Source organism: Lissotriton helveticus, chromosome 1_1 (genome assembly GCF_964261635.1).
Source record: "Lissotriton helveticus chromosome 1_1, aLisHel1.1, whole genome shotgun sequence".
Lineage (NCBI taxonomy): Eukaryota > Metazoa > Chordata > Amphibia > Caudata > Salamandridae > Lissotriton > Lissotriton helveticus.
Window position 1 is genome coordinate 83,698,637 of NC_136057.1, and position 288,358 is coordinate 83,986,994.

General features: G+C 47.2%; 1 long non-coding RNA gene and 1 pseudogene across 2 annotated transcripts; one reads left to right on the top strand and one right to left on the bottom strand.

Annotated features, from left to right (window-relative positions):
• Positions 1-14,712: 14,712 nt before the first annotated feature.
• On the bottom strand, positions 14,713-148,515 carry LOC144752259 (uncharacterized; annotated as a pseudogene). The gene is made up of 6 exons (XR_013594077.1): positions 148,390-148,515; positions 130,067-130,201; positions 117,354-117,421; positions 94,730-96,690; positions 22,835-22,856; positions 14,713-17,582 (listed from the first exon to the last, which is right to left on the bottom strand). The product of XR_013594077.1 is annotated as an uncharacterized LOC144752259 (transcript).
• Positions 148,516-148,886: 371 nt separating this feature from the next.
• Positions 148,887-198,420, top strand: LOC144767795 (uncharacterized). The gene is made up of 4 exons (XR_013598345.1): positions 148,887-148,952; positions 169,758-169,808; positions 171,641-171,759; positions 197,632-198,420. It is a non-coding gene; the product is annotated as an uncharacterized LOC144767795 (long non-coding RNA).
• Positions 198,421-288,358: the final 89,938 nt, after the last annotated feature.

Below are 288,358 nucleotides of genomic sequence, written 5' to 3' on the forward strand. Positions count from 1 at the left end.
TCAGGAGTGATATAAGTGTGAGTTAAAAAATACCTGGCCTAGTGGAAAAAAGAATTTTATTAAACACTGGCTGGTATTATTAAAAGAAAAGTGAAGCGGAGAGATGGAGCAGGTTAATGGGCTCTCTCTCCTAAGTGGGTCAACATGTTTCGAGGCGCGGGGCCTCTTCGTCAGGACCTAGGGGAGATCCCCCTGTCACTCACTAGTGTTTCTCCACAGAGGTAGAAAAGTGTATGTACAAAAAGTGAACAAAAAAGGACTATGTGAGTAACTACAATTAATAATTACAACACATATGCTACCACACTAATAATGTAGTTTGCTTATCAGTGGGGGGGTCAATATCCACGGAAGCCGCGGACGGAGGAGGAAGCACAAGCGTGCTAGGGGCACATTGAGACCCCACCATACCCTTCTGTCTTAAGCTGGCTCATGAGGCATTGACCCCCCCACTGATAAGCAAACTACATTATTAGTGTGGTAGCATATGTGTTGTAATTATTAATTGTAGTTACTCACATAGTCCTTTTTTGTTCACTTTTTGTACAATGTGGACAATGTGGAACATTCGAAAAGAACATTGACTTTAATGACACAACAGACTTTGTGCCGCCTTTGCTTGAAAAGACCCCTCAGCAAGAGTATAGGTCTAAACTTAGATCTAGTAAGTCAGACGTAGTTTAATTGTTTAAGCCCACCCGGTGGTGAATCGGTTAGACCAGTTTCTGACATGTATAAGATCACATATGAGAATAGCAAGATGAGAGATAAAAAGGAATAATACTGCAAGACATTACGCAGCAGATGGATTGTTACCTTGATCATTATTTTATTCTGTGCATTGTTATAATCGGTGTTAGTTTATTGCTACATGTTTTCTTTTTCATTTCCTCACATATACATTCATCCAGTATGCATACGTGACCAGCCAGACCAGCAATGCAACTGAGTGCTTGGTATGTGGCCAACTACCCCCTTATCAGAAAACAAAGGGAGTTCTGCCGAAATAGATTTAGGAAAACACGCCCATTGGATAACATGGCAAATCGCGCCTCCGCACAAGACATGCTTTTTCCTCCACTTCCACAGATTCTTTTCAAATTTGGCATCACAGTAGTCCAAGCGATGCCCTACATCCTCACCAAAAAGCAGCCGAATCCCTCCACTGGAACGGGTACGAATTTCCGCTCAAAACACGCCCCCCCCCCCAAAAACGCCAAACAACGCCAAAATCCCTCAACACCTTGTTAAGCAGCATGTTAAAACAAAACATCTTCAAAACGTTTTCTCCAAGCACTTGAAAGAGATCCAGCTCTCTCCTGCCTAACGTAATGACAGCATACTCTGCACAAACCATGACCACATGGCGCTATTCACAAGCCATATTTACAAGAAACTCAGCAAGTTATAATAATGACATGCTCTTCATAAACCATATTTACAAGGAGCTAGTTACAAGGAACTTCACTCTCAGAAGGACATTCTTCTTCTTCTTCTTTCTTCTTTCAAAACATCACGCCATACCTATTTCATTTGTGGTCAGACAGCTTATGTACATCTGCCCTTAGACTAGGGTGGAACTTGTTATATAGCAGACAGAAACCGCGTGGGAGCAATATACAGATTTCAACAAAGGTTTCTTTTTCTTTGTTGGCCCCGTCCAAAATAGTAAACTGATACGCAAATTAACAAGAACCCTTGAAGCAGTAGTGAATGTGACTGCATCTGCCCTGGCGACTTGATCCAGGAGCAGTTTGCCATGATACTATCACTGTCTGCAGTGTGGCCTGGCGATTTGCAGCCTTTGTGCCACTGCTTGCGTTCCCCATCCATATGTACAAAGGATAAAGATGAAGAAATGATTCTGTATGATCAGCTATACGGTCTCATGAATATAGATGTATCCTGAAGGGTTATGTAGGTGACAAGGAGGGAATGTGGAAAATGATATTTTGCCTGACCAAATAATGTCCACTACATATACCCTATGTTACATTCATGTGCATGTCACCCATGCATATTTCTCGTAGTGGCCTGAATCACTAGGCCTCTGCAAACATGTCCTGCAAGTCAAGTCATCAAAGTCTCCCAAACGTTAAGCTCAAATAAAGGCCCATGTATTTTGCATTTTGCATTGTGCATTTTTAAATAAATATCGTACTGAGCCCTTTATTTTATTGTGGTTGAACCACTTTCTGAACTTCTGCCAAGACAGTGTTATGAATAACAGTTATCTGTTTTGCTGTACAGAGTGGCATCCCTGCCCGGTGAGGAAATGTAAACAGAACCCGTTCGCGACAGATAAGGCCTAGCTCTCTGTCTCAGCCCCCATGCAATGAACGGAGAAATATATGCTTTTCTGATTCTTAGTGGTGAACAACCTTTTGCTTCAGACATTACATCCCCTATCATATCAGATTGTACAAGATGTGCTTTTCGCCCTGACACAAGAGATGTCTCTGCTAGGCCGAAAGTCAGCTCTCCTCCAAGTTACACGTCAATTGCACGCCATGCTCAAAGTTGCACAATTAGGGCAATGTTCCAGCTGGTCATGCAAACTCCTCCCCTAAGTACCCACCCACCTATGACATCTACCTATCATCTACCTATGACTCATCAAGTGTACGCCCACATGCTCTTATCTCTTTCTTTCTTGCTCTGCCTGGAGCGCTCCTCCCTATGTACAAGGAGTAAAATGTATATATGCTGTTCATTGTTATTAAATGTTAGATTACTCTTCCTGAACCTCAGTGGTGATGGAACATATTCTCCCTTTGACTCGAGTTATTGGAATAAAGCCCATTTTAACTTGGACACCACGGATCCTGTCTCTCATTTGATGCATGATATTTTGTTAATGCCTAGAAATTCTGCCAGGGTAATATTTTATTTACCACACTCTAAAGGTGGGGAAACAGGAACATGCTATGGAAAATAAATGTTATGACTTTTCATATAGTAGATTGCGAAAAGCATGGAAAATTAACGTATGCAAAGGTATGTCTTTATTGAAGCAAAGACAGAAAATAGAAGGTGCAGTATAGAGTTTCAGCACTATATTTACCTAGAATGGTGTGAAGACCAACCCTGGCCACGGATCAGTCAAGGACAGGAAATACCCCAAGGAAAGACAGTCATCAATGGGACAGCAGGTGCAGAATGGACACCCCAGGACAGGACAGGAAAACCAGATTAGGATCAGGACAGGACCACCAAGGAACGACCAGCACCCGCAGTTTGGAAGCAATGCCTGCGCTCCACCCTCTCTGCAGCTATCAGCCAGAACCCCGATTGGGTTAGCGAACTTCCCAGCAAAGTGCTCCGACAGCACTTAAGGTTTAGTAAAACCTCTTGAGTCTATGGTATATTTCGGACAGAGTGCTCCGCAGCCCTCTGTATCAGTCACCTATTGAGTGCGTTGGGTCAGTGACAGGTCAGCTATTCAGACAAGTCGGACAATTTCTCTAGCTAAACCTAGGCTAGTTATACTGTTTTCGGGTCAGTGTACCACCCCCAAATGTTGCAAGTGTCAGAATCCCCAATTTCGATTGGTCCCCAAGTAGGATAGGTCAACACACCAATCATGTTTCACTTCTACAAGCGCACATTTACATACTCTGGAACCGCCTATTTGAATTTGGGGTTCCCATGAGATATTCTACAGAATACAATGAAACCATTACAAATGTATCATTTGCAGTACAGTTCGACTTCTTCGGCTGGGTGAAGGTGCATCTTCCCAGGCACGTCTTGGCTGCCACCTCTGGTTGGCAGTCATTCAATGTCACCGGCCGAAGTCTGTCATGCGCAGAACAGCATTTCAATATGGATTCCCGAGCATCCCATCAGACCCTCAATACCTCGGTACATGAAAAGTAAGCGAAAACAAATTAAAACATAGAAATAAATGAATTCACTGTATACCATGAATAGCTACTCTATACCCCTTTACTTAAAATATACTATTGTGTAAGGGTTTTAGTGCAAACAGACAATAACATAAAACATTTGGGCAAGCTTCTCCATGTGAGGACACCGACAGCCATTTTTAAAAGCAAGTGCGCAAGCGCAAAGTTTCCCACCAGAACTGCAAGTACGTCACGTCACGTGAGTGTGAGTAATGCATGCGCAGAAAGAAACCCGCCAAGCAGCGGCCATTTTAGATACAAACGTTATTGAGTTAGTAAACACATAGGCAAGCGTCACTAGGACACCCAAATGTCAGAATAAAGGGAAATTAGTAAGACAAACAGGTTGAATTACATGGTTATGGGTTATTCGAGGTTCATGAATCCAAGCAAGTCGCGTAATATGCGAATCCTTGCTCCATCACCCCCACCCCGTGCGTGACCGGCAGAGAGCTGCCCGCTCCTGACGCCAGCCCATGGCCAGCGAAGGAGCAGAAGACCATGCGACTGCTGTGGGCGTAGGCACGAGCGGAGCCCACCCGCTATCCAAAGTGCCCGACGAAGGAAGCCTGGGGTCGAGTGAAGGAGTCGGGTAGCTTGATCAGAGGGTTTCTTTCTCTCACACGCTCACCTTTCAGGAGTCTATGCATTACGTCCTGGTACTTCTACACTATGCTGCCACATAGATGCTACTTTCTCAGTCATATCTGCCCAGTCAATTTTGTTTTCCTGTCGTCTCCTACCCTGACAACACTTGTGTTCATTGTTTTGACAATACATTAAACACAAACAATGAAAGCCATGCAAGCAGACTGTTTGGTTGTACACTTTTGTTTTGTAAGAGCTATAGATTCTTATTCAGTCAAATCTTGGCACAGCTTGCCAGGACTTCATTTTGTGGTATTCCTGATTCAACCTGTTCTACTTATATGCAAATATTAATTCTGTATGAACATAATAACTCTTATGTAAAATTACTGTCATATGTAGGGTGCCCACATGGTTCCACGTCACTGTAGCGACAGGATAATTTGTTCTATTTGGACTGGTGGTGACTATGATCCACTGCCATCTCAGTATATTGCTATGAATTCTTTATTTTAGCTCCATTTATGCCTATTTATAGGGTTTACCTATGTATTTTGACAGGGTTTCGCGTTTTTCAGGCCTAGAGGCCTAAAGTCAGAGAGTAGCCATCTTTTTTTTTTGCCTCGGCTGTCTGAGGCGCTTGTAGGTCAGAAGTAATGTTTTAGGTTTAGCCTGTTGTTCGCTAGCTAGGAACCGGTGAAGACCGGCTGTTTTCGAAGGAATGTGCTTATTTACCGGACTCTAGACGCAACAGCAGCTGGCCACTGCGGGTGCGTCGTGAGCCCGGGGCTTGGTACAGGAATTCGGTGGGAGTCAGGCTGCTAACTGGAAATTTCCATGAGGAGAGAGCCTTCTATATTATCGAAGGGCAGAGAAGCAGGGAGGCAGTTGAGTTGAGGAGTTTGTCGGCCAGTTGAAGCTCGAGTGAGGAGTGATCAGTTGGTCTTCGGGATCAACATAGTTGTTGGAGTTTGAAGATGAAGATTTTCGGCCCTTAGAATGAAGTTGCGATTTGGGGTCCATATAGAGAAGGAGAGTGGTTGGAGATCCTGAAATTCACATCATTCAGGAGTGGAACAGACGAGGACCAAGGAAGGGTTCAAGTGTCTTGGAGCAGTGGCAGTTCAGCGGAAGAATAGCGGTGCAGACGTGCATTCGTAATTGCAGAAGCAGAGTCCTGAAGGAATCGAGGCCAGGACGAGAGAGGGACCGACTCTACCAGTCAGAGAGGAATGCGTACGTCTAAGGTGAGGCATTCTAAGCTAGAGTAGTACTTTTATATACTCATTTCTCTTTTTGCTCCTTAGGTTGTGGTTAGGCTTATAAATGTTTAACTAATTCTATCGACATGCTCTTTTCTATTTTCTTATGTTTAAATATATAATAAATAGACCTTAACACTTTATAAGTACATTTGAATGTTGTTTCTATGACGGAGTTAACCTTCCTTTTTAGCCAGGTGCTAACGTATAGAAGGATGGGCAATCCCCTTCTATGACAGGTAACTGATGTGAAGAGAAAAGTATGATTCTTGTCGAGGAAGAACTTTGAAATGTGGATGACCAATATTTCTGTGTGATGTGATTGGACTTTCTATCCAGTGCCTAATGTAGAAGAGAGTAGCAGGAGACGTTAAGAGACAGTAATTTGCCCCTAGTTTCTGTGGTGGAAGGTCGGGACCCTTTTTACCAAATGCTGACAGAGAGATGGGTGATTCCTCTCTGGTAAGTAATTGTAGACATGGAAGGGAAATCGGCTCCTAAGCAGGAATACCCAAATTGTTGATAGATCGATCCAACATAGCATAAGAGATTCATCGGGAGACGCTAACAGACTCGTCGGAAGACGCTAAAGAATCGTCAGGAGACGCTAACGGATTCGTCAGGAGACGCTAAAGAATCGTCTGGAGACGCTAACGGATTTGTCGGGAGACGCTAAAGAATCGTCGGGAGACGCTAAAGAATCGTCGGGAGACGCTAACGGATTCGTCGGGAGACGCTAAAGAATCGTCGGGAGACGCTAAAGAATCACAGGGAGACGCTAACGAAGTCGTCGGGAGACTATGATTAGTGAGGTAATTATAGGGTATAATGTGGAATTCCTTAAATTTTAGTGGTATCTTTGACTATATAAGCTTGTAAATAGTCATTTTCCCCATCCTCAGGTAGGTATTTTAGGTGTTCTGTTCTGTAGGGCCTGAGGAGGGTGCTGGTTCGTGACGGCTGGGTTTGCTATATGTGATGAGCTAATAACTTGGTCTGAAAATCCGGTTGTTACAGTCACTGAGACATCTGTTTTCCATTTGTGCACTTTGCTTTTACATATCATTATCAGGTGTGTTGATCCAATTGACTCCCATTATACACTAATATGTTAAATAAAGACCCAGAACTAGGAAAGTTGTCGCCCAGGGATAGGGACTCATCTGGTCATCCTAGTCATACCTTGTCCAAGCCCATCACCTGAAGTCAGCCTAGACTGCTCAGATAAGCGACACAAATATTTCTGCTGGAAGATCTACCATATTGGAAACATGATTGCTGATCCCTTTAAAGGACAACCAGGTAATGACCTACAGGAAGAACCAGAAGAAACCAAGTTGTGTGATGTTTGGATGGTTTCCTTGGGTCAGTTATAGCTGTTATAGCTGTATCAATTTAGGGAAGGTTGCTCTTCCACCTTGAAGAGATGTACTACTGATATGTAGACTATCAATAAATTACTTTGTGGGGGTCTAGCCACCTCTAGTTGAAAGCACTCAGTGGTCCTGTCCTTCCAGAATAAGGCTTGTCCCTCGCCTGTGCTAAGCACTTCTGGACAGTAACTGGTATAGTTTCTGCTCACACATGGGACCAAACAAGCCCTGGTGGATCTATAGAAAAAGCTGCTCGTGACAAGGGATTGGGGTCTATCAGCAGTCCTAATTCTGTTGTATTTGCTACCTACTACTCTTCAACAGGTGATGCTAGAGGGGGTGTAGAGTAGGTTGGGTTTGTGAGAGATTGGTTGGTGTTTACCCACCAGCCATCTACAGGTGCTGGTAGTGAGTGTGTGAAAGAGGTAGGTTTATTAGTGCCTTATACTCACCCATCAGTCTTCTATAGTTGCTGCTGGGGGAGGATGTAGAATAAACCTGGGTTTGTCATATTGTCTGCTGTTCACCCACCAGTCTTCTACAGGTGCTGCTGCAGAGTACGTAGAATAGGTTTGGTTTATGAGAGAGTGTCTGCTGTTCACCAGCAAGTCTTCTACAGGTGCTGCTGGAGAGTGTGTAGAATAGGATGTGTTTGTGATAGTGTCTGCTGTTCACACACCAACAGTGTGCAGGTGCTGCTGGAGAGCGTGTCAAATAGGTTTGGTTTCTGTGATAGTGTCTGTTGTTCGTTCACCTCTCAGTCTTCTACAAGTGCTGCTGGCGAGCGTCTAGAATAGGGTGGATTTGACAGAGAGAGAGAGAGAGAGTCAAGGAGTTGCCGGCCTCTTTTACAAAGGAGCGGCTATTATTATAAATGTTTGCACTCCTGTTTGAGGTACTTGATTGGAGGTGACACCAGAACTTGGCATAACCCTCCCCGCTCCCATTTTAAATGCCTATATGATTATCTTGCCTTTATTCTTTACACCATGAAATCTTGATTTTCACATGTGTGCTGAACTCGCTCAGCTAGCGATCCATCTGGACTTGGGAGAAAGGGAACCAGGACCAGTACCCTTATTTCTCTCAGAGAGGACGAGTAAGTGGCGATCAATGGGTTGACATACCCTGGCTGTGTCTGTAGCTTCCAATTTACGTTTTGACTGACCAATAGTATTACTTCAGGCCCCTCACACCTCCCCCATGAGGAAGGCCCTGGACATACATTTCACGCATTCTCTCTTCATAAATAACATGTCACAAAGAGCTTACAGAATGTGAGTGAATGAATCACTCAACATTTGGAATTAAAGTATAACCCACGAAATCGATACATCAATAGTACAGAAGAATACATCAATAATAAATATAAATTTGAACATCAATCAATTAACTCATTAACACTGGTAGGAACCAAGGAGCTGCCGCATCAAAAATATAATGTAATCCCAAGTCTAAAAATCACTACATATTTGATTAAACATTCAAAGATACACAGACAGACTAAAATGATTCCATAGTTTTTCACACCACTAGTTAACTGAAACTTGCAGAACTATGTACCAGCTGCATTTTCCATACTATGGGTGACGGGAATTAGTAAGCTAACAAAGTCACTTTTTGGCCTAAAACTCACAAACTTAGACTATTCCTCTCTAGTTTCAGTCTGTTCATACTTTCGTCCAATCACTACAGAACGTCTGGCTCATCTGATGTTAAGAGGAACATTATTACATATTTGTAGTCTCTCACACAAGCTTTTTAAAATAAATGTCATTTTTATTTTAAGGGTACAAATACATTGACAAACGTAGCTCAGTCCACAACTGCTTACAAATTGCTTCTCTTTTTTCCTGTTATGGTTGTATGATGGAATCCAGCATGCATTTACCCTGCATGTCTTTACCATGCAGTCAGAACCCCTGCGTGCGACACTATCATGTGTTACTTTATCACACAAGTTGTTACAAGGGCTTGCATAAGGCTGGTGTGGACTTTTGAATAGTATAAATTACTATTCCATCTCCAGTCTAAACAGCAGTAGGGAAGGTGTTGGACTTACAATCCAACACCAGTCCAATAATGCATCACCTACAGCAGTGTTTCCTAAACTGTGGTCCGCGGACCCCCAGGGGTCCGTGAGACATTCCCAGGGGGTCCGCAGGACTCGAGTGCCTGTCGTCGTAGTGAAAAATGAAAAGCCCATGCGTCCTCACAGCACACAAGAGCTGTGAATGTTGGCGCAGGGGCACAGAAGGCAGAAGGGCACAATAAAACGAGTGGAACAGAGGGCAGAAGGGCACAAAAAACGAGGGGAAAACGAAGTGGAATAGAGGGCAGAAAGGCACAGAAAACGAGTGGAACAGAGGGCAGAAGGGCACAAAAAACGAGGGGAAAAACGGGTGACACAGAGGGCAGAGGGCACAAAAAACGAGTGGAACAGAGGGCAGAAGGGCACAAAAAACGAAGGGAAAACAAGTGGAACTGAGGGCAGAAAGGCACAAAAAACGAGGGAAAAACGAGTGGAACAGAGGGCAGAAGGGCACAAAAAAAGAGTGAACAGAGGGCAGAAAGGCACAAAAAACGAGGAAAAAACTAGTGGAACAGTGGCAGAAGGGCACAAAAAAAGAGTGGAACAGAGGGCAGAAAGGCACACAAAACGAGGGAAAAACAAGTGGAACAGAGGGCAGAAAGGCACAAAAAAGAGTCAAACAGAGGGCAGAAAGGCACAAACAACGAGGGAACAATGAGTGGAACAGAGGGCAGAAAGGCACAAAAAAAGAGTGGAACAATGGGCAGAAAGGCACAAAAAACGAGGAAAAAATGAGTGGAACAGAAGGCAAAAGGGGCACAAAAACGAGGGAAAAATGAGTGGCACAGAGGGCAGACGGACACAAAATACTAATGGCACAGAGGCAGAATAAAGAATACAGAAATACAGGGGCAGCTAAGAACAGAAGGCAGAACGGGCAGAGAGGCACGGGGGCAGCGAGGGGAACAGAAGGGAAAACCAGGCAGAGACACGGGGCAGTGAGAGGTACAGAAGGGAAGACCACGCAGAGAGAGCACGAGGACAGCGAGGGGAACAGGGAAGAAAAAGCGGCACGGACCACGTACAGGTGCCGGGGGAAGACAGACAACAGCAGTCACAGACACAACATTGAAAATACAGGCAATACAATAAAAGCAATACAACGTTGAAAGGCACATGTGTATAGGTTACCGTTACTTGGCAGGCAGGTAAAAATAGATGCAGCCAGGATCAGCAGTAGGATTTTCGTGCTGCTGCCTAATTGCTCACTTTCCACAAGCCCTTGGGTACCACTAAATAATACACTGCTGTATGCATACGTGTCCATGCCAATAGACCAAATTCAGGCTGTCTCCCTCTTGAAATTGCCTCTGCTTCAAAAGGCGTTATTAAAAAGAAATGTAAATTGTACAAATTGCTTGGGGGTCGCCGGCTTCCAGTAGTGATTCAGTGGGGGTCCTCAGGAGTCAAAAGTTTGGGATCCCCGGCCCTACAGGAATTCGTTGTAACAACTTGCTTGCTAAAGTAACGCATGGTAACGTCGCACGCGGGGTGCCAACCTCGCTGTAAAGGCTGGTTGTTGTAAAGACTGCGGGGTAAATGATGTTTCCCCCTGTTATATGTTTCCTCTGCACCACAACAACTTGGCATCACAGTGACTGTGTGCACCTCTTTATTCGGTCCATCAGCACTGAACACATAGGGACAGATGTCTTCTCAATCAATCATTTATATTAGTTGAACACATCTACTGCACTCAGCCAAGGGGAACAAGACAATTCTCAGTGAACCCCAGCTGTGTTATGCAGGAAAGGTAGCCATGTGGCCAGGAAGTTGTCTTTCTTTGGTCACATGCTGACACTCTTGACTGTAATTGTTTCACAAACACTTCAACATTAAACATGCCAAGATGGACAGACGTCAGGCTCCATACATGTGCTGTGCTCATCCCGGTGTTCAACAGCAAGTAACAGTTTAATTTGAAAGTTCTAAAAGTCACCTTGTTCCAGGCTACCGCACATAAATCTAGCGCAGATCTGCTGTATCTGCATATCACACCAGCTTTATAAACATATCAGCTAGCAGCTATTTTCAAGATAACTGGGGCACAAAAATAAAAAGGGTTTTTTGGTTTACCCATTCAAAAAAGCAAATAGATTCATTTTTAGATCTCTATTCGTGGGGCCAATTTGTTTTCTTCAATACATTATCAAATGACACAGTCTTACTCTACTAATGCTATTCAATCATGTTCATTTTTAGACAGGGTTCCCTACCTTGACAGGAACTGGAGAACAAAAAATATACATTTCTTCTTAGCATGTGAAATCCATCATTGCTCTACCATTTTATAGCATCAGAATTGATTTTATCTGGATCACATTTTAATGGGAACAATGTTTTTTTTTAATTTCCTGTTGAACAATTATTTCAAGATTGGAGTCCATTATCCATCTGCCCTCTACACAACTCTGCAAAGCTGTAAATGCTTTTGTTGCTTTGTGCTCGGCCTGACTAACACACAGCTGCAGCTCTGTGACTTTCCTTAATGAGCCCTCACTCTTCTGAAGAGATGCCCTGTGCTCGGCCAGGCCATCTTACAGTGTGCAGCTTCATAACTTTCAGGACTTATTGTTCTACCAACGTGAGATCCAAATAAACCTTGATTTTGCTTTTGGTTCTATGGGAAGGCACACACCTTATACGAGAATAAGGTAAGACAACACACTAGGATATTGTTCTTCATGTTAGGGCTATTTGTATTGTATTGCGCACGGCTGCTCCAGCGAAGGAGCGTCCCGGCGCACCGACAAGGTGGCGAACCCAACACAACAGAGAACAGAAAATATTATTTAAAAATGGGGGTATGGATTTTAACATAACTCAGAAAACAGAAGGGTTTTAACGGCCTTGCGAAAGGAAAGCAAATCGCCAAGGGTCCGGAGTTTCAAGGGGAGAGCGTTCCAAAGCGCGGCTGCCCGCACCCTAAAAGAGCGACCCCCCGCCCGACTGAGTTTGAACCGAGGGGCTGCCGCTAGTTCTTGGTCCAACGAACGCAGAGTGCGGCCCGGGATGTAAGGACACAAAAGTTGGCACAGTAAGGGAGGCGGTAGGCCCTTCAAAATCTTAAAAGATATGCACAATACTTTAAAATGGATCCGCTGCCTAACGGGTAACCAATGCAAGGCTCGCAAGGTGGGACCGGCCGAGCAAAACCTAGGAAGACCTACGATTGCTCTAGCCGCTGCGTTCTGCACTCTTTGAAGTCGGGTTAGCTCGTCCTGGTTTAACCCTATAAAAAGGGAGCTGGCATAGTCCAGCCGAGCCAAAACCGTTGCTTGTACCACAAGTTGACGGGTTGCGGCATCAAAATATTTAAGAGCAGGTCGCAGATTGCGCAGGATGCCAAAGCAGCACGCCGCCGTCCTTTTGGTGTGACCAACAAAGTTGAGGGAAGGGTCCAGCCAGACACCAAGATTTTTAATCTCCGCAACCAGAGTGGGGGTGGGACCCAGCTCAGGAGGCCACCAGGTATCTCCCCATAGGTCCGTCCGCTTCCCAAAGACCATCACCTCCGTTTTTTTGGCGTTAAGTTGGAGACAGTTGGACGTCATCCAACCAGCCACCGCCCTGAGTCCTTCTCTGAATCTTGGGGCATCCACCCCAGAGTCCCCGCTGATCGTGACCGCTAGCTGGGTATCATCTGCGTATGACACCATGGTCATACCACAGAGCTTCACCACCTCAGCCAGCGGCCTCACGTAGATGTTAAACAACGTGGGACTCAGCGAGGAACCCTGCGGAACCCCAAGAGACAGAGGATGACATTTGGACTGATAGGGCGGGGACGCCACACAGAATGAACGATCCCTGAGAAACGAACGAAACCACTGGTGTGCAGTGCCGGTCACCCCTATCTCCTCAAGACGCTGCAGGAGAATTTCATGGGAGACCGTGTCAAAGGCGGCGCTTAGGTCTAACAAAACAAGCGCCGCCGTTTGACCTGCATCCAGAACTGCCCGTAGTTGCTCGACCATAAATAACAATGCTGTCTCCGTACTATGGCCAGCCCGAAAACCATTCTGGGTGTCATCCAGAATATTGGCACGCGACAGATGATCAGTGAGGGCGGTGTTAACATGCACCTCCGCGAGTTTGGCTGGCCACGGGAGAAGCGAAATCGGGCGGTAGTTCTCTGATTTTAAGGGGTCGAGAGATGGTTTTTTCAAAATGGGCATCACTACCGCATGCTTCCATTTCAAAGGCACCTGGCCAGATGATAGCGACATGTTGATTAAGTCGCAGACCGGGCGAGCCAAAGTCTGGTCTCTGAACATTGGTGGCTTGAGCGGGTCAACCGGCGACCCAGACTTGACTCGAAGAGCCAATGCCGTGTAGGACTCCAAAGAGAGACAGGGGAGAGAGTCTAGCACCACTTGATCCTGCAGGATGGGTGGCCCCGTACTGGTTTGCGCAGTGGTGGGGAAGGCCCTATAGATGGTCTGGACCTTCTCCAGGAAGAAAGCCGCCAGCGCTTCACAATGGGTATTGGAGCTGATGGAATTGCCGGCAGGCTTCCTAGCCACAAGGTCTTTAAGGGCCTTAAAGATGGTTTTAACGGGGTTCCCGCTGCTGCGAAACTCCAGAGCGTAATATGCCGCCCGGGTTCTACAAACCGCGCGGTGATAGAACTTAACCGCAGCCATATACAGGGTTTTTTTGCTGCTGTCATACCTCTTCCTCCAGTCTCTCTCTGCACGTCTACAGACACTTTTTAAAGCCCTCAAATTGCCATCATACCAGGGGCTGGGGGCGCGAAGGCCACACTTACTGGAAACCATCGGGATAAGGGAGTCGAGGGCTCTGGTTATCCATCCGCAAAAATGGTCATAACCAGATTCCACGTTCTCCACTGCACCCAGAGGATCATCAGTGAGAAGGCGATGGAGATCTTCCGCCTTAAGTTTGCTCCAACGCCGTCTGGGCATAGCTCACAGTGGCGCCTTAAGTGGGGCTTCTATAAGAGGACAGTAGATAGTCACGAGCGAGTGGTCTGACCAGGTCAGGGGGAGAGGAGGGGCCACTGTAACCCCCTCTAAGTTGGAAAAAAAGGGGTCCAAAATGTGGCCACCCTTATGAGTGGGGTCCGAGACCAGCTGGAACAGTTGAAGGGCCTCGAGATCCGCCACCATCCCTCCCACTGAAGAAAGACACAGAGTGTCAAAATGGAGATTCAAGTCTCCAATGATAGAAAAATTGGCAGACCCTACTGCTAGTGAACTAACTGCCTCAGGAAGAGCCTCCCTAAATGCCACGGAACTACCAGGTGGGCGATAAATCAGCAATCCTGACATGGTAAAATGCGATGTAACTGCAACCTTGAACAGGGCACTCTCGCATCCCGTGATGTTCTGCACTTTCCAGGCGCAAGGATAACAAGTTTTAACTGCAAGAGCGACTCCACCCCCTCTCGAAGAGCGGTTGAGCGTGAAGATGGAATACTCCGCGGGGAGCGCCAAATTCAATACAGTAGAATCGGTATCCTGCAGCCATGTCTCTGTCAGACAAAAGATGTCAGGGGGGTCAATGTCCATAAGATCAGCAATATCCTGATAATGCTTGACCGCCGATCTTACGTTCAAATTCCAGATGGTGAGATGTCGCGAAGAGACGTGGCTGCTTATAGCAGGCTGCACTATACTGGACCCCAAGCAAGATGGTGCTTATGCAACACAATTAATATCTAATCAAGAACTAAAGCCTTGATAATATAACTGCAACAAATAATTATAAGCAAACTGTGAATATGCCTAATATAAATGTGTGAAATGGTATTAAAAATAAAATAAAAAGTGATGTTAAAATACATCTACACAGTATGCTCTCCAGTACGGTACAAACTATCGAACATGCTGTTTCGATGATATGCCTTGTCTAAGCCTGCATCATTGGGGTTGCCCTGGATTTCTCCGGCCTCTGCGTCCTGAATAGCTAATTGCAGACATTTTCCCTCTTGATCAGGTTGTGTAATTCAAATACAAATGGCACCTACATCCTATTCAATTTGTATTTGTTACATGTGAGGTTATCAGCATCTGTCTATCTCCTTAAACCTCTACTATTGCAACAAAACTCTTTCTTAAAAATGTCACATGTCTATGAACGTCTGCCAGTGATGACATTATAAAAGAGCACACAGTCTACGGAGAATGACTGTTTTCACATATCTTTTATAGTCATCATACATTTTAAAAGATAACACGAGTGCTTTCTTTATTATGTGAAATTCACTGAAGTGGCTGCTTAACCCCTAAAGTGATTTCTTATTTTAGAATGTAGAGAATAATAGTATTATTCCCACCTTCTGCTTCTCCAAGGTAGGTTTTATAGAAATTCAAGCTGGCATAAAACCAGCAATAGATGGCAGAAAGGCTGTGTCAGACATACTGAGCTATGTTTGGTAAAATAAGTAACATTACATTTGGTAGTAACAGCACTTTTAACAAAAGAGACAAATGAGTGAATGGCATGCAATAAATGGTTGTTTGTATTATTTGGTGTAGAGATCAACAACTATGCTCATATTTAGATTTTATCCTAGGATATTTTTTGACAGATGTTGTTAGTAGCATGCCTAATTTGCATGTTGTGTGTCAGCTTGTGTTGGCTCGTCTTGTTCTTGTCACTCCCCTGGAATAGATCCTCTTTACCATCCGTCTGATTGGATGACTTGGATACTTTCACTGCTCGCTATGAGGGACTGCGCATGCCTTTTTGGTTAAGCGTTCCATGGGAGTGAATGTGTTTTGGGTTTATGAATTTACAGGTTTTATCACTAATCCCGAAATGTAGCTGAAAAGATCCTTGTTAGTCCAAGCATTGTTCATAGTGTTGTTTTTACCAGAAGTATGATCAGATATGCTTGCATGGTTTTTTCTTGCACTTTTTAGGAACACTGTTTCACTCAATAAAAACCAACTATAATTCTTTTTTTTAGTCCACCTTATGCTAATCTTCTAATATGCTTCCTAGTATTTCATGGTTTTCCTTACAAGTAGAGAAGAATAGATACTTTCATAATTCCATAAATATCTATGTTTTTCTTCATTCCTGCAAGTCGGGTCTTCTATCATCTACTTTTTATTATCTGGTTCTGGAATGTCCCACTTAATTGTAATGTTATAATTTGCTGTAATTCGTTCACCTCTCAATAACTGCACTTGTTTGCTCCTGTGTGTATCCACAGTTGGGTCACTATTATTGGCCTTACATTCTTGCCAAATTCTCTACATCTCTAGGATTATTTCAATTGTTCAATGAAGGTGAACATTGCTTATGGCTGTGCAGATCTGATAATCGACTAAAGACTTTCATACATTCAGTGCACTTGTGTGGCTTTTACCGTGGGAGTTCTCTGATTCTTCCTTAGGTTTGAGGAGTCACTGAAAGATCTTTTATACTCAATGCAATGGTAAGCTTTTTTCCGTGCGTGTTCGCTGATGACTTTGCAGAATAAATAATTGACTGAAAACACATTCATTGCACTTGAATGGCTTTTTCCCCTGTGTGAGTTCGCTGATGTCTGTGTAGGACTGATGACTGACTGAAGCTCTTCCCACATTCAATGCAATGGTAAGGTTTTTCCCCAGTGTGTGTTAGCTGATGGCACTGTAGATCTGATAATTGACTAAAGCTCTTTCCACACTCGTTACAAAGGTATGGTTTTTCCCCTGTGTGTGTTCGCTGATGTCTGAGTAGGACTGACGATTGACAAAAGCTCTTTCCACATTCACTGCAATAGTATGGTTTTTCCCCTGTGTGAGTTCGCTGATGTCTGTGTAGGACTGATGACTGACTGAAGCTCTTTCCACATTCACTGCACTTGAATGGTTTTACCCTAGTGTGTCGCTGATCTGTTTGTAAACATGATAACCGACTAATGCTCTTAACACACTCACTGCACTCAGAAGGCTTTTCCCCTGTGTGTGTTTGCTGACGATTCCTTAATGTTAAGGAAGGTCTAAAACTACATCCACATTTATTGCATTGGTATGGTGTTTCCCCAGTGTGTGTTCGCAGATGTCTTTGGAGATGTGATGACTGACTGAAGCTCTTCACACATTCATTGCAATGGTATGGCTTTTCACCTGTGTGTGCTCGCTGATGCCCTTGGAGGTGTGATAACTGACTAAAGCTCTTCATACATTCATTGCAATGATATGGTTTTTCCCCTGTGTGTGTTTGTTGATGTCTTTGGAGGTTTGATAGGTGACTAAAGCACTTTGCACATTCATTGCAATGGTATGGTTTTTCCCCTGTGTGTGTTCGTTGATGTACTAAGAAGTTTGCTAACTGACTAAAGCTCTTTCTACATTCATTGCAATGGTATGGTTTTTCCCCTGTGTGTGTTCGTTGATGTCTTTGGAGGTCAGATAACTGATTACAGCTCTTCATACATTCAGTGCAATTGAATTGTTTTTCTCCTGTGTGCGTTTGCTGAGGGCGCTTTAGTAGTGATGACAAACTAAAGCTCTCGAAGCATGTGTCTGATTCTTTATTCTTGGTTAGTGTCTCTGGATTGGGTATATATTTGTCTACATCACATAACGGTGTTTCCTGAAGGGTCAACATGTCTGTTAAAGCAATTGTGTTATTCTCACACTCCCTAAATGTGGGTGCTATTTTGCACATTTAGTTTCCGATTTAACAATAAAGTGCAAAGGGCACCTAATACCTGTTACACTCATAATGTGTGTAATACTTCTTTGTGTGGCTAGTGGTTTTGTACAGCTGGGGATAAAGATTCATCTTCCTTTTGGTTGGTGCAAATTGGGACAGAAGTTTTGATTTTATTTAGCAGAACTCGACTTCCATTTAAACTTCAGTTATGCGGCTCCACTACGTTGTTCTTTTTTCTGCTTCCTGTGGTTTGGCCAGAAATAGTTTACAAGATACATAAAAGACTGAATAGTGGTAGTCATTTTACGAAGCAAAGCACTGCTGTAAGCACATCATACCGATCCCATGATCAAAGCTTGTACTGGATACTTTTATATACAATATGAGGTTTATCAGTGGTGTTGCCTAAATTTTCAAGAGTTCTTTTCTTGGTCTTGTGATGTGGAGGCACACAGCTCAGACTTGTACATTCACTGAATTGCCCTTAACTGCTTCTTCTGAGATCTGTCAGTTAAGGTTCGGGTTCGTCTGTCTATGACTGTGCTGATGTTTTCCTGAATACTGGAGCCCAGTTTTTCATTGTTCTTGCAATGTACAGTAATGTCTTCATTATCCATATTCATTTCAAGTATTCAAGGCTTGTTTTCTGTTGGGTGTAAAGAGATGTATAATTACTACATGCAAATGTACTGGAATGTGAATATACAATGTTTAAATGGTAGTAAAAGATATCTTGTCTTTACCATCTTTGAAACTTAGTAAGGGATATTCCCCCATACACAGATATTTAACTAGAGGTTCTGTTTAGCACAACACATCCTATGACTTCAGAAAAGGAGGTGATTTGTCAGGGTTCACAAAGTAACTCAGTGAAGAAAATGCACTCAAGGAGCACCCACTTGCTACAAGCTCAAGTTTAGGTAGATGCATATGATCAAGATTTTATTTGAACAAGAACAGATTATGGAAGAAGATGGATCAGGATGTGCTGCTGTTTCTTCAGTTTAAGGAAGTGTATAACAATGGTAACTCTTCAGGAAGTATAAAACAAGTATATAACAAAACTAAATCTTCAGGAAGTACAAACCAAAGGTAACTCATTGTACAGTTTTCTACCAAAGCAGTGGAGCGTTGTTCTGCATGCAAATAGCAGAAGACAGGTCCTGGCCTGAAAGTCAGGTGCCCGTGGTTAGCAGTGCAGGGATGACAAACTAGGTGCATATGTACCTGAGAGGTACAAGCAGTGGAGGTGTACACAGGTAGGTGCCTGTGGGGTACAAACAGAAGAAGTGCACGGGCAAGTGTTTATGAGGTACAAATACAGGAGGTGCAAAGGCAGGTTCTTGTGAGGTACAGTGTAGGTGCACTGGTAGATGCTTTTGAGGTACAAATAGAGGAGGTGCACAAGTAGATGCGTATGAGGTACAAACAGAGGAGGTGCACAGGTAGGTGCATATGAGGTACAAACAGGAGGTGCACAGGTAGGTTCTTGTGAGTTACAGAGGAGGTGCACAGATAGGTACGTATGAGGGACAAACAGATGAGGTGCACAGGTAGGTGCTTATGAGGGACAAACAGAAGAGGTGCACAGGCAGGTGCATGTTCCTTTCTGGGTCTGCTTCTCTCTGCACCGGGCAGGGTATTGGTTTTCAATGAATCCTCTTCCTGCGGCCTCTCATTGGGGGCTTGTTGAGTGGGCGTTACCACTTGACCATTCACTTAAGAGCAGCAAAGCCTCATAAAAATCAACATCTGGAGACTGCCTTCCTCAAGGGGGTGATCCAGGTGAGGGCCCAGGTGTCTGACAAAATGAGCTTCAGAGACAAAAGCATCCTAAAATCACTCTGCTTCTCAGGGCGTTCCCACCAGAGATCTAAGGGATATTTTGCCGTCAGTCCACAATATCAAGTTCTGACTCCCTTTTCAACTCCTCTGGTTCTACACCTGCCTCTCAGACAGGTAACTCCACAGATGTGACAGATATCCCATCTGCTCACTTTATTACAACTGCCACAGGATACCATGCACTTGTAATAAGACGGACGGGATATCTGTCATGTTTTGTGTCCTAGTAACCCGCCTGCCAAACTCTAAATCAGGCCCATGGTGCACTGTGTGTCCGATGTCTTTTTAGTGTCAGAAAGTCTCCATTTTATAAAAGACAGTATCATCTCAGTGCAGCTGTGAGTTGGAGTTATAATGCCACCACTGTTGTGTTTCTGTTTGCTTCTTTGCTCAGCTCCTATCACCAATGCTCATGAACTGTCAAGAGTAGATTTTGCTATTGTTTCACTCTGATGTTTCCAGTGACTGAAGCTCTTTACTCGATTGATTTTTTTAAATGTTGTTTCCAATGGGCAGCGAGTAGGGCTCCAACCGGTTCTATAAACGCAGTCTTTTTGTGACTGCGTTTAACTCGGCTGGCGTAAGAATAAGGCAAGGCAAGAATAAGGCAAGGAAAGTAATGCATAATGTGCTGCTCTCTGCATGTCATAAAGTGGTCACTTTCTGACACTGCACTTTGGAAACTCTAAACTCTGAGCATGCTTACAACATACCTCTTGGAAAGTGTATATTGGGATGAGAACATAATCAGAGGGCAGAAAAGAAAGGAGTGAGAAAAGAAAATGCAGAAGGGAAGAAAAGAGGAAAATAGTCCAGCCTAGCGCTGGGCTGCCCGAGGGTAGCCAGGCGCTCTACAAGTGCTTCATTATTATAAGCAAGGGGTCAGCCTTAGAAAAAGATGAAATGAAGAACTTCGTTTAGAGCCCTTCTTGAACTCTAATGTCATCACTTTCAGGGAGGGAGAGGGTCTGATATGAACTGGTAGTGAGTACCAAATATTCATTGCATTGCTAGACGAGGGTCTAATGTGCGTAAATGTCTGTCAAATGAGGCAACGTGACATAAGGACTGACTTCCTAGAGGTCTGTTCGTGCTCGATAGCCTGGGCCTTCACTTAAATGCATCAGATCGTATCACTGCATTTATTAAAAGTGATAGTTCTCAAATATGATCTTAGAACAAACTTCATGCCTTCCCCACCCTGACAACAATACCATTATTAAATCAAAAGTCTAGACAGTTCTCTTGTGCACCATCTATGTGACCTTGTTTTTTATTATACATGGAAAAAATATCATTTAGTAAATTAAACAAAGATGTTTTGTACAGTGTTCATCCTGGACTGATGACTTTCAAGTTGCTCTCATATGTGTGATAATGAAGTAAAAGGAGCGAAAGTGAAAGAAGACAATTGCCTGGGGTAATACAATTTGGTCAAGCAAGGAAGGCAAGATTGATCTTATGATTTCTAATTCCAGACTGACAAATTAGCAAATAGATGGGTATGTCTTTAGCTCTCTCATTTTACATCACAGGTTAGTGCTATGTCTTTAGTACTTGGGGCAGAATGTTTAGGTCTGGGTGAAAGACAAAAGGCTCAAGCCCACTTCTATCACATGATGGCAATTAAGCAGAGAAAGGTATTGTTTCAAGATTCATAACTTTCTGACTAAACCATATTTTAATGGTTGGACAATGAAACTGGGTGTTCTCTCCTTAGAGGCAAAATGACACAAAAGTGACAGAATCCATGATAAATTGAACAGTGCAGCTCTCTTTAGTGCAAAGCATGGATCAAACCTGCACAGTTGCAAATGTAACTGGATCGCAAAACACATTGATTGTAACAGAGGCAACATTAAAAGGCGAAAGCCCCCTGATTGTTTCCTTTCCAGGTATACATATACTTTTATCAAAGATACAGTGCCCATGTAAACCATACCAGGAGTGTTAGTAAGCACACACCTAATATTAAAAGATAGCTTTGATAAATTCAGAGCAGCTTACGAAGGGTTAGATTCTGCACATTCTGTAATCAGCACTACAGTGCCACAGCAATGATAGTGGTGGCCATGTTTACTTACGATTGCCAAAAAAACTACTCTTCTGTAGTAAGTCCAGCACCTACTCCCATCACAATATCCAATTTCCAGCATCTAGAAGCTTTTGGGTATTAGTTTGTGCTTTATAAATAAATAAATATGCCGTGGGTGTAATTTCCTAATCTATTTTGGCCCACTGCCAACAGCCAAGTAGAATAACTACACAGTGGGGTTAATTCTTGCTCTTGATTTCTATGGGTGTGGCAGCACAACACTGCCCTTGTTGGAGCAGTCATAAAATACTTATAGTACCTTGTAGTAATGAAAGCAGTTCATACCTTTCATTCAGATGATGGCCCTGCTTTCTCCACTAAGTGTATGCTATATCTGCTTTGGGAGTAATTTCCATCTGGATTGTGGTAAAGTGAGCCAATTGTACCAAGACTCGATAGCTAGCGCCCTGTATTCATGATTGTTATGGTTTCATGGACTTATTCAGGTTAAGTGAGAACTAATTAATTTGTCGAGAGTAAATGTAATAGTAATAGGCCAGTAAACTTTTGTGTGACTTATCTATGTTTGTTCCTGACCTCGCTCTCCCTAGAAAACAAGGTGAGTTTAAATCTGATTTGGTAGACAACATTAACATTTTGCAGAGACTGCAATCACTCCAACAAATTCAAGAAATTAAACACAAGCTTACCAACATTAAAAATATCAAAGATAAAAACAAAGCTGCTGACTGGTAACTCTCAAAAGGGGTAAACCTAGCGCAAGAATGGATTCCAAATAAAGAGACATTTGGCCTATCCTATAGGGCATCTAAGCCAGTCCCTGAAGCAAAGACAACGAGGAAGGTGTTAAACAACCCCTTAAAAGAAACACTATGTGGCTATTTCTGTTCGGGGACCCGTTATAGAATACATTCTTACATTGCGACTCACTTACAACATTATCTAAGCTCCAAGTAATGCTAATTTCTATTTAAGAAAGTCAACTTTAGAAAAACTAAACAATTTGTCAGAGCACTGATTATAAACTTAGTCCACCCTTTATTTAGAACTACGAGGAAAAGCCTGGTGGTCCCAAGACACAAAAGCAAAACAAGCAAAGATAATATGTCTGTCCTTGGCAGGCTGGTGTGATGGTTAGAATGTTGTTATTATTTCAATCATGTGGCAACAAAATAAAAATTAAAAAGAGAACATTTGCCTCTAGCTAACCCTGGCCACCCTATAAAACATGTATCATTAAAGACAAGCTCAGAACTAATGATACAAATCAATATTTTCCTTGGACCCTGAAAGTCACTTCGTTAGCAACAGATGGCTGCAGATGCACAACTTTACATTTACTGTACTGTTCATGTACTGAATAATTTCACTAAAATTACAAATATGCATCCATGGATAGTAAAAAGCAAAGCTCTGATAAAATTCATAATATATCTACCCGTACCTGTAGCTTTCAATTCTGGAGGCTTTTTATCCTCAACAGAAAGGATTAAGGGCTGTTGTGTTCAAGGTCCAGTTTTATTATCAAACTGCCTAACACTGCTTGCTTTGAGGACCTCATGTTTAGAAATAAAGGCACACTTGGAGAATGACTATTAGATAGTAGAGGAATTTCCTTTCAGAGCTCCAAGGAAAATGATGCCTAATCAGACCCGTAAGAACCTCGCAGCTAACCCTAAAAAGAGCAAATGCCTTCCATCAGCCAGGCTAGCTTGAATCCAGTGGCAAAGTGAGCAAGGGACCTACGTCTGGGCATACCCTGCCAACTCAGGGCGAACAAAGCGATACCAAAGAGATGATGGACTTTTCAGACACTCACCCCCAGTCACAGATCTGGGTTGAATCCATCAGTTGGCAGGGTATGCCTAGACATGGGTCCCTTGCTCACTTTGCCACTGGATTCAAGATAGCCTGGCAAATGAGGGCTGTTAGCCCAAAACATGTCCTCGGAAGCTTGTTTCCGGTCCAGGGTGGACCTGGCTTGGCAGTTCGGTCTGGGCTGTTCCCATGAGGCACAGGGTCAAGACTGATTTGCATATGGCTGGGTCTGAACTGGGGTGGCAGAGTAGGCTAAAGAACAATGATGGATTCAGCCCAGATCTGTGACTGTGGGTGAGTGTCTGAAAAGTTTCAGCGCTCCGTCCATCATCTCCTTGAGTTTGCTCTGTTAAGGATTCAGAGGTGTTTAAAAAAGCCAACAACTTTACCAAAGGAAAAACATCCATATATGTGCTACTAAAGGGAAACCGAAACAAGCACTCAGAATTATTGCAATTAATTTCTTTCCATTACACTCACTGCACTTTCAAGAAGAAAGTCACAGACAGCGCAATATACTCTGCACTTGCAAGAACCATAACTTAGGCAGCTGCCTCTTAGCAACTAACCAAAAACACACACAAGCCGCTAACAGCTTGTGCAGAGGAGAGGAGCAAAGTGAAGCAGGGAAGGGGATGAGGAGAGCAGGGTATGGAGAAAGCAAGCATGAGCAGTGTAGGATCTTGGAGTGGCACAGGAGGAAAACATGAGGAGCGGGTAGAGGGCATCCTGCGATCACATCAGGGCTAAACACAAAGGACACACTAAAGTAACAAGCATTGAAAATGCAATAGGACTTGCCTTTGATTAAGTTAAAGCCATTTGCTTTGCTAATGGTATTGTATAGCTAAGCAAATGGCGTTAACTTAATAAAAGGCGAGACCTATTGCATTTGTAATGCTTGTTACAGGCTGCTGTAAAGACTAGTAGGGCTGCCACTACAATGGTAGCTTAGTGAGACACAGTTAAGTTATAGCCCATGGATAAATGTACAGATTACTTTTTATGGCTGTCTTTGGCTCACCAGCTAACCCATCAATATAGCACACTCTCCTTTTATGTAAAAGGGTGTATATCGGAATTTATTTCAAATGTCAATGATATATGGGTGCGTCATACTGTAAAGGATTTTTAAGAAGGTTTTATAGAACGTTTGTATATTTGAATCGGAATTAATTGTTAATAAATTTGGGTTTATATATATTTTTTATTGTTTTAGAAATTGCGTGGCTACTCAACTATTTTAAAGACTGAAGAAATTAAATGGTATGCACTTTTATGTATTTTTAAGGTGAAATAAAGTTTGATTTTGATTTGACTGTGTCTGATTGCATATGAAGATGTCTTATTAGAGGCAGAATAAATGAGTGACGGTGTCTGATTAGAATCAATAAAGTAAGCCTACTGGCTTTAAAATGAAGATAAACATGGCCATGCATGTAGTTGTCTGTTTCAGAGGAGGGATTGCTCTGTTAAGACACCATTTTACCCTAGGCTATTGAGTTGTCACCATCAGGGGACAGTGATACTGATATCTAATACCAGGTGGGACGGAGGCAGTAAACAAATGTGGGATCACTCTGCTTCACCACCCAGCAGGTTTGCCCCTAGGCATCCTGCTAAATGCGGTTCGCCAAGTGTGTGTACTTGCAAAGTCTCTCAAGTGAGGCAGTGTCATGCCTCATGTGTCCAATATCAAGACGAGCAGAGAAGCTAACCCCACACCACCCAACATCTGAATGTGGCTCCTGAAAAAAGCTGTGTTTCGACAATTGCAGCACTTTAATGGGTGCCAAGCCCTTATCACCCCAGATAAACATGCCTGTGTCCCGGACGCCGAACTGCTGGTTAACATACCTGAAGAATCGGTAATATAATATTGTTGATTTTGGCGACCAACAGAGTAAACAAAAAAGCAAAAAAAAAACAGGCACAGGTTCTCCCATATTATTCACAGACACTAAAGCTAAACCTTGCATCCTTTGTCCTTTAACATTGCCTTATCAACTTACATACCAAGTCAGCAGCAAATTCACGAGGTTCATGAGTACAGTAAACAAGGCAGTGGTTTCTGCAAACAAACAAGAGGTGCACCTCCAAGGCACATGCTTTCCACGTCATGAAAGAGTACTGATCCGCTCTTCACCAATCCACTTACGGTATCTCTGCGGCAGTCATTAAGATAGATCATGAGACTGGCACCATCCCTGCTGACTGCAACCAGGCTGTCCTGGTGGGCACCAAATCCAGACAGGCCGAAGTCATGCAGACAGAAGGCAATGGGAAGAATGACGTCAGCAACGGGCATCATATTTAGTATACAATTCTCCGCCCATTTTACACTTGGGGGTTCCCTGGTCTATCGACCACCTGGACCAGCTAAGGACTTTCTCAAGTCCTGTGGGGACGCTCTGGCTGAGCGTGCTCTGCGCTTCTCCAAATATGTGTTTCTTGGTGATGTGAATATCCACCTCGATCACCCTGAGGCACCTGACTCCTCAATCCTTTTGGATGCTTTCCATTTGGCCAATCTCTCCCAAAGAGTCCTGTTTCCAACTCATCTTGGAGGTCACACCCTTGACATCATTAGGGCTAACTTCCCTCTATCGGTGAAGAGACCGAGGCCGGTTGCATGGTCCGACCATTTTCCTATCTTCTTTTCTTGGGCCATGACTAATCTTTTTCCTCTGGCTCACTGCCATCGCCCCCCTGCCTTTGGGAGATTGGACTCAACGGCGTTGGGTGCCTCGTTGGCAGCCTCCCGCCCCACCCTCACAGGTGACCTGGAAAATAACATAGTCCAGTTTGACAATTGGATTACCTGCGCACTGTTGTCTTCGTCTGGCCCCTGTAAGTCTAAATTTAGTAGAGAGTCCCCCTCTAAGCCTTGGTTTTCCCCCAAACTGGCTACTCTGAAACACGATTGCAAGATAGCTGAGAGAGCTTGGTGGGCTGGGGGCGATTGCCTAGTCGATAGAAATCATCTCAGAGCTAAACAAAGACTGTACTAAACTGCCATTGGGGAGGCCAAAGGCCAGTACTTCGCTAGGCGTATTGACCGAGCCAAGAATAATTCAAAAGAGATTTTCTCTATTGTTCAAAGATTTTTGGCACCTAGCGCACAGGCGGCTACTTCCCCGGTTTCTGATACGTCGTGTAACTCCTTAGCGTCTGTTTTTTAAGACAAAATAACCAGTATCCAAGATTCACTTTCCGCCTTTCCGGGGAATCCCGATGTGGTGCTCTCTTCACCGGTGAGGATGGCCGAGCCACTCTCTACCTTCTTGGAATTCAGGCCGATTGATCTGGCCAGCTCACATAAGTTGGTGAAGGCCTTCAAGTCAGGCTCTCCGAAGGATCCTTGTGCTGCTAGGCTCTTATCGGAACTGGCTGATACCCTTAACATTGAAGTGAACTTTATGATCAATAAATCACTTTGCACGGCTTGTGTACCGATGGCATGGAAATATGCCTTGATTCTCCCCTTAATAAAGAAACCTTCTCTGGACCCCTCACTACCAGCAAATTACCCTCCCATCTCGTTGCTTCCTAGTCTAGCGAAAGTCTGCGAAAAGGCTGTTACTTTCCAACTTACCAACTTTGTGGAGTACGAAAATAGGCTGCATCCGCCTCAGTCGGGTTTCCGTGCTGCCCATAGCACTGAATCAGTGCTGCTGGAGGTCACTGAGGCTATTAGGGCATGTTTGGATGCCGGCGGGAGAGCAGCATTGGTTATGCTTGATCTCTCGGCGGCATTCGATACTGTCCCGCATGCCCTGCTTCTCAATCGGCTTTCCGCCATTGGCATCTCTGGCAGTGCCTTACTATGGATCAGTTCCTTTTTGGAGGGCCCACAGCAGCAAGTCTGGCTCCCACCGTGTGCCTCTGGGGTCTTGCCTGTGACTACTGGCGTGCCGCAAGGGTCATCACTTAGCCCCCTTTTGTTTAACATCTATGTGACTCTGCTGGTGGTTCTGGTGGAGTCACTGGGGGCTGAGGGCTTACGCTGATGACACATGTTGGACTTGGCCCTTCTGGCAGGTTCACCCCTAATCTTTTTTGCTTTTAGTATGTGATCTGTGGTAGTGATTTTTTGGGTCTCTGCGCACTTTTTCCCTGTGTCCCAGAGTAAAGTGCGTGCGTGTAGTGAGGCTGGCCTGCCCTCCCATAGGAATGCATGGGAATGTGTGTGACCATGTTAGTTCCTGATGTGTGGAGAGTGCAGGCTCGAGTTTGGTATGTGCGAACTCGTGAGAATGAACGCTGCGCAATGGTATGTGCGGCGTGTATGTGTCTAGTGGGGAAGCGCCACTTCTAGACATTGATGTGTGTGTGCAGTGAGGGTGCTGGAGCTGGCTGGCAAGCCTGGCTCCAGGAAGTCTGGATGGGTCTGCCCAGGAGTGAGTGGAGAGATCAGCCTGAGTGATGTGAGGGAGGGGTGCACCTGGTTCCTCAATGGGGCTGGGCTTTCCCCACACAATGCTGGCTCCGCCCCCTGTGGTACGTCTAACGACCCTAGCCTTCCTAGTGAATGAAAGGGGTGGTTGAGCCATCATGGGTGCTCCAAAACCAGCTGCGACTGGTTTCTACCCCACCCTGCACCTACAAACAAAGGATTTTAGAGTATAGGAAGGGGCTGTGTCCCCTTACAATTGGTTCTGTTCCAGGATCCTGCCAGAGGGTGCTGCTGCTGTACCTGGGGCCAGGAGGACCGCCACTTGGCTTGTCTCCTTGCCTGGAGACCCAGTGAGCTGGCTCTGGGCCCAGCCTTGTCCCCCTGCCTGCTTTAAAGAACTTTGCTGGACTTTGTGCTCTCTTTAGCGCGGGGAGCGCTTTACTTTCTCTGCTAGGGCTGGGAGCGCTTTGCTTGCTGTGCAGGTGCCCACCCTGCTTGTGGTTGCTTTGGCCGGTGCCCACCCGGCGTTTGACCCGAGTGTTCAATTGCCGATTTCGGCGCGGCTGCCCACGCCGCATATTCACCCTCTATTTATCTGCAGCTCTGCCGGGTCCCCACCCCGGTTTATTATCCCGCACCTGGTGCCCGCCGTGACATACTGTTTCCCCCTCTCCGGGCCGCCGCGCTGCCTGCGACGACCCGGAAGTATTGTTGCCCACACCGGACGTCCCGCCCCGTAGCCGTGGAGCGAGAAGGGTCCGGCCGCGTCGGATCCCTGGAGAGCCCCGACGCAGAAGGAAAGCGGCTGGGAGTGCAGACGGGGCTCCGGTGGTGAAGAGGAGCCCCGCGCTGACTGAGAGAGAGAGACGCCGCAGGGACCCAGCGCGACGTCAGAGGCCGGTGAGTGTAACCGGGCGAAGGGAGAGGCTCAGGGGCATCGTTTGTTGTGAGCCCTGCAAGGCTCCACCACCGGCCGCATTCTTGCCGAGGGCCTAGCAAGGTTCTAGGAGGCATTTTCTGATTCACTGAGAGCCCAGAGAGGCTCAAGGCGCCCCCAGTGTCCACGGGTCCCCCGTGAGGGACCCCACCGCTCCCACCTTGCCCACATTGTTGGTCAGAGCCATTGAGGCTCGAGGGGGGCATTTTCTTTATTTAGAGCCCCAAGAGGCTCCGGGTGCCATTTTGCTTTACGAGCCCAGAGAGGCTCGAGTGCCAGTTCTTTGCTACGAGCCCAGAGAGGCTCACAGCCCACATTATTTGTGCTAGAGCCCTGCGAGAGGCTCAGGATACCATTTTGCTTCACGAGCCCAGAGAGGCTCGAGGGCCAATTCATTGTTCGAGAGACCAGAGAGGCTCTTAAGTTCCAGTCTATTTGTTTTGCAAGCCCTGAGAGGCTCTTGGGGGGACACCGTCAGTTGGTTAGAGCCCCGTGGCTCCCACGCTGTATTTCGCCCCACCATTGTTCTTGAGCCCACGAGGCTCCAACGTTGGCCCATCATTGCTTTACAACTGTCCAGCACTTAGTGGACAGTTGCCACATTTAGGTCTGTGTTCTTTGCTGCCTGCGCATCCGCCCTGACAATTTGGACTAAGGGCATTTCAGCCCTTGCGAGGCCAGTTGGCCTGGGGGACAGTTCTAGTGTTGTGCTACGTGCACCCTGCGCATTTATGGTTTACTTGCTTATGTGATTCCTGCGCAAATGTTCTACCTGCACCTCTGAATATGCTTTTAATGCCTCATGTGCAAGGTGTTTTATGTTTCTTCCCCTTTGCTAAAAGTGACCTGCTTAGAGGATTGTTTATGTTTTATTACCTTTGCTAAATGTGACTTGCTTAGGTGATTATTTTATGTTTCTTCCCCTTTGCTAAAAGTGACCTGCTTAGAGTATTGTTTATATTTTATTACCTTTGCTAAATGTGACTTGCTTAGGTGATTGTTCTATGTTTCTTCCCCTTTGCTAAAAGTGACCTTCTTAGAGGATTGTTTATGTTTTATTACCTTTGCTAAATGTGACTTGCTTAGGTGATTGTTTATGTTCCTATAGGTTCTGATCATAAGGTCCTAGTTCCTTGCGTGATTTTCCTACAGTGGTTAGGGTTGCGTAGGAGGTATTTACCCTTTACCAGTAGTTACTGGTTGTGTGCTACATTTACTATTTTGGTGCTACAGTCATTACATGTTTTATTTATTTATTTCATTTATTAAGCGCTCTATCACCTGATGGCATCCTGGCGCTGAGAAGCTCGGAGGTATGTAACAAGGGAAAAGACAGGAAGGCACGGGCAGTTGGTACAAACGGCAGCAGTTACACTCTGGGAAAGAGCCAGGTTTTTAACCTCCTTCTAAATGGTAAGAGTTGGCTGATATGTCTTAGTTCCAGGGGAAGACCGTTCCAAAGTCTGGCCGCAGCAACCGTAAAAGTTCTGCCACCAGTTCTGAATTTCCTAAAGCTGGCCACCTTAACCAATCTGGCTGAAGCAGAACGGAGGTCTCTAGCTGGGACGTACCACATAAATTTCCTCTGAAACTCAACCGGGCCAATCCCATGCAGAGCTTTAAACATGAGACAAAGGGACTTGAACTTTACTTTCTGTCCCACCGGCAGCCAGTGAAGCTCTGCAAGGGCTCTAGAGGATGAGGAACGCTTCGGCCAGCCCAGAGCAAGCTTAGCTGCGACAGACTGAACTCTCAAAAATCTGTCCATCAGGACCTTGGGGGATTCAAGCAGAAGGGCATTACAGTAGTCCAGTCTACTCAAGACTTAACTCTGTACCACTAGTGCCCGTGCTTGAGGAGGTAGTAAGGGGAGAATTTTGCGTAGAGACCTAATGATCACCACACAACTTCCCACCGTTTTGGTTACTTGGGCCTCCATAGTCAGTTTATTATTAAACATAATGCCTAAGTTACGAACCTTCTCCACTGGTCTCACTACAGTTGACATATCACTAGGCCAGAAATTGCTCAGCAGCGCTGAAGGAATCCTGTCCACAGGACAGAAGAGGACCTCCGTCTTACCGGCATTAAATTGTAGTGAATTATCTTTCAACCATTGAGCCGTGTCACGCAGGCAGCAATGAAACTCCTCAATAGATACAGAATGTTCACCCTCCAGAGAAAAAATGAGCTGCGTGACGTCGGCATAGTTAGTGATGTTAATACCATGCTCTTTGACAACCGCGATCAAGGGTTTCATATAAATATTGAAGAGTATTGGGCTGATAGCTGAGCCCTGAGGTACCCCATGGGAGATGGTAATCTGTTCGGACCGATATGGAGGAGGGGACACCGCCTGAGTTCGACCCGAGAGAAAGGAATTCACCCATTGCAGGGCGCAGCCCTTCACTCCCACCTCCTCCAGCCTGCTCATCAGAGTTCCATGGTTGACCGTGTCGAACGCGGCAGACAGGTCAAGCAGGATAAGAACCGCTGCCTGATTCCTGTCTGCACGCGGCCGAAGTTCGTCCAACACGGCCACCAGGGCCGACTCTGTACCATGGGCAGGACCATGGGCAGGACGAAAGCCGAATTGCACATCATCCAGCAATTTGTGCTGCTCCAGGTAGCTAGAGAGGGTTACACTAACCACTTTCTCCGTGATCTTAGCCGGGAAGGGTAGGAGAGAAATCGGCCTGTAGTTGTTAGGGCATTCTGGGTCCAGGGTGGCCTTTTTCAGCAGGGGAGTTACCAGAGCTTGTTTCCACTGCGACGGAAATATCCCGCTATTAAGGGACTGGTTACAGATACGCCTAAGCGTGGGAAACAGCTCTGTCTCAAAGGTCTTCCAAATTTTAAGAGGGACGGGGTCAAGAGGAGAACCGGACGAAATGCCTTTAGCTATTTTACAAAATTCCTCCATAGACAGTGGTACGAACCCGGTTAGTTCATTTTCGCTATTACTGTCCAGATGGTCAGCCACAATATTCTCTGACTCATTTCCCACATAGCTTCCACCCACCGAGTCAGAGGTGCCCGGCATCATAGATCGTTCTTCCCCTAACTCGTTGATAACAGCTTTAATCTTAAAATGGAAAAAATTGGACAGATTATTACACAAATCCTGAGAAGGGGGTGGCTGTTTTATTGTACATTCCGGGTTAGTAAGATTTTTTTAGAATAGTAAAAATACTTTTAGCAGCATTAGGGGCATTCAGAATCAAACTCGCAAAGTGTTCTGCCTTGACTCTAATTATCTCCTTTTTATAAACCGCAATTTTGGTTTTCCAGACTAATTTATCCAACACAGCATAATCCCTTCTCCACTTTTTCTCTGCCTGTTTGCAGTCCCCTTTAAACTGTCATTGAACCAGGGTTCCGAAGGCCTACCTCTAGTTCTATGTTTTTTCATCGGAGCCACAACATCCAAGTCTGCCGTAATCTTTGCACACAGAGCAGAGTAGTTCTCATCTACAGACTTAGATGCTGAGAAATAGCTATCTACTGCAAACAGCGAGACAGAGCTTTGCTTGCGTAAAATACCCTTCCAGTCACGGCCCACATAAGTCTTTGTAGCCCCTTTCAAACGGTTCTTTTTGACCATATTCACTGCAAATTTAATTTAAAAATGGTCTGACCAGACCAAAGGTAAATACTCACTAATAGTAAGAAGATTCTCTTCAGCAAAGATCAGGTCAAGTGTATGGCCTCCCTTATGGGTTGCTCCAGATACCTGCTGAACAAGACCCAGGCCCTCACATGACTGCAAAACATTCAGATACCCTGAATTAAGGGGCCCATTCATCCAGAGGTTAAAATCCCCTAGTATCACGATTCTCTGATGTCCAGAAACCAGTTTTGTTATAGTCTCCAATAATAGCTGCTGTTGGGGACATGTGAAAACCCCCGGGGGCCTGTAGCATATAATCCCTGTCAACACATAGGCATGGACATTTTTAATGGCAAACCCTAGCAGCTCTAAACCTTCAGCCTCACCATTGTCAATATTACCAATATCAATATTAACCAGATCCCAGGTATCCTTGTAAATTACTCCAATACCCCCCCCTCTCCCATTAAGTCTAGGCTTGTGACAGAATTTAAACCCGGGTGGACAGGCCATCCCCGGATCAACATCACATTCCGGACGAGTCCAAGTTTCAGTTAAAGAACAGGATTTCCAACCCATGGTGCTCCAGCAGCAGTTGGGTTTCCACCCCATGTTTAGGCAGGGATCTTACATTCAAAAGCCCGCAAGATAACAAATCGCTGCTAATGAAGTCTGAGGTCGGAGACGCTGTTGCCTCAAGTCTAATAGACCCCCTACCTCTACCCAGCACCCCTATATCACATAACTCGGCCGTAGTGTACCTTGTGATGGGCGGACCCCAGTTATCTTCCAAAGTTCCCCGAGATGCGGCAGCATGTGTGGCGCTGAGCGCGTCCTTAGCGCGGACGGGCGCAGATGGGCTTGCCTTTGGTGCGCCCGCTGCGCACGTCCGCTTCGCGTTCGCGCCGTCATCCCTTCTTTATGCCCCACCAAGTTGGAGGACTAGACCGCTACCTCCAGAGATGGCGGGTCCGCTCGCACGGACGGCCCCGCACTCGGAGAGCGATAGTAATGCTGGGAGTCTAAGGGAGGATCACGTAGGAGGAGTAGGATGCCCCGCCCGCATCTACCCAGGAGCCGAAATGAAAGAATTATAAAAAATATCTAGTGCAAACACTTCAGTAAAATCATCCAAATCCTTAAAAAATGCAATGAGCCGGCCGTGTTAGCCTCTAGCTTTCTTGTCAATTAGCCCGTACTCACACGCTTCGCCTAATAGAGCGCGTTCGCGCCGTCATCCCTTCTTTATGCCCCACCAAGTTGGAGGACTAGACCGCTACCTCTAGAGATGGCGGGTCCGCTCGCACGGACGGCCCCGCACTCGGAGAGCGGTAGTAATGCTGGGAGTCTAAGGGAGGATCTGTCCTGTACATAATCCCTTGTAAATTCTGCCCGTGCCTGTTGGCACATTGTAAAGTGTGTGTTTTATCTAATGTGTTTTTACTATAATACAAAGGCTATTTTTATATTACCTTGTGTGGACTTTCCTTTGTGGTGGGCCTTGGGTGTTGTTGCTGGGTGCGCGCGCAAACGCTTTACACATCGCCTCCGAGATTAGCCTTGCTGCTCGCGTCACGTTACCTAGAGGGTGAGCAGGGGTTATCTTGGTGTGTAACTCCCTTGCCCTGACTTTAAAAATGGTGATCACTGACTGACTTTGGCGTGAGCCTTGGCCGGCCGGGGATCCCGTTTCTAACATTGGTGGCAAGCAGTGCAGATTGGACTTGCGTTTGCGCTGTACCACAGTGGCGACAGGCCGCACTACAAAACTCTGCATTTTTAGATAACCACATTTTGGGGATTATTGTTTTTAGGTGAAGTTCAAGTATTTCTTCTCCTGAAAGGTGTCATTTTGTAATTCTGTCCAGTACATTTGTTCCCCGCCCTGCTCCCAGATTGGTACCTGTGTCGCTTATGGTCAGGTTGAGAAACCAGGGGTGGTAGAAACTGCCTTACCGAGGGGGGGGGGGTGAATGAGTGGTGTGTTACACTGGACAGAGGAGTGCAAGTTCTCTGAGATAGGGAGCTTGCTGAATTGTTTTAATTGAATACTCCTGTTAAGCTCAGACCCCGAGGTTCCCTGTGTCAAACTCTTCTTGAGAACGTCTGCCAAAATGGAGCCTACTTTTGATTTCTGTGATCTGTTTAGATACAGTATGTTGGAGTTGGTCAGATTCTGTGAAGAGAGAGACATAGGGGTGGATGAGTCAGATACTCCGTCCGAACTTAGGAGCAGCCTGATCCTATGGCAAAAGGATCAATGGGATCTTGAGCACAGTGAGGAAAGGGCACGGGCCTCACGCCATGAGGGTGGTGGGTCTGTGGGGAGCCCTGAAGATTCTGATGATGAGGATGACAGTGAATGGGCACCACCAGATAGTGAGGACCCCATAGGTAGGGAGTCTGAGGAAAATTGAATTTTGCCTTGTCATGTGTCCCTACGTATTCCCATTATATGTTATATGTGCATGATCGATATGCATATGTTCCCCCTTGCCCGAATAAAGACGCAATTATAGTTGTGTCCAACGTTAATATGCCAGTTATCCAGTTCTCGTGAAAGCAACGAGTATTAGGCCTATGTTGCCAACGTTTTACATTGTGCACGTTAATTCATCGAGTTGTCCCCGCTTCTAGGCCTCATGGGGCCCGGACACCAGATTCAAGCTCCAGTCTCCTGAAACCACTCCGAGGAGCGATGCAGCCCCTCCCGCATCCCTGACCCTTCGCTTACTTTCTGCCAAGCAGCGCGGTGCCCGGCCTGGCCTGCCTGCCTGTCTGCCAAGAATATGTTATGCCTCTAGTTATCAGTTCAGCTTCCCGGCTTCACATTCCTAAGCTAACGAACCGCATAAACATCTTCAGCTATAGTCTAGTCTTCCTGTCTCCATGCAAGAGAATTACTGAATTAGTATTCATAGAAGATTCATAGCACACGCAATACATGTAGAATATATGCATGCACCAGCCTTAGTGTCAAGTAGCCTTTGCCCTGATGACATTTAGATTCTAGCAACATGTACTCCAAACACAAGATACCAGATATGCTATAGGTACATGTCATCCTGACATCCCAGACTTTAGTCTCCTCTTCTAGTGCAGAAGTCAGAGCCCCCAGCTCTCCCCAGTTACACGTCATGGCCCGTTTGCGCGCACCAGTAGGTTAAAGGTTCCAGCTGCCCAGGTAGCCCCCTCCATGTATCCACCCATTTATGACACTTCTGTGACGTTTTCATCACATGTCTCCGTGCACGCCCAGTGCACGCCTTCTTTGTACGCCCATATGTTCTTATCTTACGTTTGTCACTTGTTACGCCTACTGTATGCAATGTAATTATCCTGTTTTACTATATATACTGTATAATGTTAATGAGACGTTGCAGCTGCCATTCCATTCCATTGCATGCCATTTCATGGTCTTTAGGCTCGAGCCATCTGATTAAAGCCCATTCTGACTCAGATATCACGGATCCTGCCTCTTATTTATTGAGCTATCTGTTTTAGTTAATGCATAGAAAAATAGTACCGGTAATTAATTATTTATTTACCACACAAAATGGCGCCCGAATAGGGACGAGCCCCTTCCCCACGCGCCGGCGATGTAACGCAGGCCCCCTGACCCTTCTACAGCCGTGACGGACCTCTACTGCGCACCGGCAGATATTTCTGCTCAAATCTCCCTCAGGCCCACGGAGGAGACGGAGACTGCGGTCCGGCATCCAGACGAGGCGGTGAGGAAGGCGGGTCGTTCCGACCAGAGCCCAAGCCGAGAGAGCAAGGTCCGAGGTATCCGGAGGCCCACCTGTAACCGAAGCCCGAAGCCCGAAGCACATGCGTAGTGCGTAGCAGTAACCAGACGTCGTAGCAGTCCAGTCCAGTCCGAGGCCTTCAGTTTTGCTTCCCGGTGAGTACCGTTGCTGGGGGTATCTAGACGGGTGTTCATTAATTTGTGCCCGGTCCGACGGGTTTGGGTACACAGATCCGGTCCGACGTGTTCACCTAGGTGGATACGGTATGACGTGTCTCTTTAGGAGACCGGTATGTTCTGTACTGTTTTAGCAGTGCATCCAGTAATTCTAGTAAGTCCGTTCTCGAGAAATTCAAGTATTGTGTTTTCAATGTATCAGGTAGTATTCTGTTCGAACTGTTATTAATGGGTTCTTGATGTCGTGGTATGAATGATTGTTTTGCTAGTCATTACTGTGTTCATTGTGTATTGTGTTCAAGTTCAAGTACGGTTCAAATATGCCTCTGTTTTCAAAATTACGTCAGATAAAAACCAGAAAAGGGTTACTCGAAGAATCAGTTCCTGTCCCTCCCAGGGACAGTCCTGGACATTTCATGTATCATAAGCATGGCTTAGATGCCATACTGTATCTAGATTTATGGGTGGACTACACCAAACATCTCGAAGAGAAATATAGATGGCCTGTTTCAGGAACATGGGATGCCGAGTGCATCATGAGAGTAGAAGAAGCATTATGGAAAAAGAAAGCCAGACAGTCCCAGAAGGATGCCATAGAATTATGGCGTAAAGAATCCCATAAAAGAACCGAGAAAGAATTCAGAAAAGCAGAATTAAGTAGAGAATCCTCCGAAAAAGCCCAAGAAAGGGAATTACTAGAAGAAGGTGAACGAGTTAGAGCAGAACAGTCAGACAGACAGAGAAATGCCCTTATTAAAGGTATGTATCCTCTTCTCGCCGAGGGTTTGCCGAAGGCGACCCGGAAATACCCTGTAATTTACCGCCACCCTTGGTCCCGACTAAGCTGCGTCATAAACCGACTGCAGCTGAAATTTTTCTTTCTTCCTATTTAGACGACACTGTTCCCGAATATGCTAATACAGATCCTACCCCGCCAGTCCAAGTTCAAGTCCAGCCCCCTGTTAATAATGTAATTCCTGTGCCTCCAGTTGTTGGTCCCGGGAATCTTGTCCATGCGCCAGTACCCCAGGATCAACCCACATTACGTACTCCTACCGTACCAGTCACATTACCAGCAGCCGCACATTCAGTATCAACTGACGATTCCAGTTACGGAGGAGCAGGGGGAGGTGCTCCTATCACCCCGCCTCAAACAAGACGACGGACGCTGAGAGATGTAGCGTTACAGCGTACGCCAAAACTGGCTACGTATGACGCCCTCAGAAAGTATCTTACTGAGTGTGGACCTGATTGTAGATATGATCCAGTACCAGGCGAAGATAGCATGTTAATATATTCCATACGTTTACGTCGAGTTGCAAGCTTCTTGGTTACCATATCGAATATGGAACCACATCTAGACAGAATATATCACTTTATTCAAACAGGGGAGAATCCAGAAAGTATTCACGAAGCTATGGCACACAGGAAAGTCGAGATTCAAGGCATGATTTTGCAATTTCTAATAAATTGTTTAATAAGAGAACAGGATTACCCCGACAAAAACAAGGAAGATATGAAAGTCCTGACAAAATGGAGTGACGATATAGCAGAAGGAAAACACAGAACACAAAATTGTATAGAATCCATGTACAAAAGGATTCGTAAAGAAATTATAAGTATACACCAAAAGGAGGAAGAAAAGAGAATAGCCGAGAAAGAGAATGACTCTTCAAATGAAGATATAGACAACGAGAATCCAAGCAGAATAGCGTATGTAGGCAGAACGAGAACTTCCGATAGACATTCACGTCTAGATTACAAGAAAGTTTTTCCTCCTCCCGTACCAGAACAGTGTTCTCTTGAACAAATATTCCAGGCTACCGATAAAGTTCTGAAATTACGAATAGGTTACAGTGAGCTTAGTACCATGCATGAACAAGAACTAGCCCGATCAGCAGTCCGATGGGTTAGTGATTCTGCCACGTTTCCAGACGAAGTTGTGGCCCAAATGTTTCTGAAACTGCCCCCAGCCGAGCAGCGACTGGTGGGTATGTACATGATCCAGCACCTCATCACACTGTACGAGAGTCAGCATTCTGATCCAGGTCCCTTATATAATGTATTGAACGAGTTACTACTAAACAGATGGAAAGGTCTAGGTACCGATCTAATTAGCGTCATTTTAGAACAGCGCCACAAATACAGAACGTTCCTGACTCCGCATTTTGTTCCTGTTTCACCTCCGTTCTACATAGACAGACAGAATCCATTGCGAGAAGTGCATCCAGTTAAGGGAGCGGGGGGTAATCTCGAACGAGTATTTGTTTACACCCCTATCACGAAAATAGAACTACTAGAAATGAAAAAGTTAATACCCTGTCACGATAAAGATCCAGCAGGGTTCCATCGAGAATTAAAAGACATGCTCCGTATGGGAGAATACACGTATCCTGATATCATCAAAATGTTAAAGGTCCTGTTGCCTGCGGGCATATATGAAAAACTGAAAGAAAAAGAATGGGAGGTGGGAGAGAAAAAGATAGATTGGACCGCGTTAGAGAACAAAGATAACATACGAGTCCCAGGTACTGGTCTTGGGGATAAAGCCAAAGAATTGCCCGAACTGTTAATACAAGTCTTGCCAAGATTACTAGCCACGAAAAAGGAAGATTGGGATGCCATCTCAGCCTGTAAACAGAAACAAGACGAAGACACTAGTGATTTTTATTCCAGATTTGAGAAATGTTTCATCATTAATAGCGGTCTGAAAACAAGTAGTGAATCGTATCCACATCTTTTTGTTACCAAACTAGTTGAGAATTCTTTACCGCAAGTTAAGAATAGAGTATTGAAAGTCGAGAGTACTTGGCAAGCTAATACCCCGTCCCAAATGCTCCAGATGCTACAATATCACCAGAACAGAATCAGGGAAGATCAAGAACACGAAAGGAGACGTATGAAAGATACGAAAATGAAAGTACTAGTTGCACAGTCTGTTCCATAAGACAGTCAGAAGAGGGGTACGAATCAGACTAGTCATTCTGCAGCTCCTGTTAAAGGGACCTGCAATTACTGTAAACAGCCAGGTCATTATATAAACGAATGTGCAGTTCTGAAACACAACATAGCAACCGGTAAGACAAAAGAGAGACCACGTCCTCCTAGACAAGAACATGTTCCACAGAACTCACAGCCACCGTAGAATGCACAACAGACAGTTACAGTACCGCAGCCTATAGCTGCCACACAACATGTTACACAACAGATGTACCAGTACGCACAGTCAGATTATCCAGAATATCAGCAGTATTCATGAAACAGCCTAGAGAGGGAGGTTGGCTTGCCTCTCATCGAGATTCCTGTAGATCAAGAGGGTCCCTATGTACACAGTCAAGTATTAGGGAAAGACAGAAAGTTTCTGATTGATACAGGGGCAAGTAGGACTACCATCAGTCATGACGAGGTTCCAGGGGCTCCACTCTCAGGCTCAAGAAACGTTTCCCTGGGATTTTCAGGAAAGCCTATTGTTAATGAAATATCGAAACCAGTTTCCCTAGAGGTTGGTCCATTATCCCGAACTACAGACTTGTTACTTACGAAATCATGTCCTGAAAATTTACTTGGTATTAAAACATTGAAAGAATTAGGAGCAGTGATATGCTGTTCTCCAGAAGGAGTGAGATTGTTTTTATGTGATTTTAAAGGTCATTATGTGTTACGTGATTTTGATCCGAGATTACTGAATGTACCACAGCATTTATGGGCGCAAGGTCCAACTGATGTAGGTTGTATGCACATTACACCCTATCGTGTCACTCTGAAACAAGGTGTTGTATTACCACGAATCCGACAGTACAAATTGCCACCCGAGGCTGTAGCAGCCTTATCGAAAATTATTGACAAGCTCATTGCTCAAGGAGTAGTTGTAGAAACTGACTTCAATGTATGTAATTCTCCTATCATTCCGATTCTTAAACGTACTGATCCAAATGCACCTCCAGTATATCGATTAGTAATTGACCTTCGAGAACTCAATAAATGTATCATACCCCAGTACCCTGTGGTTCCAGATATCTCTTCCCTATTGACTGCCATTGATTCTGAAGCTACGTTCTTTACTGTTATTGATCTCAAGAATGCATTCTTTAGTGTTCCCATTCATCCAGACAGCCAGTTTCTTTTCGGATTCTGTTTAAATGGAAGAAGCTATAAATTCACACGAGCTCCTCAAGGTTTCACAGAAAGTCCTAGCATTTACAGTCAAGCACTTAAAAGACAACTAGACAGTATTCACATGCCAACTGACACTGCCCTGCTCCAGTATGTCGATGATCTATTGATCACAGCCCGTACAGAACGTGACTGCGTCACTTACAGTCTTGTATTTTCTGGCAGAGATGGGGCACAAGGTGTCCCCTTCCAAACTGCAATTCTGTGTCCAGCAAGTGGTCTACCTTGGACACTTACTGTCCAAGAGGGGTAGACAGTTGACACCAGACCGTATCCAGTTAATAGCACATCTTCCACAGCCCAAGACACAGAAGGAGGTACGAGCTTTTATCGGCCTCACTTCTTACTGCAGACAATGGATTCCTCAGTATGCATATCTAGCCAAGCCACTGATACAGTTAACGACACAGGAGGCAGCGACATCGACTGTCCTCCCTTGGACCCAGGAACATACACTTGTTTTTAACGAGTTAAAGAAAGCTTTATGTAATGCACCTGTGTTAGCGACACCGAACTACAGCAAGCCTTTTACACTTTTTGTTACTGAACGCGATGGTACAGCATTGTCTGTTCTCACACAAGATCAAGCAGGACAACACAAGCCTTGTGCTTATTTTTCTAGCACATTAGATCCAGTAGCCCAGGCTCTGCCTGCGTGCCTCAAGTCAGTTGCAGCCACAGCTCTAGCTATCAGGCAAAGTGATTCCATAGTGTTAGGACACTCCCTGACAGTACAAGTTCCACACTCTGTGGAAGTTCTTTTAAACCGAACACAGACTCAGCACTTGCCAATTGCACGTTTAACAGGATATGAACTGACACTATTTCAGCCACACATAGAAATCAAACGCTGCAACATTTTAAATCCCGCTACACTGTTACCCTCGACTGTTCCAAATCCTGCCACACATGACTGCGTGGAAGTTATTAACACCATGACAAAGCCAAGACAAGACTTGACAGACACTGCATTACCTGATCCCGACCTGACACTTTATGTGGATGGTTCATGTATGAGAACAAGTACAGGAGAACTAGTAGCCGCGTATGCAGTGACTACTGAAACTGAAGTTATAGAAACACATCGTATTGACACCCTGTCTGCTCAAGCAGCAGAGCTCGTTGCTCTGACCCAAGCCTGCATACGAGCCAAGAACCTGAAAGTAAACATATATACAGATTCACGTTATGCATTCGGAGTCGTTCACGACTTTGGAGTACTCTGGCAAGAAAGAGGTTTCATGACCTCTCATGGAGCCAAGATTCAGCATGGCCCCCTCATTCAAGCTCTGTTAGAAGCAATACATTTACCGAAAGCCATTGCCATTATGAAGTGCAAAGCACATACGAAAGCCACTGATACCATTTCCCAAGGTAACGATCTAGCGGATCGAACAGCCAAGCTTACAGCTCAGACTCCAGACATTCCAGTTAACACGACAAAGACAGATATTCCAGATCAGACTACTTGTATGACAGTTAAGGACCCTCCATGAGATGTACTAGACATACAGTCACATGCTACTCCCGACGAAATCAAGAAATGGTCTGAACAAAGAGGGGTCCAGACAGATCAGGGATGGTTGACGAAGGGAAAAGCCACATGGTTTCTCCCCGACTCTATGGTTCAAGTCATTATTAACACCGCACATAGTTCAGCACATTTAGGAGAGAAAGCCATGTTAGACAGCATCCAGAATATTTGGTTTAACAAGCATTTACGAGCAGCAGCCAAACAGAAAGTACGTACCTGCATGATATGTTGTCAGTTCAATCCAGGTAAAGGTGTTCCGGTGGAACAAGGTGGATTCCATCCTCCTGACCACCCTTTTGAAGTCCTCCAGATGGATTATATTCAGATGGATCGATGTCGAGGTTTCAAGTATGTCATCGTAGTTGTATGCGCTTTGTCCAGATGGACAGAAGCATATCCAGTCCCAGATTACACTGCCGCGACCACTGCCAGGCAGTTGGTTCGTGAGTATTTCCCTCGCTATGGTTTACCCAGGGTCGTGTATTCAGACAACGGCCAGCCATTCTCATCCGAACTCATGAAACAAGTATCTCTTCTGTTAGGGTACCAGTGGAAGTTCCATTGCGTACGACACCCCGAGGCAGCTGGCCTCGTCGAGAGACATAATCAGACTCTGAAAATCCGCATTGCAAAGGTTTGCGCAGAAAAAGGCGTAGATTGGATGGTAGCTCTGCCAGTCGCCCTTTTTTACATGAGAATGGTCGCTCACTCCCGTTCAGGTCTGTCACCTTTCGAGGTTGTTTTCGGTCGTCCCCCGAACATGTGGGGTACACCTATGCCACGTAAAATTACAGATGTTGACAGTAATATGCTGACAGATTACCTAGCTTCCTTGATGTCTGCACTACTCTCTTGTCGTTCACAGGTTGCGGCTGCCTTTCCAGACAACACCCAGGTGAAACCACACGAGGTCGTTCCAGGTGATCTGGTTTTGATCCGGAATTTTGATCGTTCAAGCCCGCTGGAGCCCCGCTGGAAAGAGCCGAAACTCGTTCTGATGACCACAAGGACCGCCGTCAAAGTGGAGGGCCGCAAAGGATGGCTCCACTCCAGTCACGTTAAACGTTTTCATGGACTCCGTCCAAAGACTTTTTTCAAGGACTGCCCAGATACTGACTCTAAACTCCCCCAGTTAGAGAAAACTCCGCAGCAGGAGTATAAAATGAAATTGAGGTCTAGCAAGTCAGACAGTTTAATTGTTTAAGTCCCTCTCGGGTGAAGCGGTTAGACAGGTTCCTGACATGTATGAGATAGACCCCCATAGTGAGAGAGTTAGACGAAACTCCAAGAAAATACGTTATTGTAAAAATCTGCAAAAATCTGCGCAGCAGATGTATTATCACTCTATTGTTTATGTTATTTCTGAGTCTTACGATTACATGCATAAGTTATGTTTTACATGTATATTTTCCTCTTTTGATTCACATGAACATTTGTCTTATAATGATACAGTAGAGCACACTTTTAGTGAACTACCCCCTCACGAGTTATCCTACCGACTTGCCATGCGCAACAATACTTTTATTCGAATGTTACACTATTCACACCAGACTAGCAATGCCACTAATTGTTGGGTGTGTGGTCGACTCCCCCCTTTTCAGACACCGAAGGGAGTTCTGCCACTCTTTCCCTATCCGTTTTCACACAATGGTTCGTGTGGAGCATGGTTTACGATAACATCATCCTCAGACGATAAGTCCCTTTTGAATAGAACATGTTTCCCAGACAAGGAAGGTCTTTCCCATAGAACAGGGTTAGATCTAGAAAATGAAGTATATGATCTAGGTAATTATTCCTCGAATTTCATGGTTTTGAATGTTCAGTCCGAGACTACTCCAGACTTGCCTGCTATTACAGTCCTACCAGTGAAAGGCGAATTATTGTGTCAGAAAGAATGGTTCAGTACATCTAGGACATAGTGATTGTACTACTGTGGTCGAGTATAGTGACAGTGGGAAGTCTAATTTCAAAGCCTCACGTCATTCCTATTTCATATGTGGTCAGACCGCATATGTACGTCTGCCCCTAGATTGGGATGGAACATGTTACATTGCCTTCCTACTGCCACCAGTTTTCCTAGCCCCATCCGATTATCACCGAAACACACATCTAGTACACGTCAGACATAGAAGGGAGATCGAGTCCCCAATTGTCGATCAAACTGAAACTGCCTTAGAACAGTATACAGACTTCAATAAAGGTTTCTTTTTCTTCATAGGTCCTGTCCAGAATAGTAAGCTAATACGTAGGCTAACCAGAACCCTTGAAGCAGTAGTGAATGAGACTACTTCCGCACTAGGTAACTTAACCGAAGAACAATCTGCTATCAGATTTGTTGTCCTTCAAAATCGCCTTGTCCTTGACGTCATACTGGCCGATAGGGGCGGAGCTTGTAGAGTCATCGGATCTAGTTGTTGCATTTTCATTCCTAATAACGCACCGTCTGTTTATTCAGCTATAACCAGACTTCATAAAATAGCCCATCAGTTACACCAGAATCCAGGCACCTGGACATGGTCCGGTTGGCTCTGGAGTATAATATCTGCCTGGGGATGGAAAGTATTGTCATTCCTAGGAATAGTAGTAATGATCATATTCAGTTGTTGCCTATGTTTACAATGTGGCCCTGCGATTTGCGGCTTGTGTGCTACCTCTTGTATTCCAAGTCCTAAGTCCCATTCCAAGAAGATTCGAGACGAGCAAATGATGCTATATGAACAGATAGATTGTATCATGAATATTGATGTTTCCTGAAGGAAACGTAGGGAACAAGGAGGGAATGAGGAAAATAGAATTTTGCCTTGTCATGTGTCCCTACGTATTCCCATTATATGTTATATGTGCATGATCGATATGCATATGTTCCCCCTTGCCCGAATAAAGACGCAATTATAGTTGTGTCCAACGTTAATATGCCAGTTATCCAGTTCTCGTGAAAGCAACGAGTATTAGGCCTATGTTGCCAACGTTTTACATTGTGCACGTTAATTCATCGAGTTGTCCCCGTTTCTAGGCCTCATGGGTCCCGGACACCAGATTCAAGCTCCAGTCTCCTGAAACCACTCCGAGGAGCGATGCAGCCCCTCCCGCATCCCTGACCCTTCGCTTACTTTCTGCCAAGCAGCGCGGTGCCCGGCCTGGCCTGCCTGCCTGTCTGCCAAGAATATGTTATGCCTCTAGTTATCAGTTCAGCTTCCCGGCTTCACATTCCTAAGCTAACGAACCGCATAAACATCTTCAGCTATAGTCTAGTCTTCCTGTCTCCATGCAAGAGAATTACTGAATTAGTATTCATAGAAGATTCATAGCACACGCAATACATGTAGAATATATGCATGCACCAGCCTTAGTGTCAAGTAGCCTTTGCCCTGATGACATTTAGATTCTAGCAACATGTACTCCAAACACAAGATACCAGATATGCTATAGGTACATGTCATCCTGACATCCCAGACTTTAGTCTCCTCTTCTAGTGCAGAAGTCAGAACCCCCAGCTCTCCCCAGTTACATGTCATGGCCCGTTTGCGCGCACCAGTAGGTTAAAGGTTCCAGCTGCCCAGGTAGCCCCCTCCATGTATCCACCCATTTATGACACTTCTGTGACGTTTTCATCACATGTCTCCGTGCACGCCCAGTGCACGCCTTCTTTGTACGCCCATATGTTCTTATCTTACGTTTGTCACTTGTTACGCCTACTGTATGCAATGTAATTATCCTGTTTTACTATATATACTGTATAATGTTAATGAGACGTTGCAGCTGCCATTCCATTCCATTGCATGCCATTTCATGGTCTTTAGGCTCGAGCCATCTGATTAAAGCCCATTCTGACTCAGATATCACGGATCCTGCCTCTTATTTATTGAGCTATCTGTTTTAGTTAATGCATAGAAAAATAGTACCGGTAATTAATTATTTATTTACCACAAGTCCCTTGCTGAGTCCAGTGTCAGTACCAGCGCCCCATCCCTTGTCCTGTCCCCAGAGGAGTGGGAAGATAGAGAGAAAGAAAGGGAGTATCAGCTAGCAATGTAACAGCTCAGGTTAGAGCATGCCCAGGCTATGGCGCAGCTGGGTGTTAAGAAGCAACAGCTAGAGATCGAGAGGGTCTTAGCGCAGGAGAGGAGAGAAGGGCCATCATCCGTGAGAGAGCAGCCCTGGAGGATAGACTATCCCCTGTGCACAGTTTTAATTTTCTGGATTCCCCAGGGAGGGTTGAGTCCAGTGGTGACAGCTATTTAAATTTCAGTGTAGAAAGTCCCACTCCCAGTTCCCCGAGTCTGGTACCTGTTTCCCCAGAAGAGGAGTTCAGGTTGAAGTTCAGGAGACTTAGGAAACTGTCTCACCAGTCTTGGGAAGACTTTGAGGATGAATGTTGTGGAGCACTGTTTGATTGGGAAGAGGCTCACACAAAAGGCGAGTCTGACATATTGCATGGAATGATTCTCAAAGAACAGTTCCTCGGTGGTTGTTGTCCAGAGTTGCGCCAAAACCTGTTGGAATATGGGTCTCCTTGTTCAGAGGAGCTTGCAAAGGAAGCAGATCTCTTGGACAGTGCAAGAGGTTCTCTGGAGTCATTAGTGAGTGATTCCAACAATAGTGGGTCAGGTGTCCTCCAGCCCAGCGTGGTGGAGGAGGGCGAGAGTAGCCCAGCTAGTTCCCAGTATAGTGAAGAGGGTGTAGGGGCTTACTGCCTGTCTCAGTGGAGCGGGAGTGAATGTGAGACCGAGAGTCCCCAGACGCCCGAAGCCCTGCCTCAGAGCCTGGATGGTTTCTTTAGGGAACACCAGGATGGGAACCTAAGCTTGCCTGTTAGTCCACTTGAGGGAGATCTCCTAGTGTGTAGAGGGCCTGGAGCATCTGTAAGCGGAGCTCCTATGGTTCTAGAGTCTGGCAGTACCACTCCAGTAGGGAGAGTACAGGAGTCCAGCGAAAGGAGTGATTGGGGAATAGTATGTGAGTACCCAGAAGTCCTGGAGTGCCAGGCAGTGTTTCCACCGAAGGTTTTAGACCAGAGCTTGGGAGGCCAGGTTCAGGTTCAGCCTGACCTGAAGGGTGGGACTACTGTAATCAGTGTCCTGACCAGTTCTTCTTCCAGAGGTACCGCCCCGGTTGGGAGGGAGCAGGACTCTGGAAGGGGGTGCAGAGGGTGGGACAGACCACCACTGACCCCGGTGCAACCTGAGGGATTAAACCCTAGGTTGGGAGAATGGTGTTCTGAGGGTACCCCTCGCAGGAGGAGGAGGAACCCTAGAAGAAGAGGTAGGGGGAGGAGAGCCTTTTAAAAAAATGTATTTATAGAGCGCGCAGCTACCCGGAGGTTTCCCGGCGCTAAGGACCAGATTAAGGGGGGGTGGCAACTGAAAGATAAGGAGGTGGGTTATTGATTGAATAACCAAGTTTTAACCTCTCTGCGGAACTTGAGGTAGCAAGATTCAGTACGCAGAGATAGGGGAAGGGAGTTCCAGAGGACGGGAGCAAGACAGGAGAAGGATCAACCACCCATTCTGGCTCTTTTAACTCTGGGAACCTGAAACGTATGCTGATTGGATGAGCGAAGAGTACGGACTGGGCAGTACTGATGAACCAAAGTACTAAGATAGGGTGGGGCCCGATCTGCATTGATTCTATGCATAAAGCAGAAAGCCTTGAATTTCGTGCGGCTTTCGATGCGAAGCCAGTGCAAGTCACGTAGGGCATTAGAAGTGGAGGATTTATTGGGGAGTTTACAGAGCAGCCGAGCCGCCATGTTCTGGACTGTCTGTAGTTTGCGGGTCACCTCTTTGCAAGCCCCCAGGAGAAGATTGTTTCCGTAGTCCAGTCTAGAGGTGATTAAGGCCTAGACTACGGTTTTCTGTGTCTCCTGAGGCAACATCCAAATGATCTTTCTGAGCCACTTGATGATGGTGATGCAAGTAGAGGAGGTTTTTACCACGTGGTGCTTCATGGAAAGTTGGTCATCAAAAATGATGCCAAGATTACGTGCTGTTTTGGAGGGAACAGGGGGGGTGCCCATTTGCGTGGGCCAATGTTGGGGCCCCCACAGAGTAGTGTTCTGGCTGAACAGAAGGAGCTCTGTTTTCCCCCGTTCAACTTTAGTTTGTTTTCGTGCATCCACGTGGCGATGTTGCTAAGCCCTACGCGGAGGGAAGAGGGGGTGGAGTGAGATCCCATTGAGAGGGAGTAGAAAATCTGTGTATCATCGGCATATGAGTATATGGTTAGCCCATCCTGTTCTGAAATCGTAGCCAAGGATCTGACATACAAGTTAAATAGAAAGGGGCTCAAAATGGAGCCCTGGGGGTCACCATACGCCGATTTATAGGTTTGAGAGGCTGAGGAAGGGGAGAATACTTGGAAAGTACGGTCTGAAAGAAAACTGACAAGCCAGTTGAGGGCTGAGCCGGTGATGCCAGAAGATTTGAGGGCATTAATAAGGATAGGGTGGGAAACCGTGTCAAATGCAGCACTCAAGTTGAGCAAAATGAGTGCCACGGTTCCCCCTATCCACTCGGCATCGAATGGTTTCTGAGACCCCCAGCAGAGTAGATTCTTTCGAGAAGCCAAACCTGAAGCCTGATTGAGATGGATGAAGAATATTTCTTGATTCAACATATGGGGAGAGTTGTGTATTAATATGTTTTTCTAATATTTTTGAGAACACAGGGAGGAGAGAGATGGGGCGGAAATTGGATGGGTTATTGGGGTCAGCATTGGCCTTTTTTAGTAAGTGCACAATCATTGCATGTTTCCATGTAGAGGGTACCTTGGCTTCTCTGAGGGAGGAGTTAAGTAAATCCAAGATGAGTTTAAGGGAGGGGGTGTCCAGAGTTTTTAGAATTTGAGGGGGAAGTGGATCCAGTGGGGAACCAGATTTGATATTGCTGATGATCTCAAGAAGTGTGGGGTCGTTAAGGAGATCCCAAGTACAGATCTGCTGTGCGGGTGAAAAGTAGGTCTCCTCTGAGACTTCATATTAGAGGGAAATCACCGGAGCAGGTGCTTTAGGGAGGCTATTCTGTTGTGAGGGTATGAGGTGTATATCCACTATAGCCTCGGGATCACAGAGAGTAGCAAGATCGAGTGATTTTAGGGGGTGAGAGGGGGGATAGATTTGTCAAAGTCAATATAGATGGCGTCGATTTTAGAGATAAAAAATTCTGCTAAGGAGTTACATTGTGAGGCATCTAAACAGGGCGCTTTGGGCTGACAAGATACGCCCGAAAGTTCTTGTACAACCTTAAAGAGAGCTTTTGGGCGGTTTTGTGCCTCAAGTATGGTTATATTGACATATTCCCTTTTGGCAGTTTTGCAAAGAAGGTGATAGTTGGTTAAAGCGGTTTTATAAGTTTACTTGGAGCCTAAATCATAATGTATGCGCCACTTGCGCTCAAGGTTTTTACATATAGTTTTTTCTATTTTCAGTGCGTCTGTGAACCAGGGCGCAGGAGGATGGTGTAGATTGTGCTTTTGCTTTCGCTGGGGTAAACATACGTTGGCAGCTTGAGTGAGCCAACTATGAATAGCAGCCTCCGCTTTAATGCTGGTGACTTCGGTGAGGGGCCTGGTATTCTCAAGACAGGAATTGAGTTTCATGGGGTCCAGATTTTTCCAGTTTCTGGTTGGCCTCACTTCGATAGAGGTAGAGGGGATGTTGGACGAACAACCGATAGTAACAGAGAAGGATATCATATAATGGTCTGACCATAAAATGGGTAGGGACGGTTTGCACGTAATGGTTTCTAAGTTAGAAAAGATGGGATCGAGGAGATTCCCTGCCTTATGAGTGGGGCCAGAGTTGTGTAAAGTGATGTTGAGAGCTGAAAGGTCCTGAAGAAGATTTGTACTAATAGGGCAAGATGGATCATTAAAAGTATGTTCAGGTCAACAATGATCGAGAAGTTGGTGGAGTTCTGAAGTAATGGGGCTATGTACTCAGGAAAGACCGTGGCCCAGGAGCTGGCTGGGCCAGGAGAACGGTAGATAAGTATCCCAGAAAGGGTGAAGTTGGGAGATAACAAAAGTTTAAAATAACCCGCTTCGCAGTTTGGTATGTCCAGGTCCTCCCATTTACAGGAGTATAGTCTGTTAAAGATTATAGCTATGCCTCCCCCCTCTTTCCCCTCTCTGTTTTTGTGTACGTATAGTTATCAGGGAGGGCGGATGCAATGTCCGGACCAGAATAGTCTTTAAGCCAGGTCTCTGTGAGAAATAGGGCCGTTGGTTGCGAAGAAGTGAGAAGATCGAAGATATCTCTCTTGTGTTTGACTAATGACCTGCAGTTTAGGCTAATGAACGTGCACACTTGGGGGGAGTCTATGTATTTAGGCCAGGATTGAAATGACGGGAAGTTGCTAGTAGCTGTATTTGTTAGAGAGGGAAGGGAAGAGAGGGAAAGGTTACAATTTGGACAGGTAATGGGGGCCAGATGACAGTTCAGGGGTGTGCTGTAAGTGCAATACGATGATCTGAGGCTAAGGAGGACCTCTCTAGAGTAAATGAGAGATGGAACTGGGAATGTAATAACAAGGGGCATGGTCCCTGGTCCCGGCCCGTCGCGGACGGGCGCAGACGGGCTGGACTTTGGCACAACTTCGGCGCGCCATCGTCGCGCCCGCTGCGCGCGTCCACTGCGCGTCCGCCAGCACATTGGTATAAGAGGGGAGGCGGCGGTAGGAAACTAGACCGCTCCCCCCTTCCGCCGGAAGTGAATCAAGAGAAAGCAAGAAACTCCCTCCACAACAACGAGCTAGGCTCAGGGTGGACCGGGGAGTGGGAATTAGGTGAACGTACACGTGATGTTTAAAACGTATACAGCGCAGCGCCTGAGATCGTGCCCCCCTGCTCTCTCACAGCAGCAGCGCCAGTGCCAGGGACAGTAGTGCGCTAGGAAAACCAAATTAAAATAAACCCACAGTGCGAGCACCTCAATCGTGCCCCCTGCGATGGCAGCTAAAAGTTAAAACAGACAATGCAGTGCGAGCACCAAAATCGTGCCCCCTGCAATTAAAATAAAGCGCTAAGTGAGCTGTAGAAGGTAGCAGCGCAGCAGCACTCGTACCCTCAATCAGTAGGTCTGCCTTCGGTCAACTTCCTGAGTTTAAGAGGGGAGGCGGCAGTAGGAAACTAGACCGCTCCCTTCTTCCGCCGGAAGTGAGTCAAGAGAAAGCAAGAAACTCCCTCCACAACAACGAGCTAGGCTCGGGGTGGACCGAGGAGTGGGAATTAGGTGAAGGTACACGTGATGTTTAAAACGTATACAGCGCAGCGCCTGAGATCGTGCCCCCCTGCTCTCTCACAGCAGCAGCGCCAGTGCCAGGGACAGTAATACGCTAGGAAAACCAAATTAAAATAAACCCGCAGTGGGAGCACCTCAATCGTGCCCCCTGCGATGGCAGCTAAAAGTTAAAACAGACAATGCAGTACGAGTACCAAACTCGTGCCTCCTGCAATGAAAATAAAGCGCTAAGTGAGCGGTAGCAGGTAGCAGCGCAGCAGCACTAGTACCCTCAATCAGTAGGTCTGCCTCCGGTCATCTTCCTGAGTTTAAGAGGGGAGGCGGCGGTAGGAAACTAGACCGCTCCCCCCTTCCGCGGGAAGTGAGTCAAGAGAAAGCAAGAAACTCCCTCCACAACAACGAGCTAGGCTCGGGGTGGACCGGGGAGTGGGAATTAGGTGAAGGTACACGTGATGTTTAAAACGTATATAGCGCAGCGCCTGAGATCGTGCCCCCCCTGCTCTCTCACAGCAGCGGCGCCAGTGCCAGGGACAGTAGTGCGCTAGGAAAACCAAATTAAAATAAACCCGCAGTGCGAGCACCAAACTCATGCCCCCTGCAATTAAAATAAAGCGCTAAGTGAGCGGTAGCAGGTAGCAGCGCAGCAGCACTCGTACCCTCAATCAGTAGGTCAGTAGCCTTCCCTGAGACTCCTGGTCCGCCTGAGGTTGTAGACCCTAGGCTGGAGAACCAGTGGCAGTCTGGCCTTGTATTGCAGACAGGAAGAGTGGAGAATGGCTACTATGTGCTAGGGGTTACTACCCCCCACTCTGTGAGTAGGCAGGAGCCAGTGGCACCTGGGTGGCCTAGGGCCTGGTCCTGGCCGAGGACAGCTGGAGAGTACCAGTGGGGTAGCCCAGTTAGTTCCTACAGTAGTTTTAGAAGGAACCCCAGGGGTTCACCGTGGCGTAAAACAGGAAGGTGTCCCTGCAGTTGCGGGCCCGCGTCCGTGTTTTATCACCCCAAGCAGGGAAGTCCATCACGATGGTGATTGGTCTGCCCTGCGTTTTGGCTGGAAGGGGGTTGTGTTGGACTTGGCCCTTCTGGCAGGTTCACCCCTAATCTTTTTTGCTTTTAGTATGTGATCTGTGGTAGTGATTTTTTGGGTCTCTGCGCACTTTTTCCCTGTGTCCCAGAGTAAAGTGCGTGCGTGTAGTGAGGCTGGCCTGCCCTCCCATAGGAATGCATGGGGAATGTGTGTGACCATGTTAGTTCCTGATGTGTGGGGAGTGCAGGCTCGAGTTTGGTATGTGCGAACTCGTGAGACTGAACGCTGCGCAATGGTATGTGCGGCGTGTATGTGTCTAGTGGGGAAGTGCCACTTCTAGACATTGATGTGTGGGTGACTCGCTCCTCCTCACGGTCTGAGTGGTCGCTCCCTGGCAGACACCTGGTATCGTAGCGCTGCTCCGTTTCAGAAGCTCTTAAAAACTTGCATTTATTTTCGCCTGCTTTGTGCCTTGTATAGCGCTTTGACTAATTAGCGCTGTAGCTATTCAATCTGCTTGTTTCCTAACATTGATTGCGCATTTGTCAATAGCGCTCCGCTCTGCTCCTCCCCCGCCTCCATTTTGCCTGTTTGTTGTCGTCCTCGTGTGCCCGACCCGCCTCCCAGCTGAGCCGCCCTCCCACTAACTTATTATAGCGCTCCTCGCCCTGCAGACGCTGTGACTCGCTCCTCCTCACGGTCTGAGTGGTCGCTACCTGGCAGACACCTGGTATCGTAGCGCTGCTCCGTTTCAGAAGCTCTTAAAAACTTGCATTTATTTTCGCCTGCTTTGTGCCTTGTATAGCGCTTTGACTAATTAGCGCTGTAGCTATTCAATCTGCTTGTTTCCTAACATTGATTGCGCATTTGTCAATAGCGCTCCGCTCTGCTCCTCCCCCCGCCTCCATTTTGCCTGTTTGTTGTCGTCCTCGTGTGCCCGACCCGCCTCCCAGCTGAGCCGCCCTCCCACTAACTTATTATAGCGCTCCTCGCCCTGCAGACGCTGTGACTCGCTCCTCCTCACGGTCTGAGTGGTCGCTCCCTGGCAGACACCTGGTATCGTAGCGCTGCTCCGTTTCAGAAGCTCTTAAAAACTTGCATTTATTTTCGCCTGCTTTGTGCCTTGTATAGCGCTTTGACTAATTAGCGCTGTAGCTATTCAATCTGCTTGTTTCCTAACATTGATTGCGCATTTGTCAATAGCGCTCCGCTCTGCTCCTCCCCCCGCCTCCATTTTGCCTGTTTGTTGTCGTCCTCGTGTGCCCGACCCGCCTCCCAGCTGAGCCGCCCTCGCCCCTCCCCCTCCACCATCCATTTATGACAGTTTCTTCCGCGCGCAGCGTTCACGCGCAGCGACCGCGCCCAATCCGCGCCGAAGGTGCGCCAAAGGTAAGCCCGTCTACGCCCGTCCGCGCCTGGACCGCGTCCAGCGCCAGACCCCCTGCCCCTCGCGCTGCCCAGCCCTCCCGCATTACCTACGATGCCGCCACCCTCCTAGCCCTTAACCCCGGTCGCGCCCACACCTGCGTCCAAGCCGCTCCTGGACACACCCATGGACCATTCTCTTGCTACTCCTGCAAATTCAGCGGCACCGACAACATCTCCGCTACGACCACACCACAGATTCCCGACCCCAACCACCTACAATGCATCCTTCTCAACACCCGCTCGGTGCACAGGCACGCCATTGACCTATGGAACCTACTAGACACCATCTCTCCAGACGTCGCCTTCCTAACGGAAACATGGATGAACGCTTCCTCCGCCCCAGACATCACCATTGCCATCCCCGAAGACTATAAGATCATACGCAAGGACCGTACCGGCCACACAGGAGGAGGCATCGCTATCGTCCATAAGAAATCAATCCGCATCTCAACCAGCTCTGACACCAACCTCGCCAACTCCGAACACCTCCACTTCCAAATACACATCGACCCCAAGACCACACTCAGAGGCACCCTCCTCTACAGACCACCAGGACCCCGCGCAAAATTCAGTGAAGACATCACTGACTTCATCACTCCACACGCGCTCCCCTCCAAAGAATACACCCTTCTGGGAGACCTCAACTTTCACCTTGAAAAGAACAACGACCGCAACACCTCCACCCTCTTGGACAACCTCGCCAACCTCGGACTTAAACAACTAGTCACTTCCCCCACCCACATCGCAGGTCACACACTCGACCCCATCTTCACCTCCAGCAATCATGTCTCCTTCAGCCACACTACGGATCTCCTCTGGACTGACCACAGCTGCGTTCACTTCACCTACAACAAGCCAAAACCCACCAACCACCTCCAACCAACTCTGCAAAGAAACTGGAACAAGATCACCATCGACCAGATCTCCGCATCGCTCCTTCGAAACACCCCAGCCCACTCTTCTAACCCAGACCAAGCCGCCGCCAACTTCACCCTATGGTTATCCAACACCGCCGACACCTTAGCACCACTGAAAAAACGTCAAAGCAAACCTGGCAACAAGAAGGCCTCATGGTTCAACGATGATCTTAAGAAGTCCAAGAAATTCTGCCGCTCCCTTGAAAAGGCCTGGAAAAAAGACCCAACCACTAGCACCAAGGACGCCTTCAAAAACGCCGCCCGCACTCACCACCAACTAATCCGAAAGGCCAAGAAAACAGCATTCAAGGATCGACTTGACAACAACGCCCACAACAGCAAGGAACTCTTCAACATCGTCAAGGAATTTACCAACCCCTCAGCCAACTCCAACGACATCACCCCCTCTCAAGCCCTCTGCGACTCCCTAGCCTCATTCTTCCACAACAAAATTGCCGACATCCACAACAGCTTCGACAACCAACCCGGAGACCAACCCACCCAACCATTTGCTGAACACTCTCCCCCCGTAAACACCCTCAACGACTGGACCCCAATGTCTACTGAGGACACAATCCGCCTGATGAATTCCATCCACTCAGGCTCCCCCACAGACCCATGTCCTCATCACATCTTCAACAAAGCAGGCTCCGTCATAGCACCGCACCTACGAGACGTCATCAACTGCTCCTTCAACTCCGCCACCTTCCCGGAAAGCTGGAAACACGCTGAACTCACCGCCCTTCTAAAAAAACCCACAGCGGACCCCACCGAACTCAAAAATTACCGCACCATTTCGCTCCTTCCATTCCCGGCCAAAGTCATCGAGAAAGCCGTCAACAACCAGCTCGCCGCTTTCCTCGAAGCCAACAAATCCCTCGACTCCTCACAATCTGGCTTCCGAGCAAAACACAGCACTGAGACCGCCCTCATCGCAGCAACAGACGACATTCGAACTCTATTGGACAATGGAGACACAGTCGCCCTCATCCTCCTCGACCTCTCGGCAGCATTCGACACAGTTTGTCACAGCACCCTGTTACAACGCCTCAATAACATCGGAATACAAGGAAAAGCACTTGAATGGATCACCTCGTTCCTCACCGGAAGAACCCAGAGAGTCCGCCTCCCACCATTCAAGTCCGAAGCCACTGAAGTCATCTGTGGCGTACCACAAGGATCCTCACTCAGCCCCACCCTCTTCAACGTTTACATGAGCCCCCTCGCGGCCATCGCCCGCCAACACAACCTCAACATCATCTCTTACGCGGATGACACTCAACTAATCCTTTCTCTCACCAATGACCCCAGCACCGCCAAAACTAACCTACACGAAGGAATGAAAGAAGTTGCCGAATGGATGAAACAAAGCCGTCTGAAACTGAACTCAGACAAAACAGAAGTCCTCATCTTAGGTACATCCCCCTCTGCATGGGACGACTCTTGGTGGCCGGAAGCCCTTGGAAAAGCACCCATCCCAACAGACCACGCAAGGAACCTAGGCGTCATCCTGGATTCTTCACTCTCAATGAACAGACAAGTCAGCGCCGTTACCTCATCCTGCTTCAACATTCTTTGCATGCTCAGAAAAACATTTCGCTGGATCCCCACCGAAACAAGGAAAACAGTCACCCATGCTCTAGTCACGAGCCGTCTAGACTACGGAAACACCCTCTACGCAGGTACGTCCGCTAAACTTCAGAAGAAACTCCAACGAATCCAAAACGCCTCAGCCAGGATCATATTAGACATCCCGCGCAACGAACACATCTCTGGTCACCTGAAAGACCTCCACTGGCTACCCGTCAATAAGAGAATCACCTTCCGATTGCTAACCCACGCACACAAATCACTCTACGACATCGGACCAGAATGCCTCAACTCACGACTATCCTTCTACACCCCCTCCCGCCAACTTCGCTCTTCCAGCCAAGCCCTCGCCACTGTACCTCGCATCTACAAAACCACCATGGGAGGCAGATCATTCTCTTACCTGGCTGCTAAAACATGGAACTCACTCCCCGCTTACCTTCGCCTCACCCAAAACCACCCAGCATTCAGAAAGCAACTTAAAACGTGGATATTTGACAAGTAATCCTCCTCCCATTTCTAAGCGCCTTGAGACCCTCTGGGTAGGTAGTGCGCTATATAAATTCTTTGACTTGACTTGACTTGACTTGTGCAGTGAGGGTGCTGGAGCGTGATTGGCTGGAGCTGGCTGGCAAGCCTGGCTCCAGGAAGTCTGGATGGGTCTGCCCAGGAGTGAGTGGAGAGATCAGCCTTAGTGATGTGAGGGAGGGCTGCACCTGGTTCCTCAATGGGGCTGGGCTTTCCCCACACAATGCTGGCTCCGCCCCCTGTGGTGCGTCTAACGACCCTAGCCTTCCTAGTGAATGAAAGGGGTGGTTGAGCCATCAAGGGTGCTCCAAAACCAGTTGCGACTGGTTTCTCCCCCACCCTGCACCCACAAACAAAGGATTTTAGAGTATAAGAAGGGGCTGTGTCCCCTTACAATTGGTTCTGTTCTGTTCCAGGATCCTGCCAGAGGGGGCTGCTGCTGTTGCTGGGGCCAGGAGGACCGCCACTTGGATTGTCTCCCTGTCTGGAGACCCAGTGAGCTGGCTCTGGGCCCAGCCTTGCCCCCCTGCCTGCTTTAAAGAATTTTGCTGGACTTTGTGCTCTCTTTAGCGCGGGGAGCGCTTTACTTTCTCTGCTAGCGCTGGGAGCGCTTTGCTTGCTGTGCAGGTGCCCACCCTGCTTGTGGTTGCTTTGGCCGCTGCCCACCCGGTGTTTGACCCGAGTGTTCAATTGCCAATTTTCGGCGCGGCTGCCCACGCCGCATATTCACCCTCTATTTATCTGCAGCTCTGCCGGGTCCCCACCCCGGTTTATTATACCGCACCTGGTGCCCGCCGTGACGTGCTGTTTCCCCCTCGCTGGGCCGCCACGCTGCCTGCGACGACCCGGAAGTATTGTTGCCCAAACCGGAAGTCCCGCCCCATAGCCGTGGAGCGAGAAGGGTACGGCCGCGTCAGATCCCTGGAGAGCCCCGACGCGGAAGGAAAGCGGCTGGGAGTGCAGGCGGGGCCCCGGTGGTGAAGAGGAGCCCCGCGCTGCCTGAGAGAGAGAGAGACGCCGCAGGGACCCAGCGCGACGTCAGAGGCCGGTGAGTGTAACCGGGCGAAGGGAGAGGCTATGGGGCATCGTTAGTTGTGAGCCCTGCAAGGCTCCACCACCGGCCGCATTCTTGCCGATGGCCTAGCAAGGTTCTAGGGGGCATTTTCTGATTCACTGAGAGCCCAGAGAGGTTCAAGGCACCCCCAGTGTCCATGGGTCCCCCGTGAGGGACCCCACCGCTCCCACCTTGCCCACATTGTTGGTCAGAGCCATGGAGGCTCGAGGGGGGCATTTTCTTTATTTAGAGCCCCGAGAGGCTCCAGGTGCCATTTTGCTTTACGAGCCCAGAGAGGCTCGAGTGCCAGTTCTTTGCTACGAGCCCAGAGAGGCTCACAGCCCACATTATTTGTGCTAGAGCCCTGCGAGAGGCTCAGGATACCATTTTGCTTCACGAGCCCAGAGAGGCTCGAGGGCCAATTCATTGTTCGAGAGCCCAGAGAGGCTCTTAAGTGCCAGTCTATTTGTTTTGCGAGCCCTGAGAGGCTCTTGGGGGGACACCGTCAGTTGGTTGGAGCCCCGTGGCTCCCACGCTGTATTTCGCCCCACCATTGTTCTTGAGCCCACGAGGCTCCAACGTTGGCCCATCATTGCTTTACAACTGTCCAGCACTTAGTGGACAGTTGCCACGTTTAGGTCTGTGTTCTTTGCTGCCTGCGCAGCCTGCCCTGACATTTTGGACTAAGGGCATTTCAGCCCTTGCGAGGCCAGTTGGCCTGGGGGACAGTTCTAGTGTTGTGCTACGTGCACCCTGCGCATTTATGGTTTACTTGCTTATGTGATTCCTGCACAAATGTTCTACCTGCACCTCTGAATATGCTTTTAATGCCTCATGTGGAAGGTGTTTTATGTTTCTTCACCTTTGCTAAAAGTGACCTGCTTAGAGGATTGTTTATGTTTTATTACCTTTGCTAAATGTGACTTGCTTAGGTGATTGTTTTATGTTTCTTCCCCTTTGCTAAAAGTGACCTGCTTAGAGGTATTTTTTTATTTTTTATTACCTTTGCTAAATGTGACTTGCTTAGGTGATTGTTTTATGTTTCTTCCCCTTTGCTAAAAGTGACCTGCTTAGAGGATTGTTTATGTTTTATTACTTTTGCTAAATGTGACTTGCTTAGGTGATTGTTTATGTTCCTATAGGTCCTGATCATAAGGTCCTAGTTCCCTGCGTGATTTTCCTACAGTGGTTAGTGTTGCGTAGGAGGTATTTACCCTTTACCAGTAGTTACTGGTTGTGTGCTACATTTACTATTTTGGTGCTACAGTCATTACATGTTTATGTGCTAAGTGTTATACCTATAAGTGCTAATTCTAAAAGTGCATACCCCTGACGTTGTTTCAGGTGGCCCTGTCCTGTATATAATCCCTTGTAAATTCTGCCCGTGCCTGTTGGCACATTGTAAAGTGTGTGTTTTATCTAATGTGTTTTTAATATAATACAAAGGATATTTTTATATAACTTTGTGTGGAGTTTCCCTTGTGGTGGGCCTTGGGTGTTGTTGCTGGGTGCGCGCGCAAACGCTTTACACATCGCCTCCGAGATTAGCCTTGCTGCTCGCGTCACGTTACCTAGAGGGTGAGCAGGGGTTATCTTGGTGTGTAACTCCTTTGCCCTGACTTTAGAAATGGTGATCCCTGACTGACTTTGGCGTGAGCCTTGGCCGGCCGGGGGTCCCGTTTCTAACAACACACAGTTGCTGTTTACTTGGCCCAAGGGGGAGATCGCCGTGGAGACGGCCCAACACTGTCTTTCTTCAGTTTTTCACTGGTTGGCCTCGGCCCAGCTGAAATGAATGAGGGTAAGTCCGAGGTTCTACTGTTCAGCTCCTTTCCCCTGGATTTTAGAGAAAGGTTCTGGCTGCCAGGCTTCCCATGTCCCTCTGAAAGCACTGGAGCCGTAAAAAATCTTGGCGTCTGGTTTGACGAAAATTTGAACTTTTTAACGCATGTGAAGAAATTGAAATTGAAATTAAAATACTTATAAAGCGCACATACACCATGCGGTTTCTTGGCGCTAGGACATCAGACCAAGGGGAAGTGAAGAACCAAGCGGCTAGCGTGAGAAAGCTTGTGTAAACAAAAATGTTTTTAAGGATTTGCGAAATTCTGAATAGTGGGTAGAGAATCTGAGGGAAGGAGGAAGGGCATTCCAGAAGGTAGGCGCAAGCGTGGAAAATTTTGCGCCACCTGACCTCTTCTTCTTAAAACGGGGGACAACCAAAAAAGATTGTGAAGAGGAACGCAGCTCTCTGCTAGGACAATATGCCTTGATCTCAGAGGAAATGAAGTGGGGGGCTGTCCCTACCCTAGCCTGGAAGGTGATGCAACCCATCTTAAATAAGGCACGCTCCCGGATAGGCAACCAGTGCAGAGCTTTAAGCAGTGGAGTAACATGATGGGACTTGGACAGATTGTAAACAAGTCGAGCTGCCTGATTCTGCACCAGTTGAAGTCTCCGAAGATGATAAGCAGGGAGACCATTATACAAGGCGTTGCCATAGTCCAAGCGGGAGATCACCATCGCAGACAGAATGAGTTTGAGGGCACAAAAAGAAAAGAAACGGGACACCTTACGGATAGTGCGAAGAGTGAGAAAACAGGAGGAAACAACAGAACTAATCTGGGAGTGCAATGTAAGGTGCGCGTTGAGTGTAATCCCTAAGGTTTTAACCGAAAAAGAAGGGATAGGGGGGGACCCAGGGAAGAGGGCCAAAAAAGAGGGGACCAGGGACTGGAGGAGCCTCCCGTCAAGACCAGCTCGGTTTTGTCGGGGTTAAGCTTCAGATGGTTAAAGCTCATCCAGTCCCTGATGAACAACATAATAGAGTGAAAGTTGTGAATGGACTCTGGGGCAGAAGATAAATTAAAAACCAATTGGAGATCGTCAGCATAATTGTAGATGGTGACGTCCATCTGCTGAAGGGCAAAAATAAGGGGGGAAATATACAAATTAAACAACAAAGGAGACAGAGAAGAACCTTGTGGTACTCCACAGTGAACCAGTGAAGAAACTCTCTGAAACCTGATTTGGCTTGCTTAAGAGTCTGAGGAAGCTCCTCCCTTTCCTGCCTAGCACCTCCAGAGCAACTGTGATCCATGCGTTAATTCTATCCCGTCTGGACTACGCCAATGCTCTTTTGGTCGGTGGCCCAGGCTCCCTGGTAAAAAAATTACAAGTGGTCCAAAACTCTGCTGTTAGACTTATGGCGGGCCTGTCTCCCAGGGACAGCGTTGGGCCACATTTGCGTGCCCTGCACTGGCTTCTAGTGGAAGCACGCTTGAAATTTAAAATGCTTACCATAGCGCACCGGGCCCTATATGGCACCGGACCATTCTACCTGCAGAATAGATTTTCCTTCTACGTACCAGGGAGACTGCTTCGGTCCTCTGCTCTTCTGTTGATGCAGACCCCGAAGTTTAAACGCCAGCGTCTGGGAGGCAATTCCTTTGTGCGCAGGGCGGGTCTGGCTTGGAATTGTTGCCTTTTGCCATGAGGAGCATCCAAGACCCACTGCTGTTTAGGAAGAAACTTAAAACTCTGCTCTTTTAAATCTGTGGTGCGGGCATTTTCCCTTTTTCTGGAAGTTAGCGCCGGGACACTCCCAAGTAGCTGTGTGCTGTACAAATTAAATATAACATAACATAACATAACATCAAAGGGTGTCAAGACGATGAGCCTTATAGAGAAGGGCTCAGTGTTGGTCAAAGTCAGTCATCCAAGCAGGAAGTTTAGAATAGCTTTTGACCCTCAGTTGGTGGCTATGATGACTGCAAACAGGCACTGGCAGCTGTCAAAGGAAATGACGTCATTCATTAGCCTTAACTGTCATGTGCCAGACATCAGGCATTTCGAGTCAAAGGCAAACTCGCTTCCAGCCCACTCCAGAGGTGTTTGTTACCAATGTGAATGATCAAAGTGTGAGCATGAGAGTCAAAGAAGAGGCGGAGACAGCTCCAGATGTGGAGGTCAGTCCCTGACCAGTGGAACAGCTGGAACTGGGCCAAGGCAACCTGGAAAGGAGTCCTAATACCACTAACTACCCCCCTTTACTGCCCCGCGCAGACTGGGCTGAGACCCCGGGCACAAAGATGCCTCTCAGGGACACTGTGGAAATGTTTATTTTGCTTTTGTTTGCCCGATTGACAAGGGGTGTATTAATTGTAGTGGCTGCACTGTTTAATGTTCAAGAAGGGCTGAGGCAAGTCTGGGCTTTATTCATCAAACACATGTGCCATAAGCCCAATAAAAGGCATGTTGGCCCGACCAAACAGACCATCTCTCCATTGCGCCACCCCGGCCAGAGTCAAAATGTTAATGCCCCCCCCCCGCTCATAACGATACAATGAGTCAGAGTGGGTTTTATTGCCAATCATGACTTCGGGCAAGTGCTTTGTTGACAAAACCTCGCTTGGGGCAATTTAGTGTTAGTGTAGTCATGGTGACACTTAGGACAGGAGGCCCCTTGCAAGTTGTGCAAAGAATGCGCCACATTCAGACTATCTTGATGCAATATGCAGAGTGTGCCTCTCTTTACATTTGTGGCCAGGTTTCATGTCATCAGTGAGTGCAGCAGAGAGGGTGGTTCAACTGCACCGAGCGCACAGCCCTCATCTCAAACAAGTGACCAGATTTAAAACTAGACTATAGGGGTAGATTTTTAAAATCCGGGGCCATAATATCAAGAAAGGGTGATACATTATAGCCGCTTTTATCGGCAGGAAACTGCCGCTAAAGCGGTGATAAGGGGCTTGATAATATGTCCTTGAGAATTCACATAGAAGCCCAGGTTCTGGTGTGAACATGGGCTTCTATGGGAATTAACAAGGGCATATTATCAAGCCCATTATCGCCACTTTAGCGGCGGCAGTTTTCTGCCACTAAAGCGGCGATAATTATAACGCTGTGCTTGATAATATGCCCCACTGTTTTTTTAATAATTGACCAGATGACCTTGAAAAACTATAAAACATATACAGAATAGACAGCGTATTAGGTAAGAAAGCCCCTTCACCAACACTCCTATCGCCTGCTTTCTTTCCGGCCGGTATTTTCCATAGGTCAGAGGCAAAATATTGAATATCCACATACCTTTTCGGAAGCGTTGTTAATTTGCATTGAACGAAAATATTTTCCTGTCTCTCTTGCAGGCCTGGGTGTGGAAAAGTTTTAACCCGTAGGGCTGGATTCTAGCAACGGTGTGAGAGAGGGCGGCTCAGGGAGCTGCAGTCGCCTTGGCTCTCAGCCAGTCCAAGGTGAAGCTAGGGTGCTGCCAGCCTCCTCCAGTCGCAGCAGGACATGTCAGGCCATGTTAGGCTCAGCAACGTAACGTCCACTGGTGCAGCAGGTGCAGTGGCACCGGGGTGCAGAGCGGCTTCTCCACCCTGATGATTGATGTATTTTAAAGTTCAAATAGCAGTAGGGGGCAACTCCTTTCCCTGCACTAGGGCCCCTGCAAGGAACCCGCGGTCATGGCTGCTTTAGCAAACCCCTGCAACTGAGAAGTCTGCGCTGCAGCCGAGCAAAAAGGGAAATGTAAACAAAAATGCACATCAGTGAAACACGAATTGCACCGTACAAAAGGATAATATATTGTGATAGGAATCGAGGTGAGTGCTTCGAGTCCAGTGGTTTTCATCTCAAACTAGAGTTTGATGACTTGCTCTCGAGGGGGTTGGCTCTTATAAAAGAGGGCTGGACTATAACTGGAAATCCCCTTCCAGAAACAACACACTGCTCGACGGGGGTGTCTACTGTGTTTCATGATTCTTGGGACAAAATAGGTTTTCTGTTCAATAGCCACACCCTTGCTGCTCCCACCCTTTCTTTTCAAATCAGACCCAAGATGTGCGAAGAAAGGGGAGAAAAACAAACAATAAGACGCACTCCAGCCCTTTTTTCTCCCAGTGATATAAAATACGGTACGGGGGCGCCCGACATTTGGGGATGCAGAGCACGCAACGAAATTCATTTAATTTATTTATATGCTTACTTACCTGTAATCCTCCGTAATCCATAGTTTACTACCCCCCACCCTGCCCCTCCCGCTCTCCACCTCACCGCCCAGCAGCTACTCCCACCACCGACCGCAACTGGTCACATCACTCCTTGCAAATGCCCTCCTCGCGCCGGCCAAAGTAGACAGCACCTGTGGCTGGTTCCCACAGCTGCCCTGCCGTGACGTCAGCGGGCACCCCAGAGGACCAGCCAGAATCGTATCTCTTTCCGTACTGCTATCCATCCTCCGAAGAGCTCAGATCTGCCTTTACTGTTTGCAGACAGCTTCTAAGGTGTGGGGTCTCTCCACGCAAACCTAGTAGAGCCCTCCTCAATCACTTACCTCTTTCGTCAAGTCGCCGTGGCGGTAGCTCAGCCTCCCCTGGGATGTCCCCTGTCTGCCAGTAAAGGGCCCACCACCAGACAAGCCAAGTCACTTTCGCAAGCTCATTTTCTGCTCAGTGTTACTTCGCTGGTCAAACCTCTTCCCCGAATTAATGAACCCAAGGCAATTTTTCCATATCCACAGCAGAGAAGTTGACACATAGGCACTTCGGAGCTAGGCGCGCTCGCTTTTCCACGAGCCAAAAGATGACACGGAAAGAAGTGTTTGACTCGCTTGTGTTTTTCTCGACATGCTTACATGTAAATAGTGCTTATAGAGTAATTAAATGAGGCCGTGTCCCTCCGCAAGTAAACGATCGGATCCCGGTGGGCGGGGCCAAAAGGGGACATGGTGGTAACCCTCAGTGTAATGATTGCCTCCGGTGCAATCATTACACTGTGTTTTGCACCAGCCGTGACGCAAAACGACATGCACCAAGGAAAATTGGAGGCAGAGCCGCAAGATGACTTCTGGAATCGTTTCAAGTGCAACAAACCCTCGTAGGACAAGAGCAGCTCATGCGCTGCTCACGTAAGGCTGAGACCTAATGCTAACGTAAAAACATAAACACTGGGACTGTAGGAAACTTCCTTGTGTGCAGATGTGCTCCTTGTGAAAGGACTAAATGCAGTCACTCAAAGCATCATTAACCAGTGGCTGAAGTAGGCTGCCCCACTGCCCCATGCTTTATGCTGTAAAGGGAGGAAGCAAAATGTTACTGACACAACAGTAGACCAATGGATGAATAGAGCTGGCGGAAAGCCCCATTAAGTAAGTGTATTATACATATCACGTTTGTAAAACAAAAATGTCTTGGCTAACGCCAGCCCTAAATAAACAAAAAGTCAACACCGCTCCCTCGTAAAAAAACTCCCAGGCTGTGAAAGTCACTAGTTATTTAGTCAAGTCAAGTAAAAAAAAATTGTATAGCGCACTACTCACCCAGAGGGTCTCAAGGCGCTTGAGGGAGAGGGGTGGGGGTGTTCGTTACTTATCAAATAGCCAAGTTTTGAGTTGTTTTCTGAAAGAGAGGTGGTTCTGTGTAAGGCGGAGGTGGGTGGGGAGAGAGTTCCAGGTTTTGGCCGCTAAGTAGGAGAAGGATCTTCCTCCCATGGTGGCTCTTCGGATGCGTGGCATCGCGGCGAGGGCTTGATTGGACAATCGAAGTTGGCGGGTGGGGATGTAGAAGGTCAGGCGCGTGTTGAGGTATTTGGGTCCCAGGTCGTATAGGGCTTTGTGTGCGTGGGTGAGGAGACGGAACGTTATTTTCTTGTTGACTGGGAGCCAGTGAAGGTCTCTTAGGTGACCGGATATGTGGTTGTGACGGGGTATGTCTAGGATAAGTCGGGCGGAGGCGTTCTGAATGCGTTGGAGTTTATTCTGTAATTGGGCTATTGTTTCGGCGTAGAGGGTGTTTCCGTAGTCCAGTCGGCTTGTGACAAGTGCTTGGGTGACCGTCTTTCTTGTTTCGGTGGGGATCCAGCGGAAGATCTTTCTGAGCATACGTAAGATGTTAAAGCATGATGATGAGACGGCATTGACTTGTCTGGTCATCGAGAGGGAGGAGTCTAGAATGAATCCCAGGTTGCGAGCATGGTCTGTTGGTTTGGGTTCACTGCCCAGGGCCGGTGGCCACCATGAGTCGTCCCATGCGGAGGGTGATGATCCTAGGATGAGAATTTCCGTCTTATCGGAATTCAGTTTTAAGCGGCTGTTCTTCATCCACTCGTAATTGCAAACACAACAATGATGGACAGAATGTGGATCAATGTCACACATTCACCCCAGTCCAAAGATATGGGCCCAAATCCATCGTTTTTCCACTCCACACCACCCTGGGTTAGACAATGGCGATCTGCAAATCAGCGCTGACCCTGTGCCCCATGGGAACAGTCCAGTCGAACTACAAAAGCCATGTCCTTCCCAGAACGGAATCAAGCATCCGAGGACCGGCCCGGTTTCGAGGTAACACCTCTCATCAGCCCGGCTAGCTTGACTCCAGTGGTGTGGAGTGCCTGGGACTCACGTCTGAGCATCCCCAGTACACTTAGAGCGGTAATTGCAAACACAACAATGATGGACAGAATGTGGATCAATGTCACACATTCACCCCAGTCCAAAGATCTGGGCCCAAATCCATCGTTTTTCCACTCCACACCACCCTGGGTTAGACAATGGCGATATGCAAATCAGCGCTGACCCTGTGCCCCATGGGAACAGTCCAGTCCGAACTACAAAAGCCATGTCCTTCCCAGAACGGAATCAAGCATCCGTGCATTGTGCATTGTGTTTGCAATTACCGTTCTTCATCCACTCGGCAACGTCTTTCATCCCTTCGTGTAGGTTAGTTTTAGCGGTGTTTGGATCTTTGGTGAGGGAGAGGATCAGCTGGGTGTCGTCAGCGTAGGTGATGATGTTGAGGTTGTGTTGGCGTGCGATGGATGCGAGGGGGCTCATGTAGACGTTGAAGAGGGTGGGACTGAGCGATGATCCTTGTGGTATGCCGCAGATAACTTCGGTGGCCTCTGACCTGAAAGGGGGAGGCGTACTCTCTGGGTTCTTCCGGCGAGAAACGAGATGATCCAGTCCAGTGCTTTTCCTTGTATCCCGACGTTTTTGAGGCGTTGTACAAGGGTGTTATGACAGACCGTGTCAACCGCTGCGGAGAGGTCCAGGAGGATGAGGGCCACTGTTTCCCCGTTGTCGAGAAGTGTTCGGATATCGTCTGTGGCTGCGATGAGGGCGGTCTCGGTGCTGTGTTTGGCTCGTAAGCCGGACTGTGAGGGGTCGAGGGAGCCGTTAGATTCGAGGAAGGCTGCAAGCTGATTGTTGACGGTCTTCTCTATGACCTTGGCATGGGAAGGGAGGAGCGAGAAGGGGCGGTAGTTTTTAAGTTCAGTCGGGTCTGCTGTGGGTTTCTTCAGTAGAGCACTGAGTTCGGTATGTTTCCAGCTTTCTGGGAAGATAGCGGTGTTGAGGAAGCAGTTGATGATATCCCGGAGATGGGGTGCGATGATGGAATCGGCCTTGTTGAAGATGTGGTGGGGGCATGGGTCGGTTGGTGATCCGGAGTGAATGGAGTTCATCAAGCGGATGGTGTCTTCGGTGCTGATTGGGTCCCAGGCGTCAAGGGTGGTGGTGGGGGGCTTCAGTTCGGTGGTGGTGAGGGCGGTGGACTGGTCGCCAAAGCTGTTATGTATGTCAGCGATTTTACTGTGGAAGAATGAGGCTAGAGAGTTGCAGAGGTCTTGAGAGGGAGTGATGTTGTTAGAGCCGGCGCTGGGATTGGTTAGCTCTTTGACGATGCTGAAGAGATCCTTGCTGTTGTGGGCGTTGTTGTCGAGTCGATCCTTGAATGCTAATTTCTTGGTGGATCGGATCAGCTGGTGGTGTTTACGTGTGGCGTTCTTGAGGGCGGTCATGTTGTCTGTGGTTGGGTTTTTTCGCCAGGCTTTTTCGAGGGTGCGGCAGTTCTTTTTGGAGTTCTTGAGGTCGTCATTGAACCAGGAGGCCTTTTTGCTACCTGGTTTGTTGTGATGGTTTTTCAGGGATGCTAATTCGTCGGCGCAGTGGGTGATCCATTGTGCGAGATTGATGGCTGCTTGGTTTGGGTCCGATGGTCTGGCGGGAGGGTTTTGGTGTAGCGATATGATGAGCTGGTCGGTGGTAATTTTGTTCCAGTTTCTGCGTGGGACTTGTTGTGGGTGGTGGTGGGTTGTGGTCTTTCTGAAGTTGAATTGGATGCAGCTGTGGTCCGTCCAGTGGAGTCCTGTGGCGTGAATGAAGGAGATGTGCTTGCTGGAGGAGAAGATTGGGTCAAGCGTGTGTCCGGCGTGGTGGGTGGGGGTGTTTACCAGTTGTTTGAGTCCCAGATTGGAGAGGTTGTCCAGCAGGGTGGTGGTGTTGCTGTCGTTATTCTTTTCCAGATGGAAGTTGAGGTCCCCTAGGAGAATGTAGTCCTCGGAGGGGAGGGCGTGTGGGCTGATAAAGTCAGTGATCACTTCGATGAATTGTGTGCGGGGTCCTGGTGGTCTGTTGATGAGGGTGCCTCTTAGTGTGGTCTTGGGGTCGTTGTGTATCTGGAAGTGGAGGTGTTCGGCGGCGGTGAAGGTGTCATCGGAGCTGGTTGTGATACAGATGGTGTTCTTGTGGACAATGGCGATGCCTCCTCCTGTTTGGTTGATGCGGTCCTTTCCGATGATCTTGTAGCCGTCCGGGATGGCTATGGCGATGTCGGGCGCTGATGCGGTGTTCATCCAGGTTTCTGTAAGAAAGGCGACGTCCGGCGTTGTGGTGTCCAGTAGGTTCCATAGTTCAATGCCGTGTCTGTGGACCGAGCGGGTGTTGAGCAGGATGCATTTCAGGTGGTTATTGTCAGGGCTCCGTTTGGCGTTAGTGGGCGTAGTGTAGGTCTTGATGCAGCAAAACTTGCAGGATTGACAGGTGAAGGGTCCATGGGTGCGTCCTGGGGCGGCTTGGTGACAGTTGGGGAGTTGGTCGGTGTTGAGTGCATAGAGGGTTGCGGCGTGGTAAGTTAAGCGGGTGGAGTTCATTTGGCGGGGGCCAGGGGGTATGGCGCTGGGCGCGGTCCAGGCGCGGACTGGCGTAGACGGGCTTACCTTTGGCGCACCTTCGGCGCGCATATTGCGCGCCCGCTGCGATGAACGCTGCGCGTAAAGGCATCTGTCATAAATGGATCGTGGAGCGAGGGAGGAGCAGCTGGGAGGCGGGAGCGGGGTTGCGAGGTCTGGGGATGCAGGAGGGCTGCGGGGGAGGGGCCGTGGGGGAGCAGGAGAGGCTCAACAAATGGCACGATAACAATGCAGGACGGGGTCGGGGGGGCACAATCTGGCAAAAGCGGCGATACCAGGCAAAGCGGAGCAGTATTATTAAATGAAATGGGCAGATATTTAGTTTTTCAAACAATTTGATGAGTTCTGTGTGAAACATGGAGGCCACTGAGCACATTTTCAGTACTTCCAGAGGAGCAGCTGTGGCTTATCTGAAGGCTTAGATATTGCTAGGTTATGGAGATGTCTAAATGTGGTGGACGGTTATCACCTTCGCTCCTTTGACAGTCGGCCGGCCACCACACACACTCTAAATGAGGGGGACAGACTTCAAATGCAACCCAAAATCGGAGTCCGCGCTTTTATTTATTTTTTATTTTTTCAGCAGGATTCGTGCACCCAGCACGAATTCTGATGCTTAAAAAAAATGCTTGTTTGCGACCCCCTGAGCATGCCTAGGGGGTCAGGGTGTTTCTACCCAGCTCCCTTTTCTTGTTTTTCATCTTTTTTTCCCCTTTTGCTTGTGACTCGGTTACCAAGTCACAAGATGGCTCCCAACACTTCTTGGTTTGGAGTGTTGATAGCCAATCAGAGTGAAACTCGTGCCCGGGAGGGTTCGCGAATCCTCCTCGGTGCTCAGTTATCGATGTATATATTTTTTTAATTTCTCAGCAACTACTGAACTAATTTACACCATTTAAAAAAAAAAGCATGCATTCTAGACCAAGACCTACTTTTTTGCCAAATTGTAATTATATCTATATATGGAAATGGTATTTATAAAGCACCTATGACCCCTGATGAGGCATTGAATTGGTGTTTTCCAGTTCCCACAACCATCCCCTTCCCAACATTAACCCACAGAGTGCAGTTGTATGTTTAGGAGTGTAAACGGTAAATGCCATCACTAGGTGGTGACACATTTCTAAATGTAAAATGCCTACCACGGTTACAGAAATACACATCACTCCCGTTATAACCCACTATAATACAAGGTCCAACACTAAAGAGCATTCATGATTATTCCAAAATGTGTTATAATAGCCGAGTATTTAGCATTACAGTCAAACAATAATTATTGTAATAAAGCATTGGCAAAATCAAATTACCACAGCGAGTATCAGGATTACCAGGTCCCGAAATAAGTTTAGCTAACCACCCCAAGACTGACGCCTATGAGCTACTATCCTAACACTTCGCATAAAAATGCACTTCAAGGAAAACTCTAAATCAAGTTAGAGTTAGTATGCAAGGACAGTCTCAAAGAATGACACCATGTGGGTTCCATGTTAGATTTCTTGCCACTTGACAAGCAAAGAAATGTTGAGGAGCAATTCAGGAAGTGTTATTTTACAATGCTAAGAAATGGCTGCAATGATGCATAGGAATGTCCCTTCACCAACCATGGCCTTTGAAGTCCATGAAGCCTCACTGTGGTACTCTCGCTGCACAAGTTCTAGATCTCTTCCGTCAAGGGAAATTTCTCAGTACTGCTTCATTTTTGACCGCTTCAATAACTCTGAGGGCATATGCGCCTAGTTTAATGCGCATGTTGCAGAACCTGTCCCAGAGAATAGCAATCTTCTGGTGCACCAGTCTTGGCATGGAAAGCTATGTCAGTGGCCATATTTAGCAAACAGTGTACAGGCTGTTTCGGCGTTGCCCGTCTCAAGGGCCAATGTTGAGAGGGCCTTTTCACAGATAAAAGTTTTCATGTGAAGGAAAGAGCGAGCAAGCATGACCAATGACTCACTGAAGAAGTATTGAATGGTGCACTACAATAAGGTGATTTGTAGAAATGCATTTGGACCTCATATATGCTGTACATACACTGTCAATATACCATGCAGACCCTATGTAACATTGTTATACACGTACCGCTGGGTACTTGAGTGAACTCACACATTTGTAGGTCGGGCTGAAGTCTCACTCAAACAGAGAGCAGAGGCCAGGAAGAGTGACCGACAGCGCCATCAACATCTGCGACGAGAGACACCCTGCAAAGAGATGGACATGCTACAGACACGTCTCATAGACACACGCAAAGACATCCCTATTCTCTTCACAAGCACACACCGACCCTGCAGACAGACATCCTCCTGCAGAGGTAAATTAAAAACACGCACACAGCTAAGTTTCTCTGCTTGACAGGCCTCCTACCTGGCAGACTCCAGGTCAGACAATGCTACAAGCCAGCCTAGGCCACAAGAAACCATTGCAATGACTGAAGATCCTGCCTACTCTGAGAGATGGAAACAAGGGAAAGATGGGTAAAGGGGCGCAGGGCAGCAGGGTAGCCTTGACGTTCAACTGCTTAGGGACATGCTTCCAACATAGGGGTAGAGATGGGCAAGTAAACAAACTAACAGGGAGAGACGAATAAAGGGTGTGCACACATTTCTCACAGTGCACTAAGATGCAGCACAGTGTGCACAGATACTTTACAGTGCAATAAGATGCTGTGTAGTGTACGGATTTCTCATTGTGCAGTACAATCCACTGCAATGCAGTGCCACAGATTCCTCACAGTGCAGTAAGATGCAGTGCATAATGCACATATAGTTCAAAGTGCAGTAAGATGCAGGGCAATGCGCACAGACTCCTCAGTGCAGTAAGATGCAGTGCAGTGTACAGTTTCCTCAAAGTGCAGTAAGATGCAGTGCTCACAGATTTCTCCTAGTGCAGTAAGATGCATTGCAGTGTGTATAAATTCCTCAGTGCAGTATGATGCAGTGCACAGATTTCTCGTAGTGCAGTAAGATTCAGTGTAGTGTGTATAAATTCCTCAGTGCAGTAAGATGCAGTGCACAGATTTCTCACAGTGCAGTTAGATACAGTGCAGCGTGCACATACTCCTCACACTGTTGTAAGAAGCACTGCAGTGTACAAAGATTCCACATAGTATACAGTAAGATGCAGTGTAGTGACAGATTCCTCACAGTGCAGTAAAATTTGATGCAGTGTGCACAGATTTATCATGGTGCAGTAAGATGCAGTGCAGTGCACAGATCCACTCTTTATCACAAATGATGATTACATACACCCCAAGGCCCAGAAGGAAAGCCCTCCAGGGACCCCCAGATAGAAGAACCCAGCTCAGCCCCAGGGGCCCCCGGATTGAAGAGCCCAGCTCAGCCCCAGGGGCCCCCGGATAGAAGGGCCAAGCTCAGCCCCAGGGTCCCCGGATAGAAGAGCCCAGCTCAGCCCGGCTCCTGCAGAGATTCCCTCCAGGATTAGTCAGTCTATTTCTACAAACACAACAGAAGGTGCTGACAATCTCCTACCTGAGCAGAGATCTGTGCAGACATGTCCAGGCTCTCTCCTCCCCCTGGGGTGGGGGAGCGGGGCAGGTCTTGGGTCTGGGGGGGGCTGGGGCAGAACTGGGGTCTGAGGAGGGATCCGAAGATGAACCACCAGACAGGGCTCCTTCCTCCTCTGCAGCAGGCTGAACACACCAGGAGAGGCCGGAAGTGATGTCACCACTGCTGCTGGTGCTGTCTCTGCCGCCTCTGACCCGGAAGAGGAAACCCTTCTCCCTTTCATCCAAGGTGCAGCTCAGCGGGTTTCATCAGCAGGCGAGGTGCGCCCTCTGGTGGCTGCTGACGGAACCGCCGCCTCCAGGTTCCAGCAGTGAATACATTTCACACAAACAAGCATTTATACCTGTAAATACCTTGGATTTCAGATGTCACAGACGTGAATGTTTTTAAGGGTCAGACTGTTCATGTACAGGGCCTCACACTTGGTTGCTGCTGAAAAAAAGCATTTATAGCTTCACTTCAGATGAGCCTTTTCCAAACACTGACGTAAAGGACTAAATAGTATTTACAGAAAGGTGACAACTGGAAGAGACAGTCTGTATTTCAATAAATATATCTGTATTTCAATGAATATATCTGTATTTCAATGAATATATCTGTATTCCAATAAATATATCTGTATTTCATTGAATATATCTGTATTTCAATGAATATATGAGCATATCCTGTCAGTTTTGCATTTAAACTGTGCAGCTTATTTTTTTGTAAAGAATGTATTTGCAGTTTTTCAAATCCACAGCGTGGTACATAGGAAAGTAAACAGAGGAAAATACCATGGAGTTTTAAACACCAGATCAGTGACAATGAGGCATAGGTCATGAGTCAAAGCAACAATTAAAGCAACAGCTTATTTATAATTTTCCTGTGTCTGTGGCTTATTCCTTATATTTGATACAGTTTTATATCCACGAACGAGCCTGAAATGTAGGCCCTAATTAGGTTTTGAGTTTCTGATTTAAGAGCACTACTGTCTCCTAAATTATCCGTATAGTGGCCTCTTCCAGGCTTTGTTTTTTTGTTTACAGTAACCACCATCCTCTCTCAACAAAGATTCACTGACAAAAAATAAAATAAAGCAATTTATCTTTGAAACCAGTAATTCCTAAGATAGAGATATCAAGTATGAACCAGATATTTCTTATACAGTGTGCATTGTATCATAAAAATGAGTGGGTATTACTGTTCTGAAGAACAGGGGAGGGGCATTTCACTACTCAAAAATATTCTACTCCTTCACATAGGCCCCTATATCATAGTACGCTCGTTATCAGAACACCTTTGATTAGTGAGTGTGTCAACTCTTTGTAGCATTGTCATGCAAGCAGCCTTGAGTGCCTCAACAGTGACATTATTTCAGACATGCATACATCAGAGTCCTCATGTGTCACTCATCACGAGTGACACTCATACATTTGTAGGTTGTGGTGAGGTTTCACTCAAACCTGGCCCATTCTTCTAAAATAAGGGGATTAACTAGAACTTCACACATTTGGCACAGAGCAGACCCTCTGTCCCACATTTTGGTGGCAAACGTTTCTCATATTTCACCATGAGTACTGCACACAGTTCAGTAGAATGTTACATTGAATGTCTATTTTAGTGAGACTTGAATGTTAATTTTATCACTTTACATTTGTTCTGATCATATGTATAAATTCAGTAATGTCTCTTCCTTTGGTATTGTCAAAGTCGAATGTTAAGTGACACCACTCCCTGTGTCTTTTTTTAATACCTCATTTTTCTATTGATTTTTCATATACAATGAACATAAAACAGGTATGAAAGTTTATCGAACAGCAGAGTACAAGATACTGTGTAAACTAGAACTTGTTAGAAGACATTGATAACAAGAAAAACTATAAATAAAATCACCCCTCCAGATAGAGGTGATGTATCCCAGGAGATACTGCAGATGATCAAGGAAAGAGGACGAGGGTGAACATGAGGGGAAGAGACATGCGGGAAGGGACATGGGAACAGGAGAGAAAAGTCAGGGTGCGAGGCCCCATGGTTGCCCCTCAAAAAGCCAACTCCCGCTACAAAGGCCGCAGCCAGATAATTCTTACCATGGGGTGTTAAATCCTGGAATATTTACATTTTGTGAATCAGGATCAGACGGGCCATGAATTGCGGTGCCACTCCAAGGTTGGTCATCAAGGTATCCCAAACGGAGCCCCAGTAGCATAAAATAATGTGCAGTCCACAGGACATGCAAAATGTCACAGGCGAGTGCGCCACACCGTCAACACCTCCAGCACTTGGAATCGTCTGCCAAATGTGCTTTATAGATCCACTCCGGCGTCCAGTGCCAGTGGTGTAGGAACTTGAAATAACTGAAATTCAACCTGACCTCCTGGGGGAAACTGCCATGGTCTTGCCAAAGGTCGTGCCAGTCCTGCTCAGAAAGTTAGAGGCCCAGCCTCTGCTCCAGCAAACAGCATAGATTGTGGGCAGTGGTGCTCGAAAAAAGGCTGTCCGCAGCTGTAACATACAATTCTACCTTAGGGCCTGATTCTGATGTGGTTAGGAAGGCCTCCTAACGGCATTTGCTATGTCCAGATCAGATTGGGAATGTGTCTTTCCACCTCGGGCCCGATTTCGATGCAGTTAGGAACATAGGCTCCCATTGACGTCAATGGGAGTCCAACCAAATCATATCTGGAAGCATCCCGGGTCATCATACTCGGTTGGTTGGACTCTACCAATCCGATTTGGTTGGAAACCATTCCCAAACAAATTTGGTCGGGAAGCTTTCCACACCGCATCAGAATCAGGCCCATGGTGTCCTTGAATCCTTTCCACATCAGAGTATAACGCAACATTGGGGCAGTCTTAAGATCATAAGGGGGAGCACCCAGCATGTGTCGCAGGCTATGCATAGGCTGTTGATACTGTCAGTGATGCGATTGTGGCAGCCCATAATCACGCATGAGAGTAGCAAAGGGGGCCAACTCACCGTCCCCTACTATATCGTCCACAGAGCGTATCCCTCTGGTCCTTCACTATGTAATCGGAGTTCAGATCATACTTGGCCCCAAGCCGCTCTTGAGAAGAGCAGGGATCAGCAATGCATTATACGTCTGAGCCAGGTGAAGCATGAGGTCAGTCAACCAACGCTGTTATGCCTCACAGTGGCACTTATAGGCAGCCAAATCGTTCATCGCCCTTCCTGCCCTCTCACAGCACCTGTGCAGAGGAGATGGACCCAGCATTCTTGTCCAAGTACTGGCTCAGATATTGGCACCGTCTGTGCTTGTCTTCAGGGGCTTTATACCGTGCTGTATACATACGCCAATGGGCGTGAGGGGTTTGCAACAGTCGAAGATTATGGTCGAGTAGCAGAAGATCATGATCAGAGGTACTGTTAGGGAGGATCAAGGAGTAAACGTTTACAATGGACGCAGGAGGTGAAAGTATAGTCCGCGTTCCTCAGGTGCGCCAACCACCATGGATCCATCAAGGCATGATCATCAATAATGTCAGAGAGGATGAACCCGTCTCGGGCTGCCTGGTCGTATGGTTTCTGGACTTGTCAAGGTGCCATATTTCAGCACCTCCCCTCATGAATACCCTGGCTATCCCAAAAGAGAGAAGGAGTTTGGTCAGCCGCCGGGGCATAGATAGAGCCCACTCAATTCTGTTGTTGATTTTACTCTGGTCTGGGTTCTGGCACAGGCAAAAAAAGTTCTAAATCATGATTAGTAGCCGAGTCAGCCCGTGTCTTATCGGCGTGCATGGCTGCACCTCAAATGTTGATAATGTAACTGCCATCACCTGCAGACAGCGCCAGGCACATGTGGATCCGTGGGGCCGCTCCTTACCTTTTGATATGGTCTGGCAAAGCTTGCCACGCTTATTCATAATTGCCCAGAGGCAGACATTCCAGAACCTCCTCAAAGGGCCACTAGCTTTGCAGATGGTGTGCTCGAGCCTGCCATGGTCAGGTTGAGAGAGCAGTTGGTCTGCTGCATCCTAGCACCAGATATGAGAGTGACAACTCGGACGACTTCATGTCTGGAGCCAGCAGACTATCATACGGGTGGACTTACAGCAGCCCTCAGCTGGGGCCTCAGGACAAGCACCACTGCCACGTCACCAGTGAAGCGCTCCGATGGGCAGACACACTCCCCCAGGCAATTGTGAACTGGCCGCCTGGGGGAGTCCGGCACTTAGGGCCCGATTCACAAAGGTAAACTGAGACAAAGGTCTAACTTTGCCACTTTCGGTATTCACAAAAGGCATTTATGAGTAGTAAAGATAGACTTTTGTCTCAGTTCAACTTAAGTTTTGGTCTTAAGTCTAACTGAGTGCAAACTTATGTTAAAGTGAGAAAATAGGCTAACTTTACTACTGGTAATTTTCCGACATGACATACAGCCAGGCATTATCAGTTTGAGATCTTAACATACATCTTCAATGTAAACACATTGTTTGATGTGGCTTTTTGTTTTTAATTTTACTGGGGGGTATACAAGTCGAATTTGCTTGAATATGAATATTTGGATTTGTTTGAATTTGAATTTGCTTGAATCACTTTTCCTTGAACTCAAATGCCGGTGCTGTAACTCCACTGCGAACCCTTCACTTCCTCGCTCCAGTGTTTGGCAGTGGGCGGGGCAACTTAGTCTTTTCTCTTCTAACGCTTCTTAAGTTGTTCAAAGCGCAGATGTGCCACTGGTGTACCGAAGGCGTGCCTAAGGCAACTCCTGCTACTATAGCCTATGTCTGCTGCATAAAATCCTCCCCTTTATGCCTACTTCCCATCGCAAAACCTTGGTCCAGGCTATGGTTATCAGTCGCCTGGACTATGGCAACGCTCTGTTGGCAGGGGTAGGAGAGACCCTGCTGAACAAACTGCAGGTGATTCAAAACACTGCAGCCCTTATTGCGAGAACTCCACTGACTATCGGTGAGAAAGAAATCATTCTTCAAGATCTGTTATCTCACTTACACAGCACTCAATGGAAGAGGTCCTGAATACCTTCAAAAGAGACTTACTAAACACGTACCTAACAGAAACCATAGGTCCGGGACGCGGGGTCTCCTACAATTACCGCGTATAAGGCTGTGTCGCTCTTTTCTGAATCGCTCTAGAGGAAAAGCATTCTCGTATTTAACCCCAAGATACTAGAAAGAGCTACCAGATCCCCTTCACAAAATTGCTCATTATTGCACATTTAGAAAACAGCTACAAGCTTTCCTCTTCTAATTTCTCTTGTCCTCCTTTCAGTCTCAGGAATATTTCTAGTCAAGCGCTGAGATGCCCCCGGGTGAGTCGAGCGCTATAGAAGTATATTTAACATAACATAACAAGGCATGCCCAGCTGTACCTGTCTGCGCCCATCAGCGTCCCGGAAGCAAACCAGATTCAAGCACATCAGATGACCTCAATGGGAATAGCAATTGCTCCTGCTGCAGATACAGTCTTCCCAAAGTCCAGTGCTTCAGGGCAAACAAATACATGTGACAAGAGAAATCTGGGCGTCCCAAGTGGGACTCAGATCTATCTTTTGAAACCCACATCCACCATTTATGGTCTGTCTGCTTTGGCAAACTGAAAACTTAAAAAAAGATTCCTGCACCTCTTGCCAGAGGACAGTAGGAGGACAGTAGTCCATGCGACGGTGAAATCTCATCTGGATTATGCCAACAGTCCGTACCTGGGATTACCCAGATATTTAATCCAGAGACTTCAGATGATTCAGTTCGCGGCAGCAAGACTTATTCATAGAGTGCCTTTCTGTCACCGCATTTCCCCTCTCATCAAGCTCCTTCCTTGGCTCCCAGATTCAAGGCCTTGACCCTTGCTTTTAGGGTAATACATCATATAGGACCTAGATACCTCCGAAAGAAACTCCTCCCGTATCAATCGGCACACACACTTAGGTCTAACTCCAAGCACCTCCTGTGCATCCCCGGTTTTCCTAGGCCAGAAAGGGAGGAAGGGCCGTCTCAGTCAGGACAGCTATGCTTGGAATGCACTTCCTTTACATCTTTGCATTCGGTCTTCTCAGTCAGGACAGCTTTGCTATGGAATGCACTTCCTCTACATCTTCGCATACTCGCGTCTGAATCCGACTCTCGCAGGCACCTGAAGACGTGGCTCTTCGGCTAGGCCAGCTCTTACCTGTTCACCTGACTGCTGCTCAGCGCCGGGACGCCTCTGTTCGAGGGAGCTGTGTGCACTACAGAAGTAACACTATTATTAATATTATTATCTATAAATGGTCTGCAGGTTCAGTTTTTCAGCACAATCTAAAGCACCTGAAACAGAAAGGAGTCCAGTCTCTTCATGAAAAACGCATCAACGGCGAGAGAAATAACAACTGAGAAGGGCTCCTCCACCAGGCCCCATGCACGGTCAGGACCGCATATTTTTTTTATTCACTACAGATTTGTTACTAAAGATGACTGCATCAAAGAGCTGGTACTGGACGTCATTACTGATATAATTGTTTTTCTTGGTTGATACAGTCCCCATGTTTTGTCTGCAGCCCACCTTGGTCCAGGTTGATATCTCTGACTCACCTACGCTGTTGTGTAGTTCCTTTAAATCTATAGAGGATCTGCACGTTTAGACAACATAGACTGTGGGATTGGTGTCCAGACTGAATCCAGACACCCCCACCGGGTATGTTCACCTGTATACCAGCTAGCTCACAGTGCCACTAGGAACTCCTCTTACGAAGGACGGAATAGTTTCTGGCAACTATCGAACATGACAACTCTGTCCCATCAGGTATCATGAAAACAATACAGTACTTTTCGCTCAGTCACTCGTGCTCACTTTGTCTCAGAGATATACACAGAATAAACAGTGGGGACATTTCAATAAGCATTTATTGAACAAGCATGTGTGCTGAAACAACCATAAGACAGAAATGGATTTTAATGATTATAAGCACCAAGAGAGTAAATGGATGGTAGATTTCTACCATAGTGCTAAAACAATGAATATATTGTGAGAAGTTAGCCTGGCATATGATGTCCACTAGTTCTAGTGGGCACCTGGCACTAGTCTAATCGACCCTTATTGATGGTGGTTGTAAAGTCAACCTTATAGAAAGCTATCCTAGTGGTAGCATGGACCAGCAGTGTTCAGGCTAAGACTTCAGTAGGCGAGTTAAGCAAGTTATTTTACCATATATAAATCCTTGAATACCAAATGAAAGGACACCACACAAGGTAGATATCAAATATATATGTATTTAATCTAAACACAATCCTTCTGCACTCTTTATGAGGTCAGAGGTAAAAATACAATACAAGTCACACAGTTAATATACGATAAGTTGCACAGTATACGTTATGCCCTAGGGACCTCACAAACCATATACTAAGAAAGTGGTATAAGTACCATGAGAGGATTAGAAAGCAGACCTAGGGCCTGTGGAATAATTGGGGCTACACTAAACAACCAAAGGTTAGGAAGTAGAAAGCCCACGGGAGACGCGTGCAGTGTCTAAACACAGATGCGGGTTCCCATTGACTTTCTATGGAGATTGCAAAAGTTACAAAGTTACAATTTAAGGACACTTCCGGATAGAACCCTTTTAAACTAGGACACTTCGAGAGTCAAGACCCACAGGAGCACCGGAGTAGTCGTGTTACCTAACCCAGGGAAGCCGGGTGCATAGGTGTCTTTTCGTGTCGGGTTTCGTCGTCGTTTTCTATGGAGAGCTGCAAGGAAGTGCTGCAGGCGACCAGAGGAAAAGTGTCTGGGTGGATCCAAGGGTGGATCAGAGATGTGAAGAACCTGAAAGCAGAGGGGACAGAGTCTGGGTCACTAGCCAGTGACCAGGAAGGAACCAGGAAGGAACCAGGCGATGTCGGGTGCTTTAAGGTGAAGAAGGTGAGTTTGTCTTTTCAGCCACGAGGTCCAGGAGGCATCAACGATGACCAGGAGCTGGATTAGAGCTGGCCCACAATGGATCTAGATGACTGCGGTGTCGGTATCCGGACTGGACCCAACAAGCCTTGGCAGCCACAACCCATGCAGGGTGATGAGATTTGCTCTGTTGCAGACCTGCAAGGTCTGTGGCGCTTCTCCTTTTCAGGGAAGCTGAAGCAAGCCTGGAGCAACCAGGAAAGCAAGTAAAATTCAAAGGAAGGTCTTCAGGGGGCTCACAAGCCAACGGGCAAGGAACCGGGAAGACACGTCAAGCTCAAATGCAAGAGCGGGGCCCACGGGACACTCACAGAGTGTGAGGGCCTGGGCTTCGGTGCAAATGGTGCTTGGGGCTGGGGCTTCTCGTACCCCAATGCACAACTTACTGAGGCTTCAGGAGAGGAGCGCAGGTAGCAAAATGCAGGATGTCCAAGATGTCTGGTCCCACGTCTCTCGTGTCCGCCACATGTCTCAGCTTTGCTGTGGATGTGGGTCGGGTCAGATAAGTCAGCAGAGTTCGGGTTCCAATGGGAGCCTTGATACGGCAGACCGGCGAAGTTGCTGTTGGTGTCTGTTTGCACAGGGTGGTCACTCCTTGACCACATGAGAGATGTCTTCCATCTTCCAGTCAGAATGAAATGTCGAAGGTCCAAGATATGTCTTTCAAAGATTCGTCCAGGATAATCTAAAGTCCTGGGGACACAGCTCCTATACTTATACTAAGAAAGGGGGTTGGATTACCTGACTAGGTCCCTCCTATGGGTGGTCCAGTTTCATGCCAGAGCTGGGGCTGGAGTGCCCCAGCAACTGGTTTGAACCGGGCTATGCATGGAGCACCTTGTGTGCCCCAGGCAGTGTCTAGATGTATTCACTGAATGCAGCCCTCCCTGCCCCAATACACAAAACCCCTGTCTGGGGAGGTGCCAGCACCTCCCTGTACAGGAAACCTATTGTCCAGGCCTCCCCTGCCGGGGTTTCATCCAGCAACAGGAGGTCAGACTCGTGTCTGTGGCAGCAGCATCCATTTTGTGATGACAGGGCTCAGTTTAACTTTAACCGGGTAAACCAGTAACTACATGTCTTTTCCCTCTAGAAGGGTGTTTGACACATTACACGACATGTTTTGATAAAACCAAACCAAAGTTATAATTAACCGCGAGGATTATATTGCACTTAAGAGTATATGGTATGGCTATATCTTAGAACAGCTATAAGGAGATGGTTCTGAAAGCTGCAGAGGGGCTCAGCTCATGCCAGAGCACCCTCTCACATAAAACCAAGCACTCTGCCTCCAAGATTGTCGAGGCCTACCATAGGAGTGGCTTATAGGTGTATATGTGTCTATATGTAAAGGTAGATATAGGTATACTATATCTAAGTAAGGGGTGATTACACCACCTTAACCAGGCAGTGTGAACAGACCTGTGGTGTCAGTTTGGAAGGCAAACCAGGGGTTGCACAATACATGCTGCAGCCCCTGGTAGGCCTAGGGTGCACCTATGCCCTGGGTACCTATGGTACACTATACAGGAGCTCACACGGGTTACCCAGTAACCTATCTGGTATGCACCTAAAGTGCATGGTATCAATTTAGAGAGACCAGCTGGACTGTGGGTCTGATTAGTGGGCCCACAGCCACATTAAAGTCGAAAAACCAGAAAATCACAGCAAAAAGTAGGGTGACCATAGGAAGCAGACCCTACTCTCCTACAATATGCAAGCTCATAAATACATAACAATAATAATGCGTACTCCTACGATGCAGAGGCTAACTAGATGTACCTAAATTAACCAAGCATGTATGTATGTGTACAGCCAAGAACCCCCCTAAGATAAAACCAACCCTATTGCCTGGTGTGAGAGAATGAAGGATCCCGTCTTGGTCCCGAGATGGACACCACGCGAGGGATGTCAGACCACTGCGTGCTGGAGTGTCTGCGTGCAGGTACCTCAGTGTCTCGCGTCAGGGTATCAGCATGGAAGTCTTTCTCCTCTGCCCGCTCCAGCAAAGATATGGTGTTCATATACCCAAAAGATGCCCTCAGGGGTTCTACCTTGCTGTGTCATGTCGGCCAAGGATGACGAAAGGGATGACCCTTATACATAGTTATTATGCAAAAGATGGTAATCCTGATGTGATTCTGAGAATCATCATGCATAATAAATGAGGCTAGATTTCAAGGAAAACAACACGACATTTATGCAGCACCTAACTAGGTAAACGTTCAATACCAAAACCCGTTTTGTAGTACAATGGCAGGGAAAATGTAGGTGAAAGGTCAGGTGACAGCCCAGGCCTATATTGGGGTACATTACAAATCATAACACAGACTCCTCATCTGACATGACGATATACTAAAAACTAGGGAATGTCCTTCTAATCAATCATAAAAACATTTCTAAAAGGTTCAGATTAAACATTTCTAAAGTTTATAAAAAGAAAAATGTGTAAAAAGCTCTATAAGTCCTTTAAACATCTTTATAAGTCCTTTAAAATATGTTCACATATAAAGCTTGAACAATTGAGTGCGTCTAAAAGCCATGGTGCTCAGTAATAGTATAGAAGCAATTTTGGTTGTTTTGGAAAAAGGTTGAATTCTTCCCAGCACACTGAGAGCCAAATGCTTATGTGTCCTGTGTGGGAGATGAACCATCACTGTTGCTTGCTATATATACAAATCCTCTGCACACGTTAAAAAGTAAATCCATAAAGTTACATTAAATATCACAATGAGGATGCTTGACTTTATATTTTCAAATGTCTTTAATTCAAGATCTGTGATCCTCCTTAGTGAACACGTGTTCAGACTGCTGATTTGCACGGTGAACACGCCACAGCTTGGAGATCTGAAGGGTTCCACCTAAATATTGGTGGAAGGGGCAACTCTTCTAAAAGAAACTCCCTTATATTTGGAAGCATATTTAGCTCTCCGGGCAAGAGACTAAGGGCCATATGTATCAAAAAGCCATATCTGCTGCTCTGTATATTTGCTGCTCTGTTATAATTGTATCTGTCGCCTCGATGTCAGCTACTAGGTGTTTCAGGAATTGGCGACCTCCTTATTCTGTACCCTGCAATGAAAGCTAGGGACAGATGTCTTGTTTATCAAGCAAAATATCTCTTAAATTAGTTGTAACATCCTCAGTGCCCTCCGCCTAGCTTGAGAAGCCAGTTCTCTATGAACACCCACCATGTCATACAGGACAGGCAGCCAAGTCGACAGGAAGTCGTATTTCTTTACTTGAATGTCATTGGTTCACAAAGCCTTCCATATCAAAAGTGCCATGGTGGACGTACCTCTGGCTCCATGGATGGGCAATACTCTTTCTAGCATTTAACACCAACTAAATGTTTCATTTCCAAGTTCTGAAAGTGACCTCGTCCTAGGCTTCCAGACATTGACCTTGTGTGCTCGGCTGTATATCAAAACAGCTTTATAGGCATATCGGCTAGCATCTGTTTTAAAGAGAAATGGTTTACCCATTCAAAAAACAAAAATAATCATTTTAATTTCCCAATTCTTGATGGCAAATGTTTTGGCTCTCTAAAATTACCAAATGACTCAGCCTCACTCTAGTAATCATATTCAACTGTATTCATTTATTGATATGGTCCCCTGACTTCAGAAGTATTGGTGTGAAAATGCACACGAAATGAGGAGGTTTTAACACAATTCCATACACATATTTGAGCCGAATAAACAGTGAGATGTCAGTGATCCATGTTCTAATCACCTACACTCAGTGACAACAAGATCATCAAAATGATTCCGTGAACTTTCTCCTTAAAATTTCAGCAGATCTCGTCAATAACAAAAACATACTTCAGTATGGACTACTTACATACCCATATCTTGGCCCAGTGCAGGAGGGCTTTCAGTTCCTTTCTAGTCAATAAACATTTAAAGTTAAGCTCCCATACTACTATGGAATTATTATCCCCTAGAGCAACCCACAGAACTTTCTATACAACAGAAGCTCAAGCAGGTCCGACTCAGAAACACCAGTGGAGGGTGCCATAGATTGCTTTTGCTAGACTTTTAGCACTGTATGCTCTCACAAGGGCTTACAAAAACAGCCTTACCTACTATGAAAAAAGTTTAAAATGCCCGGTTAGTCTGGGACATGGGTAGACCAACATTGTAGATATGAAACCCAATCCTTAAATAACTGTAGCTTTATAACTGTTCTCCCTTTCAAGGTGCTCATAGCTTTCAGAGAAACTTATTGTACTCGGCTCCTTCATTCCACATCCATCACAGATACTGTTGGATCGAACACCCAGTATATAAAGCTGCACTAAATAAGAACCTTTAAACAAAGTTATTTTTTGAATATGACAAATGTATGTTTACATCCCTCTTGTAGCAAAATACATTCAAGTACTGAACAATTTGTAGTATTTATATGGATTATTAACAAAGGGAGTGCAAGCCGAAAGGCATATTTTTAGCGTTCCTAAAAAATAATGCATTGGTTGGGTAACAATGACTGAATTAAATGTAGTGTAGTACTGATCTCTGAATTACCAGTATCACTTCTCTTTCCAGCAACACAGGAGAGCTAGTACCATCTCTAATAAAGAAACATTGTCTGTCCAGGGACACACTGTCAAGTTGAACCCCCTTCTTCAACTACCATGTGTGCCAGACTCGCCGTAATTCTGCCGGCTATGCACAGATATTGGTCTTAGGCTCACTGTGCCACAGTATTCAAGCTAGCCTGGCTGATGAGGAGTGATACCTCGAAACTGATCTTAGGATGCTTGTTTCTAGTCCAGGGAGGACTTGCCTTGGCAGCTAGGGCTGGATTGCTTCCAATGAGGAGCAGGGTCAAGACTGATTTGCATATGGCTGGCTCTAAATTGGGGTGGCATAGTGAGCAAAAGAACAATGGATTAAAGCCATATCTCTTGACTGGGGTCAATGTTTGATTTGTTCCTCATTCCATCCAGCATTTGTGTGTCTTTTGCTTTCTCGCTCTAGGTGCGCCGGGTATGCCCAGATTTGGCTCCCGGGCTCACTGTGCCACTGTTCCAACCTAGCCTCGCTGATGGGGGGTGTTACCCCAAAACTGGTCCTAGAATGTTTATTTCTAGTCTAGGGAGGACCGACCTTGCTTGGCAGTTCGAGATGGACTGTTCCCATGAGGAGCAGGGTCAAGTCTACTATGCATATGGCTGGGTCTAATCTTGGATAGCATGGTGAGCTAAAGAAGGATGGATTGAACCCAGATCTCTTGACAGGGGGGTGAATGTTTGATTTGTTCCTCATTCCGTCCATCATTTGTGTGTCTTTAGCATTCTTGCGTAAGTGGTTTGGTCAGACATGAGTCCCGGGCTCACTGGGCCACCGAATTGAACCTGACCTGGCTGATGAGTGGGGATACGCTGAAACCGTTCTCAGGTTGCTCGTTTCTGGTCCAGGGAGGACCTGGTTAGGCAGTTCGGGTTGGACAGTTCCCAATGAGGAGCAGGGTCAAGACAGATTTGCATATGGCTGGATCTAAACTGGGATGGCATGATGAGCAAAGGAACAATGGATTTGCTCTTCCAATAGATCTGTCCTGTCGCTCTAGCTGGTTCATTGTACTGTTGTTGTGTCTTCTCTTTCTACTTTTGTCTATCCCTGGCGCCGGGAAACCCATTGCGGGTAGCTGTTGCACATTATAGGTTCAAATAAATAAATAAATAAATAAATAAATAAAATAAATACATTTGAATCAGATCTCCTGACTGTGGATGAATGTTTGATTTGTTCTGCATTCCCTCCATCATTTGAGTGTCTTCTGTAGACTCCCTGCAGACAGCACAAAGTATCTTGATAGTGTAGGGGAGCAATCTCATTCTTTACAGCAGTCAAATACTATAAATCCAAATTAGTTTTTGTTTTATTACATATCCAAAAACATACAATGTTGTTACCATTTAAAATCTAGTAATTATTATGTACATTCTATAGTGTCATGATTAATTCCAACTATATAATAGTATGGTGCAATCAATCTCTTTTTAGGTCTCGCTGATCCAGCGCACATGCGCTGTCAGCGAGACATTTAGAAGCTGGCTTTTAAAAGTGCTACTTTTGCCAGCCACCAGCTTGCTGTCACACGCACAAGCGCGTGCGACGTGCACAGCTGCCATGTGGCTTTCTGTAATGGCTTATTAAGCCTTACAGTGCGTGCGTGATTCCCCCCCTCCTCGTCAGCTCTTCATTTCCCTTTCACTTTCGTGCGGCCTACTAACCCCTCCCCATCCCACTCCCTCTTTGTCAGCTGTTCATTTCCCTTTCACTTTTGCGCCGCGCTGCTGCCTACCCCCTCTCTCTCCCTCCTGGTCAGCTCTTCATTTCCCTTTCACGCCGCACGGCCGTGTCACTTTCACGGCCACACGGCTATTGCTTGTTCCATCTACCATTTATTCTTCCTCTTCCTAGTTCTCCTTGTGTAAATCTCTCCCTGCCACTTCAATGTTCTCTTCTCCGTTTTTTCATGTCTCTCTGGATTCAGCAGAACACTGAGCGTCAGGCTGTTCCCCTTTCCTCTCTGGTATAAACTTTAGAAATCGCCGGTCTGTCTTCTAGGCGGAGACTGCAGAAAGTAGGGACCTGGGCGTCTGCCAAACGGCAGCGGACGTCCTGTCTGCTCTATGTATAGCGCCCAGAGGCCCAGTCACTGCTGCTTGGCGCATTACCCGCCTCCAGCAAACTCGGAATCAGGCTGCCAGCCTGTAGCGCTGCGAGGGCCGAGTCGGTGCGCTCTTTCTAACTCTTGCTGTGTGTGAGCATGTATCTACGCTCTCTTTGGAGTTAAAGAACAGCGGGCGACCTGTGAAGAGGGTCAGTGGAGGTCATGCGTGTTCACGTGCACAAAGGCTGCAGCAGAGCGCACTATGCTGGCATTGGTTACAGTTGTACAGTGCATGGAAGGCAGTCTTTGTGGCACCCTCTCACAGACCCCACTGAGGTTTGGACATCGCCTTGCAGTAATAACAGCTGCTCTCTCGGCGCTGCACAAAGCCTAAGTACCACGGTGTGCAATGGAAGCTGCAACACTCACTAGATATAGTGCCTAGAGGCAGCACACGTACATCACACTGTATCAGCTGAGCACTCGTGGGAGTGCAGCCATCACTAAGCACTGCGCTGCTGCTGGCTTCGAGGCGCTAGGTGTGTGCCCAGATGTCACTCATCCACACTCTCCCTCTCATCCTGTCTTCCACTTCCCTTCTCCTCTATTGCAATCCCTTCCCTCTCTCTCCACCCCCCTTTCTTGTGCCTCCTCCAGTTCACACTTGCTCCCTCTCCCTTCATGTCTGGGGCATGTTCACAGCTTGAAAATACTCTAAACGAATAGCACCACTTAGCAATGCTTCCGAGAAACACAGCTTGGAAGTGTTTCTTGAAATAAATCGACTTTCTATAAGTAGGAACCGGAAAGACGCTGGTTGGCCATAGTGTCTTTAAAATATCACTACCAGCAACGCAGCCTTGCTATTATCTTTAATGTGGGTGATGGATTTTAGCATTCTTTTTCTTTATTTTTTGTCAAGGGGGAACAATTGCTAGCAACATTTTAGATTTCCAGAACTCATTACACACGTGGGATTTTGTGATTTCCTCTTCTAAAAACGTACTTGTTGAAGTGTGCTGTGCTTTATGAGGGGAGTTTGGCCTTGAATGAAAAATTTGACTATGTAGGCATGACAGAAGCCTGAAGGCAGGCTGGCTCTCTGAAGAACAACTATTGTAAACGCAAGTAAACAGATAATGTCAGATGCAATGTGTCCATACCACGAAGCTGTGCATGGACCCCAGCACACCCAAACTCCAGCCTCTGGCAAGCATAGCACTGACATATCATGTTCGCTGCCGCATTTCTGTTTATCCAGGATGTGCATTTATGTAAAATGGATGTTTATAATACTTATTAATCCGTGGGTTTCAGTAATCAATTAATTGCATCCAATCGCATAGCCAATAGGTCTCACCTTTGAGACCTTATAAGTATTTAGTTATGCAGCACAATATCCTTGGTGCAACAACATCAACTGTTGCATGGCTAAACACTTATAAGGTCCCAAGGGCGAGATCTATTGGCTATGCCAATGCTTCTTTTAATTTCCTTTTAGAACAATCATTTCAAAATGCAGCTCCATCAGCCATCTGCCATCTACAACTGTCTCCCACGAATGTACAATGGTGATTTTGTTCACTTTGTGCTCGGCCTTGCTATCAGACATTGGGAGGCTCTGTGACTTGTTAATGATCCGTCACTCTTCTGCAGAGAAGCCCTGTGCTCAGCCCGGCAATCACACAGCATGTGGGTCGAAGACTTCGTTAATAATTCATCTATGGTGAACAGAAGTCTGCCTGGCTATCACACAGCTGCAGCAGCTCTGTGACCTTCATTATTGATCCTGCTCTCTTCTGAAGTGGAGCCTTGTGCTCGGCCTGGCTATCACACAGCTGCAGCTCTGAGACCTTCATCAGTGATCCTGCACTCTTCTGTAGTGAAGTACTCGTCTGGCTATCACACAGCTGCAGCTCTGTGACCTTCATTATTGATCCTGCACTCTTCTGAAGTGTGCTTGGCCTGGCTATCACACAGCTGCAGCTCTGTGACCATCATTATTGATCCTGCACTCTTCTGAAGTGTGCTCGGCCTGGCTATCACACAGCTGCAGCTCTGTGACCTTCATTATTGATCCTGCACTCTTCTGAAGTGTGCTCGTCCGGGCTATCAAAAAGCTGCAGCTCTGAGACCTTCATCACTGATCCTGCACTCTTCTGTAGTGAAGTACTCGGTCTGGCTATCACACAGCTGCAGCTCTGTGACCTTCATTATTGATCCTGCACTCTTCTGAAGTGTGCTCGGCCTGGCTATCACACAGCTGCAGCTCTGAGACCTTCATCACTGATCCTGCACTCTTCTGTAGTGAAGTACTCGGTCTGGCTATCACACAGCTGCAGCTCTGTGACCTTCATTATTGATCCTGCACTCTTCTGAAGTGAAGCCTTGTGCTGGGCCTGGCTATCACACAGCTGCAGCTCTGTACCTTTATTATTGATCCTGCACTCTTCGGGGGTGAAGTACTCGGTATGTCTGTCACACAGCTGCAGCACTGTGACCTTCATTATTGATCCTGCTCTCTTCTGAAGTGTGCTCGGCCTGGCTATCTCAAAGCTGCAGCTCTGTGACCTTCATTATTGATCCTGCACTCTTCTGAAATGTGCTCGGCTTGGCTATCACACAGCAGCAGTTCTGCGACCTTCATTACTGATCCTGCACTCTCCTGAAGTGTGCTCGGCCTGGCTATCACACAGCTGCTGCTTCCTTATTGATCCTGCACTCTTCTGAAATAAAGCTGCGTGCACAGGGCTGCACCTCTACGACCTTCATCATTATGTTTTTGATAAATCTTTTTTATTGAGAGAAACAACGAAAAACAATATGAAAAGAATACAAAAACATAAAAAGAGAGCAGTTGTCAAGATAGTCGAATCACATTAAATAAACACAAGGTACCTATAATCAATAATAGAAAGAAGCGTCACTGATAATATTTCGGTCACATACTAGTATTAAACCTTAAAGTGTCTTGTTATCAATATTAAATGGGGAACCATCACCAAAGGGAGTGCGCAGAAGACCTGCTTTCGTTCCCGGGGCCCCATATTTTTGTCCATTTACCTGGGCATCCCCTGCTCTCTTATACCACTCTTTCAGCCTGCATGCACCAGTCAATGTCGGCTGCCCAGTCCCTGTTTTGGGGCACCATTGGAGGAATTGTTCTGGCTATGTTGAGTTTTGCTATTATAGAGCCCAGCGAAACCCATTTTTGTTCAGTTCGAGAGAGGTCAGTGGCGTCCCAAATGTTTAGGAGACAAAGTCAAAGAGAGGTTTCTATAGGTTTATGGCATATTTGGGACATGGTGAACAAAATCGCACTCCAGTACTGTTGAAGAACAGGCCAGTCCCACCACTGGTGTTAGATGGTGCCCGTGGAACCGCAGCCTCGGGGACAGAGTTGGGAATCAGAGAGACCCATTTTAACAAGTACCGCGCAGTAATAGGCCCTGTGAAGTATTTTAAGCTGTATGAGCTTGAAGCGGGAACAGACAGCCACCTCCCGGGGAGAAGCCAGGGCCTCCCTCCAATCTTCGTCACATAAGTCTCCCACTTCATCGCACCATTTTGTGCGTAGTTTGTTGAGAGTCTCTGGTGAATTATTAAGTATTTTACGGTAGGTCAGGGCGATGGCCTTATCCGGGAGATAATCGTCTAGAAGCCTATCTTCCAGAGGCGAGGAGACGGGTAGATCGGAGCCCTTGGGAATTGCCTTACACAATGCACTACATGCCTGATGATAACAAAACGTTTCCCTCTCAAGCAGTTGGTATTTTAATTGTAGCTCGCCGAGTGGAACCACCGCACCTTTTGCTCACAGGTACCCAACCGTGGACAGACCAGTCAAATCCCACTTTTCAAACCCTGGATAACCCGAGAGCATACCCAATTGGCACGATTCCAGCAATTAAGTAACCTGCGTAATTTTCCCCTTCCAACCCAGCGTGACGGTTGCCGCATGCCAGGTCGAAACTGTGGTAGAGGTCGGAGTATATGTTGGGTAGATGTCCGAGCCCTCCATTCAATGCTCGTAGGGAATTTGCCCGCAGATATATTAAGCCTGTCCATCCTGTATGCTGGATCCATAAGAGGACGGTGGGCCCAGTGATTGAGGACCATTAATTGTGAGGCCCAGTAATATGCTTTAATCGCCGGGAGAGCAATACCCCATCATACCAACTTTGTGTAAGTTTGGTCAGGGCACTTCGGGCGTGCTGCCATTCCATAGTAGCGAGTCGACCTCAGAATCAACCATCTGGAAGTAGTGGGCAGGGACGGGATATGGCGTGTTCTGCAGGGCATTAAGGAAACAGGGGAGTGCTTTCATTTTAAAAAGGATACAGAAAAGGGGGTGGTGATGAACAGAGTGTCTGAATTAAGCAGACCACTCTTACCCAGTCCAAAGATCAGGGCTTGATCCATCACCGTTATTTATCTCACTGCCCCATCCCAGCTCAGAACCTGGCTATATGCAAATTAGTCTGTCCTTGGCCCAGTGCATCATGGGAACAGGGCAGACCAAACTACCAAGCCAATTCTTCACCAGAAAGGAGACAAGCTACCGGGGACCGGTTTCTGGCATTTCAGCCTCTTCGGCCCGGCTTGCTTGAATCCTGATGGAGCAGTGAGAAAGGGACTCATGTCTGAGTATACCCTGCCACACCTATAGTGGCCAAAAACGATACAGAAAAGGGGGTGGTGATGACCACCCCTTGTTGTAATTCATTTAAAAAAAGGCAGCTCTATCCAATAGAGTAAGGGACAGTGTCTTCCAGTGCTGCACGTCAGCCTGGAGGCAATGCAGGGGAGGCAGGAGATTCTTCTGATAGAAAACATCTTCGTTCCTCGTGACATAAATGCCCAGATAGCGGAAACCGCCCATGATTATATCGGTGCTGCTGCCCGGGCGAAGACTTGGGGGCTCTCCACTGAGGACATAAATCAATGACTTGTCCCAGTTAATTATATAACCCGAGTACTGACGAAAGAGGGCAAGATTATGCAATAACCTGTGAATTGAGGATCGAGGGTTGGCCAGGTACAGGAGAATATCATCGGCATAAAAGGAGATCCTACCCGACCTGTCCAGAGACGAGTTGTTGCCTGGGTTTTTCGTAGCCAAGCGTAGGACCAGGTTTCTTTGAGATTTTAACTTTTTTGTCGCGAATGAAATGCGAGGTTGTGTTATGTGCTGACGAGTACGGCTCGTAGACGGAAATTCGGACTATGATCATCATTTGTTCTTAAGGTGTGAAAAAACCATTTAGGAAATTTAATAACAAAGTGGACCTTTGAATTAGGAAAAGACAAATTGTGAACAACCAAGTATAATGAGTTATCAAAAATATATGTTTATTTGCACCAACCGTTTATCAAAAAAGCATTTGCAATGCAATTGCGAAGGAGATGATCAATATTCAGCACATAGTTGGTACATGGTCCCTACTGAAGATATACAGGCATACTTCCACATTCATCCAGTGCCTATTTCTATATAGATGCACTGTCTAATTTTTAACATAATTGTATAACAGTTGCTACATCATAAGGACAGACCAAAAGAGTAACATCAATTCAATTGTTGTCACATAGTTTCACAGTTAAAACGTAATCATAATTTTCATGGCTGAAGAATTTCGTCTCCTCATTTGTTCTACATCAGAGCTTCTGAGGGAAACGTCATGCACTGCAAGGGTTAACCCAGAGAGCTGCAGCTCACATTCTCCTGCTTCAGAGGTAAATGTCAGCACTACAAGGGTTAACCCAGAGAGCTGCAGCTCACATTCTCCTGCTTTCACATCTCCTTTTCTAAACAGTGCTCTGGCCGCTGTCACAGAACCAATGATGCATAAAATGACCAAAACCACAGTCAGCTCTGAAGAATCTTCAGTTTGTGCTTGTTAAATTGTTTTGAGTGTGTTGGGTTTATATGTTTTAGTACTAATCTATAAAATTAGCTGAAAATACCCTTGTTAGTCCAAGCATTGTTCATGGTGTTGATTTTACAGGTAGCATGGTCAGGTGTGCTCGGATTTCTTTAGTTAAAACTCTCACAGAATAAAAACCAACAATGTTTCTTTACTTTTAGTTCACATTGTGCTAGTCTCCCAATGGGTTTCCTGATATTTCAGGTTTTTCCTAGCTGTACGGAAATAAACAATAGCAGAGAATAGACACTTTCATTGATGGTGATGGTGGAGTGCTCGCTGATTTATTTTTAGGTTTGAAGATCGACAAAAGCTTTTTGCACGTTCACTGCCAATATGTATTTTCTCCTGTATGTCTTCGCTGATGAATCATTAATATTGAAGAATCACGTAAGCTACTTCCACATTCCCTGCAATGGTATGGTTTTTCTCCAGTGTGTGTTTGCTGATGTCCATGTAGGACTGATAAGCGGCAAAATCTCTTCCCACATTCATTGCACTGAAATGGTTTTCTCCAGTGTGTGTTCGCTGATGTCCATGTAGGACTGATAAGCGGCAAAATCTCTTCCCACATTCATTGCACTGGAATGGTTTTGCCCCTGTGTCTGTTTGTTGATGATACATTAATCCTGAAGAGGAACTAAAACAACTTCCACATTCCCTGCAATGGTATGGTTTTACTCTAGTGTGCCTTCGCTGATGACTCATGAGTTTAGATGATTCCATAAAACTACTTCCACATTCACTGCAATGATATGGTTTTTCTCCAGTGTGTTTTCGTTGATGAACCTTTAATGTTGATGAGTCACTAAAACTACTTCCACATTCATTGCACTGGAATGGTTTTTCCCCTGTGTGTGTTTGTTGATGATACATTAATCCTAAAGAGGAACTAAAACTACTTCCACAGTCACTGCACTTGAATGGTTTTGTTGTGGAGACCCTGCACATACAGAACTATGCACAAGAAAATAGGCCTTTAGTGCAAGATTGGTTGTACCGCACTTACACCTAAGAACCCACAATCCCTAGACCGACTAGCTATAGTGTCTCATTAGCTCAGCAGACCTTCCGAAGATACCTAATGCTTAGACAAAGCCAGAACACGGACCTCCCGACCTCTCAGTCGCGGTAGCAATGTATTGCACACCCTTTTGCTCACTCACCCCTGCTTGTCCACACCAAATAATGCAGAGTCTATGTAAAGTTAAAAATGTTTATTGTTCAACTAACAAACTGTGCGTTGTTCAATAATGCAGTAAATGAGCTATCACCAGCAGAATAATACATAAGATAAAAACAATGATCAAAGTTACAATACCATAAAATAAGAAGGGGGAAATCATTCTGATTGACCAGTGGATATTACGGCTATAGCGCCTAGACCACCCTCCCCGGGTAGGAATATGTATATTATATAAAAGAAGATCTCTGGGCCAATTCTGGGGAAACCCTCACCACAGAATGTAGGAGTAAGGTTACATCATAGGCTCAGCAAGGCTCTAGTTCGTAGAAGGAAATCTTCTGTCTGTCTTGAGGAAGCTGCTGCGTGTTAGTATAATGCAAGCATTTCTCAATCCAAGAAGTGCCTAATATTATGTCTAGGTAGTACGGACTGACCAGAAATGGAAAGCACAGTGGCTTGATTTTCGACCTTGTATGCTGAGAGCAAACTATAACAATATGAGCTCATGTGGGCAGAAAAGCGTCTTGCACAAGAAGATACAGAGTGTTGTGTGCAAAAATAAAAAGACACACAGTTAAAATAGTTGCTAACTGAGGCTAACTTTAGCAAAGAATAGCGTGGCCGTAGGGGCCATACTAAAGTTTTTCCCCAGTGTGTGCTCGCTGATGCCGTTTTAGGTTTGATAAATCACAAAATCTCTTCCCACATTCATTGCACTGGAATGGTTTTTCCCCAGTGTGCGTTTTCTGATGCTGTTTTAGGTTTGATAAGTGACAAAATCTCTTCCCACATTCACTGCAGTGGTATGGTTTTTCCCCTGTGTGTGTTCTCTAATTGAGTTTTAGGTATGATAATTGACTAAAGTGCTTCCCACATTCACTGCAATGGTATGGTTTTTCCCCAGTGTGTGCTCGCTGATGTATATGTAGGACTGATAAGCGAAAAAATCTCTTCCCACATTCACTGCAATGGTATGGTTTTTCTCCAGTGTGTGTTCGCTGATGACTCCTTAATTTTGAAGATTCACTAAAACTACTTCCACATTCACTGCAATGGTATGGTTTTTCTCCAGTGTGTGTTCGTTGATGAATAATTAATGTTGAAGAGTAACTAAAACTACTTCCACATTCACTGCAATGATATGGTTTTTCCCCAGTGTGTGTTCGCTGATGTATATGTAGGACTGATAAGCGACAAAATCTCTTCCCACATTCATTGCACTTGAATGGTTTTTCCCCAGTGTGTGTTTTCTGATGCCGCTTTAGGTGCGACAATTCATAAAAACTCTTCAGACATTCACTGCAATGATATGGTTTTTCCCCTGTGTGTGTTTGTTGATGATACTTTAATCCTGAAGAAGATCTAAAACTACTTCCACATTCACTGCAGTGGTATGGTTTTTCCCCTGTGTGTGTTCTCTGATGGAGTTTTAGGTATGATAATTGACTAAAGTGCTTCCCACATTCACTACAATGGTATGGTTTTTCCCCAGTGTGTGTTCGCTGATGTATATGTAGGACTGATAAGCGAAAAAATCTCTTCCCACATTCATTGCACTGGAATGGTTTTTCCCCAGTGTGTGTTTTCTGATGCTGTGTTAGGTACCATAATTTAGGAAAGCTCTTCACACATTCACTGCAATTATATGGTTTTTCCCCTGTGTGTGTTTGCTGATGAAACCTAAATCCTGAAGAGGAACTGAAACTACTTCCACATTCACTGCAATTATATGGTTTTTCTCCAGTGTGTGTTCTCTGATGCTGTTTTAGGACAGATAATCGACTAAAGTTCTTCAGACATTCACTGCAATGATATGGTTTTTCTCCAGTGTGTGTTCTCTGATGCCGTTTTTGGTGTGATAATCGACTAAAGCTCTTCAGACATTCACTGCAAGGATATGGTTTTTCTCCAGTGTGTGTCCTCTGATGCCGTTTTAGGTGGGATAAATATATAAATCTCTTCCCACATTCATTGCACTTGAATGGTTTTACTCCAGTGTGTGTTCGCTGATGACTCATGAGTTTAGATGATTCCGTAAAACTACTTCCACATTCACTGCAATGATATGGTTTTTCCCCTGTGTGTGTTCGCTGCTGTTTTTTAGGCATGATCATTGACTAAAGCTACATTTGTATGCCTTTTTCCCTGTGTGTGTTATCTGATGCAGTTTTAGGCTTGGTAAATATACTCTGTGTAGTATATAGCAGAACCCCCATTTCCTTTAACTTTCAGTTAACTGTGCTTTTTGCTGGTTGCTGTGGAATGGCCTGAGGGAGTTTACAATACACACCTCTAGCCCTGAATGGTAGTCTGATATCACTTTAGGAAGCAGAGTACTGCTGAAACCACCTCATGATCAGAGCCGGTATTGGACATGTTTACACAAGAAGTGTTTGATCAGTGTTTCCTTAATTTTCTAGAGGTCATTTCTTCATCCTGAGGCACAGAGGTGCACAGCTGATACTTGTAGAACCACCGAATTTCCCTTCACGGTACTTCCAAGATCTGTCAGTTTATGTTCAGGTACCGCTCTCTCTGTCAGCACTTATGTTTTCCCTAATACTGGAACTCAATATTTCAGACTTTGCTTTTGCAGATTTACAGTATTATCTTCATTATTCTTAAACATTTTGTACAATCAAGGATTTTTTTCTGTTGGATGTAAAGAGATTTAAATTACTTAAATGAAAAATACAGGAATGTGCATACACAATTTTTAATTGATTGAAAAACCATCTAGTTTATTACTATTGTTGAAAATTATGAAGGCATATTTTACCATACACAGATATTTACATACAAGTTCTTTAGAACATGCCACAATCTTATTTATTTCAGCAAAGGTGTTCATAGAGTAACTTTGCAAAAAAAGGGCACTCACACAGCACTCATATACTAGTTACAGCTTTAGGTAGATGCATATGGTCAAGGTTTTGTTAAAACAAGAACAGCTCTTGGAGTAAGAGATGGTTCAGGAAGACTCAAGACAGCATGGTAGACATCAGGATGTTGTGCCATACATCAAATATTATTGTTCACGGAGGTGCCTGGCTTCATTCACTACTAACTCTTTTTTCCCCTTGCTGTTGTCTCAAGGCATGATAATAAGGGCCTTTTGTGTGCTGATTGTGTTTGGGGGCATTGTAGCATTAAGGGGCTCTATGTGGGCCTTGTAGGCCCTGCATCATGTATTGAGCCCCCCCCTGTATAAGGTGCCTGTCCAATCTAAAATGGTGGCGCCTCTAAGACTCTCTGAATCTAGATATCAACATAGGACTCATCATGTCCTTCATAAGGACATGAAAAAAAGACTATCATGTTCTATAGCTTCTAAGTGTTACCAGGGTGGCAGCCATCTTAGAAAGAGGCTGTTTACTAATTCTGTTTGGCTTCCCAGACTGGCTCAGTCTATCGAATTTCCAAGTGCATCTCTACTCACCTCTCAGCCGCTCATCCTAGGCCACTGTTCACCTCATCCCTCTATCCCTCTAATCCGGATTCTATCTTCCTAATTGCATAATCTAGTTTGCCCTAATGTATTCCAACTTCCCTTTCTTATATTCACAGTTGGGCCCTTTCTTCAGGATTTGCTGATTTCCACCTAGTAATTGGATGCATATAATGCTGGGAAGCCCAAAACAGAAAGAGTACCTTCTTCTCTCCGTACATCTTCGGTCATGATTCTGCTGTTTAATGGGCTGCTTTTGTAGAACGGAGTCATGGAACTTTCCTCCAGTCACCCCATGATTTGCTCCATCCCTTCCTTCCTTCCTTCCTTCATCTGACCATACCCCCTTCTCCTCAACTTCCCCCCACGTGAGCATGTAGTACTCCGGTCCCTCCCCTCAATCCACTCTGGAAATTTGGTGCCCTTAGCCATGGATTCCCTTTCTCGAAGATCACTAGACTCCAAACTAGTTTCAGACACCTGAAATTCCTAACTATCATATACCCCATAAACTATCTAAAAGCGTGTTCAAGAACCTCTAACACAGACTTCTCAAATTTCTCCCAGAAACCCTTATTTCTTCCCCCTAGGTCTTCACGAATAAAGGCGCTACCATAAGTGACCCTATTTTTTGCATGAAAAGACCAGCACAATGAGGGAAAGCCCTTTGCTCTCTGCTTCGGATCACTGCATCCACTAAAGCCCCCCACGGTCTCAGACTCTTGATAACTCCCTCTATTGTTGGCGGAGCAGAGGCTACCATCTCCCTTTATAATAATGGGATTATCCTCATCCAAGCATCTGAATGCAGCCTAGAATTAGTTGATGACATTTTCCTCTCATCAAACTCTCTGTGATGAATAAGTTTCCTCCCTGACCCAAACTCATCCTAGCCCTTTAGTCATCCCACGGGTACCTCTTTCTGTATCGTCCCCTCTCCCCATTGCTTGTATTTCTCCATCCCTTTCCCCTCCTCCCTATCCACCTTCATCAGAGTACCCAGCAGCATTCATTTACCATTACCCTTGCAGCTTGTTTCAACCAACATTTTTTGTCATAATAGCCTGAGCCCTCATCACACCCCTAGAGCAGCGACCACTGAAATAACCTGACTCGATACTAACACCTTCACCTCATCTCTGGCCCTTACCGCTGACATTTTTTTTTTTTATAAAGTTTAATATAGCGCGAACATGACCCACGAGGGTATCAGATCGCTTTACAATATACAGTTATTAAACATTAGATGGTTGAGATAGTAAACATACATTTTGTATACGCCATTCAGTACAAAAGAGGTAGATAGTAGTATATGGATAGCATAGGTGACTAGTAGTCAACAAAGAATGAACCACAAGGGAATCAGAACGCTTCACAATACACAGTTATAAAACATTAGGTGGTTGAAGTAGTAAACATACATTCGGTATTCGCCTTCAATACAAAAGATGTAGGCAATAACATATGGATCGCACAGGTGACTAGAGGTCACAATAGAATTAAAGTCTTAGGATGTGAATTTATTCATTAGAAGCATTTTTACTTCTTTTTAGGTCGAGCCTTCGCAGCGCGCATGCGCTGCAAAGGAAAACGACCTTTTTGAATGCTTAGGCTTTTCAGCCAAGCACGTGCACGCGTTCCATTGCCCTCAATGGCAACGCGTGCACGTCAGGACATTCACTCGCGGGAGCGCGCGGCCCATCTGGTTGCAATTAACGCTCCCGCGAGTGAATCCTTCCCCGCTGCTGCCACGCAAGTGCTTTTTTTCTTGTTCTCTCTGAAATCTCGTGGCACTTTTTTACCCCACCGTTTCCCCCTTCATTTTCCCCTCTCCTCCTTTAGTTTATTTCTCTGACACCCTATACCTCACTCTTTCTCGTCCTCCTTTCAGCATCTCTTTCCTTCCCCTCTCCTCCTACGCCCCTCTCCCTGAAGCCCTTTCCCTCCGCTCGCCTCTCCTCGCTCCCTCCCCGTTGTCCTCCTCATGAGCGCCCGGGAGGGCCTCGGTCCCAGCGGTTTTAATTAAATGCTAAGCGCCGCCATCAGATCTTCTCCCCTGGAGCTCCGCGCCGCGTCACCCGCCTCGGCTGCCGTCAAGACCCGCTGCTCCCGGGAAGCTATCCTGCACGGTGAGCCGGGGCTGCGGAGACGCCTCGAAGACTAATGGAGCAGGACATAGAGTGTGGCGACGAGAGGCAGCCGGCACTTGTGGGCGCCCATCCGTCACTGCAGCGGAGGATGGGGCTGTCCGGGTGTGGCCCGGAGGAGAGTGGGCTCTCTAGGAAGACATCCCTGGAACTGTTAGTAGGATCAGTCTGTGAAACAGGGTTCAGTGATTAGGGTCAGTCTGCGGACCTGGGTTCAGTAATGCCCGGCCGGTGAGGGAGCGGAAGGTCACCAAGACATAGGGCCAAGATTCAATTGAAAGCGCTTTAAAGAAAATATCCAAACAGCATCTCAAACACAATGTGATAAAGGCAGAGTAATGTGATGTAGTCAGGGCTTTAAGTAGGGTGATAAAACTGGGGGGTCTCTCAAAGGGGCGTGGGCAATGTAATTAAGGACGTGGCTAAAACACGTAAGCTAAGAATCTGTGCTTAGCATCTCTGCTTAGCATAGTGTGCCACCTGACTTGTATTTTGCGTTTTCTGTGTTGCATCAAGATATGATACAACAAGTAACATCATACCCAGGGCTTTAAGTGGGATGAAAAAACTGGGGGGTCTCTGAAAGGAACATGGTCAATGTAATTTAGGGTGTGGCTTTAAAACACATAAGCTAAAAATCTGTGTTTAGCACAGTGTGCTGCCCGGCTTGTATTTTGCTGTTCCTGTCATTGCCTCCAGATATATGATACAACAAGTCACATCATACCTACAAGTCAGGCCTATTGGCTTTTGTAAATGGTTGCTAGTTGCATAAGATACATAAGCAGCAACTACAGCTTGTATATATTATTGAAAACACTTCCACTTAAAGCCCTGGTGACAGCAGGACAGCGTTGCTGCTCCTGAGATTCAAAAAAAGAAGGGAAATCCAGAGAGAAAATGACTCTCTTTAATTGATGTCCCTTCTCCTACACCGCTCCCCTGACATGACGTCATGCTGTAACTTTTTCACTACTGAGAAGTGAGCAGTGTGAGCAGCGCACACTAGTGAGAAGTGAGCAGTGTGAGTAGCGCACATCGATGTGCCTGTTGTCACTTCGGTCTGGGAAAAAACGGACCATCTGTGCCAGGGCACAAAACAGAGCCCGATAGAGACCCTGCTCAGTACAATGGTGCTTGACAACTCTCTGACCCCAGCTTTGAAAGAGATTGAGTTCATTGTTCCTGGATTCATGGCTGTTCCCTTCTCTCCACCATGAGGGATCCATAGGTCATAGCCCTCGCCTCCGTGTTAGCTGGGACCCTTGAATGCCATGGCTGTGCGCCTCACCCCCTGCCTGGGTAACCCTGGCCTGTTAATCAAATCTTATCTTAACTAATGATGTAACACTTAACATGGACCTTCAAACTGAAGACCAGTGTATACACATGCAGGGCTTACGCCAATCAAAATGACGCTAACTCGAATCTTAGCCAATGATGTAACACTCAACAGGACCTTCACACTGAAGACCAGTGTTTACAAACATGCAGGGCTTACACCAATCAAAATGACGCTAACGCTGATCTTAGCCAATGAGGCAACACTTAATCCAGAGACCTTAACGCTGAAGACTAAAGTACATGAACATGCAAATCATACACCAATCAATGAGCAGTGCTCAATTATACGAACTGTAATCTTAGCCAATAACATCAAACTTACGTCAGTGGCTTTCACACAAAAGACCAATGTACACGAAGACGCAGAGTGGAGGCACCACCAATTAGCATGCAGTGTTCCAATGCACTAAATCTAATAGTTGATTGAATTATCTTAACTCACTCACTGGGTTTGTCGAGAGTTATCACAATAACACAGATTTACTTGGAGATATCATAAACAGCATGTACATCGTTGAAACAAGAGCCAGGAAAGGAGAAATATAAGACCACCGTCTTACGCTAGTAATATTTTCTGCAATTCAATAAATGCAATTGGTGTCCTGGGCCTAATAAGCCAGCCCGCTGCTTTACCACCAAGAGACATGCTATCAATGTAGTGCACCTTCTCCAGACAGGGTTCACATATGTGCAAACTACATATTGTGAGAAGTTAGCCTGGCATATGATGTCCACTAGTTCTAGTGGGCACCTTGCACCAGTCTAATCAACCCATATTGATGGTGGATGTAAAGTCAACCTTATAGAAAGTTATCCTAGTGGTAGCATGGACCAGCAGTCAACAGGCTAAGACTTCAGAGAGCATGTGAAGCAAGCTGTTTTACCAATTATAATGCCTTGAATACCAAATGAAAGGACACCACAATAGGTATATATCAAATATATATGTGTTTAATCTAAACAGACCCTCCAGGATATCGCGATTTCGCGATTTGCCGCGAAATCGGCACTTTTTAAAAAATGCCGCGATTTTTACAAAAATGCCTGCGAAATCGGCATTTTTGTAGAAATTGCGGCATTTTTCGCTATATCCTGGGGGGTCTGCTTTATCAGCAGCATTGGAGAGGCACAGCGGGATGGCAACCCTCACACCTGCAGCCCTTGATGACCTGTTAAGAGGTGCTTCGAAGGTGACTGAGAGGGAGGGGCTGCAGGTTCAGGAGCAGTGACATCTATTCACATGCAAACAACCCTGCCTGATGGTGGAATCCGCGACTGCCATTTCCCTCTTGTTACCCCGAGCCAACAATCAATTTGTCTCCAAGTTGATGCTAATTATCAGATAAAAGCACCTTTCAGTGGCTAGCCTGCGCCCCATTGATCCCAGCTCGCACGTGCTTGTTAAGGAGCAGTCAGGTTCAGCTATCCAGCCACGGAGAGCCCGAGAGGGGCCAGCCGCAGAGGACACAGGGTCCCAGGAGGGCAGCATGCGCCAGCAGGTGGAAGAGGGGCTGGAGAGAGGTGAGGTTGGAGGGTTGTCTCTCGAGCTCTGGGGCGGCACGCGCCCTGCGTCTGTGAATTCCTGTACGAGGCAATGTGTCATGTCTCTGCTATTTAGAGGGGGGCTCACACATTCCATTTCTACCCAGGGCCCCAAACATCCGAGACTCGGCCATATTACACCCCTGATTACACCGAGGCAGCACGTAGTTCTCTTCACAGAGCGCAATTACTGTCACTAAATTGTAAGCAAACCTCGGTTCTTCAAACATGCAGTCTATAATTTAAGAAAATAAAGAAATGGCACAATCGCACCCACACTGATTAACAAAGTATGGAGGACAATCAGTTCAATCAGTTCTCTTAGAGTATCTCCTGTAAGTACTGTACATCACAGTGGGGGATGGCATTTTGGACAGAGAGCCTGTCTTCTCGTTGTCTTGTGCAGGAGGGGGCGAGGAGCCCAAGATGATACTAGAATACTGCATGCCCACCCCTGTGCCTACCCTGGTGGATCCTGTTCCCTCTCCTGTGATGGCTCCTGCCCTCCCCTCAGTGATGGCTCCTGTCCCCCCATGTGGTGGCTCCAGTCCACCCCCCGCCTGTGATGGCTCCTGTCCCCCCATGTTGTGGCTCCAGTCCACCTACACCTGTGATGGCTCTTGTCCCCCCCTGTGGTGGATCCTGTCTCCGCCCTGGGTGGCTTCTGTCCCAGTCCTAGAACGGCCCCTGCAGCGAGGGTGAAGTTCTTGATGGGCCTCTTCTCAAAAGGGCTCAGCTCAAAATTAATATGGAAAGGTCGGCGAGTAAGTAAGTGAAGGGATGGGTGAATGGCTGGATGAATTAGTGAAAGGGTGAATGGATGAATGAAAGATTGAATAAATGGATAATGAGAGAGGATGGATGGATTGATGAGAGGGGAAGATGGAGAGAAAATGTAAATAGCTGGATGTATGGGTGGAAAGGTAGCTGGATGATGGATGAGGGGAAGATGGATGGATGGATGGAGGGGAAAGATGGATGGATGAGGAGAAGGATGGATGGATGGGTGAGGGGAAGGATGGATGATGGATGAAAGGAAGGATGGATGAGGAGAAGGATGGATGGATGGATGGGAAGGATGGATGAGGGGAAGGATGGATGGATGGATGGATGGAGGGGAAAGATGGATGGATGAGGAGAAGGATGGATGGATGGATGGGTGAGGGGAAGGATGGATGATGGATGAAAGGAAGGATGGATGAGGGGAAGGATGGATGGATGAGGGGAAGGATGGATGAGAGGAAGGATGGATGGATGAGGGGATGGATAGAGGGGAAGGATGGATGATGGATGAAAGGAAGGATGGATGAGGGGAAGGATGGATGGATGAGGGGAAGGATGGATGAGAGGAAGGATGGATGAGAGGAAGGATGGATGAGGGGATGGATAGAGGGGAAGGATGGATGGATGGGTGGGTGAAAGGATGGATGGATGGATGATGAGGGGAAGGATGGATGATGAGGGGAAGGATGGATGGATGGATGATGAGGGGATGGATGGATGGTTGATGAGGGGGTGGGTGAAAGGATGGATGATGAGGGGAAGGGTGGATGGATGGATGATGAGGGAATGGATGGATGATGAGGGAATGGATGGATGATGAGGGGGTGGGTGAAAGGATGAATGGATGATGAGGGGAAGGATGGATGCATGATGAGGGGAAGGATGGATGGATGAAGAGTGGGTGGGTAGATGGATGGATGGATGATGAGGGAAAAGGATGGATGGATGATGAGGGAAAAGGATGGATGGGTGATGAGGGGAAGGATGGATGATGAGGGGAAGGACAGATGGATGGATGGATGGATGGATGATGGGTGGGTGAAAGGATGGATGGAAGGAAGGATGGCTAAGTGAAAGGGTCGATGGAGAGAGAAAGGGAGGATGGATGGATGACTAAAATAGTGGATGGGTGGAAGGATTAGTAAGTGAAAGGATGGCTGGATTGGTGAAAGGGTAAATGGCTGAATGGATGAGTGAATGGATGGATGGGATGAAGAGTGGATGGATAAGTGTACAGATGGATAGGGTGAAAGGGTGGATGGATAATGGAGATGAGTGAAAGGATGGATGAGGGGATGGATGAAGGGATGGATGAGTGAAATGATAGATGGAAGGATACATGATGGATAGGTTTGCAAACGGTTGAATATGTTTGGAAATGGCTGGGCGTACTTATATACTATTGCGCGACCTCTGATGTGTCTGTAAAACGTACCTATTGTCCTGAAGTTTTGTCCTGAATTTTGAGCTCCTGTCCTGAATTTGTGTCCTGAATTTTGACCCTTTGTCCTGAATTTTTACACTCACCGTCCTGAATTTGCACCAATGCCAGTTGGTCACCCTATTCGTTGGCTTGGAGACGGAGCGCCGTGCAGAGATGTCTGTCCCTCAAGATAAACAGACAGAACCACTCAGCCGAGAGAGCTGAGGCGCACACGGGACGGGGTATATGCAGAGGCGCGCTGGACAAGGGATGAAGTCAGAGGGTTGAGCTCACCTATTGCAGACCATTTCCCCCTGGGAGTGAGCCATGGGAAAAATCCTAGAGGCGAGAAATTTAACACGGGCGTCAAGTGGCCCCATGTCATGGGTGTCAACTTCAACCAGTCCCCGCTTTTAAATCGGAGACGATTTGCAGGCTGACATTTTGCAACGAAACTACAAGTACCAACATGCAGTTCGCTACTGTTTAACAAGTGACCACTTGGCGGTTTTGACTGCTCTTTCTCTAGAATTTAGGTCTGTCGAATGGGCATCTGGTGGGATATCAGGTCGTGTTCAAAATACACTGTACTATTTAACGTGCTTACTAATAAAAAGGGCGATAGGTATAGCCATCATTAGTGCAGCAGGTACAGTGGCACCAAGCTCTAAGGATATTGCAAGACACAAACTGACCTGCAATGGTACGCCTCTTCTGGCACAAGGCTTTGCAACGTGACGCATCTGGGAGATGCGTTACGTAGTAAATACCCTGCACCATGGTGCATCTTTTGTGCCGCCGCTGCGTCACAAAAGTGACGCAACGGCGGCGTAAAAGCAGCGCAGGGGGCTTGTAAATCTGCCCCAAAGTTTCTACATTGTAAAGAGGGGCCTCACGAACCATATAGTAAAATAGTGGTATGAGAACCACGACTGAAATGGAAAGTAGGCCTAGGGCCTGTGGAATCGCTGGGGCTACACTAAACAACCAAGGGTTAGGAAGTAGGAGGCCCACGGGAGACGAGTGCAGTGTCTAAACACAGACACGGGTTACCATTGACTTCTAATGGAGAACGAAGAAGTCACAAAGTTACTGTTAAAGGTCACTTCCGGATGGACTACAACAAAACCCCTTTAGACTAGGTCACTTTGAGAGTCAAGACCCACGGGAGCACCGGAGTACCCATGTTACCTCACCCAGGGAAGCCGGGTGCATAGGTGCCTTTTGATGTCGGGTTTCGTCGTCGTTTTCTATGGAGAGCGGCAAAGAAGTGCTGCAGACGTCCAGAAGAAAAGTGTCCGGGTGGATCCAAAGGTGGATCGAGGATGTTAAGAACCTGAAAGCAGAGGGGACAGAGTCTGAGTCACTAGCTAGTGACCAGCAAGGTACCAGGAAGGAACCAGGCGATGTTGGTTGCTTGCAGGTGAAGAAGGTGAGTTTGTCTCTTCAGCCACGAGGTCCAGGAGACATCGACAATGACCAGGCGCAGGATTCGGGCTGTCCCATGACAGATCTAGCTGATGGCAGTGTCAGTATCCAGATTGGACTCAACAAACCTGGGCAACCGCAACCCACGCAGGATATCGAGATTCACTCTGTTGCAGACCAGCAAGGTCTGTGGCGCTTCTCCTTTTCAGGGAAGCTTGAGCAAGCCTGGAGCAACCAGGCCAGCAAGTTAAAGTTGTAAGAAAGTCTTTGGGGGACTCACTAGCCAACGGGCAAGGAGCCAGGAAAACGCATCAAGCACAAATGCAAAGGCGGGGCCCACGGGACACTCGTGGAGTGGAGGGGCCTGAGATTCAGTGCAAAGGGTGCTCAGGGCTGGGGCTTCTCTTACCCCAATGCACAACTGCGAGGATGCCTCAGGAGTTGAGCAGGTAGCAAATCGCAGGATGTCCTAGATTTTCGGTCCCACGTCTCTCGTGACCACCACTTGTCTCAGCTTTGCTATGGATCTGGGTCGGGTCAGAGAGGTCTGGAAGTCCAGTTCTTGAGTCGCAGAGTCTTCGGGATCCGACAGGAGCATTGAAACTGCAGACCGGCAAAGTTACTGACGGTGCCTGTTTGAACAGTGTGGTCACTCCTTGACCACAAGGGAGATGTCTTCCATCTTCCAGTCAGAATGGAACGTCAAAGGTCCAGGATATGTCTTGCAAAGATTTGTCCAGGATAATCTAAAGTCCTAGGGACACAGCTCCTATACTTATACTGATCCTAGGGGCTGGACTACCTTCCTAGATCCTTCCTATGGGTTGACCTGGGAAAGGGGTGGTTACACCCCTTTCCTTTTGTCCAGTTTTGTGCCAGAGCGGGGCTGGAGTGCCCCACCAACTGGTTTGAACCGGGCTATGCATGTAGCACCTTGTGTGCCCAGGCAGTGTCTAGAACTGCAGCCCTCCCTGCCCCAATACACTAAATGCCTGTCTGGGGAGGTGCTAGCACCACCCAAGGCAGGAAACCTATTGTCCAGGCCTCCCCTGCTGGAGTTTCATCCAGCAGCAGGAGGTCAGACTCGTGTCTGTGGCAGCAGCATCCATTTTGTGATGCTGGGGCTCTGTTTAACTTTTACGGGGTTTAACAGTAGTATCATGTCTTCTCCCTCTAGAAGGGTGGAATCCTACCCCCGCCGCCAGAACTGTGGGGGGGTGGGGTAGTATTCCAAAGTGTTTGAGACCTTACATGACATGTTTTGATAAAGCCAAACCAAAGTTAGCATTAACCATGAGGATTATAATGCACTTAAGAGTATATGGTATGGCTATATCATGGAACAGCTATAAGGAGATGGTTCCAAAAGCTGGAGAGGGGCTTAGCTCATGCTAGGGCACCCTCTCACATAGGACAAAGCACTCTGCCTCCAGGATTGTCGAGGCCTACCATAGGAGTGGCTTATAGGTGACTATGTGTCTATATATATAGGTAAATATAGGGATACTATATCTAAGTAAGGGGTGATTACACCACCTTACCCAGGCTGTGTGAACAGACCTGTGATGTCAGTTTGGAGGGCCAGCCAGGGGTGGCATAATACATTCTGCAGCCCCTGGTAGGCCTTGGATGCACCTATGCCCTGGGTACCTATGGTCACTATACAGGGACTCACAGAGAGGACACAATACTCAATCTGGTATGTACCTAAAGTACATGGAGTCCATTTTAAAGAGAAAGCAGATAGGCTGGGCCCTGATTAGCAGGGTCCCAGCCCAACTAAGTCGAAAAACCAGCAAAACACCAGGAAAAAAGTGGGGGCAACCATATAGTCAGATTCCACCTTCCTACACATATAAAACAAGCAGAAAAAGGAGCAGATTTCTGATATTTCAGAGATCTTCTAAAATCTACTATTCCTGTTTTCCCAATCCTAAAGATGGGAAGACGCCAATTCTGGCAATAACTCTGATAAGCCGGGCAAAGTAAGAACAAGCATTGACATAGCCAATCGGTCTCGCCTTTGGGATCTTATAAGTGTTTGCTTATCCAGCACAATATCCTTGGTGCAACAACATCAACTGTTGTATGGCTAAACACTAATAAGTTCCCAAAGGTGAGACCTATTGGCTATGCCAATGCTTGTTTGAAGGAGGTCAAGGAAGAGATCCCATGTACCACTGGAGGTAGGGTGTTCCAAATCTTTGGTGCAATCCCTGAGAATGCTCTGCAGCCCGTTCTCTTTTTATGGTAGGATTGTGGTTTCAGTAGTAGTGAACTCGCACTTCGCAGTTGTCTGCATCATCCCGATCGCTCTAGTTTTAGAGCTAAGTAACTGGGGGTATTGCTATGCAGGGCTTTATGGGTCATGCAAGCTATCTTTAGGTGTATTCTTGCCTCATAGGGCAGACAGTTCAGAACTTTCAAGGTCGGAGAGATGTAGTTATTTCTTTTAGTTCCTGATACCAGTTTGGCCGCAGCGTTAAGCGATGCCCTCAGCGGGGCCAGCCAGTATTTGGGGAGACCGCATAGAGGGGTGCTTCCATAGTCTAATCTTGGTGCCATTTTTAAGTCGTTCTGTGGGAGGAAGGGTTTAAGTTTCCTTAGTATACTCATCTGGTGATTAGCTTCCTTGGTGGCATTAGTGATTTGCGCCTGCATGTTCAGGTGTTTGTCTATGGCAGAGGTCTTCAAACTTTTTGATGCCGAGCCCCCCTTGTAAAACCTTTTTAGGCGTGGGGACCCCCCCTTCCAACAAAAGTTTCTAGAAACCGGTACTCCTCATCATCAACAACTATCGATAACCATAAATGCGCCTGTTAGACCTCATCACATCCATCCATCCATCATTCATCCACCCACACTTTCACACATCTATCCAACCATCCATCCTTCATCCATCCACCCTTTCATCCTTCCATCCATACATCCATCCTTCATCCATCCACCCTTTCATCCTTCCATCCATACATCCATCCTTTAACCATCCACCCTTCCATCTATCCATCCACCTTTTCACACATCCACCCATCATTCATACACCCACCTTTTCACACATCCATCCATCATTCATCCATGCAACCTTTTATCCATCCATACTTCATCCATCCAACCTTTCATCCTTCCACCCATACATCCATCCTTCATCCATCCACCCTTTCATCCATAAATCAGTCCTTCATCCACCCACCCTTTGATCCATCCATCCACCCATCATTCACCCCCCACCTTTTCACACATCCATCCATGCATCATTCATCCATGCAACCTTTTATCCATCCATACGCCCATCCTTCATCCATCCACCCTTTATCCTTCCATCCATCCATCCTTCATCCGTCCACCCATTTCCACCTGAGCATTTCCATTCTGTCCTTCCTCAGAGCTCTCCCTTACCTTCAAGGTGAGGATGTTTAGAAAAAGCCCCCAAAAAGTTTTAAACCTCCAGCTTGTGAAGAGATTGAGATATTTTTCACTTTCCCTGAGTACAAACTAGTGTAAAGCAGGAATTATCGTGGACAGAAGGAAATATCCGCGAATTGCAACAGGCAAAAGGAAACATTGGTGCATTTAAATGTACGATGCACGTTAAAATTACAACTATTATTGTTCAAGTAGCTCCAAGTCTAAGATGAGATGTCTGAGCCCACCCTTGCTGCCCTCCGGGTTCAGATCTATGGCATCAGAGGGTCCTTCTTCCTGTTCTTAAAAGCAGCGCCCATCCCCCAGTCTGGAAAGCAGAGTGACTTCCCTGGCTTTCAGCACTTGGGCCTCCTGACGTGCTCATGGCCCTCTCGTTATGCATAGGTGTGTCTGCGTGAATGTGGCTGGCATCTTGTGTGGGTTGCCTTCCCGAGTTTCCTCTCAAGCCAGAAGAATTTAACATCCCTGCTGCTGAACTGAGGGTGTGCCTTCCTTTACAGGATGGGGGAAATAGATGTAGCTTAAATTGATCCTTAAACGAAACGTGGGGGAAAAAATGATGAGGAGAGGAGAAGGCAGCAGGGGGAGGGGGGAGGGAGGAGGGGGCCTGAGCCTGTTTCCCTTGCGGGAAAAACTAAGCCTCAGTAACCAGTTTACAAAAGGAATGTAAACATGCAAATGTGCTTTAACGACCTGTGAAAAACTCAGGGGGTGCCGGGCTGTGCTGGAGATAAGACTGCAGACACAGCCCAGCAGAGCCCACAGCAGCTCCAGTTGAGACACACTACGGGGGAGGAGGGGGGCTGAATCCCTTAGCCTGGGCAGAAGTGTGACCAGGATTGCGCGACCCCCTTTGCATCACTCCACGGCCCCTCTGGGGGTCGCGCCCCACACTTTGAAGACCCCTGGTCTATGGTGACTCCCAGGGCCTTCGCGGAGTCAATGATGTGCGGAGCACAGTCAAAGGAAGTTAGATGTTTCAACCATACGTCTATTTTGGGTGTGTGATTGGGTGGGGCGATGAGGAGGAATTCTGTTTTTTTTGGTGTTAAGCATGAGGCGGTTGCCAGTGAGCCAACTTTGAGTATTCTGTGGAATAGCGTTGAGGGAGATGAAGTCTTCTGGTGAGGAGATTTTCGTATACAGTTTGGTGTCATCCACACACAGGGGATATAGAATGTTCACTGAGTTCAATGCGTTTGCCAGGGGCTCCATGAGTAGATTAAAAAGAATAGGTGATAGTGCTGAGCCCCCGCTGTCAGCACTGATGCATCTGTGACACCCTTTCTGGCAAAGCCTGACACTTGCTATCTCGGAACCCCCTAGCATGACCAATAACATGGCGCCTATCGACTCATCGATCAGTTTATGAGTCCAACACCCCCACTCCTCAATCATGACTCCATCTCTATTCCCCCTCCCCTGGTTCTCCCAACTCAGCTTCTCCCAAACACCATTAACCGGAGCAGTCTCACCTGGCCACCTGGCCCACATCACGACCTCCTGTTCCCACATTACTAATGACGCCAAACTCACTGAGATCGCTCAGGAGCCTCAACTTAAGGCTGAGGTTCGAAGCCTAATATCCTTCACCTCAGAGCTCGCTAATTGTTGGTGTCCCACCAAACCAATGGGTAAGAATAGGCACTCCCTTTAGCAGTCAAGTCAAGTCAAACCAGCTTTATTCGGTGTAAAATATACAACCATAAAGCATACTATACAGAAGGTACTATATACACATAAATAAAAACAGTTTTCAAATATTTACATCTTTAAAAAAATGGTATATCATAACAGGCATTACATCTTTAGTCAATAGATAGTACTCTGATAATTATCAGTGCAAAAATCGCATATGTACAAAAGGAGAGTTTTGGTGCAAAATCCTAACATATAACAAAAGGGGAAGAAAAAAAATGATTCATAAACATATTTGAGATTAAGATGATAGATTATATCAACATTACGGAATAATGACACAACTAAAGGCAGTCATCAGGTTTTTCAGATATTAATGCATCCAGATGTGACAAATCCTTTCTTTTCCTAATCGCCCTATGTATAAAATTAATAACAGATTAAACAGTTTTTATATTATCCATAGTACATAAAAAGTTAAAAGCGTGTTTCTAATGGAAAAGCCTATTGGTTAAAAAAGTGGTTTTATAACAATTCTCTGGATATCTTTATAAAAGGTACAAAACAGTAAGAAGTGCTTAGTGGACTGGGGGGTCTTTCCATCACACGGGAACTTTGGTGATATTTAGGACCATTTTTCCTTACTTGAGAATGCTGTTATATAATGTAGTGTGCCAAATCTTAGCCTTGTTAAGTAGAATCTATGCGAAGTGTTTCTTATCAGAGTTAAATATGTTTGTAATCCCACCACAGAGGGGATCCAATAACAATCACGTTAGACGGATGTCACCCCCCACATCCAATGGGATCTCAGCAATCACAACGTCTCCTCATTTGACCTGGAAGACAATTCCCTACCCCCACGCCTCCACTCGACACATCAGGTTGAAAGATACTCAATCTGACAACAATATTTACTCCCTCCTCCTTCAGTCAAATCCACATAGAGATGCTAGGCCCAATCCCAGAGCAGGTAACAATTCCAACTTCAAGCAAATTCCCATCACTCAGGCTGCCTCCGCTGTCGGCATACCCCACCTGAAATGTACGCTACTCAATTGCAGATCGGCATCTAAACACGCAGTGGATATTGCTGACCTTATCCTTACTTATGATCTTGACCATATAGTCCTGACTGAAACTTGGCTAAATTACTCCTTCACATCAACGCTCAACATTCTAGTACCGCCCAGCTATGACATCATCAGATTAGATCCACCAAACAGACCTGGAGGAGGTAACCCCTGTACTAACGGCAATAATCTCTCTGAAGCAAGCACAAAACATTACTCTCATCTCGTGTGAATATCTAGGCATCGATATCCTGAGTAAAGATTGGCCTCGATACAAACTGCATGCGTTTTCCCACCCTCCAGGAGATAACCTCCCATCCATTGAACAAATTATGGAAATCATATCAACCAACTCTGGAATTACCTGATGACCAATCAGTGATTAGCCTAAAAACCTTCCTAGCTGATCTAAACTTGATCCAAATATGCGAAAGTCCTACCCAGAACCTGGAAGCGACATTGGATCTAATTATCTCTAAAGCTAATTCCATTGAACTTGAATCTATCATTCTATGTGATTGGACAGACCACCACTGCATCACTTTGCTCATTACTGAATCACTGTCCTCAAAAAAGGTTCACATAAAACAAAAACACTGGAAAAGGAATTCTCGAAACATAAACCTGAATGAACTAATATCTATTAGCAATTATATCCTTCCCCCTCCCGAAGACATGTCAAATGCCTAGGACCTTACTGATCATTACACTAATTCAATGACAAACATTCTAGACTCTATGGCACCCCTCCAACTAAAAAGAGTGTCCACCAAAGACTCCGAGCCTTGGTACAATGGTAGTCTAAACACTGAAAGATGCAATCTAAGATTCTACTCCTCGCTTGAACACCTCCAGCAAGTGAGATCTCTAAGAATCATCTACAACAAACACATACATAGATCAAAAGCAAACATCTTTAGGAAATAGCTAAACAATGCCAGGAATAGACCTAAAAAACTGTTTGAACTCGTTAAATTGCAATCTAACAGGCAGCCCCAACCTGCTTTCTGGGTTTAATCTGCAGCCTAACTGCGAAGAACTTGCCGCCTTCTTCCTGGGAAAGACAAAAAAAATTGAAAGTGACTTAAAGACTTCATTGGATCTCCTCCCGACGCCTTCACACGTCAGCCCCCACCCACCCATGTGGCCTGAGCATCCTGCACACCCCCCAAAAAATATTGCCACGTGGTGTTCATTCAAATCCTTTGATGAAATGACCATACTACAAATTCTGTCAACTTAGCCCATGTGCTTCAAGGTGCTGCGGATCGGGATCATGATCAGGGGTGTCCATAGATAGAGGACTCACAGATTCGTATTTGTAAAGCGCCAGGTCTTCAAGGCGCTGCGGATAGGGATCATGATCAGGGGTGGCCATAGATAGAGGACTCACAGATTCGTTTTGGTAAAGCGCCAGGTCTTCAAGGCCTTACGGAATGAGGAATGAGTTCCCAGAATCGAAATTGAAAGAGGAAGGGAGTTCAACAAATTGGCCGCAGCCAGCGAAAAAAGGACCCCCCCATCTAGATTTTCTGAATCTAGGCAAAGTCACCGAATTCTTGCTGGAAGATCTTAACTGCTTACGAGGGATATATCTCCGAAACAGTTTTTAATGCTTTCTGACCCCATATTATAAAAGGTCTTGTGCACCAAACACAGGGCTTTAAACTCAATTCTCCGACCCAAAGGAGGCCAAGAAAGGCTCTTGATGGTAGCCGCAACAGAGTGGAATTTAGGAAGGTCCATCACCAGCCTGGCAGCAGCATTCTGCACAAGTTGGAGTCAGTGTAGGAGACCCTTATTGATCCCTACATAAAGGGAATTGCAGGAATCCAATCTGGACAGCACAAGGGCCACCACTGCCTGTTTCCGCGTGGAGGGGGAGAGAAATTGACATATCTTTCTGAGAGTTCTTATCATTCCGAGGCAGGTGGAGACTTCTATTTATTTGGGTTCCCAAGGAGAGGGAGGTATTAACCATGATGCCTAGATTTTTGGCACTGAGGCCAGGGCGAGGGCAAGATCCAAGCGTATCTGGCCACCAGGCCCTGGACCAAATCTCCTGATTGTCTCCGAAAATTTAAATCTCAGTTTTATCCCCATTGAGTCTTAGATAGTTCTCTGCCATCCATGCTGCTACGGCCTGCATTCAGCTTTAAAAATTTGCTGCTAAAGCTTCAACACTCTCAGTGATGGTAATCATGATTTGAGTGTCATCAGCATAGGATAACACTTCTAGGCCAAAAGATCTTACAACCCAGGCAAGCACGGCTACATAAAGGTTAAAAGGGTGGTGCTCAATGAGGATCCCTGGGGAACTCCGCAGAACAGCCGTTTAGAAGCAGAAAGGAATTGGCCCATCTTAACTCTTTGAGCCTGTTCCAAAAGGAAAGATGTAAGCAAATTAAGGGGAGAGCACTCAATCCCTATTTCCCGGAGCCTCCCAGCCAATCTAAGGGGCGAGATGGTATCGAAGGCTGCCGTTAGGTCCAGAAGGGTCAGTAAGGTGGTGTAACCTTCGTCGACCTGTTGTCGAATGTTGTTAAAAACAACGGTTAACGCCGTCTCGGTACTGTGCTCACTTCTGAGCCCATGTTGCGAGCCATCGAGCAATTGATGGTCCTCCAGATAGGTGCTAAGATGGAGGTTCAGGTGTTTCTCCAAGATTTTAGCTGGGACGGGCAACAGGAAATTGAACTGTAGTTCTTTAGTTCCCCCGGATCCAGAGAGGGCTTCTTTAAGAGAGGTTTAACCACAGCCGTTTTCCAGGCAGTGGGATACTGGCCAGAAGTAATAATGGCATTAAGAACTACGGTCAAAGTACGAACAATAGCCTCCATTCCTAGTTTCAGGATCTTCAGGGGACAGGGCTCCATAGGGGAGCCAGATATAATTCCCCTTACCATCCGCTCCATGTCTTCTTGAAGTATAGGGGGAAAGGCGCTCAAGCGGCAATCCTTTGCAGGAGCTATCAGAGCATCCGAAGGACGATCGGCCTTTGACCCTCCCACATTGCATATCTCCAGGGAGGAATATACGTCCTTGATTTTGTCAGTATAAAAGCATGCCCTTTTATCACATAGTTCCTGGGAGACCTCGGTGTTGGCAGAGGCCGAGGGGGCTAGGAGGGAATTAATCACAGTGAAGAGTTCCCTCTGGGATTTGATGGATTCCGTCATCTTGGGATAGTAGGTGACCTTTTCCTCATTAATAGCTAGCCCGTATTCCTTCAATTTGAGTTTATGCATGTCCCTTTCGGCTGGGATAAGCTCACAGCGCCATATTCTTTCCTGCTGCCGCCATACCTGCCTAAGGTTTCTCAACCTTTCAGTTAATCAGGGCGCCGAAGGGCGTTTTCTAGCCACATAATGCTCCTTAAGAGGGGCAAGAGAGTCTAGAGCTGCCAAGAGCCAGTTGGGGGAGACAGCAATAATTAGAAGACCCTCCTTATTTATGCGGCTATGGTTTCTCTTCATCTCCACCCTGTTCTTAAAATTGGGATCTGGGTGGGATTCTGCAATTCGCATAAAAAATGGAATGGCGTTTGATCAGTCCAAGAGAGTGGGATGGGATCTTTCACCTCCATCCTCGGATCGTTAGAGAAGATCCCGTCCAGAATGTGTCCCGCCATATGAGAGGGGCTTCTCACCAGCTGAGGAAGGCCACAGGAGTCCATAGTTTCCAGGAAAACCTGCGTTTCAGAGCACAGAGTTTTCTCCAAATGGAAGTTAAAATCACCCAAAAGAGTGACATTGGATCTAGCCAAATAAGGCTCAATCCTGATTATACATTCCACTGGGTCCGGGAGGCCGGTAGCTGACAACTCCCTCAAAACTATCCTCTTCAAGGAGAAATATAGGTCCTGATAGGGATCTGAGGGAGTGGTGAGGGCCTCAGTGAAGCACGAGAAGGTGTCTTTATAAAGGACTCCCAAACCCCCCCTATCAAGTCTGGACAGAGCATACCCTGAGGGGATGGCCTCCACCAGGCCAGGCCCTGGGCAATCTCTAGCCCAGGTTTCAGTAATAAATACCCAATCTGGCCTACGGGAGGAGACAAAATCATTAAATTCTGCTCTATGTTTAATCAGAGATCTGGCATTCAGGAAATGCCCCGAAAAGGACTGTTTCATGGGTAAGGGTAGGGCTGACACGTTTCCCCTTGTTTTTTTTAGCTACCCCCAATGGAATGACTGTCTTACAGTTAACACACTCATATAGCCCAATGCTCACAGTTCATTGACCTGCAGTGCACATCCTTCTATCCTTCTCTCCTTGAAGCTCCAAGAGCTGTCCTCTCGGGTAAACAAGGGGCGTACCATGGTCTACAACAAAAAGGACAGCGTCCCTGGCACAAGGCATAAAGTTGACAAAGACAGGCGTGCCTGCTGCGTGTGTTCACTGCGCGTCAGGCCCGACATTCACATTAAATAGCTGGGCCAGTCAGGAACAACTAGAGCGCTGCCCATCGATCTGGGACAGGAAGTGGAATAGAGCAGCAAGAGTGAAAAACTCACATCCCTCCATACAATTGGCGAGCCGTGGTGAACCGGGGAAGGAAAAAAAGACCCCCACATAATCCTCCCCCCCCCCCCCCGAGATGAAGAAAAAAGCAGAAGAGTGCCTGGAAAGAATGCAGTAACCCCACACAAGTAAGCAATTATAATAGTTTTTAAAACATTCCCCCAATTAGAACGCACACAATGAATCAATAAAATTTTAAAATTACAGTCACTTTCTAAACCCAGTAGCAACGCAACAGCGTGGCACCTCTAATCAGGGTGAACCACCATCACGTGGTGTAGAGGAGACAAATGTGATAATAGTTAAGGAACTGCTGCGCAAAACTGACCTAAAAAGGAACTGGGCCTGCAGTGCAGCCCCCAACATGTTCCAAGAGTGGAATGTGGCTCCATCATATTATTATCAGAAGTTTGATAACAACAAGAATAGTGCACAGAGAGAGTCAAAAGTTGAAGTAAAGAGACAAAAAAAAAGAGATCAAGAAAGAGAAGAGAGAAAGAAGAAACATGGGAAAAGGAAACAGAGAGTTATAGGAATCCTTACCTGACAATTATGTTTTTTGTTCCCCCAATGGTGGCAGCCACGCTGCACTGCCTGTCATCCCAGAATACCTTGAAAGTAAGTAAAGAAATAATTTTGCATCAGACGACAATCCCACCTCATCACATTTTACAAATAACCGTCCTGGATTTACAAAACAACCGAGCCCAGGGAGAACCAGGGGCTGACTTCAGCCTCCTTTAACAGCTATTGCTGTGAATGTTCAACAATTAACCACCGTGGTCTCACATGCGGCTGTTAACTGTTCAAGTTTTACAGCAACAGCTTTGAAACAAAGGTTCCGGAGTACGGGAGGTGTTTCAACCCCCTCGGTCTCTGGGACACCGTTGTTTAATTTCAAAGTATGTTTATTGAATTTTTCAGAACAGAAAAAGAAGGCATGGCATAGCTAAGCACAATCAACAGGCAGGTTAAGCGAGCGAGACAGACAGACACGTCTTCTCTTAATAAGCGTTAGATGAGCAGGGTGAGCATGCTCAGATGTAAAGGTAGTGCCCGGAGGTCGAAAGACGCCCCTAGTCGGGGCAACAAGTAAACAAGCCAGCCTTAAGAACCCGCCCCCCCCTAACACCCCAAAGCAACACCCCCCCCCCACCCCACCAGTACGCCAGTCTTCCATAGTAGTCTTGTGAGGTATTGCAAGATTAAATGTATCAGGGTGCCTCTGTTTGCGTTCGGTCTATCATGCAGTCCGTAAGTCGTAGGATACGAAGGTACTTCGGGCAGGTGATTTCGTGGAATTCCCTGGAGAGCAACGCTAGGAGTGGCTGCCAAGTGGTGCGGAATGCGTCAGTGGTATGTGTTAGTGTGGCCTGAATCCGTTCCATGCCCAAGGTGAACCAAAGTTTGTGTAACCAGCCAGTGTGGGTGGGTGGGGTAGTAGAGCCCCATAGCGACAAGATGTGTTGCGACGCTGCCTGCATGGCGATGCCCATCTGTTTGCCGCGAGCTGATCTTAGGGGGAATGTAAGTGCGTTTGGAAGTCCTAGGAGTGTGTATGCTGGGAAACGTGGGATCTCAGTATCGAATGTGGAGTCAATATCGTCCAGGACGACCTTCCAATACTCCTGCAAGGCGGGACAGTCCCATAGGAGGTGAGTCAGTGTACCCCGGCTGCCACATCCTCTCCAACACAGCGCGCTACGGGTCGGGTTGCTTTGGTTGAGTCTCGCTGGGGTAAGGTGCCAATATATAGCCAATTTTATCGCCGATTCCCTGGCTTTGGTGTTGCGGGTAGTGTGGGCGGCCCTGTAATATATGTGGTTCCATTCGATCGTGGAAAGAGGTCTTCCAAATTCCGCTTCCCAGCGCCGCTGCCCAGCGGTTTTAGCAGGGTCGGCAGTAGGGGAGAGCATCCGATAGAGATCTGAGATAAGATGTTTATCTGAGTCTTTGGACACAAGCCAGCGTTCGAACGGTGTCATTTGCCGGCCCACCAGAGGGGCAACGTCCGGGCTAAAGAGCCAGTGGCGGATCTGGAAATATTGATACATGTGAGGGTTGTCCACTCCATAGTCTCGCGAGAGCTCGGCGAGAGGAAGGAACCCCTCCGTGTCAAAGAGGTGCCCGGCCGATCGGCACGGTGTATCACGCCATTGCAGGAAAGCTCGAGTGTCCGTGCCGGGTGGGAATGCGGGGTTGTCAAAGAGTGGAGTAAGTGGGGACGGGAAGGTCGTGAGGCCCCGTTTGACTGCCACCATGTCCCAGGTCGCCATAGTGGTCCGAGTAATAGGGGAACGGAGGAGATAACGCGGCCTATGCCGGCGAGCAAGAAACGGTATCTTCCACAGGGAGGTCTGTGCCATGGCCCTGTCCTGAAAGAGCCATCTCTTCTCCGATTCGGGCCGGTACCATTCCACCAGATACCGAATTTGCGAGGCCTGGAAATACTGCAGCAAGTTTGGGATCCCGAGGCCGCCCTCGTCCACAGTCCTGTGCGCCACTTGACGATGTAGTCTGGCGCGTTTCCCCTCCCACACAAATTGGTGAAGAGCATGTTGGAGGTCAGCTAGCGTCCCCATTGGCGGTGACACCGGGAGGGTCTGAAAGATGTATAGTATTTTGGGTAGGACCGACATCTTTACCGCCGCGATCCTCCCAAGTAAGGAGAGGGGTTGCTTCGACCAACGCGCGAGGTCAGCCCGGATTTGGGATGATAAGGTAGAGTAGTTGTGAGTAACCGTCGAGACCGTGGAGGAGGTCAGAGTAATCCCCAGGTATGGCAGACGGGTGGTGGACCGCAGTTGGCAACCGAAGGTGGCCGGTGGGCTGTTGGAAAGAGCATGGCTGCCAAGGGGTAGTATCAGGGATTTCCCCTGGTTGACCTTGAAACCCGACACCCTGCCGAATTGGTCCAGCTCCGTCAAAAGCGCTGGTATGGAGCTAGAGGGACGGTCCAACGCGGCGATTATGTCGTCCGCGTACAATCCCACCACGTGGGGTTCGTTGCCGAAAGACATTCCTAAAATGTGGGGATTATCGCGGATCTTCTGCGCCAAGGGCTCTATGTATAGGGCAAATAGGAGTGGTGAGAGGGGACAGCCCTGGCGAGTTCCCCTCTGTATCTCGAAGGGGTCGGACTTGAGGCCGCCCAGCCGGACACGGGCCAAGGGACGATAGTAGCAGCTCGCGAACCAGGCCTGGAACCGGTCGCCCAGGCGGTAGCGTTGCAGCACAGCCTGCAGGTAAGTCCAATCGACACGGTCGAAAGCCTTCTCCGCATCGATGGCTACTAGGGCAGAGTCGGAAACCTGAAAATGAGCTTTGTCCACGAGGTGCAGGAGTCTTTTGGTATTGTCACTGCACTGGCGGTTCGGGACAAAGCCCGATTGGTCCGGTTCGAGGATGCCCGGGAGGCAGGGGCCTAGGCGAGCCGCCAGTACCCCCGTGAACAGCTTCAGATCCAGATTGAGTAAGGAGATGGGGCGGAATGCGGAGCAGTGCGTTGGGGGCTTTCCCAGTTTAGGCAGGACCACAATGTCGGCTGCAAGCATATCGGGCGGGATGGAGCTTGGCCCTTCAAAGGAATTAAAGAGCCTGGCGAGGATAGGAGCTAAGACATGGCCGAAGGACTTATAAAAGCCCGACGAGAAGCCGTCAGGGCCCGGTGATTTAAGCGGACGGAGGCGTGCAATGGCAGCGAGGATCTCGTCGGGGCGAATGGGGGCATCAAGGGTTTCCACGCTCGTTGAACATAACGGCGTAATGTTGGCCGATTGCAAGTAGGCGTCAATGGCTGTCGGCGACGCCGTATCTGTGCTATACAGAGAGGCGTAGTAGGAGCGAAAGGCCGAGGCAATCTGTGCGTCCTCGGTAACTGCCTCGCCGGCATCGTCTAGCAGCGTCGTGATTTTGGAGCGTTGAAGTTTGGCCTTCAAGGCACTGGCCAGGAGCCGGCCGGTGCGGTTGCCCCCTACGTAGTACGTGTGGCGGAGGCGAAGAGCAGCAAATTCTGCTCTGTCGGTATCGAGGCTAGCCAACTGAGCCCGGGCGGCCTTAAGTTGGTGCCAAATTCTCGGGGCTCCGGTGCGGCTGTGAGCTCTCTCCAACTCCGCAACTTTGTCGGAGAGGTCGCTCCTCTTTTCTTTGCGAAGTGCGGCGTCTGCAGCTGATATCGCTATCAGCTCCCCTCTAACGACAGCTTTCAAAGCTCCCCATAAGGACGACATCGACACCTCAGGGGTATCATTGGTGGCCAGGTAGTCCGAGATGCATTTATGAAGTTGGCGGGCGACCGCCGGCTTTTGTAAGAGGGTTTCGTTAAGTCTCCACGACCCCGGAGTGCGTGGCGTGCAGGGTACTTGAAGTGTCAGTTCCACTGCTTGATGGTCGGAGAGGGCAGCCGGGACAATCGCCACTGTGGTGATGTGGGGAATGAGGGTCGATGAGCCCATGAAGTGGTCTATGCGGGCGTAGGTGTGGTGTACGTGTGAGTAGAATGTGTACTGCGTTGCAAGCGGGTGTGCGTGCCTCCAAAGGTCCGAGATGTCCCTATCATGCAGCCAAGTAGTGCCTTTCTGCGAAATCGCCCCTGTGTCCCCGTAACGGTGCCCCGATCTATCCTTGACCGTGTCCATGACGAGGTTAAGGTCCCCCCCTAGGAGCATGTAGGTGTGAGGTGTCTGAAGCGTTTCTGAGATTGCGGAAAGCAAGAAGGGTTCCTGACCGGTATTGGGGGAGTAGATGGAGCCTATTGCGTAGGTGGTGTTGCCAATCTGGAAAGCGTGGGCTAGAAGGCGTCCCTTGATTTCCCCTATTTTAGCCCCTACCTTGCGCCTTTGAAGCGCCGTGATATGAGCAGAGCCACCCCAGCTTTCTTTGATGTGAGAGAGGAGAATAGTTGCTGTGGGAAAGCGCGGGAGCGCAGCCGGTGCCAATCCTTAGCCAAGAGGTGGGTTTCTTGCAGCAGGCAGATGTCGGCTGCCGAGTTCTCTAGGTAGGAGAGGACAGCCCTGCGCTTAATCGGGTTATTGAGTCCCTTGACATTAAGGGACAGGATTTTGAGCGTGTCAGCCATCACCGGGGTACGTAGGGGTGAACGGGCTCAATTCCGCAAAACGCTGCGCAGCAGTGGAGAACGTGGGCAAACCCTGGTGTGTGTAAAGATCCCCTGGCGTACTGGTCCCCACCCCCCATGGCGTACTGGTCCCCCCCCAACAGCTCCCCCCCCCCGTGGCCACCCTAACCCCAACAGAGTGGACCCCCCCAACTCCCTGCAAGTGCCGAACCCCCCATCCCCAACTTCCCCATCCCCTCCCAGAACCTCCCCCCCAACAGAAACCAGTAAAAGTCTCGGGCCTAGTCGTGCAGGGCACAGGTCCGTAGAAAGTCAAAGAAAGGGGTACCGTGGTTGCAGCCCAATCGGCGGCTCCCCGGCCCAGACCCCCGTCAAGCTACGTTCAAATGAGAGAACACCCCCAAGCTGGTCGAGATCCATAAGGGCAATATTCTACAGGTCGGGTGCCGTGTTGTCCGCCACTTCCTGTATTGCAGCTTCTCGTTCCTGAGCGGCCGTGATAGGGTCTGGCTTTGGGACGGTTCTCGGCGCTCTCCTCCTGCGGACTGTCTGCCAGCCGTCAGTCGCAGGGCGAGGTGGGTCTCCCTGCGACCGGGACGGAGAGGCGTCTCTGGAGGTGGGACCGTCCGGTATGTCGATCCCAAGCAGGGAGCAGGTGTCGCGGAGCGATCTAAGCTGGTGAAGGGATCCGTTCCACTTGAAGATCAGACGGAACGGGTGGCCCCAGGAGTAGGGTACCCCGGCCTCCCTCAGGAAGTTCGTCGCAGGCCTGAAGGATTTGCGTTTCAGCAGGGTGATATTAGAGAGATCCTGAAAAAGGGCCACCGGGTCATCGCGAAATGTGATGGGTTGTGCTTTCCTGGCCTCTCTAAGGATGCGTTCCTTCAGGGGGAAGTCCGGTAGGAACGCTAGGATGTCCGGAGGCGGTGCTGGCGCCCTGCGTGCCATGCCCACCCTGTGCGCTCTGTTGATGCGGATTTCGAAGTCGCTCGCCTCCCCCAGAATGTGTCTGAATAGGTCCTGTAGGTAGTTGGCCACACTGTCCTTTTCAGCTTTCAACGGGACCCCCCTGACCCTTATGTTATTCCGCCTGGAGCGGTTCTCCAAGTCCTCAGAGTGCGACTGTAAGTCCACCTGTTGATCCTGAAGTCGAAGGATTTCCTGCTGAAGTCGCTCCACCTCCTCACTGCGGGACCGATCAGCCTCTTCCAGCGAGGCAACACGCTCACCCAGGCCGTCGATGTCGTGACGGAGTTCGCGATGTTCCCCGGCCATGTCCTGTTTCAGAGTCTGGAAGTCTTCACGCAGTGTGTTGAAGAGGGAGGCCAGGAAGGCTTTTGTTATCGGAGCGGAGTCTTCATCCTGTGGCTGAGGGCTCGCGGGGGGCCTCGGGGACGACTGTGGTTGGGTCTTGTCACCTTTCGACGTCGCTTTATGCATGAGTTCCACCACGTTCCGGGTCCCCTTGCGATTAGAGTGCGCCATTGTGTCCGGTGCAGGGTGGCAGGCCAACCGGCAGGCGTCGTCGGACGCCGATGAGTAGTCACCCAACAAAGAGACTAACTTTGATGAGTGGTGAACGAACCAGAGCTGTCCCGTGAAATGGCGAGGAGCGGCGACCCAAGAAGAGGCGTCTTGGGGGTGGCCGGAGGAAGAGTCTCTTGTGTGGCGTCGCAGGGGTGGCGCTCAGGACGCGATGTGGCCGGCGAGGCGATGGGGGTAGAGGCGACCAGGCCAGCCGGGCTGGGGACACTGCGCCTCGTTGAGCAAGGGTATGCCTGAGTGAGGAAGAGCAACGCTGGTCTATGAAGAGTGCTGTGACACCAGGCTGAAGAGCAGCGCCCCAGAAGCAGTCGAAGGCTGCGAAGATGTCCACAGACGGGCTGATCGACCAGGCGGGGGAGCCGGTGGGTAGCAGATAGCAGGCAGTTGGGAGGAGGCCTGGAATGACGGTTCCGGCGAGCGGAGGCTCAGGGCAATGTCCAGCAGGGCAGTGACACCGACCCCAGCAGGCGAGGGACACCCAGCAGAGAGTACAGGGACCCAGGGGAGGGGAAGCAAGCGGTAGTCCAGGACGCAGGGCGCCTCTCACCTTATCCCCCACGTCCTAGGGGTCGTTTCCAATGCGGGGGTGCACTGCTGTGTGGTTCCTCACGTCGGTGGCGGACCCCTCCTCCGGGAAGTCAGGGGGACGGGAGGTTCCGGGTCCCCTCCAGTAGCGGGCCGGCGCCGCCAGTGAGATGCCCGCTGTGGGTGGAGTGGCGGTTGGAGATCCTTCCGACCCCCGGGCAGGCCCACGCCGGGGTCTAAAGTAGCAGGAGGCGTCCGGCGGGGTTTGCTGTGCCCGGAGGGGCCGTATAAGCAGGCCTCAGTTCAGGTGGTAGTTCTCCGCCGATGATCGGGGATGCGGGGGAGACTCCGGCGAGGTGTGGGGGCGAGTAAGCCCGGTGCAGGGCGCTGTCGAGCCAGGCTGCGCCGTCACCCGATAAGCCCACGCGTGGTCTCAGAGTGTCCAGAGGGCCTTCTCCGGGGCGGATAAGGCACCCGCGGGGCAAGGCCACCGATCTCAGCGCGCCCCCCCCAGGGGCCACTGATGAAGTGGGGGATGGCCGGCGAGAGTGCGCAGGGCTGGAGGACGGCGCCTCTCACGGCGCAAGGATCTGTAGGCCCGCCAGGTGAGGGCGCGGGAATGCGCCTAGAGGCCCACGCCGGGACCCGAAGTCAGTGGTAGGCTGCTTATAAGGCTGAGAACACCGGCCCCCAGGTACACCGCCGTGTAGTGGGCCGGGTGTCCGTGCTCGGGCGGCCGACCGCTGGGCCGGCAGGCCCGTCTACGTCGGGATGTAGGCGCACGGCGGAAAAGCTCTAACCTTCTTCGCCGGCGCACCGGTCACAGCCACAGCAGAGGTCGCGGGTCGTCGGTCTCCGTAGGCGTCCAAAGCTCAGGTCGGCGGTCCCTCGGCGGAGCAGGGTGGATGTGCGCAGGATGTGGGCGCCGCGGGACCGCCGGAGACGGACCAGTCCGGCCCTCTGGCAGGCCCACGCCGGGGCCTAGATTTGCCAGGGGTCCTCCTGCGTGGCGCACTATGTCCGGGGGGTGCGGGACGCACCGCGTCCTCCGGGGGACCCCCGCAGCCGTTGGGCACACGTCACTGCCGTCTGGTGTGCCAGTCCACGGCTCTCCGGCGGGATGTATGCTGCCCCCGCAGTGCGGCCGCGCTGCGGAGGGTCTCAGATTCGCGCCGCCATTACGCCGTCCTCCCCGGCGATTGGGAAAGCGGGGCCACCGGCAGTCACACGTCCAGAGGAGTCCGAACGGTAGCTCCCCAAGACAGCAGAGAGGGTCGAGCTTGGATTTGGGCTGAAGCACGGGGGGTGATAGCTAGAAATTACGTGGCAATGGGGCTTAGGGCCCGGGAGCCTCTCGAGACCCGTCTACTCAGGCCGCCATCTTGGCCACGCCCCCGGACACCGTTGTTTTATTGATTAACACATTCTGCCCTCATGGGGAAAACAGTGTAATGACCTTATAGTCAGCCATAGCAGGCAATACTGCCCTTTAAAGGACCGCTCCCTTGGTAAAGGCCCTTGCCTTTGGAGCTACAACAAGATTCAAAGCTATATTAAAGGTTTCAAATAATTACTGAAGGCATAAACATGGTTACTCAGTCAGAGAAATAATTATCATAATATTTGCAAGAGAATCACATAAAGGGAACCTCTAAAGTATATCAAAAGCCAGAATCAGAAATAACTCTAGCTGTAAAGTCAATAGACAGACCACACACAACAAATGTGTGCTAAGATATAAGATTTTTTTTTATATAATATAAAATAGCAAACTGACATAGAACCTGCTTAGTTAGAAATCAAGGAAAAGTTCTTACGTTTTTAGACAGAGAGAACACGTTATTGACATGGTTCACGATGAGGTAAAAATGACAGCAATCAATGAATGTTCATGAAAGCATGGCACAACAAAATGTAATTTATTAAACCACACCTACAACATGAATAATGAATTGTGACTCTTCCCCAAAAATCCACAAGTCATTTTACAAGGTTATTCCCTAACATAATAACTGGATCTTAATCACAGTTTAAGTTTGTGGCCATTCATCATTGACCCAATTTGTACGGGAACATTTGCTGACAGCTTATTAGTTGTTTATTAGAAATGCCTACAACTTGGACTCCTTTCCCAAGAGGGGTGGGGTGGGCGCTCCCGTCAGTCTGACTGTGGAACGGAGGCACATTTATTGATTAAAAGAGATGCTGGATTCCCATTTACTTCTTCTATAAAAGGGCCACTCTGGGTGACCTCTAGGATTGCACCAAGCATGCACCCCTTCTGCCGTCTAAGGCACCGTGAGTCTGATTCACTCCAGTAGAAACTGCTAGTGTAGGTGGAAGTTGTGGAAAATTCTTATTAATCACTGAAGGAATTTGTTGAAATCCTGAATTTATTGAGAATTTGGCGTTCTATTCTGCATTGGGCTGTGGGACTATCTGGACTGAAGGCATGTTCCAATATATCTGCCTTTGATTCTGCATGCTCGGCACAGAGGCCAGTTGGGCTGAGACCATTGACTGTGACATCCCATTCAGTGCCATCTGATTCATGTTCCAGTTTCCCAGGTTCCTGCAAACATCGCAAGGAGAGTGTCTTATTCTGTACACTATTGGTGTTTGAGGTATTTAAATTGCCACTGTCAGTAAAACCTACACCCTGAGCAGGGCCGGACTGGCTGTAACGAGCTTCGGGTGTTTCCCCGGGAGGCTGGAAGAGTGCGGGCCGATTCTTCAGTGCTGGGAAACGTATTTGTTACTGGGGCTGGTTTTGCTTTGGTGCTGCTATATCACCCCAAGCAACAAAAGAGGCTGGGGCTGGGCTGTCAAATTTGTCAGGCCTGGTTTGGGTTCCCAGTCCGGCCCTGAAATTCCAACTTAATACAGTGAAACCAGCGTCTAGAATGACGGGAGAGGGAATAGGTTCATCTGTATTTAGACTCCCAGGTGGTGTAACCTCCATGTGAAGCTTCGGTGTGATGGATATGGTACTAGCATTCTTAATGGGCTGGGGAACACTAACTAGGGCCGTAGGGCTTCCAGTAGCAGGTGGGTCATCTGTTGAATGTCAACCCTGGTACTGCAGATTCGATAAAGCACTGAATCTATTGGATAAGGGAAAGATTGGTGTAGGTGGTCTTAATGGGGGTCTATAAAAGTGTCTCAAGGGTAGAGGGGTCACAGCAGTGGATGGGCTGAAGTGGATGTTATTGCTATTTAACAGATGGTTAACTGTAGCTGGATGTCTAAAATTCAGGACAATACAGTCGCCAGTGATATTCTTTGGCAAGGGACCCACCCAATCTACCCGTCTTACTGTCATGATTTCATTGGAGATTTGCGGCCCTACGCTTTTATGCCTAGACAACCAGTCAATAGACTTATTTTTCAGCTGGGCCCAAGACTCCCTTTGATCCTCTTGCAGGGGAGGAACTCCTGCTAAGACTAAAACATAAGGGCAGGCTTCAGGGGGCAAGTGGAGGACCGTCCCGGTCTGTTTTTTGGGCTGTGAGACATCAGTGCGCCCAGTTTTAGGGGCGATCTTATCTGATTTCCCCGCTTTGTCAGGGCCAGACCCCAGTGCAGCTCCAGACACCCTTCCGATAGGACAGGGCTAACTAGCTGGAGCTGGAGCAAGTGATTTTCTACTTTAGAGTTTATAGCGTAATAGTGTTATTCTTGCCTTCCCATGGTAGGGTTTATAGAAATATAAACTGGCAGAACTGCAGTCAGCTCGGTATGACTGACTCAGCCTTTCTTCCATCTATGTTTCGTACAACGAGTATCAGGAAATTTGATGGTAACAGCACTCTTCATTAAAGAGAGACACGAGTGAGTGAGTGGTTGATTGTATTATTTAGTGTAGAGAACAAAAACTATGCTCATATCTAGCTTTTATCCTAGGATATTGTTTGATAAATGTTGTCAGTAGCTTGCCTATTTTGCATGTTGTGCGTCAGCCTGTGTTGGCTCTTCTTGTGCTTGTCACTCCCCTGGAGTAAAGCCTCTTTACCATCCTGCTGATTGGATTACGTGTATACTACACTGTTCACTATTAGGAACTACCTTTGACTTTTGGATGAGCATTCCATGGGAGTACATTTGTTTTGGGTTCATGACTTATCGGGTTTTATCAGTGATCCCTAAATTTCGCTGAAAATACCCATGAGTCCAAGTATTGTTCACAGTGTTGCTTTAACTAGTAGCGTGATCAGTTGTGCTTGGATGCTTTTCTTTCTGTCTGTTTCACTCGAAAAGATATGTTTCTTTTCTTTTATTCCACATTATGCTAGTCTCCCAATAAGCTTCCTGGTACTTCTTGGTTTTTCCTCCATGTAGAGAAATGAACATTTACTGAGAATAGACACTTTCATAATACCACAAATATCTCCGTTTTATTTCTTTCCTTCTAGTCAAGACTTCTATCACACTAACTGCACTTTTATGTTCCTGTGTGTGTCCACAAATGGGTCAGTATTATTGTTGATGTGTTTAGGGTCTTGCCAGATTCTCTGCATCTCTTGGATTATTCCCATGTGTGTTCAATGAAGGTGTGTTTTTGCTTATGGTGATGTAGAACTGATGAGCGACTAAAGCCTTTCCTGCATTCAGTGCACTTGTATGGCTTGCCCCCGTGTGTGTCCTCTGATGCATCCTTAGGTTTTAGCAGTTACTAAAACTACTTCCGCATTCACTGCAATGGAATGGTTTTGCCCGTGTGTGTTCTCTGATAACTCTGCAGGATTGATAGCTGACTAAAGCTTTTCACATATTCACTGCACTGGAAAGGCTTTTCCCCTGTGTGATTTTGCTGATGAATCCTTAATGCGGAAGAGTCATGAAAACTACTTCCACATTCATTACAATGGTACGGTTTTCCCCCCGTGTGTGTTTGCTGATGCCTTTTTAAGACTGATGATTGACTAGCTGCACTTAAAGGGTTTTTCCTCTGTATGTGTTCGCTGATGTTTTTGTAGATATGATTACTGCACATTGGAGGTAAGTCTTTGCATATGGGAGCACAACAGTGGGATATGGGAGCGGGGCAGCCATGATCAAATGCTGGTCCTGACATGCTAGAGATATTTTTTAACATATAGGGGCCCTAGATCACATTTTGAAACAATGGGGTCGATTGGCTTGGCATAATAGGAAAATACATGAATATTTAATGAGAGCCCTTTTTAGCTAATCTATTTGAAAAATGTGCTTTACAATGCACTATTTGACCCAATACTTAAAAATATTTCCTCAGTTTCTGAACCTCTCTGCACACTCCATAGAGGTTTGGCTCATTTGCTTCACTTTCTACAATTCAGAGCTAGTATTATTTCCCACCACTTTCGAAGATCATATCAGCACCATAATACAGGTGGAAATTAAAACAGACATTTGTTTAACTTGTATTTTCATAATAATGATGCAGTTATTATCGAATGCTAGTGATGTCAATTCTTGTGATGTCCTAATGATTAAGGTTATATGACTTCACCTCCTGGAAAGACTCAGGATTAAAGGTCATATGATATAACTTCCTCTGATTCTCAACACCGGCTCTGCCGCAAACACGCGGATGAACTCTGAGACCTACTCGACTCAACCACCGCAGACGTCACCTTCCTGACGGAGACCTAGCTGAACCCCTCCTCGGCACCCGACATCGCCATAGCCATCCCGGAAGGCTACAAGATCACCAGCAGGGACCGCACCAACGGAGTAGGAGGAGGAATCGCCCAACACCGACGAAGCCCTCAGCACCACCGAACACCTCCACTTCCAGATCCACACCGACCCCAACACCACTCTCAGAGGAACCCTCGTCTATAAACCAGAGTAAGTAGTGCGCTTTACAAATGCTATGATTCATTAAGGTCAAAGGCTGTGTGATGTCACTTCTGATACCCCTGGCATTTTGGTGAATCGATGTCCATGAAAAAAATTTACAGACAGGAGAAAGTCAGCCGCACAAGATAGAAAAACACTGGAAAATGAAGGGATAAAAAACCTTTGATAGTAAAGTTGAAGAAAAGTAAATAGTATAAATGTACAAGGCCATACTTTTACTAGTGGGAATAGTTACAAGTTATAAATAATAATAAACATGATTTACTGGGGTCGCCAGAACCATCTGCCAAGGCTGCAGATCTGGTGGTGGGAGTCGACCTGGTTGTGGTTGTCTTCAAACGTTCCGCGGCGCTGGTGGTGGTGGCAGCTGCTTATGAGGGTGCCCTCTTGCCCTTGGGTGCTATGAAAGGAATAAAGATAAAAAGAACAATGATTGGTGGTACTCTCTTTACAAAAAACAGTTTGACAGACACAGTATTGATTATTTTAAATCAGATAACTTATTCCTAGATTCCTAATCTAAAATGACATTTTGAACTATTAATTAATTTCCATGAATGATCTTTGCTTCTCCAACCTCTTTTGATGGGCCAAGTTGGTCTCCCTTTGCATAGTACAGTACGTACATCAGGGAGATTGAGACTGTATGAGCTACATAAAGCCACAAGGAAGAAGCTAACCCCTCTGGTATACTACTATCATAATAGTAGTAGCATCCCTTAAATGTTCCCAAGCGAACACCTGGCTGGCTAACACTGGAACAGAATCCTGGCAGTATCAATCACTCTCTGATGCAAAAAGTGCATTTATGTGAGTGAGGCACACTAAATCTCCATAGCTGCCAAGGTTTCAGATTGCTTATGTGTGACATTTTCATAGTTTCAGTGTACTTATGAATGACTTCCAACGACCAAATGTGTGACACTTAGAGTGACACTTTCTATCAAAATCAAGTTATGAAAATGGAAGGGTACTTACCTTCTCATATACGTTTTATTTGTTTTATAGAGCTGCTCATAACAATGTAGAGTGTCAGAGATCGATACATCACACACACATTATACAGAGACAATGAATCATATCTGTGTAAATGTAGTCTATAGGAAATGTTACATATAACGGTGAGGATTGCAAGTTGTAGGAATCACGTCATAGATACTAGTATGCAGTATATTTTAAGAGTGTATGGTCTGGAGAAGCATAAACTCAGGATTTAAAACATACCACAGTAATTGGCATAAGTAAAAAGAATGCTCATCTACGCAAACTAACCCTTTTTAGCAACATTAGGATAATAAAAGACTGGGGGAGAAAATAATGTTCTAACCTATACACACAGTTTGAATGCAGGTTCTTGAAGACAGTTCATACCTAACTGTGCCATTTTAGGATTGTAACTAATGAAATGCAAGTAACAAAAGGACCTCTGTGACAAGCTGTAACTCATTGAGCTAGCCACATAAAATGCCGTTAAGTGGTCTGCATAGTACACGTTCTTTGCCGTAGTCACATTAACCCTTTCCGCTACTTCATGATGAGGAAAAACAGGCACTAGACAAAATGCCTCTCTCTCTCCAGCAGGAACATTATTCACAGGAGGCATCTATACATTTTTTTTTTTATTGTTTTTATTGTTGCAGCAAGACAGACATATTAGCATGATCAATCATTCGTCAGTGTAGCGTCAACATTCAGCCACATCCAACCGCTAGTGCAACAGTTTCAAATTTATATGCAACTTTCAACTTTTAGGGTCATAGATTGGAATTTCAGCATTATGCAATATACACATTGTTATGTTCAATCATAGTAGTACAGCGATTAAAGCCCTATATGCCACAGTTCACATAGCAATTGTTCATGCCGGGAGAGTACGGGAATTCTGGAGCCTCCCCTGTCATTGCCCCACCCTGTCTCCTCTAACACCCCTCATCTATGTCCTCTTCCTCCCCCGAACTGTATAAATCCTCTTCTTCGGGCAGTGGCTCGCACAGATCCCCTCTATATGTGTTCCAAGGTGACCATATTTTATTCCATTTACGTGGGTTAGCTCTCTGCTGATACACCGCCCTCTCTGCCATCATGAGCAAATCCATGTTTCTGCACCACTGCGCTAAGGTTGGTGTTTCCGATGCCCCCCATTTTTGCGCTATATCTGGCTTTGCCAACATCATTCCAATAACCACCCATTGCCGTCCATGCGACGTCAGGTTGGTCGGGCCCCATACATTCAATAAACATACTCTAGGGTCAGGTGTGATGTAGAGTCTGGGCAACTGTGCGTGTTACACGCCGCCAGTAGTCCACCATGCTGGGACAGGACCACAGGGTATGAAACAGTGTGCCTTCTTCTCCGCAGTTCCTCAAGCAATAAGGGTGATCTGCCCTCTGTATTTTATGTAGGGTGGTGCGCGTGTAGTATACTCGGTGTAATATTTTAAACTGCACTAGCCGAAATCTCGCTGAGATACCAGCTTCTCTAGGTGACGCCATTGCTGCATTCCAGTTTGTCTCATCCATCTCCCCCAACTCATCCTCCCATTTCTCTTTCAGTTTCTGCAACGGGTCGGGTAGATTGTTTATCAGTTTGCGGTAGGTGAGGGAAGTGGCGCTGGCTTCCATATAGTCTGTGAGTAGGCGGTCCTCTAGCGGAGCAGATTCCGGGACCCTAGTGCCCGGTGCAATTGCATTCATTAATGCATGCCTAATCTGTATGTAACGGTATGTTTCATTAATGCCCAGGTCATACTGCTCCTTCAGGGTCTCAAATGGAATCACCCCATCCTTCGTCCACATATCACCTACAGTGGATATCCCGATATTATCCCATTGGGTAAACCCTTTACTATGTCTTAGGTTACCCAGGGCCTTGGAGTCCCACAAGGGTGTAAGCTGTGTAATCACACCCTCCCACTTCAGTCGTACCTGCGCTTTATGCCATAGCGACGCTGTGTGTCTAGTCGGGCCAATCAGTGTTGCCGTCAGTCCCTTGTTGTAGAGCGGGGCCAGAAGGGTGTTAGTACCCTGCTGCCTCCTGTCTGCTAAAAACGCCGGGTCATCCTGTGGTGCATGCATCCATTGGTTGATCACCTTGAGGTGAGCCGCCCAGTAGTATAATTCCAAGTTGGGGAGTGCTATCCCCCACTGTACCAGTCCCTGACCAGTTTCACCTGTGCAACCCTAGCTGGTCAGTTCCCCCATAGTAGGCCCGACAGTTGACCTGACACCTGTCTGAAGAACGACGATGGGACCATCGCCGGCATGTTCTCCAAGACATACAGGAAACGGGGCAGCGCCAGCATCTTGAATAGCGCCGCTCTGCCCAATAACGTTAATGGGAGGGTCTTCCAGTGTTTTAAATCTGTTTTCAATGTGTCGAGCAGTGGCCTGAGATTCAGGTCCTGAAATGTCGCGTGGTTTCGCGTGATCCGGATCCCCAAGCACCAGAAGGATGCTGTCTCCAATATTAGTGGGCAGCCCTCTCCCAGGTTAGGTGGCATTCCATGCAGCATGTAAAGCACCGATTTCGACCAGTTAATTTTATAACCTGAGGCTACTCCGTGTCTCTCACACAGCACCAGTAACACTGGAATTCCCACTGCCAGGTCCGTTAGGTATATTAACATATCGTTGGCATATAGCGACACTCTGTCCTCCCAATCGTCTCCCCAGTCTATGCCCCGCAGTAGCCGGGTGGACCTAATGATAGTGGCTAACGGCTCCAGTACCAAGGCGAACAGTAGCGGCGAGAGCAGGCAGCCTTGTCTCGTACCCCTTGCTAGCGGTATTTCTCTTGAGATGTGGCCGTTCGCCGTCACTCGCGCCACTGGGTTACTATACAATAATTTAATCCACGCTATGAATTTTGGGCCGAAACCCATATGATCTAGGACCGCGAAGAGGTAGCGCCATTCTAACAAATCAAACGCCATTTTGGCGTCAAGCGAGAGGATTGCTGCCGGCTCTGTCAATAACGGAGCTCGCGCCATCACACCATGCAATCGTCTGAGATTCATCGCCGTACTCCTGTGCGGCATAAACCCCGACTGATCTGGATGTATTAGGTGTGCTAGATGAGGCAGCAATCTGTTGGCCAGTAGTTTCGCAAAGATTTTGCTTTCAGCGTTAAGGAGGGAAATTGGACGGTACGAGCCGCAGTCCTCCGGCGGTTTGCCGGGTTTCGGGATTGCCACTATGGTAGCCACACATTGGTCAGGCGGCAATTGTCCTTGTTCCAGACTTTCAGTAAACATATTGAGTAGGGGTGTACTAAGCGTCTCTGACATGGATTTGTACCACTCAATCGGTATCCTGTTGGGGCCCAGAGCTTTCCCTGAGTGTAGTGCTGCGATAGCCGTCCGTAACTCCTCAGCGGTTAGGTCAGTTTCCAGCTCTTCCACTTTGTCTTGTGACAGGGTGCGGGTGGGTACCCCCACGAGAGCCGTCTCTGCCATCTCCCGTGTAACGTCCAATTCAGGGGAATACACCCTTTGGAAATGGTCTGCCAATAGTCCTACTATCAGTGATGGACGGGTCTGTAGTATACCCGCAGGGTCCCTCAACTGTAGTATATTTCTCTGTCCTCCCTGTTTTTTTTCTAGCCAGGCTAGGAGCTTACTAGCTTTATCCCCGACATCGTATATCCTGTGCGCTGTGGCCGCTATATTCTCTACTACTTTACGGCGTATAAGATCGGTATGACGCTGCTGACACAGCCGGAGCGTGTGCAGCGTGTCCCTCGACGGATCGGCCATATTGTCTTCGTTAGACCTGGTGAGTTTGTCCTCTAAATCTATTAGTTCCTGCTTCTGGGTGTGTTTGTGCCTTGTGATGGTGGATATAGCTTGCCCTCGAAGTACCGTCTTGTAGGCTTCCCACAAGACAGAGGGGGATGAAACTGAGCCGACGTTCTCTGCGAGGTAGCACCTCGTCGCTTTTTTCAGAGTTTTAGCCACTAGTGGCACTTTAAGGTACCCCGGGTATATCAGGTAGATGCGCTTTCGGGTCCGCTCCGGGTTGAAGAGAACCAGTGTCAACGGGGAATGATCCGAGATACCCCTTGGCTTAATTTGTACGTCATCGATAGTGAGGAGTCCATCTCCCAGTGTTAGGAAGTAGTCAATCCGTGACAGACTGTCATGGACCGCCGAGTGGTACGTGTATTGTTGGTCGTCCGGGTGTAACCGCCTCCAGATGTCCACCAAACCCTGTGCTTCTAGAAAGCCATTCAGCCGGGAAGGCCCGGAAGTCTGCGCTCGTGCCGGAAATCTGTCTTGTGTGTTGTGTACCACCGCATTAAAGTCCCCTCCTAAGATGAGATCTCCCTCTGGGAGTTCCAGCAGGAATTTCCCCAGTTCCGGGAGAGCGACTGCGTGCAGTGCCGGCGGAATGTACACCGAGACCACATTCAGCGGCCTCCCTTCCCACTGTCCGTGTGTCGCCGCAAAGCGCCCCTGTGTGTCTACCTTCGTGGACTGGACTATGTATCTAGAAGATCGGTCCATTAGGATCCCCGTACCGCGGGACCCTCTAGTGAATTCGGAGTGAACAATCATATGGTAACCTCTTCTGTCTAGTGCATGTGTTACTGTGCCCGTCAAGTGTGTTTCCTGTATTAGGACCAGGGCCGGATTTGATCTTCTTATACTTTGCAGTACTAAGCCTCGTTTGACCTTGTCTCCCAGTCCCCTCACATTCCAAGACATGAGTTGCAACGGCATCACTGGCCCCGTGTTAGATCCCCCCCCGTGTCAGCTCGTGTAGTGTGTGCCATGGGTTCTGTGGTTGAAAGTACATGCTTGCCATGCCAACTGAGTTCGATGTAAGTGCCGGGTTTTCGCTACCCTGCGTGGATGTGCCTTATATTTCCAATCTCGACCATTGAAGTATTCTAGAATTTGCAAAACTTCCCAACCCCCAACTCCCCCCCTCCCTGCCCCCCTGCTAAACGGACTCAAAACTGCCCGCCCCCCCCAACCCAGCAGAGTGCCTGACCCAAACCCAAAACACATACTTGCACGCTGGGGTGAAGGACTCTCCGGGGTCAGCGCCCCCCCTTCTTGTCCACGGAGTACCTCCGCCCAGTGTCCTTGGCGGCTCGTCCGGTCAGCGTTGCATTTGGCTTAGAAAGGTGACCTTGGGAAGTCATTGTTCTTCGGTATCTTCAATCTCCGGTGTCGCGCTCAGAGGTGAGTGCGGTGCTGTTTCTCCCCCGGATGCCTGGGAGCCCGGACGAAATCCATTAGTGCGGTGCTTGTTTGTCCTGTTGGAACGGCGAGGCTGTCCCGTTGGTCTCCAGCCTTCCAGTCAGTCTTGTGCAACCTCCGGTGTGTCGAAAAACCACGTTTTGTTGTCTGCCACGATCCGTAGCTTGGCTGGGAAGAGCATTGAGTAAGGAATCTCTCGTGCCCTAAGTTCTTTCTTTACTTCGAAGAATGTCCTCCTCCTGCGTGCGACCTCCGCCGTATAATCTGGAAAGAACGCCAACGTAGAGTTTTGGATTTTAATGGGGGGCGAGTTCCGTGCTGTTTGCAGTATCGCATCCCTGTCTCTGAAATTAAAGAGCCGAGCAATAATCGGCCTTGGGGAGGCACCCGTTTTCGGTCGGCCCCCCGGGACTCGGTGCGCCCTTTCCACTGAGAAAAAGGCAGAAAGACCCTTAGGCTTAAGTGTTTGCTTGATCAGGTCTTCGACGTAAAGGTCCATCGCTCCCGTATCCTCTGATTCTGGAACCCCTATTATGCGGATGTTGTTCCGCCTTGAGCGCCCTTCCTGATTATCCAGCTTAGCAGGCAGGTCCTTGTTTTCCTTCGAGATCCGTTCCATATTTATTTGCAGTTCTGAGACGTCCTCCACTAAAGATTTGGTCACTATTTCCATTGTGTTCACCTTTTCCGACATTTTGTGGAAGTCTGCTCTTATCAGTGTTATTTCTGTTGAGATCGAACCCACCGTCCCCTGCACCTGCGTCAGGGCCCGCATCACATCCTCTAGAGTCTCTTTTTTACCTCCCACCGTGTCAACGGCTTTGCTCGCCTGCGTTTTAGCGTCTGTAGGGGGGGAAGTCGTTTTATCATATGCGTATCTCTCAAGACGTGACTGTGTAGCCCCTCCCTTCAGCCCCTTACCGGCCATTTTGATGGTTACTGCAGTAGGGTCCTGCAGCAGGGTGTCCGCCGTGAGTAGCGTCCTTGATGGAGCCAAGTCCGTCAGAAAGTATCCCTGGCGGGGGGTTCGCCGCGGTCCTTTCGGAGTTATATGGGCCGTGCAGTGACGATGGGCACCAGGCGACAGAGCCCCCCCGACTTTCCACCCGGCAGCTGGGGAATGTGACCAACCCTATTCGCCGCGCTAGTTGTCCGCTGCAACCGCGGCAGGGGCGATGCGGCCCCCCGGACGCCGTCTTCACCGCGTTCCCTTCAGGCAATAGATAGCAGGCTCCGTCCACGGTGGTCCACGTGCTCAGGCCGCTACCACTTCGGCCGCAGCCAGGAAGTGCCCGTGTGTCCACTGCCGTGGATGTGCCCGCGGCGCTGCCCAACCGCTGTGGCTGGGGGGCACTGCCGTCCACGATGTACACCTTCACTTAGTAGGGCAGGAGAGCTGAGCTGAGAGCACGCATGTCCCGGCACGGATGTCCGAGGCTCCGCTACAAACGATGGGGCGTAGGGCCCTGATACACCGGGTCCGTGGCCCGAAGATAGTGTTCGTGTAGAGGCGACTCTAGCAAAGTCGCGTACTGGCGTTTCCCTGTCTGCTGTAGTGTCGCCGCCCAACGGGTGCCCCAGGGGTCCGCAGTGCTCCCCACCGGGTAGTTCTCAGTCCGGTTGTTGTCACCCACTGACCCTCTCAGGTCCAGCCGGGTCTCATGCAGACTGGAGCGGTTCTATCCCAGTCCCGAGTCCCAGGCACCGCAGTGCTCGGAGTCCAAAATGGCGGCTCCGGTCCCAGGGTCGGCAGGACCGACCACCTCCGTCTGCCGGCCAGGGGTGTTTCTATTGCTCGCCGGGCTGTATACAGCGGTGCTTGACCCCTCAGCCAGGGCCACCTTAAGTCCGGTGTCGATGCTGTTCTGTGGTCCCCTTCGTCACTCCGACGGCAATCGCGAGCGGGCGCTTCCGGTGTCTCCTCGCCCTGCCCGGCACACTTCCTGTCGGCTCTCTGCGCCCGGCAGCTCCCTGGCTCCAATCCTCTGCAGCGGCCCGGACGGACTGCACTTCAATCTGCTCTTCCCTCCGTCGGATTTAGGTTTTGCTCGCCACCGCCTGAGCCGCCCGGTCCCGGGTTTCGGTACCTTGCCGCAGGTCAATAAATATCACCGGATTATTAGTCGGATCTGCAAGGAGGCCGCTTCAACCACGGAGCTCGCCTTCTATGCTGCCGCCATGTCCGGCTGCTAGCCACGCCCCTCATCTTTACATTTTTATTGTTGCCTGAGAACTCTTGGACACACAAGGAATTCGTCAGCAGGTTTTTTAAACCCATGTTATTTCTGAATATACAGCACCTGACCCTCCAATCCCCCAGGTCAGTGCTAGGTGCTGTAGTGCATCAGACATTGCACGAATAGCAAAAGGATCTCGAGGACAAAACCAGTAACTAATTGCTATAATCCTCATAAAATAGTCATTTCTGTGATAAAAGCCTGGTACGCATTCTTTGAAGCAGGATAATTAACCATCAGAGCTACTAGCCATGATGGTCAGTTAAAACTGCCAATAGACAACAAACGTCCAATCTCTCCGCAGAAACATTAGTATCACCAGCCGCATTATTTGATGTACATGTGTGTCTCAATTCCGATGGGCAGCAGCAATTCCTGAATACATACAGCAGTTGCAATCAATGTATTTCACATTTCTTGCAGATATTCTAGTTTTGTTCCCAGACCCAATGGATTTGACACAGTAACAAATTAGAAGCCTCCTCATTGAAAGAGCGCTGCCCGAATCCAAACCTGTGGCTTTAATCTTTGGTGAATGACCTACCACTTCCACACACAAAAGTAGACTACTACTTTCTATGAGAAAAGCTGGGATGATTTTATCCTGGATGGATTATGGCACTCTCAGATCTTTCGCAATATTGGGTTACTGGAGATTATTTGTTTTATTGGGTGCTTAGGGAGGGGCAATCATCCAAAATCCCCTAAAATAGATCCGCAGATCTCAAAATTACATGTAAAGCCCTATCACACCAAAGTACAGATTTTTTTCAAGTTAAATTACTTTCAAGTTACAGAATGAGCACAATAGTTAGACAAGATGCTTTTAATGTTAGTATCTTGCTCAGAATCCAGCCAACAGGTGTTTTGTCGTATGGGGTAGGGCCCACGACTTCCTCAGGGCTGGGAAAGAAAAACAGAAAACATCATGTAATCCCGCAATTCCTCGGGCATTGTTACATTAAAATCACTTTAGCAGAATCCATGCTATGACATTTCCAAAGTTGTGATACAACATCACAAATCCCACCAGCACTTGGAGGTAGTAGATGGGGAAAAAAGGGTGAGGGACAGGAAGAGACAAAAGCCCCCAATATCCTGGGTTAAAGGGTTAAAGGTTGAAGTATAAGCAACAGATCAAGAACATCACAATGAAAAACCATGGTGCTCGTGGTGGAAAGTGTAGGAAGGGTCAAGCGCATTACTATACTTAATAATATACGTCAGTGAGAATACACTCATCTGTGTCCTCTCCCAAACACACACTGAGCAGAAAAGCTCAGGCCTACCTTGTAAAGTACAACTTCTCTTTGTATGCCCAAAGAGGGTAGCCAGATGTGACCATATTTAGTAACTGCTCATTATCCCAAGATTGTGAATTTATTTAGTACCAGGAGGTAAGAAACATACCTTCTGGCTGGTTATAGTTCCGACCCAAAATACAAAATTGTAGGGGGGTCTATATGGGTTAGTTTATTGACCATGGTACCTCACAACCCTAGACATATCAGTAAATAGAAAGAGAGGCACATAGTCAAAGAGTGTGTGAGCTGTCATGAAGTACTGTGACAGTGAAATTACACTAGGCTGAAAAAATTCCCATCAGCCCACCATTATGGCAGAGAAATCGTCATGTGGGATACGGATGATCTATTCCAAATCTCACCCAACACATCTATTGATGGTGTAGAGACAGGAAAGTCACGATAGCCTTCTAGCCACAGTGTATTTCAAACGTGGTGCTGATGAATGTGCAGTGCTCAGTGAAAAAATAAGTGCAGAATAGATTTTAAGAATAACTACCAGAACAGAAAATATGTTTATTGGGCACTGTTCTTAGTGTCATGATTAAAATAAGCGCTATACAGTTTGAAAATATAACTATAATATGGCGCAGTGCAGTGTGGTCAACATGTTTCAGCTGTCTAAGGATATTACCCAGCTTTCGTCAGGACCGTGATGTCAAAGGAGAGGCAACTGCAAAATAATAAGATAGCAATTCAAATGATAAACAGTACTCCTACCAGAAACTTGGAGCCCCAAATATTAGCTGGAGGAAACTGTGGGTACATTGTCCATTTCCAAGCATTATGTGGGAAGTAACCTCACCTCACCCGGCACCCGCTCGGGAAAATGAGGCCCCTCTCTGTCCGTCGGTACCTCAGGCCAGCGTCCGAGAGGGACGCTGGCCTGAGGTACCGACGGACAGAGCGGGAAATGGACAATGTACCCACAGTTTCCTCCAGCTAATATTCCAGTCAAACAGTGCCGCTTCCAGTGATGGTTCAGACCAAGGAGGAGACAACTCAGGTAATCAAAACAGGATGCAAAATTACAACAGAAGAGGCAACCGACGAGGCCGCAACTCATGGAGACCTCCATTTTTCCAGACGAGAAATCAAGAAATGCCTTTCCAACCCTTTAACCCTCATTTTCAAGGATGGATGAACCCTTACTTCCAAGGACCACCGATCATGAACCATCAAATACAACAACAGTCAGGCTCCAATTTCCAACAAGGCGTTCCTTTTTTAGGGAATGGCCAGACATCACAGAGAACACGGAGGAGAGGAGTAACCTGGTCCGACCAAACCAGACAAGTGCAGACCAGGAGCATAACAAAAGCAAACACAGGAACAAACGTGAATCCCTCATCGTGAATCTCACAGATAAGATCTTAACAAAAGAAGAAGAGGATGTACTTAACAAAGGTTTGGGCTATGTTCCCATCCCAAAACCTGATCCTTTCAAAATCAAGTGTGAACTGGCAGAATTTTGCCGGACATTGAAATTGAAAGCGTTCTTCGGAACAGACCAACCGCCCACCAGAGAAGGAGATACGACTTTGAAAAATAAATCAACCTTCTGCCCACTGAACTCTCAAGTCCCCATTGAAATTCAGACTTTTGAGCAAGCCCTTTTCAAAGGAGTTGATGAGTTAGCGAAAAATCCTCGCAAACCTTTCCACAACATGACCAGACTGGAAGAACAAGCCTTGAAGACCCTGAAAGAAGATCGTAACATAGTTATCAAACCCGCCGACAAAGGCGGAGGGGTGGTCCTCTTAACAGCAGAAGGGTATCACCAACAGTGTTTGAATCTCTTATCGGATGGCAAATTCTACAAGGTTCTGAACACAGATCCAACCCTAAGATTACAAAGAACTGTGGCGATGATGATCGAAGAAGGGGAAACTAACAACTGGATATCAAAAAAGGAAGGAGCATTCCTAAGAACCCCCACACCTAGGACCCCCTATTTCTACTCGTTACCGAAGACACACACGGGTCGGACACCTCCACCTGGACGACCAATCGTTTCAGGAAGTGGCTCTATTCTGGACCCCTTTCTGTGTTCGCAGACCAGTATCTCAGACCGTTGGTCCAGAGAACTCCAACGTATCTAAAAGACACGAGAGACCTTCTAAATCAACTAAAGGACATTGATTATTCACCAACTACAATGCTTTTAGTTGGATTCGATGTGGAAAGTTTATACACCAGCCTTCCACAAGGTAAAACGATGGACACCCTTGAGAGCATCCTTTTCAACATTGTATGGACTTACAAAACCCCTAGGCATTTCGTTCTAGAGTGTTGTCGGATGGCCCTAACGGAAAACTTCTTCCAATACAGAGACACCCTATACATACAATGCCATGGGACCTCGATGGGCAGTACGTTCGCCCCGAGTGTGGCGGGACTATATGTCAGCACATATGAGGACCAATACATTCTTAATGAAGGGGTCAATCCATTTTATCATCATATATTGTTCTGGAAACGATATATCGATGATGTATTTGTAATATGGCAAGGAAACCAGAACGACTTATCACAATTCCACACATGGATGAATGAGAGAGATGAATGCCTCCGGTTTACTTACTCTGCGGATGACAAAAGCATTGACTTTTTAGATGTGACCATCTATGCTGAGGCGGGCACACTTCAAACTCGAACTTTCTTCAAACCGACGGCTAAAAATAGCCTACTCTCATACAATAGCTTTCATCCTCGCACCATGAGAGAAAACCTACCATACAGTCAGTTCCTCAGGCTACGACAGAATTGCAGCGACACTGATGAGTATAAATCACAAGCTAGTGATCTCTGCAAGAAACTGGAAGCCCGGGATTACCCAAAAAGAACGATAAACAGATGCAAAAAACGGCGAGAAATCAGAATAGAGAATCACTCCTTGAAACTACCCCAAAAGAACCAGCTGAGGGAATACTGACCTGTGTGACAACATACAGCCCAATGACAAATGACATCAAAAAAATGATAAACAAAAATTGGTGAATTCTGACATCGGGCGATTTGTCTTGGCCGAAACCCAGGTTCGCCAACAAAAGGAGCCGCAACCTAAAAGACATCCTGGTCCACACGAGACCTGCCCCAAAAAAAAACAGAGACATGACAAACTTATGGGGGAATCCACAGGTGACGGGACATTACCCATGCGGGTCATGCTCAGTGTGCAGTCTAACAAAAGCCACAAAAGAGTTACAATTACGACCCGATTTTAAATGGGACTTGAGGAGCCACACGAATTGTAATACCAGCCACTTGGTCTATATGATCACATGTCCTTGCCACCTCAGATACATCGGAATGACCTGTAGAAAAATAAAACAGACAATATGTGAGCACCGAAGCAATGTGAAGTGCAAAAAGAGCACAACGAAAATGGCAAACCACTACCTTGAGATGGGCCACACGACTGAAGACCTAAAGTGGGTCATTCTTGAAACTTTGATTACAAAAGACAGAAATGCTGAAAAAATCCTCTATGAAAAAGAACAGAGGTGGGTGCATAGACTCGACACCCACAACAAAGGATTGAATGATAACATTTCATGGCTCAGTCTCACCAGAAACTGACCGGGTACAATAGAAAAACACACCTCGACAATCCCAATAATATATGCACATTGACGTGCCCCTATTCCGATCTTGTATGCACCTATCAGTTTTTCAACCCATAGCGATCAAGATCTAATCATCACAATGATCTACCAGGCACCATATAGCCTCTGCACAAACAAACATCGAATTTAAGCATATGTTTTTGTATATCCACATAGTGATTTCGAGTAAAACATAGAATAAAAGAGACTGACTCTTGACGCCATGGTTACCATAGTAACCTTGGGAGTGGCCAATCAGCTCTGTTTACGTCAGAGCCCCGTCCTCTATCTCGACCCGGAAACTCTGACTCACTGTTTTCGGGTCAGAGAGAGCAGAGCGCGCCAACAAGCCGCCAGCAGAAGACGCAATAGGTGCTAGTCACACTGAGCACGATATCAACAAACCGCAAGTATAATTGGAAGAAACGAACCGCTAACTCACTATCTCTTCCTCTTAGTCTGTCTGAAGCTCTACTACCCGATTGGAACGCGTTAGTTAAGCGCGTGAGGTAACTGTGTTCCCCGTGATTATAGAATAGTCACAAATACACATACGATAATAATTAAATAATACCACCTTGAAATGTTCACTTTAAAATATAAGCTGTGGGCATACCGCATGATCACCATTATTTGTAACGGTGAAGCACGCCCGCAATATTGGTGAAACACTGGCTGATCTATGCATGCATTGTTCAACCTTGAGTATGTTACAGTCCCACGCATGAGTTTGGAAAGGTAATGAATGAGTTGACATTGCCATACACTAGCGGGCCTATGAAGTATTGCCATTTTTTAGTTGTGAATGTGTCTATCAATGAATAGACTGGTGAAGCAGATTTCTGCTTTATATGTGTCCCACTGTACCCTGCCCTTTGTTTGTTGTTACGCCATTTGTTTTTCTTAATTTTACAGGTACACTGTGACCTCCATAACAGAAAAACAGGTTTAATATATCCTTATTTTCTATCACCATTTGAAAGAGCACAATTTTTACATATTTTCCTCACTTGATTCACCCCGAGGTCCTGATGAATGCCCGTAAGTCCTAGTTTAAGGCTGTTGAGGCAGAAACATGTCGACCGTCTTTTAACCCACTACCGTCCATGATTTTAATACTCTGAGTGCATCTGTCACTCATAATCAGTGCCATATTATGCACTACTACAGAGCTTACCAGTCCCAAATACAGAACGAATAAAATTACCATCTGATTTTTGGGATTTTTATAATTCTAATCACTCTCCACTCCCTTATCACTGGCTCACTACTGTACCAACCTTGGGTAAGAACCTCCTGGTGGAGGCTGCATAACCACAGTGACCTGATGATTATGCACACACGTGAAAAAAGCGGAAAATCAAGATATACCGCTAAATTTACCACCATACCCATCACGTGCATGAGGGTCTTTTATTTGGGACACCCCACGTTTTTCCTGCATACCAAAGGTTGTGCAGGACAAGTGATCCTTCCCCACTTGATTAGTATTTACACATATCCAGGAAACTGAATGGATCAGTCTTTCTACCTCCCTCTTATGATTAGATAATACTATCATTATCATACAAGTGTAAATTTAGCCCTTGCATCATACTTATATAGCATCTATTATGCGAGTATATGGTAAGTGCTCATATCCGGTGACATACATCAACTTCTAGTGTTGGGGTTTGTGGCTTTAATTACGTGCTCGGCAATCATTAGTCTACAGAGGGTTTCACCTTCCCTATTTATACAGTGTGTATTGATTAGAAGCAGAAATGAGGCTTACCCCAAAATCAGCGCACGATATGTGTGCAAGCTGTAAAGATCCTTCTATTTTCAAAAAGCACGGATTGGTATGCGTGCTGCGTTGCGAACTGTATTATAGTCCGTGCTTGGATGCTACAAGGCAAATACAAAGGAGAAACGGGGACTACCATTAGTATCCGAACAAACATCCATATCTATGAAGAAAAAGGGTGCGTGGTGCGAGTTAACTCTAACCGGCGTCACTTCTAACCTGTATTCGGCATCCTCCGTGATCCTCACTCGTCTCCCGGCAACTCAGTATGGTCGAGAGTTCAGAGCCGGATGCCAGAAGCACTGTAAAAGAGTGCCAACCGTGCAATAGCTAGACCGTTTCGCCCGATTCGACAGTTTAGTAAACTCAGCCATATTGGATGAGTATGTGTGCCCAAATCTGGTATGATAACCGGAAATACCCATCTTTGAGTCCGAGGCCCCATATAATCGGTGCAAGTGTATTATAGTTAAGAGAAAGAGTAACTCAATACAGTAATTATTAGTTCACTTAAGTATGTTCGGCCATGTCGACAAACACACATTCGTGCCCTCCGAATATGTATTGCTTAAATGACACTAATTTTACGCAGGTATAGGCACAGATCCAGCCCATATCTTAGTATCATCATCCTATTTGCACTGCAGGAGTATCTGGCGCAGTTCTGCCAAGTATCACGCATCAGGCGTGATTCTAACGCATTTCAGTGTGGTGATCCGCATCACCGCACTGAAATACGAGGTTACGCATATTAGGGCTTGTGGTCCTCAGCTGTCAAGCGCTGCGGTCGAGCCCTGGCCTGTTTAATTACTAATAAGGTATAGCAGCCGGCCACGCAGCACCTGCAGCTCCACTACTTAGAGGGTGGCCTGGGTAAGCCCACATCATGCATTCGATTGTTGAAATAATCACCGTGCAGCAGCGCGCATTCCGCACTTTCCTGATGTCACAGCTACTTCCGCCAATCATTGGTAGACACTGGGCGGGCAGCAGTTAATTCTCCACTGAGCCCGCTCGCTGTGAAATGAAGACTGCTGTGGTTCTGCAATTAAGCATGAGTCCGACCCCCATGGACGACACCACGGGGGGCACCGTGATCTTGATGCCGCCCGAGCAAACCGGACTGGCACCCCTGTCTGTAGCTCTCAGCTGGCACTGAGCCGGCCCAAGCGAGCTCGGGCAGTCAGGCATCACACAAGCGAGGCCGACATGGAAAATGCAGCTGTACTCTCTCGGCCATCACTGCATAATTAAGTAAGTATATGCGGAAGGCAATTCCTGGACGCATAACATAAATTCATTGAAGAATGTTCATTGAAAGTTACAAATGTTGTGGCTCCCATAATTTAGAGCCTCTGCCTGCCAGCAGTGTCTTATTCAGTGATAAGAATTGTTTACCAAATGACCTGGATAGTGTTGGGGTAATCATTGCTACTTTACTAAACATGCCTGGTATCATCGGAGCGAACACTTTTGTTTAGAAACGCACATATCTGACAGTACCAGCTTCAAGCGAACAGCTCGTGTGTCCGATAAAGCTTTGAATTGTCTAGTCTCTGCTTTTTCCTCAGGGCACTCTGTTCCTCTTTTCTGGTCTCTTGGCCTCTGGAAGATACCCTCGAGGCGCCTTCAGAGCCATATCTAAATATCCATTAATGTATGAGACTTTTACTCTAGTGTTTACAAGGCTCGAGCTCTAAGATGGTAACTGTGGATGAAGCACTTGGTCAATGGAGCACGATTACAGTCTATTCTGAGCAAATATCTTAATGATAACTACAAGTAGTGTTCACCATGTTTGTAAGTATTTAAGTTTAAGAAGCACCTGCTGTCGCTTTCATTTCCTCCTGAAATGTTCATACAACAATAAAAATGGCACGATAACTCTGATTAATGTTCTTCTTGGAGTACGATCATTTTCTCCAGTGGAAGTTTTGACTGATTACAAAGTAGCACAGCAGATTAGTATACCTACTGCAAAATACGCGATCCATGCGTATCAGGGAGTGCATATGTGGAAAATAGGTCAGTGCTTTAGTTAGAAAGGTCATTTTTTACTTGAAGTGTAAAAGTTAAAATCCCAGTTTAGAACAGGGAACTAATAACTGTCATAAAAGAGCTGGAAATAAACTGGAAGGTACAGATTAGGGCACTATGATCCCCCCTCAGTCTTTCATTATTATAATGTTGCAGAAAGGGGTCATTTCGATAAAAAAATAAACAGTTATTATTAAAGAGAACCCCCAACCACAGAGTAAGATGTTGAATTATGAGTTTGTTGCTTCTCCAGACCAAGTCCTCCTAAACTATACTGTCTATCAGTATGGATGCTTGTAGTTCTCTGTCTTAAGTAACATTTCTATACACTGATTTACACATTTTGAATGAGTGTATGTGTGTGATGTAAAGTGCTCTAACAGCCTACACTGGTATGAGTGGCGCTATAAACCTAGTTAAATGCATCCGAGCTACAGTGATTATGGAGAATTGAGGGGTGGTAGTAAGGGAATCCGCAGCAAAGGTGGTCATTGGGGGTCCAGCAAACAAACAAGCCGGCCCTGGATATAATAATATACGTACAGCTGACAACAAGGCGAGTGCTCTTCTGCAATGGCCAAAGTCATACAACTGAATTGAATTACCACCTATCTTAGTGACTCCACTCTTGACTAAGCGTTTGTCCAGTATTAACAGGCTTGAGAGCAGCAATGAGCCTGGCTGACTGTAACTTATGTGCGCCTCAGTCTCACTCTCCTGAGGCTTGCCTGATGCGGAGAGTCTTTGACCGCTGACCGAACAGGTTACAAGGGCACTAGGCTGTGCCCTTCAATTTCTGGTGCTTTGCAGATATATTTTAGGATCTTTTTAGGAGTTTATTGTTGCTCAAATGGGTGTCATTTCTTATAATTGTATGTTTCCCTCTTCTTCATTCCTAGGTTTTGCTTGTGAGAAAGTGTCACTCATAGTGGTTTAAATGTCACTCACAATTACACTGAAATTAAGAAAATGTCACACATCTGAAACCCTGGCAGCTGGGCTGGTGTATGACAAATGCGGCATCTTGCAGGGGGCTTTGGTTTTCTCAGAAAAGATAATCTGCAAAACCATCAAATGACTGACCCTCTTATGATCACTCGGAGTGTCTGTACAAGTAGTGACCGATGACTGACTCAGCTTCTTCAACACTTCAATGCTTCCCCCGCCCGTCCCATTACCACACTGGGAGCGCTGGCAGCTTCAAACTTCTCCCAGCCCCAGTGGCTGTTTAAATGTCCCAGATACAAAGCTACCAACGCACCTTAGAAACGGGGATGCTGCAGCCAGGCTTAAAATAGTGAGTCTCACGCGCCGTGCAACTGCGCATGCGCGGATAACAGACACTGTCTCCAGCATGCACAAAGAGTATAGTCCCAATGGAGCTTGGAAACTGGGATTAGAGTGCCTCACCTCTACTTTTGCACCGCTCAGTGGAGGCTGCAGGGCCTGGGGAGGGGTGGGGCACGCTGGGGACCCGGCTGCCTGTGAGGAGTGTGTCCCGGTGTGTTATTGCCCCCACAGTGACGCGCACGCTCACGCCGAGCCACAAGCGCATACAAAACATGGCGTCTCACGGCGGCGCACGCGCAGGACCGCTCGTCACTGCTGCGCATGTGCGGAGCGAAGACCTTACTTTCTATCGCCGAGTTAGGACTTTGCACGGAGTGCAGCCTGTGAACTGCCCTGGACAGAAGACACTCAGTCTCACTGCGCCTGCGCAAAGGAGAGACACTCAGTCTCACTGCGCCTGCGCAGAGGAGAAACACTTTCCCCAATATAGAGGAGCCAACCCGAGACGCTTTGCACTGAAATCGCAGCGTTTGCTGTGTCGCGAGGCGCCTCGTGGTCCTTGGTGGGAGAGGTGTCTGTCCTCCGCGCATGCGCAGTTAATCCAAGGCCACTTTACCCCGCGCTCATGGTTCAGTCCTGCACTCGGGCTCAGCAGAGAGCCCAGGCCCAGAGATAAACCCCAGGTGAGGCCCGACCAGGTGAGGTCATGAGGTGGAAAGATTGTCTGCTGCTGGAGGGTCTCGAGCCCGCTCTCCGGGGTTCATTTGTTGTTGTTGTTGCATCGATGGATGATTATTTTGTTTCAATAATGCTCATTGGCCCTCACTGCTGGAGTTGGGTCGCTCTTTTCAAAGCCTCAGCAAACGGTGATATTTTGTCTGTGTGATGAGAAGATCGACTTGAATTCCGTTTTTGTCTTTCCCCAGAGTAAAGGGGGGCCGCCCCGTCAACTGAAAGTGAAAGAACGCACTCCCAGTCAGCACCGACTGCGCCTCATTGCACCTGTCCTGGGCCTGCACAGCATCATCTGATGAGGCTAAAACTCCCTCCAAATATGCCTCAAGCTCACTAGGGCCTCAGTAACCAGGCAGCGGTCAGCCAATGCCCATCAGGTAAACAAGCATTGGCATCGCCAGTAGATCTCGCCTTTGGGACCTTATAAGTGTTTAGATATCCAGCACAATATCCTTGGTGCAACAACATCAACTGCTGCATGGCGAAACATGTATAAGGTCCCAAAGGCGCTACCTATTAGCTATGCCAATGCTTGTTTTTATTGGTTCCTGTTTGTGCCTTTTAGAGATGCAAGCTTCTGTTTCGTCATCGAGTCTAACTACTCCCGCATTTTGTTGATCTAGGTCATGGGTACTCCTAAACATTTTCTCGGGGCCGCAAAGTTTGGTCTATGGTGTGACCGAGGCCCGCATTGATGCCAGCGGGGTGTAAAGTCTGGGATGGGGAAACAAAGCATGTATATCTAGTGGCTGCCTTTAAGAAGGAAGGTGTTCCTAAAGTTAAAGGCCTAGTTACTTCATTTTCCTAACTGCAATTAACCTTTAAATAAGTGTTTGCTGTATATGTACGTTTCTTTTTCATGTTAGTTCTGAGTCGAGTAAACAGCAGCCCAGTGCTGCTGCTGCCCAGGGGTCCGCAAGTAAAGACCTGAAGGGCTTTAAGCGGCCCCCGGGCCGTACTTTGAGTATCACTGATCTAGATCCTCCCGGCGACCTCCCCAGCTACATGTGTATTTCCATGTTCTTCGAAAAGGGGTTGCAGTTGAGCAGACAGGCTCGTCAAGTCTACAAGGAAGTGTGAGTGTGACGAGGCTGGTGTATTTATTCACCACTTAACTAATCAGTCTCCTGTCTCTCCGTCCTCACGTAAGTCACAATTTGTGACACATTTGCTATTTTAAGGATTGTAATAACATCACTTTTGTATATTTAAGTCCATACAGATACTGAAAACAGCAAACCGCAAGTACAAAAATGAAAAGTACAGGGGGCACGAGCTGTAAACAAAACAAAAAATAGGTTCCAGAGGGGCAGGGTTTGTGTTGGACTTTGGCCCTTAGGGCAGGTTCACCCCTAGACTTTTTGCTTGAAATGGTGACCTGGAGATGGTGATTTTTGGATTCTGCGCACTTTCACTGTGTCCCAGTGGAAAGTGCGTGCGCACTCTGAGTGCATGTGCTGAGCTAGGCCTGCCCGCCCATAGGAATGCATGGGGAATGTATGTGTCCCTGGTAGTTCCTGATGCGTGGGGTGTACAGGCTTGAGTCTGGTATGTGTGAACTCGTGTGAGTGAATGCTGCGCAACGGTGTATGCAGCATGTATGTGTCTAGTAGCGAAGCGCCATTTCTAGACATGGCTGTACGTGTGCTGTGAGGGTGCTGGCGTGTGATTGGCTGGAGCTGGCTGGCATGCCAGGCTCCAGGAAGTCTGGATGGGTCTGCCCGGTGGTGAGTGGGAGATTAGCATGAGTGATGTGTGGGAGGAGTGTACCTGTGTCCTGGATGGGCTGGGTTTTCCCCACACAATGCTGGCTCCGCCCCCCTGTGGTGTGTCTAATGACCCAAGCCCTGCCAGTGAATAGAGAGGGTGGTTGAGGTAAACAGAGTACTCAAGAACCAGCTGCGACTGGTTCCGCCCCCACTCTGCACCTTCAGACAAAGGAATGCACTGTATAAAAATGGGGCTGTGTCCCCACAGATGTTGTTCTCTTCCAGGATCCTGAGGGGGCTGTTGCTGCTGCTGGGCCAGAGGACCGCCACTTGGGGTGTCTCCCTGCCTGGAGACCCAGTGTGCTGGCTCTGGGCCCAGCCTTGCCCCCCGTGCCTTGCTGAAGGACCTTTTTTTACTGGACTTTGTTGTCCTATAGCGTCTGGGGGCGCTGTACTGGATTGATAGCGCTGGGAGCGCTTTGCTTTCCCCTTCTAGCGCTTACGAGCGCTTTATTTTGCATTTAGCGCTGAGGGGCGCTTTACTTTTGGAAAGCAGGTGCCCACCCTGCGTGTTGTGGTGTGTTTGCGGCTGCCCACGCCGCACCTGTGGCCGTTTTTATTGTCCCGAGCGAGTGCCTACCTCGCGTTATTTTAAAAATGCCGTTCTGCTCGTGAAAAATCACCGCCGCAGCCCTGGTGCGCGGAGAAGCCGAGGAGACGCCGAAAGAACCACCGCTGACGTCACCCGGGAGCCGCGCTGCCATTGGTTCAGGCTGCGGGAGGCTCGCCGGGCGACCTGTGCGGTGATTGGGCAGAGGAGTGAGGAAGAAACCAGGAAGCGGACGGGAGGCCACCCCGCGCTCCTGCCGAGAAGAGGAAGGAACCGTCCTCCGGCGAGGCTCTCCCGAGGAGAGAGCCCTGCCACCGCCCCCAGAAGAGCCCAGCAGAGAGGAGCCGACGCCACGAGGAGCCGCCGCCTCAGACAGCCGGTGAGTGCGGGCGGGCTCCGGGTCGCTCCTATGCCCAGAGGAGTGCAGTGGGCAGGTTGGTGTGCTTAGAGCGGCCCCGTTGGCAGCGGGCCGCTCCCATGACCTCGGGGGCACCCCTAGATTGAGCCTGAGAGGTTCTTGGGCCCAATTATTGATTCTGAGTCCCCCGAGCGGGACTCCAACGAGTGGGGCATATATTGCTTTAGAGCCCACGAGGCTCCATCCCCGCAATTTGTTGCAGAGCCCAGAGAGAGGCTCGGTGCCAGTTCTTTTTGCTTCGAGCCCAGAGAGGCTCAGGGGGTCATCCTGTCTGCTCAGAGCCACGAAGGCTCGTGGGGGCATCAGTTGTTTTGAAGAGCCCAGAGAGGCTCTTGAGTCCCACATTGTTGGATTAAGGAGCCCAGAGAGGCTCAGGGGCAGCCCATTTGTTCTTAGAGCCCAGTGAGGCTCTGGAGGGCCACATTTATTTCTTCGGGCCCGGAGAGAGGCTCCAGGCGCCAAAGTGGTTGTGAAGGGGCCAGAGAGGCTCTTGAGCCCCCACTGTTGTTCTTGAGCCCTGGCAGGCTCAAACATTGTTGCACCAGTTGCCCAGCACTTTGTGGGCAACTGCTACGTTTAGGACCCTGACACTTTGGACACAGGGCGTCCTAGCCCCAACAAGGCCAGAGGGCCTAGGGACAGTCACAGGTGGTGACTTACGTGAGTTCGGCGCAATTGTACTTTCTATGCACCTCTGAATGTATTGTTTATGCGTCATGTGCCTTTACACCTCTGAATGAATGTTATGCATTGCATCATGTGTTTTCCTCTTACACCCCTACAGGTATTGTAATACATAGGTGGTTGTTTTCTCCCTAGGACAGGTGGTGCTAGTGAGGTCCTGGTTACCAGTAATTACTGGTTGTGTGCTATTTTGTGCCATATTCTAGGTACTAAGTGCTATTTCTGAAAGTGCTATTTCTGATTCCTGACAGTGGTCCAGGTGGCCCTGTCTTGTAAATATCCCCCCTGTAAATTCTGCCCGTGCCTCTGGCACATTGTAAAGTGTGTGTTTTATCTAATGTGTTTTTGGTGTAATACAAAGGCTATTTTTATATAACCTTGTGTGGAGTTTCCTTTGTGGTGGGCCTTTGGGTGTTGTTGCTGGGGTGCGTGCGCAAATACTTAGCCTACATCGCCTCCAAGTTTAGCCTTGCTGCTCGCGCCACGTTACCTAGAGGGTGAGTAGGGGTTATCTTGGCGTGTAACTCCCTTGCCCTGACTTGGGTGTGGTGGTCTCTGACTGACTTTGGCGAAAGCCCTGGCCAGCCGGGGATCCCATTTCCAACATTGGCGGCAAGCGGCGGGATAAGGATTTGTGTTTGCCTTGTACCTTAGTAGCGGCTGGCTGCACCACAAAACTCTGCATTTTAGATGACCACATTTTAAGGGGATTGTTTTTTTTTTGGAAGTTTCATATTTTCTTCTCCTGAAGGTAGCATTGTGCAATTGTGTCCAGTGCATTTGTTCCCCTGCCCCGCGCCCAGAGTCTGGTACCTGTGTCACTTGTGGTCAGGTTGAGAAGTCAGGGGTGGTAGAAACTGCCTTACTAGTCCGAGGGGGGGTTGTGTGTGGATGAATGGTGTGTGGCACTAGGCAAGTGAGTGTGAGTTCTCTGGGGTAGAGAGCTTGCTGAATACCTTGTGAATTGTGTACTCCTGTGTTAGCTCAGACCCCTAGGTTCCCTGTGTGATCTCTTCACTAGAACGTCCGCCAGAATGGTGCCTGCTTTTGATGTCTGTGATCTGTTTAGATACAGTATGGGAGAGTTGGTAAGGTTCTGTGAAGAGAGAGACATAGGGGTGGATGAGTTAGACACTCAGTCCGAACTTAGGAGCAGCCTGATCCTATGGCAAAAGTGTCAGTGGGACCTTGAGCGCAGTGAGGAAAGGGCCCGGGCTTCACACCAGGAGGGTGGTGGGTCTGTGGGGAGCCCTGAAGATTCAGAAGAGGAGGAAGAAAATGATAGCACAGGGACGCCAGCAGATAGTGAGGACCCCATAGATAGGGAGTCCCTTGCTGGGTCCAGCATAGGAGGCAGCGCCTCATCCCTTTCCCTGTCCCCAGAGGAGCTGGAAGATAGGAGGAGAGAAAGGGAGCACCAGCTGGCTTTAGAGAGGCTCAGGTTGGAGCATGCCCAGGCTATGGCACAGCTGGGCATTAGAAAGCAACAGCTAGAGACCGAGAGGGTCTTAGCGCAGGAAAGGATAGAGGAGGCTGAGAGGGCCTCCACCAGAGGCGAAGTAGCTCTGGAGGGTAGACTATCCCCTGCGCGCAGTGTTGAGTTTCTGGATCCCCCAGGGAGGGTTGGGTCCAGTGGTGGCAGCTATTTAGATTCCAGTGTAGGAAATCCCAGTCCCAGTTCCCCCAGTCTGGTACCTGTTTCCCAAGAGGAGGAGTATAGGTTGAAATTCAGGGGCAGTAGGAAGCTGCCTCACCAGTCGTGGGAGAAGTTTGAGGATGAATGTTGTGGAGCACTGTGGGCTTGGGTAGAGGTTCACACTGACTCTGATTTTGAAGTCTTGTTTGATCTTATTGTCAAAGAGCAGGTGCTCAGTGGTTGTTCGCCAGAGTTGCGCCAACACCTGTTGCAAGTTGGATTTACTGATACAGAGTTACTGGCAAGGGAAGCCGACCGCTGGGAAAGGGCCAGAGGTTCTCTAGAGTCATTGGTGAGTGACTCCAAAAGTAGTGGTTCAGGGATCTTCCAGCCCAGCGTGGTGGAGGAGGCTCAGTGTAGCCCAGCTAGGTCCCAGGATAGCGAGGAGGGTGTAGGGGCTCACTGCCTGGCTCAGTGGAGCAGGAGTGAGGGGGAGACCAAGGTTCCCCAGACGCCCGAAGCCCTGCCTCAGGACTTGGATGGTTTCTTGAGGGAACACCAGGTTGGGGACCTAGGCTGTCCTGTTAGTCCACTTGAGGAGGATCTCCTAGTGAGTAGAGGACCTGGAGTGTCTGTAACCAGAGCTCCTGTGGTTCTAGAGTCTGGCAGTACCGCTCCGGTAGGGAGGGTACAGGAGTCCAGAGTGAGGAGTGATTGGGGGAGTTCCCCAGTGGAAGGACCAGTGGGTCAGGGACTACCCAGTTGGGCTAGGTTCCCGTGTAGTGACCATGGTGACACCACTTCTGGTCTGGGGGATCGTCACGCACTGTCAGGTGGACAGAGGGCGGGAGATCTGCGCCAGACAGACAGTCACGCAACAGATGTGACATTTGTTAGCCTCAGGGGGATTGCGAGTGAATCCCCAGAAGTCCTGGAGTGCCAGGCAATTGTTCCACCGAAGGTTCTAGACCAGAGGTTGGGAGGCCAGGTTCAGGATCAGCCTGACCTGAAGGGTAGGACGACTGTAACCAGTGTCCTGACCGGTTCTTCTTCCAGAGGAACTTCTCCAGGTGGGAGAGGGCAGACCTCTGGAAGGGGGTGCAGAGGGTGGGAGAGCCCACCTCTGACCCCGGTGCAACCTGAGTGGATAAGTCCTGGGTTGGAATGGCGTTCTAGGGGTACCCCTCGCAGAGGGAGGAGGAACCCTAGGAGAAGAGGTAGGGGGAGGAGAGCCTTCCCCGAGACTCCTGGTCCGCCTGAGGTTGTAGGCCCTCGGCTGGAGTACCAGTGGCAGTCTAGTCCTGTCTTGCAGACAGGAAGAGTGGAAAATGGCTCCTATGTGCCAGGGGTTACTACCCCCCGCTCTGCGAATTGGCATGGACCCGTGGCACCTGGGTGGCCCAGGGCCTGGTCCTGGCCGCGGACAACTTGGGAGTACCAGTGGGGTAGCCCAGTTGGTCCAGACAGTGTGTTGAGAAGGAATCCCATGGGTTCACCGTGGCATAGAACAGGAGGGTGTCCCTGCAGTTGCGGGCCCGCGTCCGTGTTCTATCGCCCCAAGCAGGGAAGTCCATCACGGTGGTGATTGGTCTCCCCTGCGTTTTGGCTGGAAGGGGGTTATGTTGGACTTTGGCCCTTAGGGCAGGTTCACCCCTAGACTTTTTGCTTGAAATGGTGACCTGGAGATGGTGATTTTTGGATTCTGCGCACTTTCACTGTGTCCCAGTGGAAAGTGCGTGCGCACTCTGAGTGCATGTGCTGAGCTAGGCCTGCCCGCCCATAGGAATGCATGGGGAATGTATGTGTCCCTGGTAGTTCCTGATGCGTGGGGTGTACAGGCTTGAGTCTGGTATGTGTGAACTCGTGTGAGTGAATGCTGCGCAACGGTGTATGCAGCATGTATGTGTCTAGTAGCGAAGCGCCATTTCTAGACATGGCTGTACGTGTGCTGTGAGGGTGCTGGCGTGTGATTGGCTGGAGCTGGCTGGCATGCCAGGCTCCAGGAAGTCTGGATGGGTCTGCCCGGTGGTGAGTGGGAGATTAGCATGAGTGATGTGTGGGAGGAGTGTACCTGTGTCCTGGATGGGCTGGGTTTTCCCCACACAATGCTGGCTCCGCCCCCCTGTGGTGTGTCTAATGACCCAAGCCCTGCCAGTGAATAGAGAGGGTGGTTGAGGTAAACAGAGTACTCAAGAACCAGCTGCGACTGGTTCCGCCCCCACTCTGCACCTTCAGACAAAGGAATGCACTGTATAAAAATGGGGCTGTGTCCCCACAGATGTTGTTCTCTTCCAGGATCCTGAGGGGGCTGTTGCTGCTGCTGGGCCAGAGGACCGCCACTTGGGGTGTCTCCCTGCCTGGAGACCCAGTGTGCTGGCTCTGGGCCCAGCCTTGCCCCCCGTGCCTTGCTGAAGGACCTTTTTTTACTGGACTTTGTTGTCCTATAGCGTCTGGGGGCGCTGTACTGGATTGATAGCGCTGGGAGCGCTTTGCTTTCCCCTTCTAGCGCTTACGAGCGCTTTATTTTGCATTTAGCGCTGAGGGGCGCTTTACTTTTGGAAAGCAGGTGCCCACCCTGCGTGTTGTGGTGTGTTTGCGGCTGCCCACGCCGCACCTGTGGCCGTTTTTATTGTCCCGAGCGAGTGCCTACCTCGCGTTATTTTAAAAATGCCGTTCTGCTCGTGAAAAATCACCGCCGCAGCCCTGGTGCGCGGAGAAGCCGAGGAGACGCCGAAAGAACCACCGCTGACGTCACCCGGGAGCCGCGCTGCCATTGGTTCAGGCTGCGGGAGGCTCGCCGGGCGACCTGTGCGGTGATTGGGCAGAGGAGTGAGGAAGAAACCAGGAAGCGGACGGGAGGCCACCCCGCGCTCCTGCCGAGAAGAGGAAGGAACCGTCCTCCGGCGAGGCTCTCCCGAGGAGAGAGCCCTGCCACCGCCCCCAGAAGAGCCCAGCAGAGAGGAGCCGACGCCACGAGGAGCCGCCGCCTCAGACAGCCGGTGAGTGCGGGCGGGCTCCGGGTCGCTCCTATGCCCAGAGGAGTGCAGTGGGCAGGTTGGTGTGCTTAGAGCGGCCCCGTTGGCAGCGGGCCGCTCCCATGACCTCGGGGGCACCCCTAGATTGAGCCTGAGAGGTTCTTGGGCCCAATTATTGATTCTGAGTCCCCCGAGCGGGACTCCAACGAGTGGGGCATATATTGCTTTAGAGCCCACGAGGCTCCATCCCCGCAATTTGTTGCAGAGCCCAGAGAGAGGCTCGGTGCCAGTTCTTTTTGCTTCGAGCCCAGAGAGGCTCAGGGGGTCATCCTGTCTGCTCAGAGCCACGAAGGCTCGTGGGGGCATCAGTTGTTTTGAAGAGCCCAGAGAGGCTCTTGAGTCCCACATTGTTGGATTAAGGAGCCCAGAGAGGCTCAGGGGCAGCCCATTTGTTCTTAGAGCCCAGTGAGGCTCTGGAGGGCCACATTTATTTCTTCGGGCCCGGAGAGAGGCTCCAGGCGCCAAAGTGGTTGTGAAGGGGCCAGAGAGGCTCTTGAGCCCCCACTGTTGTTCTTGAGCCCTGGCAGGCTCAAACATTGTTGCACCAGTTGCCCAGCACTTTGTGGGCAACTGCTACGTTTAGGACCCTGACACTTTGGACACAGGGCGTCCTAGCCCCAACAAGGCCAGAGGGCCTAGGGACAGTCACAGGTGGTGACTTACGTGAGTTCGGCGCAATTGTACTTTCTATGCACCTCTGAATGTATTGTTTATGCGTCATGTGCCTTTACACCTCTGAATGAATGTTATGCATTGCATCATGTGTTTTCCTCTTACACCCCTACAGGTATTGTAATACATAGGTGGTTGTTTTCTCCCTAGGACAGGTGGTGCTAGTGAGGTCCTGGTTACCAGTAATTACTGGTTGTGTGCTATTTTGTGCCATATTCTAGGTACTAAGTGCTATTTCTGAAAGTGCTATTTCTGATTCCTGACAGTGGTCCAGGTGGCCCTGTCTTGTAAATATCCCCCCCTGTAAATTCTGCCCGTGCCTCTGGCACATTGTAAAGTGTGTGTTTTATCTAATGTGTTTTTGGTGTAATACAAAGGCTATTTTTATATAACCTTGTGTGGAGTTTCCTTTGTGGTGGGCCTTTGGGTGTTGTTGCTGGGGTGCGTGCGCAAATACTTAGCCTACATCGCCTCCAAGTTTAGCCTTGCTGCTCGCGCCACGTTACCTAGAGGGTGAGTAGGGGTTATCTTGGCGTGTAACTCCCTTGCCCTGACTTGGGTGTGGTGGTCTCTGACTGACTTTGGCGAAAGCCCTGGCCAGCCGGGGATCCCATTTCCAACAGTTTGCAAATTAGCATAGGCAGTGTGCAGTAATGTCACAGAGAGGGACATTGCAAGTCTAATATGCCTCTCTTTAATGGTAATGAACCGTGATTCACGTATTATAAGCACGCACTTGAGCAGTGTATACCCTCATGTACATAAATAAAGAAGGCTTAAATGTATTTTGGTACAACAATGTGGGAGAGTTTTAATGAAACGTGGGGGAACATGTTAACATTGACTTTTATTGGGCAGAGCAAGTTTCCAGTGGGAGAAAGCTAAAATATTGTAATGCATGATATAGAATGAATATAGTGCTCTCTGAATCTGACTTGCATATCTATGTACTTTTTTTACTGCATTGCACAGATATTCTATGCAGTAGTCTATTATTATTTTCCTTTTGCATGATAGCGTTTATTACAGTTAGCTTATAGATGCCACTTCTTCAGCTATTCACTAATGGTGAGCATTTTTATTTTGTTGCCCGTAAATATTCTCTATCTCAGTGCGACTCTGGTAGTTGGCAGCCCACTAGCGATTCATTTGATGTTTACTAAATACCAGGCAGTTGGGGTAAACCTGCTACTTGCTACCAAATGGGTGTTTGGACCCACAACAAACTGGAACAAGCATTTGCAATGCATTTGGTCTCACATTTACGTAAGTTTGGGCTATTGGCATTGTAAATGACAATGCCTTTTATTTATGTTTTGGGTTTCAAAACATAAATAAAATGCTTTGTCATTTACAATCCCAATAGCTTAAACTCGTGTAAATGCGCAACCTGTTGCATTGCAAATGCTTGCTATCTTCAGTCTCATGGTCTTTTTAGTAACATTAGAAAACTTAAATTTGAAGCTTTTGTGTGGGCTCTTATGGCCTAGGGCGCTGTACACACAACCATACATTTCTAATTCGTTGTCAACAAAGTTTGAATTTGAATGATTCTGCCCAGGTTTAACCAAAAGCTGTCAGTTACTGAAACATTTTGCATAGTGTATTTTCCTGTCAACAAATAAACATGTGTGTGGCATAAATGCCTCAGTGGCCGCTTACTTCTTTGAAGTACTATTGTCCTTATAGTAAAGTCAGAAAATACGAAGGTCCCCCTACTGGGAGGGGAACAAACCAGTGCACAGCAAAAGGACCGTAGTCTTATTCCATGAACATTATAATCAAAGAAGTCTGTGTGAAAGATTTCAAAGTTTTTAATCCTTTCATGAAGAATATTCTTGCATATTCGTGTTCAGCCAAAAGCGTGTCACTACACGCAATATGATCCAACTATTATAATCCAAAAAACAAAGTCCCGATGCATTTCGGGCAAAAGCCCTTTCTCAAGGGAATGCTCCACAAGAAGAAATAAACATAACCAGGATCAATCAACTGTAAAAGATACAAACGATCGAATGCAGGCATGCATAAACCGGATTTAAGTGACTAAAGTAGCTCGTGACAACAATTGCAATGATGTGTAAAATATCCCGGAGATTACCGCGTCTAACGGCCATATCGGAAGTTGTGCAAAGGTCGGTAAGGCGTGGTGAACAGACCACCCGTGGTAGCGTGTGAAGAAAATAAAAATAAAGAGCGTGTCCTGGACGGTACCAAACCGAAGTGTGTAACGGCAAAAGACAGACATGCCAGGGTGTGCGGGAGAGTTCCCACCGGGTTACTTACATGCTGGGATTCTACGGGGTGCCTCGCGGCGTGACAGCGGGGTAGTGTTACTGAGAACGGGGAGTGCTCCTCATAGTTAGCTGCCAACAGTGGACACAAACAAGGGACATAGTGCAAAGAGTAGGTGAACAAGGAAAACGGACTGTAGAGTGTGATAACAACGTCGCCATTTTGGAAAGGTGCAGTGTGACATGTGAGTGGATGTACACTGAGGTGATAGATGATGTGTACAAATGACAGTGATATGTAAATATTACAGATAGCAAAGAAATTCAATTCGATCGTTCAGCCCATTGGGCGCCATCGTGGAGAGGAAACGGATCCAGAAATTTTCACGCTTTAACAAAGTGTTCTTGTTGTTAAAAGTTATTGGTACTTGTTCCAAGATCAGGAATTTGAGTTGAGCAACAGAATGTCTCAATTCAGCAAAATGGGCAGCCACAGTGGATTTTAAATTGTTGGTGCGAATGTTGCTTTTGTGTTCTAAAATCCGGGTGCGGATTTTTCTTTCAGTGTGTCCCACGTAACATTTACCACACGGACACTTCAACAAATAAATGACATTGTTCGAGTTGCAAGTGGCATTTACTTTGAGCTTGATGGGATGCCCTTTCATGGGATGGCACATAACGTTGCCAGTGATACAGTTGTTACAATTAGAACAGTTATAACATGGTCTCAGTCCTTTGTACTCCTTGTGTGTGTCTTCTTGGTTTGGTTTAGTCAGGATTTCTTTGAGGTTTCTACCTCGTGTGAATGCAAAAATTGGAGGTTGGTTAAACAAACCCTTGAAGTCTGGTTCCAGGGTCAGGATAGACCAATGTTTTCGGATAATAGATTGAAAGCGGTTGGACGTTTTAGAATATTTCGAAACTACAACCAGGCGTTCAGATTCAGATTTAGGTTTGGGTTGCAATAAGGCAGTTCTGTTTTTTTTGTCACTTCTTGCCATGGCGAGATCCAATATTGGTGTAGGGTATCCTCTTGCTTTCAACCTGTCAAGTGTGTGTTGCATTTGTACTTTGCATTCATCTTTGTCTGAAACTATACGTTGATCCGTAGTAGTTGTGCATAAGGTAGATTGTTCTTCAGGCCGGGGCGATGGAAGCTGCTGTAGTGAAGGGTAGAGTTTCTATCGGTAGGTTTCCGATAGACGGTGGTTGACCAATCTCCTTGTCTCCTGTGGATTTCTACATCCAGGTAATGTATTGTGCTTTCATCATGTTCCCATGTGAATTGGATTCTTTGGTTGAATTGGTTCCACGTTTCCAGAAAGGCATTCAACGTGTCTGCATTGCCCTCCCATAGTATGAAGATGTCATCTATGAAGCGTAGGTACAGTCGTCCGTGTTCTTGCCAGCTGTTTTGGTTCAAGATGTGAGATTCCTCGAATTGTTTCATATAAATATTCGCGTAGCATGGAGCTGCCGAATTGCCCATGGCAGTGCCATTAAGTTGCAAAATCCATTTGTCTTTGACTGAAAAATAACTGTGATATAGTGTGAATATTGTCAATTGCATGAGGAACACTTTGAAGTCTGCATCCAAATCAGACGAGGATAACACTTCTTCAATAGATTCAATGCCTCCATCATGTGGAATGGAGGTGTAAAGTGAACAGACGTCCACCGTACACATGATGAGTTGGTTGTTCCTGAGCTGGTTCATGATAGGTTCAATTTTTAATAAAAAGTCGGTGGTGTCTTTGACATGTGATTTGGTAGCTAAAACAAAAGGTTGCAAGTATTTGTCCAAAAATTTGCCTACATTTTCGTGTAGGCTGCCTCGAGTCGACACAATGGGTCGAAACGGAGGGTGTGTTGGATGCTTATGCATTTTAGGAAGCATATACAGTGCAGGAGGTCTGGGATTAGATGGTGTCAAAAATCTGCGAGTCTTGTCATTGATGGTTCCTTGATCAAATGCTGTCTGAATGATGAGTGACAAATCCTGTGCGTACTCCTTAGTCGGATCTTCGAGTAGAAAATCATAAGTGTTTTGATCATTGATGTGTAAGTCTACTTGTTGGTCATAAAAGCTGGTGTCCATGATGACCAGGGCACCACCTTTATCAGCATTCTGACAAGTTATCGTCGGGTCGTCGGCCAGTTTCTGGAGGATATTTCTCTCCTTCCGGGTAAGGTTACCACGTTTGACTGTTGTTTGAAAAGGCAGGTTCAAGATTTCTTGTTTAATCAGGTTCTCAAAGGCATCAATGATCTTATGGCTTTGTGGTGCCAAGAATGTACTGTGGGGTCTCAATCCTCGTAGCATGTCTTCTTCTTGTGTTGTAACAGGAGTGATGTTAGCAAAATAATTTCTGAGACGGATGTTGCGAATCAATTTAAATGCGCTGACTTCCAGTTCCAGAGTGTTAATGACAGTAGTAGGCACAAGGATTGGCCCTTTTGAAGGGTATTGATTTCTTCGCTGGTTAGAGTGGTAGAAGATATGTTTATTACCAGGTTGTCTTGAACCTTCAACGTCTGGTTTTTCTGTTCTTCTTGGTTTGCGGAGGCGTTTTTTCTGCAACTTCGGCGGGTTTTGCCCCCCCGGGATCTTTCTGTTGTTCCAGGCCTGACTCTAAAAAATGAACCGAGGAGTCTGTAGAAGTGCTTGGTGTTTGTGATTCAGAATTAGGAGTTGCACGAGTTGGTCTTGATCTGCTGTCGTCTTCTGACGATGATGTTTCAGTGGCAGATGCAGGATTGTAAGGTTTATTAGAGCGTCGGCGGGCATACACCTCTGCCCAGGTGTACACCTCGCCGAGCTTATAATCTATAGTGTCCCTCTTGAACTTACGCAGTTTTCTCTCCTGGGTCTCTCGAGTGTGTTTCTCGAGTTGAATCTTGATATCATCCAACATTTTTTTCAGGTCATCTGCGGTGAGTGTCTCGGTCAGCTCCTCTTTTATATTGGTGATTTCCTGAGATAGTTCTTCCAAAGATTTGGAGAGTTCCTCGACGATCAGCAGGATCAAGTCGAGGGAACACTTATTCAGTATAGCGTACCAGCGTTCCACAAATTTAACATTGTTTTTACATAAAAGCGGTTTGAGTGGGACACGAAGGCCCCGGGGTATCCGTTGCACTCGATGGTACCGTATCAGGGTACTTGCATGTAGTTTCTGGTTTGACTCTTTCTTTAAAAGGTAGAGCAATTGTTTGAGATTGCTTTCCGCGCTGCGGGTGTTACCAGCAGCGGTGGCTTCTTCCTGAATTAAACTGTAAATTTTATCAGCATCATCAGTTGTGTAGGCAAAGGTGGAAGCTTTCTGATCAGTCATCCCTGAGACTGTATCAAAATTCATTTTGAAGCGCGTGCTGAGATCCTAGGGCAGAGTAAGTAGAAATCAAAGATGAGTGGGAGCTCGCACAGCGTTGATGAGATTTGTGGGTTGTAAAGAGTTGTAGCGTGCCACTGGATAGAGACACTGTCTGGCCAAGCAGTGTGAGCACAAAGCTAGAAAATACGAAGGTCCCCCTACTGGGAGGGGAACAAACCAGTGCACAGCAAAAGGACCGTAGTCTTATTCCATGAACATTATAATCAAAGAAGTCTGTGTGAAAGATTTCAAAGTTTTTAATCCTTTCATGAAGAATATTCTTGCATATTCGTGTTCAGCCAAAAGCGTGTCACTACACGCAATATGATCCAACTATTATAATCCAAAAAACAAAGTCCCGATGCATTTCGGGCAAAAGCCCTTTCTCAAGGGAATGCTCTACAAGAAGAAATAAACATAACCAGGATCAATCAACTGTAAAAGATACAAACGATCGAATGCAGGCATGCATAAACCGGATTTAAGTGACTAAAGTAGCTCGTGACAACAATTGCAATGATGTGTAAAATATCCCGGAGATTACCGCGTCTAACGGCCATATCGGAAGTTGTGCAAAGGTCGGTAAGGCGTGGTGAACAGACCACCCGTGGTAGCGTGTGAAGAAAATAAAAATAAAGAGCGTGTCCTGGACGGTACCAAACCGAAGTGTGTAACGGCAAAAGACAGACATGCCAGGGTGTGCGGGAGAGTTCCCACCGGGTTACTTACATGCTGGGATTCTACGGGGTGCCTCGCGGCGTGACAGCGGGGTAGTGTTACTGAGAACGGGGAGTGCTCCTCATAGTTAGCTGCCAACAGTGGACACAAACAAGGGACATAGTGCAAAGAGTAGGTGAACAAGGAAAACGGACTGTAGAGTGTGATAACAACGTCGCCATTTTGGAAAGGTGCAGTGTGACATGTGAGTGGATGTACACTGAGGTGATAGATGATGTGTACAAATGACAGTGATATGTAAATATTACAGATAGCAAAGAAATTCAATTCGATCGTTCAGCCCATTGGGCGCCATCGTGGAGAGGAAACGGATCCAGAAATTTTCACGCTTTAACAAAGTGTTCTTGTTGTTAAAAGTTATTGGTACTTGTTCCAAGATCAGGAATTTGAGTTGAGCAACAGAATGTCTCAATTCAGCAAAATGGGCAGCCACAGTGGATTTTAAATTGTTGGTGCGAATGTTGCTTTTGTGTTCTAAAATCCGGGTGCGGATTTTTCTTTCAGTGTGTCCCACGTAACATTTACCACACGGACACTTCAACAAATAAATGACATTGTTCGAGTTGCAAGTGGCATTTACTTTGAGCTTGATGGGATGCCCTTTCATGGGATGGCACATAACGTTGCCAGTGATACAGTTGTTACAATTAGAACAGTTATAACATGGTCTCAGTCCTTTGTACTCCTTGTGTGTGTCTTCTTGGTTTGGTTTAGTCAGGATTTCTTTGAGGTTTCTACCTCGTGTGAATGCAAAAATTGGAGGTTGGTTAAACAAACCCTTGAAGTCTGGTTCCAGGGTCAGGATAGACCAATGTTTTCGGATAATAGATTGAAAGCGGTTGGACGTTTTAGAATATTTCTAAACTACAACCAGGCGTTCAGATTCAGATTTAGGTTTGGGTTGCAATAAGGCAGTTCTGTTTTTTTTGTCACTTCTTGCCATGGCGAGATCCAATATTGGTGTAGGGTATCCTCTTGCTTTCAACCTGTCAAGTGTGTGTTGCATTTGTACTTTGCATTCATCTTTGTCTGAAACTATACGTTTGATCCGTAGTAGTTGTGCATAAGGTAGATTGTTCTTCAGGCCGGGGCGATGGAAGCTGCTGTAGTGAAGGGTAGAGTTTCTATCGGTAGGTTTCCAATAGACGGTGGTTGACCAATCTCCTTGTCTCCTGTGGATTTCTACATCCAGGTAATGTATTGTGCTTTCATCATGTTCCCATGTGAATTGGATTCTTTGGTTGAATTGGTTCCACGTTTCCAGAAAGGCATTCAACGTGTCTGCATTGCCCTCCCATAGTATGAAGATGTCATCTATGAAGCGTAGGTACAGTCGTCCGTGTTCTTGCCAGCTGTTTTGGTTCAAGATGTGAGATTCCTCGAATTGTTTCATATAAATATTCGCGTAGCTTGGAGCTGCCGAATTGCCCATTGCCATACGGTCCTTTTGCTGTGCACTGGTTTATTCCCCTCCCAGTAGGGGGACCTTCGTATTTTCTAGCTTTGTGCTCACACTGCTTGGCCAGACAGTGTCTCTATCCAGTGGCACGCTACAACTCTTTACAACCCACAAATCTCATCAATGCTGTGCGAGCTCCCACTCATCTTTGACTTATAGTAAAGTCCCCAATTTAATTATATTCAAATGGCATTAGATTTATGGAATTCCCCCTTCTCACCCCACAACAGAACCAATCCTATGGATTACCTAGATACCTGTGTGTGTGGTTTGATTGCCACAGTTGTCCTTGAGGACTCCGGTTCTGGTGTGCATTACTGGGTCAAAGGTGAAGATGGACATATACTGTTTGAAGAAGTTATGTCCAGTGGTCCTTTTGGCAGCGGCTATAAACCACTCGCGCCTCATTGTCCCATGCTCCACTGGCATCCCACTGATTTTTCATGGAAGATTAAATCTGCCCCTATAAGTGTATCCCGCCCGTGGGATCTATTGAAAGCCAATGGCCTGTTAAATTAAACCACGCGAGCTACCGGGGCAGAACCCACAGATGGCCGCCGCGGTGCGTGCATCTGCGGCGCGGCGGCCGTGCTCTCAGGGCTTCTACGCGCTTGGTTTCTTGGCCTCCAGGTGTAATATTACTGTAGCACCAAGGCCGCAGGCCACGGCTCTCATTCAGTCCATTTTTTTCGTAAATGTATTGTTTGGGTGAGGGGTTAAGTTTCACTAAATTTCAAACAGGAAGAGGACTTTTCTGCAGATGCGCCACTGAAAAATCTGTTAATGTTATTCATTGCATAGGAAATTAAGGTGGTGGACATGGTGGTGGTGGATGCGGTGGTGGTGGACATGGTGGTGGTGGTGGATGTGGTGGTGGACATAGTGGTGGTGGTGGATATGCTGGTGGTGGGCGTGGTGGTGGACATTGTGGTGGACATGGTGGTGGTGGACGTGGTGGTGATTGACGAGGTGGTGATGGACGCGGTGGTGTTGGACACAGTGGTGGTGGACGCGGTGGTGGTGGTGGATGTGGGGGTGGACGTGGTGGTGGACATGGTGGATGTGGTGGTGATGGACGTGGTGGTGGTAGACGTGGTGGTGGCCTCGTGGTGAATGTGATGGTGGTGGTGGTGGTGGTTGTGGATGTGGTGGTGGTGGTGGTGGATGTGGTTGTTGTGGACATGGTGGTGGTGGATGTTATGGTGGTGGACGTGATGGTGGTGGATGTAGTGGTGGACGTGGTGGTGGACATGGTGTTGTTAGTGGACGTGGTGGTGGACATGGTGGTGGTGGAGGTGGTGGTGGTGGAGGTGGTGGACGCAGTGGTGGTGGAGGTGGTGGTGGTGGAGGTGGTGGACGCAGTGGTGGTGGATGCGGTGGTGGTGGACGTAGTGGTGGTGGACGTAGTGGTGATGGACATGGTGGTGGACGTGGTGGTGGTGGACGTGGTAGTGGTGGTGTACGTGATGGTGGTGGACATGGTGGTGGTGGACGTGGTAGTAGTGAACGTGGTGGTGGTGGACGTGGTGGTGGTGGATGTGGTGGTGGACGTGGTGGTGGTAGTGGATGTGGTGGTAGTGGACGTGATGAAGGACGTGGTGGTGGTGGATGTGGTGGTAGTGGTGGTGGACGTGGTGGGTGTGGTGCTGGTTGACGTGGTGGTGGAGGTGGGTGTCGTGGTGGTGGTGGTGGTGGACATGGTGGTGGTGAACGTGGTGGATGTGGTGGTGGTGCACGAGGTGGTGGTGGAAATGGTGGTGGTGGATGTGGTGGTGGATGTGGTGGTGGTGGACATGGTGGTGGACGTGGTGATGGTGGTGGACGTGGTGGTGGTGTACATGGTGATGGTGGTGGACATGGTGGTGGTGGTGGTGGATGTGGTGGACATGGTGGTGGTGGATGTGGTGATGGTGGTGGACATGGTGGTGGTGGACATGGTGGTGGTGGACATGGTGGTGGACGTGGTGGTGGAGATGGTGGTGGTGGACGTGGTGGTGGTGGACATGGTGGGGGTGGACGATGTGGACGTGGTGGTGATGGATGTGGTGGTGATGGACATGGTGGTGGTTGTGGTGGAGTTGGTGGTGGTGGATGTGGTGGTGGTGGATGTGGTGGTGGTGGACGTGGTGGTGATGGACGCAGTGGTGTTGAACACAGTGGTGTTGAACGCGGTGGTGGTGGATGTGGGGGTGGACGTGGTGGTGGACGTAGATGTGGTGGTGGTGGTAGACGTGGTGGTAGCCTCGTGGTGGTGATGATGGACATGGTGGTGGTGGACATGGTGGTATTGGTGGATGTGGTGGACATTGTGGTGGTGGATTTAGTGGTGATGGATGTGGTGGTGGTGGACGTGGTGGTGGTGGTGGATAAGGAGCCTCGTATACCACACATATAATAATACAGAACAGAGCCCGTTTACACACTTATCACACTATCTGCTCCATCCTTTTGTTGTTGTTAGCCACTGCCATGGCACTCCTCACTGTGGTAGAGCCCCCAGCCTCCGCTCTTCAATGCCCTCGATGAAGTCTGCAGCGATCCCCTCTCGTGCACAGCTCCCAGGTACACGTCAGTGTCCTTCTCCCACCAGCAATGTCCCCTCTCCCTCCTTGCAGGGCATCCCTTGCCCTCTGCAGCCCCCGCCCCCGAACCCTGTGTTACCCTTTTAACCCCCGAATTACTGCTTGTCTACTACAGTGCCCTTTAGCTCCCTCTTCAGCACATCTGTTACCCCCACCAGGCTCAAGCAGTGCAGCTTTCACACCACCTGGAGTTCTTTCTCACCTCTAGCAGAGCCCCTCTCACCCTCAGTAGTGCCACTCTCATCCCCAGCAGCACCCCTCACAGCGTCCTCTCACCACACCACAGTGCCTCTCACATCCTCGCAGCACCCATCACACCCTCGCAGCGCCCATCACACCCTCGCAGCACCCATTACACCCTTGCAGCACCGCTCTCACACCAGCTACAGTTCTCTCACCTCTCGCAGCCCCCTCTCACCCTTAGCAGCCCCCCTCAAGCTTTGAAGCCATCGCTGTTGCATATTTATCTTATGCAACTAACAACCATTGACAAAGCCAATAGTCCTGGCTTGTAGTAGATGTAATGTTACTTGTTATATATGGATGGAATGGCGAAGCAGCAAAATACCAGTGGGGCGACACACTATGCCGAGCATGTATTTTCAGTTTGGGTTTTTAAGCCACTCCCTTCATTACATCGACCACGTCCCTCTGGGAGCCATCACAAGGTTTTTCATTTCACTTAAAGCCCTTTCTCCGGTATAGTGACTTCCTGCTGAACTGGGAGAACAAGTTCACTCAGACTTGGCAGTCAGCTCCAGAGAGACTAATCCATGCCCGGGCCCCTCATCCATTGCCACCTTGTGATTCTTACAGCGTTACAGTCCATATCTCATTCCCCTTATTGGATTTTGTCATTTTAGTGTCATTTTGTTAAATACATTTTACTTTTTTTTCTATTTTGGTTTGGTTTTTTTATTGTTTTTCATTTTGACTTTTACTTTTTTGGTTTCTACATACATATTTTACATATTACCTTAAGGTAAGCCTGCCTGTTCCGTGCTTAGGTACCAGGGGGTTGATCCTAGGTTAATTGAATGGCTTTGAAAGTTCACTCTGACAACGGTTGTGATTGTTCCTCATCTACCGTAAATAATAATTCAGTTTCTTACAGAAACTATGTGAAATTATCTGCAAAACAGGCAGTTGATAACCTACCAGGCTTGAAGCACCCTGTGGACAAACTGGAATATGGGAATAGTATTGTGTGGCAATAGAACCTCTAAAAAAATTCAGCTTGGATATGAACCAAGAATCACGCTTGAATATCACAACTTTTTAAAACAAGGTAGTCAGGAAAGATTGGCGTATATATTGCAGCTCTTTGCATTTTGGCAGCCCCAAGCAAATTTGAGAACAGAGTGGATGTATGTAGCAGAGGCGAGTCTGTTCACCCAATGTGAGTGGTGATATCCGCTTTGCTGATCTGCCTGAAGTTATGATGCTGCTGACAGTGGCCTGTCTGCTAATAGCGATGGCGTGACTGGTGGATCTATGAAGCCAAATAAGAGAAAGTTATCTTCCGACACCACAGTCTTCGTCACTGAGACCAGTAATACTGAAGACTCTGAGACTCACAGCAGTAATTTCTCCTTTCAGAGCGTTATTGCTGGAGATGGAGTGAAGCCCAGAAGTAAGCACATTACTAAGGTACCAACATAGTTTAATATTGTTCATTTGTATTAACTGTTTCTCTTTTGAAGCATTTGTAAATGCATTTTCTAGTTTAGTAGTTTTTATTGTAGGCTGTTATCTTCGGTTTAAAGGGAATGGTGTTGTAGTGTGTGACCTTAATGCTGCAGTTTGCATTTCATTACCATCATTTGCTTACCCTGGAGAATCTCCGGGGTGCAGGAGGTTTGCTGTTTCAGAGTTTTTTCTTCAGCTTCTGGGCAGTTGTTGCTCTGTGGGGATCTGTGATCCTGTTTCTCTGCTCTTCTTGTAATAGCTCTTATCAGAGCTCCATCCTCCCGCCAACGATAATAAGATGCCAGGCATCACCCAGCACACACCACAGACTATGACGGGCTACGTCTATCTGCTCGGCGCAGTTAGAGCGTGGATATAGTTCTCCGGACCCATCAGGCTGTGAATGTAACCTAAGGGCTTAAGATGAAATGTAGAGCTTACCTCCTTCCTGAGTGGCTCAAGACTGCTGTGTGCAGACCCGATAGCTGGTAGCACCCTGGAGTATGTATGTATAAATCAGATTATGTTGGAAGTAACCTGCAATATAGTGGCAGGCAGCACCCTGCCATAGAGTAGGGTTTCTCATAATATTTTATTTCCTGACACATTAATGGAGATTGTTTTTTGACAGGCAGAAGACCAACACTGACCGTACATTTTTCTGGGTTTGTCTTTAAAATGACGTACACATTAGGAATGGCATTTCGTTCTGCTGGAATAATAACACAAGTTATCTTGCACTCTGCTATGATGTTGCATAGTATGTTGGCTGCAATGCATTCCATGTTTCATTCAAACGTGCTTTCTAAAGGCCACACACATGATTTGCTGCTGTAGAGAAATAATGCTCCTGTGTACTGTGGCAGACTCAGAAATATTGAAAAACTTAATGATTTTCTTTCAGCACTTCATGTAAAGCCTTTCACATTTTGACTCAGTCATTTGGCAGAAACATAACTTAGGACCATTAAAATAGTTGTGATGGGGAACATTTGTGTGGGGTTAGGACTGGCTCGACCAGAGTGCTTTCTGTCTTGGAAGAGTATGGAGTTGACCACCTTGCCTGGTCCGGTGTGGAACCAAGCCAGCGATGCTTTGCTGCAGGCTCAATTGGCCTGATAGCTGGTTAACAGTTTGAGGAGGAGGAGGTGAAGAGCTGGCTAAGTGTGCCATGAGGCTGGCATTTCAGTACATCCCTGAGAAGTGAGCTTTGAGTCGATGTAGTGTTTCTCTTATACCACGTGCAATTCATCCTCTCCAAAGCCTCAAGAATTCCTGGGTGTGAAGGGCGGCTGATTCTGATTGGGTGCTTGATAGTTTTCCAGTTTTCTCATGTTCTTGATTGTTCATGTTTGTCAGTAGTTAATTAAACACGCCCAGGTGTTTTATCTCTTCAGTTGGCACAAGCTGCAATAAAAGTTTCTTTGTCATTGCAAAAAAATATGAATGGCCGACGAGCCTCTGTGGGTCAAAGAATGGAAGGGCTGGGGAACTGTCATTCATCCCACTGCTAAGCAGAGCAGTGTCATGCTTCATCCTCCGTCAGGCCTCTGATTTTGACCAACATCGCTTAGAACACTGAGACTTTAGAGACCATCCTTTTAATGAGAAAAACAAAACTACAAGTCCCATAAGCAATAGTGGTGGAAGGTGTCATGCATGACCTGGGACAACATCCGATTCAGCACTTCCAGTTCCATTTTTTAAGTATTTGAGACAATATTGAATTTATAACCTTTGTTTTTTATGGTCATGAGTCACCAGAATACTAAAAACCTGTCTTTTATTTTCAGGGTCAATTAAGTAATGGTCACCAGCTTGGAAGCTCTGGTAATTCTTCAGTATTTGTCATTGATCTCCATATGTGACTGGTTTGGGTCTGCCCCTGCATCGTTCCCGATAACTCGCACAGGTAAGGAGCTTGTAGCAGCAACGTGATAACCCCAATCTCGTCTGTAAGAAGTGCACTCGGAGGCAGGTGTCCGATCATTTTTGTGAAACAAGCAAGCGCAAATATCTGCTATGTACATTTGTTAAAATAAAACAGTCAAATCACAGTATATTGTTCCGGAGGTTCGTCCCAGAGACATTATCTGTAACTGAACGCAGACACCCTAGGAAGCAGGTGCTTTTAAGACAAGTTGCGTTCACTCACCTGAAGGTGACATGCTTCATCATTGGGCTCTACTCTTCAACAGGCCCTCGCTACAATGCCTGGTGGGCACCACCAGAAGGCACTGTGTCGCAGATCTTTTAATAAGTACGCCGGATGAGTATAGTAGGACAGAGGGTGTTGTGTCATAAGATGTGAGATTGGTGAAGTCTGAATAAAAGATCAACTATTGACCAGTTGCCGCAATATAGTTAATGTGATCTTCCTGGTCTATGTTGAGATTAAAAACAGTGGCAGAGAAATTGAGGAACTAATGGCCCCTATCACTGTGTGAAAGTGTCGATCACCTATGGACCTGCTGGTAAGCTGGGGTCTATACTTTAGGTCAACGTTTTACATGCCTTGTGTAGTCATGGAGCAATCTGTTGGCATTTCATCAGGACCAAATATTGGAAAATGGGTAAATGTGACCTAATCTTCTCCACAGCGTGAGGAGCTCTGTAACTCAAAGCCCTGCACCATGCATAGGTGATAAGGTGCCTATTACCATCGTACTACCACAGGTGAGCGCTGTCTAACAGGGTGCACTAGATACTGTAACCCTCCTAAAATTCAGGGCATATTGACTTATCCAATAGCAAGGACGCCGCATCAGAGGGCAACTGGTTTGAAAAGCACATGCTTCCTAGGGTGCCTGTGTTCAGTTAGAGATAATGTCTATGGGACTGAACCTCCAGAACAGTATACTGTGAGTTGAATTATATGAAGAATGTGTATATTGGACTGTCATTTTCCTCGTCATCTCTTGTGATATGTAAAATAAAACACAACACACCTGGAGGCCAACAAATCTATTATGAATTTAATGCAAAAATAGCAAAAGGCCAAGCAAACTAACAAGTCACAATTGTCTTTGCAATGGACGAGAGCATCCACCCTAAAGCAAGTTGGAGTATATAATGCTAATGCTACACAATGTATTTTTTATACACTTTTCTCCTAATACAAGTCAATGAAACCTGAACACATGATAGAAACAGTTACTGAAACGACACTAATGAGTAGGAGGCAGGATCTTCTCTCGAGAGGAATGTGAGGAGTCTGTGAGTTGCAGATAAAAGATACACAGACAAGCTGCAGAATTCACTGTTTCTGGAAATAACACTTCTGTTTGTCAATATTCAATTCATTACAAGATGCAGGAAAGTGTGCAGATGGACATCACTAAATAAAAGGGTTCTGGGCCCTAATAGAATCATGTAACTTTGCAGGTTATCATTCTATCCGACTTGAGTCATTAGTAGTACCTTGGGACTAGTGATCATACTAACCAGCTTCAGTCAGTATTGGCCCCCTGAGACCTATTATCCTGCTAAGTAACTCCAGTCAGTAGTGACCCCTGTACCTTAAATCCTGCAAATATTCAAAACCAGAGGTCAACTCTACTGCCAACCAGTTCCGGTCAATATTGACATATATTGTTACCCTGCCTGTAATGAATTCCAGAGGCCAGCGTTGTTGCTAGCCAGCTCCAGTCACCAGTGGCCCGTCACATATTATCCTCAATAGGATCAATGCCCAAGGCCTGTGCAGCTGCTAACCTGCCCTAGTCAGTAGTGTCCTCCCAGACCTGTTATTCTGCATATAATCAGCAAGGCTTTGGCCCTAATAACACTCACCCCCACATCCTTACCGTATAATAGCAATGTAATTTATTTACTTACATCATACGGTAGGTACCGCACTTTTTCACACGATCCCAAAAACAAAGAAAATCACAATTTGCCTAATTGTTCAGCACTCCACCATGTCAAAAATGACCAAATCACACCAAGCACTATAGCCTGCCACATCACATGGCACACTCAGCCACAACATGACAAGATACCACGGCTGGGATTCGGGGCCATTAATCCTCTTTTTGAGGCTTGTGTGCTGTAGATGCACATGCTTTACATACTCCTGCCATCTTGTGTTGGGTGCGGATGTTTGCAAGTTATTTTCCTTTGAAGAAGTCTTTCCAGTCACGAGGTAAGGTGACTCCACCTTTCGGTGATAGTGCGCATGGGCATCGACTGCATTGTTAGATTGTTTTTTACCCCAAACGGGTTTGGATGTGTATTACTGCACTCCGAAACCGCTCTTCAGGTTCCCCTCAGTGCGCAGTCCACGCTACCCTCAACTGTATTGTTTCAGTACACGTTTCCCTGTTCTCCGCATTTCAAATCAATTGGCAAACTCTCCATTTTGTGGGCAACCGTCGGGCCTTGCTGTGTAGATCAAGTTTGTAACTTGTGCATCTCTCCGGGGCACAAGAAGGAAGACTGCGACGCTTGTAAGTCGTTTCGGTCCAAGAGGACTCTACACGATTATCAGGCTCGATGATGAGAGAGACAGCGTCAAAGCATTCAACACACTCTGGATATCTTCGGGGAAGAATCTGACCAAGACGAGATAGAAGCGTCCGCCGTAGAAGAAGAGGCCCATCTCTATGCTAGAGCGCAATCGCTGGGGCATGCTGGGGCAGCCATGTGATTGCAATTCTATGTCATACCATTACCATAGGCGACTGACCAAATGTATAGGTTATCTTGCGCCCTTCTGACATCTAAACAGGTCTAATAAAAAGCATTTGGGTGTCAGCTCAATACTTAGTTGTGTGGCATGCACTATTTCTTCGACAGCTAGTTTGATCACACATCAGAGTACTGGCTGATAGGTCTGACGACTCCAGGAGCAAAATAAATATCTGCATTTCCAACCACAGATTGGTATTATCAGTTGACTGTAATGCCCTTTGGTTTGAAAAATGCATCTGCCACTTTTCAAAGGTTGGTGAACTAAGCCCTTGCTGGATTGGAATCCTTGAGTGCAGCATATCTACACAATATTGCTGTCTTTAGCTCCACCTGACAGGATCACCTGATTCACCTTAGGAAAGCACCGGGGGCTCTGAGAAGTGCAGGCCTCGTTATCAAGGCATTCAAGTGCCAGATAAGGCAGGGAAAGGTTGCATACTTGGGTCACTTTGTTAGTGGAGGCCAGGTTCAACCTTGGCAACCCAAGATCTAGACCATTCTGGACTGGATGGCTCCAACTACCCAGACTCAAGTGAGGGCCGTCCATGGCTTCCCTGGATTATGTCAAGCAATTCATTGTGCAGACCTATGCCTCTGAACATGGTATAGGAGCAGTGCTATCCCAAAACATGACCACGGTCAAGATCAGCCACTGGCTTTCATCAGTAGAAGGCTAATCCCCAGGTAACAGCGTTGAAGTGCCATTTAGATGGACGCCTTTGCTGTGGGTTGGTCCCTTGAGAAGTTTAGGTCAAACCTCTTTGGCTCCCCACCATTCCTGAGGCAGTGGTGTTTGCCGGAGGTGCAACAGGTCCCCCACTCTTCGGTTCCTGCTTCTAACTTCCAGGTCTGCCCTTTGCCCGCCCCGCTTGGCTTCGGTGACGGCCGCCTTAGTTTACAGCCGTCGCCCACAGAGGACCTGTTTTCTCCACTGTGGGGCCCTACGGAGGCGGGTGCGGCCTTCGCTCACGCAGTGTCCACGGCTTTGGGTTTTCTGCGCATGGGGACCCGGTTGCTCATTTCCCGGCAGACCATCTTTTGGAGGTTCTCCACCAGGGCTCTGGTGGGAGGGAGCTATTGCTACCCTTTGAGGGTTCGCTCGTTTCTTCCCTGATGGAGACCTGGGGGCGTCCCGCCACAGGCCATCCGGTGCTCCAACACCTCCTGCACCGGGACCTTCCAGCGCCACGTGACCTAACATGTCTTTCCCTCCAACCCTCTGCTTCCAGTCCACTTTTGCGGACTTCTTTTCCCTCCTTGCCGCCACTGTTGTCTCCGCCATCGCGGGAGGCCCGCTGGCTGGACTCTTGGGGACACAACATGTTCGTCTCGACCAGCGATGCTTTGCGGGCCCGTAACACCTTATGCGTGTTGGCTAGGGCCACCTCTTCTTTTTGGGACTCGGCTGAGTCCATGGGATTCGCCGCGTCACAGGAGACTGTTTAGGTTGACTTACGGCATCATGCGTTTGATGGCCGGGAGCTAGCAGCGTTTATTCTCCGCTCCGCTCTGGACATCTCGGAAGTGCTGGGCCATGCCATGGCTACCTCGGTCGCCCTCCGTCGGCATGCTTGGCTTCAGGACAGTGTGTTCCCTGAAAATGTTCGGGAGCGGCTGGTTGATCTTCCATTCGATGGCACTCTGTTATTCCATGCCCCGGCAGACTCCGCCATCCAGAGGTTCTTGGCAGGGCTCCATCCTCCTCCTCCTCCTCCTTCTCCTCCTCCTCCTCCTTCTCCTCCTCCTTCTCCTTCTCCCCCTCAGTGACTGCTGAGTTGATCTGGTTCTTGACTTACTTTTGGGCAGGTTGCCCTGGCTGTGAGGTGGGTTTTATGGCCACTCGAGTCCTCCTTGCTGAGACTGTGGCTTTGTTGGCTGCTGGACTGCCCTGTGTTGACTGTGTGTGTTTTTGCTTGAGTTATCTGCACAGAATTGGCCCTGAGATTAGGCCTTCTGTTTCTCTCTTGGGCTGCTTGACAAGCCTTCTGCGGGTTTTTCTTTTCCCCTCGTGTTTTCCTCTGCTGCGGAAGTTTCTTCCAAAGAGGGATCCCATGTCTTGGGACTTAACGTACCCTATGTGGAGTAGTAGTAGCTGTTATATAGCTTGCGCTCTACTAGGGAGTTATGGTCGCCTTCGGGCCTCTGCTCTCCATGGCGTTTCTGTATGTTGCTGATGCTTCTTTAGGTCGTGTGCGTGGACCCCTCGTAGTAGTGTGTCCGGGCATTTCCTTGCCTTCATGCTCCTGTCCTGGAGGCTGGGTTGGTTCTGTGTTTCTTCTTCTTTTTTCTTCTTCCCACACCACTCTTGGGTTCTGTGGTGTTCTGCTTGTGGGGGGCTAGGAAGACGGGGCTCTTCGCCCTGTCCATTGGATTAGTCCCCTGTGGGACCCTCTGTCTTGTCCAGGCTGGTGGGGTCCTTCCGCAGACTCTCCTTTCCCTTGGGTATGGCTAGGGTATCTATTCTACGTTAAGGAATCTGTGGCTAGTAGTCTCTATCAGATGTACGAGTTACTTTCCTTTGGTAACGATGTATCTGGTAGAGACGATTCTAGCCCCAGATTCCTTCACGGCCCGCCCTTCCTCCCCGTTCTGCGAGGACCCTTTGGCTTGCCCTTCTGCACTCGCCTCCCGGTGGATGGCTATGATGAGTGAGTGCATTATTTCGCTCTCTCGCCAAGACATTGTCTTGCTTTGTTCCTTCCTCTTCCTTGGCAATGTAGAGACTGGGTCTATAGGTACTCCTGTGCCCCTCTGCTCTGGTTGCTCCAGGATTGAGGCTGGCGTTCTTTTGTCCCTCTTGTTCCTGAGAGTCCTGGCCCCTCTGCTACCCTCTGGGTTTGGGTAATTTGGCCGTGCCCTGCCTCCTTTGGGGGGGGGTTGTCGCACTCTGTGCTGGGGTTGCCTTGGACGTCTGTCGTTCCCTTTTTTTCTTGGAACTTGCTCCCCTTCATGGGTCTTGGTCGGGGTTGAAGTCCTGCTGCATGTTGTCATGACATTTTGCATATTTTCCATGTCTTAAGGTGGTACTGTTTTCATACTAGCAGGGTGGCTGCTCATGGCTGTGCTCTGTTCTTTCTTCTTTCCCTGCTTTTGGGTACTGCAGTGTTGGCACTGATCCTTATGGTGTTCTTCATCACCATTCCTTCTTTTCCATTTTTCTGCTGTTTCACACACTGGTCCCATGCTCCCACAGTTTCTCTGCTGGCTCCACGTTGTGGTGCGGAAAAGTTCTCCGAACAAAACTGACGTAGGCGCGCCGGGGTGGGACTTATGTCACCTCGCTGACATCACGTACGCGGACGACGCCTGGTCGGAGTCGCGTGATGCTGTACCCCCGGCGCACAGGGATGCTGTGGCAAAAAGTTTTCCAGATCCAGTTTCACGCCTGAGGATAATTCTACGTTAAGGAGTCTGCGGCTAGAATCGTCTCTACCAGATACATCGTTACCGAAGGTAAGTAACTCGTACAACAGGTACATCATAGAAAGACTGATGGACATATTGAAGCGGACCTAGAGATATATGCATAACACAGAAAATATGGAGGTCTTGATTTAGAGTTTGGTGAGCAGGGTACTCCTTCACAAGCGTGTTGGGAGTACCCTGTCCAACAAACAGATGGTCTGCCTGACCTAGTGCAAGTCAGGTGGATTGTCATATGTCCAGCCTTTCTTGGGTGCCGTCGGTGTAAATACATCGGACGGCCATTCCTTTTTAGATCAAGCAGTCTGATGTATTTTTCTCTTATTCAGCACCACCAGGGAATACCTGGCAGTCGTGATGAGAATCTTTTTTTTAAATGAACCCCACTTCCTGGGAGAAAAATAATCAGGGAGAAAGTTCCTAAGGTGCGAGGGTGATTAGTTATTGTTTTTTAAAAACAAACTACGGCTTTCGAAGCTTGTTTTAGAAAAACACACAAGTTGGTGAATGGCCGCCTGAAACATGGCAGCCGCTCACCACCCCTGCAGTGCCTTCAGAGGAGCCACCATGGCTGCTGCTCCTCTGAAGGGACAGAGAGCGCCACAGGGCCAGCAGAGATCTCTAACAAGTCAGGTGACCCTTTGGACTTTAAATCAAACCCATAGACTTGATGATTGACAAATAGAAGAGTGAAGAAAAGAGAGAGTTAATTAGAATGCTGCCGATATGTGATTTCTTGTATGTGAATAAGTAAATGACAAGACGCTGCTGTGTTCCTTACCTTAACGCAGCCTTTTTTTAAAAACCTGCTATATATGTCGCATTGGTTTATCTCTGCAAGTTCAGCTGAACAAGTTACTGGTTATGTTAAATTATGTCATACTGGATTGCTGTCTAGAAAACATACAAGGACCAAACGCTTCAGCTTGACAAAGCAAGGGAGTTTCAGTGCCGCCTCTCTGTTCAGTCTAGTTCCGGGGCAACGGGATAGGTAGCGGCTACTGGGTTGAGATCACTTTCCTTTGATGTCATGTGACCTATCCTAGTAATGCTGCGCAAACTGACCAAGTAAACCCTTTTTTGTACTTGACTCTCAAGTTAGCGAGGGCCCGCAGTCACAATATTCTCAGCTGTGTAATGTCGACCAGCTTGAACTCCGAGCTCAACAATAGATCAACAGACTCGATTTAATAAATGACCAGCACGCTGCTTATCTTGCCAAGACACAGGTACTTTTAAAAGCTCTTTTTATTGAACTTGTGCTGAATCGATGGTGTTGACAACGAAAGTACGGTGCACATTAGCGAGAGTAATTAGACCAAAAAGGCAAAGTCTGAAAAAATGCAGTGAGTAACATAGCTTGGCTTGTCCTGAAACTCCCTGGCCAAATCCCACTACATAAAACTAGATCGCAAAGATGGTACATATTTAACTTTCACTACTTCATGGCGCGTCACATGGCCCGGTAGCTCTACCATCCCTCCCATATCTTTTTCCATTTACAAGGGCAGCCCCTGCTGAGATACAACCTGTGTCCACCTGTTGACACCAATCAAGATCTGCTTCCCAATCTTCCACCCTGGGGGTGGGGGGCGGGCTGGCTGGCTCCCCAACCGCTGCAATATTACGCTTGCCAACCGCCGAAGCCAGGGCCAGTCATATTCTGCTAAAACTTTGCCATGTCACCTCACTCGTGATATTCATTGAATTACCGGACAACTCCACACCACATTAAAAAAAGCCCCCCCTCACATTCCCTTACTCAGAAAGGTTGTCGCCCACACCTATTCGGTGCACAAAGCTCTGGAGTAGTAGGTCCTATGTAGATCTGTAGTTAAATTAGACCAAAACGAGTTCTAATTGCCACCTCCCTGGCACCCTGAATGGCCTCAACCCAATCGCCATCGCCAAGTGTGCCTAGATCCCTCTGCCACACAGCTCTCCGCGTCCCCAAGGGATTCGGAGAACTGTAGATCAACTTCCTATAGATGGGCTTTTTCAGTCAGGGGATTAGTTAGTAGCTGGTCCTCCAGTGGGGATGCATCAGGCAACTGCCCCCTTCCCGGATGTGACTTTCTATTTCTATTTAGGGGGTTTTGTAAAGCGCTTGGTGACGCACAACGGCGTGTCCCCGCGCTAAGGAGCAACTCTTACTGGAACCTATAGAAGCGGCGTACCTTACTGGGCAAATAGTGCAGTTTTAAGTTTGACTCTGAAAATTGACTCTGATGGCTCTAATCTCAGTGCCATGGGTAGTTTGTTCCATCTTGAGGCTGCAAGGTACCTGAAAGATCTTCCGCCCATTCGAGCTCTAGACACCTTGGGAACGACCAGGAGTCCAGAGCCAGAGGATCTCAACGAGCGGGACGGCTCATAAGTAGTCAGAAGTCCCTGCAGGGGAAGAGGGGATCTCCCGTTGATGATCCGATGGCACGTACATAGAGCTTTAAATTCTACCCTGCTTCTGACCGGAAGCCAATGCAGAGATCGGAGGGCCGCGGCCGATGCAGCTCGTCTGGGTAGTTTAAGCACTAAGCGGGCAGCGGCATTCTGTAGGACCTGTAGGCGGTTGAGGTTCTTCTCCAAAGTCCCTAAATAGAGAAGATTGCCATAGTCCATCTTTGATGTGACTAGTGCATGCACCAGGGTTTGTCGGGCTCTCACAGGTAAAAACTTCAAAGTCTTCCTGAGACTTTTAAGGGTCCCAAAACATGATCCAACCACCTGATTAATCTGGGGGCCAAAGGAGAGGTCAGTGTCAAACCAGATGCCCAGATTCTTTGCTTTCTGGCACGGAGAGGGTGTTGGACCTAGGCAGGATGGCCACCATGCCGACGTCCACGCTGATTGGCAGCCCCCCACGACCAGCACCTCAGTCTTGCCTCCGTTGAGCTTGAGGCAGTTGGCGGACATCCAGGCAGCTAGATCTTGCATGCAAGCTCTGAAGATGTCCGCCGAGAGACTGGGTGCACGCGACAGGGAGATCACCAACTGCGTGTCGTCGGCATAAGACACCAAGCGGAGGCCGTGACTCTCTACTAAGGTGGCGATAGGAGCGACATAAAGATTGAAAAGTGTTGGACTCAGGGACGAGCCCTGCGGCACCCCCTGGTCCAAAGAAATTCGCTCAGAGTAGTGGTCGCCCTGCCTCACTTGGAAGCCTCGGCCAGTGAGAAATGAATAAATCCATTTCAATGCTGCTCCTCTCACCCCTCCTTTGTTCAGACACTGTAGCAAGATGGAATGTGCTACAGTGTCGAATGCAGCACTGAGATCTAATAGAATTTTTGCAGAGCGTGACCCACCTGCAAATGTCAGAACCGTTTTTAGTCACCTAATTTATACTTTTGTTGTAGGATCGTGAAGGACACACGCACCTGTCCCCTCCACACATCGCCCGGCGTTCTAAGCTAATCAATCCCCATTTTGTGAAGCCCTGCAATCCTCCCACTGCACTTAAGAGATCACTATCATACAGTGGAGTCATTTCAGTCCATTTACCTTCTCAGCCTAAACACTTGGTAGCCTCTCTCCACACACTTACCACTGTTTGGCTACGAGTAGGTAGGGTGCTCTCAAGCTTTCTTCGATAGAGCACCGGGGTGGGGTAACCTCTCTTGCCAATGGCCAATCTATCTACCTGGTAAGCAGGATCCTTACGGTCCGCAAAAACCCAGTTGTTGACTGCCACCAGCTGCGTGACCCAGTAATACTTCTGAATGCTCCGGACCGCCAGTCCACCTTAATGAACTCCCCTCTGCAGCTTACTCAGCATGAAGTGCCACCATCCCACAACAGCAGCCAAAGTTCTCAGACTACCTTTTGAAAGAAAATCTCTAGTGGGATCGTAAAGGACTTTTTTTGCACGATGTACTAGAGGCCCTGGAGGGTGATCACTTAAAATAGGGCGACCCGGCCCAGTAAGGAGAGCGGGAGTGCCCACTAGTGTGGGGCATCCCTGCGAAGACGATCTAATTTCGGGAGTATGTTCCTGACTGTGGCCCCCTTGTAATAAACACGCCCAAATATTTAATGCCATGTAGTGCCACCCGAACTGTGCAGCCGCAGGGTCCCTGCCACCAGCAGGAATATTAAGGACTTCTTCCAGTTGATCTTATATCCTGAATAATCTCTAAATATGTGAAAAATGTGTAGGATTCGTTCACTCAAGAAGGCTGATTACGTGTCCTACAGCAAAACATCAGCGTAGGGGAAGATTCTCTCATCCCACTCCTGATCAACTGGAATACCCCATATGAGAGGTCCTTGCGAACCTACGCACGTGTGAAGCGCATAGGAGACAAGGAACATCCCTGTTGGACGGCAAAGACTCGGGAGACTGTATTATTGACGCACATGCACGCTAGAGGGTCCACATACAAGAGCTTGACAGCAACGCCACTGGTTCAGCAAAGGAATCCCCTGTCGCATGTGGTACGCCATTAAGGTGTCGGAGATTTAAGCGCGTTCCCTGGTGTGGCATAATGCCCGATTGATCAGGATGATCCACTGTTACAATTACTGTCCGCAGGCAGATCGCCAAGGCCTACTCAAGGACCTTAGTCTCAAAATTAAGCAGGGAGGTAGGTCTATAAGACCCACACTCAGTTGCTGGTTTGTCATTTTTTGGGATGACCACCACCTCAGATGTTCTTTGGTCCTCTGGGAGACACCCTTATTTTCAGGCAGTCTGAAACCTCCTCTGGAGGCACTTCCTGATTTTATCCATCATGCTTTTATATAATTCTAAGGGGAGCTCATTAGGCCCTGTTGCTTGACCTGTTTGCAAGGTTCTTATTGTCTTATTTATTTAGTCTACTGTCAGGTCTTGCTCTAGTGCGTCTCGTTCCTCATTTGTTAGCATTGGCAGGGTCAGGTCTTACAGGAAGTCTCTCCCAGTATTTCCGTCCCCTTGTTGTCAATAACCTCAAGGATCCAGTTCCGTCCTTTGTCTCGTCTTTTTAGCCATGTAAGCAATTTATTGGCTTTATCAACGACATCATAGAGACCATGCTGGGTAGCCAGCGCATGAGTGCATGCTATTTTCCATTAGTGCTCTTAATGTGTGCTGCTTCAGTTGATAGTGTAATGGGAGAGAAACTGTTTCCCCACATGCCAAGCGAGCCTCCAGGAAAGCACATTCCCTTTCCTGAGCCTCGCACTTCAATTTACGTTCCTTCAACATTCTCTCAATCAAGGCTTGTGTCTGGTCTTGAATCACTGCCTTGAATTCATCCTATAGCTCGCAAGTTGATTCAACAGGCCGCCCGTTCTCCTTAAAATAGAAGTCTGCTCCATCTCTCATATGAGCTTTGAACGTCTTGTCTTTTAAATATCACAGATCAACCCTTGGGGGTAGCATGAAGTCAACAACCAGACCATCGAGTTGCACCTACACCAGCGAATGGTCTGAGGTTCCCCCTGCTATGTGCGTAGCAGCTCTAAAATCATCTTTATGGACAGTCTGGGTGAAAAGATAGTGCAGGCATGTCAGACTACCATGTGCTACAGACAGGTGCGTCCGGTTCTTATACCCTCTTCCCCTCTAGGGGCATTTAGGAGTATCATGAATATAGTATTGGGTCAGTTCTGTCACTCCAGTCACCCCAATGCGTGTATACTCTTGTATACTCTATCGTAAGTGTCTTACCCTTTCACAGGATGAGTCAGTCTTGTCTGGGTCTCTTTCCTGTTTCCCGGCACTTGAATGGCACGCCTGAACACTCGAGAGAGCAGTGACCCACCAGCAGGCTTTTGTGGAGCGCTTTTGTCATGGATATAGTACTGCATTCAGTAGGGCACCCACTCTTTTCTTTGCAGTTGCCTGAAGATCAGCAGTCCCAAGGTAGCAGTCACACCTAGCCTGTCTGTAAGTGCAGCCCCCTCTGGAGGGCCGACCATCAGCAATTGAGCCCACATTGTGGCTGGCTGGACCACAGGCGTAAGCTCAGACAGGGTGTTCGACACTGGAGTAGTTGTAGTCCCTCATGGGCCTCTAACACAGAGTAGTCAGAAATTCAGCAGCTAAAAGCCCAACACAGGCTCTCCAGGAAGTCAGTAGATTCAGACCCTGATGTGTTAGGAATTTGGCAAATGCAACCTTGAACGGGACAGTTGGCAGCACACACTCTCCTACTGGGCCTCAACAATCATGTTATCATAGAGTTTTATTTTCACCCTTGAACTGTTGGGAGAGTCAGTTGTGGGGGTGCGGGGTCCCTCAGACTAGCTGGTCCTGCTGAATGGCTTTCGACCCGCCCTACATATAACTGGGATGAGTCAGACCTTGCTTCTTCCAGGACAGCCTTGTCCTCCTGCTGGATAGTCAAACTCCCTTCCCTTTCTTACCAGACAGGCAGGCTTCTAGGCAGACTTCTAGGCTCTTCAGGACAGGTACACAGCTTCTCCATTAAGTAATTCAGCCTGCAGGTGATGTCCCTTCAACTTAGATAGACTGTCAGGCTGACACCATCCCTGATGGCACAGCAGGCACCTGAGTACTTTGTAGAGCACTTTATTCGTTGGTAACAGAGGACTTTGAACTGGGGTATACAACAACTGGGGTATACAAGAGGGATAGATGGTCCCACTTGTATACACAACTGGCAGGCAGGAGATGCAGTTTACTCTGTTGCACTCTCACATTGCATTTATGCTACGCACACCAAACCCTAAACACGCACTTGATGTTAGCGCAAAGTCTGGGCACAGGTATTGAAATGGAGCATTACATGGGTGTGTCAGTAGGATGCCACTCCACTGACCACGATGCAAAGATCTCATCAGGCTATTGATCCTTACAACAGGTTGCATTGCTATCACCGCTCTAGCTGTTAAACCCATGACAGTCCTCTGCCTTAAATGAGGGCACACTTGGTGTGACCCTCCAGGTCACAGGACCGGTCCAAGATCTCTCATAGTCCCTTGTTAGAAGTTGCACAGTACTGGGGTGGCAAATCTCATGTAATTGTTTTGTGGTAGATTTATCCCAGTAACGTGCAGTTACAAGTTTGACGCCATGGACTGGGGTGTTGCCACGAGGAACAGATTCTTCTGCCTGTCAAACCACATGCCATTCACTATTTCATAGCGTTTTTCTGCTTTTATTTACCACTTGTTTTAAGCAGGTGGTAGATATATGCAGGTGGTTGGTTGGGGGGGGGACGGGTGAAGCAGGGGAGGGAAGAGGAAAGCATATTCTAACAGAGGGAAGAATTGTGTGTTTTCCCCAGTTAGTATTTCAGTTTCAATTTCAAGAATACTTTATCCGGTATAAAAACAATACCATACAAAGTGCATTATTATAAAAATGAAAGGCATTACAACTGGTAAAAGTTAAATGATAAAATGGGGGTATATGTAAACAATCTCAATAAAGTTTTTTCATGCCTTAAATGTCCGGTTAAGAACGATTTGTACAATAAAAACAGAATCCTGGGCCTTTTAGTGCAGCCAACCCTTCTATCACAAGAGATGATCAAGGACAGTTATTCGTCACCTCTAGTATTCCTTAGTCTCACAGCCGATCTCAAGAAGTTTACCATACTAAACAATGTTAGAGGATCTACTGACAGTTTCAAAAACAGTAGTGCCACCTTTACCTGGTTGAATCTGGCTTGCCTTAAAAGCGGTTTTAAAAACAATGTCCTGGGGTACGCATAAAAGGGGCATATTAAAACAAAATGAAGAGTGTCCTGCGGAGACCACTGGTCGCAGCCGCACGGCCCTTTATGTCGATATCTGGTGTGTACCCTACTGGAACTGATAAAATATGGTGCAGGAGATTCAACCTGAATATGGTCATTAAGAATCTGTTGTGTTTATTCTACGTGTTGGACAGGTAAAATTCCATTCTTGGGGTTGATTTGGTTAGCAAGTGGGCTCTTACCGAGGATTTCATCAGTTCTCTGTCCTCCCTTTCCAAAGATGTTTGCCTTATGAATTCTATCTTTATGATACCCTTGTCTTTAGGTCTGAGTTCAGCAGGTTCATCAAAATACTTAGCATAGCCCAGCCCTTTCAGGGTATCCCTTACATATTTAAGCCAAGGTATCTTTAGTCCCCTATCCAGGGCAATGCAGTCCGTTAGTATTTACCTGCTTAGTGTGGCCTCTGGGTTCGTCCATATTTTAATCCAACAGGTTATGAGTTTGAGTCTTAACCTGTCGCTAATATTAGAGAGGCCTAACTCCTCGTGAACAATATGGGAAGGCGTGATTTGTGGTACCTGCAGAACCCTTCTCAGGAATTTGTTTTCCTCGTTTTGGAGCAACGAGATGTCTCTAAAACCCCATACTTCGCTCCCATACAAGGTCCTAGCACAGCATACTGAGGTGTACAAGTGCATGATTTCCTTTGGTGACCAGCGGCCTAATCTTTTTGCAAAATTCATGATTGAGCCCACCGAGCTAATTTGGGATCTACATTTGTCATTAATCAGTGTTTTGAATCTAAGGTGATAGTCAAATAAAATCCCTAGGTAATTAAATGCCTGCACTTTTTCTAATTTGTGAGACCCGATTGTAAAGATAACATTCTTAGACGGTCTTTTCCCTGTTTCCATAATATAAGTTTTAGTAAGATTGGGTGTTAGGTCTATATCCTCCATGAAGCTGACAAAGCCGTCAATAAGGGACTGTAGTCTCTGAGCTGTGCGGGCCAGGAGTACCGCATCATTCGCGTATAGTAGGACCGGTATGCCTCTCCTACTTATACTTGGACAGTCCACCCCTAAGTCTCCTAGCGCCTTGTCCAATCCATTTATGTATAATGTGAATAGAATCAAAAATACTTTATTCGGTTTTCGTAATTTAGAATAACCATAAAAGTACATAAAAAAAACAGTTGATTGTACAATAAAAACAATTTTTTTAAAAGAAGAACAGTATCGATATACATATAAAATACAGTACATCCGGTTTGATGTCTAAATCATTAAAAAGTTAATTATTGCATTTAAGAAATTACACATAAAGTCAACTGTAACAATTTCCAGTTCATAGTAGAGACATATTACTCTCTGCGCTAGTCCTAGATCTTAATACAGATTTCAAAAATCTAGCTAGCTGGTTTGATGTGACCTCATCCTCCAAATATTGCAATCGGAGGAAAGCTGGGCGACATCTGCGTAAATTAATTAATTTTAGTATCGGAATTAACCATCGTTTTCTTTGGGCCGAATAAAATTTACACAAAATAGGACAACATGGATGGTTGTTTGAGTTGATGTTTCATCACATGGGCATAAGAGTAATCTTCTTGACCAATCATTTGTTCTAGGATAGGTGACAAAATGATGGAAAATATTAAACCGGAACCTAGTTAATAATAGCCTTTCATAGGATGTTAAATTGAAAGTTAGATACGGCTGGATAAGCAAGGACGTTTGAACCATTATAGAGTGCTGTACACTCTTTTTTCTGACCCCACTGCTGAGGCACAGCTGTTCTAGGTGGGTCAGACAGGTTAGCTTAAATGATTTCCTTGACAATCCTGCGATCTGTGTGGGGTTATTAAAATAGTCCACCATTCCTAGATCATCAAGAACATTTCTGACATAAGCAATCCAACCTATCCTGTGCACTTTTTCAAGTGAAAGACAATCCAAGATGAGATTTTGTGAAAAATATGTTTCTGTGGATGTTCATATGCGATGCCACAACATGAGGGGCTGGATTGCTATCAAATCTGTCAGAAATGGGAGTCCTAACTCCATGTGGCAAGAGTAAGTTGAAGAGCCCTGAGGCAGCGCAAGGAGATATCTCAAAAAGGTGTTTTCCACTCTTTGTATTGGTTCCACCTTCACGTAGCCCCATAGATTACGGTGGATATGCATTTTGCCTTGTAGATGTTTAGTAACTCAGTTGGAGGCCGCTTACCCAGTCTGCATGAAAAACTAATTAAGGCCGCAGTTGCTCTTGTATACGACAACTTCCTTGCGTCAATGGCCTGTTTCCATGTCTGTTTATTATCTATGACAATACCCAAATATGGATACGTAATCGCTGATTCCAGCTTAATACTGTCTAGGAAAATTGCTTTGGACCGTTGTTGAGTGTTTCCTAAGGTCATTACAAATGGTTTTTTTATATTCAATTTTAGGTCCAGAGCGGCCATAAATATTTGATACCTGCCAAGGGCATTTTGGAGTTCCCGGGAAGTACGGGCTAGAATGACCGCGTTTGTGGTAAGTCCTGGCACCCTTTCACCATGGCTCGCTCAAGGGCATTGGTGTAGAGAGTAAAAAAGAAGGGTGCCAGGACACATCCCCGCCTTACTACCCGCCGTACTTCGAACGACGCGGTCAACTGTCCACACACACCGTACCTAACTCGTGGAATTGGCTCCTGAGTAAAGTACACGTATGAAATCCAGTATGACAGGTTCTACCCCCATGTCCTGCATGACTGCCCATAGCTTGTTGTGGCTAACGCAGTCGAACGCTGATGATAAATCAACGTATACTAGGTTGAGACACCCGCCCTTCGCAGACGCATACTTCCCCGCTAATAGTGTTAGATTCAGGACCTGTTCAGTGGTACCTAAGCCCTCACGAAAGCCAAATTGGAGGTCTGATTGTACCGAATTTTCTTCTGCCCAAAGTTGGAGTCTCTCTAGGATGATGCGGCCCGCCACCTTCCCCAGAGAGTCCAACAATGATATTGGTCGGTAACATAAAGGGGATTGCCTGTCACGCTCTTTAAACATTGGTACTAGTATACTAGCGGATCATGTGGTAAGCAAACCGACCATACAAGATGCTTCCAGTACCCAAACTAAAATGGGGGCCCGGAGTTCCATGCGTTATTCATTGAGATGCCCGATGCATTTCGAGGCTCGAAATGCATCGGGCATCTCAATGAATAACGCAAGGATGATATGTTATGTTTCGTTCACTGTATAACTCTACAGTCTTAAACATCAAAGAGCAAAGAATTGTAACAAATGATGAATGTTGTTTTCAATGTATTGAATTGATAAGTTATGTTGATGAAATTTGAAATTTACTTTGGAAACTGAAAATGATGAAGTTTTGAAAAAATAAACTAAAAGAGATTCGCAACAGTGCACAGTGGTCGGGTGTAATTCACTCGAGATAGGTTGGTTCTAGTGTTGGCTCGTGAGGACAAACGGGCTACCACTGTTGCATGCGTAGATAAGTTATATATTAAACATTTAACTTGAAAACGTTAAAAGAGGTGTGCTTCTCCCCCCTAAATTGAGTTTAGGTTCCACCATGCTTTCATGAAATTGGTCCTCCTGATAATGTTATATCTTTTGGGTCTCTAATAGGGAGTCAGTTTTGTTCTTCCAATCCCGATAGTGGGGTAAATCGATTTACTGTGGGAAACATCTGTTAGAGATCATGTCTCTTACAATTCTCAAGTGAATGGGAAAATGGCATACAGGTTAAAGGGGGATAGAAAAAAAGCCCAGGGGAAGTATGTTAATTTCACCTCTGACAAAGTAACTTCTTGACAGCTCATAATGAATTCAGTTTACTACCCTAGGTGATCCAAAGTTAAGCACTATACAATCGCCAGGACATGATCTTGGGCCAGAACCCACCCACTGCACCCTTCTTGCCATTTTAAAATCTCTGAATAGTGCCTCATCTAGACCTATTTTTGAACCTATCCAATGTAGGGCTTTATTTCTAAGCGATTCCCATCCCTCTTCATCTGAGGTAGATTTACGTGGGACGTTTGTCAGCACCACAACATAAGGTGTTGCTGCCGGTGGAAGATTCAAAATTTCATCTGGCCTTAGTTTTTTCGTAATCTGATTATCGGGCGTTGATGAGAGAATCTGTTGTAAGCGAGGGGGAAGCGCGGGGGTACCTGATAGAATAGTATCTGTGGTTGCCTCAGCAGAATTATTGACCTTTCCACAAGCTTTAATTTGGGAAGGTTTAGATGACTGAGTCTTTGGTCTTAAACTAGTTTGGTTTGACGTATGTTCTCATTTCCTTCTTGGCTTATAGTTTGATTACTTTGTGGGGAGTAAATATTTTTATTAAGCAGCCCTGAGTAAGAGGATAGCGTATGCTCAATTTGACTCAGTCTGTTTTCCATTTGGTCCAGCCTTAACCTAAGATACATAACCAGCCTTTCTAGTACTATAGTAAGGGACTTAATATCGTTATTTACACCAGCACAGCCCTTGTTGTGTGCACCCTCAGCTTGTGTCGATGTTTTAGATATCCCTCCTTTCTGCTTTCCTTGCTTGGTGTGTTTCTTTCTAGGGGTTACTGCTTCTATATCGCTGTCTGGAGGAGGGGGATGTGCGCTTGTGACGCTTAGGGGGTTCGCATGGAGCGTATTGGCCTGATGACCCGGATGTTTCTGTTTTTTTTGTGGGGGTTGTTCGATAGAATCTGAATCGCTTAAAGTGATTCTATCATCGTTTTGCTGGACACAACCATTTACAAAGGGTTTTGTTGTTACTATCTGTCTTTGGTTCGATGACTAGGCCGATGGATTAAGTTCCAAAGAATTTGCATTTATCTGTTCCTCAGCTGTACTAATCTGATTTTCTAGGGCGGCCATTGCTCCCGTTAGGTAGCTTGGCAGTGTTTTTTGTGTATCCGCAACGGCCCTCCTCCCGTCCTTAGCATTGGGGCTGACATGCTTCCTTTTTTGCCATCCCTATGCTCTCTAGGTATGGTCCTACCGTCACAAATTACAATTAGGGTAAGGTACAGGAAATAAGTATTAGCTAAGGGGAATGGCCCAGCCCAGCCCCGGTCGGCCACTGACGGGCACAGATGGGCCCGAACTTGGCCCAGGCTTAGCCCGGCGCGGCACGCGCGCGGTCCCGTGACGCGGGGCTGTGCTCGATTTTAAACGCCTCCAGGCGTGGGAATGGCGATGGCGGCTTCCGCCGCAAAGGAGCCTGCGGGTTGTGGTCCCCCTCCGCACTGCGGCTGCGAAAGAATGGAGGCTGCGGCGGCGGGAGGGAGATGGCCAGCGGCAAGGGCAGGCAGCAAGGTCAGTGTCCAAATGCCCCCAACAGTCTAAAAACAAACGCCCGCTCCACCGGGGCTGTGCTCGATTTTAAACGCCTCCAGGCGCGGGAATGGCGATGGCGGCTTTTGCCGCGAAGGAGCCTGGGGGTTGTGGTCCCCCTCCGCACTGCGGCCGGGAAAGAATGGAGGATGGGGCGGCGGGAGGGTGACGGCCAGCGGCAAGGGCCAGCAGGGAGGTCAGTGTCCAAATGCCCCCAACAGTCTAAAAACAAACACCCGCTCCGCCGGGGCTGTGCTCGATTTTAAACGCCTCCAGGCGCGGGAATGGTGATGGCGGCTTCCGCCATGAAGGAGCCTGGGGGTTGTGGTCCCCCTCCGCACTGCAGCCGCGAAAGAATAGAGGCTGCGGCGGCAAGAGGGAGACGGCCAGGGGCAAGGGCAGGCAGCAAGGTCAGTGTCCAAATGCCCCCAACAGTCTAAAAACAAACGTGTGAATAGAAAAGGCGCCAGGATACATCCCTGCCTCACACCTCTTGAACAAGGGAAGTGATTAGTTGTGTTCCCCTCTTCATTAAATCTGACCTGTGCAGCGGTGTTCTGGTGGAGCACTCTCAAGATATTTATCACGCATGGGTCAACACCGAGCTGCCCCAAACATTCCCATAGTTTCCTCTGATTAACCCGGTCAAAGTCTGCCGTCCGGTCCATGAAGGCCAAGTACACCGTCCCCTTACTTGCCACGGTGTACTTGGCCACCAGGTGGTATAGATTAAGGCATTGGTCCGTTGTGGATCGGCCATTTCTAAACCCATACTGAGTGTCCGAAAAGATGTCATGTTCATCCGCCCAATCTGTCAGCCGGTTAAGGATAACCCTTCCCAGGACTTTCACAGTCAAGTCTATTAACGAGATCGGACGGTAACATTGTGGGTCGTTCCTTTTCCCCTTTTTAAAAATCGGGACTATAGTGGCCAAGGACCATGACCTGGGCATCCCTGCTTCCACGGCTGTACTAAGAATTCTTGTGATTATAGGGGCCCGAGGTATGCCTGGCTCTTAAAGACATCTGGCGGGATCCCATCGGGGCCTTGTTACAGGTCAGCCCGTCTATTCCTGCTTTGATCTCTACCAGGGAAAAGATGATCTGCATGCTGATTGCGTTTTCTACATCTGGGCTCATTGAGTCTTCCGAGCCAGCATAATTGTAAAGGCCTTTAAAATGCTCCTCCCACAATTCTGGGAGAATATGACAGACCACTTTTGGTTTATTTGATTCCTGGAAGCAAGGATCGTTAATTACTCTCCAGAATTCATTCGTATCCCTGCGCTCTGCAGCATCTTTTAGTGTCTCCCATGCCTGATTCTGAAGCCTGGTCTTACGCTGTTTATGGCCCTTTTATAATGTGCCCTGCACTCTACCACTTTACTCTTATTTTTTGGGGATGGTTTTAAGTGCTAGCTTCAGTTCTCTCTGAGCCAGGGTGCATTCATGGTCAAACCATCTAGGGAGCAGTGGGTCAGGTTTTATCTTTTTGCCCCTCAGTAACCCGTTGGTATGCTGCGCTGTGCTCTCAAATGCGCTGATCAGATCAATCCCCTCCACTGCTGGGTCTAAGCATTTCCAAATCTGGCTTTCCGACTTGGTGAATCGCGTTCTGTAAAACGCTTCCCCATCTATGTTCTTCCATCTCAATCTCCAGCCCTAATCAGTGGCTTGAACTAAGCCACTAGATTTCCCTTGAACGGGCTCAGTCATTGGGTTAGTATCCCTGATGGATAATGCCAGTGGGTTATGGTCACTGAAAACGCTGACCTCTATGCTGACATTCGTAACCCTTCGTTTAAGTGTGTTAGTTTCGAATATATAGTCAATTATAGTATCCCTTCCCCTACCTTTAAAGGTTGGGATGACTGTGTTATTTTCCCCCATTTTGACAAGATCCATCGTGGGTATGAGGGCGTGTGAACCCAGGATCTTGCTTAATTCCCTGCCCTCTTTTGTGTGTTCTAAATGCCAACCCTTATTAGTTGGGCATGAATCCCATTCTCCCCTGTCCCATTTCAGGAATGGGCATGGGTGGCAGTTGAAATCGCCCACCAAGATCAGCTGGGAGGATGCGTCCCCTGCCTCCTGTATACCAGCCAGCCTGTTATGTAGCTCCCTCAGTGTTAACGTGTTTTTTCCCACCACCATTGCATTGTAGAAGTTAATAAAAATTAATTTTAGTCCCTTTTTGCAGTACCTAATTCCCTGCATGGATTCCGAGTTCCAGCCCAAGTGTTCCCAAGTCCCTTGCATACTCAGGTCCACATAAATAATTAGGCCGCCCTTAGCGCTTTCCATGGTGGTTTTGCGTGCCGGGACAAAAAACATTTTATATCCTTCTAAGTGAGGGGCAGTGATGTTGATTTCCCAGGTTTCCTGAAGGCAGATGATATGAAATTTCCTGATAAAATCTAGCCATTCTTTATTTTGTATTTTAGCCGATAATCCTGCAATGTTCCAAGAGACCGCTCTAATCTCGCTGGTTGTAAGGTTATCCATGCTATTCCCCTTGGTGCCCTTCCCTAATGTTAAAAGTGTCTCCGGCCGCCTTGCCAACAGTTCATTTCCCTCCCTCCACGCTTCCCCACACCCTTCCAGAGAGGTTGGGTTACTTGCCTCTGTTGTATATACCATTCCCTTTGCTTCAGTCCTGAGCGGGCTCTCCTGAATTATCGCTTCTTCAGGTCCCTCCCCTTCCCCCTGTCAATATAATTTGTCCATTGTAAATGCATTAGCAAGTGGCACATATCTGTTGGTTACTGGTTTGGACCAGTCTTCTCATTCCGGAGTGTTCATTCGCCGCCTATAGAATGCATTACCTACTTCTCTGGCTGTGTCCCTGTAAAAAAAACTCAGGGGCAGCATTTTGATGCAGGAGCCACCTTCTACCTCATTGGGGCTCCACTGCCTTGAGGAGCGCAACTCCCGAACTAGCTCTGGGTATCTAAAATTTACAATTACACAATCTCCCGCGAACTTCTTCTTACTAGCTCCTATCCAAGCCACCCTCCGTGCCATGAGAATGTGCCTATGACGGAATGTACTTACGTTCATGTTTTTGACCATCCAGTGTGCTGCCTTGTTAATCAGGGTTCTTGTTGTTTCTTCTCTATCCTGGCTACATGTTGGAACCCCTGTCAGTACTATAGTGTAGGGACAGGATGCCGGCGGTAGATCCAAGGTCTGTAGACCCTGGGTACTACGTGCATGGTCAGATGAGATTGGGATTGGAATAGTGACAGTCTTTCTCTCCCCATTATGTGTGGTAGCTGTAAAGGGATTGGAAGTATTACTTGGCCCTGAGCTTAATTGGTTCCTAGTCTTTTCCCTTTGTCCCTCCTTGGCTACCTCGTTCCCACCTATACGCTTGCCAACGTTAGAGTTCCCCTTCCCTATTCCCTCATTGCTGTTAACTGGCTCCAGGCAAGGCAAGGACCCTGTCCTCTCATCCGCCGCCCTTACACTAGTCACGGTGGGTTGTCCCCTTTCTTGATCTAGTATCCTGCATATTTTCCCCTCTAAACTATTTATTTCTTCGAGCACTGGCCCTAGTTGTGCGACTAAAAGTGATTCCAGCTTTAACTCTAGAGCCGTAACAATTCCCTGGGACCAATCCACTCCTCCACAATTTGGGCAACTTTGACATGCTGTGCTCGCGGTCCCCCTCCCATCTTTGTTAGTCTTGTCCCCCCTTTCCGTTTGGTTGTAATTTTGGGTCTTGTTGTGTTTGACCCTCCCTTAGCTGAGTTACCAGTAGCCCTGAAGACAACTGGGGGGGCAACTATAGGGGCGGAGTTTGTAGTGAGTAGGAACTTTTTGGAGCGTGTCACCACTTCCCTAACTGACCCTTGTGAGGAATCTGATTCACCCACATCCAATGTTACTAGGGCTATCCCTTCCCCCAATCCACTCATCTCCAGTGACCCTGAGGGGATGGCCGCATGCCCATTTCTTTCGCCCATAGGTGTTTGTACTAGGTTTGAATCGCTTCCCGTCTGCTCATTTGATTTGGCTAACTCGCCAACCCCTTGTTCTAGCGAGTTGGTGTGAACTTGTGCCTTAGTGCATTGAGTAGATGTAGTGTGCACAGTGTTTGCTTGATCTGAGGGGGTGTCAACTCTGGGGGAGGGGCAAGCCGCTAATTTGCCCAAAGAGGATCGTTTCCGTGCAATCAAGGTGTCCAAGGACAATCGCTTTTCAGTCAACTGTATTTGATGTGTGAGAAGGGACTCTGCTCTCAATATAAAAGCGTCCAGGGTCCCCTTCACTCCTCCCCCCACCCTAGTCTGTGTGGGTTTACAGTTCGCCACATAGTGGTTTCCTTATCACATCTGGCCGACAATCCTGACATCTTGAACTCCTGCCTGGCAGATGTTCATACTTGGATGGGAGATTCCTCCCTTAAGTTAAACGGCTCAAAAACGGAAATACTGCTGCTGGGGAGTAAAACTACTCTTCTCCCGCCGCTTAGCTGGCCGGGATGTATGGGCGATCCCCCGGCCCCCAAGGATGCGATCAAAAGCCTTGGAGTCTGGCTGGAACCAGACTTGTCTTTCCGCACCCAAGCCAAGAAAACAGCAGGAGTATGTTATGCCCTGCTCAGGTCGGCTCGGAAAATCTTCCCCCTACTTCCGGTAACATCGAGGAAGCTGTTGATTCAGGGTCTCATAACATCTAGACTCGATTATTGCAACGCCATCTTTTTAGGCGCCCCTGAATCAACCTTTAAGACTCTTCAACAGGTCCAAAATGCAGCGGCAAGGCTGCTCACGGACATTCCGAGGAAACAATCTGCGAAACCAGCATTGAAGGCACTGCATTGGCTCCCCGTGCGGGAGAGAGTGACTTTTAAAGCACTCTGTACCGCTCATAAAATTCTTGCAGGCAAAGGTCCCCTTATTTTAAAAAATCTAGTGACTCCCTACAAAGCTGGCAGAACGTTGCGGTCAGACACAAAACATCTCTTGATGGTGCCCAGAGTCAAAAAGGCCCGCACTGGTGGGAGAAGATTCTCATTTAACACGGCAAAGCTCTGGAACTCGCTTCCCCTAAAACTCCGAGCTGAGCCCTGCACACTGCGTTTCCGCAAGGGTCTTAAAACCTTCCTGTTTCCAGCATAACGCCTTGATGCTGTTTCCTTTTACCATCCGATGTTGTCTTGAAGCGCCGGGATGCCCTAGGGTAGCTGCGCGCTATATAAGATTTTAAAATAAAATACTCGGGTCTAGAAAGAATCCTAGTTTTACTCCAGTGACAAGAAGCAGTATCTTTAGTAATCTCTCCACGGACAAATGAGCTGTCAATCAGTTGCACTTCCGGAGGCTGCTAGATGTCTGTCCCCCCTGGAACGTTTGACAACAATAGGCAGATCCCATGGAGAGTCTTAAGGGGCTGGCCCGGCCCAGCCTCCTCTGGCCCCGAATGGCTACAGATGGCCGGCCCTTTGCCCGGGCTTAGCCCGTGCCTCCCAGGCGCGTCCCGCGACGCGGAGGGAGCGCCGCTCCTTTGAGCGCCTCCGGGCGCGGAAGTGGGTGGAGGTGGGCGGGGTGATGCAGCAGAGAGAGTTCTGGGGGCTGTAGTCTCCTCCCTCTGTGGCTGCGTGGTGTTTCTGGCAGCGGCGGCGGGGGAGACCAGCAGCCGATGGCCTACAGTGTTGGCGGCGCGTCAATGCAGGTAGGAGGTCGCCAGTGATCGAGTGTTTGCCCCAAAGAGATTAGAAACAGAAGCTCCCGCTCCCTCGAGGGAGCGCCGCTCCTTTGAGCGCCTCCAGACGCGGAAGAGGGCGGAGGTGGGCGGGGTGATGCAGCAGAGAGAGTTCTGGGGGCTGTAGTCTCCCCTCTCAGCGGCCGCGTGGTGTTTCTGGCAGCGGCGGCGGGGGAGACCAGCAGCCGATGGCCCACAGTGTTGGTGGCGCGTCAATGCAGGTAGGAGGTCGCCAGTGATCGAGTGTTTGCCCCAAAGAGATTAGAAACAGAAGCTCCCCCAGTTAGTAAAAAACAGCATAAGTCTTGGCTGCTTCTGCTGCACCCAGAGCCTTGTGGGTCTTTTCTGTCTAATTTTACTGTCTGGAAAAAAATGTTGTCCTGTTGGCCTAACAACTGATAATCAGGTGGAATAAAATGAACACATGAAAGTACTCCTTAATTTCATTGCCCTTGATTCATACACTGGACCATAGTTGAGGGATAGGTCTAGGCATAGTCCTCACAATACACAATAGATTTGCGTGCGGCAGAGGCCAGAGCTCAAAAGTCAGGATACCAGATACAAGTAGGTGGTAACTCAGGGCAGGGGGAAACGCCTGTTGTCCGTAGAGGGGAAATTCCCATCCTAGAAATCTACATTAAAAATTCATTAATAGTATTCTATTTTAAATATCTGTTTGGTGCCAGTCCATGTGACTTTAATTTCTGCTTTTGGGATTCTATGTTACAAGTCCATAGGGTAAATGTATCCTTTGTGAGCTTAATAAAATGTTGGAAATTCTACAAATCCTCACTCTTACATCCAAGTACTCTCAGGCTACCATTCTACACTCTTCTCTGCCTGAAGAATAGCACAACTTTTTCAAAATTCTGCAATTCTGCATTGATATGGCTTGCAAATTATTTTTGGGGAAATTTACATGTATTAACTATTTAATTTTAATACTATAGGTGATTGAAATTACGGACGGAGAAAGCAAGATTTAGCACCAGCCAACTGAATGTTAGTGCCATAAGGAGGATTATTTTGAAAAACATCCAGCATTCTAAGTTTAAACAATTTCCAAAATCTAGGTGTGGAGAGGAAGTGGGAGCTGAGGAAAGTTCTATGCCTGTAAGTCTCTAATTCTGCATTTCATTAACCCAGAGCAAAGTCATATATGTCCACACAGCATCAGAAATAATGCCAGAAAGACCAATCACCACATCCTCATCTGAAATATTATCAGAAAGACAAATTGCCTCAGCATGACAGAATAACGTTCATCTAAAGCACGCATGACCTAAAGCATCATGTAATTCCAGAGTGGTAGCACACACTGCATAAAAGAACGATATAACAAAAGGTTTCTTCTACAAACCATCAAAGAAAAGACACTGAAAGAAGACTCCGAAGCTGACACGCTAACAACCAAAAGATTGGAAAATCACCTTTGTTTAACAACCGTTTTTAACCAGTTACGCAAGTTTGAGACTATCTGCCTCGGGATATAACACCTCGACCCACTCTGCTCACTCTGGCGAAAAACTTAAAAATTCACCACTTTATTGTGTTCATGACCATCTCAGATTGTTTCCTTTTTATTGTGTACTGTTCTGTAATTCTATGTAAATCGCCTCAACATTATCTGTTGTGCAGGAGTGATATATAAAACTGTTAAATATAAAAATGGATTAAGAGCGCACCGTTGCTCTATAGCTAATGTAAATAAATCCTCGTCTTCAGAACTACAATCCTTAACCTTACACCAAACATAGAAAGGGTAAAAGGAACTGATGTTCTGCGACTGGTGAGCCACAATATTACTGTGCATGTTCTAATGTTCTCAGTTACTGCCATTACGCCAGTGCAAAAAGGTACTTCTCAGTTTAATCATTAAATATCAGACTAACACCTTATCACTGCATTGCTAAGAACCTATACAAATAGATATGAGAAAAACTTCAGTCACAAAATAAGTTGTTGCCGGAGAGGCTATAACCAAAAGACTGTTATCTGCTATAACATTTTGACAGGTTTTAAAGGGCTGCATTCAGACATATTTTGCTCAATTCAAGTGTTAAAAAGATTACACACAATTTCTTTTAGAGATAAATGCTGAACATTATCTAAACAAGCCCGATTCTAAAATCGGGTTCACTCTTACCGTGGCATATAAGCAAGAGAAAACTAAATGTAGAGATATTACCTCTAGGACTACACCTTATAAATACACGGGCTGTGAGAACAAATTCAGTGTTAAAACCCGCCTCAATCAAAGCAAAATAACCCAAGTTGGGGAAAAAAGTTACCTGTGCCAAAAAAGATTCAGCCATAAATCTCATCTCACTGAATTTGAGAGAATGCACACTGGGAAAAACCTCTCTCAGTGCTCTGAATGCCAAAAAAGTTTCAGAGATAAATATTATCTCACTGAGCATATGAGAATCCACACTGGGGAAAAGCCTTATCCGTGCTCTGAATGCCAGAAAAGGTTTAGCTTAAAAGCGAGTCTGTATCGACATGTGAGATTCAGCCATAAATCACATCTCACTGAATTTGAGAGAATGCACACTGGGAAAAACCTCTCTCAGTGCTCTGAATGCCAACAAAGTTTCAGAGATAAATCTTATCTCACTGAGCATATGAGAATCCACACAGGGGAAAAACCTTATCAGTGCCCTGAATGCCAGAAAAGGTTTAGTTTAAAAGCGAGTCTATATCGACATGTATTAACCCACTCTGTGGAAAAACCTTACCAGTGCTCTGAATGCCAGAAATATTTCAGTGAAAAAAGAGACCTTACTGTACATACAAGGACTCACACTGGGGAAAAACCTTATCAGTGCTCTGAATGCCAGAAAAGGTTTTGTAAAAAACAAAGTCTTTCTCAACATGTATTAACCCACACTGGGGAAAAACCTTATCAGTGCTCTGAATGCCAGAAAAGGTTTTGGACAAAAAAAAATCTTTCTCAACATGTATTAACCCACACTGGGGAAAAACCTTATCAGTGCACGGATTGCCAGAAATGTTTCAGAACCAAAACCTGTCTCACTCGGCATAGAATAACTCACACTGGAGAGAAACCTTATCAGTGCTCAGAATGCCAGAAATGTTTCATTGACAAAAACACTCTCACTCATCATATAAGAACCCACACTGGGGAGAAACCTTTTCAGTGCTCTGAATGCCAGAAATGTTTCAGTGTAAAATTCAGACTCACTGAACATACAAGAATCCACACTGGGGTAAAACCTTATCAGTGCTCTGAATGCCAGAAAAGTTTTTGTAAAAAGCAAAGTCTTTCTCAACATGCAATAACCCATTCTGTGGAACAACCTTATCAGTGCTCTGAATGCCAGAAATGTTTCATTGAAAAACGCTATCTCATTCTGCATATAAAAAAGCACACTGGGGAAAAACCTTATCAGTGCTCTGAATGCCAGGAATGTTTCAGTATAAAAAGTAATCTCACACGGCACATGAGAATCCACACTGTGGAAAAACCTTATCAGTGCTCTGAATGCCCAAAAGATTTCAAACGTAAATCACTTCTAACTGCACATGTGAGAGTCCACACTGGGGAAAAACCTTATCAGTGCTCAGAATGCTCGAAATGTTTCAGTGACAAAGGAAGTCTTTCTCGACATACAAGAACCCACACTGGGGAAAAACCTTATCAGTGCATTGAATGCCACAAATGTTTCAGTGAAAAAGTCAAGCTCACTCACCATATAAGAACCCACACTGGGGAAAATCCTTATCCATGCTCTGAATGTCAGAAATGTTTCAAAAACAAACTCCGTCTCACTCTGCATATACGAACCCACACTGGGGAAAAACCTTATCAGTGCTCTGAATGCCCAAAAGGTTTCAAACTTAAATCACTTCTAACTGAACATGTGAGATTCCACACCGGGGAAAAACCTTATCAGTGCTCTGAATGCCCAAAAGATTTCAAACTTAAATCACTTCTAACTGCACATGTGAGATTCCACACTGGGGAAAAACCTTATCAGTGCTCTGAATGCCAGAAATGTTTCAGTGAAAAAAGAATATTCACTCGGCATACAAGAACTCACACTGGGGAAAAACCTTATCAGTGCATTGAATGCCACAAATGTTTCAGTGAAAAAACCAAGCTCACTCACCATATAAGAACCCACACTGGGGAAAAACCTTATCAGTGCTCCGAATGCCAAAAATATTTCAGCCGTAAATCTAATCTCACTGCACATGTGAGAATCCACACTGGGGTCAAAACATTATCAGTGCTCTAAATGTCAGAAAAGAATCAGAGGTAGAGATGGTTACATGCACCATAAGAAAACACACCATCAAAAATACTTCAGGACTCCAAGTGCCAGAAAAGCATCAATTTTAAACTCAATCTCACTCTACATGAGCAGACACACACAGGGAAAAACATTACCTATGCTGTGAATGCCAGAAATTCCTATTTGATAGGTACAGCCTCACTAGGTTAGTATCTCCCGGTACGCCTGGACAGAACAGCAGATAGCGCGCTGCAGGGCGAACTAGCTGCCAAAGCAATTGTGTTTTAAAATTCCCGTTTTTCTATTTTGTTTAATTTAATTTGTTCTTACCCTGTTTTTACTCGCGCCGAGCAGTCCCTCCACCTGCACTATAACTGTAACTAGCACCGCGCTTTGGCCGGTCCCTCGAGTCACCTCACGCTTTTGGCGGCCATCTTGGGGGTAGACTTGGACGCCTGGCGGCGCCATTTGGGTTAGCAGACCAGCTGTCACAAGGACACGCTGACCTGCATATAAGGTGGGCATGTTAGGCGGGCTCTCTTGTTAGTATCTCCCCGTACGCCAGGACAAAACAGCAGATAGCGCGCTGCAGGGCAAACTAGCTGCCAAGGCGATTGTGTTTTAAAATTCCCGTTTTTCTATTTTGTTTAATTTAATTTGTTCTTACCCTGTTTTTACTCGCGCCGAGCAGTCCCTCCACCTGCACTATAATTGTAACTAGCACCGCGCTTTGGCGGGTCCCTCGAGTCACCTCACACTTTTGGCGGCCATCTTGGGGGTAGACTTGGACGCTTGGCGGCGCCATTTGGGTTAGCAGACCAGCTGTCACAAGGACACCCTGACCTGCATATAAAGCTGCCCCTATTACTCGCAGCGCTTGCGCGCAGCATTTGCGCCGTAGTAACGCCGGAGTCACGCCAGAGTCCAGCCCGTCCGCGCTAAGGACGGGCTAATAGGGCGGGAGACTCCGGTCCTTGGCTGTATCCGATATGTCTCTGGCAGGTCCTTTGTATTCTTACCAGGATCTCACCCGTCTGAGACCTGCACGACTACCATGCCATTTTTCTTGCTCTCCGGAGACTCTTCGAGACGCTTTCTACTGCAACTGTTCGAACATCTGTGGTAAGCTCTCGACAGTTTGCTCTACTAGGCCCCCCCCTGTCCTTGCCACTTCTTCTACGTTGCCTCCCCTGAAAAATTCGGGCTTTCTGATTAACACTAGATCTCTAATGAAAAATAACATCGCTTTTCGTGATTTTGTCGCAGCAAGAAAGCCCATATGGGTGTTCCTTACCGAAACCTGGGCCACTGAGTCCTCTGGTCCTGACTTGGTAGAGGCTGTGCCGGAAGAATATTCTCTATCCAGATTGGATAGAGTGGGGCGTAGAGGAGGCGGCCTTGGAATCCTTTACAAGACCTCCCATACTTGTCACACCACTCAACTCTCCAGGCCCACCGACCTTTTTCAAGCCCTCCATTTTCTTATAAAATCTCTTGATGCTGCTCCTTTTGTGGGCATCCTGGTGTACAGACCTCCTGGGCCCAGGACAGATTTTAGTCAGTCTCTTCTTAACATCCTAGAGCCCTATTTCGGACCTGCCAATCTGACCGTTTTGGGTGATTTAAACTATCACTTAGATAACCCTGATTCTAAAGATTGCTTGGCCCTTTTGGACTCACTATCTGCATGTGATCTCGTGCAACTGGTCAAACAGCCTACTCATCAGGCGGGCCATATATTGGACGCGTTTTTTTCTAATGATGATAGGCTCAAAATAGGCGATCCCATCCCATTAGCCTGGTCCGATCATTTTGCCATCCCTTTGGAGCTTCCGGTCGCCTTGATGCCTGCAAAGACTAGTGTCCCCAGTCAAACTATATCTAGGAGGAATCTCAGGAAAATCACGAGCGCCATGCTGGCACCACTGATGCAAAATTACAATGCTGATCTTTTTGAGGATGTCAGTATAGCTGCTTCGGAATTGTCTAAAGCCATTAGTTCAGCAGTTGACGTGCTAGCTCCTATTTCTTCTTGCTACTCTGCGAGAAAGAAACCCTCGGCACTCTGGTTTTCGTAGCCGCTTAGGCTCATGAGACAGGGGTGCAGGAAGCAAGAAAGGGTTTGGCGGACAAGCTGGAATATGAAGAAGAGGGATAAACACAAGAAACTCCTCAAGAAGTACAAGATGGAGATCATCAGAGTGAAGCAAGAGTACTTTGCTAACCTGACAATGGCTCTTTCCTCTCCCAGGGATCTTTTTAAAATAGTGGACTCGCTTTGTACGTTACAGTTGCCGGACCCTGTCGTAAGCACCCAGGAATTCTGTGATAAAATCGCAGGATTCTTCCACTCGAAGATCGCAGACATCTATTCGAATCTTGAACTACAAAGATCAGTCAGCCCTCCTCCGCCGGTCCCCTCCTCTCTGCTCTTGAAGGAGGCTCTATCTACCACCTCCATGACTTTGTCCGAGTTTCCGCCTTTATCTTATCAGGAGCTTGACCTGCTTTTAAATAAGATAAGGTCGGGGTCCCCATTGGACCCATGCCCCCTTAAAGTCCTGAAGGAGTGCAGAGATTCCTTACTGCCCTTCCTGCTGGAAATCATGAATAGGGCTATAAGAGAGGGCACTTTTCCATCTCAATGGAAGAGTGCGGTGGTTAAGCCCCTCCTAAAGAAGCCTACACTAGATCCTGAGGTGCTCAAGAACTATCGCCCCATCTCTTTGCTTCCAGCTCCCGCAAAGATGATGGAGACTTATCTAAATCAACATCTGTCGGCTTTTCTTGACTCCTCGGGTCTCCTGGATCAATCTCAACATGGCTTCAGGAGGCATCATAGCACTGAGTCAGCCCTCACGGTCATTCTGAATAACATCCGTACGGAGGTAGACCAGGGTCATACCACCGTCTTGGTCCTTTTGGACCTGACAGCCGCCTTTGACACCCTATCCCCTTCGGTTTTAACATCTCGCCTGAGGGAGATAGGGGTGGAAGGGGCGGCTCTGAGTCTGCTGGCCTCCTTCTAGGACCAGAGGGAACAGAGGGTTAAGGTGGGAGAGTTTCTATCTCCATCCCTACCTGTGCAATGTGGGGTCCCACAGGGGTCGGCGTTAAGTCCGACCCTGTTTAACATCTACATGACCCCGCTTGCCAGGTTGGTTAGATCTTTTGGGATGGAGGTAGTTTCGTATGCTGATGACACACAGATCTTGGTGTCCCTCTCCCACCTGAATAACTACTCACCGTTCAACTTTAGGAACTGCATGGAAGCAGTGTCCCAGTGGATGATTTACAATTCACTAAAGTTGAACGGTGAGAAGACTGAGATCTTGGTGTTCGGCCCAAACAACAACATCTGGTCACCTGAATGGTGGCCGCCTTCCTTGGGGACCTGTCCTACTCCTACAGAGTCGGCACGGAACCTGGGAGTATTGATTGATCCCGCCCTCTCCATGACCCTGCAGGTCAACAGAACTGTTGCTGCCTGCTGGGGTATTATTAAAATACTCCGAAAAATAAAACATTACCTGTCTCCTCAGGCGCGGAAGCAAGTGGTGGTAGCACTTGTCACTTCGCGACTTGATTACTGTAACGCCTTATATACCGGCATGAATAAGAGCCTGATACAGCGTCTTCAGACAGCCCAAAATGCGGCAGCGAAATTTGTTCTGGGTTCCCCCAGATTAGCGTCAGCAACAGCAGCTAGGAAGGCCCTACACTGTCTTCCTATTGAATCGAGGATCATCTTTAAAATGCTCTGCCTGACCTATAGTGCACTCTCTGGTAAGGGGGCAGGGTGTGTTAAGAAACTACTGCTACCCTATATATCGGGCAGAGACTTACGCTCCTCTTCAAAGAACCTGCTGGTTGTACCCCGCTTCCGTAGGAATAAATGGGGCGGTAGGGCTTTCTCTTCAATTGCCCCGAAGTTATGGAATACCCTTCCTTGTGAAATTAAATCTCAGTCTTCCGTTTTGCTTTTTCGGAAAGTATTGAAAACATGGTTGTTTGCAAGGGCGTACCCGTAGTTACTGTTCTCCTTTTGTTCTTATGGTTTTGCTGTTAGGCGCCTTGATGCCTTCGGGCTTAGTTGCGCGATACAAGATTCTTTTAATTTCATTCATTTCACTAACCATAAGCGACTCCATACTATTGAAAACCTTATGAGTGCTCTGAATGCCAGAAAAGCTGCAGAGAAAAATGCTATCTCACCATGAGAAACTCCACACTGGAGAAAATCCTTTTGCCATAAAAGCTTGAATCTGAAAGACAGAGTTATGCTTCACGAGAGATCACACTCTGGGGAAAAACCTTATGAGTGCTCGAAATGCAAGCAAAGTTGTGGTCACAAATGACTTCTCACTTGTCATGAGTGAACTCACACGGGGGAAAAAAGCCTTATGTGTGTTCTGAATGTCAGATAAGGTTTAATCGCAAATACAATGTCACTTCACATGAGAGAATTCACACTGGACTAAAGCCTTATACAGGAGGGGGAAGCCAGAAACGTTATACCCAGAAAGGAGATCTCACTAAACAAGAGAAATGCACCCACACAAGGTGAAAAGTAAGGCATATCTTGTGTTGCAGAAAAGCTTCTAACAACCCGACTTCACATGAGAGAGCACATATTGTAGTTGCAATAGGATTAATCAAGAATTTCTTGCAGGATAACTTAGGCTGCCCGCATGCAACCTTCAAAGAAATGTCAGGCCTTGAAAATGTTTTAATTGCATCAAAATCCACAATTTGACTATCTGAAAGTTACAAAACTCTCAAGGTCTTTACTTGACAAAGAGAAGTGTTAGTACTTGCAAAAATCAACTAATTACTACAAAATTCACAATATTAATGTCTTAAATTTTCTCCGCCCACAAGGTTTCTACTCACCCTTGTTTCTTAACATATGACTGAAATCTAGATTTTCATGATAAGATTAGGCCTAGGCGTTGTTCCTCAATGAAGAACTCCGCAAAGTGTCAAAAAAACTCAACCGCTCTACGCGGAGTTCTGCGAGCAGCGGAGTGTGTTAAGGTCATGCAGTTCGTGGGGATTTTGATCTCCGATTGTTAGTCCCACCCTGTAAAATTAATCGTGAATGGCACCATGTGCAGCGCAAGAGGGTGTAGCTGCTTCTACTCGAGCGGCAGCTTTGTTAATGCGAAGGAAGGTTTCTCAACGCGAGTGGTTGTATCCTGCCGCGACTACTCGCATTGAGAAATCTGACGACGAATCTCGCCAGGAAGTTGATTTTTGCTCGCCAACTAGACCTTGACAAGCGCGAGCAAGGAAAAATCCCATCAGGAGGTGGATTTTCCTCGCTCCAGTACATGGCGTTGAAGAGCACGAGCGTGGAAAAAAACCTTGTACGCTCCACAGCGAAGAGTTTTTAGGAACTCCGCAAGCTCCGCTGATTACGGATAACTCTGCCAGCGGAGTTCACCGTATACGAAAGCAGGAAAACCTAACATACCAGTTACTTACCTTCGGTAACGCTCTTTCTGGTGGATACTCCTTTACCTGCAGATTCCTCACCTTGTGAGTATTTCCCACATGCCAGGATGAATCCATGAACTTTAAAGCAGTCCTGCTGCACGGGGGGCTCTCCCTCAGCAATGGGAGCCCTGCACAGGCAGGCGCCAGCATTGTCCTTCGGGCGGCGGCGAGCGCGGGACTTCCTTTCGAAACCAGGGACATCAGACGCACCACAGGAGGTGGAGCCAGCATTGTGGAGGGAAGGCCCAGCCCTATTTAGGTCCCAGATGCAACTCCTCCCTCCCATCTACATGCAGATCTCCCTATTCACCACCGGGCAGACCCATCCTGGCTCCTGGAGCCAAGCACACCAGCCAGCTCCTGTCAATCACAAGCCAGACAGTCAATTCACATTCACTGCACACAGAAAAGCCAACTTCTAAAAGTGGCACTTCTCCACTAGTCACATTAAATCAGCGCACACCATTGTGTAGCATTTAACCTCTAGAGTCTGCACATACCATAACTTGCCCCTACACTCCTCTCACATCAGAAATTATCATGGACATTCATATCCCCCATGCATTCCTATGGGAGGGCATGCCATTCTCACCACATGCACTCAGAGAGCGCACACACTTTACACTGGGCCACAGTGCTAAAGTGCGCAGAGGCCGCAAATCAACTAACATCAGGTCAGAGTTCAAGGCAAAAAGTTCAGGGGTGAACCTGCTTAAAGGGCCAAGTCCAACAGTTTGGCAATAGGGACAATGGTAGGGCAGGGGTCAGTTTGGGTGGGGATGGCAGGTTAGAGGGCAGCGTTATGGCAGAAGCAGACAGTGTAGCCATATAGTGTTTTGAGGATAGGTTGCAGTGTGGGGGATTAGTTTTAGGGCGAGCAGAAAGGGCCAGTGTTTTGTGGGAACAGATGATGGTGGTGTTTTGGGGCAAGGGGCTATGGATTTCAAGGTTAGTGTGGTGGGGTTGGGGGCAGTGCTGCGGGGTAGGGTGACATGGAAAAGGCAAGGCTATTCTAACTCCTATTTGTTCTTGTGTAGAGTCTTGGATGCTAGATTCTGCTGGTTCTAGAGCTCTTGGGCTGTAACTACAATATACTCATGTTGCTTCAAGACTCCGGTCAGTCTGGGGTTCAGTACACTTCTTGGAAACTCAGAACCTTGTGGGCTGGATCCATATTTTTGAACTCCCACTTGAAAAGGGTGGAAGTAACATGTGCCCTCTCTCTTTCACAATTTGCATCATGCCTAGCCTATCTTTCCTAGACAATTGTTGCAAGTATAAAAACAAGCCCCCTTTCACAGGATTAGCCCAATGGAAACTCTTTGTTTTGTAGCACAGTTCTGTTTTTTTTGCATTTTTCAAATTATTTGATTTTGGGGATATTAAGTGTTTACAACAGGGGTCTTCAACCTTTTCTGAAGGGAGTGGCACTTCTGATCAGTGAAAGTCTTGAGCTACTTAAGGCTAATCATCTCGCACATTGTTACCAGACAGTTTGTCAAGTAGGGCCTTTTAGATTGAAGATTAACCATATGTCTGCGTCTTCCACACCATGGTACTCCTATGATCTCGAGAAATGTAAAAAGAAAATGTAGGCACCAATGACAATTTTGGAGGAAGAGTAACAGCCTATTGTTCAACACAGTTAAATCACTTTCATCCTTTGGTTATAAAAATTTTGTAACTCCCAGCCAAAAAGTTGTGATGAAGTAGCCGAATTCTTTTTTCCAAAGTTAATAAAATATTCCTAGATTTTACAATAACACCAGATAATCTTTAGGGACAGATACAGTGGAGGAACGTATGGTGAATAAACTAATTTACCATTTCCTGGTAATGAGTACATTCACCCCACTTTCTGAAGAGAAAGTCTCTAATCTTATCAACACTATGAAATGTGGAGCCCTGCAGATTCTTGCCCTCCATCCGGTTTCATCTACCATTTCTGCTCATCTCACTTTGTTATTACAATGGTGCTGAAGTCCTTTTTTTCCCAGTTGCTTGGAAAAAGGCATCTATTTTGCCACTTCTAAAGACTCTTTCCCTCGATCCCTCAGATGTAAAGAACTACAGACCCAGATTGGTTCTTCCTCTTCCTACTAACATTTTTGAAAAGGCCATGAATCATGAGGTCACTTCCTTCTTTGAAAATACGGACTGTCTGGATCCTGCTCAACATGGGTTTAGACTCTACTACTGTACAGAGTCAACCTCATCGGCAGTAACTGAAGAGATGAGATCCATTGTGGATAGAGGAGATTAATGCGGCCTTGATCCTATTGGTTCTAACAGAACTCCACCAAGCATTCCAAGTAGGAGATGTTGTCTGGCGCCAAGCTTTACAAATCTCCCTACTAGCCAGCAAAATTAAGTAAAACGCCAGTTTTTGTTGGGGCCCTATCAGGTCTGAAGCTCCCCCCAGTACAGGAGTAAAACCAAATAGTATAAGAGTTGGGCTTACCTCCACGATGCGACCCAGGGCTCTAGAGATAATCTTACCCACATATGTCCAACATTCTTGTATCGTGAAACCGGATGCGGATACATGGACATCATCTGCATTTTGAAGGCCGCATCTCATACAGCTGGCTTCTCCACCTCCCTTTATTTTGGATAGCTTAAGGGGAGACCAATAGATTCTATGGAGTCTAAAAAAGTGTTTTTTTTCTCAGTGCAGCAGATTTAATCAGGGGTAAAGAGTATTTAAAGATACATGCCATACAGTTTCCAACTCCTCACTCGGCAAGTAGTTCTCACAGATTCTGTATGGTTGATCCATCTTTCTCTCTGTAGCTGCCAAAAGATGGTTATACCAATGCGCCACTTCTTTTTTCCTGGGAGCTAGATCCTGTAGTTCGCTTTCCATACTGCTATCCTCTGTAAGTGGCCTAACAAACGATTGGGGGCATTTCCAGACTCACTTCAAAGGCCGCCTGGACTCCACGTACCTTCGCCTCTTGCTTTGCTCTCCCCCGCCGCGGCTTTTGCCATCATGGCCGCCGAGTGGGGGGAACATTCAGTGCAAACCAGCCTGCCTGCCTACATCTCCCAGGGTCCTCTGCTGGGACTCGGGGACGCCGCCTGCAGCGTCACGGAACCGCGCCCGGAGGCGCATAAAGAAGCAACTCTCCTGCTGGGGAGCGGGGCCTAACAAACGATTGGGGGCATTTCCAGACTCACCTCAAAGGCCGCCTGGACTCCACGTACCTTCGCTTTTTGCTTTGCTCTCCCCCGCCGCCGCCTTTGCCATCGCGGCCGCCGAGTGGAGGGAGCATTCAGTGCAAACCAGCCTGCCTGCCTACATCTCCCAGGGTCCTCTGCTGGGACTCGGGGACGCCGCCTGCAGCGTCACGGAACCGCGCCCGGAGGCGCATAAAGAAGCAACGCTCCTACCGCGTCGCGGGATGCACGCGGGCGACGCCGGGCGGAGCACGGGCAGAGGGCGGGCCGTCTGTGGACGACCAGGGACGGGACGGGCCACCCCCCCTGATATTGCTATCGTGACAGGTACTGTTAAACTGGACTGGTTATCTGCTCGCCAGGGCTACAGAACACATTGACATTTATTTTCCCAAGACGACGAACTGGGCGAGGGGCAAGTATAGCCCTTATAGGTTTGTGTAGTCACTTAAAAGAAGGAACTTAGGACTGCACTCAGGGGAGGGAAAAGAGCTAGCCAATAATAGACTCACTATGTCAAATCCCCCTAAAACACGCTCGGCTACGAGCAGAGCACATCTAGCCCAAAACCCAACACAAACCATGGCGGAAACAAATACTGCACCCACTATTAAAATAAAAAAACCTACCGCAATTGATTTGATGTTAAGGAAGGTATCGGGGGAGATAAATCGAATGGAAAGGAGTCTATCCGCCTCACCCATTCTTATAGCAGCCACCACAACTTAGGGACCAAATACTAGCTGATAGTCCCAATATGTCGGGAAATATACTCTCGACTAGTAACCCACTAGAGGGTGTTCCCTGCGCCCAACACATACCACTCGCTGGGGTAGAAAATTTAGAGCACAGTGGCCCTATCACCCAAAGTCAACCCAAACAACAGAGGAAGAGTAAGGGACACCACAGGAAAAATAAATCACTGAGAGGAGTTGGTCGTCCTGAAAAGAGACAAGAGGCTACCATGATAGACAATAGAGTGCACACAAGCGAAAATCCGTCAGGCTGGATTGAGGAGGTTCTAGGAGAATTCAAGAAACACATGGAAAATTCATTATCGCCCAGTTGAAACCAATTGTAAGCAGGGTGGATAAAATAGCCAATGACTTAAACAAACAAGGCAAGACAATAGATCTGATATGTAAGAATTCTCCTCCATGTCCTAATCAACCTAATCAACCCAAGAGTGTGGCTACTGATAAAATAGCAAGTATTAATAGTTGTGTTAATAACATCCAACACACGATTGCCGAGGTACATAACACCCCAGAACTTCCTCAGGACGTGGGAAGGGGATTAAACCAAAAGACGGGCACTAAAAATATAGTAAATGGCCCCCAGCAAACATTTATACAAAGGGGCCAGGAAGACCACCACCTAGTAATGACCCTTCAAGCACATTCCACAAGGACTGTGACCCATTCCATAGCCCAGAAAGTCCCCTCCCACATATAAACCTACCACCAGAGGCCAGCCTCTTTGTAATAGTATTCGCAGGAGTACCAGAACGTAGGGTATCCGATAAAGAATCGCACTCTCAGCTCCATTCAAAAATTGCAAAGTGGCTGGATATTCACCGGCCACTGAATAACGGGGAAAGGGGGGAGATACTGCACGTAAGAAGAGTCAACTGGCTAGGAGGGAAGAAAAAAGACATAAGAGGGGACTGTATAGTGGCAAATTTCAGAGATGTTAGACTGGTGGAATATATATTGAGAAGTCCTAACAGAAACCACACCAGCACAATCTATGCGCTCCCCCTGGGGTATTTTTACCCCAGGAGAAGGAGCAGCAACAATCTTAATTACCCAATGTGGAACTCTGGAAGGCCACAATACACCCAAAATGAAAGAGCTCTTGCCTCCCCGGGAATATCCCCAGTGGAGAAACAGATTTGCCCCCGCCAGTCGCTCGATGAAAACGATTGACTACTCCCTACATCTAATGAGCAAATAAGTAGTGTAATAGGGGAGCAAGTAAGTCCTGTAAGAGAGGAAGGAATGACTCATACCACGAAAGGGGCAGCAATGAGGATAGAGGACCCCCTAAATCAGAGGGAGGAGACTGGCAGTGCACTAAAAACCCACAAAAAAGGCGAATGTAGATTAAATGACTACAGCGCAGAGGATAGGAAAGCAAATAGGGCAGGGCTAGCACTTGTGTCTTGGAATATAGCAGGCCTGGGGGGCAAACTTGAAAACAAGGAGTGGAGGGACTATATAAAGGGTTTTCACATTATAGCCTTACAGGAGACATGGGCACGAGATGCCGACTCATGCCAACTGGAGGGCTATAAATGTTTCTTTAGGCCAGCCCAGGAAGCAAGATCGGGGAGGGCAAAGGGAGGGCTAGTTATATACGTGGTCTTAGACTTAAAAGGCATTTGGTCACAACCCATATGGGTATCAGATACCACACAAGCAGTGACATTCCAGGCACAAGGACAGACATTTCTAATTCTAAACTTTTATAACTCAGGCCAAGTTGAGGGAAATTTCCCCATACTACAAGAGTTAGAATGTAGATTAAATGACGAAATAGACCAAAGGCAGGGGGGCACCGAACCAATCGTACTGTTGATGGGTGACTTTAATTGTCACTTGTGCCCTAAATTATTTCCTATGACACCTGATTGGTCATCCTGTCCTGAAGAAAGTGGCCCACACTTTGAACACAACAGAGAAGGTACACTGCTTATGAACTTATTGGGTAGCTTCGCCCTCACCCACACAATGGACTTGTTGCCATTGAAAAAAGGGGACCAACATTTAAAGGAAGAGGCTGCTCTTCTATTATTGATTTTATAGTAATATCTGCCTTTGCCAAAGAGCAGAATAAAGAGGTTAGAACGGAGTGGAACCCCTTTAGCGATCACAACCCCTTAACTCTCAATATAGCATGGAACGATCTACCTGTAGAAAACCGCAGGGAAGATATTGTAATTTGTCCATCTGACCAGGGGAGGCGTATAAGATGGGCAAAGATCAACCCTCAAGAATTCTATAGCACGCTAGTGGAAAGAGGGAAAGATCACATAAATATTTGCCTCGATCTTGCAAGAGAGGGGCGAGAAGTGGTGCTGGCATTTGAGTCTTTAACTAGGGTAGTTGAGGGATTATTAAAAACTAAGCGGCCGATAAAGGAACCGACAACCCCAAGATGGTTTGACTCTAATTGCTCGCGGGCACTGAGAGTACTAAAACAGAGCCTCAAGAAGTCTCCGAGAGAAAAGAATGAAATCGCCCTCTGCAGACGTAACTATAAAACGCAGCTTAAGCAAAGAAAGACTACACTCCAAAAGGAAGTTTGGGCAGATTTAAGAGAAGCAGGTGAAAACAGAGATTATACCCAATTCTGGAGAATTATAAATAGACCCTGTTATCATGACTCCAGTTCCCCAGTAATTAGCACCAACATACTTCCCGAACAATGGATTAACCATTTCAAAAGTCTTTATAACCAACAGGATGAAGCAGTTAGGGAAGGAGTGTGGGAGGGCCCCAGAGCAACTGATTCAGAATTCTCTTTATTAGAAATCTCTAAGGCAATCCAGGGCCTGACGCGCAATAAAGCATCAGGCCCGGACGGCACCCCCCCAGATCTTTTTTTAAGTAATATTGATTTGTGGGCACCGATAATGACTAGAGTACTAAATGCCGCAATTAAAACAGGACTCCCGCGTTCTTGGTCAACTGCACTGATTATCCCTATATACAAGAAAGGATGTAGGGATAACCCACAATGCTACAGACCAATCTCGCTAATTGATGTCTCAGCAAAACTATTAGGTAGAGCAATTTTAAACCGTCTTGCTGAGTGGACAGAAGCACACCATACCCTAGTGGACACCCAGTATGGGTTCAGAGCAGGCAAGTCAACTAGTGACCAATGCCTGAACTTATATCTACTAGTCGCCAAATACACTATATCTGAGAACAATGTACATGTGGTTCATGGACCTGGCAGCTGCATTCGACAATGTAAATAGAACTAAACTCTGGGCACTTATGTTTAAATTGGGAATTGATCCAGATCTTCTAAACATCCTAAAGGAACTTCACTGGAACACCTCTGCCAATGTCCGCTATAGCGCGGGAGGGGTGAGCACCGATCCCTTCCCGTGCACTGGTGGGGTGAGGCAGGGGTGTATCCTGGCTCCGTTCCTATTTTCCCTCTACATAAATTACCTGGAGAGCTCTCTGACGATATTGGGGACTGATTGCCCAAGAGCAGGATCGCGTCACATACCGGTACTTTTATACGCAGGAACAGCAGTGAGCTTGCAGCAGCTAATCAGTGGCTTTGTTAGGTTCATGGAGAACCTAGACCTCTCTGTAAACCTGACTAAGTCATTTGTCATGGTCGCAGGGAAGAAACCGTCTAAGAAATTTTTGTTCAAAATAGGAGCGCATACCATGAACACTGTAAATACATTTCCATACCTGGGTCTCTTGTTCGACGAAAATATTAGGTTTGCCCCATTATTGGAGAAAAGGTGTAGGAAACTTGTATCAGCAAATGGTGCCATCTTAAACTTTGCACGCAGGTTGGGCCGCTGGTCCCCAGAACTAATAATGACACTTTACAGAGCAGTGAGTACCACCAAAGCTATCTATGGGGCAGAGGTCTGGGGCTTTAGGGTTGCACACCAGATACAAGTAGAGGAAGATAAATTCCTAAGGAAATTGCAGAAATTACCACAAAGCATTCCAGTAACGATTATACACAAGGAACTGGGTACCCCGTACATTTCTGATCTGATAAAAGTGAGACCGATCCTGACCTGGCTTCGAATTTGGTTAAATCCAAATGCCGAACTCAGTAGACAAATAATTACAGACTGCCTCCTGAGAGAAACGTGCTTACAAATTTCATGACTTAAATACATTAAAGAAACCCTAGAGGGTATAGGTCATCAAAGTCTATTTACCGACCCAACACTGATCGACACTTCCTGTAAACATCGCATCCATATGCAGTTAATCGAAAAATATGACTCTAGCAGGAAACAAATTGACTCTACTAAAACATCTGTAGTAGTGCACGCTCTTGTGAACAACTAAATGGGGATGGAATCTTATCTATTCCTAATGCATAGCCAACAAGAGAGGTTTTTAATGTGCCGTTTTAGGCTCAATCTGTTATCTAATATTTTAGCATACCCGTCTGGTTTTACCTTAACAATTGAGCAGAAGGGTGTCTGCGGCTGCGACAATAGGTCTCCGCAGGACACCCTTCATTTTGTATTATTATGTTCTTTTTATAGAATTCCACGCCAAAGATATCTTGTGGACATTTTAAAGGAGTCAAAAATGTATCATGCTAAAACTGCATTATTATTTTTGCAAAGAGCGTCTGACATGCGTACTCTGTGTGCCATTGTGAGTTTTTTTTAAATTGTGGTCAAATTACGAAATACTAGGGGTTGATGTAGGATGAATTGAATTAAATGCATTTCTTTTTTTTTAAACCATTATTAACATGAATTTTAAAATTTTAACATGGTCAAAGTTCAGAGATTTTATGTAAATTGTCACTGTTGAATTGTATTATGTATTTTTATGATGGTTTTTAACCACCAAAATAAAGTATACTGAACTGAACTGAAGTGGCCAGCTTTGCTTCTTACAGCAGGAAAAGAGCTGATAAAACTTGAACCTGGACAAAGTACAGTTGGTAATATGGTTCCAGTATTCCCAGGAATGGCATTTGTCACCAAGTACAATGTCTCTCCAATATACAACTCCTGCCTCTTTTAGTGGGTAAGCAAGAGAGTCCAAAAGACACTCCGGTGTACCGGGTGAATCCCAAACGGACGCCCAATTACTATAATAGGATAGTTCTAAACAATTTCAGCAGTCCGACCACAACCTAGCCGCCGAACGCAGAGTCGTTAAACAAATATTTTTAAAGAATTTAGGAGAGTCGAACTTGTACATGAAACCTAGCTCCTCTTCTCCTACTAACATGGCTTTAAACATGCAGCCTATCAGCAAACTGTCCGGAGAGAGCAATAGCATTTACAGTTCTTTAGTTGATAAGCCCAACAGTACAGCTGGAAGTCTGGTAGGCCCACCCCCATCGCTGGAGTTTGCGCCTTAATTTCTTCCAGGATAACCAGATCGCTTTACTTGCGCAGATAAAGGAAGATATCTTGCCCTGGATTTTGAGAATATCAGATTTTCCAAATTCTGAAGGAATGTTGTTAAAAAGGTAAGCGTATTTTGGGAGAACACACATCTTGATGAGATTAACTCACCTATACAATGATAGTGGGATACTCTGCCATCTTTTTAGTAGGACATTGACCTCTTTTGAAACTCTATCTAGATTAATCTTGGGAATTAGGGCGGGGACCTGAGATATTATAACTCCTAAGTATCTAAGTTCTTTAGCAAAATTCCCCTCCTGATCGGTTATGTTCAAGGCCACAACCTCGGTTTTCTCATTGTTTATCTCATAACCTGACAGGCTTCCAAAAGTTTGGGTTTCAGCTTCAAGCTCTGAAAGTGTAGTGCTGACATTCGATGATAGAAGGATCAGGTCGTCAGCATACAGTGCTAACTTTTGTATAAACCCGTTTATTTAAAAATGGACAATCTTCTGATTCAACCTTATGCTCTGAACTAGCGGCTCTATATATGAATCAAATAAGATGGGGGAAAGCGGGCAGCCCTGCCTAGTTCCACGCCCTATCTTAACTACCGGGAGAGATTGCCATTAACCAGAATCTGGGCCCGAGGGGATTTATATATTTCTTTCAACACTTCCCTAAAACTATCAGCAAAACCAAAGACCTTAAGAACCCTATCCAGAAGGTGCCAGTTCACCCGGTCAAAGGCCTTGGCTGCTTAAACAGTAATGATTGATAGAGGGAGACCCTGCGACAAAGCCAAGTCAATCGACCCAATTAAGGTATGTATTAAATCAGACATCTGCCGGCCTGGCAAGAAACCCTTTTGATCCGTGTGAATTATTGGCCCAACAACTGTGCTAAGTCGGGCATTCAGAATGCCAGCAAAGACTTTATAGTCAACATTTAGCAAAGAAATTGGACGGTATGACTGACATTGATTGGGTTCTTCCCTGGCTTTAAAATCAGTGCAATAACAGCATCACTCCAAGAGTCAGGCAGGCAAGATTTACCTTCTAAGATCCCATTAAACAGTTTTAGCCAGACCGGGATAATCTCCTCCCTCAAAATCACCCGAAACATTATCACTAATTAGGAAGATAACAACAAGTGGTCCTGTGATGCTTGCTGGAATGGGCAGTGTTTAATCAGTAAGTGGATTGAATTAAAGTTTAGGTGACAATTTTGCAAAAGTGTGTGGATTTTGTATATATTTAAAATTGTTGATCTAAAAAAGGCCTAAATCAATAAATTGAATTGAAATTCAAGTTTATCATCTGGATCCTATTGTTGGAAAAGAAGTGATTTTGAACCCCATGAGGCGGTTCCTTTCCAGAAAGCATCCAGGTTGTAATCATGAGTCAAATAATGCTGAGGAGGTTAAAATATTCAAAATGAATTCAAATTACACATGAAATGTTTATTGTTCAATATTTTTCTCTTAGTATTTTAATGTGAGGACTTTATTGCTTAAGGAAAATAATAGTATTTGTTTTTCTATATGTAGGCAGCATTACATTAATGAAACCACTGTATCCCACCTTCTTTCTTTCATTTCCTGTTTTTTATGAACGTTTCTATTGTTGAACTTTAAAGATTGCCTGAAATTAAGAATTGTGCTCAACATAACTTTGCTGTGTTACAGTATGTTGATTTTTATGTACAACTTTTGTCTCTTATGTGTATAGCAACTGATGTTTTATTTTGCTTTAATAATCAGCTTATGTTTATTAGGTCTTATTATTCAATAAAATGTTTCAAACACAACAAATGATAGTTGATATTTATTTACAACTGCAGCATTTTTATTGTATGGGTGCTTTCAAAGGGGCCAAAAATATGGTCTGCGGGTTGACGGAGGACCACATTGGCATCAGCAGAAAGAAGTTTGGGCAGGTGATTGGGGGTATATGTAAGGTTGGAAGTAGGGGGAACAACGCATGTACATTGTGTGGACTGTGAATCCTGGAGTTATTGTGAGGGATACCATGCTACCTTGTAAATGAATCCCCTAGTGATTATTATCAACAAACTTTATTCGGTTTTATAAAAGAAAACCATAAAAGTCATACATAAAATGATAAAACATCTTCCAAGTTACAGATTGACAAATATAACATGTTCAAGTTAATCAAAACACAAGATAAAAATTCATGAATTTAATCAGAAGTTAATAGCAGCTTGACCTGAGTCTAACAGTGAACCGTAAAAAGTTAAGCGTATGCAAAACTGTGTCATTAGAGAGGAACTGTAAAAAGATAAAGAGCTGGTCTTACCCGCCTAAAACCCACTTTTTTGTGAATGGGAATAATAAATAACTTTCTAGGGACAGCATAAACACTACAAAACATTATAAAGTGCATCATGTCCTGAGGAGACTCACTGTTGCAGCCACAGGGCATGAGGCACTGGCCTCTGTGGAAGCCGCGAGGGTGTGCCAACAGGTAATGGATGAGGTTGAGCCGAAACTGGGTCAATAGAAAACGATCATGGATGCTTTTAAGCCCTAGAAGATAAGGTTCGGTGGTTGGTACAGTTTTTAACACAATGTACTTACGCACACTAGGCTTACACAGCTCATTTCCCTCTCTATCACAGCAGCTCATTCTTAAAAAACACTCTTTGACCAGAGAAAGGTCCCTCTTACATATGCGCTTAGGGTTAACGAATAGTTCTTACCTACCCTAGAGAGGCCAACTCTTACACACTGGAGGCATCGGATGCTTGAGACATGGTCAAGTGAAAGGCATTTCCATAGGACGTCTTTGCTAAGTGTATTTTCTTAGCCCAAATATTAGGCCACAAATCCAGGGGACGGAAAGTCAGTAAATCTGAGAGGAAAGGCATCCCCAATTGTTCGTGCACGACATAAAACGGAGTGCTTTGTGGGACAGAAAGGGCCGTCGCAGGAAAGAGTTTTCAGCACTTTGCACTGCCCCTACCCCAATGTGGCCCAATATCTCACGCCTATAACTAACCTTTGATATATTTTTTGCTTCGTATATCTTCAATAGAGCCTCTATTGGCTTCCCTCCGACTCTGTTGGCAAAGTTAAAAACAGCTGCTAAAGCTTTCCCTAGCTCCCCTTTCTTCCAAGTAAGCAAAGGGCACCAACTGAGGGAATCGTCAAACACAACTCCCAAATAGGAGAAAACATTGGTCTTCGGCATTGACGAAAGTCCGAGTTTAAAAGTGAAATGCTTAGCTTTACGATGTCCTACCTGCATAATGAACAACTTGGCATGATTAAACGAAAGGTCCAAGTCCTCCATAAAAAGGACAAAAGAATTCAGAAGAAGTTTTAGGCCCCTTGCTGCCCTCCTATAGGAGTGGCAGGCTACGCTTGCCTGCCTGGGGACAATCAGCATTTGTGGCCGAAAGGGCCTTTTCTAAGGAATTAATATATAGGTTAAAAAGAAAGGGTGCTAAAATGCACCCCTGACACACCACTCCCTTGAAGTCTAGCTGACTGGACACTTTCAGAACCTTTGAATAGCGGACAACCGCAGTTGAATCACGGTGACGATCCCGCAGAAATAAAATCATGTTACTGTCAATGCCAATGGAGGACATCAACTGCCACAGCTTGGACCTATTAACACAGTGGAATGCTGAGGACTGGTCCATTAAGGCTAGGTATATGGGGCCTTAACGAGCCACAGTGTATTTGTTCAGAACCATGCACAGGTTTAAACACTGTGGAACGACCTGAGCGAAATCCTTATTGGATATCGGATAAGAAGTTGTTTTCATCAACCCAAGATACAAGTGTGTCAAGTACCATGCGGCCCACCACCTTCACCACAGAGTCCAGAAGAGAAATGGGCTTATAACAATAGGTACTATACAGATCTCCCTTTGTAAATACTGGGACTATAATCGATAAAGCCCAAGAATCTGAGCGGACAACTTGGACTGCAGCATTGCTAACAGTTGTGAGGACAGGCACCCAGGTTTCTACATGGGCGATGTAGAGATCTGGCGGGATCCCATCTGGCGCGGGGCCTTGTTTTTAGACAGACCTTGTGTGGTGAAAATAAGTTCTGACTTGCCTTCCACCCTTTCCTGCCCCTCAGTTGGCGGGGAATCCAACTGGAAGATACCCTTGAAATGATGTACCCAATCGTCCTCTGTGATATGGACATCCAGTAAATTAGCATTATTTCCAGATAGAAATGAGTCCAAGGGTCTCTAGAGGTAGGCAGAGGTTAAAGTTAGATAGAACCTTACTCTCTAAAGTGGTAGCTTGGTCGAGCAGTAAGGCAGTATCAGAGGACAGTGTTAAGCATTTGATGTACACACTCAGTCAGCAAATGGTCTCACTCACTCAAGAACTGAATTCTAGGCCAATTGTTTTTGTATAAAAAATATACTGTTGTTGTATTGTTAGAACTAAGCAAGCCTGGCACAGGTAAGCATAAAAAATACTTTGCAGTAATAATTTACTTGTATGAACACAGTTCAAGTGGGCAGTAGAAATTGTACTTTGTTTGATTTACAGGGGAGCAGTAGTATGCAACACTTAGCAAATACAGTACATTGAAATGAATAGGCTTTTTCAGTAAATTGCAGATACGTTACTTTTTACGTTACTTTTCTAACTCAGTGCTGGATACCTAGATTCAGCACTGGTACATTTCCTAGAAACAGGTAAGTAATTAAGTTTTGGTTATTCGCATGATTTCTAAAGAATATTTTCAGTTTTCAAAACTCCACACTTGTAAACTTTTTGGAGCAGTACATTGAAATGAATGGGCTTCTACAATAAATTGCTGGTAAGTTACTTTTCACGTTACTTTTCTAACTCCGTGCTGGATACCTAGATTCAGCACTGGGACATTTCCTCGTAACAGGTAAGTAAACACGTTTTGGCTATTTGTGCGATTTAAACAAATATTTTTAGGTTTCAAAACTCCACACTTAGAAACATTTTGGGGAAAAGGTGTCCATGGTATGGAGGGAAAACAGGTTAACGATTCTCAGGTAAGTAATCAATTGTGGGAGTTAAGGTTCTGGGGTTAGACTCAGGGGGTCTCCCAGGGTCAGTGATGCACTGTTGTTTCACCCTCAGCGTCACTAGATGGCTGGGTGCAGAGTGTTGAGGCCCAATGTTATCCTATGGAGGATAGGGGGGACTCCGTTTGGTGGCGGCTGGCAAGCAGGCCACGGGATTGTGGGAGAAAAGCTCCTATGGTTTCGCTCAGGGCAAGTTGGGGACCAAAGGTGCACCCTCAGCGGTACTAGGGTGGCCGGGCGCAGGGGGCTGTTTTGAGGTCGGGTGCCCTGTTGATTTCAGTGGAGATTCTCCGGGACAAAGAAAAACTGCAGGCTCATGGACGAGGATCTTCCAGGAGCGACCACCACTTCGAGGGGTAAGTTGGGATGTTGAGGGTGGGTTAGGAACCATTGGGTTAGGCACATAAGGCCATGGGGTGTCGGGTGTAGGGGTGCCTTTGGACGTCGGATTTTCTTACCTGCTTTGGTCGCGGTAGGGGGGGTCCTCTGGATTGATGCTGCAGGAGTCATCTGGAGGCTTGAGGCAGGTCAGGGGTCGCCGGATCTCGGATCAGGATCGCCGGGGGGACCACCTTGTGGTGTTTTTCCACTCGAGCTCGGGCCGTGTTTGGTGGGTGCGGAGTGGGCTGGATTCTCGGATTCTGGCTGGCACCAGAAGCTGCAGTTTAAACACGTCTGGTGTTCACAGGAGAAATAGTATTGAAAGTGAAGGCTGGCAGGTCCTTCGGGGTTTCTGAGGTTGCTGGCTGCTGGACTCGCCAGGGTTTCTCAGGAGCGGGTTAGAGGGGAGACAGGCCTGTAGGGCTGGGGCCAAGTCAATGGGTGTCATCCTCTTGTTAGTTCTGCGTGGCTTCTCGTCCTTCTTCTCTTCTTTTTTGTTGTTGCTGGATCTGAGGAAGGAAGGTTCAGTCTGCCCCTGAATACTAAATTTAGTGGTGTTACAGGTAGGTAAAGGGCAAAGATCAATGGGTCCCTTCCCTGGGGTGGGTACACCCCCTATTCTGCCACTCTCCAGTAGGAGTGGGGCTGAAGCCTGTCCCTGGTTGGCTGGGTCCCCCGATCCTCAAGATGGCAGGGACTCAAAGTTGTGCTTCTCCTCGCCTCCCCCACCTTAGGGGTGGAGTTGCCCATCCTGGGGGAGGAGGCTTGGCACCTCTTCCCAGGATGTGCATTGTTTCAGGCCTCCGAGAGCAGCAAGCTCTCGACCCAGGGATCGAGAAACATGTCTGGTGGTGGCGGCCTAAGCAGCCACGGCGGCCTAAGCAGCCACTCAGTCAAGTCACTAGGAGTTGGTCGAGTTCCTGGGGGCAGCTCTAAGATGCCCTCTGTTGTGCATTTTACATTAAATCCCACACTGGCATCAGTGTGTAGCCATTATGGTGCTGTGGAGTTCGTAATGACAAACTCACAGCGCTATATAATCTTAATGGCAGCACTGCACTTACAGTGCCCAGGAATAGACTTGCGGTACAAAAGGGGGTGGTGATGGACGGAGCATCTGAATCAATCAAGCACTCACACCCAGTCAGAAGATCTGGGTTGAATCCATCTCCGTTCTTTAGCCCACTCTGCCACCCCAGTTCAGACATGGCTATATGCAAATCAGTCTGACCCTGTGCCTCATGGGAACAGTCCAGCCCGAACTGCCAAGCCATGTCTTCCCTGGACCGGAAACAAGCTTCCGAGGACCGGTTTCTGGCATTCCAGCCGTCTACAGCCCGGCTTGCTTGAATCCAGTGGCAAAGTGAGCAAGGGACTCACGTCTGAGCATACACTGCCACACTTATGGTGGCCAAAAGCGGTACAAAAGGGGGTGGTGATGGACGGAGCATCTGAATCAATCAAACACTCACACCCAGTCAAAAGATCTGGGTTGAATTGAAGGCTAGGAGTTTTCCAGCCTTGTCTCCTACGTCGTAAATGCTGCTAAGTGTGGCTCTATGTTGAGTCCAGGCTGCGTCAGTGGCTAAGTCGGTATATTCCTTGATTTTAAGGCGCAAAGCCTGTTGTACCTCTTCTGACTTTTGCACCCAAAGTTTCCCCTCTAACTGCAATATCTCACCTATCCACCTTTTCCTTTCATGATCCCGTAATTTGAGCCAGGGCCTCCCCCTGAATTACTGCCTTTTAGGCCTCCCAAATTGTCCTACAGATCCCTCATTCTCTTAGTAATAGAAATCGAAGTTGTTAGATTTGGGGATCTGTAGTTGGCAAAGGTAGGTACTTGTGATAAGTAGGGACCCTCTCCTCTAGTCAGGATAAGGGGGATTACACTTCTAAAATAACCCCTGCTCACCCCCTTGGCAGCTTGGCACCAGCAGTCGAGGCTTATTTCAGAGGCGTTGTAAGTTAAGCAGTTGTGACCACATACTGTAACTCAGTGACAACACTACAAATGGACACCACACAGGTTTTATATAAAAAATAAGTAGGTTTTATATAGAGTTACCACAATACCATAAACGACAGAAATACACACTATGATTACTTTAAGATGGTAGATTTAAGCTTAGCTCAGTTCAGTTCTTAGATGCGACACTCTGCGTCAATGTACCTTAAGTTGCGTTGCGCTTCCACGACAAGCAATGTCGCAGCGATGGGAATGTGGCAAAGTTTAGATACAAAGAAATAAAGACGTGAAGATCTTCCAGATGCGGCACGCTTCTCAGGGATGCGAGAAGTTCTCAGTTTGATGGGCTACAGCGGCGACATCCAAGATGCGACGGCAGCAGTTCCAGAGGCGATGCTCTTCTCCCACGAAGCGTGAAGCTTTCGCTCGATGCGACAACCACAGCGGCGACATCCAAGATGCGACGGCAGCAGCTCCGATGGCGGCGCGCTTCGCCGGGATGCGAGGTGCTCTTGATCGATGCGGTGCAATGCGACAGTTCCAGCAGCGACACCCTCCTTCGGAGTTGTGACGGCAGGCGTAGCGACGGCGACGCGCTCCGACCTCGTTGAGAGATTCTTCTCCTGATGCGGTGCAGTGCGACAACTACAGCAGCGACACCCTCCTTCGGAGGTGCGACGGCAGCAACGGCGACACGCTTCCTCTTCGTTGCGGCACGCTTCTCTCCGATGCGGTGCAGTGTGACAGTTCCAGCGGCGACACCCTCCTTCAGAGTTGCAACCGCAGGCACAGCGACAGTGACACGCTTCTTCTCGTTGAGACGTGCTTCCAGCTCCTTTCCTCACACAGTTCCTCAGAAGGCCCAAAACAGCAGCAGGCACTTCCACAAGAACTCTGGGGAGCTGGGGGGTGAAGTCTGTTGTCCCTGATACTTCAGCAGGAGGCAAGCTCTTTTCGAAGCCCTTGGAAATCCTTCACAAGTTGAAAGCAAAGTACACAAAGTACCTTTCTCCTTCCTTTGGCAGTAAGGCAACCACTGCAGGCCAATTCCCCAAGCAGCACTTCAGCTTGGGAATAGTCTCTCCTCAGTTTCTTCAGGTTCCTCTCCTCAGTAAAGGTTTCTTCTTGTAGTCCAAAGTGATCTAATTTCATGGGATCAGGGTCCCAATATTTATACCCCAAAATCCTTTGTTCTCTGAGGGCAGAGGGGCCTTTGTCCAGTCCATCGATGCATGTTTCGTTATTAGTTTCTTGGGACCCCTGAAACTCCCTGTTATTCAGTTTGGTCATGTCAAGCTGTAATGCAGTGCAGGCAGTTTTCAGGCCGTTGCTCCATGAATTATTTGCTTTCATAAAGATAATTTTTAGGGTCTTCCAAATATGTTACGCTTTTTTGCCGGCTGTTGAAATTCCATGAAGCCTGGTATAGCCATTGGGGTGAGCGACCAAGTTTCTTGCAGACATAACAAGTCCCCTGACTGCATGAATTCAAATGCTTCCTTATTATGCAGGGAGGCTTTTAGCCCGTAGACATTCCAGGAGATTACTTTGAGCAAGTTGCCTGGTTTATTGCTCAGGCAACCATTTCCTTGTGTGCTAGGAGCACGTGCGCTTTGTTTGAGCGGACTCAGGCAAAAACTGAATTGGGGTATATTGTCAAGGGGGTTTATCTCCGCTTTCTTGGCTTTAAAAGCCAAGAAAGCGGAGATAAAATTATCTCCCTATTACCTAGCTGTCGCTAACACCAGTTAGCGACAGCTAGTAGGAGATAGCGACCATCTTGGGCCCCACTTTGCATGTCAGTGATATTTATCACTAATGACATGCAAAGTGGGCTTGCCAAGATGTTAGCGACTGGAAACAGTCGCTAACATCGCTATCTCCTATTACCAACTTTTGAAGATATTCGCGCAAAGCGCGAATATCTACAAAAGCTAACACCTGCCCCAGAGCAGTTCTTAGCCATGTTATCCAATGGGAGGTGGATAACATGGCTAAGAGCATTAGCTCGATAATGCATGAATATCGCTGACTTTTCAGCGATATTCATGCATTGCGGCCGTTTTTTATCGCATTTGCGATAAACCTTGGTAATACCAAGGTTTATCTGCAGCAAAAATCGCTGCAGCTTAGCGGTAAAATTTTCTCTCTAACCAAGCAATAGCGATAATTATCGCTATTGCTTGGTAATATGCCCCTGAATTTTTATGTTGGGGTATGCTGTTGTGCGAGGAACATAATTTGTCCGTTTTAGAATGGACTTTCTTGGGCGCAGTGTTGGATTTCCTCTTTTTAGCATAAATGGATATTTCTCTTCTTCTGCAGTGTGGACATTAATCCCCCAGTTTGCGAACCCTTCTTTTTCTTTCATAATTTTTTGTACAAATGAGCCGTCAGTCCATATTATTATCGTTGACTCTCTGGTTGTATTGTTGTCCAAGATTATAAATTGAACTTCGGTAAGGTCTTCACTGGAGATGGTAGAGAGCTCTGGGATATGATGAAAAATTTGCAGAATGTTGGACCTGTTTAATGCGTCCAGACTTCCCCGTGATGTGTATTCAGGTGTAAAAATGATTATATTATTCTTCTCCTCTTTAAACCCTTGTGCTGGTTGGCTGGCCGCGAGTGAATATGCGGCAAATAGTCACTTTTTTGTTGGAGATACTTCGTGGTCGTTATTAGTTTCTTGGGACCCCTGAAACTCCCTGTTATTCACTGATATGGGTAATATCATTTCTCTGTCTAGTGCTGTCTGCTGAATGTTCCTATAGCTTTCTTCATGCTGTACCATATTCAGACTGCCTGTACAGACCAATGGCGGACTCACTTCTAATTTGTGTTGTGGCTGCTCTTCCTTGTTGTTGGCCGGTCCGTTCACAATTGGTTGGGGTATAGGATTATTTGGTATTATTTGATGTTTCACCAGGCTTCCCCTTTGAAAATCTGGGAAAAGTTTCTGTGGTTCCAGGTTCTTTTGTGTGGGCACTTGTATTGCAGGTGTTTTTTTGGGTCGAGCACCAATGGATTCTCTGGCGCCCAGTTGTAAGACCGTTGTGCTTTCTTTCTTGTTTTAAGTTTTTTGCCTGTTTTTTCAGACGTTTCTTCGCACTTCTCGAAAGGTTTTTACTTGGTTCTGTGGTATGCACTAATTTTGTTGCCCCACTGTTATTGCCATGTATGTTCTCATTAATTATAGATTCCTCAAAAGATGTTGTGCTATGTCGGGAAACTGATGGTGACAGCAAAGCTAGTGACGATATCTCTGAGCACAAAATTGGTTTACTGACTTGTATGTTCATTAATGTCGAAATAATTTCTGCTAAGCCGGTTTGTCCCTCTGGATTGTTTACAGTACTCACTCCAATTTCAGTTCACTGGCTTGGTCGCCCCACTCACTGCTGCCGCTCCTGCCTGCCTTTGCCGCCTCCTGCCTGCAGATTCCTTCGCTCGCTGCCCGCTGCTCCTGGGAATTTCCCGCTGCTCCTGGGAATTTCCCGCTGCCCCCTGCTCCTGGGAATTTCCCGCTGCTCCTGGGAATTTCCCGCTGCTTCTTGGAATTTCCCGCCGCTGCCTCCCTGCGGCCCCGCCCCCCTGTAATTCCATTCGCCGCGCCGCTCCCGCCACCCAGCTGCTCCTCCCTCCCGGCTCCTTACTTATGATGCCCCTAGAGCGACCATGCAGCGGACGCGCGCAGCGGACGGGCGCAGCAGGAGCGCCGATTGAGCGCCGAAGGTGCGCCAAAGGTAAGCCCGTCTGCGCCCGTCCGCGCCTGGCCCGCGCTCAGCGCCAGGACCCCTGGCCCTCCCTGCCAAGGCAAGACGACCCGACTGACCTACGACGCCGCCACTCTCAACGCACTCAATGCCGGCCGGACCCACGCATGCTGCCGAGCCACCCCAAGACGCACCCACGGACCCTTCACCTGCTGCACCTGCAAGTTCACCTGCCTCCAAACCTGCCCCGCACCCGCCAAGACAAACACCAGCAGCAACCACCTCAAGTGCATCCTGATCAACACCCGCTCCGTACACAGACACGCCGTGGAACTCTGGAACCTCCTTGACGCTACATTACCGGACGTCGCCTTCCTCACGGAAACCTGGATGAACGCCTCCTCTGCATCCGACATCGGCATCGCCATCTCGGACGGGTACAAGATCATCAGGAGGGACCGCATCAACCAGACCGGAGGTGGCATCGCCATCGTCCACAGGAACACCATCTGCATCACGACCGACGCCAACGACTCCTTCGCCGCAGCCGAACATCTCCACTTCCAGATTCACACCGACCCTAAGACGAACCTCATAGGCACCCTCGTCTACAGACCCCCGGGACCACGCACACAATTCAGCGAAGACATCACAGACTTCATCAGCCCGCACGCCCTCCCCTCCACTGACTACATCCTCCTCGGGGACCTCAACTTCCACCTGGAGAACAACAAGGACGGCAACACCACCGCCCTGCTGGAAAACCTCGCCAACCTCGGACTCAAGCAACTGGTCAACACCCCCACCCACTACGCCGGCCACACGCTTGATCCTGTCTTCTCTTCCAGCAAGTACATCACCTTCAGCCACACCACCGGACTCCACTGGGCCGACCACAGCTGCATCCACTTCAGCTTCAAAAGATCCACGACCCACCACCACTCGCAACAGGTACCTCACAGGAATTGGAGCAAGATCACCGCAGACCAGCTCACCACCTCCCTCAGCCAGAGCCCACCCGCCAACACAACGGACCCCAACGAAGCAGCCCGCAACTTCACACAGTGGCTGACCGCCTGCGCCGACGACCTCGCGCCACTAAAGAACCCTCCCAGCAGACCCAGAAGCAAGAAGGCATCCTGGTTCACCGACGACCTCAAGGACTCCAAGAAGACCTGCCGCACCCTCGAGAAAGCCTGGCTCCTCGACCGTACCACCGACAACATGACCGCCCTCAAACACGCTACCCGCAAGCACCACCAGCTCATCCGCACCACCAAGGAACGACTGGACAACAACGCCCACGACAGCAAAGAGCTCTTCACTATCGTCAAGGAGTTCTCCAACCCCAGCACCGGCACCAACGACATCACTCCGTCACAAGACCTCTGCGACTCCCTCGCCTCGTTCTTCCACCGCAAGGTCGCCGACATCCACAACAACTTCGCCGCCCCACCCACGCACCCAACCGTCGAACCAACACCCCCCACCGCCACCCTTCGCACCTGGACCACGGTGACCACCGAAGACACAGCCCGCACGATGAACACCATCCACTCCGGATCACCGACCGACCCCTGCCCACACCACGTCTTAAACAAGGCCGACTCCACCATCGCACCCCAACTCCGGAACATCATCAATGCCTCCTTCAACACCGCCACCTTCCCGGAGAGCTGGAAGCACGCCGAGATCAGCGCCCTCCTGAAGAAACCTACAGCAGACCCCACCGATCTCAAAAACCTCCGCCCCATCTCGCTCCTCCCTTTTCCTGCTAAAGTCATCGAGAAGATCGTCAACAGACAGCTGACCGCCTTCCTCGAGACGAACGGATCCCTCGACCCCTCGCAGTCCGGCTTCAGAGCCAACCACAGCACCGAGACCGCCCTCATCGCAGCCACCGACGACATCCGGACCCTGCTCGACAAGGGGGAAACAGTGGCCCTCATCCTCCTGGACCTCTCCGCTGCGTTCGATACGGTCTGCCACCGCACCCTAGTCCAGCGCCTCAGCAACATCGGTATCCAAGAGAAGGCACTGGAGTGGATCATCTCGTTCCTCGCCGGAAGAACACAAAGAGTCCGCCTCCCCCCGTTTCGCTCCGAGGCCACCGAAGTCACCTGCGGCGTCCCGCAAGGATCTTCACTCAGCCCCACCCTCTTCAACATCTACATGAAACCTCTCGCAGCCATCGCACGCCAGCACAACCTCAACATCATCTCTTACGCCGACGACACCCAGCTGATCCTCTCCCTCACCAGAGACCCCGACACCGCCAGAACCTGCCTACACGAAGGGATGAAAGACGTCGCCGAGTGGATGAAGGACAGCCGCCTGAAACTGAACTCGGACAAGACGGAAGTCCTCATCCTGGGTTCTTCGCCCTCCGCCTGGGACGACTCCTGGTGGCCCCCAGCCCTGGGCACCGCACCCAAGCCAACCGACCACGCACGCAACCTGGGCTTCATCCTGGACCCCTCCCTCTCGATGACCAGACAAGTCAACGCCGTCTCCTCATCGTGCTTCAACACCCTGCGTATGCTTCGCAAGATCTTCCGCTGGATCCCGACCGAGACCAGGAAGACTGTCACCCAGGCACTCGTCACCAGCCGACTGGACTACGGAAACGCCCTCTATGCCGGAACCACAGCCAAGCTACAGAAAAGACTCCAGATTTGTTGGAGTACAGTGTTGTAGAGTGGAGTGAAGGAAAACAGTGTTGTGGAGTGGGGGAGTAGAGTGCCGTAGAGAGGAATTGTTGGAGTACAGTTTCGTAGACTGGAGTGAAGGATCACAGTGTTGTAGAGTGGAGTGGGTGAGTAGAGTGCCGTAGGGAGGATTTAGTGGAGTACAGTGTCATAGTGTGTAGTGAAAGATCACAGTGTTGCAGAGTGGACTCCAGCGCATCCAGAACGCCTCCGCCCGACTCATCCTGGATGTCCCCCGACGCAGCCACATCTCCAGCCACCTGAGGAACCTGCACTGGCTCCCCGTCGACAAGAGGATCAACACGTTCCGGCTCCTCACCCACGCACACAAGTCTCTCCACGACCTGGGCCCCAAGTACCTCAACGACCGCCTGACATTCTACACGCCCACCCGCCAGCTACGGTCCACCAGCCTTGCCCTCGCAGCCGTACCACGCATCCGAAGAGCCACCGCCGGAGGAAGATCCTTCTCTTACCTGGCTGCCAAGACTTGGAACTCCCTCCCCATCCACCTTCGGCTGACCCAGGACCATCTCGCCTTCAGGAAACAACTCAAGACCTGGCTGTTCAAGCAGTAGCATACCCCTCCCCCCAAGCGCCTTGAGACCCTCCCGGGTGAGTAGTGCGCTATACAAATGGCATGATTGATTGATTGATTGATTAGGGGGGTTTGTTACGCCTACCGGATTATTCGTACTATTTTGTGTGCCATGTTTTGCAGACCCTACGTATATTCTTTGTAGGCTCTGAATCATAGTTCCCTCTTGTCTATGCTTTAGTTCTATAATGATGGATGTTAGCACTTCATGCAGAGGGCAAAGTTTCTCTACAATTGGAAGGTATGAGCACCTGGCAGTTGGTTGCAGCCTCAACGACTCCATTTTTTCGTCTAAGAGGTTGATTTTAGTTTCGATGTTAATCATGGCTATTGCAAGAGCCTGTATAGTTTCCATTTGAGTTTTCAATTTTTGCGTTTGCCATGTGGTTGTTGCTAATGTAGAATTTATTGAGGATAGCAGAGAATTTTGGTTAAAACATCCATTGTGGGGTGTGCATTTTGTTTCGGTGGCAAATTCTGATTTCCTGAAAGACTATTCTCTTTCTGTTTCTCCTGCAGCAAGAGTGAATTTTGATCCAGAACAAAGCTTTGAATTATTGATGAACTTCGTATCAGGGCTGGGGACTGAGACAAATTATACTGGTTGTCCTTGCCCCAGCCTGTACATTTGTTTTAGCTTCTGCACGCATTTGTTGGCTGAGTCTATTTGTTTGCTCCAATGTTGGCGATATTTCCAAAACTTACAATTTTCCCTGACTTGTTTCCTCTCGTGGCCCTCTCGGCACTTCCATGTGCTCTAAAACCGATGAGATTTCCAATATTTCTTAATGTACTTGCCCCATTATATCTTGCTCTTTCTCCCCAAGCAAAGGAAGGTCTAAGACTAAGGCTTCAAGCCTTTTCTCCTGCGTGCCCGAACACTCTGGCTGTGTGACTGCTTTAAAGACTTCAGAGTCTCCCAGCTCTAACCCGTCTTTCTCCATTCCAATGCTAATCCCATAGGGTAGCGGTGTCTCACTGTCTGGACTCCCTGTTCTGCAATCCGGGCCATTAGCAGTTTGTGGTGTTGAGTGTACTAATGCCCTGCTGTATAACAAACTTTTTCTAGTTGATTTTGGGCAGGCATTGATGGCGCTAGCGTTGGCGTTGTTGGCGTTAGCATTGGCGTTGATGGCATAAAGAATTTGCAGATTGACTTATTTGTTAAATGTGGGTTTGAAGTTGATGATTGCACTGTGGCGGTAGATTCCAACCGCGCTCGCCCCTTTGTTGATGGCTTTGGTCTAGAGCCTGTACCATTTCCTGCACCGGTTGGTTTGCCAATACTGGGGACTGTTTTTAATTTATGAGTCTGACCGCGAGAGAGCCAGTGGTTTTATTTTCTAGTTTATTTAATTTATTTTTAATACTGCCTTCGCCGCCACCCTTTCCCTGATTCCTCCTCCTCTAGGTGGTAAGTGGGTGGCAAGTAATTATAAGCGTCTAAGGCACGGTAATGTGGACATCAATCCTCGGCAGTATATGACAGTATGTGACGGTATATTGCAGTGGGCATGGGCAGAATGAGTCCAAGAGCGCAGGCGCAAAATGCAAAAGAAAAAAAAAGTGGCGGCAGAAACAGAACAGGAGCAGGGCACACTGGGGCTCCACAGGCTGAACCCAACCTAGTTGGGGCAACTACGCGGGTGCTTCCGGGCACTACACAGGACTTTGTGTCCTCCAGTAGGGAGAGCACGCTCATTTTCCTGCACTCTCCCACTTATATAAACTTCTGGCGCTCCTGGCGCTCCACAAGTCCTGGCCCCAGCTCCTTGGAAATTGACAAAGCACGCTAAGTGCGCACCCGTGCCGCAGTTCACAAGCCCCCCTCGCAGCTCTCACCTCACCTCACCTCTGAAGCTCCGGAGTTAGCCTCCACCGCTGGCACTGCTGGCGACCTGCACTGCAACACGTACTATCCAGTCCGGGCCAGTCCGGTCCAGTCCAGAAGGCAGTGGACGTGTAACGGCAGGGAAGGGGTGCCAGGCAGGTTGCGGGCTGCACACAGTGGGAAGCAGTGAGTAGCGGCAGTGAGTAGCGGCAGGCGGGGGCGGTGCAAGCCTCAAACAAACTGACCGGCAAAGGCGGGCGTGGGCTGCAACAGTGATGGCGTGTGACTCCTCCTCCTTCGATTTGCTTTAGCTCTGCCTTGGCAATGTTCCAAAGATGCTTCTGTGTAGAAGCTCAACGTTTCTCCACTGTTTCCGCACCCTGGAGGACTCACTCCTGACAAACAGTCAGCATTCTGCTGTATCAGGCTTTTTGCGGCAGTCAGCAAAAAGTCGCCCTCAGCACAGTCGCAGTTGGTTCCAGGGCTGATCCCGGGGCCAAGGGCTGCCGCGGCTCGGTTTACGGTCGATTTTTGGGTCGTTTTAGGCCGTTTTCGGCCGATACACACTTTCCGCGTCTCCTGCAGTTCGCGGCTCCCGCGGCCCTTCCTCCTTGCATCAGTATGTCTCCTTCACCCGACAGCGGCTCTCTACTGGATCAGACTATTCCCACTCCAGCAAGTGCAACAGTAGGGAAAGTATTGGATAGCGTAACTGTAAAAATGACTATTCACACTCCAGCAAGTGCAACCGTAGGGAAAGCGTTGGATAGCGTAGGGGTTAAAATTACTATTTCCACTCCAGTGAGTGCAACAGTAGGGAAAGTGTTGGATAGTGTAGGGATTAAAATTACAATTCCCACTCCAGCAAGTGCAACCGTAGGGAAAGTGTTGGATAGCGTAGGGGTTAAAATTACTATTCCCACTCCAGTGAGTGAAACAGTAGGGAAAGTGTTGGATAGGGTAACTGTAAAAATGACTATTCCCACTCCAGCAACTGCAACAGTAGGGAAAGTATTGGATAGCGTAACTGTAAAAATTACTATTCCCACTCCAGCAAGTGCAACAGTAGGGAAAGTGTTGGATAGCATAGGGGTTAAATTACTATTCCCACTCCCGAGAGTGCAACCGTAGAGAAAGTGTTGGATAGCGTAGGGGTTGAAATGACTATTCCCACTCCAGTGAGTGCAAAAGTAGGGAAAGTGTTGGATAGCGTTGGGGTTAAAATTACTATTCCCACTCCAGAGAGTGCAACAGTAGGGAAAATGTTGGATGGCGTACATTTTAAACAATTATTATTTTAATATTTTAATAAAAATAACATTTGAAAAACTTCATTAAAAATAATTATGAATAAATATCAATACAATTAACGAAATGTTTATGTAATTAACATTAAATTACATCTCACCCTATTCCTCTATAAATACACTACAAATTATTACCAATTAATTATTATTTAACAATAAGTAATTATTAAATAATAATTAATTTAAATTAATAATTACTTAATTATAATAAATGAGTTCCCACCCTATTCCCCTATAAACACACACCACGCTACACATATTTTTCTTTAAAAAATTAATATAATTAAAGATTAATCAATTAATAAAAATGAATGACCAATTCTTAATTAATAAACAATAATGTAATTGTCAATAACCATAAATACAATTATTAACTAATTATGTATCATTAATATACTTATTAATTAATAAAGCCATAAAAAAATAATTGGCAATTATTAATTAACAATACAGTAATAATAAATACAATTAAATAAAAACATTAATTAAATAATTATAATTAATTTACTTCCCACCCTATAAACCCACAAACCGCAACAGAACTAAAACACAATATTTTATTAAAATTAATTTATATTTAATGAAAAATAATATTTAATTTAATTGAATTACTTCCTACCTTATTCCCCTATAAACCCACAACCCGCTCTAATACTAAAATGCAAATTTGTATTAAACTTAATTTATATTTACTAACAATTATTATTTAATATAATTAAATTACTTCCCACTCTCTTCCCCTATAAACCCACAGCCTGCTCTAATACTACAATGCAAAATTTTATTAAAATTAATTTATATTTAACAAAAATAATTATTTAATTTAATATAATTAAATTGCTTTCCACCCTATTCCCCTTTAAACCCACAACCCGCTCTAATACTAAAACGCAAAATCTACCGAAAAATATTTTAAGATTTTCTAAACATTTCATACATACAAAAAATATTAAACGCATACATTTAAAATACATACTTAAATACATAACACTAATATAAATCTCGATATTATTTACAACTATATTTTTGCTAACATTATTACTTACATCGATATTAAATAAAACAATATTCCTTACCTTAAGGTCGATATTCTGGTCACCGATATTCTTGCTCTCGATATTCTGTACCTACGATACAAAAAACTCGATATTAAGGTACGTCGATATATTGACTGTGCAACGCTTTTTCTTGGGGCAGGTGTGGGATATTACGTACCAAGTGGTATCAGAGAGATTATAATCTTCCCTGCAATGGTCATCTGCTTTACAAAAAATTTCAATATGAGGAGAGACTCTAAAAAGCAGCGGCGGGGCATATAGTGAGAGGAGAGAATGCAGATTGTCACTAACGTTCTAGAACAGCACACAACTTTAGAGGCTATGTAGATACAGGGGAGACACCTGAAATGGGTTCTGCACCTCACATGAATGCAGTACACGAAAGCGCCTTCACACACAGACCAAACATCCTAGGAGGGGCCGAGGGGAGAAGGAGGGGCTCAGAAGGAACACAAACATAGAAGGAAGAGCTAGTAGGTGTTCAGGGACACGTTACTGGAAACTAACTACTCTAGTTAGTAGTGTCATGGACTGTTTGTGGGGACAGTAGTGCCCTACAACAAGCAGCTTTTACTCCACGGCTAAAAGAAAAGGTGTCAACCTTCTTCTGACTTTTTGCATTAAATGAAAATATTGGTCAGAAGGCACTTATAAATATGCTCAATACATCTAGCAAATGATGTAAAAATAACCCTTGACACAACCCTTAAAGAGGTGGTCAATTCACAGGCATGTGTGCGCACCACCAATAGACATAACATCTAATCCTGGCTTTACCACTTTACCTAAATATGATGGAAATAGACACCAAGTGGGTCATTAGGATGGCGGGCGAACTTAGTCTGCCCGCCATCCTATCGGTGATTGGGGCCGCCCGCCATAAGGGCGGGGCTCCCATGGGGGGTATTAGGATGCGCCCGCCACTGTGACGGGCGCATCCTGCATTTTTAGCATTGTAGTGGGCGGTGCTCTCAGCACGCCCGCCACAATGCTAAAAATGCACATATGCATTTGCATAAAAAAAGTGGCAGGCATCGTGCGGTACCTGCTGCGTTATTTATGCAAATGCAGGGGGGGTACAACAGGTTCCCCTCGTGTGCACCCCCCAGCTCTCCTTCACTCTGGGGGCCCACAGGGGGCCCCCAAAGTGAAGACCGCATGCCTTACCGTGGCGGCATCGCAGCCACGGAAAGGCTTCTGAAACAGACCATGTTAATATGGCTGGCGGTGTCTGTTAGACACCGCCACCGTATTGGACCTTTTCCGCCCCGGTCACAAGGCGACCAGGGTGGAAAAGCGGCGGGCGGTCTTTCCGTCTGCCGCGGTCCCCCCGCCATCCTAATATGGCGGGGGTCATTTAGGTGTGGATGGTGGGCAGATTGCCCCCGCCAGGCCGGCGGTGGCTACCGCCAGCCTGGCGGGGGCAATCCGCCCGCCATCCTAATGACCCCCCAAATGTTACTTCTTGACAGGGCCACTATACAGGTCATTATCCAGGGGTTGTATTCCCTCGGCCTCTCCATCATAATCTCCACCATCCCATGTGTGGTTTAATGCACTTGGAAACAGTGCATCCAGGAGACTCTGTATTTAACCCTGACCTACAATTTGTGAAATAGTGAGCTTCAGGAATCACTAAGTACATTTATGCCTCTCCCCCATTTATGTCCAAGATTGGAGGTATTTACAACCATCCTAAAGTTGTAAGTAAAACTGTGCTTTTAAAAATGGGCCTAGATTGTGGTGATGCGTCTTTAACTAAAGATTCCTTCCAGTGGATCCTGGAATGTTGTTGTTGATGAGTTGCCAGGAGTGTTCCCGGCAGTTACGTTCCTGGTGCAGTTGGGTGAGTGGTGAATAAATCTTACACTTAGCCTACCGATGACACAAGAGTTTGATTACCACATAGACATTGCCTCTGGGGGGTACACAGCACCTACTCTCATGGACTATTCACCAGAATGTAACGTGGCCAAGTAATAACCTTTTGGAAAAAGTAGTTCTGCGTTCATCAGACTTAAACTGTTTAGAAGTAGGCAAATCCTACTCTTTCTGTGCCTCTGTCCACTGATCTGGCAATGTATTCACCTTGAAGGAGCCTGGATGGAAGAAATAAACATAAAAGGCACGTTCCCAGCACAAACCACCAGCATGGATTTCATTCACTCGTTCAGAGCTGCTTAACTGCAGGCCTCCGCACTCCATATCAGCATCTCTAAAGGCAAACACTTTTGAAGCAAAGCTAGGGAGAGAGCCCGTATGATCCTGTACAGCCTAGGCCGCTCACTAGAAAACAACGACGAAGGACAGGACTCTAATAGGATAAACCGATCCATCTCAAATATGAGGTCAACGTATTATTCATCGCCTTAATGGTGCAAAAGTCACTCTGGAATTAAATCAATACTATTCGCATAATCAATGTTCAATTAAGAATAGAGGCATTGCTGTGCTGCAATGAAAGAAATCACCGGCAACAATAGCTATTCTCCCAACAAAATGTACTTATTTCAAGTTTGGTTTGCATATTTTACAAGAAGGAGATAAAGCGACAACGGATAGACAACATTATAAAGCTTACCAATTTGTCTTATAAAGGTCACTGGTACTTTTATAACAACGCAAAGGTTAAGGAAAAGAAGAAGTATCAAGGTAGACAGTGTATCCGCAATGGCGGACAATAAACCCTGATTAATAGTGACCACATAACAACCGTCTCCAGGTAGGAGCGCCTAATTACAAAAGACCTGCAATTATGGTGAACGACTACATCGCATCAAACTGTGACTATGACATTGGTCTATCAAAACATTTGAGTTCTGTGTTTGTTCTTCTTGTTAGGTCTTGATCCTGAAAGATATAGGTCGATGGGTTTCGGGCTTGTGCTTTATGCACGCTTCAGGACTTCGCGTAATGAATGTCACCCAAACATTGCACCATGTTGAGGAGGTGACTGGCGTGAGAGTTGGTCGCGTAAAATGGAGCGCCACCATAAAAGAAATGTTCGAAGAAGCACTGGAGTTACCAGCTTCTCAAAAGGACATGTCCTCTGTTTAGATAGCTGTCCAGAGGGCCAGAGACCTGAGTGGGGCCATCAATGTAAGCAATGGCCCGTAGCCGCCATGGCTAATTTGTAACTCCTGAGTCAGTTTGATTGTGTGAAGGCGGCAAAGAATTGTAGTATGCTGATATGGTTGGGTTGGGTTGCGAACACGATCCACAAACGGGCATGTGGACACTCACTTCGGGATCCTTGCTGCCCGGCAGCTCCTGCCACCCAACACCAAACAAGCAGGACTTTTATAGCTGAGCTCTGTGCGCTCTCCAGGCTGTTCAAGTTGTGCTGGCATCACTGAGCTGCACTAGATATGTGCGGGCAATGGAGCAGCCAACCCGAGGGTCCGACAAACCTGGATGTTCCTGGTGACAAAGAGTAATTATTTTTAAGATTACGGTGAGGTTGTTACCTGTACTTCTGGAATGCAGTATTTTCTTGGAAACCTAAAAAAAAAGGTAAACACTAGCTACAGTATGATTGCCGTTAATAAAAATGTTACATCTGATAGCACAGGAAGCATTTACACATTCTCTCTTTTTGCAAAATATGCTCAACTGATCTTATACTCTCTACAGCCCATCCTATAATGTGTAAAGCGTATTTTATATGTTGTTTAATTCTTTCTTTAAAGTATTGGCAGGAACGACGAGCCACGCCACGCCACGCCACGCCACGCCATACTGAAACTGCAGGCTTGGAGTGATGGACAACGCGATGTAATACATGCGGAACCCGTTCACTAAAGTTAATGTCTCCCGTGCATCTACAACGTGATGAAATCACTGCTTATTAGAACATTGGAATGTTGGGAGCTCCATTGCAGACAATGGAGTGCTCCCTGCTTCTACGGGCCGGTAAAGGCCCGCAGAGCAACATTCCAATGTTCTACAAAGGCTTCTTGAAGTTCGAGGGGATTTCCATCCCCTCGAGCTTCGAGAACCCTTTGTTTAATTTGTTAGAACATTCTGCCCTTTAGTGGCAGAATGTTCTAATAGCCTTATAGCTCTTCGTAGCAGGGCTATACGGCTATTAAAGTCCCGCCGTTTCGTTAAAGTCCCTCGCCGTTTCGTTAAAGTCCCTCGCCTTCGGCTCGCGCCTTTAACGATTCAGAGGGCCTTTAATAGCCGGTATAGCCCGCTCCTTTTTACGTACAAAGGAAATAACATGAGTTGTATTTTTTTATATTAAAGCTGTTGTGTGGAATTTCTTTCTTGGTGGTATATATGTATAATTAAAAAATCTTTGTAGATGTGATTGAGTAGAGTGGATTGAATTGTGGCTTTACCTATTTGGTGATACTTTTGATTCCAAGAGGATATTTTATTTTCTACTCTTCAATAAAGACCAGATCTCCAGAGGACAGCGGACCTGTCCAGAAAACCTCTAACTTCAAGGATTTCAAACGATTGAACTCTGAAGTCCCGTAGTCTGACCTTCTCAACTCTCAACCCACCTCCAGGCCTGGCCACCGTGACTATAAACCTGTCGATTTATAAAGATGTGTTTTCTTCTTGGTTTCAGTGTCTAAAAGATTTCAGCCAAGTATTGTTGTATAGCTCCTATATATCCTTATATCGTGTTAAGTTAGCATAGATACATTTGAGATTTAAACGCCATTTTTCCTTTCTTGCAACTTCTGCACACGACCCTTAATTGTTGACTTAGCTTTCAACCTAGTGGTTTGCCGTGGTGTATGTGAGAATAATATGTTATTGCTCTGATATCAGTTTTGTTTAATAAACCATGTCTGCACGGAGAGTGCTGAAGTTTCAGGAGCAACACGATAAGGAATTGTTATGAGGTCTGATCTCCACGCCTTCATAGTCATAACACAAGTGCAGCCTTTGCCAACTTGGGCTTGAGGCGGGATTGATATTGCTTTGCACGAGAATTAGTTAACACACTTGATGCGGTGCACATGCAGAGAGAGCTGGTGTATGCTGATGTGATTCCTTCATGCTAGGACACTAAGGTATGGGCCCGCCCTAAAACAACCCAAAGAGACCTTCTTAGCTAATAATATAATATATGTGTTAGGGAGGGTGAGATATAAGTGTTGTTAACTCTTATTCATTACAGCATGTTAACATGCTGTCACCATTCGCTTTTTATGTCTTAGTAACTATGCTGATAATTTTGCTACTGATAATAAGTATACTTGTATTATCTAAGATACTGCGCCTGAGAAGACGGCATTAGTAAATAAACATTTCAAATGCACATGTGTCTTCTTTACTCCATGTTCTGGTTTGTAATGATAATATAACGAAAGAGTGTTCATGAGTCCCACGTACCCTGAGGTACTGTAAGTTCATGTTCTGGTTTGTCTAAACATTGGAAGTTTGATATGTCCAATGAGACACTGTAGCTAGCTCGGTAAGGGGTGAGTTGGTTGCTAAGGTAAGTTTTGGGACACCCTAATTTGCCGAGGTTCCACTCCTCTGTGCACAGTTCTGTGTGAGTACAGAAACCCTGCGACATGGCGCCCAACGGTTTCGGTGGTCTTATATCATGACACTCGAGTAGTTTATCGTTCATGCCTTAACCCCTTCACATCCGTTTCCGGAAAACGGGGTGTCGGTGAAACCTACCTATTTTTTGAAATAGGTCTTTATTCAAGCTTGATTCTTTCTTAAACGGTTTCTTTGAATTACTACCCAGTTGTGCTACAAAGTATTCTTTGTGTTTTCTTGTTTCCAGTGTTGTCATGGCGGCGGTGGCTATTGCGCAGCATAGTCGCGTAGCGGTTCGCAACCATCTTCAGACGTACCAGGTCCCAGTAGATGGGATGGCTGTGATTTTCGTGGTATGTGCAGATCCGGCGTTTCCTTACGAGTTGTTTTACTCTTGGGTTACGTTTCCGGCTGTGGACGCTAATTCTGGTTTGTTCCACTCCTACACCGCCTCGGATGTCCCGGCTGAGTATACGCCGTACAGGGCATTGGAAATACCTATTGATCATTGGCAGCATCGAGTTTGGTTTGATGGCGCCCTCCCCCACTCTTTGTCCGCAGCGAGGTTAGGTCCGCTCTCAATTCCAGGTACGAATTGGCCTGCGTTGGGTGGCTTTACCCCGCACCCGAATCACGGGGCTTGTACCCTAGCAGAAATTCGCAGGCTACATGTTGTTTCCATTTCCGTGATTCGTGCTTTAGTGCAATACATCGGTCGACATCTTCCTGGTGGTCCCCAGGGGGGTGCGGCCGCTCCCGTGGATCGAGGCGGAATGCGTCTCAATCCAGTGATGGTTAATTCGGTTTTTGGTGCGCGTCCAGTTGACAACGATGACTTCCCATTCTGGCTAGCAGAGAAGTTTGATCAACTGGAGGCGGTTTTTCCGAATTCTACTCCTGCTGATAAACATAGAATGTTAACGATTACTCTACCGAAGGATATAACTCCTGAACTTGTTGACTGTGAAAGCTGGGGAAAAACATTTGCGGCAGTTTATACAAGGTGCTTCGGCACCCCGTCTATGACTGCCCTGCCTGAAATCATTAGACGTGTTCAGAATGATCACGGTCCAGAGGCAGCGGTTGAATTGGGTATGCGCCTGTGTGGTTCTTTTGAGATTGTAAGTGATCTCATTCTCTCCAATGTTAAAGGAGATGCAGTTAACTTTCAGGTGTCGAATGCTTTGGCTGCTCTGCCCGATGCCGACAAACCCCGCCAGTTAGCAAAGATTGTGGTGGCCGCTTATAAGACAATTGGCCGCACAAGTAGAGGTCTGAAATATTTTCCAGTAAAGGAGAAAAAACAACCTCAGGGACAATCTGCAGTGACAGATGTCCAGCCCAAGTCCAAAAAACAAAATTGGCCTAAGAAACAGACACAGGGGAAGAAGAATACACAGACTCAGGATTCTTTTCCTGCAGTACAAGCACCTGCGCCGACAGAAAAAGTTTATGATTTGCGCGATCGCGCGATGATTAAATCACCTGATCGATTTCAGGGTTCTGATCAACGCTCTCCTCGTTCCTTTCAGGAAACATCGGCCCCGAAGACCGGTGGAGGAGTAGGGGGTGGACGTGGACGTGGTGGCCAACAAGGACGTGGTCAGTCCCGCCAGACGGACGGCGCAGTGAAGCAGGAGGATTCTACGCCTAAGCGTCCGCAGTTTGCGAAAAAGAAAGTCGCAGCCTTAACAGCGCATAGATATGCCACAGATAGTGAGAACGCGGCTTCGGAATCTGACGTGGGCTCTGACCTTGCTGGACAGCGCGGCGGAGATTACCATAGTCAGAGAGGCGCTCCGTCCACTACTGAGGGTGACAGCGACTGAAGTGTTTGTTGTAATAGAAACAGCCGATACGAGATTAGCTCCCCCTGAAAGACTTTTTGAAATTGTCCTGTTAATTGAAGGTGACATACAGCGTACTGTCAGAGGGGTGTTTTGGGAGAACCTTTCGTCTACGTACGACATTTTGCTTTCCGAGGCTGACTGGCCCCCACCTTTTGTGCTCGCAGCGCCGCGAGGGGAGGAGGTAATCCTTCCCAGTTTCGCGCACACTGTCTCGACTGAGCATGCGCAGCATTTTGCAGAAGAGTGGGCTCGGGCTCTTGCACCGGCTCTCTACCGCAACCAATGTGGTTGGGACAAATTGTCCCCTTGCCACGAAATTCCTTTGCGGTCTGAGCCGCAGCCTCAGCCTCAATATCCCATACGGCGTGAAGCTAAAGCAGCCGTCGCAGAAATCCTTGAACAATTGGAATATCAGGGAGTTATTGAAACGTGTGTGTCACCAATGAATAATCCCCTTTTTACTGTGACCAAACCTGACGGATCATATCGTTTGGTATTGGATTACCGGCATTTGAACTCGCATTGCCGTAACTGTGCAGTACAGAATACTCACGGCTCTGCCCTAGTGGATAGTCTAGTGCGTAAGCGTTTCAAGACAACGCTTGACATTTCCAATGGTTTTTATGCCCACAGACTGGATGACTTTAGCTCCCAGTGGACAAGTTTTACGTCCGCTGGGGTGCAAAAACGCTTCCGGCGACTCCCAATGGGCTACAAAAATAGTCCTGGAGTCTTCACCTCCAGAATAGTCACTCTGTTGGAGGGAATCGATCCAGATGCATGTTCTTATGTAGATGATATTTATCTCACAGACGACGAGATTTGGATGCATCTGTGTCGAGTGAATTCCATAATTTGTACCTTTGCTGATATGGGTTACAAATTTAATTTTGCAAAATCGCACATTGCAGAACACACGGTGTTGTTCCTCGGCTATGAGCTGAACAATGAAGGTAGAGGTTTGGCTCCTCACTTCTTGGAGAAATGCGCACAATTGCGCGCTCCTACAACATTGAAAAAATTACAGTCTTTGCTGGGTTTTTTGAATTTCGGCAGAACTTACATTCCGGAATATGCCCAGCGTATCAAGCCGTTGTATGCTTTGATACAACCAACTTTCTCAAAATCATGCTGGCTGCCTGAGCATTCAGCCATTTTGCAATCCTTGCAGGCTGATCTGCTCGCTTCTAAATATTTACTGACTCGTGATAACCACACCAACCTAGTAATAAGAATAATTCCTGGGACGGTGGGTTTCACATACCTCACTTTTAATGAAGGTGACACAGTACCTATTGCTTACAAGTCGCACTTGTACACTTCGGCTGAGTTGCGGTTTCCCACAGTGGAAAAGGTTTTAACTGCTGTACAGATGGCAATTCTTAAGGAACGAGCACTGTCTCAGGGGAAACGCATGCTAGTGGTAACACCCTGTCCTCATTTGGAGGCAGTCACGAAAGCCAGTGTACCAAATTCAAAAGCTTTGCACCCTCGGTGGATTCAGTGGGCTGCGTCATTGTCATCCACGGATGTCATGTTTATTTTTGACGCCTCCTTACGGTCGCAAGAGTACTTGCAGTATGAATTCGTTCATCCTGCTCCTCTGGCTATGCGACCTTTGGAGGACTTCCATTGCATCATTTACACTGATGGGTCGGCGCAGGTTGCGCATGGCTCTAAACATGCCTACGTTTCCGCATGCGCCATTGTGGTCGGTGCTATGTTTAATGATGAGTTCATTTCCAGGGAGGTGCACACGATGCCCCTGGGCGATTGCACCGCACAATTGGCAGAGCTTCGTGCTCTATTACTAGCGTTAGAGTACGCGGATCCAAGTGTTACAACTCTGATTGTAAGTGATTCTTACTACTGTGTTCAGTCATTCAATGAAAACTTGTTCTTTTGGATTCAAAATGATTTTCATGATTCCAAGGGTAGCACAATAAAACATAAAATGATCTGGGTTCGAGTGGCAGAGCTTAAGGCTAAGTTGCCACTCGTTTTTGTTATTCATACTCTCGGTCATCAGCGCGTAGGAGTTCACGCTGTTGGCAACTCGCTTGCTGATGAAGCAGCGAAATCAGCAGTATCTACATACTTAGTTGCAGCAGTTACTAGGTCTAAAACCAAGATTGATAGCGACATCTTGGCAGCGATTGCTGCCTCTGAGAAGGGAAGTAAACATCCTGCGGGATTCCCTTCGAAGTATAAATACCACTTAAGTCCCGAAAAGGTTCCTTTTGTGACAATTCCTGATGTTGGGGAACGGCTGATTCCCAACTCGGATCGCAGAGCAGACTTGATTACAGCGGCTCATGAAGGTGTGGCGTCTGCGCATGCGGGCGTCTCGGCCACTGTAACTCAATTACAACTACGTTTCTGGTGGCGGGGACTGTACAAACAGACGCGTGATTATGTCCTTCTGTGTGACATATGCCAGCAGATTAAACCTTCCACTGCTACGCGTCCGCCACAGACTCAGTTGTACATTTCTAATAAACCGCTAGGCTGTGTTTATTTAGATCACTGCGGTCCTTTTTCATCTGATACTGCATATAAGTACATCTTAGTAGCAGTTGACTCATGCACACGCTTTGTGTGGGTATGGCCACATCGCAGCGCTGATTCACGGACTGTCATTAGAGATTTGCGTATCTTTATAGGGATTTTTGCCTGTGGTACCTTCCATTCGGATCAGGGTCCGGCTTTCGCCTCTAAGGCGTATAAGGATGCCATGACTTCGATGGGGGTCCAAGTCAAGTTTTCGTCACCCTACAGACCTGAGGGTAATAGTGTAGTTGAACGAATGAACCGTGATTTAAAGCAATCTTTGACAGCCCGAGTTATAGGCACTGGCAGAAACTGGCTGGCTCACCTCTATGGCGTGCAGCGTGCTCTTAATAATCTCCCTAGAAGGTCTCTGGGTGGGCGGACCCCATACGAGATGCTCTTTGGCATCAAGATGTACGTCCCTGACCTTGACGGTCTAGACTTGGTGGTTCGCGCCACTTGCTTTGACGCAGATGAACATTGCAATGTTTTACAGAATCTACAAAAGACCAGAGACAGTCTTGCAAAGGAACATTTGCCCTCCACGTCGGATGATGCGTTGCAGATCCCGGTAGCTGGCTGGTTACCTCAAGTTGGCGAACTGGTTCGAGAGAAGATCGATAACAAGAAAGAATTTGGTCCTTCCTATCGAGCTCCGGTTCCCGTCCTTGGAGTGAAGGGCACAAGAACAGTCATTTTACCACCACTTCCTGGTCGTAAGGAAAACAGGTTTATTTCAATTGACAATGTCAAGATACACAGAGTGGCCGATTCTTCTTAGCATGACACCGGCTGTTTCCTGTCCTTCCATTGTGAGAAATTCAGTTATGCCCACTGCTTCTAATATTGAACTTGAAGTGGCCATCGAATTACCTGCTGTTTCCAGTCCATTATTAAATAATCTACCCGGAACTAACGTTGATGAGTTGGACTATACATACCCCACTGATTTGTCCATGCCTGACCTGCAAGCTCGTTTAGCCACGGAATCCAGATTTTCATTTGACTCTGCTTCCCTTGCCTCGAAAAAACCCTCTCAAATTGCAGTATATGCTAGCCTATTTAAAAAACATTTTTTGATACCTCCTTGGACATACATTTGGCTGGTCCTTTTTTCGGTTTACCTTTTTATGTCAATTGGTTTTGTGTTTTATTTTTTTCGAATTATGAATGGACACTATGTCGAGGAGAGAACTTGCATTACTCATTTAAATGGAACTTTGGCCCCACTTTCCTCTTCACATTCTACACACAGATTAAAAAGAGACTTGACTTTGGTTAACATCACAGCATGGCCTGTTCTGGATGGAATCGCGTGGGATGCAGTTCGTTTTCAGATTCATGGCCCAACGGAAGTCGTTAATGTTCCTAATGTACTAAGAGTGAATATGGGGGATGTGGTGAAACAAAACATTCGGTCTGATGATTGGGATGTTAATGCTGTGGAAAGTTTGTTTTCTGATTTGAAATACTATGCTGCTTTTGATGCTGAGGATTTATATTTAGAATCTGCTAATTATGGTGAATTGTTCTGTTACCAACATTATGGCAATCACTTCTTACACAAAACATCTTCCCGAAGGGATGCTGTTAATTTTACTCAGTGGGAACATTGCCCGGCACCTACACAAGGGAGTTCAGAAACGTTTCTTAAAAAGTATACTTATTTCACTGACTTTAATCAGTCCAATCCCGAGTCCTTTTATTTTAAATTTCACAAACAGCCACTGTCCAAGGTTAGACTTACCGATACAAAATTGTTGTATTCGAAGGCCTTCCTAGATCAATTAGTTACTGGGGGCTATGAGTTATGGAAGGAAACAATAGACCTTAAATCGGTTTGGGGTTCAAGGTCCTGGCAGGTACGAGGCACTGAGGCTTTGCACCGTGCATGTCTCATCCCGAATCATATGTTGTTTTTAAATGAAACCATTTCCCAGACCACATGCTTTGGATTGGCTACATCTAAAAGGTTAAATACCCCGTCTTTCCCGGAGTTGGAGGAATATGAGGATTGGAGTAATTTTACTCAATTGTCCATTAAAGATATAGGCTCTGCTTCTTAATTCCTCCTTTAACATTTCCAGTATGAATCCTAAGGGTTGGCTGCTTTGGCACCGTAGTGCTGATTCTTGCCAAAAAAGATTTTTAAATATAACTGACGGTTTTAAGACTGTTAGATCTGATCCCCGGTTTGATTTGAGTCATACTGTCACCTCTTACTCTGTGGGCAAGTTGTGTCAAGCTTGGCTGAAACATTCAACTTTACCTGCGGTTAAGTATCACCTTTCCAAACTGAATGCAGACGTGGATTTGAATGATTTCATTAAAGGCCCAGCTAGTGGCAGGTCGAAAAGGTGGTTATATGGGGTTTACAATGAAATTTGGAAACTGTCACAGATTGAGGCTGCTTCACGCCTTAGGGCGATTGATCAGGCGAATCTTGAGAAAGTGCTTGCAGTTGTTGACAATAGCATTAATGTGCTTTCCTCTAGAATTTACACATTAGATAATATTGTGTCGTCTGTTGTTGATATTGTGCATGATGAAGTGTCAGTATTATACCATGGTCAAAATCAATTACGGTCAATCATGCAGTTTGCATGGACACTTCAGACTCTGAAAATGGGTAAAGTTCCCTGGGGATACATGAACGTTTCCTCTTTATTTGCACCGTTTAATTTGACAGACAAACAACGCTTGCTTTCAATGCGTGATGCTTCCTTTTCTATGCTACATATTGAAAGGTTGGAATCTTTACCTTTTTCTGTGGCAGAAGCCACTGCTGCTACGTGGCTTATCCACGGTTTAATAACATTGCCTTTTGCTTTATATAAGTTTTCAAATTGTATGAAATATGTGCCAATAGGTCGTTTTGAACCCTTAGGTAGCGGTTTTCTTCATGAGGTCTGGTCACTCCCATACACATACAGATGTTTCAAGGATGAACAGGAAGTTTATCTAACAGGGGATGAGTGTACTGAGACGCCAGATCATTCTTTAATGTGCAGACACATACAGTTACACGGTTCATGTAACAAGGACCGACCGAATATGGCTTGCGTTTTACAGGGCACGCCAGTTCCTGCTATCATCCCCACGTTTAAATTGTTAGAGAATGGTAGTTATTTAATGCTCAATAATGAAAACTGTTGTGGGTTAATTAAAGGTATAGCTTTCATAGTAACAGTAAGTGAGCGAGTTATTTGCTGCAGAAATGTTCTTTATCCTCCCACACGTGAACATAGGGAGTCTTCCATTTGGCCACAGATACCGACCTTGGGAGCAGAATTCAGCGGCATGGCTAGAATAAGAGCTCTATTGTCCCAGAAAGAGGTGGCCTTGAGCTCGGCCCGTGAAACTTTCGTGCTTCACATTGCTAACACCCGTACGGAGGTTCAGGCTCTTTTAAATACTGATTTGCCTTTGCATTTCGGAGCCATGGTTCGTTCTATCTTTAACGCATCCTCCACAACGGGCCTAGCACATTTTTTTAAAGTTGTTAGCAGTGGTCTCGTGACTTCCTTTGAGAAGATTTTTGGAGTCATCCCTGCCTTCTTCCATTCTATTTTTTCATCCTTGTTTGGAGGATTCCCGTTTTTTCTTGCATTAGCGGCTGGCGCTTTGGTGGTTTTCTGCCTTTTTAAATATGGATGCCCTTCCTGTGCAAGACCACGCGCAAGTGCTACTGACGCGGTTTCGCAACCGCATGCTTGATTATTATGGCACACTGCCGTTGGCGACTCTAAGCACGGCGTTTGGATTATCTTTTCGGTTCTCCTATTTTACCTGTGTCCAGCCTGTATTTCGCTGCCTGACCTGTGATTTCCTTTGGGCCATTGATTTGTGTCTCTGCGGACCGATTTCTTCTGACGTCGATTTTGATCAACTGATGAGTCCTATCATTGCTCACGAGTTGGTTTGTTCTGACGAAAGGATTATGGCCTTGGCGGTGGCACATGGACTAATGGGTCCCTGGGATGTGTTGTCGGCAGCGCAAAATTTCTTGGAACGAAGTTTTCTTGAAAACCCACCGAGCTGTCCTCTGATGGTTATAGAGGATCCGGTGCTGGGAGATCACGTATGTTCCTTTCATCTTTTAAATTGGATGGCTGAACTGTTTTCGGATGAGGACAGTGACTTCCTCCTGGAGGCTGTTGCAGCTTACTTTTCATATACAGTCTTATCATAAACACTGCCTCAAGTTGACATGCTGATTGATAGCATTTCCTTGATTTTATTGGCTTTTGGTCAAGACATTTTATTTTTGCTTGCCTATTGGCTTGAGCCACATTATACTTGTGGGCTATTTTTTAGCATTAGTTTTTATAATTGAATTTTTATTCATGCTCGTTTATTGTTGGATTCTGCTCTCATGTGATGGCACTTCTGTTATCTTATTTAGTCCGTTCTCGGATCATGGGGGGGTGTTGTATAGCTCCTATATATCCTTATATCGTGTTAAGTTAGCATAGGTACATTTGAGATTTAAACGCCATTTTTCCTTTCTTGCAACTTCTGCACACGACCCTTAATTGTTGACTTAGCTTTCAACCTAGTGGTTTGCCGTGGTGTATGTGAGAATAATATGTTATTGCTCTGATATCAGTTTTGTTTAATAAACCATGTCTGCACGGAGAGTGCTGAAGTTTCAGGAGCAACACGATAAGGAATTGTTATGAGGTCTGATCTCCACGCCTTCATAGTCATAACACAAGTGCAGCCTTTGCCAAATTGGGCTTGAGGCGGGATTGATATTGCTTTGCACGAGAATTAGTTAACACACTTGATGCGGTGCACATGCAGAGAGAGCTGGTGTATGCTGATGTGATTCCTTCATGCTAGGACACTAAAGTATGGGCCCGCCCTAAAACAACCCAAAGAGACCTTCTTAGCTAATAATATAATATATGTGTTAGGGAGGGTGAGATATAAGTGTTGTTAACTCTTATTCATTACAGCATGTTAACATGCTGTCACCATTCGCTTTTTATGTCTTAGTAACTATGCTGATAATTTTGCTACTGATAATAAGTATACTTGTATTATCTAAGATACTGCGCCTGAGAAGACGGCATTAGTAAATAAACATTTCAAATGCACATGTGTCTTCTTTACTCCATGTTCTGGTTTGTAATGATAATATAACGAAAGAGTGTTCATGAGTCCCACGTACCCTGAGGTACTGTAAGTTCATGTTCTGGTTTGTCTAAACATTGGAAGTTTGATATGTCCAATGAGACACTGTAGCTAGCTCGGTAAGGGGTGAGTTGGTTGCTAAGGTAAGTTTTGGGACACCCTAATTTGCCGAGGTTCCACTCCTCTGTGCACAGTTCTGTGTGAGTACAGAAACCCTGCGACAGTATGGTTATGGTATACCTCTCTTGGAGTTCACAGGCCTAAGGGTTCGTCCCTGGTATATAGAACGGATGACAGAGGACGTCCCCGCCCAGTGCCCCAGGTGATCTGAATGGCGTCTGAGTTAAACCCATTTACGTAAACTCAGGCCATAGGCTGTGTGTCCAGCAGTTTCCTATGTGATCTCAAACTCCCTGACATACCAAGGCGCCTACACGCCTCGATCATAAAAGACTGTTCCAGGGAGTCAAATGCCTTATCGGCATCATCAGCCTTCATGTGTGTGTTTTCCAAATGCAGCACTGCGAATACCGTCCGTAGATGAACCACTGTGGGTTTATGTGGGGCAAATCCCAACTGTAACGGGGAGACAATTCTCTCTCGTACGAGGGATAGCCGAGTCGCATCACCTCAGGCAGGAATTTATTTATAAGCTTTGTAAAACTCTACACCTGACCTTCAGATCCCGGAGCCAATGATCTGTTGCCCAGAGATCGATGGCTTATGACTGGATTTGAGAGCAAATTAATATAGCACTGAAAAACTAGTTCGGGAAAGAAGTGTCCTGGCGCTAGTATAAGCACATAAGTATCAAAATCCCAGAGCCCCTGAACATGAACAGAAAGGTTTTGATTTATTTCCTGAAAGAACTCATGTTTTCGTGAGCACACAGGGTAGGTGGGGCGGCATTCCATTCCAGGTACCTGCAGTCAACACAGGCGGAGAGCAGCCATCTATTCTGATTTTTATAAACTTAGAGACTTTACGCAGCAAAGCATGATGGGCTCTCACCACTTGGCCAGCTGATACCAGGCAAAAGGCGAGGACATATAAGAATGAATCCCCTGATTGTAGAGCGTTTATGACATAAAGTGCTTTATATTGACATCTTTTTAGGACAGGAAGCGGTTGCAATTTGACCAGTTTGTTGGAGATCGACCTTGATTTTATTAACCTCAGAACCAGCCCAACTGCTGTCTTTGTAGCAGCAACAATCTATGTAGGTGATATTCAGATATACCTACATATAAGGTGATGCAGGAATCCATTCTCGATACTATCAGAACCAGTACCAGGTCCTTCCTAGAAGAAGCAGGGATGAATGGATGAATTTTTCTGATAACTTTCAGCAGTCAGAAGCCTGTAGAGCAGGTGATTTTAATGTATCCTTCTAAGGACAGATGCAAGTCCACCCAAACTCCCAGTTCGCTGACCTGATGGAATGGGATGGACAGAGCTCCCAAAGGCACTGGCCTCCACCCATGTGCCGTGAGGCTCCGGTCCCAAATATCTTTATTTCCGTTTGTTTTCACTGTTTAGGTCTAGGGAGTTTGAGCTCATCCAATCAGCGTCTTCCTGGCGGCAGCTCCTGAAATTACTGGACATTTCATCTGTATTTAATTCTAATCTAATGATTTGTGTATCATCTTGTAGAGGTGATATCAAAGTTCAAGTTCAAAATACTTTTATTCGATTAACTTATGATAATCATAAAAAGTGCATCATACTGTACAATTGGTATAAAAACATTGTTACATTAAAAAAGTGCAAGTCGAAAAACTTTACATACATTCTTAGTCAAATACAAAAAATTTAAAATATAAATCATATTAGCAACAGTACTTAAATACTAGAATTAATTTTGCTACGAGTCAACAAGCAAGATTTCAATCAATCAATCAATCAATCAGGTCATTTGTATAGCGCACTACTCACCCGTAGGGTCTCAAGGCGCTGGGAGGGGGGGGGGTGCCGCTACTGCTCGAACAGCCAGGTCTTGAGCTTCTTCCTGAAGGAGAGGTGGTCTTGGGTCAGGCGCAGATTGGTCGGAAGTGAGTTCCAGGTCTTGGCGGCCAGGTGGGAGAAGGATCTTCCTCCTGTTGTCGCTCTTCGGATGCGGGGGACGGTGGCGAGGGCGTGGTTGGTTGATCTGAGGAGGCGCTTGGGAGTGTAGAAGTTGATCCGGTTGTTGAGGTAGCTCGGGCCTTGGTCGTGTAGGGCTTTGTGCGCGTGGGTGAGGAGCCGGAAGGTGATTCTCTTGTTGACCGGGAGCCAGTGCAGATCTCTCAGGTGTCCGGAGATGTGGCTGCGTCGGGGGATGTCGAGGATGAGTCTCGCCGAGGCGTTCTGGATCCGCTGGAGTCTCTTCTGGAGTTTGGCAGTGGTTCCGGCGTAGAGGGCGTTGCCGTAGTCCAGTCGGCTGGTGACGAGGGCTTGGGTGACCGTCTTCCTCGTCTCGGTGGGGATCCACCGGAAGATCTTACGTAGCATGCGCAGGATGTTGAAGCATGACGAGGAGACGGCGTTGACTTGTCTGGTCATGGAGAGGGAGGAGTCCAGGATGAAGCCCAGGTTGCGTGCGTGGTCCGTCGGTTTGGGTGCGGTGCCCAGGGCGGGGGGCCACCAGGAGTCGTCCCAGGCGGAGGGCGTGGAGCCCAGGATGAGGACCTCCGTCTTGTCTGAGTTCAGTTTCAGGCGGCTGGTCGTCATCCATTCGGCTACGTCTCTCATCCCTTCGTGCAGGTTGGCTCTGGCGGTGGCGGGGTCGTTGGTCAGGGAGAGGATCAGCTGGGTGTCGTCGGCGTAGGAGATGATGTTCAGGTTGTGTTGGCGTGCGATGGCCGCGAGGGGGCTCATGTATACGTTGAAGAGGGTTGGGCTCAGCGAGGATCCTTGGGGTACGCCGCAGATGACTTTGGTGGCCTCTGACTTGTACGGTGGTAGGCGGACTCTTTGTGTTCTTCCGTCGAGGAAGGAGGTGATCCATTCCAGCGCTTTCTCCTGGATTCCGATGTTGCTGAGGCGCTGTACTAGGGTGCGGTGGCAGACAGTGTCGAAAGCCGCGGAGAGGTCCAGGAGGATGAGGGCCGCTGTTTCTCCGTTGTCCATCAGAGTTCGAAGGTCGTCGGTGGCGGCGATGAGGGCGGTCTCGGTGCTGTGGTTCGCTCGGAAGCCGGACTGTGAGGGGTCGAGGGATCCATTCGTCTCGAGGAAGGCGGCCAGCTGTTTGTTGACGGTCTTCTCGATGACTTTGGCCGGGAACGGGAGGAGCGAGATGGGACGGTAGTTCTTGAGGTCGGTGGGGTCTGCTGTGGGTTTCTTGAGGAGAGCGCTGAGTTCGGCGTGCTTCCAGCTCTCAGGGAAGGTGGCGGAGTCGAAGGAGGTGTTGATGATGTCCCGCAGGTGGGGTGCGAGGACAGCGTCGGCCTTGTTGAAGACGTGGTGAGGGCAGGGGTCAGTCGGAGATCCGGAGTGGATGGAGTTCATGGTGCGGATGGTGTCTTCGGTGCTGATCGGGGTCCAGGTGCGGAGGGTGGTGGATGGTGGCGTCGTTGCGGTTGTGGCTTGCGTTGGTTGGTTGTTGAAGCTGTTGTGTATGTCCGTGATCTTGTTGTGGAAGTAGGACGCGAGGGAGTTGCAGAGGTCTTGCGACGGGGTGATGTCGTTGTTTCCGGCGTTGGGGTTGGAGAGCTCTTTCACGATGTTGAAGAGTTCCTTGCAGTTGTGTGCGTTGTTGTCCAGCCGGTCCTTGTATGCATTTTTCTTGGTGGCGCGGATTAGTTGGTGGTGTTTCCGGGTGGCGAGCTTGAGGGTGGTCATGTTGTCCGTCGTTGGTTCCCTTCTCCAGGCTTTCTCGAGGGCTCGACAGTTCTTCTTGGAGCACTTGAGTTCGTCGGTGAACCATGGTGTTTTTCTGCTGCAGGATCTGCTGGGCGGGGTCCTCAGAGGGGCGAGTTCGTCCGCGCAGTTGCTGATCCACTTCGTGAGGTTGTCGGCGGCCTGGCTGGGGTTCGCTGAGTTGGCGGGAGGGTGCTGGCTCAGGGAGGCGGTGAGCTGGTCGGCTGTGATCTTGTTCCAGCTTCTTCGAGCAACCTGTTGCTGGAGGTGGTGGACCGTCGTTCTTCTGAAGGTGAAGTGGACGCAGCTGTGGTCCGTCCAGTGGAGTCCTGTTGTGTGGCTGAAGGTGACGTCTTTGCTGGATGAGAAGACGGCGTCGAGTGTGTGTCCGGCGAGGTGGGTGGGGGTGGTCACTAGCTGCTTGAGTCCGAGGTTGTCGAGGTTGTCGAGCAGGGTGGTGGTGTTGCGGTCGTTGTTGTTCTCCAGGTGGAAGTTGAGGTCCCCCAGGAGGATGTAGTCGGCGGAGGGGAGAGCGTGCGGGCTGACGAAGTCGGCGATGTCCTCGCTGAATCGTGTGCGCGGTCCCGGGGGTCGGTAGATCAGGGTGCCTCTGAGGGTGGTCTTCGGGTTGGTGTGTATCTGGAAGTGCAGGTGTTCAGCGGTGGTGAGGGTGTCGTCGGTGTTGGTCGTAATGCGGATGGTGTCTCTGTGGATGATGGCGATGCCTCCTCCGGTCTGGTTGTCGCGGTCCCTCCGGGTGATCTTGTAGCCCTCTGGGATGGCGATGGCGATGTCTGGGGCTGAGGAGGCGTTCATCCAGGTCTCGGTGATGAAGGCAACGTCGGGGGCGGTGGTGTCGAGCAGGTCCCAGAGTTCTACGGCGTGTCTGTGGACGGAGCGGGCGTTGAGCAGGATGCACTTGAGGTGGGTGCTGCTGGAGGTCGGCTTGGCGGGAGCAGGGAAGGTCCGGATGCAGGTGAACTTGCAGGCGAGGCAGCTGAAGGGTCCGTGGGTGTGCTTCGGGGCGGCTCGGTGACATCCTGGGATGTGGCCGGTGTTGAGTGCGATGAGGTCGGCGGTGCTGTAGGTTCGTCGGGTCGGCTTCCGTCGGTGGGGGCCAGGGGTCCTGGCACTGGGCGCGGTCCAGGCGCGGACGGGCGCAGACGGGCTTACCTTTGGCGCGCCTTCGGCGCACAATCGGCGCGCCCGCTGCGCGTCAACGCTGCGCGTTCGCACGGTCGCCATTTAAGGCGAAGTGCGCGGGTGGGCGGAGCAGCTGGGAGGCGGGAGCGGGGAGGGAAACAGAAGAGAAAAGGGGCGGGGCTGAAGGCGGTGGCGGGAAGCGGGAGCGGGGGGCGGCGAGGTGGGCAGCACGACGAGAGACGGCAGAAACAGGAAAACAAGCACAGATTCTGGACAAAAACGGGGGAAAAAATACAGTTACACGCGATCAGGGCACAGGAAGGATTAAAGAAACAAGCACAAATTCTGGACAAAAACGGGGAAAAATACAGTTACACGCGATCAGGGCACAGGCAGAAATAGTAAAGAAACAAGCACAAATTCAGGGCAAAAAGCGGGGGAAAACCAAGGAGAGCTCTCAGGGCGGCTGCGAGGCCGGCGCTGAGGCAGAGGCAGGCACTGGGGGCACACGCAGCAGCTGGCGGCCGTGCGGCGCGGGGGTGTCCCACAAGTGGGTCACACTCACCTGTGTCGCACGGTCGCCATTTAAGGCCAAGTGCGCGGGTGGGCGGAGCAGCTGGGAGGCGGGAGCGGGGAGGGAAACAGAAGAGAAAAGGGGCGGGGCTGAAGGCGGTGGCGGGAAGCGGGAGCGGGGGGCGGCGAGGTGGGCAGCACGACGAGAGACGGCAGAAACAGGAAAACAAGCACAGATTCTGGACAAAAACGGGGGAAAAAATACAGTTACACGCGATCAGGGCACAGGAAGGATTAAAGAAACAAGCACAAATTCTGGACAAAAACGGGGAAAAATACAGTTACACGCGATCAGGGCACAGGCAGAAATAGTAAAGAAACAAGCACAAATTCAGGGCAAAAAGCGGGGGAAAACCAAGGAGAGCTCTCAGGGCGGCTGCGAGGCCGGCGCTGAGGCAGAGGCAGGCACTGGGGGCACACGCAGCAGCTGGCGGCCGTGCGGCGCGGGGGTGTCCCACAAGTGGATTTCAAGAACAGGGCAACATTTTTGGCTACGTATTGAGAATCTAGCAGCTGTAGCGCCAGAAATGCAGGGCGACACGTCCTCAACCCCATTTGTCGCAGGAGTGGGATAATCCAGCGCTTGCGCGCTTGCTTATAATAACGACAGAACAGGACAACATGTATAGTCGATTGGGTGGAGTCGTGGTCGCATGGGCATTTACTTAATTCGTGGGACCAATCAGACACAGTTGGAAAAGTGACAACACGGAAGAGTAAGTTTAAACGAAACCTGGTCAGTAAGTACTTTTCATAATTTGATAAATAAAAAGTAAGGTAGGGCTGTATACCAACAGAAACTTGAACCATCAGCACTTGCGCGTTAGTTTTCTTTGTTACTTCAAACAAGAGGCGCAAGTCCCTTAAGTGGTTGAGACATACATTTTTCAAAGACTTTCTAGTAATGTCTACCATTGTTAAGGGCTCAGTAAAATATTGTGGGCAATTCAGGTCCTGGAAAAAGTTAAAAATGTACAGTAGCCATGGAATCTTCTTCCAACGAGCCAAGTTTAAACAATCGGTGATTAAAGTGCTTGTTAGATGGCATTGTGGCTTCTTCCAAATACGGTGCCAAAGGAGAATTGGTTGGCATTTGATGTCATCAGAAAGATAATCCATACCAAGCTCAATGTGGCAACCGTAATTTGGAGCGCTACTTGGGAGTGCCAGGAGATATTTTAAAAAGCCATTTTGGATTTTTTGTAGATTATCTGAGGGTACATAGCCCCAGACTCCTGCGCCGTAGGTTGCTATGCTTTGACATTTAGCTTGATGGATTTTTAGCAATTCGGACGGGGCAGGTTTGCCGAACTTTCTAGAAAAGGAGACTAACGCCGAGGTCGCCCTCTGATAGAGGAGCTTTCTACTTGCCAGCCCTCTCTTCCAGGAAAGTTGGTCATCGACCAGCACCCCCAAGTAAGGATACTCTCTAGCTCGTTCCAGCCTGGTTTGCTCGATAAAAAGTGGTTTTGGGTTCTTAATCATAGTTCCTGTGTACATTACGAAAGTTTTGCTCTTATTTACCTTCAGCCCTAGAGAAAGCATAAAATTACAGTATTTATCAAGCTGTTTTTGTAGCTGCACTAAGGTTCTGGCGAGGATCTCAGAATCGTCAGCGTAAAGTAATGCTGGGATGGGGCGATGGCTGATGGTAGGTAGGTCCTGGCTCCCTTCCAACATGGCAGTTTCCAGCCCGTTGGTATAAAGGTTGAACAGAAAAGGAGCCAGGACACAACCCTGCCTTACACCTCTGGTGACAGGAAATAAGGGGGTAAGTTCGCCACCAATCCCATACCTTACGCATGCAGTGGCATCTGAATAAAGCTCGCGCAGAAACTTAATAAGTGGAGGGTCCACACCCAAACCTTCTAAGATGGACCATAGTTTGGCGTGAATTACGCAGTCAAACGCCGCACTGAGGTCGACGTAAACCAAAAACAAATTACCCCCCTTTGCTCCTACATACTTGCCTATTAAAAGGGTTAAATTTAGAGCCTGTTCCACAGTACCAAGCCCCTCCCGGAAACCATATTGTAGGTCGGTCATGATGTTATTCTCAGACGCCCAGTCCTGGAGACGTTCCAGGATCAGGCGTCCAGCGACCTTCCCCAAGGAATCCAGGAGGGAGATGGGCCTGTAGCAGGCTGGGTTGTTCCGGTCGCCCTTTTTAAAAATAGGGAGAAGTATGGAGGAGGACCAGGAGTCTAATAGACCGATGTTTAGGGCTGCCACCATCAGCTTATAGACGATGGGGGACCATAATTCTATATTGGTAGCGAAGATGTCGAAAGGGACTCCGTCGGGGCCGGGTGCCTTGCCAGTTTTAGAAGTGGTTAAGGCGTGTATGACCTCACTTAGGCTAAAATGAAGATCTATTGGATAAACCTGTGTTCCATAAAGATCAGCATCCGTTGCAGCCTGCGCAGTACTAACTGGGGGGGAACCACTAAAGATCTTTGAGAAGTGGGATACCCACTCGTCAGCGGTCACTGCCAAGTCCAAGTGCTGGTGGGAGTTTACATTAGCCAAAAAGGGAGATTTAACTACGAGCCAAAACTGGGAGCTATCCTTAGTACGGCAGCTCGCATGTAGTTGAGCCCATAGTTTTTTCTTATACTCCTTTTTACAGTTCTTTAGGGCTATTTTATACTCTAATCGGAGTTTAACTATTTCCCTCTTGTCTCTAACAGAGTTATGAGTTGCTGTTTTTAGGGCGGATAGAGCTTTACGGCAGGCCGTGTTAAACCAGCCAGGAGAGGAGTGGTTGCCCGGCTTATGATGACGGAATAATTCGGCCTGTATGGTAGTTAAGATCTCTTTGAAACTAGACATAACCTGCGCGGGCGAAGACTCGTCCGCCAGGCAAATGTTTACCAGAGGGAGTGCCTTTGAAATGATTTTTGTAGAAGTTGTTATGGGGTCTATTTTTGACCATTTGACTGAAAACCATTGGTTCTATCCATGACCAAACTGTTCTGAGTCAGTAAACTCTTTCTATTTATTGAGGCATCACCCGCGTCTATCCTAAGGGAGATGCTGTTCGGAAAGTGGTCACCAAAAAACTCGGAGCCTGTGTTAAATTTTAATAAATTGCCCTTTAAAGTATAGGAACATAAAATGAAATCTATAATAGTTGAAAAACCCCTACCATGAAATGTTGGTTTAAAATCTACAGGAGGGTCTACAAGTTCATTAGCATACATTAATTCCAATAGGGTGAGACAATCATTAATTGATTCACCTGGTTGAGAGTGCGAAAAATGTGTCAGGGGACATTCGTCTTCGTCCTGTAGGCCACAAGTGCCTTTCTTATAGTTGATACACAGTGGGACATTGAAGTCTCCCCCCCCATATTATTTTGAGGACAAGTGAAGGTTGTTTAGATCGTTTCTCATTAATATGGGAAATATCTGACACTGTTTTCGCGCAATCTATGGGGGTTAAATTGTTATAAAAATTAATAAAACAGTATGACGTACACCTGGTAAAGTTAACCATTAAAATCTGATAATTGACAGTGGTATGGAGAACTATAATATTCAAAACAACCAGATCATTTGAAATATACACTGCTAAACCTCCCTTGTGCCTACCATGAGTGGTAGTAGTTGCTGGGGAGTGAAAAGTTTTATAGCCTTGTATGTGTAATGCATCTGATGTCCAGGTTTCCTGGAGACAAATTATCTGGTGGGTGTGAACGAAGTTCAGCCATGGTTTAAGGGTAATCTTTGTTGAGAGGCCGGCTACATTCCAGAATAGTACAGATAACGGGGGAGTGGGAGAAGTTGGAACATTGTCTTCTGAACTGTCTGGGTGCAGGGAGGAAAAAGAGAGAAAGCGATTTGCTTCAAGGATTGTGGGGAGTTGAATTACAGAATTTGGTTGGGTAGGTGGATCCGCTGGTATGGAAATAGCAACGTTGGTGAGCGGTTGCAGGGGACCTGAGGGGAGGATATGGGAGGGTATGGGTTTAGATGTGGTAGATAACAGTACGCTGGGAGGAGAGGAGTACGCATTATACCGGGTGATAACAGATGGTGGTCAGTCCACCATCTCCAGACAGTCGTATCTGTTGTGCGTGGGGACTCCTCGCCAACCAAAAGATGACCCTGCTTCCCTACCCCCCTGACCTGACCAATCTAGCCAATCAGGTCTCCTATTCCAGTTTCCTACCTGGGTCCAATTCCAATCTGGGCCTGACATAAAGCGTTTAGCTGGGGGGTAAAAGAATGATAATCTTTTTGTACCTATTCCATCTTGGGTTGGGTGCAACCCCCAGGAATAAATATGTTCGACTGCTTGGGGATCTTCAAAATTTATAATAATGCAATCCCCAGGAATGGTTTTTGGCTCATTACCAACCCACGAAACCCTGCGGACAGTGGTCAGTCTGTTGTTAGAATAGGGAGGGGGGGGCCTATTGACAGACAACCAGTGTAGCACTTTGTTTTTTAAAGACCATCCTGATTCATCAACATTAGAATTCAGCTCTGGGACCCCCGTCATGATGACAACGAACGGGGAAGCGTCCTGAGGGAGATGATGGGAATAACTAACTTTCCGCTTGGTGTTATAAGCGGCGTTTTTAGATGCTGGAGTTTTGGGTAAATTTGGTGCATGGGATAAAGGACGGGTTGAACCAGCGGCCGACGAGGAGTCTGGAGCCGATGGAGTGGCTGGGCCCCTCTTTGCGGCTATAGTTGGTTTCGTTTGCTGGGCAACCGAGCTTGGTGGATTTTGATGTACTGCAGCTGTGACAGTTATAGATTTGGGAGCATGGCTGGGCAATGTTGGCCCGGTGTTAGTAGAATTGGGGTTGGAATTGGGATTGGAGTTGGGAATTGAAGTCTGAACCTTAGAAGTGGTAGGAATTGGCTTCTTACAGGTTTTAAGTTCTTTAGTTAGAACGTCTAAGGCTGTTTCCAATTTCCCTAGTGATGATATGATGGGTTGCATGTACGACTTGATTAGTACTTCTATGCTGTGCAGCATATGAGGGTCGTGGTTAGGGAGGACATCCCTTCTATTTTCGTCATCATTAAGTATAATGTTGGGTATACTTGTCGACAGGTTGGTAATATCAGGGGTGTAGACTTGGGCCTCATGCTGAAATGGTATTGGTTGGGTTATGTCATGATTTGAAGATGGCAATTGCGTGATAGAATAAATCTGAGAGTCTGATGGAGGTAGGGGGACAGTAATTAGAGGGATGGTCTTGTTCACTTTTGTTCCACATTTTTTCTTGGAAATTGCACCCTCCCTGAGACCCCGAGTGTGAGAGTCCTCCCCACTAACATTAGAGAAGAGGATCGGGGTTCTCTCGAGTGATTGATGAATTTGGGGAGAGGGGGGGCTGTGAAATCTGGGTAGTCGAGAGGTCAATGGTCACAGATAAGTCCACGATGCCAGGGACTGTGTGTGAATCCAAGGATGCGCGTTGGTTAGTAGTGCGCATAGGAGTCCTAGCAGCCGCCAATAGTCCCAGGGAGGAACGTTTGGCTGCAGCGACATAGTTAAAATACAATAAGAAAGAAAAAACACAGGAATGTAATTTACAATCTACATAGGCATGAGATATGAAAAGATGCTACAATAGGAAGTCTATATTTCGGGCAGATAAATGTCAATGGGGTGGCCCAGTCCAGTCTTACCCGGTCTGTAACGGGCTAGAACGGGCCCGCCCTTGGCCCGGGCTTCGCCCGGCGTCCCGCGAGACGGGGGTGACGCGCTATTTCAGCGCCTCCTGGCGCGCAACTGACGCGGCGTGCGCCGCTCGGGATGCTGGGTAGTGTAGTCTTTCCCCTTCCGACCGCGCTCCACTCGGCTACCAGGCTCCGAGGTGTTAGAGGAGTCGGGCAGCGGGAGGCGGGAGGGCAAGCACCCGAGTTCTGATGGTCCCAGAGAGGCAAGTGGACGTCAAGGCAAGATGCAGCAAGGGCTTTACTCAGTCAGAAAAGATTCCAGATATCAATTATCGAATGACTTGATCAGGTGTATTTTCTTCTAATCTAATGATCTGTGTATCATCGAGTAGAGGTGATATCGAATGACTCGATCAGGCTGGCCAAGTGGGCCATGTAAAGATTGAAAAGATTGCGGCTCAAATCCAGCCGGGGGGTGAGGGGGAATTGTCTTAGGGGTTGATCTGAAGTTAGCTAATGATACCGCTTGGGTCATATCTTTCAAAACGATAAGAACCAAGCAGGCACTTTCGCCTAAGACCCACCATCTCCAATCTCTGTAGTAAAGTGGAGTGGGAGATGGTGTCAAAGGCTTCTGATAGATCTAATCAGATCAGAGCCCCCACCTCCCCACCCCCATACATAATGTCTCTAATATCCCATGTGGCTTTAGCTCTTTTGGAGCCCTGGATGGACTTTGTGCAGAAGTTGGTAGGACTCAAGGTATTTGGTGAGCTGCTTGTTCACCGTGGCCTCAGTTAGTTTGGTGAACATCAGGAGCAGAGAGACAGGCAGATCCTTAGAGTTAGAACTGCTGTGACTACTGGAGCAGACATCTGGAAGTAATGTTGTCTAAAACACTCTGATTGGCTGCACGCTGGGGTGCAACGGAGGGCAAGAACAAGAAGGTTGGGCTTGGATGTGTCCCAGAGTAATAACCAGAGCCTGGGACGAACTCAAACATCCCACCCATCATTTTGCTTATTCATAAATACGCCAGGTGTGCCTATGTGTGGGTCCCGTGCTCGCTGCACCGCTGGAATCAAGTCGCACCCTACAGTCAGTGCCCAGATGTGGGTCCCGTGCTCGCTGCACCACTGGAGTGAAGCCGCACCCTACAGTCAAGGCCCAGATAGGTTGAAACCGGTCTTGGGTTGATTGTGTTCCGGTTCATAAAGGATCTGGATTGGCTCTTCAGGCTGGACTGCTCCTATTGGAGGAAGTCTAAAGCTGATTTGCATATGTCTGCTTCCTGTTTGAGGTGGCATTGTGGGCCAACAACCTATTGATCTCCCTCTCAGGCTTGGCCTGGTGAGTACCTGGACGTGAGCCGGAGTCTAGTGAGGAAGAGGATGTGATCAGGGCCTGTTGAGGACCAGGACATGAGTCAGGGGTTTGTGAGGACCAGGACATGAGCCGGAGCCTGGTGAGGACCAGGACGTGAGCCGGAGTCTAGTGAGGAAGAGGATGTGATCAGGGCCTTGTGAGGGCCAGGACGTGAGTCAGGGCCTTGTGAGGACTAGGACCAGTGTTGGAGCCTGGTAGGGACCAATACATGAGCCGGAGTCTAGTGAGTACAAGGATGTGAGCCGGAGTCTAGTGAGGACCTGGATGTGAGCCAAAGTCTAGTAAGGATGAGGATGTGATCAGGGCCTGGTGAAGACCAAGATGTGAACCGGGGCCTTGTGAGGAATAGGACATGGGCTGGGGCCTTGTAGGGACCATGACATGAGCCAGGGCCTTGTAAAGATGAGGATATGTGCCAGGGCCTGGTAGACCAGGAAGTGAGCCAGGGCCTTGTGAGGACCAGGACCTGAACCTTGGGCCTGGTATGGACCAGCACGTGAGCCGGGGTCTGGTGGGCCAGGACATGAGCCAGGGCCTTATGAGGACCAGGACGTGAGCCGGGGCCTTGTGTGGACCAGGACATGAGCCGGGGCTTTGGGAGGACCAGGACATAAGCCAGGGCCTTGTGAGGATGAGGATGTGTGCCAGGGCCTGGTGGACCAGGAAGTGAAAATAATCAACAAAGACCACCTCATGCGAAGTCAGTATATATTCCGGTGTTGATGGAATACACTCGGTGTGTTAAAATACCCCATTACACACCAAAAGGGCCCTTGGTGTCATGCTTCATCATCGGGGTATTCCCGCCCCCGCTGCGGGATGGGGCAGTGCTGCGACAAGCGACTACGCTGGAGCACATTTTGTTTGATGTGAATACTATGTGAGTGAATAGGAGTGAGTGTCAGTGGGGTCAGGAGTGATGAACAAGGTGAAGTTAAAAAATACCTGGCCTAGTGGTAGAAAAAACGTTTTAATAAGCACTGGCTGGTAATGTTAAAAAGGGTGATACGGAGAGGTAAAGCAAGTTACTGGGCTTACTCTCCTGTGTGGGTCAACATGTTTCGGGGCGGCATGCCCCTTCGTCAGGACCGGGTTTGGATCCCCCTGTCACTCACTAATGTTATGCCACAATTGATGGGAGTGGACTAATGCTATTGTTATCAATGTGTATAAATATAAATTATATAAATATACGTGTTCTAGCTCAATCAGAATTTCTGATGTGGTAAGCCTGAAAGGACAAGAGCAAATGATTAGAAAAGCGCGTATCCCAAAGCGCTGGATTAATGGTTACCTGTAAAGGAAAAACACACACGTGTAGGCTTAAGTATATGGCAACCCCGAGGGTTCTGGGGATGGCCATCTTGCCAGTCATAGTAGTTTTGGTAATAGTCTTTAAAAATACACACACCTTAGACACACAAAACACAGTACAACACTGTAGGTTAGCTATCAAAGGAGGAAAAAATATACTCTCCAAAATACATACTTTTGAAAATAGGGAGTCAACGCCCCATGAGCCAAGGCTGGGCGAAGGGTAATTGGGGGTCTAACTGTAAATGGGGAAGAAATGGGGATGAAGAAAAAGAAGAAAAAGGTATTGCTAGGACCCTGTTTGCTGAAGGAATTCTTATTCAAGGGAAAAGGTGGAGACCAAGAAGACCTGGCCTGTTCTATTGGCTATGCCTTACTTACTCAACCCCCAGCACCTCAGTGCTTCCTCCTTCGTCAGCGGCTTCCGTGATAATGAGTGGCTGGGATGGGGCAGTTGATTTATAGTGTGGGAGTAATTGGAAAATGGCCAGTTTGATTGATTAACGACTGTAAATTGGGATAGGTGTGTCCACACGATCGAGTCGTGAAACCCAGTTACTGAGGCGGCCATTGTTAAGTGTGGAGCTGTTGGAAGACAGAGAGGGTCTCCGTGTTTCCAAAATGCTGAGAGTAGCCTCAGAAAACCCCGTTATATTGCTCGCTCCATTAATATTAGTGGTGAAGAAAGCAGACGCTTTCACTAGGGGCGAAGCGCCTAGGAGAAGGACTGTTCGTGCTCTCTATCTCCTAAAACCGTACCGCGCATGCGCGGAGGAGGAGTGCTAGGGGTCACGGGCCTTCGGGGAGGTCCGCGCGTGCGTGGGAGATCTCTGTCTCCTAAGTCCATACCACGCATGTGCGGAGGATGAGTGGTATTCCTCCGCGCATGCGCGTTCCGGCATATTTTTGCTTATGCGCGATCGTGCCTCTCAAAGGTTAGAGCGCTGAGTTTTTAACAAAGTAAAGGGGATTATTTTACAAATTGAGGGTTTTTACAAGGGGAAAGAGGTGGGGTGGGTTGAAAAGTTTAACATATTCATCGTTAAGCTCCCCATAAAGCTGGAGGTTCATAGGGGTGGGGGCTGGGATGCACATGATGTCATGATTTTTTGAGGAGTGTGATAAGCAATCATTAGTCCTGATCGGTTCAAACCCTGAGTTGTGACCAGGGAATTTCATCATTCAGGCCTGTCTGGTGGGTGCCAAGACGGTATACCCAACGTTGTTCCTTGGTTAGAAGGTCCTTGTCGTTTTTAAAAGCCTCTATCACTGTCCATTTCAGGTCATGGACACTGTGTCCCATTGTCACATAGTGAGTGGCCATTCTAATTGTAGTCTTTTTACAGCGTACATTACTGCGATGTTCACCCATTCGTACTTTTACTGGCCTAGTTGTCATGCCCACATATTCTTTCTTGCACGGGCAGGTGACCGGATAAACTACATTGCGGCTATTGCATGACACCAAGGGCCCTTTTGGTGTGTGAGGGGTATTTTAACACACCGAGTGTATTCCATCAACACCGGAATATATACTGACTTCGCATGAGGTGGTCTTTGTTGATTATTTGTACTTCATAAGAGGAGGATTTGCCCACCTCGGTGCCGTGCGGCACCTCCTCTTCACTCCCCCCTTTTGATATCCTTTACGGACCAGGAAGTGAGCCAGGGCCTGGTATGGACCAGCACGTGAGCCGGGGTCTGGTGGGCCAGGACGTGAGCCAGATGCCTTGTGAGGACCAGGATGGGAGACGGGACCTGGTGGACCAGGACATGAGCCAGCTTTTGCTCCCTTAGAGAGGCCAGACTAAAAACCTGGTTCATCCTCTCTTGCAGGACCAGGGAAGGGTCAGTCCAGAGATCCAAGGACACCAGAGACTGAAGGGCTGGACTTGCACCCCCTGTTTTTCCTTGTATTTCTCCATGAAACAGATAAAACTGAGTGAAATCTCCTTGAGAGATTCAAATTATCCCAGATCTCACTGGACTCACAATCTGCAGAAAGAGGCTGAGAATGAACGCTCTTGCACATGAACTGTTCTACTCTTCTCTGCCATGATGTCCCGGGAGGTACCAAATATTTCCGTAGAGTGATCCCCCGAATATTCATGCCTGTACTTTCATGTGATATGTAAGTGCATTCTGGGAGTTGTAGTCTTGGTTACTTCACTAAAGACAGTGGTTTAAAAAATAAACTCCATGCTTGGAGATGTGTGCCTTTGTCAGGAGCCATCTGCGGCTCTGTGGTAACGCCAGATACTTTTCAAAAACTCGGATTATGATCTCTTAAAATAAAATGATATGTCTGGAAAGGAGCGTCTCTGGGCGGTGAGAGCAGCGGCTGAGGCGGTCCACATTCTTCATACCAATAGAGCAGGACAGGCCTCACCTCCTACCCCTACAGGGCAGGTTTCATCCCAGCAGACGACACGCCTCCACTCCTCTGCATCCTCCTGGACACGCCTCAACCACTCTGCACCACTCCTGGATACGCCTCACCTCCTCTGTGCCCCCAGCCCAGGACAGGTACCACCTCCTCTGCACCCCTGGACAGGCCTCACCTGCTCTTAACCCAATGGACAGGACATGCCTCACCTCCTCTGCACCCCGGACAGGCTTCGCCTCCTCTGGACAGGCATCTCCCCTGCACCCCTCAGGACAGGCCTCACCTCCTCTTCACCCCTGGACAGGCTCACCTCCCCTGCACCCCTGGACAGACCTCTCCTCCTCTTCACCCCGGGACAGGCCTCCCCTGCTCTTAACCCAATGGACAGGACAGACCTGACCTCCTCTGCACCCCGGACAGGCGTTGCCTCCTCTGCTCCCCCTGGACAGGCATCTCCCCAGCACTCCTCAGGACAGGTCTCACCTCCTCTGAACCCCGGGACAGGCCTCACCTCCTCTGCACGCCCCGGGACAGGCATCACCTTCTCTGCACCCCTGGACAGGACAGGCCTCTCCTCTGTACCCCTCAGGACAGGCATCACATCTTCTGCTCCCCCTGGACAGGCATCTCCTCTGCACCACTCGGGACAGGCATCACCTCCTCTGCACCCCCACAGAACAGGCCTCAACTCTTCTGCACCAGCTTCGCAGGCCTCATCACCTCTGCACCCATGGACAGGCCTCACCTCCTCTCCTCCCCCTGGGGAGGCATCACCTCCTCTACACCTCTTGGACAGGCGTCACCTTCTTTGCAACCCCCCCTGAAAAGGACATGCCTCACCTCCTTTGCACCCTTTCAACAAGCCTCACCTCCTCTGGACAGGCCTCACCTCCTCTGCACCCCTGGACAGGCCTCATCTCCTCTGCACCCCTGGACAGGCCTAACCTCCGCTGCAGCCCTGGACAGGCCCAACTTCCGCTGCACCCCTGGACAGGCCTCGCCTCCTCTTCACCCCTGGACAGGCCTCTGCCCCTCCTCTGGACAGGCCGCTCCTCCTCTGCACCCGTCTGGATATGCCTCGCCTCCTCTGCACCCCTGGACAGGCCTCGCCTCCTCTGCACCCCTGGACAGGCCTCTTCGCCTCTGACCCCTGGACAGGCCTCACCTCCTCTGCTCCCCTGGACAGGCCGCTCTTCCTCTGCACCCCTGGACAGGCCTCACCTCCTCTGCACCCCTGGACAGGCCTCACCTCCTCTGGCCTCTGGACAGGTCTCACCTCCTCTGCCCCCCTGGACAGGCCTCTCCTCCTCTGCTCCCCTGGACAGGCCTCTCTTCCTCTGCACCCCTGGACAGGTCTCACCTCCTCTACACCCCTGGACAGGCATCTCCTCCCCTACACCCCTGGACAGGCATCACCTCCTTTGCAACCCTGGACAGGCTTCTCCTCCTCTGCCCCCTGGACAGGCCTCAACTCCTCCGCTCCCCACTCAGGCACAGCAGGAAGAAAATCCATGGATTAATAAAGAGCAGCCAAGAGAGTTGGCAGCTCTCCTACCTGTTCACAATTGTTCCTCGCTGAGCACCACAAAAAAGTAAATGTTTTTTTTAAATATAACACATGTTTTTCAATCCTAGTTCCCAGGTACAGAAATGTAATCAATTATAACACCAAGGAGAGTCTCTATATTCCATATGCGTAAAGTCTCTTCAATTATCACACCACCGTCAGGTTGTAATATTGTTGTGTTGATCCAATTTTATTCATACAGCCATGAACGTCCTTCCTTCAAAAATATATACAGCCACAGCCAACACGTGTTTCGTCTGGCATTAATGTCATGCCATTTGACTTCTTCAGGGCTGTAAGCCAAGAAGATAACGTTACCAATCTATATATTATACCTGAAGCAAAACCAATATGGTTTGAGAGAGTTATTTACAATTAATAGGCTAAATCGCCACCTATGTGAAGTAAATAGTTCCAGTGCATCAATGTGTTGACAAAGTAAAGGAAGAAAAAGACACCACATAATCTGGTGCAAGCCCTGGTGTTAAAAATAACAAGAGAAATTCCAAAGTCCCAAAGGTGTCAGAAATGAATTGTAACTTAATTACCAAATCAAGAAATTGCTTCTATCCTTTATCTTATTTATGAGATTTCTGTACAAGTCACCAGTTGCTGCGCTCTGAAACAAAAGGAATTCATCCTTAGTCTCGCTTCGCCATACTGTTATTAATTTATTCACAGTATTAATATACTCACTGCAAAATAAAAAGGAAATGCGAGGAAAATCTTCACTCGCTAGAATCCAAACTCATATCCAAAATCCATTAAATTGTACTCCTTCACGTTATTTGCAACCTGCAATAAAATAATTATAAATTCCTCAATTCTTGTCCCTAAATCATAGCAACGTAAATTACATGTGTAGCCACACACGGCGTCTCACTCACCTATAGTAAATCTTCCCACTGTAAAAATTAGGTGTCAGGACTATATATCCAATTTATCGATGTCAAGTATCCAAGCACAGTTGTCAATCCAGACGTCTCAAGTTCTCACTACGGGTACATAAATTATATATATGTAGAGGCAAAACCTTATATACAAAACTAGGGCGAGTGTATTACGAATTGCTCAAACTATAACTCCCGCTTACCTCCATAAACAAGCGTGTACGCTTGTTCGGGCATACCGATCAGCTACTGGCGTTTTGCTCGGGCGCCATTATTCCTAAATATCAAGTTCCTCCACGTCAGTACCTCAGTCGCCATCTTGGAATGGCTAATTCTTACTTAGAGTAAAGGCTCCTTAGCTCATAAACACGTTAAAGCTAAAGTTTAATCCGCCACGTATTATATGTTATTTTATGTACTTTGCACTCGTTTGTTTTCAAGCGATAAATAACAGGTTCATCCACGTCAGTTACTTAGTCGCCATCTGTTCGAACCCTAAATAACCAGTTTATCCACGTCTATTACTTGGTCGCCATCTTGGAGTGGCTAATTCTTACTCAAAATTTATCATCTGCAACTCATAGATTCAAGATAAAGGTTAAATCTGTAACACTACCTTTTATATAATAAAGGTTTAATCTATAACACTACCTTTTATATAGTATAGTAATACACTCGTTTTTGTGTTCAAACCCTAGACAATCACGTTACCTAATTCCATATATACAATACAAGGTCCCTCTCCTATCTTAATCTTAATGTATGCTCATAGCGGCACGAGACCAAAGGACTACTCACTTCCATTCCATCGCCCAACAAGTCGGCCACTTCGAGAAATCCCATAAACTATGTACATTTAAAACATGTGAAGATGGGAGAAAGAGCAATATGAAAGACAGAATACCATATCAATTATACTGTACATCTCATGGCATATATCACAATCCAAGTTTGTTTCTTAAAAAGCACTTATTGTATTTACAGAGGCAACACTATATAACTGGTTGTACATACATCCAAGAAAATACATACAATCCATATCACAGTAATACTCAAATCACATATAATTCTCTATTTTTGAGTTTCTAATCACCCAAGAAAAATTGAAGCTCGGGGTCTAAATTTAATCCCTCTTCCACTGCCCGTAAAACCATGATCCATCTTGCCTCTTTACGTCTGAGTTTCAGGGTTCTATTCCCACCCCGTCTGTCCATGGTAACATGTTCAATTCCATGATACGTAAATCTATGGTTTATGGAATCATTGCCATTCTGGATCAGGTGAGAGGCAATAGGGTACCTGGTATCGCCATTTTTAAGTGCGCGAAAATGTTCCATCATTCGATCCTTCAGTTTTCTCACAGTGCTTCCTACATATATTTGACCACATGTACAGGCAATAACATAAATTACATATGATGTCTCACAGTTAATAAATGACGTAATTCTAAAGGTACCTGTATTATTGTATGTAAAGGTCTGAATCTTTTTTGTGGCCCATCTGCAGCAGCTACAGAATCCACAGTAATGGAATCCAACTGGTTTTGTACGTAGCCAATGATCTGTTTTCGCTGGTTTAGTCTGTCTCGGATAACTGGGACTCACTATATTTGCTATTGTCGTACCTTTACGAAATGTCAGACTGGGTCTCTCAGTTAAAAATGGTAGTAAGTCATTGTCTGTACGTAATACATGCCAATATTTACTAAGGATCGCATACAGTTTATGACTTCCTTTGCCAAAGTTAGTAATCATCCTCACTTTGTTTGTGCTCCTGATTTGCACATTAGAATTCTTGGGTTTCAACGTATCACTTCTCTTTAGTTTACAAACCCTATCACAGGCTTTAGTAATAGTTTCAGTTTCATAGCCTCTGTTTTTAAATCTCTTGGTCATATCCTTAATGTTCATTTCAAAATCAATATCATCAGAACAGTTCCTCCTGGCTCTCAACATTTCACCAAAAGGAATTGCTCGAATTTGGCTCTTGGGGTGACAACTATCTGCCCTGAGTAATGCATTACAACTTGTTTCCTTACGAAACATCCGACTACATAATCTATCATTTTGTACAAAAAGTTCTACATCCAGAAAAGTAAGGTGTTGTCTATCAAATTGTGTAGTGAATGTCATATTCAAATTGTTAGAATTGAGATACGAAAAAAAGTTGTTAAGTTCATCTGTAGAACCTCTCCAAATTAACAAACAATCGTCAATAAACCTCCCCCAATAGTAAATGTGGTCAATCCAATTTTGACCTTTGGGGCCCCAGATCCACTCCGCCTCCAAGCGTCCCATGAATAGGTTCGCAAAGGACGGAGCGAATCTGGAACCCATAGCTGTCCCAAGTCTCTGTCTATACCATGTATCATCAAAGAGGAAGATATTATTTTGGAGTATCATTCTCGTCATCTCTAAAATCATCTCAGTATGCTCTAGGTATTCAATTGGTCGTGTGTTCAAAAAGTGTTCTAAAGCTTGAATGCCCAACTCATGGTCAATGTTAGAATATAAAGAAACAACATCAAGTGATGCTAAAATCATATCCGGTTCCCATATTACATCATTCATGATATTGAGGATGTGCTTTGTGTCTTCTATATGAGACGGTAAGTTCTGAACAAACGGTCTCAAATATATATCCACAAACTGTGAAAGTCTTTCAGTAGGCCCCCCTATGCCCGATATTATCGGCCTGCCAGGTGGTTTCTGACGATCTTTGTGAATCTTTGGCAGTGTGTATAGGCAGGGGGCCTTAGGACATTCTACTCTTAAATACCAGTATTCATCATGGTCAAGTAATGTATGTTCATACCATTCCCTCAGTTTAGTGTTGATCTTAACCGTAGTTTCTGTCATAGGGTTAATACTTAGTTTCTCATAGTACCTAGAGTCATTTAATTGTGATAAAATCTCATTATCATAGTCTTCTTTATTCATAACAACAATGTTGCCACCTTTGTCAGCCATACGTATTATCACATTAGGTAATGACGAGAGTTCTTTAAGAGCTGACCTTTCACCATGTGTTAAGTTACCCCCAAAGTTTCTAGATTTGTTATTACGCTCTCTCATTATTAATTGATCAATATCAGCAGTAACAGATTTAACAAATGCATCAACCACATTTCCTGCCGATAATTGCGGTGTCCACTTAGATTTCGTTTTAAGTCCACTAGTAGGTGCATAACCTGGATTAATATCCAAATCCCTTAAAAGTGAGCTAACCGTAACCGGGTCTTCCTCATTTTCAGTCAATGATAATAGCAATTTAGTATTATAAACATCTTTTATAGTCAGGTTGCTCATAGATGGTTTAAGGGATGATGTTATTGGATTGTCATGTCTCAAAAAATGTTTCTTAAGTTTCAAGAGTCTAGAAAACTTATATAGGTCTATTTTAGTCAAAAACCAATCCACACGTACAGTTGGTCAATATCCCAAACCTTTCTTTAATATTGACATCATATTTTCTGATAAATCAACAGATGAAAGGTTAATAATCTCAATCTCATTAATGTCTCCATTCATTTCCTCCAGGAGCGTGTTCTCATCCCTGGTCTTATGTCTTCTGCCTTTGCCTCTGCTCCCCCTCCTAGTCTTTCTCCTGGGCTGTTCCCAAATCTCCCCACGGGTTCTCGGTTTCCCATTCTGATACGACGGACCTCCTCTAAAAAAGGATTCGGGACTACACTAGCTGTTGTACTGGGCTCATTGTTATCCTCATTTTCTCCTACCTGAGCAGAAACCTGTCCAGGCTCTCTCCTCGTCCTGGGGGCAGTGAGGGTCTGAAGATGGAGGTAACTGCCCACCAGACAGGGCTCCTTCCTCCTCTGCAGCAGGCTGGATACACCAGGAGAGGCCGGAAGTGATGTCACCACAATTCAATTGAATTGAATTGAATTGAATTGAACCACCGCTGCTGGTGCTGTTTCTGCCGCCGCTGACCCGGAAAAGGAAACCCTTCTCCTTTCATCCAATATGCAGCTCGGTGGGTTTCATCTGCAGGGGAGGAGCGCCCTCTGGTGGTCGCTGACGGAACCACCGCCTCCAGGCTCCAGCAGTGAATACATTTCACACAAACAAGTCAAGTCAAGTCAAGTAATTTATATAGCGCGCTACATACCCGGAGGGTCTCAAGGCGCTTGAGGAAGGGTGGAGAATTACTTGTCGAATATCCAAGTTTTAAGTTGCTTTCTGAATGCTAGGTGGTTCTGAGTGAGGCGGAGGTGAGTGGGGAGTGAGTTCCAGGTTTTAGCTGCCAGGTAGGAGAAGGATCTTCCTCCCATGGTGGTTTTGTTGATGCAGGGTACGGCAGCAAGGGCTTGGTTGGAGGAGCGAAGCTGGCGGGCGGGGGTGTAGAAGGAGAGTCGTGTGTTGAGGCATTCGGGTCCGAGTTCGTAAAGTGCTTTGTGTGCGTGGGTTAAGAGGCGGAATGTTATTCTCTTATTGACGGGGAGCCAGTGGAGGTTTTTCAAGTGACTAGAAATTTGGTCTTTACGCGGGATGTCTAGTATGAGTCTGGCTGAAGCGTTCTGGATGTGTTGGAGTTTTTTCTGAAGTTTTGCGGTGGTACCGGCGTATAGGGTGTTACCGTAGTCCAGTCGGCTCGTGACCAGTGCGTGGGTGACCGTTTTTCTAGTTTCGGTGGGTATCCAGCGAAATTTTTTTTGAGCATGCGAAGAATGTTGAAGCACGATGATGAAACGGCGTTGACTTGTCTGTTCATCGAGAGTGAGGAGTCCAGGATGAAGCCCAGGTTCCGTGCGTGGTCCGTCGGGATGGGTGCTTTTCCAAGGGCCTTTGGCCACCAAGAATCATCCCAGGCGGAAGGGGAGGTGCCTAAGATAAGGACTTCTGTTTTGTCTGAGTTCAGTTTCAGACTGCTGTGTTTCATCCACTCGGCTACTTCTTTCATTCCTTCATGTAGGTTAGTTTTGGCGGTGTTCGGGTCTTTGGTGAGAGAGAGGATCAGTTGAGTGTCATCAGCGTAGGAGATGATGTTGAGGTTGTGTTGGCGTGCGATGGTCGCGAGGGGGCTCATGTATACGTTGAAGAGAGTGGGGCTGAGTGAAGATCCTTGTGGTACGCCGCAAATGACTTCAGTGGCTTCTGACTTGAATGGTGGAAGGCGGACTCTCTGAGTTCTTCCGGTAAGGAACGAGGTGATCCAATCCAGTGCTTTTCCTTGGATTCCGATGTTTCTGAGGCGTTGTAACAGGGTGCTGTGACAGACTGTGTCGAAGGCTGCGGAGAGGTCGAGGAGGATGAGGGCGACTGTGTCTCCATTGTCCAGTAGGGTTCGAATGTCGTCTGTTGCTGCGATGAGTGCGGTCTCAGTGCTGTGTTTTGCTCGGAAGCCGGACTGTGAGGAGTCGAGGGATTTGTTGGTTTCGAGGAAGGCGGCGAGCTGGTTGTTGACGGCTTTCTCGATGACTTTGGCCGGGAATGGTAGGAGCGAGATGGGGCGGTAGTTTTTGAGTTCGGTGGGGTCAGCTGTGGGTTTTTTCAGAAGGGCGCTGAGTTCGGCGTGTTTCCAGCTTTCCGGGAAGGTGGCAGAGTTGAGGGAGCAGTTGATGACGTCTCGGAGGTGTGGTGCTATGATGGAGTCAGCTTTGTTGAAGATATGGTGAGGGCATGGGTCTGTGGGGGATCCTGAGTGGATGGAGTTCATCAGGCGGATGGTGTCCTCAGTGGAGATTGGGTTCCAATCAGTAAGGATGTTCAAGGGGGGTGAGGCTACGGCAGAAGGTTGGGTGGGTTGGTCTCCGTGTTGGTTGTCGAAGCTGTTGTGGATGTCTGCGATTTTGTTGTGGAAGAACGAGGCAAGGGAGTCGCAGAGTGTTTGAGAGGGAGTGATGTCGTTGGAGTTGGCTGAGGGGTTGGTAAATTCTTTGATGATGTTGAATAATTCCTTGCTGTTGTGGGCGTTGTTGTCTAGACGATCTTTAAGTGCAGCTTTCTTGGCAGTTCGGATCAGTTGGTGGTGTGTGCGGGTGGCGAATTTGAGGGCGTCCTTGGTGCTGGTGTTTGGGTCTTTTTTCCAGGCCTTCACAAGGGAGCGACAGAGTTTCTTGGATGTCTTAAGATCATCGTTGAACCAGGGCGCGTTTTTGCTGCCTAGTTTGATTTGACGTTTTTTCAGGGGTGCTAGGTTGTCGGCGCTGTTGGTAAGCCATTGAGTGAGGTTAGTGGCTGCTTGGTTGGTGTTCGAAGAGTGGGCCGGGGGGTTTTGAAGAAGCGATGAGGAGATCTGGTCGATGGTGATTTTGTTCCAGTTTCTTCGCAAAGTGGGTTGAGGAAGGTTGTGGGTTGTGGTCTTTTTGTAGACAAAGTGAACACAGCTGTGGTCCGTCCAATGGAGAACTGTGGTGTGACTGAAGGAGATATGTTTGCTGGAGGTGAAGATGGGGTCGAGTGTGTGGCCTGCGTAGTGAGTGGGGGTGTTAACAAGTTGTTTGAGTCCGAGGTTGGCCAGATTGTCCAGAAGGGTGGTGGCGTTGCTGTCGTTGCTCTTTTCCAGGTGAAAATTGAGGTCTCCTAGTAGTATGTAGTCCTCGGAGGGGAGGGTGTGTGGGGTGATAAAGTCAGTGATGTCTTCACTGAATTGTGCACGGGGTCCTGGTGGCCTGTAAAGGAGGGTGCCTCGGAGTGTGGTGTTGGGGTCGGTGTGGATCTGGAAGTGAAGGTGTTCGGCGCTAGCGAGGTTGGCGTCTGAGCTGGTTGAGATGCGGATGGAATTCTTATGGACGATTGCGATGCCTCCTCCTGTTTGCTTGATGCGGTCCTTACGGATGATCTTGTAGCCTTCCGGAATGGCAATGGTGATGTCTGGGGCTGAGGATGCGTTCATCCATGTTTCTGTTAGAAAGGCGACGTCCGGAGAGATGGTGTCTAGTAGATTCCAAAGGTTGATGGCGTGTCTGTGGATCGAGCGGGTGTTGAGTAGGATGCATTTTAGGTGGTTGGGGTCAGATCTCTGTTTGGTGTTCGTGGATGAGGAGTTGGTCTTGGTGCCGCCATACTTGCAGGAGATGCATGTGAAGGGCCCATGGGTGTGTCCAGGAGCGGCTTGGGCGCAGTTGGGGAGTCGGCCGGGGTTTAGGGCTGAGAGGGTGGAGGCGTCGTACGTAATGCGGGTGGGGTTGATGGTACGGGGGCCAGGGGGTCTGGCGCTGGGCGCGGGCTTGGCGCGGACGGGCGTAGACGGGCTTACCTTTGGCGCACCTTCGGCGCGGCCGCAGCGAGTGGACGCTGCGCGTAGGTTCATCTATCCTTAAGTGGATAGTGGAGGGGGGCGGAGCGTGGGAGGGTCAGCTGGGAGGCGGGAGCGGGGAGGAGACACGGGGCCCAGGTCAACAACAACAACAACAGCAAATGGCGGTCGGGTAGCGCTAAACAAAGCAGGGGCACAGTCGCCGAACCTAAATAGCAATAATCTGCAGAGAGCGCTAATTAATTAATTATTTTCCAGCTATGCAGGACCAATGAGCATCGATAGTTAAATAATATCTCAAAACGATACCAGGCGCTATGATTTCGCCGAGGCGCTTAGGTTGGTGCTTCTTCGCTGAAACAGAATCTCGGGACAGGCAGGGGGCGAGGGGGAGCGAGTGGGAGCGACCGCTGAAGTGTAGATCCAGACGGTCACAGAGGCATAAGCGGACGGGGCTACAGATCTATACTCGTGTGTGGGAGGGTCAGCTGGGAGCGGGGAGGAGACACGGGCCCAGGTCAACAACAACAACAACAGCAAATGGCGGTCGGGTAGCGCTAAACAAAGCAGGGGCACAGTCGCCGAACCTAAATAGCAATAATCTGCAGAGAGCGCTAATTATTTAATTATTTTCCAGCTATGGAGGACCAATGAGCATCGATAGTTAAATAATATCTCAAAACGATACCAGGCGCTATGATTTCGCCGAGGCGCTTAGGTTGGTGCTTCTTCGCTGAAACAGAATCTCGGGACAGGCAGGGGGCGAGGGGGAGCGAGTGGGAGCGACCGCTGAAGTGTAGATCCAGACGGTCACAGAGGCATAAGCGGACGGGGCTACAGATCTATACTCGTGTGTGGGAGGGTCAACTGGGAGGCAGGAGCGGGGAGGAGACACGGGCCCAGGTCAACAACAACAACAACAGCAAATGGCGGTCGGGTAGCGCTAAACAAAGCAGGGGCACAGTCGCCGAACCTAAATAGCAATAATCTGCAGAGAGCGCTAATTAATTCATTATTTTCCAGCTATGCAGGACCAATGAGCATCGATAGTTAAATAATATCTCAAAACGATACCAGGCGCTATGATTTCGCCGAGGCGCTCAGGTTAGTGCTTCTTCGCTGAAACAGAATCTCGGGACAGGCAGGGGGCGAGGGGGAGCGAGTGGGAGCGACCGCTGAAGTGTAGATCCAGACAAGCATTTATACCTGCAAAGACCTGGGTTTTCAGATGTCATAGACGTGAATGTTTTTAAGGGTCAGACAGTTCAAGTACAGGGCCTCACACTTGGCTGCTGCTGTAAAAAGTATTTATAGCTTCACTTCAGATGATCATCTTCCAAACACTGATGTAAAGGACTAAAGAGTATTTACAGAAAGGTGACAACTGGAAGTGGCAGTCAGTACTTCAATGAATATATCTGTATTTCAATGAATATATCTGTATTTTAATTAATATATCTTTATTTCAATGAATATCTGAGTATTTTGGTCAGTTTTCCAATTGAACTGGGCAGCTTATTTATTCTTTTAAATAATTTATTTGCAGTTTTTCAAATCCACAACGTGCTAGATAGCAAAGTAAACAGAGGTAAATACCATGGAGTTTAAGACACCAGATCAGTGACAATGAGGCATAGACCATGTGTCAAAGCGACAATTGAAGGAACAGCTTATTTATAATTTTCCTGTGTCTGTGGCTTACTCCTTATATTTAATATGGTTTTATATCCTCGAATAAGACTGAATTGTAGGTTCTAATTAGGTTTTGAGTTTCTGGTTTAAGAGCACAACTGTCTCCTAAAATATTAAGATAGCGGCCTCTTCCAGGCTTTGTTTTTTTGTTTACAGTAACCACCATCCTCTCTCAACAAAGATTCACTGACAAAAAAGAAAGCAATATATATTTGAAACAATTAATTCCTAAGATAGGGCAACCAAGTATGAACCAGAAATTTCTCACACAGTTTGCATTGTATCATTAAAATGAGTGGGTGTTACTGGTCTGAAGAACAGGGGAGGGGCATTTCATTACTCGAAAATATTCTACTCCTTCACATAGGCTCCTAAATAATAGTACGCTCGTCATCAATACACCGCTGATTAGTGAGTGTGTCAACTCTTTGTAGCATTGTCATGCAAGCAACCTTGAGTGCCTCGACAGCGACATTAATTTGGACATGCATATATCAGAGCCTTCAAGCGTCACTCATCTCGAGTGACTCTAACTCATTTGGAGGTCGTGCTGAAGTCCCACACAAACCTGGCCCATTCTTCCAAACTATGGGGATTAACTCGAACTTCACACATGACTATTCGGTACAGAGCAGAGCCTCTGTCCCACATTTTAGTGCAAAACTTTTCTCATATTTCACCATGAGTACTGCACACAGTTCAGTAGAATGTTAAATTGAATGTTTATTTTAGTGAGACTTGGTTGTCAATCTTATCACTTTACATGTGTGCTGATCATGTCTATAAATTCAGTAAAGTTTCTTCCTTTGGAATTGATAAAGTCAAATGTTAAGTAACACCACTCCCTGTGTCTTTTTTAAATACCTCAATTCTCTATTGATTTTTCATATACAATAAGCATATTACAGGGATGGAAGTTTATCGATTCAGCAGAGTCCAAGATACTGTGTAAACTAGAACTTGTGAGAAGACATTGAAAACAGGAAACACAATAAATGAAATAACCTCTCTAGATAGAGGTGATGTGGCTCAGAAAATCCCCCAGATGATCAGGGAAGGAGGATAAGGGAGAACACGAGGGGAAGGGACATGGGAACAGGAAAAAAAAAATGTCAGGGTGCCAAGCCCCATGGTCGTCCCCAAAAAAACAACTCCCACTATGAAGGCCATAGCCGGCTAACTCTTACAGTGGTGGGTTAAATCATTCATTCCTTCAGTCAGCCAGAACTATAGAGCCACAACTCACTTCCGTATCCCAAGGGGGACAAAGTCTATGCCTTTCTTGGAGAAGACCTCCCTAAGAGGTTTGTAGTCAATAAGAATTCTGAATCTTTTCCTCCACAAAACCTTTCTCAGCTTGGCACCGCCCAGAAAACTCCCAGCACTTCTTTTTCCACAACAGAATAGTTGCATTCAGCACCCCTCAAGGGCATAGAGACGAAAAGGATCATTTTATCCTCCCCATCAACCTTCTGCGAAAGAACTGCCCCAAACTCCTTTGAGCTGGCATCAGTCATGAGATAAGATACCTTTGTGGGGTCAAAACCTCCTAGACAAGGTGCTTCAATCAGATGTTTCTTAATGTACTCAAACTCTTCCTCACAGCCCTTGGACCAAACAAAGGTGCTTTCCTTCTGGAGGAGAGACCTCAATAAGAGGTTTTCTCTGCAAAGTTCGGAATACAATTCAGCTATGCCCAGAAACTTTACAAACTCTTCTTTGTTCAATGGGGTGCGCAAATTACAAAGGGTGTTTACCAATCAGTCTTTGGGTTTGATGCCTGCAGCGGACACAAATGCCCTAGGTACTTTAATTCTTTGACATCAAATTTGCACTGGTAAGCCCTAAGGGAGAGGTCAGCATCACGTAACTTCTTCAATACTGACCTCAGCCTACCATTATGCTCCTCAAGATCCACACCAAAGATGAGCACATCATCTTGGTACACCTTGACACCCTGAAGGTTTCCAAGAATGCCCTCCATCGAAAAACTGAAGCTGCAGAAATCAGTCCAAAATGCATTCTTAGAAATCTAAAGGTACCAAAGGGTATTACACAAGAGGTACGGTCCTGGGAAGAGGAGTGAATGTTCTGAATGTTCTGAAGAGGAATGAAGACATCCACGCACCTTTGACGCTGTCACCACCCCGGCAACAGCCCACACCCCCGATCCCATGACCACCACCCGTATCAACCGCCTGCGTGCCTAGACAACATCGACGACAACGACACCATCAAGGTCATGAACACCGTCCTCTCCGGATCCCCGGAAGACCGCTGGCCACACCACATCTACAACAAAGCCAGCAGCACCATCGCACCCCACCTCTGGAAAACCATCAATATCTCCTTCGAGACAGTGACCTTCCCGGAAAGCTGGAAGCACACAGAGATCAACGCCTTACTAAAGAAACCCAAGGCGGACCCCAAGGACCTCAAGAACTTCCGGCCCATCTCCCTGCTCCTGTTCCCAGAGAAGGTCATCGAAAAGGCTGTCAACATACAACTGACTAGCTTCCTTGAAGAAAACAACATCCTGGACCCATCCCAGTCAGGGTCCCGAGCAACCACAGCACCGAAACTGCCCTCATCGCCGCCACCGACGACATCAGGAACATGCTCGACAACGGAGAAACTGCGGCCCTCATCCTCATGGACCTGTCAGCCGCCTTTGACACAGTCTGCCACCGCACACTAAGAGCACACCCGTAGGTTTCCTGGCGCTGTATAAACCGCTGGGGAACCCGTCCTGGCTTTCCCTGTGGGATGGTCCCTGCTGGGAGTCCCCAAGGTGGAGCCAGGCATTGATGGGGCCGTTGTGGAGATTAGGCAAGCTAATGCCCAGAGTTGCCGAGTGGGACCCCTGATTAGAATAGGCACGGAAGCGAGAATTATCGAGTCTGCTGACCCAAGTCCACGACCCCTGAGTGTGTTTGTTGATGTTTTTGTAGGGTTGTTCACTGACTAAAGCTCTTCAAACATTCACAGCAATAATATAGTTTTCCCCTGTGTGTATTCGCTGATGTGTTTGTTGGTCTGATAATCGACTAAAGATCTTCCCACATTCATTGCACTTGAATGGTTTTTCTCCTGTGTGAGTTCGCTGATCATACCTTAATACTGAAGAGAAGCGAAAACTACTGTCACATTCACTACAATGATAAGGTTTTTACCCTGTGTGTGTTCGCTGATGACTTTTTAGGTCTGATAGCTGGTTAAAGCTCTTCCCACATTCACTGCACTTGAATGGTTTTTCCCCTGTGTGTGTTCGCTGATGACTTTTTAGGTCTGATAACTGACTAAAGCTCTTTACACATTCATTGCACTTGAACGGTTTTTCTCCTGTGTGAGTTCGCTGATAAACCATTAATGCTGAAGAGTCACGAAAATTACTGTCACATTCACTACAATGATAAGGTTTTTCCATGTGTGTGTGCACTGATGACATTTTAGGACTGATAACTGACTAAATCCCTTTTCATCAAGACATAGATTTTAACAGGCATGGCTCTCCCTTTGAAGTCAATTGTGCCCCAGATATAACCCAGCAACTCAATAGTCACCCCACCTTAACCTATTGGTCTAATGTCTGGCTTCAACAGGGTGACTTTGCCCAGCAGATTACGCTCATAAAATGTTTTTGGGACTAGCGTTATCTTGGCCCCAGAGTCGAACAGCATGCTCATTGGAGCATCATTGATCAAAACTCGCTCCTGAGGGCCATCACTAGCATTCCCTGTGACTGGGAGAATATTGATTCCTTCCATATCTTCTTCATAAAGTTCAACTTCCATGACTTTTTTATGCTTGTTGCCCGTTCTGCAGCTTTTTGAGACGTGACCTTTTCTCTCACAAGTTTTTCACATGGCCTTCCAGCCTGGGCGGTCTTTAAAGTTGGCCATATGGCCAGGGTTGCCACATCTGAAGCACTTCACCTGAAAATTCTTTGTGTTAAAGGGCTTTGAAGTGGTGCTCAATTTGGGTTCAATAAATCTATCCACCAGCACCTTGACATCAATGTACTCTTTTTTTCACCTGAACTGTCTTTGCGCATAATATCAACACACACTCTTGAATACTAGTGACTTTTAGCTATGTTCAGCACTTCTTGAAGCAATGGCTTTTCTTTTTTCGACAGGGTGTCTCGTTTTGTCGAGTACGCATCCCAACATGGACTGATATCTTAACCGCTCCTCTAAGCTGCACCAAAATTGCACGTGGAAGCCAATTTTTGTGCAAGTTAGTTATGTACTGTTTGACTGACTCATCCTGCCTTTGCATCTTTCTCCCAAAGTGATATCGTTAAAGGACAGTACTCACTTTGGGGAGGTAGAGCAAGTCCAACTTTTTGATGCAGATCTCATATTCATTAAGAGTGGCAGAGTCACTATCAGAGAGTTCAGGAAGGTGTTCAAAGAATTCTTGTCCCTCAGAGCAAAAACAATGCATTAACCATGAGGCTTTCCTCTGTGCAATTAAGGAAGTGCCAAAGACACGAGCATAATGTGTGAAAACCTTCTTTCACAAGAGAGGAGGAACTCCTGGAGATGTCACAAAGAAGGGAGGGGCAGTAACATTTTGCATTATGTATGTACTATGTTTTGACCTAGTTTGAACTTCAGTGATCTGGTTACAGTGCACAATATCCACAAACCTTATGAGCTGAGCGCATCAGCGACATTGTGTGAAACTTCAACAATTAAAATGTTGTCCAATGCGCACAGTCTCAGAAAAGGTATTTGCTGTGCGCATCAGCGGAACCATCAGCCCGATTACTGATGGCACATATTTATACAGAGAGGAGTCACTTTAGTCTGGTGCTCAATTACATGCGTAGATGTGAGTCTGGGGGTGCCTGATAACTAAAAGGCACATATTTGTTTACATATAATTTCATATATATCTTGAGAAGGTCCATCCTAGACCAGTGTGTGGACAAAACACATGCCGACAAATCGAGGACAAAGGTATTGAGACCTGGTCTAGTAACACTAACAACAAATCCTACATCGAACCTCACCTTTAACTGATGGAGAGCAACAATCGATATAAAGCGATATACTGAAAAAAAGTAACCTGGAGAATTGCTGCACATTAAAGTAAATTAACTAATAATGAACTACATAACCACAGCTGTGTGACCTGGAAGCCAATTATTTCTCAGTAGAGCCCTTGTTTGTGATCACCTTACAGTGCTCACATTATCATCCGCGCTAGAAGAGAATGGAGCCTGGGGTGTCTGGTCACAGAAGCTCATTTACATACAAAGGGGGTGACAGCCTGTTCACAACGCACAGCATAACTTGTTTACGTAAAATGCTTGTACACAGAACAGGGTAAAATCTTGTGTCTCTTTTTTCTTTTTCTTCAATATGTCCTGCACCTCGCTCTCTTCTTCTCTTTCTCTCATTTCAATTCATCGTAAATTACTCAAATTCACTATTGCTTTTTCAGCACGGCACAAGTCGGGGGTTGACACAGTTTGAAGGGGTGCCCCCACTATTATCTAGAAAAGGGACACAGTTCCACCTAGCTCTTTAGCCTGCGACTTGGAATTGTTACTTTGTTTCTTGCATCTGCAGACACAGGCCTCAGAGTGTTTGTAACTGTCTGTCCCACTAGCAGTGATCCCTTTATTTATTTGTGTGAGTGGCGCAAGAGAGGAACAGAGAAATCAGCCCCTCTATTGCTTAATACACTGTAAATGTGAAACACTTTGGGGCTTAGGGGCTGGACAAAGAACGTCAGGAAACAAACACAAATTAAAAGCACTTTTGATTTATTCGCTGAAAACTGTTTAAAAATGTAAGTTAAAAATTCCACATATCTGTTTAAAAATATTTACACTTTCAGTCATTTCGGAGTTTAGTTACAAACTGATAGTGGGAAAAAAACATCATGTAAAAAACAAGCATTGGAAATGCAATAGGTCTCGCAATTACGCGAGTCTGAACTATTAGCATTGTAAATGATAATGCCCTTTATTTTTGCGTTCTGGTTTTTACAACATAAATAAAAGGCTTTGTCACTTACAAGGCCTATAGCTTAAATTTGCGTTAAAACGAGACCTATTGCATTTCCAATGCTTGTTCTTTATTTTATTAAGAGCCCAAAAGATGCAAAACAGGGACACGTCTGCTCTTAGCATTCAACCTGAAACATTCCGTCTTGCTAAATATGTTGTCCATGTGAGGAATTATTGTGCAATTTTATATCTACCCCTTTCCTTCCGAGTAATCTTCAGAATTTGGCCTGTATTCAAAGCCTATGTCAACATCTTTACTGCTTGAGCAATGATGAAAAAGACGAACAGATTATCACTGTAGCGCTCTGGACCCGTTTCCCAGTAACGGCATGTCTGAAGTCAAGAATGTTACCATTTGTGTGGAGCCACGATCGGAACATGTAACTTAGTTCCCCTTGAAAGCCGAAACTGAATGTACCGGGATATGTAAAATGACACGTTCAACTTGTGGCTAAAAGCCCGTGCAATGCCATCGCGCATTGAAGCCATGGCACGCTTTTAAAACACACACAAGTGCTAAAAAAAAATAATGATCCTTGATGCCAGTATCACCAGTGCAAGCACCATGTAGCTGCCAATATGTGATTTAAATAGGTGTAATCCCACCCTGCCACCATGCTTCTGAACAGGGCAAGCGCTGAATGTCCTGGTAGCATCAAAGCTGCCCAATGAGCAGTAATGATAAATGTGGAATGGTATAAATAAAAAAAAGCGTTCAGATAGGAGCAGAGCTCGCAACAGGAGCAGGAAACGGGAACCTGCCTGTTTTCAATCGTGCAGATGAAGCAGCTGTGCGATGAGAGAGACTTCCCATACATGCCGCAGAAGCAAAAGAAAAAAAAGTAGATGCAGCAGGGGGCGGAGAGCAGGGGGTCGGAGCGGGAAGAGCTGCTGGCGTGGGAGGGTGATTGATGGGCGGGGCAGCTTTCTTTCTGGTGTTGTTTTTCAGCCGTCGGAGTGTCCCGTTGCCCCTGTGGGAATGTGGAATGGTATAAGAGAGAACGATGTGATCGCTGTGTTAGCGAGATGTTGGAAGGGAGCATGCCGTCTGCGAAGATGGATCTACAGCCATCGCGCGAGATGTTTTAAGTGCGAGGAGGGAAGCCGGATGGGGGTGGGAGAGCCTGGGGCGTGAATGCGAGCGAGGAGGGAAGCCGGATGGGGGTGGGAGAGCCTGGGGCGTGAATGCGAGCAAGGAGGCAGGCAGATTAGGGAGATGCGCGTGCTTGTGTGGTCACGTGACCCGCTTTGTGGCCACGTGACCTCACATGCACTGTGAAGAAACGCCAGTGGTTTCACTAGCCGATCGAGTACTTGAATTCGATCCTATCCATTCCTGCGGAATGGGACAGGCTCGACCTAAAAACTGATACAGAGGATGGTGAACGGCTGACGTGATCCACACACGCCGCCGCTGTGCTTCCTGTCATGCCGAGGCCCCGCCCACGGAGCACGAAGCAACGCTGACTGAGACGCCACTGCTCTGCATGACAGGCTCCCGTTAGCGGCTACCTCTGGTGCCCTTTTCCGCCTAAACCTTAACTTTCCGGGATATCAGCGAGAAGCGGGTGGCCACAAGCTACTATAAACCTAAAAGGAATCCGGTATTACCAACAGGAGCGTGACCGGAGCACAGTCGGAGGTCGGAGCAGCTGGATGGTGTGACAGGACGGAGGGGGAGCAAGTCAGTGGAGGTACTGAGGTGGAGGTTGCTGGGTTGCTTGGCGTGTCTGCCGCACCTGCCGTGCATCGCCTCCTGGCTCTCTCTTTTCTATCTTCTCGGCAAAATAGCAGCCTGAGCAGCCTGAATAGTAAATTTTGAATGCACTTGTGTGCCCTCCCCCGAAGCCTTGATACCTTGATACCTTGATACCTGCTCTGCTCTGCTCATTCCAGTTCTAACTCACCCTGGCTCCTCATCCATAGACTGGTTATCCGCACCGCATGCGTGCCTAACCCTAAGCATGCTGTGAGCCTGTGACCCGGCTGCTCTCCTACGTCTCCCCTTTGCTCTATCGTTTGCTTCTTATACCGCCTGCTCCACTTTTTTGCTCGGCTTGGCTTGTTGTCTATCTGCCTGCTGTCCCAGCCCTAGCCTGCTTTTCTCTCAGCGTTGGCTGGGTTGGATTGGTTTGCCCCCCCCCCCACCGCCGCCTAGGAAGTTGTCAAGAATCAAGTCATTAAGCCATTAGGCGACCGCCAAGAGGGAGGATTATAGTGCCCAGAAATAGACACTTCGTGCAGTTGATATCCAGTCATGACTGCAAGAGTAAAGGGCATGCAGGCTAAGATGGAACAGGCGAAAGAACTGCTGAAATCTGTCAATAAAACCCCCCCTGTGGTTAAGGGGGAGAGAAAAAACAGACGAAAGGCTCAGCAAAAGAGCGCGCTGAGACAAAAGGATACAGAGATACAACCAGGAAAAAACAAATATAATGTTCTGAGAGAGCAGGATGAGGAGGACGGAGAGGTCAATGAAGATGACCAGGAGGAGGGCGAAGACGAAGGTGATGAAGATCTCGAAATCCAGTCCCTTTCTGCCCAATTAACAGTGCCAAGCTCCACTGCCATTGTAACTGCCTCTGCCTCTAAGAAAGGCGACGGAAGGACTGAGAAGGGTGAGAGAGGTGAGAAAGGCGATGCAGAGATGGAGCGGAACAACAAGGGAACAAAGGTGGGCCAGGTGGACACTACGCCAAATAAACCATCCCTAGTCCATGGGACTGGGAACCAGCTAAGGCAGTATCCCCTCTTCTCAAAACCCCTCCAACAGGGGCAACAGGGGCTACAGAGTCAACTCTCGAGCACTCCCATGCAAGGGGGGATGAACTAGGATGGGAAAAACGATATGCTGGAGGCTCTGAGCTCTGGAGGGATATCTACTAGCTCTATTACACCTGAGCTGCCAGAGACCGCGCTATCGGTAGGGGCTGACCAGGACCTTGAAGAATTAATATCTGCGGTTCCCGTGGTACCTATAGCACTGGCTCTAGACAACAGCCCATGCCAGAGCCATAAATTCACTATGCAATCTCCTAGTCAAGAGCCAAGCCTACAGACATCCCGCGCATCCCAAGAGAATGGGTTATTTTCTCTTCCAAACACTACAAAAACAAATTCCATCAAAATACTGCTCGGAACCATTCTCCAGGAGTTAAGAGATTTTAAACATTCCCAGGCCCAAAAAGAAGAAACTAAAGAGAAGGACGGATGTGGAACACGGGGAGGTTCCGTCCACTCTAGGGGGGGGGGGTTGGGGGAGTTGGGGTGGTGAAGGGAGGTGTTGCAGGGGAAAAAATGAGAGTTCATATATTGAAGAATTGTTGGTTTTATTATCAAGATTAGCTTCGATACGGCAAAGACAATACCATCTGATCTTGACATGGCTTTAATATACATAACATATATACAAACTATCTGCTTATTTTGCACAAAGGAAGGGTATGCTGCTATTATATATTTGCACTATTTGCCTATTTTGCATAATATAAGGGTCTGCTGCTACTTATACTTGCTGCTACTGTATCTGTATTAAGCCTATTTGCTTATTTGCACAAAAGAGAGGTTCTCTGATATTTATTATATTATATTATCGTACTGTTCCGACTACTTGCCTATTTTGCACAAAGTAAAGGGTTTGCAGCTATCTATATTTGCACTGAGTACTCATCTATTGACGCACAAAGAGTTCTTGACAATCTGCTTATTTGCACAAAGATGTTGATGTTTACTATATTATTGTATTGTTAAATAATCCTTTTAGCATACGTACTCACTATATCTATTTTCTAGCATGTTTTTCAATTATGGCCTTTTTAAAAAAATATATATATAAACAAGTAGCATGCTGAAGTTTATCTCTTTAAATGCAAACGGTCTGAACAATGTTCAGAACAAAAATGCTATTGAATGTTGGTTAAAAAATGTAAACCCTGATATTATTTATTTACAAGAGACCCATCATAGAGACCAGGCCGATGCAGATAAACTATTTAAGAACTGGGTTGGCCATACGATATCCTCTTCAGCTGGATTGACACAGAGATGAGTATGTATACTGATAGGAAAACACCTAGGTTTTATCCTGGCAGGCACAGCCACAGATCCCAGAGGTAGATGGGCAGTTGCCCATGGCAAATTATACAATGTAAATATAATCCTTGTTACAAAATACGCTCCTATCTCAGACGATGCTCAGCCAATCCTACAGTTAAAAAACGTTATAACTGGCCTTCCCGGGTCAATAATATGGGGAGGTGACTTTAATCTTTTGCAAAATGCTGTATTGGATTCATCTAAAAAAGATCGCCGTCAGAATAAACCCTAATCTGTCTTGGCAATTCAAAGTTGCAAATTAGACCTTGATATCATGGATTATTGGCGAGTTAATAACCCACTCAAAAGAGAATATTCATGTTTCTCGGCAAAATATAATTCCGCCTCAAGATTGGATTTCTTTTTAACCTCTCATGAGTTAAAATTATGTAATTATGTTTATCTACCAAATGCTTTTTCAGACCATGCGGCAGCCTCCATGGAGGAGGTAAATCTGGGACCTCAGGATATAAGCAGTATAAAACGATGTTTTTTTAACAAATCTAACCTTCTAGACCCTCAATGGTTGTACAGAAATCGAAGAATTTATTGAGGAATTCTTTTCTCGCAATAGAGGTACAGCCCCATTAAACACGACTTGGGATGCATTTAAGGCCACTTTACGGGGGTTCATCACATCTAAAGATATACCAAAATATAAAGCAAGAAAAGAGGAGAAGAACAGATTACAAACAGATCTTATAGAGGCAATCCAAGTACACTATAGGGCCAAAACAACACAATCTAGCCAAAAACTCTCCGAGGCTAAGAGTAGGATGAGGGACTTTTATTATGCCCTGGGCGAAACCCATTCTAATTTCTACGCCCAGAGGATGTATGAGGATAGCGAGTATACAGGGAAGCTCCTGGCTTAGCCAACTAAAGAAAAACAGGCTTGCAACAGAATTGATCAACTAACTGACCCAATCACTCAAATACAAGCTAAGACCACAGCCTCAATTGGTGAGTGGTTCATGAAACATTATGAAGGAATCTATCAAACAACAGAAGAGGCCGCAACTGATTTAATAGGGGAGTTTTTATCTCAACTTACAATCCCCAAATTAGACGCTGAAGAGAAGGAATGTCTCACCAAGACCTTCTCAGAATCTGAGTTAGACGAAGTAATCGGCTCCCTCCCGAATGGAAAGGACAACGGTGACAATGGTCTTCCAATCGAATTCTTTAAAAAATTTGAAGGAACTCT